Source organism: Manis javanica, chromosome 4 (assembly GCF_040802235.1).
Source record: "Manis javanica isolate MJ-LG chromosome 4, MJ_LKY, whole genome shotgun sequence".
In the NCBI taxonomy this organism is placed as follows: Eukaryota; Metazoa; Chordata; class Mammalia; order Pholidota; family Manidae; genus Manis; species Manis javanica.
Window position 1 is genome coordinate 107774123 of NC_133159.1, and position 274134 is coordinate 108048256.

Below are 274134 nucleotides of genomic sequence, written 5' to 3' on the forward strand. Positions count from 1 at the left end.
TCTATTGGTTCATTGTTAGTATATAGGAAAGCCACAGATTTCTGTGTGTTAATTTTGTCTCCTGCAACTTTGTTGTATTCCGATATCAGTTCTAGTAGTTTTGGAGTGGAGTCTTTGGGGTTTTTTATGTACAATATCATATCATCTGCAAATAGTGACAGTTTCACTTCTTCTTTACCAATCTGGATTCCTTGTATTTCTTTGTTTTGTCTGATTGCCGTGGCTAGGCCCTCCAGTACTATGTTAAATAACAGTGGGGAGAGTGGGCATCCCTGTCTTGTTCCCGATCTCAGAGGAAAAGCTTTCAGCTTCTCGCTGTTCAGTATGATGTTGGCTTTGGGTTTATCATATATGGCCTTTATTATGTTGAGGTACTTGCCCTCTATTCCCATTTTGCTGAGAGTTTTTATCATGAATGGATGTTGAATTTTGTCAAATGCTTTTTCAGCATCTATGGAGATGATCATGTGGTTTTTGCCCTTCTTTTTGTTGATGTGGTGGATGATGTTGATGGATTTTCAAATAGTGTACCATCCTTGCATCCCTGGGATGAATCTCACGTGGTCATGGTGTCTGACCCTTTTGATATACTGTTGAATTCTGTTTGCTAAAATTTTATTGAGTATTTTTGCATCTACATTCATCAGGGATATTGGTCTGTAATTTTCTTTTTTGGTGGGGTGTTTGCCTGGTTTTGGTATTAGGGTGATGTTGGCTTCATAGAATGAGTTTGGGAGTATTCCCTTCTCTTCTATGTTTTTGAAAACTTTAAGGAGAATGGGTATTTTGTCTTCTCTGTATTTCTGATAAACTTACGAGGTAAATGCGTCTGGCCTGAGGGTTTTATTCTAGGGTAGTTTTTTGATTACCATTTCAATGTCTTTGCTCGTAATTCGTTTGTTTAACTTTTGTGTTTCTTCCTTGGTCAGTCTTGGAAGGTAGTACTTTCCTAGGAAGTTGTCCATTTCTTCTAGGTTTTCCAACTTGTTGGCATATAGGTTTTCATAGTAGTCTTTAATAATTCTTTGTATTTCTGTGGAGTCTGTCGTGATTTTTCCAGTCTCATTTCTGATTCTGTTGATTTGTGTTGATTCTCTTTTTCTCTTAATAAGTCTGGCTAGAGGCTTATCTATTTTGTTTATTTTCTCAAAGAACCAGCTCTTGGTTTCGTCGATTTTTGCTATTGTTTTATTCTTCTCAATTTTATTTTTTTCTTCTCTTATCTTTATTATGTCCCTCCATCTGTTGACCTTAGGCCTCATTTGTTCTTCTTTTTCCAATTTAGATAATTGTGACATTGGACTATTCATTTAGGATTGTTCTTCCTTCTCTAAGTACGCCTGGATTGCTATATACTTTCCTCTTAAGACTGCTTTCGCTGCGTCCCACAGAAGTTGGGGCTTTGTGTTGTTGTTGTCATTTGTTTCCATATATTGCTTGATCTCTATTTTAATTTGTTCATTGATCCATTGATTATTTAGGAGCATGTTGTTAAGCCTCCATGCGTTTGTGAGCCTTTTTGTTTTCTTTGTAGAATTTATTTCTAGTTTTATACCTTTGTGGTCTGAAATGTTGGTTGGTAGATTTTCAATATTTTGGAATTTACTGAGGCTCTTTTTGTGACCTAGTATGTGGTCTATTGTGGAGAATGCTCCATGTGCAGTTGAGAAGAAGGTATATACTGTTGCTTTTGGATGTAGAGTTCTATAGATGTCTATTAGGTCCATCTGTTCTAGTGTGTTGTTCAGTGCCTCCGTGTCCTTACTTATTTTCTGTCCAGTGGATCTACCCTTTGGGGTGAGTGGTGTGTTGAAGTCTCCTAAAATGAATGTGTTGAATTCTATTTCCCCCTTTAGTTCTGTTAGTATTTGTTTCACATATGCTGGTGCTCCTGTGTTCGGTGCATATATATTTAGAATGGTTATATCCTCTTGTTGGACTGAGCCCTTTATCATTATGTAATGTCCTTCTTTATCTCTTGTTACTTTCTTTGTTTTGAAGTCTATTTTGTCTGATATTAGTACTGCAAACCCTGCTTTCTTCTCACTATTGTTTGCCTGAAATATGTTTTTCCATCCCTTGACTTTTAGTCTGTGCATGTCTTTGGGTTTGAGGTGAGTTTCTTGTAAGCAGCATGTAGATGGGTCTTGCTTTTTTATCCATTCTATTACTCTGTGTCTTTTGATTGGTGTATTCAGTCCATTTACATTTAGGGTGACTATTGAAAGGTTTGTACTTATTGCCATTTCAGGCTTTAGATTCTTGGTTACCAAAGGTTCAAGGTTATCTTCTTTAGTATCTTACTGCCTAACTTAGCTCACTTATTGAGCTGTTATATACACTGTCTGGAGATTCTTTTCTTCTCTCCCTTCTTATTCCTCCTCCTCCATTCTTTATATGTTGGTTGTTTTATTCTGTGCTCTTTTGTGTTTCCTTTAACTGCTTTTAATGGGTAGTTGATTTTATTTTTTGCCTCTAATTAGTATTTGGTTGGTCTGCTTTCTTTGCTGTGATTTTATTTTCTCTGGTGACATCTGTTTAGTCTTAGGAGTGCTCCCGTCTAGAATAGTCCCGCTGGAATACCTTGTAGAGTTGGTTTGTGGGAGGCAAATTCCTCAACTTTTGCTTATCTGGGTATTGTTTAATCCCTCCTTCATATTTAAATGATAATCGTGCTGGATACAGTATCCTTGGTTCAAGTCCCTTCTGTTTCATTGCATTAAATATATCATGCCATTCTCTTCTGGCCTGTAAGGTTTCTGTTGAGAAGTCTGATGATAGCCTGATGGGTTTTCCTTTATAGGTGACCTTTTTCTTTCTAGCTGCCTTTAAAACTCTGTCCTTGTCTTTTATTTTTGCCATTTTAATTATTATGTGTCTTGGTGTTGTCCTCCTTGGGTCCTTTCTGTTGGGAGTTGTGTGTATTTCCATGGTCTGTTCAATTATTTCCTCCCCGAGTTTGGGGAAGTTGTCAGCAATTATTTCTTCAAAGACACTCTCTATCCCTTTTTCTCTTATTCTTCTGGTACCCCTATAATGCCTGTAAGGTTTCCGTAATCTCCCTCCGGACTTCTATAATCTCCCTCCAGACTTCATCCCTTAGCTCTTGTATATTTCTCTGCATCTCCGTCAGCATGTTTATGATTTTTATTTTGAATTCTTCTTCAGGAAGACTCGTTAGGTCTGTCTCCTTCTTAGGTGTTGTCTCTGTAACTTTTGTCTGCCTCAAATTTTGCCTTTTCATGGCATTAGAGATAGTTTGCAGAGCTGGCATGAGTGATGGCTGGAAGAACTTCCCTTCTTGTTGGTTTGTGGCCTTCCTCTCCCTCTTTGCGAGGTGCTGGGTTCTCGCTGGTGTGGATGTGGTCTGGATGTTGCCCTATGTCTTCTGGTCTCTCTTTTAGGAAGAGTTGTCTTTGTTGTATTTTCAAAAATATACGTGGTTTTGGGAGGAGATTTCCACCGCTCTACTCATGCCACCATCTTGATTACCCCCATCCAACCTGTCTTCTTAGAGAGAGGCAAACGATAACCTAGACAGGTGAGGATACTAACTCCTGGACCAGGATGAAATCTGAAAAAAGCCTAGGTTGCCAGGACCCAGCAATGGTGATTTGGGGTGCTTGCTAGTAATCATCTCTGTGAGAACTGTGAGCTATTGAACAACTTGTTTTTGATACTTGGTTTAAGCAAATCCAGGGTAAAATTTCCTTGTCATAGAAATAAGTGCTTTTGCTTTTGTGGGGAAGTTGGGGTTCCTATGGCCAGGATCGTTACTGAACTTAAACCACCTGATGATGTAACTGGCCTGTTGCTAGGCTACCACTTCCACAACTTTTCTTGAGGCAATAAGCTATTATTGTGTTTTATGGAGCTCTCTATAAAACCCAGAGCTGGGTGGAGGCAGAGATACTAGTGCTTGACCTCCCACCAGGAGAACAAGCCGGGTAATAAACCCTTTCAACCAATGAACATTTGCTGTCATTTTCTTTGGTCAGATTGAATACACAGCAAACTTGCCCGGGGCTGAAACCCATTGGCAAGACAGCTTTTATTAAAGGAATTATCACAAACAATATGTAAGTTTTTGATATACAATTTCAAAAATGTATTGATTGCATAAAACCTAAAAGTATACTGTAATATTTGTTTATGAAAAGTACCCACAGTGGGAATCCTTGTCTTTAGCAAATCTTTCATCTCCCTGTGCCTTGGTGTTCTTGTTGCTTTTTATTTCTTGACCTCATACTGTATGAGCATTGTGTTCTTTAAGCATAGCCTCCTTTATCAGAACAACCTTACGAGAAAAGATTTTAGAGATGAAGAATCTAGGCTCAGAGTAATTTGCCCCAAGGTTGTGTCTAGTAAGAGGCAGAGCTTAATTTGAACTCAGCTTTTGTTTTAATAGAGCCCAAACTCTTAGCCCCTATATAATGCTGCTTCATTTGTGAAATAATGATAGGGACAGATGTATGTTTTAAGGTGAATGTTATTCTCAGAATAGTTCCTATCTTGGGGTGCTGTTATCACTTAAAATACTTTGAGCTTTAGTAATTTCTTTCATAATGTTTCAAATTACGTACATCTTTAGTTAATGGCAGTCATTTATCCTCATAAAGAATTTTAAAAGTCATTTGGAATTTACAATGGAGAATAAAGTGAGATAATCATTAGGTTTGTTTGTTTAAGAATGTGAATATAAAGTAATTGGACTGATTTTTTTCCTCCGTGTATGTGACTTATTGTCTTGCCAATGGGTTTTAGCCCCAGGCAAGTTCACCATGGATTCAATTTGACCAAAGAAATGACAGTAGAATGTTCTTGGGGTGAAAGGTATTGCCCAACTTTACTCCCATGGTGGCAGGTCAGTCACTGGAATCCCATCCACTCAGAGCGAGTCTGCATGCAGCAAGCCAGTCTCTGCCTCTGGGCTTCTCTGTCCCTGCAGCCATCTCAGTCTCTATCTTTGTCTCTGCTCTCCTGAAGCCTTGCAGCTGTGCCACCGTGCCACCATGCCACCCAGAGCACTGGGTGGAGCTCTTTATATAGAGTCAATAGCAACATACTGCCCACATGTGTGTAGTGAGCTAGCCAACCAGGGCCAGGTGAGAATCCTGGCCACAGGAACCTTCACTTTATCTACACTTATCTTGGCAAATTTCCAGAAGCATCTTGAACAATGGCAATATCATTCATTGTATTATAGATACCAAATAATTACCTTTGGATAAGACAAGTCAGTAATAACTAACACTATTTAGTATTTTACAGTTTTCAAAGTACATTTGCATGTTATTCAATGCAGCATTCCTGGAGGTAGGAAGATACAAATAATTTCATTATTTTGAACAAAATAGAAATTTCATCCAGTTGGAATGATCAAGGAACTTTGCATGAAAGACAATTTAAGATAGATCTTGAAAGATGGTGTGGGGAAAATTGAAGTTCCTATGGCCAGAGTCCCCACCTAAACTACTTGATGATATAATTGGCCTACTACTAGGCTACTGCTTCCACACCTGTAGGTAATAAGCTATTATTGAATGAGTCACTATATAAAGAGCTGTGCCCTGTGCACTGGGCGGAGGTAGAGACGCAGGGGGGATTACCGACCTGCTGACTATTGGATACAGACATGATTCTAGTGCTTGACCTTTCGCAGGGAGAATAAAAAGTTGGGTATAAACCCTTTTGCCCTAAGGAAGTGCCATTGTCATTCTTCAGTCTCACTGAATCTATAGTGAACATGCCCAGGTCTGAAATCCTCAGGTAAGAGAGATGGGTAGAATTTTGATAATAGAAGAGGACTTTTTAGAACACATGTAAATAGAAAACTACAAGATACACAGTTTGGAGCCCAAGGAACCATGTAGGGAAGGCATTTAAGATAATACTGGAAAGTAAGATTGTAACCATTGTAGAGGGTCCAAAAAGCTAGGGCTTTTACTTAAGTCGGTAAGCTAACAAGTTTGTTTATTTTTGAAAAGAGGAGAACTAGGAGGCTAATCCTATAATGGTGTATAAGCTGAAGCCAAAGAGAGAGACTAAGAAGTTAATCGTGATGCTGCTGATAAATAGTTTATTAGAATGATAATGATAACCTTAAGTAGGTAAAAGTCAAGGGGAATGAAAAGCGAATCCATGCAAGAGATTTCAGATCTGTGGGATCTGAAAACAGATGGAAGGAGTGGAATCAAATATAACTAGGATATCCAACTTGAATAAATCTGAATTCAGGTGACAAATTCAATCTTTGTGAAAATGTGGATAAAGTGAAGGTTCCTGTGGCCAGGATTTTCACCTGGCCCTGATTGGCTAGCTCACTACACACATGTGGGCAATATGTTGTTATTGACTCTATATAAAGAGCTCCACCTAGTGCTCTGCATGGTGACACTGTGGCATGGCTGCAGGAGAGCAGAGACTGGAGTGGTGGCAGTGCTAAGGAGAGCAACTGAAATGGCTGCAGGGACAGAGAGGCCCAGAGGCAGAGACTGGCTTGCTGCATGCAGACTTTCTCTGAGCGGATGGGATTCTAGTGATTGACCTACCACTGTGGGAATAAAGTTGAGTATAACCGTTTCACCCTGATAACGGTTTACTGCCGTTTCTTTGGTCACATTAAATCCATAATGAACTTTCCCAGGGCTGAAACCCATTGGCAAGACAGAAACGTTGAGGAGAAAGATGAGAGAAGGGCTAAAAATGGAGTTTTGGCAAACAAGGGGTGAGAAAACTAGCAATTTGCAGAGAAAGGAGCTGTTAATTTAGTAGGATCAAATTAAACATTTTATATTTAACAGAAGCAAAGGGAAATGAGTTCTAAGGAAGGTTTGAGTGTAATAAAACTGAAATTACCAAGTCTTAACTAAGTCAGGTGCTACTCTAGGTACTCTACATGAATTAACACTAATAATTACTAGCACCATAGAGAGGTTAAGAAATTTACCTAAAACTGTCTCTGGCAAGTGGCACAATCTGAATTTGAGCAGTCTAATTCTAGAGAACTTGCTGTCAGCCATCGCACTATCTAACGGAAAGCGTTAGGTTAAGACTGTATACAGCACTGGAGTTGGCAATTAACAGATTACTGGTGTCTTCTTTTTTCTTTTTTCTTTTGGTATTGTTAATGTACAATTACTTGAACAACATTATGGTTACTAGTCTCCCCCTATTATCAAGTCCCCCCCAACATACCCCAGTACAGTCACTGTTCATCAGTGTAGAAAGATGCTATAGAGATTACTGGTGTCTTTTTTTAAAACTTTTTATTAAGGTATTATTGATATACACTCTTATGAAGATTTCACATGAAAAAACAATGTGGTTACTACATTTACCCATATTATCAAGTCCCCACCCATACCCCAATGCAGTCACTGTCCATCAGTGTAGTAAGATGCCACAGATCCACTATATGTCTCCTCTGTGTAAGTGTTGTCCCAGTGATCCCCCACACTATGTGTACTAAACATAATACCCCTCGATCCCCTTCTCCCTCCCTCTCCACGTGCCCTCCCACACCCCTCCCCTTTGGCAACTACTACTTCCATCTTGGAGCCTCTGAGACTGCTGCTATTTTGCTCCTTCAGTTTTGCTTCATTGTTATACTCCACAAATGAGGGAAATCATTTGGCACTTGTCTTTCTTCACTTGGCTTATTTCACTGAGCATAATGTCCTCCAGCTCCATCCATGTTGTTGCAAATGGTAGGATTTGTTTCTTTCTTATGGCTGAATAGTATTCCACTGTGTATATGTACCACCCCTTCTTTATCCATTCATCTACTGATGGACATTTAGGTTGCTTTCATACCTTGGCTATTGTAAAAAGTGCTGTGATAAACATAGGGGTGGATATGTCTTTCTGAATATGAGAAGTTGTATTCCTTGGGTAAATTCCAAGGAGTGGGATTCCCAGGTCAAATGGTATTTCTATTTTTAGTTTTTTGAGGAACCTCCATATAGCTTTCCAAAAAGGTTAAACTAGCTTACATTCCCACCAGCAGTGTAGGAGGGTTCCCCTTTCTGTGCATCCTTGCCAACATTTGTTGTTCTTAGTCTTATTGATGCTGGACATCCTTACTGGTATGAGGTGACATCTCGTAGTGCTTTTAATTTGCATTTTTCTGATGATTAGTGATGTGGAGCATCTTTTCATGTGCCTGTTGGCCATCTGAATTTCTTCTTTGGAGAACTGTCTCTTCATATCCTCTGCCCATTTGTTAATTGGGTTATTTGCTTTTTGGGTGTTGAGGCATGTAAGTTCTTTATATATATTGAATGTTAACCCCTTGTCAGATATGTCATTTACAAATATGTTCTCCCATACTGTAGGATGCCTTCTTGTTCTGTTGATGGTGTCTTTTGCCACACAGAAACTTTTTAGTTTGATGTAGACTGATGAGTTCATTTTTCCTTCTGTTTCCCTTGCTCAAGGAGATGTATTCAGGAAGAAGCTGCTCATGCTTGTATTCAGGAGATTTTTGCCTATGTTGTCATCTAAAAATTTTATGGTTTCATGACTTACATTCAAGTCTTTCATACATTTCGAGTTTACTTTTGTGTATGAGGTTAAACAATAATCCAGTTGCATTCTCTTGCATGTAGCTGTCCAGTTTTGCAAACACCCCCCTGTTGAAGAGGCTGTCATTTCCCCATTGTATATCCGTGGCTCCTTTATCATATATTAATTGACCATATATGGTTGGGTTTATATCAGGGCTCTCCAGTCTGTTGTATTGGTCTATGGGTCTGTTCTTGTGCCAGTACCAATTGTCTTGATTACTGTGGCTTTGTAGTAGAGCTTGAAGTTGGGGAGTGTAACCCACCCACCCCCAGCTTTATTCTTTGGCTCAGAATTGCTTTGGCTATTCGAGGTCTTTTGTGGTTCCATATGAATTTTAGAGTGATTTTCTCTAGTTCGTTGAACAATCCTGTTAGTATTTTGATAGGAATTGCATTGAATCTGTAGATTGCTTTATGCAGGATGGCCATTTTGACAATATTGATTCTTCCTATCCATGAGCACAGGATGTCTTTCCATTTATTGGTATCTTCTTTAATTTCTCTCATGAGTTTCTTGTAGTTTTCAGAGTATAGGTCTTTCACTTCCTTAGTTAGGTTTATTCCTAGGTATTTTATTCTTTTTGATGCAATTGTGAACGGAATTGTTTTCCTGATTTCTCTCTCTGTTAGTTCATTGTTAGTGTATAGGAATGCCACAGATTTCTGTGTATTAATTTTGTATCTGACAACTTTGCTGAATTCAGATAGTAGATGTAGTAGTTTTGGAACAGATTCTTTAAGGTATTTATGTTCAACATCATGTCATCTGCAAACAGGGACAATTTAACTTCTTCCTTGCATATCTGGAGGCCTTTTATTTCTTTGTGTTGTCTGATTGCCATGGCTAGGACTTCTAGTAGTTTGTTGAATAGAAGTGGGGAAAGTGGGCATCCTTGTCTTGTTCCCGATCTTAAAGGAAAATCTTTCAGCTTCTCATTGTTAAGTATAATGTTGGCTGTGGGGCTTGTCATATATGACCTTTATTATGTTGAGCTACTTGCCCTCTATACCCATTTTGTTGAGAGTTTTTATCATGAATGGATGTTGAATTTGTCAAATGCTTTTTCAGCATCTATGGAGATGATCATGTGGTTTTTGTCCTGCTTTTTGTTGATGTGGAGGATGATGTTGATGGGTTTTCAAATATTGTACTATCCTTGCATCCCTGAAATAAATACTACTTGATCATGATGGATGATCTTTTTGATATATTTTTGAATTTGATTTGCTAATATTTTGTTGAGTATTTTTGCATCTACATTCATCAGGGATATTGGTCTGTAATTTTCTTTTTTTGTGGTGTCTTTGCCTGGTTTTGGTATTAGAGTGATGCTGCCCTCATAGAATGAGTTTGGAAGTATTCCCTCTTCTTTCACTCTTTGGAAAACTTTAAAACTTTAAGGAGGATCAGTATTAGGTCTTCACTAAATGTTTGAGAATATTCAGTGGTGAAGCCATCTGGTTCAGGAGTTTTGTTCTTAGGTAGGTTTTTGATTACTAGTTCAATTTTGTTGCTGGTAATTGATCTGTTCAGATTTTCTGTTTCTTCCTGGGTCAGCCTTGGAAGGATGTATTTTTCTAGAAAGTTGTCCATTTCTTCTAGGTTATTAGTTTTTACCATATAATTTTTCATAGTATTCTCTAATAATTCTTTGTATTTCTGTGTGTCAGTAGTGATTTTTCCCTTCTCATTTCTGATTCTGTTTATGTGACTAGACTCTCTTTTTTCCTTGATAAGTCTGGCTTGGGGCTTACCTATTTTGCTTATTTTCTCAAAGAACCAGCTCTTGCTTTCATTGACTCTTTCTATTGTTTTATTCTTCTCGATTTTATTTATTTCAGCTCTAATCTGTATTATGTCCCTCCTTCCACTGACTTTGGGCCTCATTTGTTCTTCTTTCTCTAGTTTCATTAATTGTGAGTTTAGACTGCTTACATGGGACTTTTCTTCTTTCCTGAGGTAGGCCTGTATTGCAATATACTTTCCTCTTAGCACAGCCTTCACTGTGTCCCACAGATTTTGCAGTGTTGAATTATTGTTGCCATTTGTCTCCATATATTGCTTGATCTCTGTTTTTATTTGGTCATTAGTCCCTTGGTTATTTAGGAACTTGTTGTGAAGCCTCCATGTGTTTGTGGAATTTTTCATTTTCTTTGCATAATTTATTTTTAGTTTCATATGTTTGTGGTCTGAGAAGCTGGTTGGTACAATTTCAATCTTTTTGAATTTACAAAGGCTCTTTTTTGTGGGCTAGTATATGATCTATTCTTGAAAATGTTCCATGTGCACTTGAGAAGAATGTGTATTCTGCTGCTTTTGGGTGTAGAGTTCTGTAGATGTCTGTTAGGTCCATCTGTTCTAATGTGTTGTTCAGTGCCTCTGTCTCTTTACTTATTTTCTATCTGGTTAATCTATCCTTCAGAGTGAGTGGAGTGTTGAAGTCTCCTAGAATGAATGCTTTGCATTCTATTTCCCCTTTTAATTCAGTTAGTATTTGTTTCACATATGTAGTTTCTCCTGTGTTGGGAGCATAGTTATTTATAACGGTTATATCCTCTTGTTGGATTGACCCCTTTATCATTATGTAATGTCCTTCTTTGTCTCTTGTGACTCTGTTTTGAAGTCTATTTTGTCTGATACAAGTACTGCAACTCCTGCTTTTTTCTATTAGTTGCATGAAATTTCATTTTCCATCCCTTCACTTTTAGTTTGTGTATGTCTTTGGGTTTAAAGTGAGTCTCTTGTAGGCAGCATATATATGGGTCTTGTTTTTTTATATACTCAGTGACTCTATGTCTTTGACTGGTGCACTCAGACCATTTACATTTAGGGTGATTATCGATAGGTATGTACTTATCACCACTGCAGACTTTAGATTCGTGGTTACCAAAGGTTCTAGGTTAAATTCCTTACTATCTAAGAGTGTAACTTAACTCACTTAATATGCTATTACAAACACAATGTAAAGGTTCTTTTCTTTTTTCCCCCATTTTTCTTCCTCCATTCTTTAGGTATGATATTCTGTACTCTTTGTCTATCCCGTGATTGACTTTGGGGATAGTTAATTTAATTTTACATTTGCTTAGTAATTAGCTGTTCTACTTTCTTTAGTATGGTTTTATTACCTCTGGTGACAGCTATTAAACCTTAGGAACACTTCCATCTAAAGCAGTCCCTCCAAAATAGACTGTAGAGATGGTTTGTGGGAGGTAAATTCTCTCAATTTTTGCTTATCTGGAAATTATTTAATCCCTCCTTCAAATTTAAATGATGATGTTGTCAGATAAAGTAATCTTGTTTGGAGGCCGTTCTGCTTCATTGCATTAAATACATCATGCCACTCCCTTCTGGCCTGAAAGGTTTCTGCTGAGAATTCTGATGATAGCCCGATAGGCTTTCCTTTGCATGTGATCTTATTTCTCTCTCCAGCTGCTTTTAGTAGTCTGTCCTTATCCTTGATCATTGCCATTTTAATTACTGTATGTCTTGGTGTTGTCTTCCTTGGGTCCCTTGTGTTGGAAGATCTGTGGATCTCCATGGCCTGAGAGACTATCTCCTTCCCCAGATTGGGAAAGTTTTCAGCAATTACCTCCTCAAAGACACTTTCTGTTTCTCTGTCTCTTCTTCTCCTGGTATCCCTATCATGCAAATATTGTTCTGTTTTGATTGGTCACACAGTTCTCTCAATATTCTTTCATTCTTAGAGATCCTTGTTTCTCTCTGTGCCTCAGCTTCTTTGTATTCCTCTTCTCTAGTTACTATTTCATTTGTCATCTCCTCCACCTAATATGCTTTTAATACCCTCCATTGTGCTCTTCAATGATTGGATCTCAGACCGGAATTCATTCCTGAGTTTTTGAATATCTTTCTGTACCTCCATGAGCTTGTTAATGACTTTCATTTTGAACTCCCTTTCAGGAAGAGTCATGACATCCATGTCATCTTTCTCTGGACTTATATTAATTTTACTCCAAACCAGGTTCCTTTGGCATTTCATATTTGTATATGGTGCCCTCTGTTGTCCAGAAGCTCTACTCTGTGGAGATCCTCAGCCCCTGAAGCAATGTTGGGGGTTGCAGGGGAGTGGTGTTGGTGCCTGGGGGGAGGAAACAGCTGTTTCCTGCTTCCCAGCCGCTATGCCTGTCTCCACTGCCTTAACCAGTTGGCCGAGCACACAGGTATAAGTCTCTATGCTTTGCGTTTGTAGTTGCTGTAGACAGATCTTCCCTCTGGCTGGCCTAACACCAGGGTAGGGTTTGCTGGTTTGCGAGCCAGGTGGGGCTGGCCGGTAGAAAGGTGCTGTAGGCTGTGTATCCCAGAGGGGGTCCCTGGTGCTGTGTAGGCAGCCAGGGAGTTGGCACACCTGGAAATCGTGAAAGCTCCCAACCTGCTGGGCAGACTGCACCCATACAATTTTGTCTACCAGTCCTTTCTCCTAAGCAGTAAACTCTGTGCAATCCTTGCCCCTTTAGCAGCCGTCTTGCTAAGGCCTTCCTTGTTAGGAAGTCTCTCAGACTGCCTACCTTTCTTTTGTCCCCAAGCAGCCGGATATGGATCCTGCTTTCCACAAGTGGCTGGAATCTCAGTTTCTCCAGGAATTCTGGCTGTCTTAGCTTTCCAATCCCCTAATCACAAGATTATCATGAAAGCACCATGAAATGTAGGTTTGTGCTCCCAGCGCCGATCACCGGAGTTAGTTATTCAGCAGTCTTGGCCTCCCCTCCCTTCCCACTCCATTTCTCTTCCTCCCACCCAGTGAGCTGGGGGTGGTGGAAGGGCTTGGATCCTGTCTGGCCATTGGTACATTACTATGTTCCCTGAGGTCTGCTCTTTTCTCCAGGTGCATGCAGTCTGGTGCAGTCCTCTTCCCTGTTGCTCTTTCAGGATTAGTTGTATTAATTACATTTTCATATTATATGTGGTTTTAGGAGGAAGCCTCTATCTTACCTCTCACACCACCATCTTTAATCCCCCTATTGGTGTCTTTTAAGTGGGTGTTTCCTCAGCACTTCCTACTATACCCACGTGTTTCACTGAGAAAAGAGAAACAACTGAAGATAATTTCTCCATATTCTCATCAACAAATCCACCAATATTTCTGCATCTCTAGATTTTCTACATCCTGGTTACAGGAAAGGAATTCTGTGTTATTACCACTTAATCCTATTGTCTTGCCAATAGGTTTCAGCCTTGGATAAGTTCACTATGGATTCAATGAGACCAAAGAAAGGACAGTGGAACATTCTTGGGGTGAAAGGGTTATACCCACCTTTATTCCCACGGTGGCAGGTCAGTCACTAGAATCCCATCCACTCAGAACGAGTCTGCATGCAGCAAGCTGGTCTCTGCCTCTGGGCCTCTTTACCCTTGCAGCTGTCTCAGTTTCTGTCCTTGGTGCTGCCACCACTCCAGTCTTGTCTCTGCTCTCCTGAACCCTTGCAGCTGTGCCATTATGTTGCCAGAGCACTGGGCAGAGAGTCAATAACAGCATATTGCCCACACGTGTGTAGTAAGGCAGCCAACTAGGGCCAGGTGAGAATCCTGGCCACAGGAACCTTCACTTTATCCACACCTATCCTCTGCTACCTACTCAGGGACATCAGTCCAGCAATTGTCCCATCTCCCATGTATTTCCTGTCAACTTACTACCTCTATCAGCTATGATTATTTCCCATCTTGGTGAAAGAAATGATCTCTTGAGCCCACATCTCTCCTAAGCTCCATTTCTCTACTCCCATTTCTTCAAAAGAATAGATACATGGTATCTCCACTTCTCCCATTCTCTACAAAATCCCCTCCAATCACTTCACTTTTTGGAAGCAGTTCCTGTCAAAACCACCAATAATCTCTATGTTACCAAATCCAGTGATTATTTCAGTCCTCGTCTTCAGCAACCTTGAGAGCAACTCCTGACACAACTAACTCCCTCCTTCTTGATAAACTTTTGTTACTTGGCTTTTGACACTACTCATAACATTACTCTTGGGTTCTCTTTTCATTGGTCATTCTTTTTCAAATTGCTCCTTATTTCTTTTTCCTTGGATCTCTTTTCTAAATCTACACTCACTCACTTCTTGGGCAACCTTATTCACCTCATGGCTTTAAAGATAATCGATATACTGATAATTCTGAAGTTGATGTTTCCTACCTAGACTTCTCTCCTCAACATGACATGTTTATGTGTCTGATATGTCAAAATCAAGATGGCCATAATTAAACTCTGACTCCTACTCATTTCTCACAGGACTGTTCCCTCTTCCCCCTTTCCTTCCTCTGGTCCATCTGAGAAAATGGCAACTTCATTCTTCTATTTCAAACATTCTTGGTGGGAAAAATGTCACTTCCACAGAGGGAAAAAATGGCTCTTAGAGATGAAAAAGTCTTAGGTTTTAGCCAATGGTTTGTAAAAGCTCAATCTCCAAAGCTCAAATCTACTTAACAAAATCTATTTCCTTTTTAAATGTTTTCTCTCATTTTCTTGGGTATGACACAAGCAGCAGTAGCATTGAGTTTATGGAAAATACACAAAATGTACTCAAGGTCAGTGCTATAGAATTATGAGGAATAGATGGCTGTGACTAGTGAACTTTCTCCTCCTCATTGCCTTATTTTGAAATTGTAACACAGGACATGGCCTACATATTATTTGTTGTCATGTACTGCCTAGTGAATGCTATGTTTGATTCTTAGTGCTTTTGCATATGAGTTTGGCTTTGAGAAGCAAATAAAAATAGTTTTATTACTGAATTCTGCAAAAGTTTTCAATTCATTAGCTCATCAGCATTGTGTCAAATGCTGAGAAGAAAATATTCAACAAAATCTGAATGAATATCCAACAGTAATTTTCTCATGTCAAAGATAGTTCACTAAAATTTTTTAAGAACTTAGTCATTTCAATTGTTTTACCTTTGCTGGAAATAGAAATTTGGAATGATTATGAAAATTTATTACATTACTATTATGTTTTTACATAAATTGCCAATTTGCATTGTAATGCAATAAACTACAATTTATTTAAGTAGTTTACTCAGCAAATAGTTAAATATTACTAGCTCTAAATTTTATAAATTTTAATTTAAAGACTTTAGTCTTAACTGCATTGAAAAAAGAAAAGTTCATTCTTATTCTTGTATAAAGCACACATAGACATATATATAGATATATATAGACATAGATAATATATATACATATGTGGCATTAAAATTTCATGGGGGTTGGGAGGATTAGGAAAAAATACCTAAAAAGTATTGTAACTCCGGGGGGAAAATCCCAGGGCAAAAATACCTTTGAAACCAAAATCAAAGGTGGAAGTAAAGTTTAAGAAACGCATTTATGGTGGAGCCAAGATGGTGGCATGAGTAGAGCAGCAGAAATCTCCTCCCCAAACCACATACATCTATGAAAATATAACAAAGACAATTCTTCCTAAAATAGAGACCAAAGGACACAGGACAACATCCAGACCACACCCACACCTGTGAGAACCCAGCGCCTCGCGAAGGGGGTAAGATACAAGCCCCGGCCTGGTGGGAACCGAGCGCCCCCTCCCCCCAGCTCCTGGCGGATGGAGAGGAGTCAGCAGGGAGGGAGAGGGAGCCCAGGATTGCTGAACATCCAGCCCCAGCACTCAGGACCAGAGCGCAGACACAGTGCATGCACGGGGCACTGGATACTAGGGAAACAGGGTGGCAGGAACAGTGAGCGGGTGCCTGAGGCCGACACCAGAGAACAAAGAAATGGGAGAAGCTTTTTTTTTTTTTTTTGGCGAGTGCTTTTTGGAAGCCTTAAAGGGACATGGACCCCAATACTAGGGAAACAGGGCAGCAAGACTGGTGAGTGGGTGCCTGAGACTGGCACCTGAGGACAAAGAAAATCACGCGTTTTTCCTTTTTTTTTTTTGAGAGGGCATCTCTCATATTTATTGATCAAATGGTTGTTAACAACAATAAAATTCAGTATAGGGGGGTCAATGCTCAATGTACAATCATTAATCCATCTCAAGCCTAATTCTCGTCAGTCTCCAATCTTCTGAAGCATAACGAACAAGTTCTTACATGGTGAACGAATTCTTACAGAGTGAATAAATTCTTACATGGTGAACAGTACAAGGGCATTCATCACAGAAACTTTCGGTTTTGATCATGCAATATGACCTATAAACCATCAGGTCAAATATGAATATTCATTTGATTTTTGTACTTGATTTATATGTTGATCCCACATTTCTCCTATTATTATTATTATTTTTATTTTTAATAAAATGCTGAAGTGGTAGGTAGATGCAAGATAAAGGTAGAAAACAGTTTAGTGCTGTAAGAAGGCAAATGTAGATGATCAGATGATCAGGTGTGTGCCTATGGACTAAGTATTAATCCAGGCTAGACAAGGGCAGCAAGACATCCACGGATGCAGAAGATTTCTCTCAAAGCAGGGGGGGTGAGGTTCTGAGCCTCACCTCTGTTGATCCCCAAATTCTCACCTGATGGCCCCCCTGCGACTGTGCCTGTCTTAGGTTGTTCCTCCCTTGAGGAATCTTACCCGTCTCTGGCTAACCAGTCATCTTCCAGGGCCATACAGGGAAATGTAAAGTTGGTAAGTGAGAGAGAAGCCATATTGTTTGCAAAGGTTAGCTTTTTACTTCTTTGCAGATTTATGCCCTGTGGCTTCTATGCCCAGCACTTGTCTCGAGGTATCTTTACCACCTGGAGGAATTATGATACTCGGTAAATTCGATATGAGGCACGAATTCTATTTAAGGTTTGTAATTAGGAAGGAAGAAGAAAAGCTATAGATGTAGCATATGAAGGAAACTTGGGAGGATTGATTATTTCTTTGACATATCTTCTTGTATAGTACCTTAAGTACGTATAGGTTTTAAACTACTAACTAATTTGCACACACATATTAACATAATAGGAATACGGTGACATAAACAAAGCAAATCTATAATTACCAGCCATCTCCAGTGAAGCCAAGAAAACCATTTAGGCACCCTAGGCATTTGTGAAAATTTATCTATGATATGATGGATATTTTCCAACTGTACTTGAACCATCAGACAAATTAAAGCAGCCCATTTCTGGGATCTGTTCACATCCCATATGTTCTTTTAACCATAGATAGTCTATAGTCATGAGATTTTGGGGTGCTACAACTTGCACCCCTCCCAACTCCTGGTTGAGTTCCAACAGTACAGATCCAGTCAAATTCGTTGTCTCACTGTATGCACATGCCAGCCTAGACATCTCCCTCCTCCTTCTTATAGCAAGTCCAGGAGACGGTGGGCTGGATGCAGCCACAACCGCAGCATCGTCCGGATCCCTGTGGAGGCTTTTTGATGATCATCCCCCGGCACGAGTCCTCCAGAGAGTGCTGATGCCGGAAGCTCCTCCTCATATCGTATCTTAGTTCATTTTCTGGGTATCCAAGCTAGGCCTTGATCTTCTGCGTAGAAACAAACAGACCCTTTGCCCACACTTTGACATGCCCTCTATACCACTGTGCAGAACTCATTGGAGGTCAGCACACAGTAACTGCTTTTTTTTTTTTTTTTAATTAAGAGAAAGGAATATTATCAGAAAAGAGTACCTCCATAGCTGATCATCTGACACCCTTTAAGTGATCAACATTAAGGATATTTAAAGCATGCGTTGATCTTTGATTTACCAATAGTTTTATCCTGTTAAGGAGTAATCCCCCTTTTCTTTCTTTCTTTTTTTTTTTTTTAAATTTTTAATCTACACTTACCTGAAGAATACTATGTTTACTATGCTCTCCCCTATATCAGGTCCCCCCTAACAACCACATTACGGTTACTGTCCATCAGCTTAGCAAAATGTGGTAGAGTCACTACTTGTCCTCTCTGTGTTGTGCAGCCCACCCTCCCCTTTCTCCCTCCCCCCCATGCATGCTAATCTTAATACCCCCCTTCTTATTCCCCCCCCTTATCCCTCCCTGCCCACCCATCCTCCCCAGTTCCTTTCCCTTTGGTACCTGTTAGTCCATTTTTGGGTTCTGTAATTCTGCTGCTGTTTTGTTCCTTCAGTTTTTCCTTTATTCCTATACTCCTCAGATGAGTGAAATCATTTGGTATTTCTCTTTCTCCGCTTGGCTTATTTAACTGAGCATAATACTCTCCAGCTCCATCCATGTTGCTGCAAATGGTTGGATTTTTCCACTTCTTATGGCTGAGTAGTATTCCATTGTGTATATGTACCACATCTTCTTTATCCATTCATCTACAGATGGACATTTAGGTTGCTTCCAATTCTTGGCTATTGTAAGTAGTGCTGCGATAAACATAGGAGTGCATCTGTCTTTCTCAAACTTGATTGCTGCGTTCTTAGGGTAAATTCCTAGGAGTGGAATTCCTGGGTCAAATGGTAGGTCTGTTTTGAGCATTTTGATGCACCTCCATACTGCTTTCCACAATGGTTGAACTAATTTACATTCCCACCAGCAGTGTAGGAGGGTTCCCCTTTCTCCACAGCCTCGCCAACATTTGTTGTTGTTTGTCTTTTGGATGGCAGCTATCCTTACTGGTGTGAGGTGATACCTCATTGTAGTTTTAATTTGCATTTCTCTGATAATTAGCGATGTGGAGCATCTTTTCATGTGTCTCTTGGCCATCTGTATTTCTTTTTTGGAGAACTGTCTGTTCAGTTCCTCTGCCCATTTTTTAATTGGGTTATTTGTTTTTTGTTTGTTGAGGCGTGTGAGCTCTTTATATATTCTGGACGTCAAGCCTTTATCAGATCTGTCATTTTCAAATATATTCTCCCATACGGTAGGGTTCCTTTTTGTTCTATTGATGGTGTCTTTCGCTGTACAGAAGCTTTTCAGCTTAATGTAGTCCCACTTCCTCATTTTTGCTGTTGTTTTCCTTGCCCGGGGAGATATGTTCAAGAAGAGATCACTCATGTTTATGTCTAAGAGGTTTTTGCCTATGTTTTTTTCCAAGAGTTTAATGGTTTCGTGACTTACATTCAGGTCTTTGATCCATTTTGAGTTTACCTTTGTATATGGGGTTAGACAATGGTCCAGTTTCATTCTCCTACATGTAGCTGTCCAGTTTTGCCAGCACCATCTGTTGAAGAGACTGTAATTTTGCCATTGTATGTCCATGGCTCCTTTATCAAATATTAATTGACCATATATGTTTGGGTTAATTTCTGGGGTCTCTAATCTGTTCCACTGGTCTGTGGCTCTGTTCTTGTGCCAGTACCAAATTGTCTTGATTACTATGGCTTTGGAGTAGAGCTTGAAGTTGGGGATTGGGGAGTGAGATACCCCCCACTTTATTCTTCTTTTTCAGGATTGCTTTGGCTATTCGGGGTCTTTGGTGTTTCCATATGAATTTTTGAATTATTTGTTCCAATTCATTGAAGAATGTTGCTGGTAATTTGAGAGGGATTGCATCAAATCTGTATATTGCTTTGGGCAGGATGGCCATTTTGACGATATTAATTCTTCCTAGCCATGAGCATGGGATGAGTTTCCATTTATTAGTGTCCCCTTTAATTTCTCTTAAGAGTGACTTGTAGTTTTCAGAGTATAAGTCTTTCACTTCCTTGGTTAGGTTTATTCCTAGGTATTTTATTCTTTTTGATGCAATGGTGAATGGAATTGTTTTCCTGATTTCTCTTTCTATTGATTCGTTGTTAGTGTATAGGAAAGCTACAGATTTCTGTGTGTTGATTTTGTATCCTGCAACTTTGCTGTATTCCGATATCAGTTCTAGTAGTTTTGGAGTGGAGTCTTTAGGGTTTTTTATGTACAGTATCATATCATCTGCAAATAGTGACAGTTTAACTTCTTCTTTACCAATCTGGATTCCTTGTATTTCTTTGTTTTGTCTGATTGCCGTGGCTAGGACCTCCAGTACTATGTTAAATAACAGTGGGGAGAGTGGGCATCCCTGTCTGGTTCCCGATCTCAGTGGAAATGCTTTCAGCTTCTCGCTGTTCAGTATAATGCTGGCTGTGGGTTTATCATATATGGCCTTTATTATGTTGAGGTACTTGCCCTCTATTCCCATTTTGCTGAGAGTTTTTATCATGAATGGATGTTGAATTTTGTCAAATGCTTTTTCAGCATCGATGGAGATGATCATGTGGTTTTTGTCTTTCTTTTTGTTGATGTGGTGGATGATGTTGATGGATTTTCGAATGTTGTACCATCCTTGCATCCCTGGGATGAACCCCACTTGGTCATGGTGTATGATCCTTTTGATATACTGTTGAATTCTGTTTGCTAATATTTTATTGAGTATTTTTGCATCTACATTCATCAGGGATATTGGTCTGTAATTTTCTTTTTTGGTGGGATCTTTTCCTGGTTTTGGTATAAGGGTGATGTTGGCTTCATAGAATGAGTTTGGGAGTATTCCCTCTTCTTCTATTTTGTGGAACACTTTAAGGAGAATGGGTATTATGTCTTCTCTGTGTGTCTGATAAAATTCCGAGGTAAATCCGTCCGGCCCCGGGGTTTTGTTCTTGGGTAGTTTTTTGATTACTGTTTCAATTTCTTTGCTTGTAATTGGTTTGTTTAACTTTTGTGTTTCTTCCTTGGTCAGTCTTGGGAGGTTGTATTTTTCTAGGAAGTTGTCCATTTCTTCTAGGTTTTCCAGCTTGTTGGCATATAGGTTTTCATAGTAGTCTTTAATAATTCTTTGTATTTCTGTGGAGTCTGTCGTGATTTTTCCATTCTCATTTCTGATTATGTTAATTTGTGTTGACTCTCTTTTTCTCTTAATAAGTTGGGCCAGAGGCTTATCTATTTTGTTTATTTTCTCAAAGAACCAGCTCTTGGTTTCGTTGATTTTTGCTATTGTTTTATTCTTCTCAATTTTGTTTATTTCTTCTCTGATCTTTATTATGTCCCTCCTTCTGCTGACTTTAGGCCTCATTTGTTCTTCTTTTTCCAGTTTTAATAATTGTGATGTTAGACTATTCATTTGGGATTGTTCTTCCTTCTTCAAGTGTGCCTGGATTGCTATATACTTTCCTCTTAAGACTGCTTTCGCTGCATCCCACAGAAGTTGGGGCTTAGTGTTGTTGTTGTCATTTGTTTCTATATATTCCTTGATCTCTATTTTGATTTGTTCATTGATCCATTGATTATTTAGTAGCATGTTGTTAAGCCTCCATGTGTTTGTGAGCCTTTTTGTTTTCTTTGTAGAATTTATTTCTACTTTCATACCTTTGTGGTCTGAAAAATTGGTTGGTAGAATTTCAATATTGTGGAATTTACTGAGGCTCTTTTTGTGAGCTAGTATGTGTTCTATTCTGGAGAATGTTCCATGTGCACTTGAGAAGAATGTATATCCTGTTGCTTTTGGATGTAGAGTTCTATAGATGTCTATTAGGGCCATCTGTTCTACTGTGTTGTTCAGTGCCTGTGTGTCTTTACTTATTTTCTGCCCGGTGGATCTATCCTTTGGGGTGAGTGGTGTGTTGAAGTCTCCTACAATGAATGCATTGCAGTCTATTTCCCTCTTTAGTTCTGTTAGTAATTGCTTCACATATGCTGGTGCTCCTGTATTGGGTGCATATATATTTAGAATGGTTATATCCTCTTGTTGGACTGAGCCCTTTATCATTATGTAGTGGCCTTCTTTATCTCTTGTTACTTTCTTTGTTTTGAAGTCTATTTTGTCTGATATTAGTACTGCAACCCCTGCTTTCTTCTCACTGTTGTTTGCCTGAAATATGTTTTTCCATCCCTTGACTTTTAGTCTATGCTTATCTTTGGGTTTAAGGTGAGTTTCTTGTAAGCAGCATATAGATGGGTCTTGCTTTTTTATCCATTCTATTACTCTATGTCTTTTGATTGGTGCATTAAGTCCATTTACATTTAGGGTGACTATTGAAAGATATGTACTTATTGCCATTGCAGGCTTTAGATTCGTGGTTACCAAAGGTTCAAGGTTAGCTTCTTTAGTATCTTACTGCCTAACTTAGCTCGCTTATTGAGCTGTTATATACACTGTCTGGAGATTCTTTTCTTCTCTCCCCTCTTATTCTTCCTCCTCCATTCTTCATGTGTTGTGTGTTTTGTTCTGTGCTCTTTTTAGGGGTGCTCCCATCTAGAGCAGTCCCTGTAGGATGCCCTGTAGAGGTGGTTTGTGGGAAGCAAATTCCCTCAGCTTTTGCTTGTCTGGGAATTGTTTGATCCCACCATCATATTTAAATGATAGTCGTGCTGGATACAGTATCCTTGGTTCAAGGCCCTTCTGTTTCATTGCATTAAGTATATCATGCCATTCTCTTCTGGCCTGTAGGGTTTCTGTTGAGAAGTCTGATGTTAGCCTGATTGGTTTTCCTTTATAGGTGACCTTTTTCTCTCTAGCTGCCTTTAAAACTCTTTCCTTGTCCTTGATCCTTGCCATTTTAATTATTATGTGTCTTGGTGTTGTCCTCCTTGGATCCTTTCTGTTGGGGGTTCTGTATAATTCCATGGTCTGTTCGATTATTTCCTCCCCCAGTTTGGGGAAGTTTTCAGCAATTATTTCTTCAAAGACACTTTCTATCCCTTTTCCTCTTTCTTCCTCTTCTGGTATCCCTATAATACGAATGTTTTTCCTTTTGTATTGGTCACATATTTCTCTTAGTGTTGTTTCATTCCTGGACATCCTTTTATCTCTCTCTATGTCAGCTTCTATACGTTCCTGTTCTCTGGCTTCTATTCCTTCAATGGCCTCTTGCATCTTATCCATTCTGCTTATAAATCCTTCCAGGGATTGTTTCACTTCCGTGATCTCTTTCCTGACATCTGTGATCTCCTTCCGGACTTCATCCCACTGCTCTTGCATTTTTCTCTGCATCTCATCCCATTGCTCTTGCATTTTTTTCTGCATCTCTGTCAGCATGTTCATGATTTTTATTTTGAATTCTTTTTCAGGAGGACTAGTTAGGTCTGTCTCCTTCTCAGGTGTTGTCTCTGTGATCTTTGTCTGCCTGTAGTTTTGCCTTTTCATGGTGATAGAGATAGTTTGCAGAGCTGGTACAAGTGACCGCTGGAAGAGCTTCCCTTCTTGTTGGTTTGTAGCCTTTTCCTGGGAGAATAGCGACCTCTAGTGGCTTGTGCTGGGCAGCTGTGCGCAGACAGGGCTTCTGCTTCCTGCCCAGTTGCTTTGGGGTTTATCTCCGCTGTTGCTGTGGGCTTGGCCTGGCTGGGGCTGTTCCTCCAAAATGGTGGAGCCCCGTTGGAGGGGGAGCAGCCAGGAGACTATTTATCTCCGTAAGGGGCCTCTGTGCTCCCTGCTGCCCAGGGGGTTAGAGTGCCCAGAGATCCCCAGATTCCCTGCTTCTGGTCTAAGTGACCTGTCCTGCCCCTTTAAGATTTCCAAAAAGCACTCTCCAAACCAAAACAACAGCAGCAACAATGAGAGAGGGAACAGAAAGAAAGAGAAAAAAAAAAGGAAAAAAAAAGGAAAAAACAAGCGATTTTTTTTTTTTTTTTTTTTGTCCTCAGGTGCCGGTCCCAGGCACCCGCTCACTGGTCCTGCTGCCCTGTCTCCCTAGCACCAGGGTCCCTGTCCTTTCAAGGCTTCCAAAAAGCACCCACCCACCGGTCCCGCAGGGAAGGAACGCTCAATATTCTTTGTCCTCAGGCACTGGTCCCACGCACCCGCTCACCAGTCCCGCCGCCCTGCCTCCCTAGCACCGGGGTCCCTGTCCCTTCAAGGCTTCCAAAAAGCACTCGGCAAAAAGAGAGAAAAAAAAGGGGAAAAACGCGCGATTTCTTCCGTCCTCAGGTGCTGGTCTCAGGCACCCACCCACCGGTCCCACAGGGAAAAATGCGGGATATTCTTTGTCCTCAGGTGCCGGTCCCAGGCACCCGCTCACCAGTCCCGCCGCCCTGCCTCCCTAGCACCGGGGTCCCTGTCCCTTTTAGGCTTCCAAAAAGCACTCGCAGAAAAGAGAAAAAAAAAGGGGAAAAACGCGCGATTTCCTCTGTCCTCAAGTGCCGGTCTCAGGCACCCGCCCACCGGTCACGCAGGGAAAAACGGGGGATATTCTTTGTCCTCAGGCGCCGGTCCCAGCCACCCACTCACCAGTCCCGCCACCGTGCCTCCCTAGCACTGGGGTCCCCGTCCCTTCAAGGCTTCCAAAAAGCGCTCGCCAAAAAGAGAAAAAAAAAAAAAAGGAGAAAAACGCGCGACCTCCTCCGTCCTCAGGCACCAGTCTCAGGCACCCGCCCCCAGGTCTCGCAGGGAGAAACGCGGGATATTCTTTGTCCTCCGGCGCTGTTCCCAGGCACCTCCTCACCGGTCCCGCCACCCTGCCTCCCCAGCAACGGGGGCCCGTCCCTCTAAGGCTTCCAAAAAGCGCTCGCCAAAAAAAAAAAAAAAAAAAAAAAACCGCTCCGGTTTCTCTCCACCCGCCGGGAGCCGGGGGGAGGGGCGCTCGGGTCCCCCCGGGCCGGGGCTTGTATCTTACCCCCTTCACAAGGCGCTGGGTTCTTGCAGGTGTGGATGTGGTCTCTATTTTAGGAAGATTTTTCTTTGTTATATTTTCATAGCTCTATGTGTTTTTGGGAGGAGATTTCCACTGCTCTACTCACGCCGCCATCTTGGCTCCCGTTTTTCCTTTTTTTAAAAAAAAAAAATTATTTAATTTTTCTTTTTTTTCCTTTTGTTGTTGCTGTTGTTCTTTTGGCTTGGAGAGTGCTTTTTGGAAGTCTTAAAGAGGCAGGGCAGGACACTTAGCCCAGAGGCAGGGTATCTGGGGATTTCTGGGCAGTCTAACCCCCTGAGCAGCAGGGAGCACAGAGGACCCTTATGGAGATAAATAGCCTCCCAGCTGCTCCCCCTCCAACAGGGCTTCACCATTTTGGAGCAGCAGCCTGAGCCAGGTCATGCCCACAGCAACAGCAGAGATAAACTCCATTATAACCAGGCAGGAAGCAGAAGCCCTGTCTGTGCACAGCTGCCAAGCACTAGAGGTCGCTATTCTCCCAGGAGAGGAAGGCCACAAACCAACAAGAAGGAAAGCTCTTCCAGCTGTCACTCGTACCAGTTCTGCAAACTATCTCTATCACCATGAAAAGGCAAAACTACAGGTAGACAAAGATCACAGAGACAACACCTGAGAAGGAGACAGACCTGCCCAGTCTTCCTGAAAAAGAATTCAAAATAAAAATCATGAACATGCTGATGGAGATGCAGAGAAAAATGCAAGAGCAATGGGATGAGATGCAGAGAAAAATGCAAGAGCAATGGGATGAAGTCCTGAGGGACATCATAGATGTCAGGAAGCAGACCACAGAATTGAAACAAACCCTGGAAGGATTTATAAGCAGAATGGATAAGATGCAAGAGGCCACTGAAGGAATAGAAACCAGAGAACAGGAACGTATAGAAGCTGACATAGAGAGAGAGATAAAAGGATCTCCAGGAATGAAACAATACTAAGAGAACTACGTGACCATCCAAAAGGAACAATATCCATATTGTAGGGGTACCAGAAGAAGAGAGAGGAAAAGGGATAGAAAGTCTCCTTAAAGAAATAATTGCTGAAAACTTCCCCAAACTGGGGGAGGAAATAATCGAACAGACCACAGAAATACTCAGAACCCCCAACAGAAAGGATCCAAGGAGGACAACACCAAGACACATAATAATTAAAATGGCAAGGATCAAAGACAAGGAAAGAGTTTTAAAGGCAGCTAGAGAAAAAGAACACATAAAGGAAAACCCATCAGGCTAACATCAGACTTCTCGACAGAAACCCAACAGGCCAGAAGAAAATGGCATGATATACTTAATGCAATGAAACAGAAGGGCCTTGAACCAAGGATACTGTACACAGCACAACTATTATTTAAATATGATGGTGGGATTAAACAATTCCCAGACAAGCAAAAGTTGAGGGAATTTGCTTCCCACAAACCACCTCTACAGGGCATCTTACAGGGACTGCTCCAGATGGGAGCACTCCTCAAAAGAGCACAGAACAAAACACACAACATATGAAGAATGGAGGAGGAGGAATAAGAAGGAAGAGAAGAAAAGAATCTCCAGACAGTGTACAAAGCAGCTCAATAAGTGAGCTAAGTTAAGCAGTAAGATACTAAAGAGGCTAACCTTGAACCTTTGGTAACCACGAATCTAAAGCCTGCAATGGCAATAAGTACATATCTTCCAATAGTCACCCTAAATGTAAATGGACTAAATGCACAATCAAAAGACACAGAGTAATAGAATGGATAAAAAAGCAAGACCCATCTATATGCTGCTTACAAGAAACTCACCTCAAACCCAAAGACATGCACAGACTAAAAGTCAAGGGATGGAAAAACATATTTCAGGCAAACAACAGTGAGAAGAAAGCAGGGGTTGCAGTGTCGCGTGCCCTGTCCTCGCCGGCAAGAACAGCATGCAACAACAGCAGGATTCTTCTGCAGAAAGCTTTATTCTTCAGCTCTTTTTGAAACAAATGAGTTGGGCAGGACCCAGAGGGGAAGGAGAGGCTTGCTTATATAGTTCTCATGCTCTGACCTGGTTGGTGCGGCTCCATATGCCTTATTAGCATAACCATTTGGTGGGTCTCATTGGTCCTTATGCCAAGGCGCAATTAGCATGTAGTTTAGTGGTGTGGGATGATTTGTCATTAGGAAGTTCGGGGCCTTCCGGCTGCCCTGCATTGGGCGCTATTTTCTGAGCGCGGCTGCCAACATCTCCCCCTTTTTTGTCTAACAGAAGCTCAAGGCGGAACTTGCCAGCAGAGGCGGAGACAGAGGCCTGACCTCCATCGCACTTCCTGATGCCCCCTTTTTGGAGAGGGGTTCTGGGCATCTACCCCTATGCAGTCAGGCATGCCTCTCAGAGGGGTCCAAGACCTCTTGCAGTGCTTTGCCTCGCATCCTCTGGCTGGCGTTGGGACCGCTTGGTAAAAAGGGTTTGGACCCTTTTTCTCAACCCTCTTGCACCATGAACTTCTTAAAGAAAGCTGTGATTAAGCATTGAGGTACTCGGGCCTGGTGCAGTGCCACATGGGCTCAGGGTGCAAGAGCTACCTCAAGCTAAAGCTGAGCTTCCTTCTTAAGCATGTTGAGCCACACTTGGGGAGAGGCGCCAACGTCTATCGCCATTAGGGCTTGAGCAAGGATCACCTTGTCCTGCTTATGTTGGTTGTGGAGTCTGCATAACAACCAGAGTAAGAGCATGAGACCTCCAAGCAGGAACACGCCCATCCCAGCCATGCCCGCCCACTCCTTGACGTGGGAGAGAGCTCTGAGGAACCAGGAAGAGAGTCCTTCCGCTACGGAGATATCTAGACGGGTGGAGTTGATGTGGATAATTTCTCGCCGCAGCTCTTCTAGTGTCCCATCGAAGTCTTGGGACCAGTTTCCTGAAAGATACTGGGACAGGTCTCGTGACAGATTAGCTGCCCGTGTAAAATTTTTATATTGAATGCTAGTGATGCAGAGGGCACGATATTTCCGCTCACATCCCAATTGGGCCATTTGCCAGAGCACCTCTATTTGTTCCTCCACGAGATCTATGCGTTGATTGAGGATCATTATTCCTCCTTTCAGTTTGCCATCAAGTGTGGACTGTTGGTCCAGGGCAGAAGCTACTGAGGCTGCAAGGTTATTGAGCTCTGTAGCCGATTTGATGGAGGTGTCTAAAGCTATACCAGCGGCGGTGGCTGCGACCGCGGTCGCGGAGATCAGGAGCACTATGGCGGCTGTAACGCCGAAATCGCGCCTTTCTCGAAACAGAGTCATGGTGTTAGGGGCGTCTACGGGAACAGGGACCCAACGGGGGATGCGGACTACCAAAGCATTGGTAAAGTTACGCGCATCCCAACACTGAGACAGAAAGCAGGTTTCATTGGAGCAGGAGTCAAAGCTACTATTGGATAAGATAAACAGAAATGGGGGGTATACGCATACTGGAGAAGGTGGAAAAAGGGAATTAGGTGACTCTGGACCTGATTTTGCTGAACACGTGTAGTTCTCGTTGTTATGGGTCATGATCATGTTCCAGTGTGCGCGCATGTGGTTATTCTCGCACCAAAAGGTGATATTTTTTACACCGATTCCCCCACCCTGGAGGGCGGAAAAGGGGGAGAGGTCGGTACACGAGCCATTGACTCCACACAGCATCCATTTATGGAAGGGGTTCATGCTCAGCTGCTGACGAAACTCGCCTTCGAGCACCTTTACTGGCCACCAAGCCTCATTGGCTGGCCATCCCTCCATATCTGGGGAGATGGTAAACTCCTGCCTCTCAGTTGCCCACGTTACTACAGTTGACTGACAGTCAGTCCAGGGCCACAGCTCTCCCTCATAGTCGCCCACACAATGGGAGGCATATTTGGGTTGATGAGGCCTGTCGGTGGAATTGTTCCTGGGAGAGTGTACAAATGTGCCATTGATCCAGAGAACCATCTGGTGGATAGTCATGTTCTTATAGGACGGGCTCCCTTCCTTATTAGGCCCTTCAAATTTAGCTGACATAACGGGGAGGCTACTGGCCTCTAGAATTATGTCACTGAACCATCTGTATTTCCTCCGTTTCAGGGAGATACAGCCAGCTAGATTCTGAGTGGTGAAGCATAATGACCCATTAGTTACGAAGGATCGGTTTTCTCCCAGGGGAGCTACTAGGGTGTCTTTAACTAGGTAGGGCAAGTTCATACTAGAGTTGGTGGTGAAAAAGCGGGGAAAAACGGCTGCATTGAAATGGACAGGCATAGGCTTAGGAAAGGCAGACAGGATTCCCCATCTCAATACTCCCTGAGCCGGGGTCTCCAGTGTCAGGAGCAGGGTCAGGAGGTACAGCGAAGTCATCTCCTTTGTTTAGGACTTTCCTCGTTAGGCGCTCCGGGATCCAGAAGGGATTTTCTTCACCCTGGGGGAAAACACACACAGCTCCCCTGGATCTGATTATGATTGGATCCGGGCCCTTCCATTGGTTAGATAACACGTCCTTCCATTTTACTAGTTCTTGTGGGTCTTTTGGCCACTGATTATGGCGATCCGCTGCTGTATGGCCTTGAGCATCCAGATTCAAAAAATTTATAGTGAAAAGTGCTAGGGCTATGGCAGTTTTTGGTGTGGGGGGTATATCTTCAATTCCCCCTTTTTGTTTAAGTAAATAGGATTTGAGCGTGCGGTTCGCGTGTTCCACAATCCCTTGACCCTGTGGGTTGTAGGGAAGGCCAGTGATATGTTTTATCCCCATGTGATGACAAAATTGAGCAAATTTTGTAGAGGTATAGGCTGGGCCATTGTCTGTTTTCAGAATCTGTGGTAACCCCCATGCGCTCCAAGCCTCAAGGCAGTGCTGGATGACATGGGAAGCTTTCTCTCCTGACAATGGGGAGGCAAAGATGACTCCTGAACAAGTATCCACGGATACATGTACATATTTCAGTTTCCCAAAAGACGAAATATGCGTCACATCCATTTGCCAAACTTGTAAAGGCCTAATACCTCTGGGGTTGATCCCCACATGAGGTGCGGGAAGGAAGCTGCAGCAGTGTTGGCAGCTAAGGACAATGTTCCTAGCTTCGGCCCTGGTTATGCTAAACCGCCTGCGCAGCGTTTCGGCAGTGACATGAAACTGTGTGTGGAATTTTGAAGCTGTGGTGACAGGGTCTAGCAGGGGAAAGGCTATGCTTCTGGTTGCAAGGTCTGCCAGGTGGTTGCCTTGGGTCATAGGCCCGGGAAGGCCTGAATGTGCTCTGATATGAGTTATATACAAAGGAGATTGCCTATGAAGTAGTGCTGATTGTATCTGTTTGAACAAAGTGGCTACTGGGCTGGACGCTTTAATTAGCCCGGCCACTTCTAGAGATTTGACTGCATTAACTACATAACAGGAGTCAGACACAATATTTAAAGGTTCAGGAAAGATTTGTAGGACCTCTAAGACTATGCGACATTCTACTATTTGTGGAGTGTCAGGCGTGTAGCCTTTTGTCACAACTTTGCCATCATGGACATAGGCACCTGTGCCTGTCTTAGACCCGTCCGTGTAAACTGTTTTTCCATGAGGCAGCGGGGTTAGGCTAGTGACCCGAGGGAATACTAGGAGATGATTTTTGGCGAAGTTGATGAGGGGATGTTTAGGGAAATGATTATCAAAGGTTCCTGAGAAACTGTAAGCAAGTATGGCCCAATCATCGTTCATAGCACATAATACTTGTATCTGTTCTACGCTGTAAGGGGTTATAATTTTAGCTGGAGCCTCTCCGAAATGTGTCATGGAGGTTTTTACTCCTCTCAAAGCAAGTTTGGCCACGGCTGCTGGATAGTACTCTATTGTCCTAGCCTGAGAGGCTTGGGGATGGATCCAGATCAGTGGGCCGTGCTGCCATAAGACTGCTGTTGGCAGCTCCGGGGTGGGAAGCACACACAACTCAAAGGGTTCATTCGATTGCACTCTATTTAATTGTGCTGTCATCAAAGCCTGTTCTACTTTGCGAATGGCTTGTAATGCCTCAGGTGTGAGGGAGCGCGGTGACGTTAGTTGTGGGTCTCCTTCTAGGGTTTTAAATAGTGGAGTCAATTCAGTGGTGGGTATCTTTAAGTATGGGCGCAACCAATTAATATCCCCTAGGAGTTTTTGGAAGTCATTCAAATTTCGCAATTGATTATGTCTTATCTCAAGCTTTTGGGGGCAAATTACATCTGTGTAAATGGTTGCTCCTAGGAATTTGCTAACACTAGATTTTTGGACCTTCTCGCTTGCTATATTCAGTCTCCAATTTTCTAGGGATCTAGTGAGATCTATATATGCTTCTATTTCTGCTGGTTGTGGGGAGCAAAGAAGGATGTCATCCATGTAATGGATGATCTTTAGCGTGGGATAGGTCTTACGAATTGGGTCTAGCGCTCGCTGAACGTACAGTTGACATATGGTGGGGCTATTTGCCATTCCTTGAGGGAGGACCTTCCACTGAAATCTGGCATCGGGTTGTTCATGGTTAATAGCTGGCAAAGTAAAAGCAAATCTTTCCCTGTCCTTGGAGCTTAGAGGTATAGAAAAGAAACAATCTTTAATATCTATTATGAGCACTTTCCATTCTTTGGGTAAGGCAGAGAGGAGTGGCAGTCCCCGTTGTACGGGTCCAAGCATTCTCATTTGAGCATTTACTGCTCTCAGATCATGAAGCAACCTCCATGATCCTGACTTTTTCCTGATTACAAATATGGGTGTGTTCCATGGGGACACAGAGGGTTCTAGGTGTCCCACTTGGAGCTGCTCTTGCACTAAGCAATGAGCTGCTTCTAATTTTTCAGAGGATAGGGGCCACTGAGGAACCCATACGGCCTCCTCTGTGAGCCAAGGTATGGGCATGGCATCTTCAATGGCCCCTATGAAAAACCCAGGCCGTGACGGTCATTCTTTACTTTGGGCAGGATGGGCTCTATGTGTCCCTGTTGGTGTTTCCCCAGCCCCTTGCCAGGGATGTATCCCATGTCCATCATCATGCCTTGGGCGGGGGTGGAGTATTCATTAATGAGTTTGAGGCCTAAGTCTCTCATGACATCCCTCCCCCATAAATTGACCGGTAGAGGGAGTACATAAGGGGTGACTGTACCCTCTTGTCCTTCAGGGGCTCGCCATTTCAATGGTTTGGCACTAATTGAAGGGCTTGACTCATATCCTAAACCTTGTAATGAATGTGAGGATTGGGTCACAGGCCACTTGGAGGGCCACCAGGTTGCAGAGATAATACTTTTATCTGCTCCAGTGTCTAGGATTCCCTCAAAGCTCTTTCCCTCTATTTGAAGAGTTAATTTTGGTCTGTCTGCTAAATCTAATACTATGAAGGCTGAATCCCAGTCAGAGGAGCCGAAGCCCCTTTCTCCCCTCTCCGTGTTGGTAGCAGGATAATTGGCGTGGAGACTAGGTAAAACTAAGAGCTGGGCTATGCGGTCTCCCGGAGATATAGGGTAGATTCCTCTGGGAGCCGAACACATGATTTTTACCTGTCCTTCATAATCTTGATCTATAACTCCGGGATGAACTACCAGGCCTTTCAATGCAGCAGAAGAGCGCCCTAGGAGTAACCCAATGGTATTTGGTGGTAGGGGGCCTTTAAAGTCTGAAGGGATAGGCTGAACTCCCATCTGTGGAGTCAACACTATTCTGGTGGTGGCACGGATGTCCAATCCCGCGGAACCTGAAGTGGCTCTCCTTGGGGGGCCTGGTTGTTCCCGAATGACACTTGAGTGCTGGTTGCCCCATATATTTGCGGGCCCTGGTGACGGGGGCCCCTCTGGGCGTTTTTTGGCAGTTCTAAGGGTTTCCCTTCTTATCTTTAATAGACCGGCACTCATTGGCCCAATGCCTGCCTTTCTTACACTTAGGGCACAACCCAGGGGTCTTTTGGGTTGTTTGTTCTGAAGCTGGGCTCCTACACTCTCTCTTTATATGTCCTAATTTCCCGCATTGAAAGCATTTGATACTTCTGTTAGTGATCCTGGCTTGTTTGTGGCTCTGTAATATGGCCGCGGCTAGGCCCGCATTGGTGAGTGGCCCTCCTATTTCTCTACAGGCTTTCAACCAGGCATGTATCCCTTTTTGTTTCCAGGGTGTTATCGCCTGTCTGCATTCTTTGGTACATTGTTCAAATACTAATTGCTCCACTAGGGGCATTGCTTGTTCCTGATCTCCAAATATTCTGCCTGCGGCCTCCATCATACAAGCGACAAAGTCAGAAAATGGCTCGCTCAGCCCCTGAATAATTTTTGTCAAATTGCCTGATACTTCTCCTTTGTTGGTGAGGGCTTTCCATGCCTTGGCGGCGCACGTGTTTATTTGTGCGTATACCTGTAAGGGGAAGGCGGTCTGGTCAGCTACCCACTGTCCTTGGCCTGTCAGCATATCATATGACCACGCAGGCTGTCCTTCGGCTGCGTTTGCGCGTGCCTGGGTCATGCTGATATCATGCCACAATGCCTTCCATTCTATGTATTGCCCCATACTAGAAAGGCATGCCTTAGTTACATATTGCCAGTCTGCGGGTGTCATGGCTGTCTCTGTTAATCTCTCAACTTGTGCTATGGTATAGTTAGCACTGACTCCATAAGCCCGAACGGATTCTGCTAACTCCTTAACTTGTTTATGGCTCAGGGGCTGGTGAGAGCGTACGCCATTATCCTCAAATACAGGAAACATTTGTCTAATTGCCTGAAGAGTATCTGGGTGACAAAAGGAGAGTGCGCCACTCACGTAAGGTGGCGGGGCAACGGGCGTCGGGGGACACCCTGCTTTCATTTTTTCCTTGGTCCGCTTTTCAACTTTGCTGGTTCCCTTACTTCTACACTCTGCGGTTTTATTTTCTTCCCCTTCCTCTGCGGACGTTAATTCCTCCTCAGATTCCCTATTGGAGAGTTGGAGGTCCCTCAACTCTTTCCAGGGGTATTTACTATTTTCTCCAAGGCGATCGTCACTCGCTTCTCGGGGCTCTTTCGCTTTTGCCCTAGGCGGGCTTTCTCCCTCACTCTGAGGTTTCTTTACCTTTGTTTTTGTGGCCTTTTTTCGGCCGCGCGCGCTCTCTGTTTCCCGTTCCGTTTCTGACATGCTCTCTTGGATATCTGTCAATGCTCTCTGACCTTCTTTTATTACCTTTTCACATCTCTCATCTTGCAGACAAGCTCTAATCAGTTTCCAGAGGGGCCTGGTGCCTCCCCTCAGGCTACCCTCCTCCTCCTCTCTATCAAGATCTTTCCCCAGTTTGTCCCAGCTCGGGATTGAGAGGGACCCTGAACAAATGAACCAGGGGGCCACACGGTCTATCTCCTTCACAAAAGATCCTAAGACTTTGCTGGAGACCTTCAAGTTTCGCTCTTTGAGAGCTGTCTGCAGCGCCGTGACTAATGACGGTGCATTCCCCATAGTGCCTCCTTATTTACAGAGAACCATCAACCATTATCCTAAAAAGCAGGGGCCTCTCAGAACTTACCCCTCCAGGCTTTCTTCTGACCTGCAGTTCTGAATCCTCTCCAGATGTCTGAAGGGTCCTCCCTGTGCCGGTGATGTTCTGGTTCCCGGGATTCGGCACCACTTGTCGCGTGCCCTGTCCTCGCCGGCAAGAACAGCATGCAACAACAGCAGGATTCTTCTGCAGAAAGCTTTATTCTTCAGCTCTTTGTGAAACAAATGAGTTGGGCAGGACCCAGAGGGGAAGGAGAGGCTTGCTTATATAGTTCTCATGCTCTGACCTGGTTGGTGCGGCTCCATATGCCTTATTAGCATAACCATTTGGTGGGTCTCATTGGTCCTTATGCCAAGGCGCAATTAGCATGTAGTTTAGTGGTGTGGGATGATTTGTCATTAGGAAGTTCGGGGCCTTCCGGCTGCCCTGCATTGGGCGCTATTTTCTGAGCGCGGCTGCCAACAGTTGCAGTACTAATATCAGACAAAATAGACTTCAAAACAAAGAAAATAACGAGATAAAGAAGGATACTACATAATGATAAAGGGCTCAGTCCAACAAGAGGATATAACCATTCTAAATATATATGCACCCAATACAGGAGCACCAGCATATGTGAAGCAAATACTAACAGAACTAAAGAGGGAAATAGACGGCAATGCATTCATTGTAGAAGACTTCAATTCACCACTCACCCCAAAGGATAGATCCACCGGGCAGAACATAAGTAAGGAAACACAGGCACTGAACAACACACTAGAACAGATGGACCTAATAGACATCTATAGAACTCTACATCCAAAAGCAACAGGATATACATTCTTCTCAAGTGCACATGGAACATTCTCCAGAATAGACCACATACTAGCTCACAAAAAGAGCCTCAGTAAATTCCAAAATATTGAAATTCTACCAACCAATTATTCAGACCACAAAGGTAGAAAACTAGAAATAAATTCTACAAAGAAAGCAAATGGCTCACAAACACATGGAGGCTTAACAACATGCTTCTAAATAATCAATGGATCAATGAACAAATCAAAATAGAGATCAAGGAATATATAGAAACAAATAACAACAACAACACTAAGCCCCAATTTCTGTGGGACACAGCGAAAGCAGTCTTAAGAGGAAAGTATATAGCGATCCAGGCACACTTGAAGAGGGAAGAACAATCCCAAATGAATAGTCTAACATCACAATTATTGAAACTGGAAAAAGAAGAACAAATGAGGCCTAAAGTCAGCAGAAGGAGGGAGGGATATAATAAAGATCAGAAAAGAAATAAACAAAATTGAGAAGAATAAAAAAATAGCAAAAATCAATGAAACCAAGAGCTGGTTCTTTGAAAAAATAAACAAAATAGATAAGCCTCTAGCCAAACTTATTAAGAGAAAAAGAGAATCAACACACATCAACAGAATCAGAAATGAGAAAGGAAACATCACGACGGACCCAACAAAAATACAAAGAATTATTATAGACTACTATGAAAACCTATATGCTAAGAAGGTGGAAAACCTAGAGGAAATGGACAACTTCCTAGAGAAATACAACCTTCCAAAACTGACCAAGGAAGAAACACAAAAGTTAAACAAACCAATTACCAGTAAAGAAATTGAAGAGGTAACCAAAAAACTACCCAAGAAAAAAACACCCGGGCCAGATGGATTTACCTCGGAATTTTATCAGACATACAGAGAAGATATAATACCCATTCTCCTTAAAGTTTTCCAAAAAATAGAAGAGGAGGGAATACTCCCAAACTCATTGTATGAAGCCAAAATCACCCTAATACCAAAACCAGGCAAAGACCCCACCAAAAAAGAAAATTACAGACCAACATCCTTGATGAACGTAGATGCAAAAATACTCAATAAAATATTAGCAAACGAAATTCAAAAATATATCAAAAGGATGATACACCACGACCAAGTAGGATTCATCCCAGGGATGCAAGGATGGTACACCATTCGAAAATCCATCAACATTATCCACCACATCAACAAAAAGAAGGGCAAAAACCACATGATCATCTCCATAGATGCTGAAAAAGCATTTGACAAAATTCAACATCCATTCATGATAAAAACTCTCAAAAAAATGGGAATAGAGGGCAAGTACCTCAACATATATGATAAACCCAAAGTCAACATTATACTGAACAGCGAGAAGCTGAAAGCATTTCCTCTGAGATCGGGAACCCAACAGGGATGCACACTCTCCCCACTGCTATTCAACATAATACTGGAGGGCATAGCCACGCAATCAGACAAAACAAAGAAATACAAGGAATCCAGATTGGTAAAGAAGAAGTTAAACTGTCACTATTTGCAGATGATATGATATTGTACATAAAAAACCCTAAAGACTCCACTCCAAAACTACTAGAACTGATATCAGAAAAGAGCAAAGTTGCAGGAGACAAAATTAACACACAGAAATCTGTGGCTTTCCTATATACTAACAATGAACCAATAGAAAGAGAAATCAGAAAACAATTTCATTCACCATTGCATCAAAAAGAATAAAATACCTAGGAATAAACCTAACCAAAGAAGTGAAAGACCTATACCCTGAAAACTACAAGTCACTCTTAAGAGAAATTAAAGGGGACACTAACAAATGGAAACTCATCCCATGCTCATGGCTAGGAATAATTAATGTCGTCAAAATGGCCATCCTGCCCAAAGCAATATACAGATTTGATGCAATCCCTCTCAAATTACCAGCAACATTCTTCGATGAACTGGAGCAAATAATTCAAAATTTCATATAGAAACACCAAAGACCTCGAATAGCCAAAGCAATCCTGAAAAAGAAGAATAAAGTAGGGGGGATCTCACTCCCAAACTTCAAGCTCTACTACAAAGCCATAGTAATCAAGACAATTTGGTACTGGCACAAGAACAGAGCCATAGACCAGTGGAACAGATTAGAGACTCCAGAAATTAACCCAAACATATATGGTCAATTAATATTTGATAAAGGAGCCATGGACATACAATGGTGAAATGACAGTCTCTTTAACAGATGGTGCTGGCAAAACTGGACAGCTACATGTAGGAGAATGAAACTGGACCATTGTCTAACCCCATACACAAAAGTAAATTCAAAATGGATCAAAGAACTGAATGTAAGTCATGAAACCATAAATCTCTTAGAAAAAAACATAGACAAAAATGTCTTAGACATAAACATGAGTGACCTCTTCTTGAACATATCTCCCCGGGCAAGGAAAACAACAGCAAAAATGAACAAGTGGGACTATATTAAGCCGAAAAGCTTCTGTACAGCAAAAGACACCATCAATAGAACAAAAAGGAACCCTACAGTATGGGAGAATATATTTGTAAATGACAGATCTGATAAAGGCTTGACGTTCAAAATATATAAATAGCTCACACACCTCAACAAACAAAAAACAAATAACTCAATTAAAAAATGGGCAGAGGATCTGAACAGTTCTCTAAAAAAGAAATACAGATGGCCAACAGACACATGAAAAGATGCTCCACATCGCTATTAACAGAGAAATGCAAATTAAAACTACTATAAGATATCACCTCACACGAGTAAGGATGGCTGCCATCCAAAAGACAAACAACAACAAATGTTGGCGAGGCTGTGGAGAAAGGGGAACCCTCCTACACTGGTGGTGGGAATGTAAAGTAGTTCAACCATTGTGGAAAGCAGTATGGAGGTTTATCAAAATGCTCAAAACAGACCTACCATTTGATCCAGGAATTCCACTCCTAGGAATTTACCCTAAGAACGCAGCAATCAAGTTTGAGAAAGACAGATGCACCCCTATGTTTATCGCAGCGCTATTTACAATAGCCAAGAATTGGAAGCAACCTAAATGTCCATTGGTAGATGAATGGATAAAGAAGATGTGGTCCATATACACAATGGAATACTACTCAGCCATAAGAAGACGGAAAATCCTACCATTTGCAGCAACATGGATGGAGCTGGAGGGTATTATGCTCAGTGAAATAAGCCAAGCGGAGAAAGAGAAATACCAAACGATTTCACTCATCTGAGGAGTATAAGAACAAAGGAAAAACTGAAGGAACAAAACAGCAGTGGAATTACAGAACCCAAAAATGGACTAACAGGTACCAAAGGGAAAGGGACTGGGGAGGATGGGTGGGCAGGGAGGGATAGGCGGGGAAGAAGAAAGGGGGTATTAATATTAGCATGCATAGAGGGGGGAGGGAGAAAGGGGAGGGCTGTACAACACAGAGAGGACAATAGTGATTCTACAACATTTTGCTATGCTGATGGACAGTGACTGTAATGTGGTTTATAGGGGGTACCTGGTATAGGGGAGAGCCTAGTAAACATAGTATTCTTCATCTAAGTGTAGATTATAGATTTAAAAAAAAAAGAAAGAAAGAAAGAAAAGGGGGATTACTCCTTGATAGGATAAAACTAATGGTAAATTAAAGATTAATGCATGCTTTAAATATCCTTAATTTTGATCACTTAAAGTGTGTCAGATGATTGGCTATGGAGGTACACTTTTCTGATAATATTCCTTTCTCTTAATAAAATAAAAAACAGTTCCTGTGTGGTGACCTCTAATGAGTTCTACACCATGGTATAAAGGGCATTTCAAAGTGTGGGCAAAGGGTCTGTTTGTTGTTATACAGATCAAAGCCTAATTTGGCTACCCAGAAAATGAACTAAGATACGATATGAAGAAGAACTTCCAACATCAGCACTCTCTGGAAGACTCCTACCAGAAGATGATCATCAAAAAACCTCCACAAAGATCCAGGCGATGCTGCAGTTGTAGCTGCATCCATCCCACCGTTTCCTGGACTTGCCATTGGAATGAAGAAGGAGCTATCTAAGCTGGCCTGTGCATACAGTAAAACAACAAATTTGACTGGATCTATACTGTTGGAACTCAACCAAGAATTAGGAGAAGTGCAAGTTGTAGCGCTCCAAAATCTTACAACTACAGACTATCTACGGTTAAAAGAACATATGGGATGTGAACAGTTCCCAGAAATGGGTTGCTTTAATTTGTCTGATTTCTCTCAGACTGTTCAAGTACAGTTGGACAATATCCATCATATCACAGATAAATTTTCACAAATGCCTAGGGTGCCTAACTGGTTTTATTGGCTTCACTGGAGATGGCTGGTAATTATAGATCTGCTTTGTTTATGTAACTGTATTCATATTATGTTAATGTGTGTGCGCAATTTAGTTAGTAGTTTAAAACCTATACATAAGGTACTCTACAAGAAGATATGTCAAAGAAATAATCAATCCTCCCATGTTTTCTTCCATCTGCTACCTCTATAGCTTTTCTTCTTCCTTCCTAATTACAACCCTTAAATAGAATTCATGCCTCATATCGAAGTTACCGAGTATCATAATTCCTCCAGGTGGTAAAGATACCTCAAGACAAATGCTGGGCATAGAAGCCACAGGGCATAAATCTGCAAAGAAGTAAAAAGCTAACCTTTTCAAACAATATGGCTTCTCTCTCACTTACCAACTTTACATCTCCCTGTATGGTCCCGGAAGATGACTGGTTAGCCAGAGACGGGTAAGATTCCTCAAGGGAGGAACAACCTAAGACAGGCACAGTTGCAGGGGGGCCATCAGGTGAGAAATTGGGGATCAACAGTGGTGAAGCTTAGAACCTCCCCCCCCTCCCCCCCCCCCCGTGTTGAGAGAAAGCTTCTGCATCCGTGGATGTTTTATTGCCCTTGTCTAGCTCGGATTAGCACATACTGTACAGGCACACACCTGATCATCTACAATTGCTCTCTTACAACACTAAACTATGTTTTCTACCTTTATCTTGCATCTACCTACCACTTCAGCATTTTATTAAAAATAAAAATAATAATAATAATAAAGGGAGAAATGTGGGATCCACTTATAAATCAAGTATAAAAATCAAAGAAATATTCATATTTGACCTGATTGTTTATAGTTCATAATGCATGATCAAAACCTAAAGTTTCTGTGATGACTGCCCTTGTACTGTTCACCATGTAACTTATTCACTATGTAAGAATTTGTTCTCCATGTAAAAACTTGTTCGTTATGCTTCAGAAGATTGGAGACTGATGAGAATTAGGCTTGAGATGGATTAATGATTGTGCATTGAGCATTGACTCCCCTATACAGAATTTTATTGTTAACAACCATTTGATCAATCAACATGAGAGATGCCCCCTCAAAAAAAAAGGAAAAAGCCATGCAGGGGATACATGTGTTAGTAAAAAAAAAAAAAAAAAAAAAAAAAGAAACGCATTTATTTCTTACAAGCAGTCTTGCGCAGTCTTGCTGTGTTTCTCTTGACCAGGACGCAATACCAGAGAGCTCCACCTAACCTCTCTGGTCCAGATAAACCCTACCTAGCACACCCGTGTAGTTACCTATTGATATGCAGATAGACTAATGCCCTCCACCCCTTGGAAACTAGACCTATTGATATGCAGATGCACTAAAGTCTGGGAGAGATTCTGGAAAATTTACAATTTTACCCACAAGGGTCCTTAGTTGCAATAATAATGAAAAAATGCTGACAGTGTTCTAGTTGCTCAGATAAAAAACCGTGGTGTCATACCTGACTTGTTTTTCTCATACTCCCCTTAATTCCAGGAGCAATTCTTCTGGCTCTACCTTCGAAATATATGTAGGATCTGACCCAACTTAATCTGTTTTGCTACCATTTTGGTACAAGCCACCATCATTTCTCCTTATATGTATTATTCCAAACTCCTTAACTGGTGACCCTTAAATCTATTTTCAACACAGCCTTTCCTTACAAGATCCCACAAAATACACTCTCTTTTTTACCCTGTTCCATACTTCCTCATAGAACTTATTACTGTCTAAATATATTTATTTATGACCTCCTGCCACTAAGTCCCAGAGGGAAAGGATTTTTGTCCGTTTTGCTGTTACTCCCCAATACCTAGAACTTTTTGGGCAGAAGACGTTTAACAGCAATTTTTTGTTGAATTAATGAATACAGATATGAGGTTGACAAAACAGGTTCTCTGCCTCAAAACATGTTAAGTATACTGGGGAGATATAAAAAACACATTAATTACATGTTTTTGCAGAGCCTCCATATCTGCCCAGAGGATTTACATGGGCAGATGCGATGGAATGGTTAATCTAGATTGTGCTAATCAATATATCTGAGGCGGTTTCTTATAAATTATATTACGCAATGGTGAGATTGTGTGATAACGGTTTGAGATCATAGCTTGCCTTTTAGTCTTTCCTTGTCTCGAAAAGCTTACGGAGAAATTTTTCGTTTTACTTCATTTGCTTCCTCTCTCTCTAATCCAAAGAGGCAAGCGGCTGTGAATGGTATCGTCCAAAAGTAGTAAAAAATATTGTTTGGTCTGGGAGTCTGCGTAGTGAATAGCTCCCTGGAGCGGGCGCATGCGCATTTTAAGGCAAGGCAAGATGGCGGCCACTGTCGCGAGTCGGTGTCCCGAGGAGTTAGCGGCGGCGGTGGCTGCAGCCTCCCGCGGGTAACAGTAGTCTCTGAGCGGTGGGAATTTTGCGGCAGTGTTTTGTGAGCTGGACTGCGCCAGGAGAGTCCCCGCTTGGGAGTTAAAGGAAGGGCGGAGAGGTGAAGCCCCTCCCCCAACCTCTTCATAGTTTGACTAACTGCCCCATCCTTCCCTCCCGTTTTTTCCTCCCAGCCCGCTACACGCTGGTCTATTGCGCAGGCGCGCAAATAATCGGAGCGCCGCCTTAGCGCTGGAGTTTGAGAGCTCCTGCGCGCGTTTACCGTTCTTCTTCCTTGATTGGTTAGATTGCCCCGCCATCACGCTTCCCTCTGCTTTCTAGGTTGAGAAGGAAAGCGGTGGGGCGGGGCCAACCGGCGCGTGCGCAATACTGTTGCTGCTCGTTTGCTGCTGTTGCGTTCCACAAAAAAATCCCGACTGGATAGCCTTGGGCCTTTTCTGTGCTAGAGGATCTGGAGAGAGAGAGAGATTGATTTCTGCAGCTGAAGGGGCAGTCGGGTATTATTAAATTTAAGATATTAACGCCCACTCCTTCAGGAGTGGGACGCTAGGAGTGGGGAGGGGCCTTAGCTTTGAGAGCTGAAGAATATAAAACCATTAATTTCGGGGCCAGGCGTTTAGAAAGGCTTTGCAGGATCTGCATAATTTCGTCTGTGATTACTGACTGGTTTAAACACAACCCCTTGAACAATTCTGATAAACCTTTGAAACCCGCAGCCCCTCCTTGCAGCGTGTAGGAGTCGCCAGCGTGCCCAGTAGCTGGTCCTCCTGTCCTACCTCCAGAAGAGCCAAGCGCGTGCACCATCCCCAACCCCTGGCCTCCCTCCCCAACTACGGCTTTCACGCACTCGCAGTGATTATTTTTGCCCGCTCCCGCCGCGGCCGCCGCGGCCGCCAGAGGAGCAGCAGCGCTTGTGCAAACCGGGAAGATGGCGGCCGGCGGCGGCGGAGGCAGCAGTAAGGCCTCCTCCTCGTCGGCCTCTTCGGCTGGGGCTCTGGAGTCCTCGTTGGATCGAAAATTCCAGTCGGTAACCAACACCATGGAATCTATTCAAGGCCTGTCGTCTTGGTGTATAGAGAACAAGAAACACCACACTACTATCGTCTACCATTGGATGAAGTGGCTCCGGAGATGTGAGTGTTGGGGATGACTAGGGAAGGGAAGACTGGGGAAATGGAAGGAAATAAAACGCTTGGGGTTTTCGCCCGGAGCCGCAGCATTCGGTTGCGGTTGTTCACACGAAAGCTTTGATCCGAGTGTCTCCAAACCCAGACTTCTTTCCTAGCTAGGGTTGTCCTGAACTGCAGGCTGGAGGTTAATTATTTCTTGGATTTTTTTAGCCACTGACTTGGTGTGACCTTGGGCCATTGGGCCCAATCTATAGTGATTTGCGTATTATTTCATTTCAAAGCCTTGAAAGGTGCTGTTTTTACTGAACCTCACGGAAATTGTCGTGTCCGTTTATTTTTTATAGGCCTTGACGTGTTAATGGTTTCTGGTTTTCCTGATGATAGACAAGCAATAGTAAATAAATACACCTACTTCTCTGGAATATGTTGGACCTCTCCATTTTCCACTGACCTAAAACTTGTGATGTGTAATAAGAAGGGCCTTGCCTACGTGAATGTTAGTAAGAAGTAACATGAACTCCACAGAGCTGAGGCGACCACCTGGCAGGTTTCCTTGTACCTTTGTTTGCTGGATTAAAATACAGGCTTCTTGTTACTGACCGGAAACAACTGTAGTCAGTATCATCACTAATACCTTAAAATGTAAAACATTTGACTACTTTTACTCGAAACGCCTTTTTAAAGAATTGAGTTTGGTTACGTAGGTCATCAAAACGGGAAATCAAGAAATAGTACTTTTTTCCTCCCAGTTTATTGTTTTTTTGTTTCCTTGGGGAGTTTTTCCGCTTTTCTGCAGTACTACAGAAAAGAGGTCTATTAAACTGTCAGGAAGTGGATGGTTTGCAAAAGATCTCAGATCTTTTAGGAGGAAGTGTGAAGAAGTCACTGTAGCTTCCTTCTGAGAATAGAGGGTTAACCCTAAATCCATATATATCTATTTGAATTTTAGGTCTTTTGTTGCTTCCTGTCTATGGCATGTTATCAGTGAGACTTATCATCCGGTTCTTCTTACTCCAATTGTGCTATTGTCCTGTAGTGTTTTGATTTGTGTTTACTTTTTAGGGAACAGATGAATAAAACTTGAAAAAATCATAGGCTCCAGGCTTCAAACCATTTATGTATAAAATTGTTGGGAGAGAGATTTTGTGGCCCTTTGAATAGTATGGGTTGAGAACCAAGATGGGGATTACCTATATTCACCATTAGCAGATCAAAGTGACTTACTTTACCAGAAGTGAAATTAGAATGTACAATATCAAATATGATAACTTGTCATCAAAGATTCTCACATATTAAGTATCTGCTAAGTGGCCAGCCCTTTATTGTCATTTACAATGTATCTATCCTGTTATACCTCAAATTAGCCCTATGAAGTAGTTTTTTATCACTGATTTGGAGATGGGGAAACTAAGGCTCAGAAATGTTAAGCTGCTTATGGTCACACAGTACAATAAAGGAGTTAGGATTTGATTTCGCCTTATCAGATGACAGTGGTCACATTTGACTAATAATGTTTTCAAGATTATTTAACATACTTGGGACACCATTGGTAACAGGTGGTGCTCATGTGAACCTGAGGACGTGTTCCCTTTAGACCTATTCTTTCTGTTTTAAAACATTTTCACTAAATTATGCAAAGATTTAACATTTCTTACCTTTGGGAATTTGGGAACCATAATTGTATGGTTACATCATTTACAAGAAGAAGTTGGTTCCATCTCTTCCATGTGGGATTACAAATGGCAATTACAGTATATTTTTCTAGGCAAATAATAATGAGATATATTGGAGATAGAATTTTTGTGTCTCTATTGTTGATATTGCGCCTGAGCTTATTTCCCTTGTTAATATTGAGGGTGGAAAAATTATTGCTTTAGGAAGACAATACTTCTAGTATATTATATATAGCTTATATAGTTAATTGCTTTTAGCTTTCTAAAAACCTGATTTTTTTCCCTAGTGGACTTAACTTTCTAAAATGGTTAAGGTTCATTTGTAGTCATTTTGTATTTACATTGAATGAATATCATGTCTCTTACGGTAAATAAAATATGTTGAGAAAGAGATTCAGGAGAGTCATGAAGGGCACAGTGAAAATAGTTTATGCATTGGGTCTCGTTCCCATTTAATTTCATATCCTTTACAGTTAGAATTATTTGAGATTGGTTTCTAAGTCAGCTTTAGGCGATTGTGAAGTAGGCAGGTTTGGCATTCTCAGCCTTTCTGTCCATTTTCCTGATACCACTTTTATTTCTCTTTTTTCTTCTGACATCTGTTATTTAGTAATTTATATTTAGACCTCAGTGTGAATTTAAGTAACTGTGTTAGCTCTTCCAGAGATACTTTCATTTTATCCTTTCTTTAAGTGTGAAATAGACTTTTGTTCACTCTCAAGGAAATAATTCAGAGAAGTTTGTAGGCCTCCATGGATGGGTTCCACCTTAGTCCATGGATGAGTCCTACTGACTATTCAGGCTTCTTTTAATTTATTTGAAGCATTCATTACCATCATTTTTTAAAAGTGATCTTTCTGTACTGTGAAGAGATGTCATTCCTTTGCTTTAAAAACCCTCTAGTGGTATCCCATTGGAACAGGGTTAGGAACTAAACTTTTTTTGCTATCGATTACAAGTTCCTACACCATTTGCCCTGCCTACTGCCTCTCAGGCTGCTTCCAATCCAGTCCTCTCATCATCTAGATCCAAGTTCAAATATTGCCTTCTGAGAAAGGCCTTCCCTAAATGATCTTATTTCAAGTAATCCCTTCAATTGGGTTCTATCACATCACTTTATTTTCAGTATATGAAATTACCTTGTTTGAATGTTTATTATCCCTATCTACTCCCATCAGATGACAGGGCTGTGTCTTTGTTTCTGTATCCCTAAGCAACTAGAACAGTGTTGGGCACACAGTAAGCAATCAGTAAATCTTTGCCAAAATAATTTCTTGAAAAAGTTAATCAAGAACTTCAAGTTTCAGTGAAAAAAACGATAGGTATGGTTTTTTTGGCAGGCTCAAGATACACCTCTTATATGGACTCGATGTGCAGTTTGACCAAATTATCATTTCTGTATTTCATTTGTCCCTGCCATTTTTTATGGGGGTTACTATGGAACAGCAGAAAAAATGCAGACTTTAGAATTAGACCTAGGTTCAGAACTTCCATTTTTTAATACCGGGGTAACTCTATGCAAAATACTTAAATTATGGGCCTCCGTTTCTCATCTATAAGTAGAGATAATTATCTCAGCATTGTCTAGATTTAAGAAGATAATACATGTATTTTAACATAGATCCTAGCATAAAGAAAACATTGGAATTATATATTATGATCACAGTGATGATGCAGATAAAGGTATTCTTAAGATCCTGAGTATTCAAAATACAACAGAATTTTGTTTTGGATACAGTGCCGGAAATTACATTTCCAGTCAGGTAGATGAATTGGACCAGCCTCTCTCTAGTGCATTACATAGTAGGACATAGAAGAGCTAGTAGGACAAAGTGGAAAATATGTGTTCATTATATCTCCATGTTGTCTTATTTCTACCATTGAATGGGTTGGTCTGTTTTCAAAGGTGTTATTGAGAACTTAGGTGAATTTTTTAAGAAAACTGGGATAAGGGAAAGTAGAATCATTTGTAGAGCAGAAAATCTGTTAAGATTTCCCTTCAGCAAAACAAATCCTACCATTGCAACAACATGGATGGAGCTAGAGGGTATGATGCTCAGTGAAATAAGCCAGGTGAAGAAAGACAAGTACCAAATGATTACACTCATATGTGGAGCATAAGAACAAAGAAAAAACTGAAGGAGCAAAACAGCAGCAGACTCACAGACCCCAAGAATGGACTAACAGTTACCAAAGAGAAAGGGACTGGGAGGTATGGGTGGGGAGGGAGGGATACCGGGGGGGGGGGTGGTGGAGAAAGGGGGCATTATGATTAGCATGTATAATGGGGGAGGGCATGAGGAGGGCTGTACAACACAGAGAAGGCAAGTAGAGACTCTAGCATCTTACACTGATGGACAGAGACTATAATGGGGTATGTGGGGGGGACTTGGTGATGGGGGGAGTCGAGTAAGCATAATGTTCCTCATGTAATTGTAGATTAATGATACCAAAAAAAAGATTTCCCTTCAGCTATTTTTCGTACTACCTTTAAATATATATTAGATTAGGAAAGTAATGACACCTCTCCTCCTTTCAACTGATCACCCTACCAAAGTAGTTATCAACTTAATGGCCAGTTTTTTTTCTTGTAGCCCCTTTACTTTCCCCTGCTTCACCTCCTTGGAAGCAAATCTCAGCATGATCTGGTATTTTTTCCACAAGAGAGACTAGCAAAGATTCTCTTCATACAGAATTAAGTTGTTGCAGAAAGTCTGCAAAGTGCAGTTGCCATTTTTGGCCTATGGAATGGTTTCTCAGTTTGGGTCTCGGAATCCTTAGATAGACCATGAAGATGGCAGTAATTTTATAGCTAACTTTTATCAAGTGCCTGCTATGTGCCAGACACTCTTCCAGACATTTTATACGTATTAATTAATTCAGTCCTTACAAATCTTAGCAGTAGGTATTATGATCCCCACTTAACAAATGAGAAAACAAGCACTAAGAGGTTGAGTAACTTGTCAGTGGTTACAGAGCTAATAGGTGGTGGAGCCAGGATTCAACCCAGGCATTCTTGACCTAAAAGGCTCTTTACTGTATGCTATAACCACTGTAGTACACAGCTGTTCCTATTCATAAAATATTTTCTACCATGTAGAGAACCTTTGATAACTTGCTTATTAATTCATAATTAATCCAGGTAGATTAACTAGAATGTTGAGATTTTAAATCTGTGGGATTGTTTTTTGTTCTGGTTTTTGCTTTCTGTGGCAAAACATTATCTTGTGTGGATTTGAAGTTCTAGTAGGCCTTTATGTTCTTGGTTAGTAAAAAATGGGAAAATAAGTTGAACATGTTATTTAAGCTAGATAAAAATCTCTAAATGTGATGTGCGTTTAGTTTAAGTAATGAAAAGGCTTTTTTGGTGGCAAAATGTTTGAGGTACAACACTGGTCAGAGGGGAATGGGGTCTGCTATCTTACATTTGATAGTCCACGTGTCTGAGGGCTCTGAGACTATTTTCTGCAGCTCTGGGCTCTGAAATGTAGCCATTAACTGTTCCCTGTTCCTTTCTTTGTAATAGATCCTTTGTAGTAAATATGTAGGCTTGACTGTACAGTATGTAACAATTCTGCAATAGGCATAGAGCTTTTTAATCACATACATGTATATAAACAAGTAATACAGATAGACTAGATACACCACACATTATGATTTTATGTTCCAAGATGCATTTGCTTATAAATCCCTAGTTTACATTCAATTCTTTAACTTACTGAATACCTACTGTGCCAGGCACTGGAGATACAGCCAGTAAACAAAATGGAGAAAAATTTTGCCCTCTTAGAGTTTATACTTTAGTAAGGGGAGATAAACACAAATAATTAAGTAAAATATAAAATATATTAGAAGGTAAAAAATTAGAAGTGCTGATTAAAACAGGGAAAAGAAGAGTGTTATGGGTGTTTACAGTTTTAAATTAGGAGGTAAGGGAAGGCCTCACTTAGGTTACATTTGAGCAGGAAGGTGAGGTACCAAGTGATAAAGATACTGACAGAGAGTGTGAAGAGAGCATGTATCAAGACAAAGAGAACAGAAAAATGCAAAGGTCCTGAGGTTGGAGTGTGTGTGGTGAGTTTACAAAAACAGCAAGAAAGCTTTGTGGCTAGAAAGGAGTAGTTAAAATGAGGATAAGCAGTTGAATTTAGAGATTATGGTAGGTGATGGGGCGGGGGGTGTCAGGTCACAAAGAGTTTATTATAGGTATTGGAAAGACCTTGGCTTTTATTCTGAATGAGATGGGGAACCATTTGAGCAGAGTGATGTGAACTGATTTATGTTCTTAAAAGGTCGTTCTGGTGTTGGAGAAACAGGGATACCAGTTAGGTGGCTATTGTAGTATCCTAGCATAAGGTGTTCGTGATTTGGACCAGGTTGTGGCTAATGGAAGTGATAAGAAACAATTTAATTGTGGATCTGTTTTGAAGGTAGATCCAATTAGATTTCTGAGTATATTAAATGTGCACTAAGAAAGGAGAGTAATCAAGAATGACTGGCTTTTTGCCTGAGTGACTAGTAAGAGTTGACATTTATTGATAAGGGGAAGGCTGTAAATAGAGTGGATTTTGGAAGAAAGAAATTTAGTTTAGTTTTTTTTTTCCTTGGGGGTAGGGGCATTATTCTCCCTATCCCAATATCCATCTTGCTTTTCCAATTCTTCCCAGTGGTATTGATAACAGAAATACCAGGCTGCGTTTCAGTATACTCTTGGATATCAGTTACTTCTGATCTTTGAAAAGTCTACCTACAAAGGCACACAATGACACATCCATGGATATGTGCCGATCATCTTCAGATACAGACTCAATTTTTGTCCTGTGAGTACAACAGTTACCTCATTACTAATTATTGTACATTTGGCCCTTGAACAATATGGGGGCTAGGGGTGCCAAACCCCATACACTAAAAAATTTGAGAATAACTTGGACTCCCCAAAAACTTTACTAATAGCTTACTGCTGACTGGAAGCCTTACTACTAACATAAATAGTTAACATTTTGTGTGTTACATATGTTATATACTGTATTCTTTTAATAAAGTAAGATATAGAAAATAAAATAAATTCATAAAAGAAATACATTTACAGTACTGTGCTGTATTTATCAATATTGTAAGTGTACACCATCCATTTATAAGATAAATTATCTTGAGACTTGAGCTCACTACATTAGCAACAGGAGGTAGCTATGAAATTATTTTAGTACAATATATACTACAGGTAATTTTATGTAGTTATAATACTGTGTCTTTATATTTGTTTACACAGAAATTTAGTTTTTAATGTTAAGTTTGAGCTGTTTGTATTTTAAAATATCCTTACTGAGGTACAATTCAAAAATATAAAATTCACCTATTTAAGCTTTACAATTCAGTTGTTTTAGTGTATTGTGCAATAGTCACCACTGAGTATCTGTTTACTGTGTGGATTGCTTTTAGAGCCAGGAGGCTGGAAGAGATCTACTAGGGATTATGTGTAGATAGAGAAGTAGGTGTAGTAATATAGAGTAATAAATGTAGGTAGAGAAGAGGTTCAGAGAGAAGGCTCTGGGGCATTCGGTATTTTAGATTCCTCTTTCTACTTGTTTGGTCCAGTGTATTCTTGACTCGTGTTCATTTTGAGGTCATGGTAAACTTTATCTCATCTCTCCAAAGAAGTAATAAATCTATTTTGATCTCTTGCCAGTTTCTACTCTTGGTTTAGTTTAGGCTTAATGGCACTTCTGGATTAAGTTAGGTAGTATTATAATCCCTCTCTCTATATTCTCATTTCCAATTGTAAAATTATTGCGTAGTTGGTCCTCTCTCTCTTCTTGAATGCCTGCCTCACCCTTCTTAATTCCATTGTCCCAAGTTCATAGAGACGTTGATAATATTTTCCCTATCTCCTGACAGTGTTTCAAAACATGGAACTACCTGAATTATAACATAGACTTGTTGTAATGGTGTATATACTAAACATTTTTTTCCTGTATTAGACTTTACAGGCAGTCTTAATGTTCTTCATTTAGATGTTTGTGTCTCAAATGCAGAAGCGTGGTGGTACGGCTGCAGGTGGGTTTGAAGCAATAGGTAAAACATAATTTTGCCATACATCCCATGTAGTAAGCTAAATGTTAAATTATTCAGCAAATAAACATTCTTGTAAATCAGTCTGAAACAGTATTGACAGACTTCTCACATGGTTTTGTGGTATGGAAATACCTTGAAAGGAAAATTTCATTGATAGTAGAAAAATACTAGTATTAAAATTTGTTTAAACAGGCCACCCCAAAATTACAGTTTTGTTTGTATAGAAGGTGTGAGTGTATGTATTTGTGTGTTATTTCTTGGAGAGTGGAGGCTTAGTGAATTTATTCTTAATGATTTGGCTTCCTGCCTTTCATAAACTAATGAATAATAGATGCATCAAACTCCTTTTCCTCCTAAGCTTTTGTCGATCAGTTATGGTAATTTTTTCACTTTTCCCAAGTGTTCGTTGTTTTATAGCAGTCCTTTAAAAAAGTCCGAAGGGGATATGTGGGTTAGTTGTAAAATTTCAATTGTCTGAAAACCAAGGATATGTGAGGTTGTTAACGTGTAGAAGGAGCTCAGAGACCCTTGTAAAAATTACTCAAAAACTTAACACTGTTGTACAAACCATCTTGACTGAGTTTCTCATTTGTTTGTCAAGGAAACAAAAAGCAGTTGCTGTTTTATAGTGATCTCTGTTTCTACTTCCTCCCACAGCTTTTGATTATAGAACACTGGAGAAACGCACATCTTGTGGAGAAAGTAGAACCTAGGTACTTTTTTTGGAAAAAGGCAACAATTCTCTGTGCTTTGGAACATTAATGTTTTTCTGGCTAAGATAAAGACCGTTTAAAAAAGTACTTCTTTGTTTTTATTCTTCTCTTGGAGGAGAACATTAAAATAGGGCTCAGTTTGAAAGAAATGAAATGTTTATATGCTGTGTTTATATTTTGGTTGTGGCCTTCTTCCCTCATCTCTCTTCCTCCCTCCACTTCACTCTCGAGTGATTATTTTCACTTACTTTCACTCTGTGGTTCTTTGGTACCTGCTAACAGAGGGAGATGATGTTTCTTTATTACCCTTCAGTAAAAGTTGCCCTGTTAGAAGGGAATAAACTTCGAGTGGTAGGAATTACAATTTACCATTTTCAATTTTTTAAGAAACTAGAGTGGAACCTTTGCTGTTTTTGTGTTCCCTTTACTATCATGATAGTTTTAACACTGTAGCATAAGGAGTTACTTTGAAATGATGATCTCTGTATCCAGGAGTCATCAATATTATTTGAATTACTAAAATTTCTTTTACAGTGTGTTCCTGTGTTCAAAGATACAGAAATCAGGAAATGAATTTAGAAATATTGAGTGCTTGCTTTATGTAAAACTTTTATTGGGTGCTGAAAGGTGAATTATAATGAATTTAACATTTAGTATCTAAGGTAAGAATTGAACAAAAATAACTGGTTCTGGGAAGTATGATTGTGTGAGTATATGCTGTAACAGTTTAGAAGAGGTATCACTTTTAGATTGGACTGAAGGTATTCACTGAGCATACTTACTAGATGTCAGGATTATGTGTAATATATCTGTGACACCATCTTGGTGAGATACAAGTTATCCCCACATTAAAATTTTACAAATTGAGGAAAGCTAATTATTTTGAAGAAGTTGTCAGAACATTTAGCATAGGTAGAGGAAACCATACCTGGTTTCAGGGTGGCTAAGCATAAACTTAATTTTGTTTTTATTTATTTATTGTTTGTTTGTTTGTTTTATCTAGGCAGAAGGTGAGAGTGAGTGGGAAAAATAAAAGAAAGACTGGAGTCAAAGTCTGAGTTGCTTACAAGTACTTTGTTATAACAATGTTCTTTATTAACTTTCCAGTCATTAATATAGTTCAATATAGTTAATTTTGTGAACAGAGCCCTAATTTAGTAATAAATAGCTAACATTACTGAGTTCTTTTGTGTTCTCATTAAATATTACAATTCATGAGGTAAATGTTATGTAATTTTACTGCTAAAAAATTGCTAAGTCTATTAGTGATGTATATGTAAAATACATACACTGGTGACAGGCAAAATAATAAAACGTTATAAATGATAGTAAGTGATGGTCTTAAAGGCTCAGTGGGGTAAAATAAACTGTTCAAGGTACACAGCTAGTAAACAGTAGGCCCAGTATTCAAATCTAAGCAGTCTTAAGTCCAGAATCTACACTCTACTATTGTACTAGGCTGCTTCCCACTTCTTTCAAAGTTTGTTGGTATTTTGTATTGTTCCATAGGCATCATGATGTATATAATGTAATGGTTTCCAAATAGCCATGTGCCTATTTTTTTTCCAGCTTTATTGAGATATAATTGACATAAAACGTGTAAGTTTAAGGTATACAACATGATTTGATACATGTATGTATTGCAAAATGATAACTGCATTAAGGTTAGTTAATACCTCCAACACCTCATAAAAATTACCTTTTTTTTGTCGTACATTTAAGATTTACTCTCAGCATTTTTCAAGTATATAATACCATATTGTTAACTATAGTTACCATGATGTACATGAGATCCCCAGAACTTACTCATCTTTTTTTTTTTTTTTTTGAGAGGGCATCTCTCATATTTTTGATCAAATGGTTAACAACAATAAAATTCTGTATAGGGGAGTCAATGCTCAATGCACAATCATTAATCCACCCCCAGCCTAATTCTCTTCAGTCTCCAGTCTTCTGAAGCATAACGAACAAGTTCTTACGTGGTGAACAAATTCTTACATAGTGAATAAGTTCTTACATGGTGAACAGTACAAGGGCAGTCATCACAAAAACTTTCGGTTTTGATCACTCATTATGAACTATAAACAATCAGGTCAAATATGAATATTCATTTGATTTTTATACTTGATTTATATGTGAATCCCACATTTCTCCCTTTATTATTATTATTATTATTATTTTTAATAAAATGCTGCAGTGGCAGGTAGATGCAAGATAAAGGTAGAAAACATAGTTTAGTGTTGAGAAATTACTCATCTTATAGTTGGAAGTTGAATGCTTTCAGTGGCATCTTTCCATTTCCCCCACTCCTCAGCCCCTGGCAACCACCATTCTACTGTCCTGCTACAAGGTCATTTGCATGCCTACTTTGATGATTTCACTGAATTGCAGAGTTGGAAATCATTCATTCAATCGTATATAGCAATAAATTGAATATAGATCCAGATATGAGAACCTAGCTGTCTTCTATTAAGCCAGACATTACATATATTTTCAAAAATATAAAATGGTGCTACTTTCCTAGCTAAATTTTTCTGTTTTACAAAATACAATAATTTTTAATAAACATGCATATAACTTACTAACTAGTGGTTTATTGTTTCTAATGAATTAATAGATTTTTTAAATTATTAATTTTAATTTCTAAAACAGTAAATAGCATAGATATAACCCACATACGCAAAAGTTCCTTGGGGTCTCTAGTAATTTTTAAGAGTGTAAAGGGATCCTAAAACCAAAATGTTTGAGAACCACAGCTTTGTAATATAGAATGACGTTTATCAAGTTTCTATAAGGTACACATCCATTGTCTCTCATCTTAATACTGCATATTGCCAAGTAGTTTCCAGACTTATTTTGTCAACTGTTTAATTACTTTTTAACTTGTGATATCATAAGTTTGCCAATTTTTATTTTGCCAAGTAAGGACATAAAATGTCCTACCATTTATATTATCACTACCGTTTTATAAACTGTTACTTTATATAAAAAATTTACTTTGCTTGATGTACTTGTCTTTCAGCTCAGATGTTGTCTCCTTATAGGTTGACTCATTGTTCTAGCCAAGAGCCCCATGCCCTTTTCCCCCTGCTCATCATTCTGTTAACTATATCACCTTATTTTCTTCATAGCTCTTCTCATGACAGGCATACCTCAGAGATATCAGCGGTTCAGTTCTAGGCCACCACAATAGAGTCACATGAATTTTTTGGTTTCCCAGTGCATGTAAAATTTATGTTTATACTATACTGTAGTCTGTGAGTGTGCAATAGCATTATGTCTAAAAAAATATGTGTACCTTAATTAAAAATTGCTACATTGCTAAAAAATGCTAACCATCATCCGAGCTGCAATAAGTTATGATCACTGATGGCAGATTACCATAATAAACATAATAATGATGAAAAAGTTTGAAATACTGCAAGAATTACCAAAATGTGACACAAATATGAAGTGAGCAAGTGCTGTTGGAAAAATGGCACCATGAGACTTGCTTGACAAAAGTTGCCACAAATCTTCCAATTTGTAAAAAATGTAACATCTGCAAAGTACAATAAAGCACCACAAAACAAAGCCTATATAAGATACTACCTTTTTTCTTTGCTTATTTACTGAGATGAATGCCCCCCACTTGTCCCCAACTAGAATGTCAGCCTGTGACAGCAAGAAATTTGTTCTGCCCACTGTTACATCTCAGCACCTGAAGAGGATACAGAACATAGAAAGTGCCTAATTAATGAATCTTTCTTAAATCTGACCCCAGACCAGAATAAGAACTGCTGCTATAGAGGTTATATACACTTTTGTTAGATCTACACATGTAGGAGGATATACAGTATCATATAGTGATTAATTGGCTAAGAACATGAACTTTGAACTTCGTAGGCATTATGGTTGCTCCTTCTTAAAGCCTTTAAATGGGATAATAATAGTATAGTCAATCTTATATGGTTATTGGTGGTATTAAAAAAGATGATTTATATATGAAGTTTTTGCAAACTACCTGACATTTAGAAAGCTAAGCAAATGGTAGCTATTGCGATTCTTAAAATTAAGGTATCATTCATACACACTCTTATGAAGGTTTCACATGAAAAACATTGTGGTTACTACTTCATTCACCCCCCCTTACCCCATTGAAGTCACTGTCCATTGGTGTAGTAAGATGCCACAGAGTTACTACTTTTCCTCTCTCTGCTACACTGTCTTCCGCATGACCCTGCCATACACTATGTGTACTAATCATAATACCCCTCAATCCCCTTCTCCCTTCCTCCCCCCCTCCCTGCCCTCCCCCATTCCTCCCTTTGGTAACTATTAATCCCTTCTTGGAGTCTCAGTCTGCTTCTGTTTTGTTCCTTCAGTTTCGCTTTGTTACACTCCACAAATGAGGGAAATCATTTGGTACTTGTCTTTCTCCCCCTGGCTTATTTCACTGAGCATAATACCCTCTAGCTCCATCCATGTTGTTGCAATATGGCTGAATAAAACTCCATTGTGTATATGTTCCACATCTTTAATCCATTCATCTACTGTTGGACACTTAGGTTGCTTCCGTATCTTGGCTATTGTAAATAGTGCTGCGATAAACATAGGGGTGCATATGTCTTTTTGAATCTGAAAATTTGTTTTCTTTAGGTAAATTCCAAGGAGTGGAATTCCTGGGTCAAATAGTTTTTCAATTTTTATTTTTTTGAGGAACCTCCATATTGCTTTCCACAATGGTTGAACTAATTTACATTCCCACCAGCAGTGTAGAAAGGTTCCCCTTTCTCCGCATTCTTGCCAGCATTTGTTGTTCCTAGTCTTTTCAATGTTGGCCATCCTAACTGGTGTGAGATGATAGATCATTGTGGTTTTAATTTGTATTTTGCTGATAATTAGTGATGTGGAGCATCTTTTCATGTGCCTGTTGGCCATCTGAATTTCTTCTTTGGAGAAGTGTCTGTTCAGGTCCGCTGCCCATTTTTTAATCAGGTTATTTGGTTTTTGGGTGTTGAGACATGTGAGTTCTTTATATATTTGGATGTTAACCCCTTGTTGGATATGTCATTTACAAATATATTCTCACATACTGTAGGATGCCTTTTTGTTTTACTAATGGTGTCCTTTGCTATACAGAAGCTTTTTAGCTTGATGTAGTTCCATTTGTTCATTTTTGCTTTTGTTTCCCTTGCCCAAGGAGCTGTGTTCAGGAAAAAGCTGCTCATGTTTATGTTCAAGAGAGTTTTGCCAATGTTTTCTTCTAAGAATTTTATGGTTTCATGACTTACATTCAGGTCTTTGATCCATTTCAAGTTTACTTTTGTGTATGGAGCTGGACAGTAATCCAGTTTCATTCTCTTCAATGTAGGTGCCCAGTTTTACCAACACCAGTTGTTGAAGAGGCTGTCATTTCCCCATTGTATGTCCATGGCTCCTTTATCTTATTGACCATATATGCTTGGGTTTATATCTGGGCTCTTTAGTCTGTTCCACTGGTCTGTGGGTCTGTTCTTATGCCAGTACCAAATTGTCTTGATTACTGTGACTTTGTAGTAGAGCTTGAAGTTGGGGAGTGTAACCCCCCCAGTTTTATTCTTCCTTCTCAGGATTGCTATGGCTATTTGGGGTCTTTTGTGGTTCCATATGAATTTTAGAACTATTTGCTCTAGTTCGTTGAAGAATGCCTTTGGTATTTGATAGGTATTGCATTGAATCAGTAGACTGTTGTCATTTTTTTTTTTGAGAGGGCATCTCTCATATTTATTGATCATATTTGTTAACAACAATAAAATTCTGTATAGGGGACTCAATGCACAATCATTAATCAACCCCAAGCTTAATTCTCAACAGTCTCCAATCTTCTGAAGCATAACGAACAAGTTCTTACATGGTGAACAAGTTCTTACATAGTGAATAAGTTCTTACATGGTGAACAGTGCAAGGGCAATCATCACAGAAACTTTTGGTTTTGATCACGCATAATGAACTATAAACAATCAGGTCAAATATGATTATTCGTTTGATTGTTATACTTGATTTATATGTGAATCCCACATTTCTCCCTTATTATTATTATTATTATTATTATTTATTTTTTTAAATAAAATGCTGATGTGGTCGGTAGATGCAAGATAAAGGTAGAACACATAGTTTAGTGCTGTAAGAGGGTAAATGTAGATGATCAGGTCTGTGCCTATAGACTAAGTATTAATCCAAGCTAGACAAGGGCAACAAAACATCCACAGATGCCGATTTCTCTCAGAACAGGGGGGGTGAAGTTTTAACCCTCATGTCTGTTGATCCCCAATTTCTCACCTGATGGCCCCCCTGCAACTGTGCCTGTCTTAGGTTGTTCCTTCCTTGAGGAATCTTACCCGTCTCTGGCTAACCAGTCATCTTCCAGGGCCATACAGGGAAATGTAAAGTTGGTAAGTGAGAGAGAAGCAATATTGTTTGAAAAGGTTAGCTTTTTACTTCTTTGCAGATTTATGCCCTGTGGCTTTTATGCCCAGCATTTGTCTTGAGGTATCTTTACCACTTGGAAGAATGATGATACTCGGTAATTTCAATATGAGGCACGAATTCTACTAAAGGGTTGTAATTAGGAAGGAAGAAGAAAAGCTATAGAAGTAGCAGATGGTAGAAAACATGGGAAGATTGATTATTTCTTTGACATATCTTCTTGTAGAGTAACATAAGCATGTATAGGTTTTAACAAACTACTAATTAAATTGCATGCACACATTAACATAATAGGAATACAGCTACATAACCAAAGCAGACCTACAATTACCAGCCACATCCAGTGACACCAAGAAAACCAGTTAGGCACCCTAGGCATTTGTAAAAACTTATAAATGATATGATGGATATTGTCTAACTAAATTTGAATAGTTTGAGAAAAATCAGACAAATTAAAACAGCACATTCCTGGGAACTGTTCACATCCCATATGTTCTTTTAACAGTAGATAGTCTGTAGTCGCAAGATTTTGGAGCGCTGCACCTTACACTTCTCCTAATTCTTGGTTGAGTTCTGACAGTATAGATCAGTCAAATTTGTTGTTTTACTGTATGCACAGGCCAGCTTAGATATCTCCTCCATTCCAAAGGCAGGTCCAGGAACCGGTGGGATGAATGCAGCTACAACTGCAACAGCGTCAGGATCTTTGTTGAAGTTTTTTGATGATCATCTTCTGGAATGACTTCCAGAGAATGTTGATGTTGGAAGCTCTTCTTCATATTGTATCTTAATTCGTTTTCTGGGTAGCCAAATTAGGCTTTGTTCCTCTGTATAAACACAAACAAACCCTTTGCCTACCCTTTGATATGCCCTTTATACCATTGTGAAGAACTTACTGGAGATCACCACACAGAAACTGCTTCTTTTTTTTATTAAGAGAAAGGAATATTATCAGAAAAATGTACTTCCATAGCTGATAATCTGACACCATTTAAATGATGAAAATTAAGGATATTTAAAGCATGCATTAATCGGTGATTTGCAGTTGGTTTTATCCTATCAGGGAGTAATCCACTTTTCCTTTCTTTTTTTTTGTTGTTTGTTTGTTATCATTAATCTACAATTATGTGAAGAATATTATGTTTACTAGGCTCTCCCCTCTACCAGGTCCCCCCCACAAACCCCTTTACAGTCACTGTCCATCAGCATAGCAAAATGTTGTAGAATCACTACTTGTCTTCTGTGTTGTACAGCCCTCCCCTTTCTCCCCCCCATTATGCATGCTAATCATAATATCCCCTTTCTTCTTCCTGCCCTTATCCCTCCCTACCCACCCATCCTCCCCAGTCCCTTTCCCTTTGGTACCTGTTAGTCCATTCTTGGGTTCTGTGATTCTGCTCCTGTTTTGTTCCTTCAGTTTTTCCTTTGCTCTTATACTCCACAGATGAGTGAAATCATTTGTTATTTCTCTTTCTCCGCATAGCTTATTTCACTGAGCATAATACCCTCTAGCTCCATCCATGTTGCTGCAAATGGTAGGATTTGTTTTCTTCTTATGGCTGAGTAATATTCCATTGTGTATATGTACCACATCTTCTTTATCCATTCATCTACTGATGGACACTTAGGTTGCTTCCAGTTCTTGGCAATTGTAAATAGTGCTGTGATAAACATAGGGGTGCATCTGTCTTTTTCAAACTTGAGTGCTGCGTTCCTAGGGTAAATTCCTAGGAGTGGAATTCCTGGGTCAAATGGAAAGTCTATTTTGAGCATTTTGAGGAACCTCCATACCACTTTCCACAATGGTTGAACTAATTTACATTCCCACCAGCAGTGTAGGAGGGTTCCCCTTTCTCCACAGCCTCACCAACATTTGTTGTTGTTGTCTTTTGGATGGTAGCCGTCCTTACTGGTGTGAGGTGATACCTCATTGTGGTTTTAATTTGCATTTCTCTGATAAGTAGCAATGTGGAGCACCTTTTCATGTGTCTGTAGGCCATCTGTATTTCTTTTTTGGAGAACTGTGTGTTCAGTTCCTCTGCCCATTTTTTAATTGGATTATTTGTTTTTTGTTTGTTGAGGTGGGTGAGCTCTTTATATATTTTGGACGTCAAGCCTTTATCAGATCTGTCATTTACAAATATATTCTCCCATACTGTAGGGTACCTTTTTGTTGTATTGATGGTGTCTGTACAGAAGCTTTTCGGCTTAATATAGTCCCACTTGTTCATTTTTGCTGTTGTTTCCCTTGCCCGGGGAGATATGTTCAAGAAGAGGTCATTCATGTTTGTGTGTAAGAGGTTTTTGCCTATGTTTTTTTATTCTCCCATACTGTAGGGTACCTTTTTGTTGTATTGATGGTGTCTGTACAGAAGCTTTTCGGCTTAATATAGTCCCACTTGTTCATTTTTGCTGTTGTTTCCCTTGCCCGGGGAGATATGTTCAAGAAGAGGTCATTCATGTTTGTGTCTAAGAGGTTTTTGCCTATGTTTTTTTCTAAGAGTTTTATGGTTTTATGACTTAAATTCAGGTCTTTGATCCATTTTGAATTAACTTTTGTGTATGGGGTTAGACAGTGGTCCAGTTTCATTCTCCTACATGTAGCTGTCCAGTTTTGCCAGCACCATCTGTTGAAGAGACTGTCATTTCACCATTGTATGTCCATGGCTCATTTATCAAATATTAATTGACCATATATGTTTGGGTTAATTTCTGGAGTCTCTAATCTGTTCCACTGGTCTGTGGCTCTGTTCTTGTGCCAGTACCAAATTGTCTTGATTACTATGGCTTTGTAGTAGAGCTTGAAGTCGGGGAATGAGATCCCCCCTACTTTATTCTTCTTTCTCAGGATAGCTTTGGCTATTCAGGGTCTTTGGTGTTTCCATATGAATTTTTGAAGTATTTGTTCCACTTCGTTGAAGAATGTTGTTGGTAATTTGATAGGGATTGCATCAAATCTATATATTACTTTGGGCAGGATGGCCATTTTGACAATATTACTTCTTCCTAGCCACGAGCATGGGATGAGTTTCCATTTGTTAGTGTCCCCTTTAATTTCTCTTAAGAGTGGCTTGTAGTTTTCAGGGTATAGGTCTTTCACTTCTTTGGTTAGGTTTATTCCTAGGTATTTTATTCTTTTTGATGCAATGGTGAATGGAGTTGTTTTCCTGATTTCTCTTTCTATTGGTTCATTGTTAGTATATAGGAAAGCCACAGATTTCTGTGTGTGAATTTTGTCTCCTGTAACTTTGCTGTATTCCAATATCAGTTCTAGTAGTTTTGGAGTGGAGTCTTTGGGGTTTTTTATGTACAATATCATGTCATCTGCAAATAGTGACAATTTAACTTCTTCTTTACCAATCTGGATTCCTTGTATTTCTTTGTTTTGTCTGATTGCCGTGGCTAGGCCCTCCAGTACTATGTTGAATAGCAGTGGGGAGAGTGGGCATCCCTGTCTTGTTCCTGATCTCAGAGGAAAAGCTTTCAGCATCTTGCTGTTCAGTATGATGTTAGCTGTGGGTTTATCATATATGGCCTTTATTATGTCGAGGTACTTGCCCTCTATACCCATTTTGCTGAGAGTTTTTATCATGAATGGATGTTGAATTTTGTCAAATGCTTTTTCATCATCTATAGAGATGATCATGTGGTTTTTGCCCTTCTTTTTGTTGATGTGGTGGATGATGTTGATGGATTTTCAAATAGTGTACCATCCTTGCATCCCTGGGATGAATCCCACGTGGTCATGGTGTCTGACCCTTTTGATATACTGTTGAATTCTGTTTGCTAAAATTTTATTGAGTATTTTTGCATCTACATTCATCAGGGATATTGGTCTGTAATTTTCTTTTTTGGTGGGGTGTTTGCCTGGTTTTGGTATTAGGGTGATGTTGGCTTCATAGAATGAGTTTGGGAGTATTCCCTCCTCTTCTATTTTTTGGAAAACTTTAAGGAGAATGGGTATTATATCTTCTCTGTATGTATGATAATATTCCAAGGAAATCCATCTGGCCCGGGGTTTTTTTTTCTTCGGCAGTTTTTTTTATTACCTCTTCAATTTCTTTACTGGTAATTGGTTTGCTTAGATTTTGTGTTTCTTCCTTGGTCAGTCTTGGAAAGTTGTATTTTTCTAGGAAGTTGTCCATTTCTTCTTGGTGTTCCAGCTTGTTGGCATATAGGTTTTCATAGTAGTCTTTAATAATTCTTTGTATTTCTGTGGAGTCTGTCGTGATTTTTCCAGTCTCATTCTGATTCTGTTGATTTGTGTTGATTCTCTTTTTCTCTTAATAAGTCTGGCTAGAGGCTTATCTGTTTTGTTTATTTTCTCAAAGAACCAGCTCTTGGTTTCATTGAATTTTTCTGTTGTTTTATTCTTCTCAATTTTATTTGTTTCTTCTATGATCTTTATTATGTCCCTCCATCTGCTGACCTTAGGCCTCATTTATTCTTCTTTTTCCAGTTTCGATAATTGTGATATTAGACTGTTCATTTGGGATTGTTCTTCTCTAAGTACGCCTGGATTGCTATATACTTTCCTCTTAAGACTGCTTTTGCTGCATCCCACAGAAGTTGGGGCTTTGTGTTGTTGTTGTCATTTGTTTCTATATATTCCTTGATCTCTATTTTGATTTGTTCATTGATCCATTGATTATTTAGAAGCATGTTGTTGAGCCTCCATGTGTTTGTGTGCCTTTTTGTTTTCTTTGTAGAATTTATTTCTAGTTTTATACCTTTGTGTTCTGAAAAGTTGGTTGGTAGAATTTCAGTGTTTTGGAATTCACTTAGGCTCTTTTTGTGGGCTAGTATGTGGTCTGTTCTGGAGAATGTTCCATGTGCACTTGAGAAGAATGTATATCCTGTTGCTTTTGGATGTAGAGTTCTATAGATGTCTATTAGGTCCATCTGTTCTACTGTGTTGTTCAGTGCCTCCACGTCCTTACTTATTTTCTGCCTGCTGGATCTATCCTTTGGGGTAAGTGGCGTGTTGAAGTCTCCTAAAATGAATGCATTGCAGTCTATTTCCCTCTTTAGTTCTGTTAGTATTTGTTTCACATATGGTGGTGCTCCTGTGTTGGGTGCATATATATTTAGAATGGTTATATCCTCTTGTTGGACTGAGTCCTTTATCATTATGTAGTGTCCTTTATCTCTTTTTACTTTCTTTGTTTTGAAGTCTATTTTGTCTGATATTAGTAGTGCAACCCATGCTTTCTTCTCACTGTTGTTTGCCTGAAATATGTTTTTCCATCCCTTTACTTTTAGTCTGTGCATGTCTTTGGGTTTGAGGTGAGTTTCTTGTTAGCAGCATATAGATGGGTCTTGCTTTTTTATCCATTGTATTACTCTGTGTCTTTTGATTGGTGCATTTAGTCCATTTACATTTAGGGTGAGTATTGGGAGATATGTACTTATTGCCATTGCAGGCTTTAGATTCGTGGTTACCAAAGGTTCAAGGTTAGCCTGTTTAGTATCTTACTGCTTAACTTAGCTCACTTATTGAGCCGTTATGTACACTGTCTGCAGATTCTTTTCTTCTCTCTCTTCTTATTCGTCGTCCTCCATTCTTCATATGTTGGGTGTTTTGTTCTGTGTTCTTTTTCGGAGTGCTCCCGTCTAGAGCAGTCCCTGTAAGATGCCCTGTAGAGGTGGTTTGTGGGAGGCAAATTCCCTCACCTTTTGCTTGTCTGGGAATTGTTTAATCCCTCCATTATATTTAAATGATAGTCATTCTGGATACAGTATCCTAGGTTCAAGGGCCTTCTGTTTCATTGCATTAAATATTTCATGCCATTCTCTACTGGCCTGTAAGGTTTCTGTCAAGAAGTCTGATGATAGCCTGATGGGTTTTCCTTTATAGGTGACCTTTTTCTGTGTAACTGCCTTTAAAACTCTTTCCCTGTCCCTGATCTTTGCCATTTCAATTATTATGTGTCTTGGTGTTGTCCTTCTTCGGTCCTTTCTGTTGGGAGTTCTGTGTATTTCCGTGGTCTGTTCGATTATTTCCTCCCCCAGTTTGGGGATGTTTTCAGCAATTATTTCTTCAGACACTTTCTATCCCTTTTTCTCTCTCTTCTTCTTCTGGTACCCCTATAATGTGGATATTGTTCCTTTTGGATTGGTCACACAGTTCTGTTAATATTGTTTCATTCCTGGAGATACTTTTATCTCTCTTTGTGTCAGCTTCTATGCGTTCCTGTTCTCTGGTTTCTATTCCATCAATGGCCTCTTGCATCTTATCCATTCTGCTCATAAATCCTTTCAGAGTTTGTTTCACTTCTGTAATCTCCTTCCTGGCATCTGTGATCTCCCTCCGAACTTCATCCCTTAGCTCTTGCATATTTCTCTGTATCTCTGTCAGCATGTTTATGATTTTTATTTTGTATTTTTTTCAGGAAGACTGGTTAGGTCTGTCTCCTTCTCTGGTATTGTGTCTGTGATCTTGGTTTGCCTATAATTTTGCCTTTTCATGGTGATAGAAATAGTTTGCAGAGCTGGGACGAGTGATGGCTGGAAGAACTTCCCTTCTTGTTAGTTTGTGGCCTTCCTCTCCTGGGAGAACAGCAACCTCTAGTGGCTTGTCCTGGGCAGCTGCATGCAAACCGGGCTTCTGATTCCTGCCCAGGTGCTATGGAGTTTATCTCCGCTGTTGCTATGGTTGTGGCCTGGCTTGGGGTGCTACTCCAAAATGGTGGAGCAGCTTTGGAGGCGGAGCTCCTGGGAGGCTATTTATCTCCGTGAGGGGCCTCCGTGCTCCCTGCAGCCCAGGGGGTTAGAGTGCCCAGAGATCCCCAGATTCCCTGCCTATGGATTAAGTGACCCAGGATGCTTCTGTCCAGTTTTGGGGTCTCGGTCCCTTCAAGACTTCCAAAAAGCACCTGCCAAAAAAAAAAAAAATTAAATAATTTTTTTTTAAAAAAAAGCCGCTTGTTTTTCTTTGTCCTCGGGCACCGGCCTCAGGGACCCGCTCACAGGTCTTGCTTCCCTGTTTCCCTAGTGTCCAGCACCTCACGCATGCACTGTGTCTGCGCTCCAGTGTGGATGGCTAGGACTGGGTGTTTAGGAGTCCTGGGCTGCCTCTCCCTCCCCGCTCTGACTCCTCTCCTCCCGCCGGGAGCTGTTGGGGAGGGGCGTTCGGGTTCCGCCCGGCTCGGGCTTGTATCTTACCCCCTTCGCGAGGCACTGGGTTCTTGCAGGTTTGCATGTTGTCTGGATGTCGTTCTGTGTCCTCTGGTCTCTATTCTAAGAAGAGTTGTCTTTGTTATATTTTCATAAATATATGTGGTTTTGGGGGGAGATTTCCGCTGCTTTACTCATGCCGCTATCTTGACTCCACCCTCCTCGACTGTTGTCATTTTAGTTAGGCTATGTGTGCATTTATTTCACTGTGTTTCATGCAGGCCTGTCTGCTTAAGTCTTAAATTCTTCCACTTAATTCTGTATATACTTAGGTGAAATTTTAAGGTTAATAACCACAAGAAATGAACATGAATTTTTTAGTCCTTTCTTATTAGTACTACTAAATTCCTGGGAACACATAATGTGGGCACTGTATACCTATTGGAGTATTTCATGCACTTGTTTGTATAGCGACATCTTATCCAGAAAGTCTTAGAATTTAAGACCCTTTCATATGTTTTTGTAGCTATTGTGCTAATATGAAAATGCATCTCAAAGAAAGTATTTCAGAGGGTTAGGAGAATCTTTAGTGTTGCTGGATTTTTATAAATAAATAACCTATCAAAAATAAGGAGCTTCTACAAATTGAAGTTGTGGTAATAAAAGACCAAATATTAGTCAGTCATATTTGCATTTACATTTTTTTAATTAAGTTAAAGATTTAAAAAAAATGTTTCATATCAAAACAGTTTGAAAGATTGATCTCACTTTGTTTTAAAAGGCTGGTAATAAAAAATATGATAATGGAACAGCAAACAACTTCTGAAATCCATTTATAGGGGCATTTTTACACATATATACTGTTTAGTATAAACTAGGTTAATAATTCATTAATGTCTTCTGAAGTTTGTCAGATTGCCATGTGCAGTACATTCATTTAAACTGACAAATGTGGATAAGATATAGAAAAAATGAAACAGCAGTGAACAAAAATAGGATGAATTTTTACTTTGCACAACAGCATTTTCTAAAAAGTGGTGATGTTTAGTGTAGGATATCACTGATAAATTTTAGGAACTACCAGATTAAAGTTAAACATTGTTTCCTGCTGCTGGACTGTAGTACCTTTGATAAAATGGTTCATTAATTTCCAAGAGGGGTAAAGGATAGGATATTCAGTATTTGACCACTTGACCTTGGAATCCCATTCTTTTCTAGTCATTTTCATGTGATTACTGTTCAGTGGAAGATGCTTTGGAAAACTTGTTAGAAAGTTTTTCTAGGAAACACGCGATTAATTAAAGAACAGAGAGAACCACCTTACACTGCTGTGTAGTTAAGAAAGGCTTCATGGAGGAAGCAGTTGTTCAAAAAAGTTGTGAAGCATGCAGAAGGCATCTCAGATGCAAAGGGGTGAAGGAATCATAAGCTGGGAGTGACAACCAACAGAGGATGAATTTTATTAAAAGGCATAACTTTTAAGACATAAAAGGGGAGAAAGTATGTTAAAATGAGTGTAATTGTATAGGGAAAAAAGCTGCAATAGATAGTGATTGTAACACTAGACCAAAATGATTTTTTATAATGCTGGTATTAGTATAATTTTGGGTTTCATTCAAAACTTTTGGAATTAAAAATAATTGAAATCAAATCAGTGAGGGCCGTTATGTAATATACTTGATGTTTAAAAAATGCTATTCTAAAACAATCACGTAAATATGAATCTGTGAAAAAATGAATACTAAATGTAGGTTACTATTCTAACATAAATTATTAGGTGAACTGCCTCTGGCCTTGCTGCTTCCTTGAACTTTGGTCATATTGCCTGAGGCACCCTCATAATGCCATGTGTAACATAGCTGGTTGGATTGGACTTCACTATCTTCTTGCCATGTTTAACTCCCCTGACTAGTGCTTTCAGAATCATCTTTTTCAGTAGTTCAAAATTACTGAAGTTAATTATTTATTTCTTGTACAAATCGGGAAAGATTGCTGTGATGGGGGTTTGTCAAAATCCTATCTATGCCCAAGGAGAGATGCTTTTTTTGTTTTTGTTTTTGCTTTGTTTTGTTATCATTAATCTACAATTACATGAAGAGCATTATATATACTAGGCTCCCCCCTTGACCAAGTCCCACCCACACATCCCATTACAGTCACTGTCCATCAGTGTAGAAATATGCTGTTGAATCACTACTTGTCTTCACTGTGTTGCACAGCCCACCCCATGCCCCACCCTACATTATACATGCTAATTGTAATGCCTCCTTTCTTCTTCCCACCCATCCTCCCTGGTCCCTTTCCCTTTGGTAACTGTTAGTCCATTCTTGGGTTCTGTGATTCTGCTGCTGTTATGTTCCTTCAGTTTTTCTTTGTTCTTATACTCCACATATGAGTGAAATCATTTGATACTTGTCTTTCCCCCCCTGGTTTATTTCACTGAGCATAATACCCTCTAGCTCCATCCATGTTGTTGGAAATAGTAAGATTTGTTTTCTTCTTATGGCTGAATAATATTCCATTGTGTATATGTACCACATCTGTATCCATTCATCTACTGATGGACACTTAGGTTGCTTCCATTTCTTGGCTATTGTAAATAGTGCTGTGGTAAACATAGGGGTGCATCTGTCTTTTTCAAACTGGGCTGCTGCATTCTTAGGGTAAATTCCTAGAAGTGGAATTCCTGGGTCAAATGGTAGGTCTATTTTGAGCTTTTTGAGGAACCTCCATACTGCTTTCCACAATGGTTGAACTAATTTACATTCCCACCAGCAGTGTCGGAGAGTTCCCGTTTCCCCACAACCTTGCCAGCATTTGTTGTTGTTTGTCTTTTGTATGGTGGTGATCCTTACTGGTGTGAGGTGATACGTCATTGTGGTTTTAATTTGCATTTCTCTGATGACTAGCGATGTGGAGCATCTTTTCATGTGTCTGTTGGCCATCTGAATTTCTTCTTTGGAGAACTGTCTGTTCAGTTCCTCTGACCATGTTTAAATTGGATTATTTGCTTTTTGTTTGTTGAGGTGCATGAGCTCTTTATATATTTTGGATGTCAACCCTTTATCAGTTCTGTCATTTATGAATATATTCTCCCATACTGTAGGGTACCTTTTTGTTCTATTGATGGTGTCCTTTGCTGTACAGAAGCTTTTCAGCTTGATATAGTCCCACTTGTTCATTTTTGCTTTTGTTTCCCTTGCCCAGAGAGATATGTTCATGAAGAAGTCACTCATGTTTATGTCCAAGAGATTTTTGCCTATGTTTTTTTCTAGGAGGTTTATGATTTCATGACTTGCATTCAGGTGTTTGATCCATTTTGAATTTACTTTTGTGTATGGGGTTAGACAGTGATCCAGTTTCATTCTCTTACATGTAGCTGTTCAGTTTTGCCAGCACCATCTGTTGAAGAGGCTGTCATTTCCCCATTGTATGTCCATGGCTCATTTATCATATATTAATTGACCATATATGTTTGGGTTAATGTCTGGAGTCTCTATTCTGTTCCATTGGTCTGTGGCTCTGTTTTTGTGCCAGTACCAAATTGTCTTGATTACTGTGGCTTTGTAGTAGAGCTTAAAGTTGGGGAGTGAGATCCCCCCCCACTTTATTCTTCCTTCTCAGAATTGCTTTGGCTATTCAGGGTCTTTGGTGTTTCCATATGAATTTTTGAACTATTTGTTCCAGTTCGTTGAAGAATGTTGCTGGTAATTTGATAGGGACTACATCAAATCTCTATATTGCTTTGGGCAGGATGGCCATTTAGCTTCCTAGCTAAGAGCATGGGATGAGTTTCCATTTGCTAGTGTCCTCTTTAATTTCTCATAAGAGTATCTTATAGTTTTTAGAGTATTGGTCTTTCACTTCCTTGGTTAGGTTTATTCGTAGATATTTTATTCTTTTAGATGCAATTGTGAATAGAATTGTCTTCCTGATTTCTCTTTCTATTGGTTCATTGTTACTGTATAGGAAAGCCACAGATTTCTGTGTGTTAATTTTGTCTCCTGCAACTTTGCTGTATTCCGATAACAGTTCTAGTAGTTTTGGAGTGGAGTCTTTGGGGTTTTTTATGTCCAATATCATGTCATCTGCAAATAGTGACAGTTTCACTTCTTCTTTACCAATATGGATTCCTTGTATTTCTTTATGTTGTCTGATTGCCGTGATTAGGACCTCCAGTACTATGTTGAATAGCAGTGGGAAGAGTGGGCATCCCTGTCTTATTCCTGATCTCAGAGGAAAAGCTTTCAGCTTCTTGCTGTTCAGTATGATGTTGGCTATGTTGAGGTACTTGCCCAGTATACCCATTTTGCTGAGAGTTTTTATCATGAATGAATGTTGAATTTTGTCAAATGCTTTTTCAGCATCTATGGAAATGATCATGTGGTTTTTGTCCTTTTTGTTGATGTGGTGCATAATGTTGATGGATTTTCGAATGTTGTACCATCCTTGCATCCCTGGGATGAATCCCACTTGGTCATGGTGTATGATCCTTTTGGTGTATTTTTGAATTCGGTTTAACATTTTGTTGAGTATTTTTGCATCTACATTCATCAGGGATATTGGTCTGTAATTTTCTTTTTTGGTGGGGTCTTTGCCTGGTTTTGGTATTCTGGTGATGTTGGCTTCATAGAATGAGTTTGGGAGTATTCCCTTCTCTTCTATGTTTTGGAAAACTTTAAGGAGAATGGGTATTATGTCTTGTCTGTATGTCTGATAAAATTCCAAAGTAAATCCATCTGGCCAGGGGTTTTGTTCTTGGGTAGTTTTTTGATTACCACTTCAATTTCTTTGCTGGTAATTGGTTTGTTTAGATTTTGTGTTTCTTCCTTGGTCAGTCTTGGAAGGTTGTATTTTTCTAAGAAGTTGTCCATTTCTTCTAGGTTTTCCAGCGTCTTAGCATATAGGTTTTCATAGTATTCTCTAGTAATTCTTTGTATTTCTATGGGGTTCGTCGTGATTTTTCCTTTCTCGATTCTGATTCTGTTGATTTGTGTTGATTCTCTTTTTCTCTTAATAAGTCTGGCTAGAGGCTTATCTATTTTGTTTATTTTCTCAAAGAACCAGCTCATGGTTTCACTGATTTTTTTTCTTTTGTTTTATTCTCAATTTTATTTATTTCTTCTCTGATCTTTATTATGTCCCTCCATCTGCTGACCTTAGGCCTCATTTGTTCTTCTTTTTTGAATTTCGATAATTGTGACAGACTATTCATTTGGGATTGTTCTTCCTTTAAATATGCCTGAATTGTTATATACTTTCCTCTTAGAACTGCCTTTGCTGTGTCCCACAGAAGTTGGGGCTTTGTGCTGTTGTTGTCATTTGTCGCCATATATTGCTTGATCTCTATTTTCATTTGGTCATTGATCCATTGATTATTTAGGAGCATGTTGTTAAGCCTCCATGTGTTTGTGGGCCTTTTTGCTTTCTTGTACAATTTAGTTCTAGTTTTATTCCTTTGTGTTCTGAAAAATTGGTTGGTAGGATTTCAATCTTTTGGAATTTACTGAGGCTCTTTTTGTGACCCAGTATGTGGTCTATTGTGGAGAATGTTCCATGTGCATTTGAGAAGAATGTATATACTGTTGCTTTTGGATGTAGAGTTCTATAGATGTCTATTAGGTCCATCTGTTCTAGTGTGTTGTTCAGTGCCTATGTGTCCTTACTTATTTTCTGTCCAGTGGATCTATCCTTTGGGGTGAGTGGTGTGTTGAAGTCTCCTAAAATGAATGTGTTGCATTCTATTTCCTCTTTTAGTTCTGTTAGTATTTGTTTCACATATGTTGGTCCTCCTGTGTTGGTTGCATATATATTTATAGTGGGTATATCATTTTGTTGATCTGACTCCTATATCATTATGCAGTGTCCTTCTTTATCTGTTGTTACTTTGTTTTTAAGTCTATTTTGTCTGAAAGTAGTACTGCCACGCCTGTTTTTTTCTCCCTATTGTTTGCATGAAATATCTTTTTCCATCTCTTAGCTTTTAGTGTGTGCAGGTCTTTGGGTTTGAGGTGGGTCTCTTATAAGCAGCATATAGCTGGGTCTTGCTTTTTTATCCATTCTATTACTTTGTGTCTTTTGATTGGTACATTCAGTCCATTTACATTTAGGGTGATTATTGAAAGATATGTACTTATTACCATTGCTGGCTTTAGATTTGTGAATACCAAAGGTTCAATGTTAGCTTCTTTAGTATCTTACTGCCTAACTTAACTTGCTTATTGAGCTATTATAAACACTGTCTGGTGATTCTTTATTTGTCTCCATTCTTATTCCTCGTCCTCCATTCTTTATATGTTGGGTGTTTTATTCTGTGCTCTTTTGTGTTTCCTTTGACTGCTTTTGTGGGTAGTTGATTTTATTTTTTGCCTTTAGTTAGTATTTGGTTGGTCTGCTTTCTTTGCTGTGATTTTATTTTCTCTGGTGACATCTGTTTAGCCTTAGGAGTGCTCCCATCTAGAGTAGACCCTCTAAAATACTCTGTCGAGGTGGTTTGTGGGAGGCAATTTCTCTCAACTTTTGCTTGTCTGGGAATTGTTTAATCCCTCCTTCATATTTAACTGATAATCATGCTGGCTAACGTATTCGTGGTTCAAGGCCCTTCTGTTTCATTACATGAAATATATCATGCCATTCTCTTGTGGCCTGTAATGTTTCTGTTGAGAAGTCTAATGATAGCCTGATGGGTTTTCCTTTGTAGGTGACCTTTTTTCTCTCTCTAGCTGCCTTTAAAACTCTTTCCTTTTCCTTGATCTTTGGCATTTTAATTATTATGTATCTTGGTGTTGTCCTCCTTGGGTCCCTTCTGTTGGGACTTCTGTGTGCTTCCGCGGTCTGAGCGACTATTTTCTCCCCCAGTTTGGGGAAGTTTTCAGCAATTATATCTTCAAATACACTTTCTTTCCCTTTTTCTTTCTTCTTCTTCTGGTACCTGTTTAATGCGGATATTGTTCCTTTTGGATTGGTCACACAGTTTTCTTAATATTGTTTCATTTCTGGAGATCCTTTCATCTCTCTCTGCATCAGCTTCTCATCGTTCCTGTTCTGTGGTTTCTATTCTATTAATGGTCTCTTGCATCTCATCCATTCTGCTTTTATGTCCTTCCAGAGATTGTTTTTTTTTGTGTTGTCTTCCTCCCTGCTTTGCCCGTTAGCTCTTGCATTTTTCTCTGCAGCTCCATCAGCATGGTTATGACCTTTAGTTTGAATTCTTTTTCAGGATGATTGGTTAGGTCTATCTCCCCAAGCCCCTTCTCTGTTAGTGTGGTCTGGATCAAATTCTTCTGCCTTTTCATGGCGATAGAGGTAGTTGTGGGGAGCTGGTGCGTGTGTCGGCTGGGAGAACATCCCTTCTTGTTGGTTTGTTTCCTTCCTCTCCTGGGAGAATGGTGACCCCTAGCAGCTTTTGCTGGGCAGCTGTGCACAGACGGGGATGCCAATTCTTGCCTGGCTCCCGTGAAAGAAGCTCTGCCCTGCTGCTGTGGGCGTGGCCAGCCTCAGGATCTTTTTCCACTATGGCGGAGCCGCGTTGGAGGGGAATCAGGCGGGAGGCTGTTTATTCCCGTGAAGGACTGCCCACAGGGTTAGGGAGCCCAGAGTTCCCCAGGATTCCCAGCTGCTTGTGTAAGTGTCCCTGGACACTTCCGTCTGGTGGTGGGGTCCCTGTCCCTTTAAGACTTTCAAAAAGCACTCACTTTTCTTTGTCCCAGCGGCGCCAGCTGTAGGGACCCGCTCACAGGTCTTCTGTTCCATTTCCCTAGTATCCAGCACCCCACGCACTGTGTGTCTGTGCTCCGGTGCGGATGGCTAGGGCTCAGCATTTAGCAGTCCTGGGCTCCCCCTCCCTCCCTGCTCCAACTCCTCTCCTTCCACCAGGAGCTGGGGTGAGGGGCGCTTGGGTACCGCCGGGCAGCAGCTTGTATCTTACCCCCTTCGTGAGGTGCTGCATTCTCGCAGGTGTGGATGTAGTCTGGCTGTTGTCTTGTGTCTTCTGGTCTCTCTTTTAGGGATAGTTGTATTTGTTGTATTTTCAAAAATATATATGGTTTTGGGAGGAGATTTCTGCTGCTCTACTCACGCCGCCATCTTGGCTCCTCCTTGAGAGATGCTTTTTTATGGAGTTCTTTCCCTCAGGCACAGACTCACCCTTTTAGTGGGAGGTGACTGTTAGGGTAGAGAGGACTGAGTTAAGAGTTTCTTGAGCTGGGAAGTAAATAGGAGTAAGGATGTGGAGTTTATGGTGAAAGTGAGGGTTGAGGGGGATGGGTGAGTAGAGTAGGTAGGGAAGAGATAAAAATAACCAGGAAAGATGAATGAAGCTGGTTTTGTATTATGCCAACACAAATACTTGTATTTTTGGTATTTAAAATAGCACAGTAATTGTAATTCCTAAAACTGATACTACAAATTACTAAAAAGTAAATAACATCTTTGGGGGAAATGTTAGTAGGATATTATAATAATCTAAGAAATGACAAAATTTGAATTTGTATAGAGGTAGTGGAGAGGGCAGGAAAGATTTAAGAGGTATTTAGAAAGTAGAATTTGACAGAACTTCCTGACCAGTTGAATACTGAGCAAGTTAGAGGAAAGTGGGAGCTGGATTCTGTGGATTCTGTCTTGGGTGAACAGAGTATTTGGGAGGAAGAGATAGATGATGAAAGCAGGTTTGGATATATGGAATTGGAGTGTCTGGAGGGCATGTAGAAGATTTTTTCGGTAGGTAAAGTAGCCATGTAGATAGTGCTTATAATACTAATACTAATACTTATTGACAGGCATGTACTTGGTGTTACCTCGGAGTTTTACATGTATTATGTCATGTAATCTTGACAACAACCGGTCAGTAGGTAGGTACTCTTACTATCTCATTGTATTGATGAGGAAAGCAATGTTTTGAAAGGGTCATGCAGTTGGGAAAAGCATGGCTAGGCTTTGAAACTAGGTCTGACTGACTTAAAAAATATGTTCATAACCACTGTATTGTATATGGAAGGGAGCCTTGGACAAGAGTTGTAGACGGGAACTGTAAGCATTTTGGTAGTAGTTAATGAATGAGTACTTCATGGGACAGTGTTTTAAGGAATAAGAGAACAGGACCAATGAAAGAACTTTCAGGAGTTGGCAGAAGAAAAGGTATACTAGGTAGGGGGAAAGGATCAGAGCAAAGTGATTTCTCAGAAACTAAGGGAAGAGAAAGTTTGCCAGGGGAGTTTCAATGGCACATAGGTGTGGGAAGCAGCATGATTTCTTGGGCAGAAGGGTGAATGGGATAACTTCTGTTTCTGATGACATAACAGAGTAGATACTTTGCAGGATCCTTTCACTAAAAATACAACAGCTAAACCCTGCAGAAATTACAATAAACAATAAAAAAAATTTTATTTTAGAATAGCTTATATTTACATAAAAATTGCAGAGATAGTACAGAGTTCTTGTATACTCTGCACCCACTTACCCCTGTTGTTGACATCTTAGGTTAGTATGGTGCATTTGTTGTAGCTGGTGAACCAATTTTGACACATAATGATTAACTAGAGCCAATACCTTATTTATGGTTTTCCTTAGTTTTTGCCTAATATCTTTTTCTGTCTGTCCCAGGATCCCATCCAAAATTCACATTAACATTTAGTCATCATGTCTCTTCAGGCTCCTTTAGACTTTTAACAGTTTTGAGAAGTAATCAGCTATTTTATAGACCATCCCTGAATATGGTTCTGTCTGTATTTTTTCTCATGATTAAACTGGTGATAGGTTCTTAGAAGAAGAATACAGAGGTAAAGTGCTGTTCTCAGCACATGATATCAAGGGTATCCTATCAACATCTCTTACGACTGATGATGCTAACCTTGATCTCCTGCCTGAGACAGTGTCTAATTTCTTCACTGTAAAGTTACTCTTTTTCCCTCTTTATCAAACTGTACACTTTGAGAAGAAGTAAGTATGCACCTAAGGAGTGGGGAGTTATGCCCCACCTCCTTGAAGGGGTGGTATATATGTGTATTATTTTGATTTCTTCTGTATGGAAGGTACAGAAATAAGTTTTAATGTTACTGGGTATGCTAAAAAGTAAGAGAGTTCTCTACATGGTCTAGCTGCACTCAAAAAAGTAGCGAGTTAGCTGAAACAGGAGCAATGAACTGTGAACAAACAAACAAGCAAGGTTACCCTAAGGCCAAATGCCCATATTAGCACTAATGAGTTCACAGCAAAGTGGAAGAACCCTCTGAGAAGGAGGCAAATTGGAAGATCCTTTTACCACCCTTGACTTTGCCAGAGCAAATGCAAATATGTTCTGAGAGAGCTTTTTCTGATTAGGCTTTCTGAATTTCCACTGATAAAAGTCAACAAAACTTAAGCTCACAGTAAGAGAGAATTACCAAACACAAGGAAATAAGACACTGTGAGAGATTTGGTAGACACAAACCTCAAAAGACTTGATAAGATACAGAATATAAAGTAATATGTAGGTTGCTTAAATTAATAAAATATTCTGACATATAGCAAGAAATTAAAGACTCATACAAGGTTATGTAGAGGTTGTGTAGTAATAGAACCAAGGTGAAATGTTAGAAATGAAAAATAAAATTGTTGAAATCCAAAGCTCAGTAGATGGACTAATGAAGTGAAAGATAGATCTAAAGTCATTTCCAGCATGTAATGCCAAGAGGTAAGTTGATGGGAATGATATAATGATGAATCTAACATACTTGTGATTGAAGTCCCAGGAGAGAATGGAGAACAGGTGATATTTGAAGGAGTAATTGTTGAGAAATTTGAAGAATTAAGGAAGGACTTCAATATACAGGAAGCAGAATGTATATGAAGGAAGTTAAATTGAAAGAAATCTATACCTACACACTTTATAGTTTTAAACCAAAGAGTACCAGACACAAAGAGAAGCCCTAAAAATAGCCAGAGAGAGCAGATAGGTAGCATGTGAAGGATTGACAAACTGACAGCAACAGTGGAAGCCAGAAGACAGTAAAATAAAATATTCAAAATATAGAGAGAAAACAACTATTGATCTAGAATTGTATACCTAACAAAGCTATTTTTTATGAACAGGGTAAAAATGAAGACATTTCCAGAAAGACAAAAGCTGGAAATTGAACAGATCTTCACTTTATGACCTTCTAAAGGAAAATGTTCATTTGAATAGAAGTATTTGAAGATCCTTGTATTTTGTCAGGAGAAAGATGTTTAACATATTATTTAACTTGAGAGTTTTATATATATATATATATTTTATACCCACATGCACATACATATATACATGTACATAGTAAAACTTAAAGAGTATCTACTCGATTGCTGACAATAGAATATGTAACTTCCAGCAACTACAAGGGGGAACACAGAATTAGTAAATACAAATTTTCCAAAGAAGCATGAAAGGAAGACAGAGAAGCTTGACACATAGAACAAGCAGCAAATAAAAAGTCCAAATGTATCAGTCACATTTAAATGTAAGTGTAAAATCCTACCAGTTAAAAGACAGATATGACCAGTTTGGATTAAAAAAGAGGTCTAGCTATATAGAGAGACATAATGAAAATGGAAAAGTTAAAGGTAAAAAGCAGTTATTAAGCAAAAATAATCAAAAACACTACTGTGGTAGGTGACTGAATAACAGATAAATGAGACTTCAGGGGAAAAAAAGAGATAAGGAGGGTGCCTAAAATGACAAGAATTTCAATGCAGTTTTAAATTTGTATTCATCTAATAACATAGGTGTATCAATATATAATAATATATTTAATCAATATGTAAAGCAAACATTTGTATACTAAAAGAATTTATCAGCACCATTAGTGTAGTGGGAGAGTTAAAACAGCTCTTAAAAGGGGTGTGTGTGGTGGGAGTCACCTCATAGCTGAGCACTCCTGCAAAGAGTCTGGACAGTGCCATCCAGTTGTATGGCCCAGGACAACTCACCCTGCTGATTCTGGGGCCTGCATCCCTGGAGTAAACCTGGCAAAAACAAAAACAAAAAACATAGCTCTGAATTATTGGTAGTTTAAACGGATACAAAATTTGTAAAAATATTCAGAAAGTTTTGACTACACTTCATCTAAATTAGGGGACTCATGTAGAAAGAACCCTATGCTCTAAAATTAGAAAATATGCATCCTTTTTAATAAGCATGGAATATTTAGACCAAATAATGATGTGTACTGACCTCTAATGCAAGATTAATATAATTTCAAATGCTCTGTATCATACAGATTTATGTTCTTTAACCACAGTACTATTAACTTAGGAGTTAATAACAAAAACAAAAAAATCCCACTTTGGAAATTAAAACATGTATTATGGAATAGCTCATGAATGACTACAGAAGAAATAGTGGAAATATAAAAATACATAAAACTGAGCAGTAACAAGAATGCTGCATGTCAAAACCGATGTGCCTATTTTATTGAGTTCTTACTGTGTGTGTGTATCTGGAATTGATTTAGTGAATGCATCATTATTTATGACCTTATGGAGTTATTATTTGTTAGAGAAAGGGACAGACAATAAATGTAATGAAAAAGTAAATTATCTGTCTCCAGAACTTTTTATCATCTTTCCAAACTGAAACTCCATAAACATGTGTTTGTGGCTAAGTATTCATTTGAAGCAATTTACCACCTTCAACATTTTAAACAAGTTGTTTTTCATATCCAAGTGAATATCTTTGCCAAGCTTTATTAGATCTCATCAAATTAAAAAATAAAACTCTTCTCACGTAAACTCAACAGATCCACACTATTGAGCATTCAGTCTTTTTTACATTTTTTTGGTATCATTAATCTACAATTACATGAGCAACATTATGTTTACTAGACACCCCCCATTACCAAGTATCCCCCACATACCCCATTACAGTCCTGGTCCATCAGTGTAGTAAAATGCTATAGAGTCACTTCTTATCTTCTCTGTGTTGTACAGCTCTCCTCGTGCCGCTGCCTCATTATACATGCTAATCATAATGTCCCCTTTCTCCCCTTCCCCCACCATCCCTCCCTTCCCACCCATCCTCCCCAGTCCCTTTCTCTTTAGAAACTGTTAGTCCATTCTTGGGTTCTGTGACTATGCTGCTGTTTTGCTCCTTCAGTTTTTTCTTTGATCTTATACTCAACAGAGGAGTGAAATCATTTGATACTTGTCTTTCTCCACCTGGCTTATTTCACTGAACTAGACTGTATTATCCTTTAGCTCCATCCATGTTGTGCAAATGGTAGGATTAATTTTCTTCTTGGCTGAATAATATTCCATTGTGTATATGTACCACTTCTTCTTTATCCATTCATCTACTGATGGATACTTAGGTTGCTTCCAATTCTTGGCTGCTGTAAATAGTGCAGCGATAAACATAGGGGTACATCTGTCTTTTTCAAACTGGGCTGCTGCATTCTTAAGGTAAATTCCTAGAAGTGGAATTCCTGGGTCAAATGGTATTTGTATTTTGAGCTTTTATTTATTTTTTTTATTTGAGAGGGCATCTATCATATTTATTGATCAAATGGTTAACAACAATAAAATTCTGTATAGGGGGGTCAATGCTCAATACACAGTCATTAATCCATCTCAAGCCTAATTCTCATCAGTTTCCAATCTTCTGAAGCATAACGAACAAGTTCCTGGTGAACGAATTCTTACATAGTGAATAAGTTCTTACATGGAGAACAGTACAAGGGCAGTCATCAAAAACTTTCGGGTTTGATCACGCATTATGAACTATAAACAATCAGGTCAAATATGAATATTCGTTTGATTTTTATACTTGATTTATATGTGAATCCCACATTCCTCCCTTTATTATTATTATTTTTATTTTTAACAAAATGCCTTAAGTGGTAGGTAGATGCAAGATAAAGGTAGAAAACATAGTTTAGTGTTGTAAGAGAGCAATTGTAGATGATCAAGTGTGTGCCTGTACACTATGTGCTAATCCGAGCTAGACAAGGGCAATAAAACATCCACGGATGCAGAAGCTTTCTCTCAACACAGGGGGGGTGAGGTTCCAGGCTTCACCACTGTCGTTCCCCAATTTCTCACCTGATGGCCCCCCTGCGACTGTGCCTGCCTTAGGTCGTTCCTCCCTTGAGGAATCTTACCTGTCTCTGGCTAACCAGTCATCTTCCAGGGCCATACAGGGAGATGTAAAGTTGGTAAGTGAGAGAGAAGCCATATTGTTTGAAAAGGTTAGCTTTTTACTTCTTTGCAGATTTATGCCCTGTGGCTTCTATGCCCAGCACTTGTCTCGAGGTATCTTTACTACCTGGAGAAATTATGATACTCGGTAAATTCGATATGAGGCACGAATTCTATTTAAGGGTTGTAATTAGGAAGGAAGAAGAAAAGCTATAGAGGTAGCATATGGAAGAAAACATGGGAGGATTGATTATTTCTTTGACATATCTTCTTGTAGAGTACCTTAAGTATGTATAGGTTTTAAACTACTAACTAACTTGCACACACATATTAACATAATAGGAATACAGTGACATAAACAAAGCAAATCTATAATTACCAGCCATCTCCAGTGAAGCCAAGAAAACCATTTAGGCACCCTAGGCATTTGTGAAAGTTAGTCTATGACATGATGGATATTGTCCAACTGTACTTGAACAGTCTGAGAGAAATCAGACAAATTAAAACAACCCATTTCTGGGATCTGTTCACATCCCATATGTTCTTTTAACCGTAGATAGTCTATAGTCGTAAGATTTTGGAGCGCTACAACTTGCACCCCTCCCAACTCCTGATTGAGTTCCAAAGGTACAGATCCGGTCAAATTCGTTGTCTCACTGTATGCACATGCCAGCCTAGACATCTCCCTCCTCATTCCAATGGCAAGTCCAGGAAACGGTGGGGTGGACGCAGCCACAACCGCAGCATCACCCGGATCCCTGTGGAGGCTTTTTGATGATCATCCCCCGGCACGAGTCCTCCAGAGAGTGCTGATGCCGGAAGCTCCTCCTCATATCGTATCTTAGTTCATTTTCTGGGTAGCCAAGCTAGGCCTTGATCTTCTGCAAAACAAACAGACCCTTTGCCCACACTTTGACATGCCCTCTATACCACTGTGTAGAACTCATTGGAGGTCAGCACACAGGAACTGCTTTTTTTTTTCATTTTTATTTTTATTAAGCAAAAGGAATATTATCAGAAAAGAGTACCTCCATAGCTGCTCATCTGACGCCCTTTAAGTGATCAACATTAAGGATATTTAAAGCATGCGTTAATCTTTGATTTACCAAGAGTTTTATCCTATCAAGGAGTAATCCCCCTTTTCCTTCTTTTTTTTTTAATCTTTAATCTTCACTTACATGAAGAATAGTATGTTTACTATGCTCTCCCCTATATCAGGTGCCCCCTAAAAACCACATTACAGTCACTGTCCATCAGCATAGCAAAATGTTGTAGAATCACTACTTGTCCTCTCTGTGTTGTACAGCCCTCCCTCCCCTTTCTCCCCCACCATGCATGCTAAACTTAATACCCCCTTTCTTCTTACTCCCCCTTATCCCTCCCTTTCCACCCATCCTCCCCAGTTCCTTTCCCTTTGGTACCTATTAGTCCATTTTTGGGTTCTGTAATTCCACTGATGTTTTGTTCCTTCAGTTTTTCCTTTGTTCTTATACTCCTCAGATGAGTGAAATCGTTTGGTATTTCTCTTTCTCCGCTTGGCTCATTTAACTGAGCATAATACTCTCCAGCTCCGTCCATGTTCCTGCAAATGGTAGGATTTTCCCTCTTCTTATGGCTGAGTAGTATTCCATTGTGTATATGTACCACATCTTCTTTATCCATTCATCTACGGATGGACATTTAGGTTGCTTCCAATTCTTGGCTATTGTAAATAGTGCTGCAATAAACAGGGGTGCATCTGTCTTTCTCAAACTTGATTGCTGCATTCTTAGGGTAAATTCCTAGGAGTGGAATTCCTGGGTCACATGGTAAGTCTGTTTTGAGCATTTTGATGAACCTCCATACTGCTTTCCACAATGGTTGAACTAATTTACATTCCCACCAGCAGTGTAGGAGGGTTCCCCTTTCTCCACAGCCTCGCCAACATTTGTTGTTCTTTGTCCTTTGGATGGCAGCTATCCTTACTGGTGTGAGGTGATACCTCACTGTACTTTTAATTTGCATTTCTCTGATAATTAGCAATGTGGAGCATCTTTTCATGTGTCTGTTGGCCATCTGTATTTCATTTTTGGAGAACTGTCTGTTCAGTTCCTCTGCCCATTTTTTAATTGGGTTATTTGTTTTTTGTTTGTTGAGGCGTGTGAGCTCTTTATATATTCTGGACGTCAAGCCTTTATCGAATCTGTCATTTTCAAATATATTCTCCCATACTGTAGGGTTCCTTTTTGTTCTATTGATGGTGTCTTTCACTGTACAGAAGCTTTTCAGCTTAATGTAGTGCCAGTTGCTCATTTTTGCTGTTGTTTTCCTTGCCCAAGGATATATGTTCAAGAAGAGGTCACTCATGTTTATGTCTAAGAGGTTTTTGCCTATGTTTTTTTCCAAGAGTTTAATGGTTTCATGACTTACATTCAGGTCTTTGATCCACTTTGAATTTACTTTTGTGTATGGGGTTAGACAATGGTCCAGTTTCATTCTCCTACATGTAGCTGTCCAGTTTTGCCAGCACCATCTGTTGAAGAGGCTGTCATTTTGCCATTGTATGTCCATGGCTCCTTTATTAAATATTAACTGACCATATATGTTTGCGTTAATTTCTGAAGTCTCTAATCTGTTCCAGTGGTCTGTGGCTCTGTTCTTGTGCCAGTATGAAATTGTCTTGAACACTATGGCTTTGTAGTAGAGCTTAAAGTTGGGGAGTGAGATCCCCCGTACTTTATTCTTCTTTCTCAGGATTGCTTTGTCTATTTGGGGTCTTTGGTGTTTCCATATGAATTTTTGAATTATTTGCTCCAGTTCATCGAAGAATGTTGCTGGTAATTTGATAGGGATTGCATCAAATCTGTATGTTGCTTTAGGCTGGATGGCCATTTTGACGATATTAATTCATCCTAGCCATGAGCAGGGGATGAGTTTCCATTTGTTAGTGTCCCCTTTAATTTCTTTTAAGAGTGACTTGTAGTTTTCAGAGTATAAGTCTTTTACTTCTTTGGTTAGGTTTATTCCTAGGTATTTTATTCTTTTTGATGCAGTTGTGAATGGAATTGTTTTCCTGATTTCTCTTTCTATTGGTTCATTGTTAGTGTATAGGAAAGCTACAGATTTCTGTGTGTTAATTTTGTATCCTGCAACTTTGCTGTATTCCAATATCAGTTCTAGTAGTTTTGGAGTGGAGTCTTTAGGGTTTTTTATGTACAGTTTCATATCATCTGCAAATAGTGACAGTTTAACTTCTTCTTTACCAATATGGATTCCTTGTATTTCTTTGTTTTGTCTGATTGCCGTGGCTAGGACCTCCAGTACTATGTTAAATAACAGTGGGGAGAGTGGGCATCCCTGTCTGGTTCCCCATCTCAGAGGAAATGCTTTCAGCTTCCCGTTGTTCAGTATAATGCTGGCTGTGGGTTTATCAAAGATGGCCTTTATTATGTTGAGGTACTTGCCCAGTATACCCATTTTGCTGAGAGTTTTTATCATGAATGGATGTTGAATTTTGTCAAATGCTTTTTCAGCATCGATGGAGATGATCATGTGGTTTTTGTCTTTCTTTTTGTTGATGTGGTGGATGATGTTGATGGATTTTCGAATGTTGTACCATCCTTGCATCCCTGGGATGAATCCCACTTGGTAATGGTGTCTGATCCTTTTGATATAATTTTTAATTCGGTTTGCTAATATTTTATTGAGTCGTTTTGCATCTACATTCATCAGGTATATTGGTTTGTAATTTTCTTTTTTGGTGGGGTCTTTGCCTGGTTTTGGTATTAGGGTGATGTTGGCTTCATAGAATGAGTTTGGGAGTATTCCCTCTTCTTCTATTTTGTGGAACACTTTAAGGAGAATGGGTATTATGTCTTCTGTGTGTGTCTGATAAAATTCCGAGGTAAATCCGTCCGGCCCCGGGGTTTTGTTCTTGGGTAGTTTTTTGATTACCGTTTCAATTTCTTCGCTCGTAATTGGTTTGTTTAACTTTTGTGTTTCTTCCTTGGTCAGTCTTGGGAGGTTGTATTTTTCTAGGAAGTTGTCCATTTCTTCTAGGTTTTCCAGCTTGTTGGCATATAGGTTTTCATAGTAGTCTTTAATAATTCTTTGTATTTCTGTGGAGTCTGTCGTGATTTTTCCATTCTCATTTCTGATTATGTTGATTTGTGTTGATTCTCTTTTTGTCTTAATAAGTTTGGCTAGAGGCTTATCTATTTTGTTTATTTTCTCAAAGAAGCTCTTGGTTTCATTGATTTTTGCTATTGTTTTATTCTTCTCAATTTTGTTTATTTCTTCTCTGATCTTTATTATGTCCCTCCTGCTGACTTTAGGCCTCAATTGTTCTTCTTTTTACAGTTTCGATAGTTGTGATGTTAGACTATTTATTTGGGATTGTTCTTCCTTCTTCAAGTGTGCCTGTATCGCTATATACTTTCCTCTTAAGACTGCTTTCGCTGCATCCCACAGAAGTTGGGGCTTTGTGTTGTTGTTGTCATTTGTTTCTATATATTCCTTGATCTCTATTTTGATTTGTTCATTGATCCATTGATTATTTAGAAGCATGTTGTTGAGCCTCCATGTGTTTGTGTGCCTTTTTGTTTTCTTTGTAGAATTTATTTCTAGTTTTATACCTTTGTGGTCTGAAAAATTGGTTGGTAGAATTTCAATATTGGAATTTACTGAGGCTCTTTTTGTGAGCTAGTATGTGGTCTATTCTGGAGAATGTTCCATGTGCACTTGAGAAGAATGTATATCCTGTTGCTTTTGGATGTAGAGTTCTATAGATGTCTATTAGGTCCATCTCTTCTACTGTGTTGTTCAGTGCCTCCACATCCTTACTTATTTTCTGCCTGCTGGATCTATCCTTTGGGGTAAGTAGCGTGTTGAAGTCTCCTAAAATGAATGCATTGCAGTCTATTTCCCTCTTTAGTTCTGTTAGTATTTGTTTCACATATGGTGGTGCTCCTGTGTTGGGTGCATATATATTTAGAATGGTTATATCCTCTTGTTGGACTGAGCCCTTTATCATTATGTAGTGTCATTCTTTATCTTTTGTTACTTTCTTTGTTTTGAAGTCTATTTTGTCTGATATTAGTACTGCAATCCATGCTTTCTTCTCACTGTTGTTTGCCTGAAATATGTTTTTCCATCCCTTTACTTTTAGTCTGTGCATGTCTTTGGGTTTGAGGTGAGTTTCTTGTAAGCAGCATGTAAATGGGTCTTGCTTTTTTATCCATTCTATTACTCTGTGTCTTTTGATTGGTGCATTTAGTCCATTTGCATTTAAGGTTACTATTGAGAGATATGTACTTATTGCCATTGCAGGCTTTAGATTCGTGGTTACCAAAGGTCCAAGGTTAGCTTCTTTAGTATCTTACTGCCTAACTTAACTCACTTATTGAACTGTTATATACACTGTCTGGAGATTCTTTTCTTCTCTCCCTTCTAATTCCTCCTCCTCCATTCTTCATATGTTGTATGTTTTGTTCTGTGCTCTTTTTAGGAGTGCTCCCATCTAGAGCTGTCCCTGTGAGATGCCCTGTAGCGGTGGTTTGTGGGAAGCAAATTCCCTCAGCTTTGCATGTCTGGGAATTGTTTAATCCCGCCATCATATTTAAATGATAGTCGTGCTTGATACAGTATCCTTGGTTCAAGGCCCTTCTGTTTCATTGCATTAAATATATCATGCCATTCTCTTCTGGCCTGTAGGGTTTCTGTTGAGAAGTCTGATGTTAGCCTGATGGGTTTTCCTTTATAGGTGACCTTTTTCTCTCTAGCTGCCTTTAAAACTTTCCTTGTCCTTGATCCTTGCCATTTTAATTATTATGTGTCTTGGTGTTGTCCTCATTGGATCCTTTCTGTTGGGGGTTCTGTGTATTTTTGTGGTCTGTTCGATTATTTCCTCCCCCAGTTTGGGGAAGTTTTCAGCAATTATTTCTTTAAGGAGACTTTCTATCCCTTTTCCTCTTTCTTCTTCTTCTGATACCCCTATAATACGAATATTATTCCTTTTGGATTGGTCACATAGTTCTCTTAGTGTTTCGTTCCTGGAGATCCTTTTATCTCTCTCTATGTGAGTTTCTATACGTTCCTGTTCTCTGGTTTCTATTCCTTCAGTGGCCTCTTGTGTCTTATCCATTCTGCTTATAAATCCTTCCAGGGATTGTTTCACTTCTGTGATCTCCTTCCTGACATCTGTGATCTCCCTCTGGACTTCATCCCATTGCTCTTGCATTTTTCTCTGCATCTCATCCCATTGCTCTTGCATTTTTCTCTGCATCTCTGTCAGCATGTTCATGATTTTTATTTTGAATTCTTTTTCAGGAGGACTGGTTAGGTCTGTCTCCTTCTCAGGTGTTGTCTCTGTGATCTTTGTCCACCTGTAGTTTTGCCTTTTCATGGTGATAGAGATAGTTTGCAGAGCTGGTATAAGTGACAGCTGGAAGAGCTTTCCTTCTTGTTGGTTTGTGGCCTTCCTCTGCCACTTCGCGTGGCGCTGGGTTCTCGCAGGTGTGGATGTGGTCTGGATGTTGTCCTGTGTCCTCTGGTCTCTATTTTAGGAAGAGTTGTCTTTGTTATATTTTCATAATTCTATGTGGTGTTGGGAGGAGAGTTCCGCTGCTCTACTGACGCCGCCATCCTTGCTCCACCCCCAAAATTTCTTAATTCTGATGAAGTCCACTTAATCGCAAAAATGTTTAATGGATTATGTTGTTGTGTGTCATACCTAAGAAATCTTTGCCTACCCCATGATGACAAAGGGTTTTTCATATGTAACAGTGAGGCTGAAAGCTGTCACTGTTAAGGATAGGGAAACTATGTATTTGCTCTTTCCCTTCCTCTACAAGAAGAAGTTCTAGCCAGTGCAGTAAGACAACAGGAAAAAATAAAAAGCATATAGCTTGGAAACAAAGAAAACATATTTTCTTTTTGCAGAGATCATTTGTGTATATAAAAAACTGCAATGATCTACAAAATTAGGTGCTAGAACTAGTGAGTTTAGCAGAGTTGCAAGTTACGTTAAAGCTGGAAAGTAATTTTAAAAAAAGTAGCACTTACAAAAGCATGAAAGACTGATGTATTTTGTGGCCAAATACATGCAAGGTCTGTGTGCAGAAAAAAATACAAAACATTGATGAAATCAAAGATGACCTAAATAAGTTAAGAGATATACTGTATTTATTATGAATTGGATGACTCATTATGTATTGTCAATTCTGACAATGTAGATTCAACACAGTCCTAATCAAAAAGCCAGCATGATTCTCTGTAGAAACCAGTAAGCTGATTCTAAAATTTATATGGAAAGACCTAGAATAGCAAAAACAGTACTACTTGATTTCAAGATGAACCACAGTAATCAAAACTGTGGTATTAGTGAAAGGACAAACACACAAGTCAATGGGACAAAACAGAGTCTAGAAATAGATTCATGTTTAATTGATTATCAACGAAAGTACAAAGGCAATTCAATGAAGAAATGAAGAAATGATATGTTTTCAACAATGGTGTTGTAACAGTTGGACATTCACTAAGAAAAACATGACACATACCCCATACAATTTGCAAAAATTAACTCAAAATACTTTCCCTGCCTAAATGGAAAACCTAACTATATAACTTCTGGGAGTTTAATGACTGCAGGATCTGTACTGTCACTTTTTCATTCTTGTTATTAGTAACTTACATCTTTTTTTTTCCCCTTTGTCTGGCTAAAGATTTACCAATTTTACTGATCATTTCAAAGTACTTCTGATGGAGTTTTAAATGAGAGACAAATTAACAGTACTTGTAAAATTGCACAGCTGCATTGTATCCAGCAATTACACTTTCACATGTGCCCAGAATATCAGCATAAAAGTATCCATAGCAGCAACATTCATCATAAAAAAAAAGTAATAAAGACAGAGGACAGAAGGGAAGATGGCAGCATGAGTAGGGGAGCAGAAATCTCCCTAAACCATATATATATATATATATATATATATATATATATAAATACAACAAATAAAACTAAGCCTAACAGAGAGACCAGAGGATACAGTACAATAGCCAGGCTACATCTACACCTGCGAGAACTCAGCACCTCACGTAGGGGGTAAGATACAAGCCGTGGCCTGGCGGGACCCGAGCATGCCCCTGACCCCAACTCCCCGGCAGGAGGAGAGGAGTCAGAGCGTGGGAAATGGAAAAGTAAAATCTGTGAACAGGTCCCCGCAGCCAGCTCCCCTGGGACAAAAGAAAAGCGAGTGCTTTTTGAAAGTCTTAAAGGGACAGGGGCTTCACAGCTGGACAGAATTGTCCCGGCGCACTCAGCCTAGCAGCTGGAAATCCCGGGGAACTTCAGGCGGCCTAACCCCCTGGGTGGCAAAGCAGCTCTTAAGCCCCTCATGGCGATAAACAGCCTGCCATTCATTCCCACTCCCACGCAGCCCTCGCAGAGCAGCCTGGGAGCAGCCGCAGCCACAGCAGCTGCCCAGAGCCTCCTCCTGGTGCTCAGCTGCCAGGGCCAGACCTGAGGCTGCCACCGACGCACAGGTGCCCAGCATAGTCAGAGGCACGAAGGGGCACCATACTCGCAGGAGAGCAAAGCCGGGGCTCAATTTTCCGCTGCTCAGGAAATTAACCCGGAGCCTGCTCCCAGTATGCAGGTCACCAGCACAAACAGCAGAGAAGGGCAAGGCGACCATGAAACAATAAGGGACTTTGTTCTCCCAGCTGACACACGTGCTACATGCCTATGACTACCCCTATCGCCATGAAAAGGCAGAAGTATCTGATGCAGTCCAGAATAACCCACACAACCCCTGATAGAGAACCGAGGGAGATAGATTTAACCAATCTTCCTGAAAAAGAATTCAAAATAAAGGACATAATCATGCTGATGGACCTGTAGAGAAATATGCAAGAGCTAAAGGATCAAGTTGTGAGGGAGAATACAGAAATAAAACAATCTCTGGAAGGATTTAAGAGCAGACTGGATGAGGTGCAAGAGGCCATTAATGGAACAGAAATCAGAGTACAGGAATACAGAGAAGCTGAGGCAGAGAGAGATAAAAGTATCTCCAGGAATGAAAGACTATTAAGAGAATTCTGTGACCAATGCAAATGCAACAATATTCCCATTATAGGGGTACCAGAAGAGGAAGAGAGAGAAAAAGGGATAGAAAGTGTCTTTCAAGAAATAATTGCTGAAAACTTCCCCAAGCTGGGGGAGGAAATAGTTTCTCAAACCATGGAAGCCCACAGATCTCCCAACAGAAGGGAGTCAAAGAAGGACAACAGCAAGACATAAAATAATCAAAATGACAAAGATAAAGGAAAAGGACAGAGTTTTAAAGGCAGCTAGAGAGAGGAAAAAGGCCACCTACAAAGGAAAACCCATCAGGCTATCATTAGACTTCTCAACAGAAACATTACAGGCCACAAAAAAATGGCATGATATATTTAATGCAATGAAACAGAAGGGCCTCGAACCAAGAATACTGTAGCCAGCACGATTATCAGTTAAATATGAAGGAGGGATTAAACAATTCCCAGACAAGCAAAAGTTGAGAGAATTTGCCTCCCACAAACCACCTTGACAGGGTATTTTAGATGGACTAGGACTGCTCTAGATGGAAGCACTCCTAAGGCTAAACAGATGTCACCAGAGAAAATAAAATCACAGCAAAGAAAGCAGACCAACCAAATACTAACTAAAGGCAAAAAATAAAATCAACTACCCACAAAAGCAGTCAAAGGAAACACAAAAGAGCACAGAATAAAACACCTAACATATAAAGAATGGAGGAGGAGGAAAAAGAAGGGAGAGAAATAAAGAATCATCAGACTGTGTTTATAACAGCTACATAAGCAAGTTAAGTTAGATGATTAGACAGTAAAGAAGCTACCCTTGAACCTTTGGTAACCATGAATCTAAAGCCTGCAATGGCAATAAGTGCATATCTTTCAATAATCACTATAAATGTAAATGGACTGAATGCACCAATCAAAAGACACAGAGTAATAGAATGGATAAAAAAGCAAGACCCATCTATATGCTACTTACAAGAAACTCACCACAAACCCAAAGACACACAGACTAAAGGTTAAGGGATGGAAAAAGATATTTCATGCAAACAATAGGGAGAAAAAAGCAGGTGTTGCACTACTTGTATCAGACAAAATAGACGTCAAAACAAAGTAACGAGATAAACAAGGCCATTACATAATGATATAGGGGTCAGTTCAACAAAATGATATACCCATTATAAATATATATGCCCCCGATACAGGAGCACCAACATATGTGAAACAAATACTAACAGAACTAAAGGAGGAAATAGAATGCAATGCATTCATTCGTTTTAGGAGACTTCAACACACCACTCACATCAAAAGACAGATCCACCAGACAGAAAGTAAGTAAGGACACAGAGGAACTGAACAACACACTAGAACAGACGGACCTGATAGACATCTACAGAACTCTGCACCTAAAAGCAACAGGATATACATTCTTCTCAAGTGTACATGGAACATTCTCCAGAATAGACCACATACTAGGCCACAAAAAAGAGCCTAAGTAAATTCAAAAAGATTGAAATTGTACCAATTAACATCTCAGACAACAAAGGTATAAAACTAGAAATAAATTGTACAAAGAAAACAAAATGGATCACAACACACAGAGGTTTAACATGCTCCTAAATAATCAATGGATCAATGACCAAATGAAAATAGAGATCAAGCAATATATGGAGACAAATGACAACAACAACACAAAGCCCCAACTTCTGTGGGACACAGCAAAGGCAGTTCTAAGAGGAAAGTATATAACAATCCAAGCATATTTAAAGAAGGAAGAACAATCCCAAATGAATAGTCTAAGGTCACAATTATTGAGATTGGAAAAAGAAGAACAAATGAGGCGCGAAGTCAGCAGAAGGAGGGACATAATAAAAATCAGAGAAGAAATAAATAAAATTGAGAAGAATAAAACAATAGAAAAAATCAATGAAACCAAGGGCTGGTTCTTTGAGAAAATTAAAGAAAATAGATAAGCCCCTAGCCAGACTTATTAAGAAAAAAGAGAATCTACACACATAAACAGCATCAGAAATTAGGAAGGAAAAATCACGATTGACACCACAGAAATACAAACAATTATTGGAGAATAATATGAATTTATATGCTAACAAACTGGAAAACCTAGAAGAAATGGACAACTTCCTAGAAAAATAAAACCTTCCAAGACTAACCAAAGAAGAAACAGAAAATCTAAACAAACCAATTACCAGCAAAGAAATTGAAGCGGTAATCAATAAACTACCCAAGAACAAAACCTCCAGGCCAAATGGATTTACTGCTGAATTCTATCAGACATATATAGAAGACATAATACACAGTCTCCCTGAGTTTTCCAAAAAATAGAAGAGGAGCGAATACTCCCAAACTCATTCTATGAAGCCAACATCACACGAATACCAAAATCAGGCAAAGACCCCACCAAATAAGAAAATTACAGACCAATATCCCTGATGAACAAAGATGCAAAAATAACAAAATATTAGCAAACCGAATTCAAAAATACATCAAAAGGATCATACAACATGTTCAAGTGGGATTCATCCCAGGGATGCAAGGATGGTACAACATTGGAAAATCCATCAACATCATAACAAAACAATAAACAAAAAGATAAACCACCACCATATAAACAAAAGGACAAAAAAAACATGATCATCTCCATAGATGCTGAAAAAGCATTCGACAAAATTCAACATCCATTTATGATAAAAAATCACAACAAAATGGGTATAGCGGGCAAGTACCTCAACAGGATAAAGGACATATATGATCAACCCACAGCCAACATCATCCTGAACAGCGAGAAGCTGAAAGCTTTTCCTCTGAGATTGAGAACGAGACAGGGATGCCCACTCTCCCCACTGCTATTCAACATTTCTGGAGGTTCTAGCCACAGCAATTAGACAAAACAAAGAAATACAAGGAATTCATATTGGTAAAGAAAAAGTTAAACTGTCACTATTTGCAGATGACATGATATTGTACATAAAAAACCCTAAAGATTCCACTCCAAACTACTAGAACTAGTATTGGAATTCAGCAAAGTTGCAGGATACAAAATTAACAATCAGAAATCTGTGGCATTCCTATAGACTAACAATGAACTAGCAGAGAGATAAATCAGGAAAACAATTCCGTTCACTATTGCATCAAAAAGAATAAAATACCAAGGAATAAACCTAAACAAGGAAGTGAAAGACCTATACCCTGAAAACTACAGGACACTCTTAAGAGAAATTAAAGAAGACACTAACAAATGGAAACTCATCCCATGCTCTTGGCTGGGCACAATTAATATTGGCAAAATGGCCATATTGCCCAAAGCAACATACAGATTCAATGCAATCCCTATAAAATTACCAACACCATTCTTCAATGAACTGGAACAAGTAGATCAAAAATTCATATGGAAACACCAAAGACCCTGAATAGCCAAAGCAATCTTGAGAAGGAAGAATAAAGTGGGGGGGGATCTTGCTACCCAACTTCAAGCTCTACTACAAAGCCACAGTAATCGAGACAGTTTGGTACTGGCACAAGAATAGACCCACAGAGCAGTGGAAGAGAGTAGAGACACCAGACATTAACCCAAACATATATGGTCAATTAATATACGATAAAGGAGCCATGGACATACAATGGGGAAATGACAGCCTCTTCAACACTTGGTGCTGGCAAAACTGAACAGCTACATGTAAGAGAATGAAACTCAGTCACTGTCTAACCCCATACACAAAAGTAAATTCAAAATGGATCAAAGACCTGAATGTGAGTCATAAAACCATAAAACTCTTAGAAAAAAGCATAGGCAAAAATCTCCTGGACATAATATGAGTGAGGTCTTCATGAACATATCTCTCTGGGCAAGGGAAACAAAAGCAAAAATGAACAAATGGGACTATATCAAGCTGAAAAGCTTCTGTACAGCAAAGGGCACCATCAATAGAACAAAAAGGCATCCTACAGTATGGGATAATATATTCATAAGTGACAGATCCAATAAAGGGTTGACATCGAAAATATATAAAGAGCTCATGCACCTCCACAAACAAAAAGCAGATAATCCAATAAAAAAATGGTCAGAGGAGCTGAACAGTTCTTCAAAGAAGAAATTCAGATGGCCAGCACACACATTAAAAGATGCTTCACATCGCTTTACATTAGAGAGATGCAAATTAAAACCACAGCGAGATATCACCTCACACCAGTAAGGATGGCCACCATCCAAAAGACAAACAATAACAAATGTTGGCTAGGTTGTGGAGAAAGGGGAACCCTCCTACACTGCTGGTGGGAATGTAAATTAGTCCAACCATTGTGGAAAGCAGTATGGAGGTTCATCAAAATCCTCAAAACAGACTTACCATTTGACCCAGGAATTCCACTCCTAGGAATTTACCCTAAGAATGCAGCAATCAAGTTTGAGAAAGACAGATGCACCCCTATGTTTATCGCAGCACTATTTACAATAGCCAAGAATTGGAAGCAACCTAAATGTCCATCCGTAGATGAATGGATAAAGAAGATGTGGTACATATACACAATGGAATACTACTCAGCCATAAGAAGAGGGAAAATCCTACCATTTGCAGGAACATGGACGGAGCTGGAGAGTATTATGCTCAGTTAAATAAGCCAAGCAGAGAAAGAGAAATACCAAACGATTTCACTCATCTGAGGAGTATAAGAACAAAGGAAAAACTGAAGGAACAAAACATCAGTGGAATTACAGAACCCAAAAATGGACTAACAGGTACCAAAGGGAAAGGAACTGGGGAGGATGGGTGGAAAGGGAGGGATAAGGGGGAGTAAGAAGAAAGGGGGTATTAAGTTTAGCATGCATGGTGGGGGAGAAAGGGGAGGGAGGGCTGTACAACACAGAGAGGACAAGTAGTGATTCTACAACATTTTGCTATGCTGATGGACAGTGACTGTAATGTGGTTTTTAGGGGGCACCTGATATAGGGGAGAGCATAGTAAACATACTATTCTTCATGTAAGTGTAGATTAAAGATTAAAAAAAAAAGAAGGAAAAGGGGGATTACTCCTTGATAGGATAAAACTCTTGGTAAATCAAAGATTAACGCATGCTTTAAATATCCTTAATGTTGATCACTTAAAGGGCGTCAGATGAGCAGCTATGGAGGTACTCTTTTCTGATAATATTCCTTTTGCTTAATAAAAATAAAAATGAAAAAAAAAAGCAGTTCCTGTGTGCTGACCTCCAATGAGTTCTACACAGTGGTATAGAGGGCATGTCAAAGTGTGGGCAAAGGGTCTGTTTGTTTTGCAGAAGATCAAGGCCTAGCTTGGCTACCCAGAAAATGAACTAAGATACGATATGAGGAGGAGCTTCCGGCATCAGCACTCTCTGGAGGACTCGTGCCGGGGGATGATCATCAAAAAGCCTCCACAGGGATCCGGGCGATGCTGCGGTTGTGGCTGCGTCCACCCCACCGTTTCCTGGACTTGCCATTGGAATGAGGAGGGAGATGTCTAGGCTGGCATGTGCATACAGTGAGACAACGAATTTGACCGGATCTGTACCTTTGGAACTCAATCAGGAGTTGGGAGGGGTGCAAGTTGTAGCGCTCCAAAATCTTACGACTATAGACTATCTACGGTTAAAAGAACATATGGGATGTGAACAGATCCCAGAAATGGGTTGTTTTAATTTGTCTGATTTCTCTCAGACTGTTCAAGTACAGTTGGACAATATCCATCATGTCATAGACTAACTTTCACAAATGCCTAGGGTGCCTAAATGATTTTCTTGGCTTCACTGGAGATGGCTGGTAATTATAGATTTGCTTTGTTTATGTCACCGTATTCCTATTATGTTAATATGTGTGTGCAAGTTAGTTAGTAGTTTAAAACCTATACATACTTAAGGTACTCTACAAGAAGATATGTCAAAGAAATAATCAATCCTCCCATGTTTTCTTCCATATGCTACCTCTATAGCTTTTCTTCTTCCTTCCTAATTACAACCCTTAAATAGAATTCGTGCCTCATATCGAATTTACCGAGTATCATAATTTCTCCAGGTGGTAAAGATACCTCGAGACAAGTGCTGGACATAGAAGCTACAGGGCATAAATCTGCAAAGTAGTAAAAAGCTAACCTTTTCATACAATATGGCTTCTCTCTCACTTACCAACTTTACATCTCCCTGTATGGCCCTGGAAGATGACTGGTTAGCCAGAGACGGGTAAGATTCCTCAAGGGAGGAACGACCTAAGGCAGGCACAGTCGCAGGGGGGCCATCAGGTGAGAAATTGGGGAACGACAGTGGTGAAGCCTGGAACCTCACCCCCCCTGTGTTGAGAGAAAGCTTCTGCATCCTTGGATGTTTTATTGCCCTTGTCTAGCTCGGATTAGCACATAGTGTACAGGCACACACCTGATCATCTACAATTGCTCTCTTACAACACTAAACTATGTTTTCTACCTTTATCTTGCATCTACCTACCACTTCAGCATTTTATTAAAAATAAAAATAATAATAATAATAAAGGGAGAAATGTGGGATCCACATATAAATCAAGTATAAAAATCAAACAAATATTCATATTTGACATGATTGTTTATAGTTCATAATGCGTGATCAGAACCGAAAGTTTCTGTGATGACTGCCCTTGTACTGTTCACCATGTAAGAACTTATTCACTATGTAAGAATTCGTTCACTATGTAAGAACTTGTTCGTTATGCTTCAGAAGATTGGAGACTGACGAGAACTAGGCTTGAGATGGATTAATGATTGTGCATTGAGCATAGACCCCCATATATAGAATTTTATTGTTGTTGACAACCATTTGATCAATAAATATGAGAGATGCCCTCTCAAAAAAACAAAAAAGAAAGAAATTTTGTTCTTTTTGAGGTACTTCAAAGGAATGTGTATAGTGGCCTTATTCATAATTACCCAAAAAACCCACATAAAGAGAACGAATGTCCTTCAACAAACTGTGACACAAACTGTAGGACGTTCCTAAAATGGAATACTATTTGACAATAAAAAGAAATGAAATGTAAAGAAATGGACTTTTTTTTTTTTTTTTTTTTTTTTTTTGAGAGGGCATCTCTCATATTTATTGATCAAATGGTTGTTAACAACAATAAAATTCAGTATAGGGGGGTCAATGCTCAATGTACAATCATTAATCCATCTCAAGCCTAATTCTCGTCAGTCTCCAATCTTCTGAAGCATAACGAACAAGTTCTTACATGGTGAACGAATTCTTACAGAGTGAATAAATTCTTACATGGTGACCAGTACAAGGGCAGTCATCACAGAAACTTTCGGTTTTGATCATGCAATATGACCTATAAACCATCAGGTCAAATATGAATATTCATTTGATTTTTGTACTTGATTTATATGTTGATCCCACATTTCTCCTATTATTATTATTATTTTTATTTTTAATAAAATGCTGAAGTGGTAGGTAGATGCAAGATAAAGGTAGAAAACATAGTTTAGTGCTGTAAGAAGGCAAATGTAGATGATCAGATGATCAGGTGTGTGCCTATGGACTAAGTATTAATCCAGGCTAGACAAGGGCAGCAAGACATCCACGGATGCAGAAGATTTCTCTCAAAGCAGGGGGGGTGAGGTTCTGAGCCTCACCTCTGTTGATCCCCAAATTCTCACCTGATGGCCCCCCTGCGACTGTGCCTGTCTTAGGTTGTTCCTCCCTTGAGGAATCTTACCCGTCTCTGGCTAACCAGTCATCTTCCGGGGCCATACAGGGAAATGTAAAGTTGGTAAGTGAGAGAGAAGCCATATTGTTTGCAAAGGTTAGCTTTTTACTTCTTTGCAGATTTATGCCCTGTGGCTTCTATGCCCAGCACTTGTCTCGAGGTATCTTTACCACCTGGAGGAATTGTGATACTCGGTAAATTCGATATGAGGCACGAATTCTATTTAAAGTTTGTAATTAGGAAGGAAGAAGAAAAGCTATAGATGTAGCATATGAAGGAAACTTGGGAGGATTGATTATTTCTTTGACATATCTTCTTGTATAGTACCTTAAGTATGTATAGGTTTTAAACTACTAACTAATTTGCACACACATATTGACATAATAGGAATACGGTGACATAAACAAAGCAAATCTATAATTACCAGCCATCTCCAGTGAAGCCAAGAAAACCATTTAGGCACCCTAGGCATTTGTGAAAATTTATCTATGATATGATGGATATTTTCCAACTGTACTTGAACCATCAGACAAATTAAAGCAGCCCATTTCTGGGATCTGTTCACATCCCATATGTTCTTTTAACCATAGATAGTCTATAGTCATGAGATTTTGGGGTGCTACAACTTGCACCCCTCCCAACTCCTGGTTGAGTTCCAACAGTACAGATCCAGTCAAATTCGTTGTCTCACTGTATGCACATGCCAGCCTAGACATCTCCCTCCTCCTTCTTATGGCAAGTCCAGGAGATGGTGGGCTGGATGCAGCCACAACCGCAGCATCGTCCGGATCCCTGTGGAGGCTTTTTGATGATCATCCCCCGGCACGAGTCCTCCAGAGAGTGCTGATGCCGGAAGCTCCTCCTCATATCGTATCTTAGTTCATTTTCTGGGTATCCAAGCTAGGCCTTGATCTTCTGCGTAGAAACAAACAGACCCTTTGCCCACACTTTGACATGCCCTCTATACCACTGTGCAGAACTCATTGGAGGTCAGCACACAGTAACTGCTTTTTTTTTTTTTTTTTTTTTAATTAAGAGAAAGGAATATTATCAGAAAAGAGTACCTCCATAGCTGATCATCTGACACCCTTTAAGTGATCAACATTAAGGATATTTAAAGCATGCGTTGATCTTTGATTTACCAATAGTTTTATCCTGTTAAGGAGTAATCCCCCTTTTCTTTCTTTCTTTCTTTTTTTTTTTTTAAATTTTTAATCTACACTTACCTGAAGAATACTATGTTTACTATGCTCTCCCCTATATCAGGTCCCCCCTAACAACCACATTACGGTTACTGTCCATCAGCTTAGCAAAATGTTGTAGAGTCACTACTTGTCCTCTCTGTGTTGTGCAGCCCACCCTCCCCTTTCTCCCTCCCCCCCATGCATGCTAATCTTAATACCCCCCTTCTTCTTCCCCCCCCTTATCCCTCCCTGCCCACCCATCCTCCCCAGTTCCTTTCCCTTTGGTACCTGTTAGTCCATTTTTGGGTTCTGTAATTCTGCTGCTGTTTTGTTCCTTCAGTTTTTCCTTTGTTCCTATACTCCTCAGATGAGTGAAATCATTTGGTATTTCTCTTTCTCCGCTTGGCTTATTTCACTGAGCATAATACTCTCCAGCTCCATCCATGTTGCTGCAAATGGTTGGATTTTTCCACTTCTTATGGCTGAGTAGTATTCCATTGTGTATATGTACCACATCTTCTTTATCCATTCATCTACAGATGGACATTTAGGTTGCTTCCAATTCTTGGCTATTGTAAGTAGTGCTGCGATAAACATAGGAGTGCATCTGTCTTTCTCAAACTTGATTGCTGCGTTCTTAGGGTAAATTCCTAGGAGTGGAATTCCTGGGTCAAATGGTAGGTCTGTTTTGAGCATTTTGATGCACCTCCATACTGCTTTCCACAATGGTTGAACTAATTTACATTCCCACCAGCAGTGTAGGAGGGTTCCCCTTTCTCCACAGCCTCGCCAACATTTGTTGTTCTTTGTCTTTTGGATGGCAGCTATCCTTACTGGTGTGAGGTGATACCTCATTGTAGTTTTAATTTGCATTTCTCTGATAATTAGCGATGTGGAGCATCTTTTCATGTGTCTCTTGGCCATCTGTATTTCTTTTTTGGAGAACTGTCTGTTCAGTTCCTCTGCCCATTTTTTAATTGGGTTATTTGTTTTTTGTTTGTTGAGGCGTGTGAGCTCTTTATATATTCTGGACGTCAAGCCTTTATCAGATCTGTCATTTTCAAATATATTCTCCCATACTGTAGGGTTCCTTTTTGTTCTATTGATGGTGTCTTTCGCTGTACAGAAGCTTTTCAGCTTAATGTAGTCCCACTTGCTCATTTTTGCTGTTGTTTTCCTTGCCCGGGGAGATATGTTCAAGAAGAGATCACTCATGTTTATGTCTAAGAGGTTTTTGCCTATGTTTTTTTCCAAGAGTTTAATGGTTTCGTGACTTACATTCAGGTCTTTGATCCATTTTGAGTTTACCTTTGTATATGGGGTTAGACAATGGTCCAGTTTCATTCTCCTACATGTAGCTGTCCAGTTTTGCCAGCACCATCTGTTGAAGAGACTGTCATTTTGCCATTGTATGTCCATGGCTCCTTTATCAAATATTAATTGACCATATATGTTTGGGTTAATTTCTGGGGTCTCTAATCTGTTCCACTGGTCTGTGGCTCTGTTCTTGTGCCAGTACCAAATTGTCTTGATTACTATGGCTTTGGAGTAGAGCTTGAAGTTGGGGATTGGGGAGTGAGATACCCCCCACTTTATTCTTCTTTTTCAGGATTGCTTTGGCTATTCGGGGTCTTTGGTGTTTCCATATGAATTTTTGAATTATTTGTTCCAATTCATTGAAGAATGTTGCTGGTAATTTGAGAGGGATTGCATCAAATTTGTATATTGCTTTCGGCAGGATGGCCATTTTGACGATATTAATTCTTCCTAGCCATGAGCATGGGATGAGTTTCCATTTATTAGTGTCCCCTTTAATTTCTCTTAAGAGTGACTTGTAGTTTTCAGAGTATAAGTCTTTCACTTCCTTGGTTAGGTTTATTCCTAGGTATTTTATTCTTTTTGATGCAATGGTGAATGGAATTGTTTTCCTGATTTCTCTTTCTATTGATTCGTTGTTAGTGTATAGGAAAGCTACAGATTTCTGTGTGTTGATTTTGTATCCTGCAACTTTGCTGTATTCCGATATCAGTTCTAGTAGTTTTGGAGTGGAGTCTTTAGGGTTTTTTATGTACAGTATCATATCATCTGCAAATAGTGACAGTTTAACTTCTTCTTTACCAATCTGGATTCCTTGTATTTCTTTGTTTTGTCTGATTGCCGTGGCTAGGACCTCCAGTACTATGTTAAATAACAGTGGGGAGAGTGGGCATCCCTGTCTGGTTCCCGATCTCAGTGGAAATGCTTTCAGTTTCTCGCTGTTCAGTATAATGCTGGCTGTGGGTTTATCATATATGGCCTTTATTATGTTGAGGTACTTGCCCTCTATTCCCATTTTGCTGAGAGTTTTTATCATGAATGGATGTTGAATTTTGTCAAATGCTTTTTCAGCATCTATGGAGATGATCATGTGGTTTTTGTCTTTCTTTTTGTTGATGTGGTGGATGATGTTGATGGATTTTCGAATGTTGTACCATCCTTGCATCCCTGGGATGAACCCCACTTGGTCATGGTGTATGATCCTTTTGATATACTGTTGAATTCTGTTTGCTAATATTTTATTGAGTATTTTTGCATCTACGTTCATCAGGGATATTGGTCTGTAATTTTCTTTTTTGGTGGGGTCTTTGCCTGGTTTTGGTATTAGGGTGATGTTGGCTTCATAGAATGAGTTTGGGAGTATTCCCTCTTCTTCTATTTTGTGGAACACTTTAAGGAGAATGGGTATTATGTCTTCTCTGTGTGTCTGATAAAATTCCGAGGTAAATCCGTCCGGCCCCGGGGTTTTGTTCTTGGGTAGTTTTTTGATTACTGTTTCAATTTCTTTGCTTGTAATTGGTTTGTTTAACTTTTGTGTTTCTTCCTTGGTCAGTCTTGGGAGGTTGTATTTTTCTAGGAAGTTGTCCATTTCTTCTAGGTTTTCCAGCTTGTTGGCATATAGGTTTTCATAGTAGTCTTTAATAATTCTTTGTATTTCTGTGGAGTCTGTCGTGATTTTTCCATTCTCATTTCTGATTATGTTGATTTGTGTTGACTCTCTTTTTCTCTTAATAAGTTGGGCTAGAGGCTTATCTATTTTGTTTATTTTCTCAAAGAACCAGCTCTTGGTTTCGTTGATTTTTGCTATTGTTTTATTCTTCTCAATTTTGTTTATTTCTTCTCTGATCTTTATTATGTCCCTCCTTCTGCTGACTTTAGGCCTCATTTGTTCTTCTTTTTCCAGTTTTAATAATTGTGATGTTAGACTATTCATTTGGGATTGTTCTTCCTTCTTCAAGTGTGCCTGGATTGCTATATACTTTCCTCTTAAGACTGCTTTCGCTGCATCCCACAGAAGTTGGGGCTTAGTGTTGTTGTTGTCATTTGTTTCTATATATTCCTTGATCTCTATTTTGATTTGTTCATTGATCCATTGATTATTTAGTAGCATGTTGTTAAGCCTCCATGTGTTTGTGAGCCTTTTTGTTTTCTTTGTAGAATTTATTTCTACTTTCATACCTTTGTGGTCTGAAAAATTGGTTGGTAGAATTTCAATATTGTGGAATTTACTGAGGCTCTTTTTGTGAGCTAGTATGTGGTCTATTCTGGAGAATGTTCCATGTGCACTTGAGAAGAATGTATATCCTGTTGCTTTTGGATGTAAAGTTCTATAGATGTCTATTAGGTCCATCTGTTCTAGTGTGTTGTTCAGTGCCTGTGTGTCTTTACTTATTTTCTGCCCGGTGGATCTATCCTTTGGGGTGAGTGGTGTGTTGAAGTCTCCTACAATGAATGCATTGCAGTCTATTTCCCTCTTTAGTTCTGTTAGTATTTGCTTCACATATGCTGGTGCTCCTGTATTGGGTGCATATATATTTAGAATGGTTATATCCTCTTGTTGGACTAAGCCCTTTATCATTATGTAGTGGCCTTCTTTATCTCTTGTTACTTTCTTTGTTTTGAAGTCTATTTTGTCTGATATTAGTACTGCAACCCCTGCTTTCTTCTCACTGTTGTTTGCCTGAAATATGTTTTTCCATCCCTTGACTTTTAGTCTATGCTTATCTTTGGGTTTAAGGTGAGTTTCTTGTAAGCAGCATATAGATGGGTCTTGCTTTTTTATCCATTCTATTACTCTATGTCTTTTGATTGGTGCATTAAGTCCATTTACATTTAGGGTGACTATTGAAAGATATGTACTTATTGCCATTGCAGGCTTTAGATTCGTGGTTACCAAAGGTTCAAGGTTAGCTTCTTTAGTATCTTACTGCCTAACTTAGCTCGCTTATTGAGCTGTTATATACACTGTCTGGAGAGTCTTTTCTTCTCTCCCTTCTTATTCCTCCTCCTCCCTTCTTCATATGTTGTGTGTTTTGTTCTGTGCTCTTTTTAGGGGTGCTCCCATCTAGAGCAGTCCCTGTAGGATGCCCTGTAGAGGTGGTTTGTGGGAAGCAAATTCCCTCAGCTTTTGCTTGTCTGGGAATTGTTTGATCCCACCATCATATTTAAATGATAGTCGTGCTGGATACAGTATCCTTGGTTCAAGGCCCTTCTGTTTCATTGCATTAAGTATATCATGCCATTCTCTTCTGGCCTGTAGGGTTTCTGTTGAGAAGTCTGATGTTAGCCTGATTGGTTTTCCTTTATAGGTGACCTTTTTCTCTCTAGCTGCCTTTAAAACTCTTTCCTTGTCCTTGATCCTTGCCATTTTAATTATTATGTGTCTTGGTGTTGTCCTCCTTGGATCCTTTCTGTTGGGGGTTCTGTATAATTCCATGGTCTGTTCGATTATTTCCTCCCCCAGTTTGGGGAAGTTTTCAGCAATTATTTCTTCAAAGACACTTTCTATCCCTTTTCCTCTTTCTTCCTCTTCTGGTATCCCTATAATACGAATGTTTTTCCTTTTGTATTGGTCACATATTTCTCTTAGTGTTGTTTCATTCCTGGAGATCCTTTTATCTCTCTCTATGTCAGCTTCTATACGTTCCTGTTCTCTGGCTTCTATTCCTTCAATGGCCTCTTGCATCTTATCCATTCTGCTTATAAATCCTTCCAGGGATTGTTTCACTTCTGTGATCTCTTTCCTGACATCTGTGATCTCCTTCCGGACTTCATCCCACTGCTCTTGCATTTTTCTCTGCATCTCATCCCACTGCTCTTGCATTTTTCTCTGCATCTCATCCCATTGCTCTTGCATTTTTTTCTGCATCTCTGTCAGCATGTTCATGATTTTTATTTTGAATTCTTTTTCAGGAAGACTAGTTAGGTCTGTCTCCTTCTCAGGTGTTGTCTCTGTGATCTTTGTCTGCCTGTAGTTTTGCCTTTTCATGGTGATAGAGATAGTCTGCAGAGCTGGTACAAGTGACCGCTGGAAGAGCTTCCCTTCTTTTTGGTTTGTAGCCTTTTCCTGGGAGAATAGCGACCTCTAGTGGCTTGTGCTGGGCAGCTGTGCGCAGACAGGGCTTCTGCTTCCTGCCCAGTTGCTTTGGGGTTTATCTCCACTGTTGCTGTGGGCTTGGCCTGGCTGGGGCTGTTCCTCCAAAATGGTGGAGCCCCGTTAGAGGGGGAGCAGCCAGGAGACTATTTATCTCCGTAAGGGGCCTCTGTGCTCCCTGCTGCCCAGGGAGTTAGAGTGCCCAGAGATCCCCAGATTCCCTGCTTCTGGTCTAAGTGACCTGTCCTGCCCCTTTAAGATTTCCAAAAAGCACTCTCCAAACCAAAACAACAACAGCAACAATGAGAGAGGGAACAGAAAGGAAAAAAAAAAAGAAAAAACACGCGATTTTTTTTTTTTTCCTCAGGTGCCGGTCCCAGGCACCCGCGCACTGGTCCTGCTGCCCTGTCTCCCTAGCACCAGGGTCCCTGTCCTTTCAAGGCTTCCAAAAAGCACCCACCCACCGGTCCCGCAGGGAAGGAACGCTCAATATTCTTGGTCCTCAGGCACTGGTCCCACGCACCCGCTCACCAGTCCCGCCGCCCTGCCTCCCTAGCACCGGGGTCCCTGTCCCTTCAAGGCTTCCAAAAAGCACTTGGCAAAAAGAGAGAAAAAAAAGGGGAAAAACGCGCGATTTCTTCCGTCCTCAGGTGCTGGTCTCAGGCACCCACCCACCGGTCCCACAGGGAAAAATGCGGGATATTCTTTGTCCTCAGGTGCCGGTCCCAGGCACCCGCTCACCAGTCCCGCCGCCCTGCCTCCCTAGCTCCGGGGTCCCTGTCCCTTTTAGGCTTCCAAAAAGCACTCGCAGAAAAGAGAAAAAAAAAAGGGGAAAAACGCGCGATTTCCTCTGTCCTCAAGTGCCGGTCTCAGGCACCCGCCCACCGGTCCCGCAGGGAAAAACGGGGGATATTCTTTGTCCTCAGGCGCCGGTCCCAGCCACCCGCTCACCAGTCCTGCCACCGTGCCTCCCTAGCACTGGGGTCCCCGTCCCTTCCAGGCTTCCAAAAAGCGCTTGCCAAAAAGAGAAAAAAAAAAAAAAGGGGAAAAACGCGCGACCTCCTCCGTCCTCAGGCACCGGTCTCAGGCACCCGCCCCCAGGTCTCGCAGGGAGAAACGCGTGATATTCTTTGTCCTCCGGCGCCGTTCCCAGGCACCTCCTCACCGGTCCCGCCACCCTGCCTCCCCAGCAACGGGGGCCCGTCCCTCTAAGGCTTCCAAAAAGCGCTCGCCAAAAAAAAAAACTGCTCCGGTTTCTCTCCACCCGCCGGGAGCCGGGGGGAGGGGCGCTCGGGTCCCGCCGGGCTGGGGCTTGTATCTTACCCCCTTCACAAGGCGCTGGGTTCTTGCAGGTGTGGATGTGGTCTGGATGTTGTCCTGTGTCCTGTGGTCTCTATTTTAGGAAGATTTTTCTTTGTTATATTTTCATAGCTCTATGTGTTTTTGGGAGGAGATTTCCACTGCTCTACTCACGCCGCCATCTTGGCTCCCGCCCCCGGTTTCACTGCTGACTTTTATCTAACATTTAGTGAAGACCTAATACCCATCCTCCTTAAAGTTTTCCAAAAAGTAGAAGAGGAGAGAATACTCCCAAACTCTTCCTACGAGGCCAACTTCACTTTAATACCAAAACCAGACAATGACAGCAGAAAAAAAGAAATTTACAGACCAATAACCCTGATGAGCACAGATTCAAAAATACTCAACAAAATATTAGCAAACCGAATTCAAAAATACATCATAAAGATCATCCATCATGATCATTTGGGATTCATCCCAGGGATGCAAGGATGGTACAACATTTGAAAATCCATCAACATCATCCACTACATCAACAGAAAAAATGACAAAAAGCACATGATTGTCTCCATAGACTCTGGGAAAGCATTGGACAAAAGTCAACATCCATTCATGATAAAAACTCAACAAAATGGGTATAGAGGGCAAGTACCTCAACATTATAAAGGGTATATATGACAAACTCACAGCCAACATTATACTTAACAGCGAGAAACTGAAAGCTTTTCCTTTAAGATTGGGAACAAGACAAGGATGCCCAGTCTCCCCACTTTTATTCAGCATAGTTCTGGAGGTCCTAGCCATGGCAATCAGACAACACAAAGAAATAAAAGGCATCCACATTGGCAAGGAAGAAGTCAAACTGTCCATGTATGCAGATGACATGATTTTGTACATAAAACACCCTGCAGAATCCACTCCAAAACTACCAGATCTAATATCTGAATTCAGCAAAGTTGTAGGATACAAAATTAATACACAGAAATTTGTGGCATTCCTATACACTAATGATGAACTAGCAGAAAGAGAAATCAGGAAAACAATTCCATTCACAATTGCATCAAAATGAATAAAATATCTTGGAATAAACCTAACCAAGGAAGTGAAAGACTTATATTCTAAAAACTATAAGACACTCATGAGAGAAATTAAGGAAGAAAACCAATAAGTGGAAACACATCCCATGCTCATGGATAGGAAGAATTAATATTTTCAAAATGGGCGTCCTGCCTAAAGCAATCTACAGATTCAGTGCAATCCCTATCAAAATACCAACAGGATTCTTCAATGAACTAGAGCAAATAGTTCTAAAGTTTGTACGGAACCACAAAGGACCCCACATAGCCAAAGCAATTCTGAGAAGAAAGAATAAGACAGGAGGAATTACACTCCCTGACTTCAAGCTCTACTACAAAGCCACAGTAATCAAGAGAATTTGATACTTGCACAAGAACAGACCCATAGACTAATGGAACAGACTAGAGAGCCCAGATATAAACTCAAGCATATATGGTCAATTAATATACAATAAAGGAGCCATGGATATACAGTGGGGAAATGACAGCCCCTTCAACAGCTGGTGTTCGCAAAACTGGACAACTACATGCAAGAGAATGAAACTGGATTATTGTTTAACCCCATACATAAAAGTAAACTCAAAATGAATCAAAGACCTGAATGTAAGTCATGAACCATAAAACTCTTAGAAAAAAACAGGCAAAAATCTCTTGGACATCAACATTCAGTAACAGGACAAAAATTTTTTAACAAGCCTACCATTTAACTTAAATGTGTTCATCTTGGCATTCACATGTATAAAATTTTATTCCTCAAACTGCAGCAATAAACCCTCTGATCCTAAGAAGCCTTAAGAGGGTATTCTATATATTCTGCATTGTTTTATTTTCTGTAAATTATGTAGGTAAATACATGCATAAAAATAAGTACTTTGTATATGATTTTTAAAAATCTCTTGGACATAAACATTAGCAACTTCCTCATGAACGTATCTCCCCAGGCAAGGGAAGCAAAAGCAATAATGAACAAGTGGGACTATATCAAACTAAAAAGTTTCTGTACAGCAAAGGACACCATCAGTAGAACAAAAAGACATCCTACGGTATGGGAGAATATATTCATAAATGACATATCCAATAAGGGGTTGACATCCAAATTATATAAAGAACTCACACACCTCCACAAACAAAAAGCAAATAATCTGATTAAAATAAATCCAGTTCAGAGGAGCTAAACAAACAGTTCTCCAAAGAAGAAATTCAGATGGCCAACAGGCACATGAAAAGATGCTCCACATCGCTAATCATCAGCGAAATGCAAAGTAAAACCACAATGAAATATCACCTCACACCAGTTAGCATGGCCACCACCCAAAAGACAAACAACAAATGTGTTGGTGAGGATGTGGAGAAAGGGGAACCCTCCTACACTGCTGGTGGGAATGTAAATTAGTTCAACCATTGTGGAAAGCAGTATGGAGGTTCCTCAAAAAACTAAAAATAAGAATACCAGTTGACCCAGGAATTCCACTCCTAGGAATTTACCCTAAGAATGCAGGATCCCAGTTTGAAAAAGACATATGCACCCCTGTATTTATCGCATTATTTACAATAGCCAAGAAATGGAAGCAACCTAAGTGTCTGTCAGTAGATGAAATAAAGAAGATGTGGTACATACACACTATGGAATATTATTCAGCCATAAGAAGAAAACAAATCCTACCATTTGCAACAACATGGGTGGAGTTAGAGGGTATTTTGCTCAGTGAAATAAGCCAGGTTGAAAAAGACAAGTATGAAATGATTTCACTCATCTGTGAAGTATACGAACAAAACAAAAACTGAAGGAACAAAACAGCAGCAGACTCACAGAATCCAAGAATGGACTAACAGTTACCAAAGGGAAAGGGACTGGGGAGGATGGGTGGGAAGGGGCAGGGATAAGGAGGAAAAAGGGGCATTATGATTAGCACACATAATGTAAGGGGGCAGGCACGGGGAAGGCTGTTCAACACAGAGTAGAAAAGCAGTGACTCTATAGCATCTTACTCTGCTGATGGACAGTGACTGTAATGGGGTATGTGATGGGGTCTTGATAATGGGGGAAGTCTAGTAACCATAATGTTGCTCATGTAATTGTAGATTGATACCAAAATTAAAAAGTGTACAGTTAAAACATTCATCTGTCAAGACAGTTCCTGTGTTTCTTGATCCCTTTGTTTCCTTCCATAGATTCATTACTGTTAGCAGTTTTTCATATATCTTTCTAGAGTTATTCTCTGTGAATATAAAGTATATGCTTGTTTGTATTTTTGGTACACATGCAGTAGCATATTAGACTCATTGTATTTTGTATTTTTCACTTTGTATCTTGGAGGTAGTTCTGAATAAACTGTAGAATGTTCCTATGTTTTCTAATAGTTAGTGCTATTCAATTGGATGCAGTTAACATAATTTATTTAGCCAAGCCCCTAATAATGGACTTGTATCTATTAATATATGTCAGGATATATCCAGACTTTTGCTGCAAATAGTGCTGCAAAGAATATCCTTATACATAGGTGTTTGTACATAGGGCAAGGTATCTGTAGGATAAATTCCCAGCGGTCTGAAGAAGGCATTGAAAGGTGGTGAAACTAGAGGCAGAGATCAGTTATTAGGTTTGTTGTAATAATGGTGAGAAAATTTTCTTGGTATATAAAATGGTGCATCTTAAAACTAATGGTATCTTAAATTCCATAAAATGCAGTAATAATTGGATTGAATTACAGAAATAAAAAGGATTGAAAGGATTTAGATATAGGAAATAAAAGCAAGCGTGAAGGTTGACATACCTTTTCTGTTTTCTTCAGTATGTAAACCACTTTTCTATTGTCTGTATGACCTTTATATTTGATTAACGGTTCCATTAATTTTATGAATTTAATAAACCAATCCAGTATTGGTAGATATTTAGATTATAATTTTCTTTTAGCTCTTTACAGGTCATCAATAACACTGCAGTTTTCTGTTGAGAATTAGGGAGTGTTTGAATTTAGTAGATTTGTAAATAGTTGTATATAACATGATCTTAACAAATAATTGGCAAGCTTTTTTTTTTCCAAATGTTTTTTGAAAAGCATAAACAAGTATTGAGTAAAAAGTTTATCTCCCTCCTCTGGCTCCATTTTCCCTTTCCTACCCTACCCCTGCCTTTGAAACCACTCTTAATTGCTCAAGGATTTCTTCATGCAAATGCAAGTGTGTGCAAAGACATTTTTCTTATTTTTTTCCTACACTTACACAAAGGGTACGTGCTCCATGTCCTATTCAGTGCCTTACTGTTTTCACTTAACAGAGAACCTTAGAGAAACTTGAATGTCAGTTCAATCCTCATTCTTTTATAAAGCTGTACTGTATTGCATTGTATGGGTGTACAGACATTTATTTTAACAGTCCCTTGCTGATGGTTATTTAGGTGGGTTCCAGTCTTTTGCTTTTAAAAAACAATGCTTTCATGAATAATCTTGGCAGATGTCATTTCATGTATACAGGTATATTTGTACAATAAATTCCTGAAAGTAGGATTGCTGGGCCAAAGGAAATATACAGGGGCTATTTGGTAACTGTTGCCAAATTACCTTCATAAGAGTGATTCTGGTTACCTTCCCAAGCACCCCCTGCAGAGGGCTTGTCCTCCTCAGAGGTGGCCTGTCTTCTTAATGTGCTGTTAAATCACTGCTTCTGCTGGACTTTCCTACATGCCTGGAGTGCCCATGAGCCATTGTTCAAATCTCCCTGTGTGAGTGGGTCACCTGCGGCTGGGCATGGTTACCATTGAAGGTGCTGGTCCTTGCAGTGTGCTTCTGGGGCAGCATTTGCATCAGCTGTGACTTGCTAGAGATGCTCATCCTCAGTGTCTGTGCCAGATCCACTGAACCAGAGACTCCGGAAGCCAGTGCCAGAACTCTGTGCAAAGTACACTCATGTTCTGTGTGCTCTTTTAATTGAAGTATAGTTGATATACAATATTATATTAGTTTCAGGTGTACAACGTAGTGATTCAGCAGTTACAGACATTGTGAAATGCTTACCACAAAAAGTGTAGTTACTATCTGTTGTCATACAAAGTTATTACATTACTGAATATAACTATTTCTTATGGTTATATTTCCTTTTTCATCTCCATGACCTATTTATTTTATAATTGGAAGTTTGTAACTCTTAATCTCTTTCACATATTTTGCTGAGTGGCAAATTAAAGAACTTCTGGGTTAATACCTCATGAATGTTAAAGGGACTACTTTGAAATTTTTAGTTTAGATGTGGCTCTTTCGGTAAACGTTGAAGCCATTCTGTTCAGGACTCAGGGTTTAAAATTAATACCTAAGACGAGATTAGCCTTAAAATTGTTCACTAATTTACAATATTCAAGATTTTTTTGGTAAACAACCTTGCACAAAAATATGTTACTGTTATTGGTTGTATACACTTCCATTAGAGTGAGTCATTCAGAAATTAAATCAGTTGAATGTTTTGATGCTTGTAACACCAGCACATTTAGGAAGGTTTAAGCTTGCTAGTTCTTCTTTTTCTTCACTTTTGTGAAGATAATCTGGTTATTTCTTACAGTTCTTCATTAGATAGTATTTCTCTATGGCCTCCAATTTCTTTGTGAAATTTAATTGCCTTTTCCCCTGAACATTTGTTTTAACTTAGTTAATTGTTTTTTCTCCTAAATTCTAGGTAAGTATTTACAAATGAATTCTTAAAAGTGAAGTACAAATATGATGTGACCACCAGTAACCAATATTTCTTGAGAGCTCTAATTTCTACATTAGAATATTATTTGTACCTCGTTCTATGAAGCATGTGTTACTAGTGTAACTTCTGTTATAGTGCCAGGGGTTCTCATTTCCATGGTATCACTGATTTAGTACATTGTTTTCCAATCCCAGAAAGAACATTTCCTTGAGGCAGTTTAAGGTACCTATTACATTTGTTGATGAACCTGTTGATAAACTTAATGATTATTCTGAACCCCCAAACAAAATATTAAGGTATTCTTTTAAACAAAAAAAAAGCATAGTAAAATAAGCATCTCTGATTTCTATATAGTACAGCACTGTTCAGTATTTTCATAAGAGAAAGAAAATTGTATTTTAGTTCTAAAAGGGGCCAGAGAAGCTCTTTAAATGTATTCATTTTACAAAAGCTTGTGCTAGTTGGGCTGGTACTACAGATAGGTGTCCACATGCCCTGATGTGATTGATGTCCCTTTCACTCTCATACATTTAGATGGTAAGTGATCATCCTCCCGTAGTGGTAGGCAGTGTGGCACTCTGATTTTCTCTGTAGTTCAGTGTTCTTTCTACTACCTTGATGCTTTTTCAGATAATATTTTCTTGTTAACCCTAACCAGAGCAACTGTGTGATTTTAAGGAAGATGGAAGATTTACCTTTTTAAAGAGAAGATACAGATTCTTTGGGAAAAGGTGTAATTTTCTTCTCTTTAAATATTTACATGGCACTGCCATTATTTGTACTATATATCCTCACAAATAAATATTCATTTAGTTATAGGATAGTAAAGCCAGAGGGTACAGTATAATCTAGTACAAATAAGCTATTTTATATGCTCTCATTTTTTAATATAAAGATCACATAACTATATTACAGAAAATTTAGAAAATAATTTAGCTTTGTGTATGGTATATATACACTTTCTTCCCTGTGTTTTTTACTAGCTCTAATACAAGCATCTTCATGTTATTTAGAGATGCTTGTCAACCACATAATATGAATGTACCTTTACTTAACTATTTTTCTATTGTTATTTTTTAGGTCACTTATAATTTTTCTACAATTACAAATAACATTGTTGTCCATGTGGCCTTTTCAACTTTTTGTTTTTCCTATCAACATCCTCATTTTACAGATGAAGTCACACTAAAGCTAATGAAACCTTGTCCTTGCTAAGGGTGACAACTCAGGCCTTCTGATTATGCTTGTTGCCCATTCCATTATACCATAATGCTGTTCTCTGTAATTTGAAAGACCACTCAGGTTGCAAGTTTTATATTAGATCATTTGTATCAGCTGTCTTAACCTGTTTTTGGAACAAGGCAGGGCAGACATAAAATATTAATATTAAGTTAAAAATTAACCCTTCTGCCACCATATTAACAGTTTTATTTTGAAGGTACTTAAATCAGTAGCCCTCCTTTTCATATTGTGTCTTTCCCCTTCTTCATAATGATATGGTTTTGTTGGCAGGCTCACAATATGCCTCTTATATGGACTTGATGTCCAATTTGACCAGATTATCATTTCTGTACTTCATTTGTCCCTGCCATTTTTAACTGGGGTTACTATAGAACAGCAGAAAAATGCAGACTAGAATTAGACCTAGGTTCAAAACTTCCATCACTTAATACCTGGGTAACTCTATGTAAAGTACTTAAATTATGAGCCTCTATTTCTCATCTATAAGTAGAGATCATAATTATCTCAGCATTGTTATCTACATTTAAGAAGATAATACATGTATTTTGGTATAGATCCTAGCATAAAGAAGACATTGGAATTACATATTATCGTCACAGTGATGATGCAGATAAGGTGTTCTTAAGATCCTGAGTATTCAAAATAATTACAGCAGATTTTGTTTTGCATACAGTGCTGGAAATTACATTTCCAGTCAGGCAGTTAGACTGGACCAGCCTCTCTCTAGTGCATTACATAGTAGGACATAGAAGAGCTAGTAGGACAAAGTGGAAAATATGTGTTCATGGTATCTCCATGTTGACAAGAGGCAAGAGGCTTGAGTGCTTAGCGTCTAGATTGTTGAGGAATTGCTGTTGTGAACATTGACATTATATCTAGGTTAACTTCTGCAACAGCCTCTAGAATACCTAATTGTACCTCACACTAAGTCTAGTCCCTATCTATCCTGTATAGTTATACAGAATCCAGCTACCTTATGGGGTTACTAACCAAACTGAATAGAAGACTGCACATTTTTCATTCCTTTTTTTTCCCTTGTATTTTTTCCTAATTTATTTATGCAAGAAATAGTTATTGAAAACCTACTGTATGTTAGGTTTGGCCCTAGATGCTGAGAATTCAGTACTACACAAAACTGACAAAAAAGTTTGTCCTCATGAGGCTTATATTCTCATGGGGGGAGACAGGCAAAAAATAAGTTGTGTAGTATATTGGGAAATTATGTGTTATATTGGAAAATAAAGCAAGGAGGGATGATAGGAGTGTGGCTTGATATTGCAGTCTTCCTGGTCAGGGAAGTACAGGAAGTCACTGAGAAAGTGACCTTGGGGCAAAGATTGCAAGGCAATGAGTGAGTAACCCTTGAGAACCCATGAGTATGTTGTAGGTTTTGGAGCAGCAACATGGCCAACATGGCTGGAATGGAATGAATGGTGACCAGAACAGAGAATCAGAGAGAAAAGGTACTGGGGCAAATTGTTTAGGACTTATAGGCCAATGTAGGGATTTTGATCTTTACTCTAAGTAGGGAAGGGGAGCCATTATTGGAGGGATTTAAGCAATGGATATGATCAGATTTATATTTTAAAAAGATCACTCTTCTGAAGCAATATTAGACTGAAGTGGGGCAAAGGTAGAAGAAGCAGGGAGATCCGTTAAGAGGCTACTCCAGTAATTCAAGCAAAAGATGAGTATGACTTAGACCAGGAGGCAATGGTAAGTAGTAGTAGGAGTCTATAAATTTTTTAAATGTTATTTTTAAATAATTTAAAATTTAAAATTACAGTTTATTACAGAGACTTCTTGTGTACCTTTCACCCAGATTCCTCAGTAATGTTTTACCACATTTACTTTATCTTTTATTGCTCTCTCTATACTACACGTACACATACACACACACACATTTTCTGAAGTATTTGAAAGTATGATACAGACATGATGCTGTATTTAGTACTCAGTGTCCATTTTCTAAAAACAAAGATATTCTCCTTATATAGTTAACAAGTTTGTTCTGCCATAACAAAATACCACAAATTGTGTGGCTTCAACAACAGAAATCAATTATCTTACATTTTTGGAGGTTGGAAAGCTCTAGATCAAGATCCAGTCCCAAGATCAAGGTTCAGTTTCTGGTGAAAGTTCTCTTCCTGTCTTATAGATGGCCTCCTTCCTTCTGTGTCCTCAGGTGGTGGAAGGGAGGGTTTGAAAGGGTGGAGAGAGAGATATCTCTGGTGTCTTTTCTTATAAGGACACTCTATTTTCTTATAAGGCTCCCCATCCCTATAACCTCATTGAACCTTAATTAGGTCCTTATAGGCCCTGTCTCCAAATATAGTCACATGGGGTTAGGCCTTCAACATAGAAATTTAGGGGAGACAAATTCAGTACATTGCCAAGCTCGTTGTGGAACATCTGTACAGCCACCAAAATCAGGAAATGAATATTGGTATAATACTACCATCAAATCCACAGACCCTAGCTAAATTTACTAGTAATCCAGTAATGGTTTTCAAGAGGTCCAGGGTCACACGTTGCAATTAGTTGTCATGTCTCCTTAGTGTTCTTCAGTCTGAAATACACATGTAAATATGCACACAGTCTATCCTTATCTTTCATGATCTTGACATTTTTTAAGAATATGGACCAGTAATTTGCAAAATAACCATAAATGTGTGTGTGTCTGATGTTTCCTTATTATTAAATTCAGGTTATGCAGCTTTGAGCAAAAATACCGTGGAAGTGCTACTGTGTTCTTAATGTATTGTATTTGGAGGAATGTAATGTGAATTTGCCCCATTACCAGTGATATTAACTTTTACCACCTGGGTAAGGATGGCTTTTTACCAGGTTTCTGCACTGTAAAGTGAGTGAGTATTTCGTGGGGAAGGAATGTGAGATTATAAGTAACCTGCTTGGAACTATACTTTTCTCTTACTGGCTTTAGCATCCATTGATGGTTGCTGCTTGAGTCAGTTCTTACTCTGGTGGTTGCCAAGTGTTTTTTAATTCCATTGTTCCTTACCCATTTATCGGCATTTGATTATAAGGCAGGTTTTCCCCTTCCCATCCTTATTTATTTAATTATATCAGTATGTATTCATGGATTACTATTTTATTCAGCAGATTATAATCCTTCACTGTTAACTTAACTTGACACTTGTCTGTTCCGTAGATTTGGCCAGTTGGAACTCTTTGAAGGTAGTGCCTGTGTCCTTTTGACATTATTCTTTGAGCAGTTTTTTATTTTCTGATACAACGTGCTCCAAGCTCTTGTACTTTATTTCCTGACCTGGAGTCAGCCATTTCTCCAAGAAGTTGTGGTTCCTTTTAGAGACTAATATCTAGATATTAAATACTGAAATATTATTGCTTCTAAAAAGCCTTTTCAATGGAGAGATTTAGAAAGTAGTACATACACATACATGCATGCACATTCATTCACTGTATGTTTTCTATATATGAGTTCATACCAAGATCATTCTGTAATTACTGTTCTTTTTCAGTTTATAATTTATTTCCATTTCAGTATATTTATATTTTATCTAATCCTAGACCACATTCGGTTTTCTTCAATGTCATTTATAACTGGTTAGTCCAAATCTGTACCCAATTCAGGAACCCAGGTTAGTTACATCAGATTGCTTTGTCCCTTGAGTCTCTTAATCTCTCCACTGCAATTTATGCCAGTGATTCATTGATGAGGTTAGGCCATTCATCCTGCAGAATATCTCACCTTCTAGATTTTGTTTGGTTGCTTTTTTGTAGTATTCTTAGCTCTTTTTATTATTTCTCACAATAAAATTATTTGCTGTGGATGAGTAGAAACCAAGACTATCCAAGATGGGCTGTCCTAGAAAAGGAAGATTCTGAGAGAGCAAGTTGTCTGGGAATTGCAGTTTTTTAAAGATGGAATTTTGAATTTGAATAAGAGATGAGATTGGGAGAGAAGGTAGCATCTAGATCATTAGTGGAGACTGTGTTTGGGCATTTTCCAGTAAGCAGTTGTAAATACGAGAAAGAATTGGATAATGTTTGTATGTTAAAAGATTAATTAAGCAATTTAGATAGTGAATTTGAGGAGACCAAGTCCAGAGGCCAGATAACTTACTTAGCAGGTGATTGCAGTAGTAGTCCAGGTTAAAGGTGATGGAACCCAGCAAAGAGCAGTAGTAGGAAGAGAAGGAGAAGGGATACATTTGACAAATACTATTGGAGACAAAATTGGCTAGATTTGGAGATGTATCAAATGGAGAGTGAGGGCCAGATAGGGAGTAGCTGGTATTCAAAAAAGATTGCTAAAATTCTGGCTAAATACAAAAGCAGTAACAGATAGAAGAGCAGAAAGATTATTAATAAAATATTGAAAAATCAAGCTCAGGTTGCCTTTGAGACTTAGAAATGGATGTGTGCAGTGACTGGTAAAAGGAAATCAGGCTTGATACCTATGGATACGGGAGACATTGATACATAGGTGGCAGTAGTAAAATATACAGAAGGGGATGATTATGCCAATAGCATTCCGTTTTTGTGTGCTAAGCACTGTCCTAAATGCTTCACGTTTGTTGTTTCATTTAATTCTTATAACAACCCTGTGAAGTTATCATTTTACAAAGAAAAAGAGTGACATATAGAAGAGTTAAGTAATGTGTAAGACCCCAAAGCTAATAAGAGACAGAACCAGGAATGGAAAAGGCTATCTGACTTAAAACCTGAAATCTTAAAATACTGTGATATGGGTGAATAGAGAAGAGTGCTCAGGAGAGAACCCTGGGGATCATCAGCATTTAAAGGATGAGGATCAATGTCATATCTGCCTGCCTATACATGTGTATGTGTGTATGGGTGTAGGAGGAACCAGAGGGGTAGGAGAATGCTTATGACAGAATCCAAAGGAGTTACTCTAACAGATTATTCTTTATGCCAAAGCCACAAAGAAAAAACATTTTAGGAAATCTCCATTGGTTTTAATAAGTTGGAATTTATTGATACCCTTGGTAATTGCTGTTTGAGTGATGGCAACATAAATGAGATGATTTATATAAAGCCCTTAGAACAGTAGATTGCATATTTTAAAGACAGAGGAAAAAGTAGCTCCCCTGATTATGGAGTTAAAAGTTAAAGTGGAGAACAGTGAGTATATAAAACTGTCAGATTTCTGAATCCGAAAGATAATAACTGACTCCAGTAAATGGATTTGGATGGACTTAAATATGAATACTTTTTTTTTTGAGAGAACACAGTTCCCATGTAATGATTTCTGCTTTCTCTGTGAAATAGCATATAAACTTATCTCCTGAGAGTGAGAAGGAATAAGGTAAGATAGGGGGCTTGATAGGGGTAGTAAAAATTTAGAATAGCTCTTAGAGCAAATGAGAGGGAATGCTGATTTAGGACTTGTGAAAGGACTGCAACACTGTAACACTGAAGCCCCAGAAACTGAAAGAGGAGACTGAATTTATTTGGATTTTCAGTCCTCCTGGTGCTGTGATTTTTCTTCAGTAGCACTGAGGAACAGAAATAAAGGTACAGTTAAGGCATTCACTTAGACTGATCTGTTGAATGTACATGATAGAAGGGCTAAATTAGTAGGGAGGAGGAAAATAAAATGGTTTTGATAAAGGAGTGGTTTAATGGATCAAAGACTCTACAATGGAGTGCTGGAATGGACTACAGAATTAGTAAAAATAAAGGATTGGGATCTTAATGGAATTGAACAACAAATAAATGGTAGTGGGAAGTTGTGAGAAAGGGGGACTTTAAAATTTATAAAGGAGTGGTTCTTGGAGGTCACAATTTAAGATTAAGAAATCAAGAGACTAGAAAACATGATGGATCATCCATATGGACATTAGAATTGTCCAGGATAATAATGAAACTTAAGGTGGTGTTCAAGGTTTGAGATAGTAAATTGATTGGGCCTTACCATGGGAATTTGAAAAAGTTGACCTAGATGTATTTATATGATCAAATTGCCTATTTCCCAGGACATTCACCTAGTGCTGAGAGTAGCAGCAGAGCCTCTCTTCCAGGAGATGGGAGAATTTAGGTCTGCCTGGGTGGTATCTGGACTGGTTAATGAAAAGAGTTTATCTGTAACAATCATAATGTAGGGGAGGTTAAGCAATTGGCCTAAGGTCACATTCTAATGAAATTCTAAAGCTCATGCTCTTTTCACCAACACTAGTGTGTTTGCAACAAGTTGAGCTGCTTTCAGCTCAGTTTTTTATCTTCCCAAATATTTAGGAGAACAGTTTTATTTTAGCTTCTCCAGGGTTAATAATATTTTAGTGGCAAACATCTACAAAGTGTAGTAAAAATCTGCTTGGTGAATACCTTGAACATAAACTTAACTTAAAGCTTGTCAAGGTTTTTAAGCAGTAGGTTCAGACATTTGATCGATTAGTTAATTTGTCTGTCTATCCATCCATTCATCCGTGTAAGAGCAGTTACACAGTTTGAGAACACTGTTTAGAGTAAGTTGAATAAGTATAAATTGACTTAATTTCTATTTTATTGTCTTTTGTCATCTCTAGCTGCCTATCCCCACCGTTTGAATCTCTTTTACCTTGCCAATGATGTCATCCAGAACTGTAAAAGGAAAAACGCAATCATATTCCGTGAATCATTTGCTGATGTACTTCCTGAAGCAGCTGCTCTAGTGAAGTAAGTAAATTCTTACTGCTCTTCAGGATATAAAGCTTAGAAAATGTAGAGTTTTCATTTCCCTTCTTAGCTTTTAGTAAGGACTGTTGCATATGCTTGAAGATCCAAGCATATTTTGTCTAAATTGTTCATTGTAACATTCCTGCTAATACAGTTTTCTTTTAAAAGCTCTTTCTTTATTTATTTACTCTGCCTCTTCTCTCTATACTTGGCCATATAAATCTCCTAGTCATACTCTTTGGATATGCTTCTTTCCAACTACGTCTTCTATTTTTGTGTTTTTTACACATTTCCTTTCTTCTTTCAGTCTTCCTGAAATCTTGCCCCCCTCCATGAAATATGTGTAATTAAATAGAAATGGGAATGCTTACTCCCAATTCCATATTGACTTACTTCATTCTTAGCAAAATTATATACAGCATTTCACAAAGTGCTTCCCAAACACTTGTTTTTGATACCTTATTTTTTCCCTGTACTAAAAGTGTTTTCTTTGTGTTTCATCCATATTTGTGAGTCGTTTGTTTGGAGCAAAAGACACACACAAACACACACACAGAGAATAAACAATCATATGGAACAATCAAAATAGCTATTTCCTCAAATTACATATTTACTAGCATAATATTATATACTTATAAAAACATGAATGTTATGTATCATTGATCCGTTTGTTAAGAATTAACACATAACTGAATGATCCTATTCCTTTCTTTGCATTGTTAACTTGAGATATCTACTTCGGTATAACAAAAGATTAAAATATGGTCCTACTTGAATATACTAAGTAATAAAGATTTATACACATGTCATAAATACATAAAATAATAGTAGCACCTAACATTTTTTTTAAATTAAGGTATCATTGATATACAATCTTATGCTCAGGTTTCAAATGAGCAACATTGTGGTTACTATATTCCCCCTATTATCAAGTCCCCACCACATACCCCATTACAGTCACTGTCCATCAGCACATCAGCATAGTAAGATGCTATAGAGTCACTACTTGTCTTCTCTCTGCTATACTTCCTTCCCCGTGCCCCCCCTATATTATGTGTGCTAATAATCATAATGCCCCTTGATCCCCTTATCCCTCCCTCCCCACCCATCCTCCCCAGTCCCTTTCCCTTTGATAACTGTTAGTCCATTCTTGGGATCTGTGAGTTTGCTGCAGTTTTGTTCCTTCTGTTTTTCCTTTGTTGTTATACTGCACAGATGAGCGAAATCATTTGGTACTTGTCTTTCTCTGCCTGGCTTATTTCACTGAGCATAATACCCTCCAGCTCCATCCATGTTGTTGCAAATGGTAGGATTTGTTTTCTTCTTATGGCTGAATAATATTCCATTGTGTATATGTACCGCCTCTTCTTTATCCATTCATCTACTGATGGACACTTAAGTTGCTTCCATGTCTTGGCTGCTGTAAATAGTAAGAGCACCTAACATTTATTGAACACTCATACTTAACCAGATACTATACAAAGTGCTTTGTGTGCTTTAAGTCATTTAATCCTGAGAACAACTTTATAAAGTGGCTGCTGCTATTATCCCTATTTTGAGAATGGGGAAACTGTGACTTATAGACATGAAGTAGCTGGCCTAAGCTCTCACAGCTGTGGGGAAAGTGGTTGTGTGGATGTGCAGGATTCCTACCCAAGCCTGTCTAGACCCCAAAGCCCATGTTCTTTGCCTTTTAACCATTAATCTGTGTTTCACCTTTACATATATAAACTCCAGTATAATTTTGAGTAAGAAAAACAGTATGCTGGATAATGTCCACTACTGTAATATCACTATATAGTTTTTTTAAAACTTAACCTAGTGTTTCCTAAACTTAGATTTTGTGAACTAGTTTGTGAATTAGTATGAGGTTGTCAGCTTTTATTTTACTATATAAAGATATATTTTTTTTTTTGAGAGGGCATCTCTCATATTTATTGATCAAATGGTTGTTAACAACAATAAAATTCAGTATAGGGGGGTCAACGCTCAATGTACAATCATTAATCCATCTCAAGCCTAATTCTCGTCAGTCTCCAATCTTCTGAAGCATAACGAATAAGTTCTTACATGGTGAACGAATTCTTACATAGTGAATAAATTCTTACATGGTGAACAGTACAAGGGCATTCATCACAGAAACTTTCGGTTTTGATCATGCAATATGACCTATAAACAATCAGGTCAAATATGAATATTCGTTTGATTTTTGTACTTGATTTATATGTTGATCCCACATTTCTCCTATTATTATTATTATTTTTATTTTTAATAAAATGCTGAAGTGGTAGGTAGATGCAAGATAAAGATAGAAAACATAGTTTAGTGCTGTAAGAAGGCAAATGTAGATGATCAGATGATCAGGTGTGTGCCTATGGACTAAGTATTAATCCAGGCTAGACAAGGGCAGCAAGACATCCATGGATGCAGAAGATTTCTCTCAAAGCAGGGGGGGTGAGGTTCTGAGCCTCACCTCTGTTGATCCCCAAATTCTCACCTGATGGCCCCCCTGCGACTGTGCCTGTCTTAGGTTGTTCCTCCCTTGAGGAATCTTACCCGTCTCTGGCTAACCAGTCATCTTCCGGGGCCATACAGGGAAATGTAAAGTTGGTAAGTGAGAGAGAAGCCATATTGTTTGCAAAGGTTAGCTTTTTACTTCTTTGCAGATTTATGCCTTGTGGCTTCTATGCCCAGCACTTGTCTCGAGGTATAAAGATATTTTTTAAACAACTACTTTGTATTACTATTACTATTTGACAGAAAAAGGTGTGAAGGACCTAATCTGAGAATAAAGTATTGTCTTTTAGATTAAAATTTTAAGCCCTGAAAATGTTCTTAACTCTATGAACAGTATCTTCAGAGAAGCTATAGTAAATATCAGACTTTATGGTGAAAGAATGAAAGCCTTCCAAGACAGGGATGCCATCTACCATCATTACTATTCATCATTATGCTGGAGATCCATTAATTTCTACAAAAGTAAATAAATAAATAAACAAGAATGCATTTAGAAGAGACTGCATTGTTGTTATTTGCAGATAGGATTACCTACTTCCGGGTAAACAACCTTTTCCTATAAAGTGCCACATGTTAAGTATTTTTGGGCCATAGGATCTCTGTAGCCACTACTCAACTCTGCCATTATAGCATAACACAGCCATAGACAATGCATAAACAAATGGGTGTGGCTGTGTTCCAATAAAACTTTATTTACAAAAACAGGCAGCAGGTCAGATCTATCCTGAGCTCCTAGTCTGGCTTATGTAGAATCAACTAATTAGAAAGTTCAGGTTAAATAATCAGATTCAAGTTCAACATAGAAAAACAGTAGTTTTCCCATGTATGCTAGGAGTAATCAATTTGAAAATGTAATTAGGAAAAAAAGATTCCTTTTGTAACAAATGTACTGCCCCCCAAAATAAAAGAAAACCCACCCAAGAATAAATGTAATAAGAAGCAGATAAGGCTTTTTATAAACAAGATTTTAAAACATCACTAAGGGATATTAAAGAAGACCTGGAATGATGAAGATATATAGATATAGATAATACACGCAACACATATATATGTACATCCATACACAAATACCATTTGAAAAGAAAGATTTGGTATTGTTAAAAAAAAAAAAAAGATTCTTTCCCAATATGTAATCTGAAAATTCAGTGTAAGCCCAGTCAAAATCTCAGTAGGGTTTAAAGTAGAAGGATAAATATGCAAAGTAATTTTTTGAAAGAACAGTAAGGCTAGAGTTCCCCTATCAGTTATATATATAGAAGCAGAAAGAGAAGACTCAAATCAGTGAAACAATATATTCTTGCTTACAAAGAAATTAATTACAAAGTGTATGGTAAATGAGAGGATTTAAGATAAGAGCTTCCATATTTCTTAAAACAGCCCCATCCTAGCCACCACTATCCCTTTTTAAATTTCTATTTACAGTTATATTTTAAATACATTTCTAACCTTTTGTGAATTCTTTTCTCTTAGTTTAAAGCAATAAAGGGACAAATGTGTAGAAGTTTCAGAAGGGTAACATGGATGAGGAGGTGGGTTGAATGTGAGGAAAAACCTTTCTAAAAGGAGCAGCAGCTACTTAGCCCTAGTGTATGGCCATAAGGAAATATGAGGCCAGTGTTAACACATGCTGCCAGACCTTCCAAAGAGTTTTCTCTTTTAACCTAAGTCAGAATCTGGATTTTTTTTTTGATATCGTTAATGTACAATTACTTGAACAACATTATGGTTACTAGACTCCCCCTATTATCAAGTCCCCCCTACACCCCATTACAGTCACTGTCCATCAGCGTAGAAGATGCTAAAAATCACAGAATCTAGATTTTTATAAGAAGTCTCCCAGTTTTTTTAAATGCGTGAAGCTGAATCACATTTAAAAAAAAACATTGCTATCAGTGAGACTTTAATTTAAAAATATAGTAATTTAATTACTATAGACTTTAATTAAAAAATATAGCCAAACAAAATACATCTGATGACTAAATTTGAGCCAAAGACGACCTAGAGACCTCTGCATTAAGGCATTGATTTTATTCCTTTAATCCCTCTAAGGAGTTATTTAATTTCACTTGATTAAGAGTCGCTATGGAATACACTTAATGCCATATGTTAAGAGAGATGACAGAAGAGAGAAATCAGTACTTTCAGATGGGTTGGGAAACTTTTTCTTTCCAAACAATTATCCAACAGCTCCTTTCAATTATTAAATTTCAGTTTATTCTTTTCCTCCTTGGCTTGAAATTCCATAGGCTGAGAACTTGGAGACTAGTTTTTATTGTAATGAGAATATGTGTGTGAGAGGAGGTGCATAAATGAAAGTAAACCAATCTTATTTATTTGCCGTTTGTATCCTAGAGATCAGTTCATCTGAATGTGTATATCATTGTGAGAACAGAATAGTTGAAATTTCAGTTTGAAGCACAGGTAAAGTGTCTTCATGAATGTCAGAGTTACTGCTTGGAAAACTCTGAATTAACTCTGCTACCAGCAATGGCTTCAATTAAGTTTTTATATATAAACACACACATTGACTGCAGTGGAGTATGAAGGAGGACTCGATAATATGGGTGAATGTAGTAACCACATTGTTTTTCTTGTGAAACCTTCATAAGAGTGTATATCAGTGATACAATAAACAAACAAACAAACACATTATATATAGATTACAGAAGAATCCCTATAAGAACTGAAGGTTTGCTTGTATTATGTCAGGACTGTTGGAGAGTAGGTATATCTTTGATGTGGGTGGAACTTTCCTAAGGCCTGTTGTTATCCCAGGATTTTCATAAAAGGCAGTCATTTTTGTTTTTAAATTCTCATCTTTAATTGAAAAGTGAATTTATCCTAATTATTATCAGAGCTTAATGTAATTTTTTTATTCTAAGAGTATAGAGAGAGTTGTATGTCTGACCTTTGTTGGGAAAATATGTCATGACAGATTTTGGGAAATTGATTAGCTTAGTGTTCTGAAATAAACCCAGCATAAGAAGGGTTTCTGATGACCTCCACAGCTCCTTGTTAGTGAAGAAAGTCTTGAAACCATTTGGGAGTTTGGGTTTTAGCAGCTTTCTCTTTCTGACTAAACTGTCACCTCTTCCTTTCTTGTGTCTTTTCACATGTTCTCAGAGATTTATCTACTCATATATTTAAATGTTATTCATGTGCTTATAAGGGCTATATCTGTATCTGGATTTTTTTCCATGTCTTCACCTATTTTCTGGGAATTGCTCCTTCATTGTTACATTATGATACTCAGCTCTGAATTTCTAAAACATTAATGTACTTGATATTTGTATAAAGCCTACTCCTACAATGTTTATGAAAATGTTTTATAAATTGAAGATTATTATACAGACGTTACTTGAAACTCACAGTGATCTACTTTTCAGGTAAACAGATTGGCTTTTCTTATTCGTCTTTACAAAATGAGAAAACTGAAGCCCAGAGCAGTTAAGAAATTGCCCATTGTAAAATGACAATCTAGTAAAAGGGCTGAGACTAGAACTAAGCTTTTTCTGACTCTAGTCCTGTATTATTTGACTTCTACCACAGAGTCCTCATAAACTTGAAGTTTTTAATCTTATAACAGCTCCTTAGTAATTTTAAGTTCTTGTCCATTCATTTCTTAGTTACTTACCAGGGGTTGATTCTTTTGCTGTGTCTTCCTCTTTTTCTCTCTGCCTTTTAATTTCCCATTATTATCTTTGTTTGATTTATTTATATTATTACAACAACTTAACTAGTTTCTGATATCCTTTCATTCACTTCAGGTTGCATATTCATTGATGTCCAGAAACATGCTGGTTTGAATGCTGGTTCTGCCCTACTCTAGCTGTATCACTTTAAACAACTTAAATTAGCCTCAATTTTCTTATCTGTATAGTGGAGTCAATAATAGTACCTATTCTAGAGTATGGGAGCTAAGTGAGTTAATAATACATACAAAGAGCTTAGAACAGTGTGTTAGCTGCTGCTATGATGATGAAGATGGTGATTACTCCTACTATTATTACTAATGTTTTCCAGTCATTCTTTAAAATACATTTTTATCTTATTATTTAGCAAATTCCTTTCATTTTTATTACTTTCTTTGATTCTCAAACCAACTGTATAATCTGGTTGGGAGCAAAGATTATTGTCTTCACATTACAAATGAGTATACTGATAATAAACGATACCAAACTAAGACAAGAAATTGAACATTTAAAAAATTAAGAAAGAATGACATTATGTCACTCAGTAGCCTTCATTGAGTTTTTTTTTTTGCCTTGCCGTACTATTATCCAAGCTCCTTGAGAAGGCACTTAAAGCTCTCTACAATCAAATCTCAAGCTTCCTTCATATCCTGTCATCAGTTCTCCCATGTCCCAATAATGAGCCATTGCTCTAGCCAAATACTCATACTACGTATGTCTTAATATAAGTGCCTGTGGATTTTTCTTCCTAGAATATCTCTTCTTTCTTGGGAAGCAGTGAAGCTTAGAAGTTAAGAATACAAGCTCTGGAATCAGGTTGCCTAGGCTCAAATCTCAGATCCTCAATCTACCACTTGTTAGACTAGTTATATAGTTTTTCTCTGCTTTAGTTTCTCACTGGTAAAATGAGAATAATAGTACAGCTTTTATCAGCATTGTTTTGAGGATCAACCAAGCTAATATAGGTAAAGGACTTATAAAGCTCTCAGGAACATAAAAAGTGCTCCAAAATTAATGAACTCTATCCCAAGGAGTTTTACAAAGTATAGCAAAATAAGCCAATGGACAGAAGACTATAATAAAATAAGGGCAGAAACTAATGAAATTTTAAAAATCAAACATGATGAGGTACCTAAAATAGTTAAATTCATAGAGAAAATAGAATGATGGTTGCCAGGAGGTGGAGGGAGTGGAGAATAGGGAGTTACTGTTTAAAGGATATAGACTTTCAGTTTTGCAAGATAAAAAGAGTTCTGGAGATAGATGGTGGTGATGGTAGCACAATAGTATGAATGTACAATACCCTGAGCTGTTCACTTAAAAATGACTAAGATGGTAAATTTTATGTAATGTGTGTTTTACCACAATAAAAAGAAAATTGAGGGGAAAACATACAAGATGAAACAAGCAAGCATTCAATAGAAGAATTCCAAAAAAACATGGGTTCTTTGAGAAAATAATAAAATTGACAAACTTTAAATGAGACTGATCAAGAAAAAAGGGAGAAGGCATAAAAAAAAACAGTATTAGAAAAGTAAAAGATGGACATGTTTACAGATATTGTAGACCATAGGAAGGATAATATGGACAGCTTTATGCCAAAAAATTTGAAAATACAGGCAAATGGTCAAGTTACCCCGAAAATACAAGTAACTGAAATGGCTCAAAGAAAAAAAATAAGGACCATATGATCCTATAAACATTGAAAAAGTTCAATTAGTAATCAGAAATCTTCCCATAAGAACATTCCCCTTTTTTGCAGTGATTTGTCACCAGAACACAAATATCATTAAAAACCACCACTAATGCTAAAATCAGAATGGTAAAGGAAAAGACTTACACCAACATTGTTGTCATTGGACACAGATCTAACACTACTGGTCATTTGATCTACAAATGTGATGGAATTGACAAAAGAACCATCAAAAACTTTAAGAAGGAGGCCACTGAATTGAAAAAGAGGGTTGGGTAATGCTACAGACAGAAAGGAAATTGTTTTGTGGACCATTTGTGGCTTTTGTGTGTGAGGGTTCAAGTTAACAGTGTTCAAAATCAGTACTTGATCAAAAGTATATCACAGAATTTTGAGACCCATTAGAACAAAATTTAATGAAAAGAAAAGAAAAAAAAACCCACCCCTAATAGATCCTTCACCAAGTTCACCAAATACTAAAGGACAAAACAATTCCAATCTATGCACACTTGTCCCAAGAAAAGAGAGAATGCCTCTCAGTTTATCTGAATAAGACTAGCACAACCTTAACAGCAAAACTTGACTAGGAGAGTATGAGAAAAGAAAATTATAGACCAACCTTATTCATGAGCAGAGATGCAAAAAAACAGCCTGAGTCTAGCAGAATATAAAGAATATAAATACCTCATAACTATGTGGAGATTCCCAGGAATGGAAGCATGGCTTAATATTGGAGAATAAATTCATATAATTCACTGTGCATAAAAATTCAGAGGAAAACCTTATGATGATCTCAAAACTTGCAGCAAAAGTGGATTTAGAAAACCCATTCATTATAAAACAAACCAGGATTAGAATGAAATCTCTTCAGTAAAATAAGACATATCTTCCAAAAATAAAAACCTATAGCAAACATGCTACCTAAGAGGAACAAAACAAGAATGATACCCAGTATCAGCATTTCTGTTCAACTTTGTAATAGAGTTCCTAACCACTACAATAAGGCAGAAAAAGAAAGAAAATATATAAATGAAAGAGAATAAATATATATAAATATGTATATTAATATAAAATTAAATGTATTAATGAAAAAGGAAAAAAGCTCTCAAAAATTGTCAGTAATTACAGATGACATGAATGTATATATATAAAACCAAGAAAACCCACAAATAAATTATTGGCATTATTTAAGAGAGTGTAGCAAGATTGCTGGACTCAAACCAATATAGTAAAATTAATTGTTTTAATTATATACCAGAAACAAAGTAATAAAAAGAAAAACATTTTAATTCCTTATACTGAAAAAAAAAATACAGTTGATTCTTGTTATTCACAGTAATTATGTTTAAAGTTGCCACGAACACTGAATTAGTGAATGCCAAGTCATTGCTCTTGTAGGAAATACAGGGTTACGTTCCTTTAAGCCCTTAGTCACAATATTTTTGTCAACTGATCAGTACATACCCTTGTTTTATATGTGTTTCTATATAAAAATACCTTATTTAATATGTTTGATACCGATTATTATATTAATATAATGATTAATCATTAATGTTGAACTCACAGGTAATAGCACAATAACTAAGGCATGAACACTAATTAAGGCATTAATAAATTAAGGCATAAATTAGATTAAGTTTATCTAATACCTATATGTTCTCAGGAAGGCACATCATAATCGCGTTCTGCTAAGGAACTCTATACAGAAGTTTAGCAACATGCTTGGGGCCATTTTACAACAGTGTAATCAACAAAAATGCAAAGAAATGTGGCACTGATCAAATGACAAAAAGGATACTTGTTTCTAGTATGATAGCTGAAATAAGATGTCAGAGTACCACCTTGTTTTAACTTATCTGAGAACATGCACTTTTCAAACTCTGTACATGCCCAAGAATGACCACAAAATCACAAGTACTACTTTTGAGGTTATAAATAAATTTTAGCAAGTGGCTGAATTTGCAAGTACAGAATCCATGATTAATGACGATTGACTGTACCTTAGCAAAAGATGTGTAAGATCTCTAGAGAAAATTATGAAATGAAATTGAGAAATATGGTAGAAAAGCTAAATAAATGTTTACAGATAGGAAAGACTCAATATTAACAATGTCACATCTTCCCAAATTGATTTACAAATCCAGTGCAATTTAATTAAGATCCCAGTGGTTTCCGCACCTCTGTTTTACAAATTGAATTTTATATGGAAGGGTGCAAACAGCTCCCTCCTCTCCCTCCCCCAAAAAGAGAAAGCTGAGAAACTCTTGAAGAAGAACAAGGTGGGAGAACTGGCTATATCAGATTTCAAAACTACTTACAAAGCTGTGATAAATAAAGCAGTATGGTGTTGGCCCAGAGACAACCAAAGAAACCAGTGGAACATAATACAAAGTCTAGAAACAGGCCAATGTATATATATAATTGACTTGTATATGAAACTACAGGCAGTAGAAAAAGAACTTTTTCATATATATTACTGTGACAGTCATTTATGTATATAAAAAATTAGATCCCATTCACACCATACACAAAAATTAATTGCATATTAAATACATGAACTTGAAAGAATCTATCAATCTTTTTGAAGACAATATAAAGAGAATATCTCATGACCTCACCTCATAAGATTAAATTTAGCTACATTAAAATGAAGACCTTCCATTTATTGAAAGACACAGTACAGAGTGAGAAGACAAGCCACAGAGTGGGAGAAATGTTTGCAGTGGGGTCAACAGTGTTCATAAAGAACTACAAAATAACAAGAAAAAGACAAAAAGAATAAGATTTTGCCTGCCATTTGTCATATTAGTAATTAAAACATTCAAATATTTATTAATCACTTTTAAAACAATAAATGTAAGAACAAATTATTTTAGTAAGTAGAGTAGTTTTTGTATTCTGGCAGATCTCTTGAAAATCTGCTTAATAGCAGAGAGCTAAATTCTCATACCTGCTTCTGCATTCAGTCTGTTGTGATATCACATGTCATACAGCTCTAGACTGCTGAGCTATATCATTATATACCATATAGGTCAGTTCCAATAAAGAGGGGGAAACTATACACCAGTAATTTAAACAGGAAACATTAGTAGAATTGGTAAGTAGGTAAAAGGTAGCTAACTACTAAAAGAATAAAAGAACTCTTAAGGTGAAGGGATGTAAAAAGATATCTCAAGCAAATAATAGGGAGAAAAAAGCAGGAGTTCCAGTATTTGTATCAGATAAAAGACACATACCTATTTTGATGTGTAACAAGAAAAGTAACAAGAGACAAAGAATGATATTACATAATGATAAAAGGGGTCAGTCCAAACAGAAAAAAATAACCATTATAAATATCTATGCACCCAACATATGAGCACCTACATATGTGAAACCAGTACTAACAGAATTAAAGGGGGAAATAGAATGCAGTGCATCCATTTAAGGAGATTTCAACACATGACTCACTCCAAAGGACAGATTAAACAGAAAATAAGTAAGGAGACAGAGGCACTGAACAACAAATTAGAACAGATGGATCTAACAGACATCTACACTCAAAAGCAGCAGGATACACATTCTTCTCAAGTGCACATGGAACATTTTCCAGAATCACATACTAGGTCACAAAAAGAGCCTCAGTAAATTCAGAAAGATTGAAATTATACTAACCAGCTTCTCAGACCACAAAGGTATGAAACTAGAAATAAATTATGCAAAGAAAACAAAAAAGCCCACAAACACATGGACGCTTAACAACATGCTCCTAAATAATCAGTGAATTGATAACCAAATAAAAACAGAGATCAAACAATATATGAGACAAATGAAAACAACTCAACACCCCAACTTTAGTGGAATGCAACAAAGGCCATGCTAAGTGGAAAGTATATAGCATTACAGGCTTTCTTCAAGAGAGAAGAACAATCCCAAATGAGCAGTCTAAACTCACAATTAATGAAACTAGAGAAAGAAGAAAAATGATGCCCAAAGTCAGTAGAAGGAGGGACATAATAAAGATTAGAGCAGAAATAAATAAAATCGAGAAGACTAAAATGATACAGTCAATGGAGCTGGTTCTTCAAGAAAATAAATAAAATAGGTAAACCTCTAGCCAGACTTATCAAGAAAAAGAGTCTACACACACAAACAGAATCAGAAATAAGAAAGGAAAAATCACTATCAACAAACAACACAGAAATACAAAGAATTCTTAGAGAATACTATGAAAAATTATATGACAGCAAATTGGATAACCTAGAAGAAATGGACAACTTTCTAGGAAAAGACAACTTTCCAAGATTGACCCATGAAGAAACAGAAAATCTGAACAGACCAATTAACAGCACTTAAATTGAATAGGTAATCAAAAAACTACCTAAGAATAAAACTCCTGGACCAGACGGTTTCACTGCTGAATTTCATCAAACATTTAAAGAATACCTAATACCCAACCTCAACGTTTTCCAAAAAGGAGAGGAGGGAATACTTCCAAACTCATTCTATGAGACCGGTATCACTCTAATACCAAAACCAGGCAAAGACACCACAAAAAAAGAAAATTACAGACCAATATCCCTGATGAACATAGACACAAAAATACTCAACAAAATAATTAGCAAACCAAATTCAAAAATAAATAAAAAGATCATCCATCATGATCAAGTAGGATTTATTCCAGGGATACAAGGATGGTGCAGTATTTGAAAATCCATCAACATCATACACCAAATCAACAAAAAGAAGGACAAAAATCACGTGATCATATCCATAGATGCTGAAAAGGCATGACAAAATTCAACATGCATTCATGATAAAAACTCTCAACAAAATGAGTGTAGAGGGCAAGTACCTCAACATAAAAAAGACCATATAGGACAAAATCCACAGCCAACATCATACTTAACAGCAAGAAGCTGAAAGCTTTTTCCCTAATATCGGGAACAAGACAGGGATGCCCACTCTCACTGCTTTTATTCAACATAGCATACTGGAGGTCCTAGCCACAGCAATCAGACAAAACAAAGAAGTACAAGGCATCCAGATTGGTAAAGAAGAAGCCAAACTGTCACTGTTTGCAGATGACATGATAGTATATAAAAATCCCTAAAGAATCCACTCCAAAACTACTAGATCTAATATCTGAATTCAGCAAAGTTACAGGATACAAAATTAATACACAGAAATCTGTTGCATTCCTATACACTAACAATGGACTAGTAAAAAGAGAAATCAGGAAAACAATTCCATCAAAAAGAATAAAATACCTAGGAATAAACCTAACCAAGGAAGTGAAAGACCTATACTCTGAAAATTACAAGACACTCTTAAGAGAAATTAAAGAGGACACCAACAAATGGAAATTCATCCCATGCTCTCGGCTAGGAAGAATTAATATCGTCAAAAAGGCCATCCTGCCTAAAGCAATCTACAGATTCAATGCAATCCCTGTCAAAATACCAACAGTGAACTGTAACAAATAGTTCTAAAATTCATATGGAACTACGAAAGACCCCAAATAGCCAAAGCAATCATGAGAAGGAAGAATAAAGCAGGGGGGATCTCACTTCCCAACTTCATGCTCTACTAGAAAGCCACAGTAATCAAGACAGTTTGGTACTGGCGCAAGAACAGACCCATAGACCAGTGCAACAGAATAGAGAGTCCAGATATTAACCCAAACATATATGGTCAATTAATATACGATAAAGGAGCCATGGATATAAAATGGGGAAAGGACAGCCTCTTCAACAGCTAGTGTTGGCAAAGCTGGACAGCTACATGTGAGAGAATGACAATGGATCATTGTCTGACCCCATACACAAAAGTAAATTCAAAATGGATCAAAGACCTGAATGTAAGTCATGAAACCATAAAACTCTTAGAAAAAAACATAGGCAAAAATCTCTTAGACATAAACATGAGCAACTTCTTTATGAATATATCTCCCTGGGCAAGAGAAACAAAAGCAAAAGTGAACAATTGGGGCCATTTCAAGCCGAAAAGCTTCTGTACAGCAAAGGACACCACCAATATAACAAAAAGGCATCCTACAGTATGGGAGAATGTATTCATAAATGACATCTGATAAGGGGTTGACATCCAAAATATATAAAGAGCTCAAGCACCTCAACAAACAAAAAGCAAATAAGCCAATTAAAAAATGGGCAGAGGATCTGAACAGACAGTTCTCCGAAGAAGAAATTCATATGGCCAACAGGCACATGAAAAGATGCTCCACATCACTAATCATCAGAGAAATGCAAATTAAAACCACAATGAGATATCACTTCACACCAGTTAGGATGGCCACCATCCAAAAGACAAAGAACAACAAATGTTGGTGAGGTTGTAGAGAAAGGGGAACCCTCCTACACTGCTGGTGGGAATGTAAATTAGTTCAGCCATTGTGGAAAGCAGTATAGAGGTTCCTCAAAAAGTTCAAAATAGAAATACCATTTGACCCAGGAATTCCACTTCTAGGAATTTCCCAGTTTGAAAAAGACAGATTCACCCCAATGTTTACGGCAGCACTATTTACAATCGCCAAGAAATGGAAGCAACCTAAGTGTCCATCAGTAAATGAATGGATAAAGAAGATGTGGTACATACACACAATGGAATATTATTCAGCCATAAGAAGAAAATAAATCCTACCATATGCAACAACATGGATGGAGCTAGAGGGTTTTATGCTCAGTGAAATAAGCCAGGCGTAGAAAGACAAGTATCTAATAATTTCACTCATCTATGGAGTATAAGAACAAAGAAAAAACTGAAGTAACAAAACAGTAGCAGGCTCACAGAACCCATGAATGGACTAACAGTTATCAAAGGGAAAGGAACTAGCGAGGATGGGTGGGAAGGGAGTGTAAGGGGGAAAAGGGTGGCATTTTGATTAGCACACATAATGGGGGCGTGTGCCCTGGGAAGGCAGTACAACACAGAGAAGACAAGTAGTGATTCTATAGCATCTTAGTACACTGAAGGACAGTGACTGTAATGGGGTGTGTGGAGGGGACTTGGTAGTGGGGGGAGTCTAGTAACCTTAATGTTGCTCGTGTAATTGTACATTAGTGATACCAAAATTTAAAAAAAAATTGTTAGGTAGTATAGTAGCACTATAGTTCCATAGCAAAATGTTAAAAAAGAGTTAAGATAAGGAACATACCTGATTCGCTTTAAAATACTTCAAAGCAGAAAGATTTAGAAAATGTGGCAAAATCGTAAGTTCTTGCATCTGTATCATTTCACTTTTAAATATGTTTGAAACTTTTTATAGTAGAGATTTTAAAACAGGGAAATGGTTAAACTGAGATTACAAATACAAATTGAAGTGAAAACAACCATTGGTACAGAAGTATACTCATACTCATGGTTGGGGTATAGATTGGTACAACCCTCTCAGAAAGCATTTCTTTATTAAGAGTCTTTGACCAAAAGATATTCATAACAGCATTAATTATTGTAACAAATCTAGAAGAAGCAGTAATATCCAGCAGTAGGCATGTAGTAAAGTTTTGAAACAGTCATCAAGTGTAATGTTTACAAAGAGTTGATTGAAACATTGGAAAATGCTTGTTTGGTTAATTGAAAAAAAAATACAATTATGTTTGCACACACCAATGTAAACCTTGTTTGAGAAAAATATTAGCATCTTAGGAAAAAAAAGGACTAGAGGATAGTAATGCTGAAAATGGTGCACTATAAATCTATGTTGCTGAAAATGAGGGCAGTTTTTTTAATACTTATAATTTTTTCAGTGTTATAGAAACAATTTTGTACTATAGTATTTATAGCATATATATTTATATATAACATACTTAAGTATAGTGTTAATGACATATGACGTAAATACAATATATACTATACTATAAATATAATAAATACTGTTTATGGTTTTGTACTTCTGTATGTAACTATATACATATTCTTATAATGAGAAGAATGCTATCAACATAAAAGTAGGAAAAGAAAGAAGAAAAGGCTGTCCACTGTGGCTCCGTAAGTCTCTAGAAAATACAGTTTTCCAGAAGATTAATACAATTTTCTCTGTTGTCTGTACGTGCTGTTATTAGGCAAAAGAAAAAAAAAGTCCCTTGTGAACACATGATGTTATGGAGTCATAGATTCTGAAAGGTGCCAAAAAGTTGACATAGCTCAGTTTTTTATCTCCAGTTTCCATATGGGTTTGGATTCACTTGGGGAGAGGTTAAGTTCCTGAGTTTTTTTCTTTTTCTTTCCCTTTTTGTCTTTTGACACATCTGTTAATGTTAGAAATGTCACCAGTTCTTTGGTGGGTCTGTTAGAATGAAATTTATTTCCCTTTGACTTCACGCCCATGTCCTTGTTTTGCCTCCTGGGATCACACAGAACCATGGTTTGGTTCCTCCTCTTTATAGCAGTTATGCATTCCTGAAATTGTTTTTCTATTTCTTTTACAGTTCCACATAAGACATGATTTTAATTTTTGCTCCCTCATAATTACTTGTCAAGCACTTCTACTTTAACACTTTTCTTCCTAAGTAAGATGGCCAACCTGACACAGAAGCCCATTGGGAGGCAAACAGTAAAGTGATACTCCTCACCTCCCTCATCTAGATATGTATTCTTGCAGTATTAGTTGATAGCTTTTTGGAAAACATGTTACAGCGTGTGATTGATTCATTATTACAGCAAACCTTTAAGAAAAAGCAAACGTTATAGCATTGCTAAACATTGTCTTCTAATTCTGAACCAGTACAATTTGTTTTTTGGACCAGGTTCTTCCTTGCTAGATTTCATCTTACTAAATACAACCTACCTTTTGGGATGCCAGTTAATGAGCACATTGATTAGCTCTCTCAACTTCATGTACATCAGAAAGTTCATTATGTCATCCAAAGCTTCGTGTATGTCATTAATAAGAAATATTGAATAAGAGTGTTGGATTTTAGTCCTAGACACTAGAAAAAAAATGTTGTTAAAATAAACATCAGAAGATATTTGGAAAATAATTTTGTTGACAACTTTATTTTCAGATTTCTAGATTTAGATATAAGTTAACATTTTTGTATGTCTGTCTTTTTCTTTCTCTTCAGGGATCCATCTGTCTCTAAGTCTGTAGAACGAATCTTTAAAATCTGGGAAGACAGAAATGTATACCCAGAAGAAATGATTATGGCATTGAGAGAAGCTTTGAGTAAGTGTCTTTTCTCTCCTAAAAGAAAGATTTGACTCATTGTTCTAAAGTTATGTAAATTTTATAGATGTGGTCCTATTGCTTAATAACGAAAGATAAAGTTTTGGATCTGGCCCCGTTTAAATACTTAGAAAAATCTGCTTGAATTAACATTTAAGTAGAATTGGTTTGGGGAGGGTTGGATTTTGTTTATCAATTACAGAAGGTCAAGCATATTTAAAGTGATTATGGCCATCTGATTACTTTCCTGCCTTTACTTTAATTGAATGTTTTAAATTGTTCATTTTTTGTGTCTAATAAATATTGCCCTGTCTTCTTACTGTTGGAGACTTTTTGGACAGGGTTTCAGTTTTCACTAAGCTATTTTGATAGTAAGTATATATTGGCATTCTTCAGTCTCTATTCTGGTATAGATTTGCAGTAAGTTGTACACCTGTTTTTTAAAAGTTATCTCGTTCCATGTAATAGATGCATGTAATTAAGCCATTGAGTAGAAATGGTGATATCTGATACCATGATTTGACTAGAAATTTGCTTTAAGAATAACATCTTCTAAGAAGCTGTTAAATTCTTCATTTGAATATGTTGACTGGTATTTTTTAAGCTTCCTGTCCTATTCTCAAAATCAGTAGCTTCATTAATTATAGAAATCATCTTTATTTGACAGCTTCTTAGATCTGGTGGGTGTTTTTATTTTTTTTAATAAAAATGAAAGAAAAGGAAAGAAAGAAACAACACACAGTCTTGGATTGCCTTTTTTCATGCTGCAACTTTTGACACTGAAGTGGACATACGGAACATCTTCCCATAATACCAGATTGCAAAAACTGAAATGTTTTCCAGGTACTACTTTCAAAACTCAGAAGCAGCTGAAAGAAAATCTGAACAAACAACCGAATAAGCAGTGGAAGAAATCACAAAGTAAGGAACAAAATCTCACCTAATATGAAATAACCTCCTCTTTTTGGAGCAGAAGAAAATGTAGACCGTTTAACTTTGTACCTGGCATAAACCATAGGCAGACCTGTGTTTTCCAGGCCTGGGAGGCTCCCAGTGACTTATACTAAATAAGCCAAATAAGCCATCATGGAGTTAACTTCTTTAAAAAAAAAAAAAAAAGAACTACTTTTAAACAAAGGAAATGCAGAAAAAGGGTTTAAGTGAGTAAAGATTTAAGAATAGTTGGGGGATTGAAAGAAGAAAAAAACAAACAGCCTAGTGCCCAGGCTTGCTCTCAGGTTCAAAGATACATGAGGTTAGAGCAGCTGGCAGTAAACATATGCAGAGCTGAAGAGGAGACTGGGCATTGAGAAGCATTTCTGTGGGAGCCATGAAATCCTTCAGATGTGGGGTTGTACTCTGCCAGATTAGACATGGGCCTCAAATCATGGCCAGAAACTCAGTCTGTAACAGGAACTCGTGCTGTGTTTATCGTGTTTACCCAGCATGAGATCAGCGTGTTTACATGAGTGGAATACTGCATGTAATAGGTCACTGTGGGCCAAACTGAGGAATATTGAGAGACTTGGTGGTGTGGAGGGAGCAAGGTAAAAGACAGAATTGGGAGGTGAAACAAGACACTTGGGATGGTTTTACTCCAGCAAGCATATGATGTTTGTCATGATTAAGGGAGTCCTCTGACATCTTTTCGGTTGTAAGTTGCATGCATGCCTATGAACAACAAGAGTCATCATTTCAGCCAAAGTTCAGCCACAGTTGTCATGTACTTAGAACTTTCCCTGTCTATTTTTGCTGTGAATTGAGTTAGCAGAAAAAGAAATCTAAAGCTAAATTCATAGGAATAGAGTTGATGTTTCTAATTTTCTTCAGCTATTGCTCAGGATTAATTGGATATCCTGCTCTTGAACACTCTTAATTTGAAGTATTGAGATCTTATACTCAGTCAGACTAGGAAAAAAGATACTGTATGTATCTCACTTCTCCAAATCAGTACTCTAGGACTTTATGATTTAAAGGGTCTGTTGGAGGTAAGTAGGTTAGACCTATCTAGACAGTATATATTGACAGTGCCTGGGACTGTTTTGAATTTGTATTCCACTATTTAGGAATTACGATTTAAATGTGCATGTTTGATGTATGTTCAAAGAGTATACCCTTAACTGTAGAGCTGAAAACTTTTCTGAATATTTGTCAGCTTTTTCTGTCTGTATTCTCAGTGACCTTTTGTTTAATTCCAACAGCATCCATGAATCCAAAAGCTGCTCTCAAGTCTAAAATAGTTGCTGAATTTCGAGTAAGTTACAGAATATGTTTAATATGTTAAAGCATTTTTCACCCCATTTGTGTTACAGTTCCCAGTATAGTCCAGTAGGATTTTTTTATTCAGTTGTACATAAATTATATTTTAAACATATTTGAACTGTTCTAAAGGAATCTAGATTGTGATCAGATTACTTGGAGTTTTATCTGTTCCCCTAATGGAAAAATAACCTTCCAGAGTATCTGTTACCAGCTGAGTTTTGTACTAAACTCCCAACAAGGGGTTCATCTTTCTATGAAGCTCTACTAAATTAGAATTTGCTAACAGTTAAATATAAGAAGACTGTGTTTATCTAGTGAAAATTTAAAGAAGATACAAATGGACCTTTTCAGTCTTACCCCATATCCATAAATTAGCTTTGAATAATTCAGGAAAGGATCTTTTAAAGTATATAACTGAAAATAATGGTTTTGACATGAGAAATTTTATCGATATCCTTAATTTCATGAGGAAATATGTAGGGTGTTTTTCCTCTCACAGTTTTTTTAGGTTTTAGTCATGTTTAATTTTAACAAAGAAAGCTAGAATAAATAATGATCTCATAAATGAAATATGACACTGGTCTGTGTTCAGTCTCAGGCTCTCATTGAAGAGCTGTTGCTATACAAGCGCTCAGAAGATCAGATAGAATTGAAGGAAAAACAACTGTCAACTATGAGGGTGGATGTATGCAGCACAGAAACTCTCAAATGCTTAAAAGGTAATGTTTATATCTTTTTAAATAGGATAACTTGAGATTTTCTTTCCAGAGCTGTCATTTTCAAGTACAGACTGGTTTCTCATAAAGAGAACCTTAGGTTATAGAGATGAATTGTGGCACCTCTGCTTTCCCAGACAGTGATTTCATTCATAAAAATTTCATAAGTAAATTCCAGTCCTTCACATTGTACACCTTAAACTTGCATAATGCTTATGTTGATTATATCTCAATAAAGCTGGAGAAAAAAATAAATATAAAAAAATAATAACAAGTAAATTCTGTCCTTTTCCTTCTCGTGCTTTCGTGGTGTGTATTGGGTTATATATGGGCAGGTATATTTTACATGTGTGATTAACTGATTTGGGTATGTTCTTTAATAAGGTCATTGTAATGCTTCATAAATCTAGTTAGTTGCCCTCTTTTCCTTACCTTGTAAATTATAAATAATAGTCATATTAATAATTGATTAGAATGTAAATCTCAGGAAGATTATTTGTTCATTGCTATATCCCAGTGCCTAGAGCAGTGCCTGGTACTTAGTAGGCATTTGCTAAATATTTCTGAAATAATTGAGAAAATGATCAGCTATTCATTTTGGCACCTATTTCGTTCTTGCACCATGCTTTGAATTTTATATGTTATCTGATATAATCCTCCCACCAACCCAGAGCATATTAAAAACCTCAGTTTTTTACTTCAGAAATCTGAGACTTCATAAGGAAACAAGTAACTTGCCCAATTTACACAGCTGGTAAATGGCAAAGTCAAATTTGTAACTGTACTTAGAGGCGTATTCCAGCAGTCACTGGAAAGGCCCGAAGTATACTTCGGAGAGTAAGAAGTGGTTTGTAATGTCACTACTACTACTACTGTTGAAAAATTCATGACTTGCCCTCTTCTGATATGAAATTATCAAGGATCTTCAGATAGGGAAGAAGAATTTTTAGTGTGATACACCCAGAGGTAATTTTATCTTTACTTTTTCTGAACCTCCATTTTATCGAAGAAATGCATTTTATTACATTCTGTAGTGTAAAAGTTAATAATACAAGTGAACAGAATTGAACTCATCCTGTCACTCCTAATTAGCAATGTGACATCAGATTTCTGAAGAAAGGATCAACAAACTTTTAGTTGAACTTTTTCTTTACCTTAATTACAGATGTCTTTGTGATGTACTTTTGTTTCACTCTAGCAGGTTCAGTGATTATTTTAGTAAACTGTTTTGTAATATTTATGATTTGGAGAATTTTCTTTCAGGTGAAACTGTGAGACTAAGAATGTTACAAAGGCAGCAAGAACAGGTTTACAGATTATGTTTAGAAAGGGTTTTCTTCAAAACATTACAATTTTTACTTTTTTGTTTTTGTCGTGAAATGAATATTTCCTTCATTATTTTAGATAAGACAGGTGGGAAGAAGTTCTCCAAAGAATTTGAAGAGGCAAGTTCCAAGCTAGAAGAATTTGTGAATGGATTAGATAAGCAAGTGAAAAATGGGCCCTCACTAACAGAAGCACTGGAAAATGCTGGAATTTTCTATGAAGCACAATACAAAGAAGTAAAGGTGGTGGCCAATGTAAGTAATAATCAAAGCTATCTTGCAACAATTGCTTACTACATTATATATTAGTGACTGTTGATGTGTGTTATCTAACTATATGAGGATAAGCATTATGATCTGCAATTCACAGATGAAGTTACTTTTGAAGGGGGTTAGTAACCTTGTACGTGGTAATACAGCTATCAAGTGAAGGAGTCTAAATTAAGACTTGGTCCTTTCTGATGCTAAAGCTTAAGGATACCCTGATGATTAAACTGTAAACTAAAGACTTATGTCAGCATTTCAAAGGGAGTATGCCAAGTTACTCTTACATACAGGATATAAAATTGGGTAGAAGTATGTATATATATTTTTTTAACCAGGAAATTATATGGAAACATTCTGTTACTAAATTTCAATAACTGAATTAAGGACTCTTTGTCTCTACCTCCACTGGAAGAGGGGTTGATAATTGGACATTTGTCTAATGGCCTCTAAAAGAAACTGTCCTTTTTTTTTTTTTGCTGTTATTTTATAGAAGATGTTATTGATTATAAATCCAGTGTAATGGTATTGTGAAGATTTCAAATAAAACTGTCCATTTTATACTAAATTTTTTTATAGTTTTAATCACTGTATATGGTCATAAAAGCATATGGTAGTATAGACCCACCATTCCCACTTCCTAGAAGCAATCTCTTAACTCATTTAGCTTTTTTTTTCCTGGCATTTGCCTTCATATTTCTGAATATGTATTATTATTTTCTGATATGTGCTATTTAAGAAATATCTACTAACTTCTTGGTATAACGAATGAGGATTTAGTGTATGCTCACCTGCCTTCCTCCCCCTTCTTCCAATATCAAATAACAGGTTTACCTTTGTAAATTGAAATACTATATTTACTATTTTTTGACCACTAACTGTAGACTCCCCACGTTGTAAATGAGTACATTAATTTCCCTATCCTTTCCCATTAGTTTTCATCTGTCCCTTCAGTTTCTTAACTATACTTTTACATTTTCAAGGTTTAATATTTACATTCTAGTCTATAATCATAATTAAATCTTACTTCCTGCTCTAAAGGCTGAAAATTAATAAACAAAGCTTATAATTGTGTAAGCATTGTTCACTGCAAGGTCTTATGGTAACTATAGTTATGTTAGAGATTTTTTTGTGTGTGTTGTTTGCCTTCTTATAGCCTCTTTTTTTTTTCTTCTAAATTCTCTCACATTAGATACACTGAATCTACCTTTTCCTCCAGTGACCTCCGTACCTGACTGAATTCATTTGTCCTGTTTTAGGTATCTAGATCATATCCAAGGACTGCTCTTCACTAACATTCTGAGTTGAGCCCTCTATTTTTAAGATTCTTCTTTTCTTGGTTGTCTCCTGTTTTGCTGGAGTACATCCTCAGTTTACAAAAAAAAGTTTGCACAGAGATAAATTTTCTCAGTCCTTATATCTAAAAATGTCTTTATCCTGTTTTCACATTTGCTTTAATGACTTGGTGGTTGAAATCATTTTCCTTCACAGCTTAGGAGGAATTACTCCATTATCTTTAGTATTGATGCGAAGTCTTTACAAGAGCCTTTGTAGGTGATTTTTTTCCTACCTAGAAGCTTTTCAGGACTTCATCCATGATAGTCTGAAATTTTTATAATGATATGTCTACATGTGAGGCTTTGTTTTTCATTCATATCAGTTACTTAGAGGATTCTTTCAGTCCAAAGACTGTTTATTCTTCAATTCTGGGGTAATTTTTTTCTGTCCTATGTTCTCATGTTTTCTCACCTTGATCTTTTTGTTCAGCTTTTTAGAAGATACAGTCTTTTTTCCCCTGTAGTTACCTCTTTTTTTTCTTGACTAAAAATAATGCTTTTTAAAAATAACGAATTGTCTAGTGAACATAATGTTCCTCATGTAATTGTAGATTAATGGTACCAAAATTTTAAAAAAATAAAAAATAAATTAATTAATATTTATAATAGAATACCAGTTTGATCTAATGTATTACCAAAAGCATAATATAGTCAAGTAAAGAAGGTCTTTCTCTTTCATGAGTCTGGCTTTCCTCAAAAATCAGATAATATCTCTTTGTACATTAATATTTAATAATGGGGTATGAAAAACTCGGAGTCTCTGTAGTTAGGGATCTACTCTTGGGTTTAACCAGTAAAGTCTGTGTAGGTGAGGAGACAGCTGTTAATGTGGGAGGAACTCTAAATGTCAGAAAACTAAAGTATTTTTTGCCAGGACATTTTAACTCTTTAGAGAAGACCTCGTCTTGTGTGATTGGGGCACAGTGCCTCCTTGGCTACCATGTATGAAGACTGCAGAGGGGCTGGTATTGGGTGTTTGGTAGTCACACTTTAATTATCCTGATTTCACCCCTATTACTCACTACACCCTTTTATACTCATCATTTCCTGGATAAAAGCTTCTCAGGGATTCTGAAGGATAGACCAGCTCCTTTCCCTGTTGTAGGTCCCTTTTCTTCATACTCCTAACCTTGTTCTCCCCACCCATCCCTCGTTGCTTCTTACTCTTCCACCCACTTTGTCTTCTGAATATTCATAGAAATCTTTTTCTCAGGTATGCTTTTTGTTGTTGGATAATACTTTTATATTCCTTTACTGTTCATTTTACAGGAGTCCTGGAAGGGAGAGACAGTAAATGGGAATAGTCAATTCACCGTTTTAACCCAAAAGACCATTTTATAATTTTTAAGTAGTGATCTATGATCACTTACTTAGGAAATCATATAAAATCATTTAATATACTTTGGAGGATCCTCAGCAAATGGCTGGGAGAAGTTTATTCAGCAAGTATTGAGCACTCATAATTGCAATTCTGTGTGATAAATGCTGTAGTAGAAGGAACTACATGGTGCTATGAGATCAGATAGATTCTGTGCTTTTAGCTAATTTGGGAGTGAGGATGGAAGATACGGGAAAAAATTTCCCAAAGGAGCTGAACTCTGGAATTGCAGTAATTAGCTAAGTGAAGGCCCATATTATCTGAAGGGCATTTTCAAAAGCATGGGAACATAAGAGCATGGCAAAATTGGTGAACTTCAGAGTAATTTCTTATAACTGGCTTATATGATGAAATAATGTGATGAAATAAAACTGAAGAGGTAGTTAAGAACAGGGTTCTGAGAGGTCTGTATTTATTCTAAGGTCTTTGAATTTTACCCTGAAAACAGTGGGAAGCCATTGTAGGATTTTAATTTTGCAGGTGGTGTGATCAAGTTTGCATTTTAGAGTCAAGATAACAGAATAGAAAATACGAGAATAGTAGAAGTAGGGAGGCAAGTTAGGTTATTGAAGTAATCCAGGTGGACTTGTTTTGAAAACCTTAAACCTCTAAGCAATATTTTCAAAAAGATTTTGACCATAATCTATAAGAAAGAGATTTTATATGAAAACTGAGAACCACATACACATGCATGTGCATATACATGTAGCAATAGTTTAATGAAATTTACTCATACACAATACTCTGGGAGATACTCTTTCTTCTGCATTATTTTATTTCCTGTACTTCATCTAATTTCTTAAGATAAATATGCAGGTAATTGATTTTTAGCTTTTTTAGTGTCTGAAAGGAAGGAGCGACACACAGCAGCAATTCACCGGAGAATTCCGCTTTATTAGGGAAAGGTGCTGGGTTATATAGGAAGGGGCATGAGGTGATTGAGGTGTTACTTTTACGGGGCTGGTAGCTATTGGCTAGGTGCTGGGATTGGGAGGGGGGCAAGAGGTGATTGGGCTTCAGGTGGCGCTGGCGGGAACTGAGGACCCGAAAGAGAAGCCGGAAGTTCGCCATCTTACCGGTGGGGGCCCTTCATTCCCTCCTTTCTCCTCTATGGGGTTGTGGACGTTGCTTTCTATCTGACTGCTTCCTGCTGAACAGGGGCGGAGAAGGGAGTGAGGGCTTGAGGATTGGGAGGAAAGGGTTGATAGGACTCCCCACAGTAAGGGCAAGTAGATGTGGACTTCTTCAGGTCGAAAATCAATGAAGGTTCCCTGTAACCATAGGTCGAGGACTTGTTGATTCCAATGGTGCCAAGAGGATACAGGTGCCAGAAGCCAGGTGTCTGCGGCCAGTGTTTCCAGGAACTGTTTCCAGCGGGGAGAGGGGTCCATCTCAGCGTGTGATGAGGAGGTCACGTGAGGGTGAGGGATCTTCTGTGGCCAGAAGCTGGTAGTTCCTGAGTAAAAGCTGGTTGAAAGTTTGATTAGAGATTTTACCGACTTGGGATTTGATAAACTTTACTATACAAGGCAAGAAGAGACAGGCGAGAAGAATGATTATTATAGGGCCTGCAATGGGCCACAGCCAGGTGAGGAAGGGGTTTGTTAGTATTGAAGAGAATGGGTTGGAATTGGAAGGAGAGGGGAGGCTGGAGGCAAGGTCGGTGAGTTTGGTAATGTCAGTTTCTACAATGCCAAATTCGTTGATGTAATAGCAGCACTTTTCCCGAAGGAAGACACAGGTGCTGCCCTTTTCGGCTGTAAGCAGATCTAAGGCCCGCCGGTTTTGAAGGGTGACCTTAGCTAGCGAGGTGACCTGTCTTTGGAGAGAGGCCAGGGAATCGGCAGTGGATGTCAGGGCCCCCTCAAGTTTGGCATTGAGATCCTAATTGCCCATAGAGAGTGACCCAAGGCTCCCCCTGAAAATCCTGCCCCAATGGCTGAGGTGGCTAGGGAAATACCAACCATAATGGGAAGGAAAGCAGCCCTTCTTGTGCGCAAGGGCAAAGGAAGTTGAAACTCAAGGAATTCTGCCATGCTGTAAAGTGTAAGCTGTGGGATTAGGGTGACGAGAATGCAGGGTGTGCTGGAGTTGGGAGGCAGTGAGTTAAAAAGACTGCCATTACACCAAAAGAAGTGTCCCGGCTGCATAAAAGTCTTAGAGCCGGAGGTAGGGGTGTGGATAGAGAGACAGTGAAGTGAGCTGGACGGGGGAGGGGTTAGGCCTACACAGTGGTGGATGGTGAGATTGTTTGCGTATTCCGGTTCCCATAGGGGTATGTCTGCCAGGGGGCAGAAGGGTTGTCCTTCTGCGTGAAATGAGTAATTGGAAATGGTAAGGGGCACGGCGGCTAGCAGTTGGCACTGTAGTGATGCTCACAAGAAACAATTGGCGGTGTTAAGGGTGTGGTTGAGAAAGATGGTGGTGTCCTGAATGAGCTGTAACCAAGAGTAGGAGGAATTGGAAGAGGGGTGGGGGTGAGAAGATGAAGAGGCGCCGTCAAGAGTTTGGATAATGACTTTTTCAGAATGTCTGATATTGGATGCAACTTGAGAGATCTGGGAATGAGAGGGAATATACTCTCGAGAGATATGAAGGGTACCGTGGGGGGTCAAGGACCCCCCGTAGTAAACTGAGGCTGTGACTCCGGCGGCCCATCGAGAGTCCCAGGGATCTGGGATTGATAAGGAGAATGAGCCATTGGGATATTTCATGAAATGGTTGGAGGAGTAATACTGTGGGTACCGGGAGTGAATGGCGCAAGACCAGTAGGGACATACCCCGTAGGTGTCTTGCCATCACCTGCAATAGGCTTGTCTTTGGTCATAGAGGAAGCAGAGGTAGGGAGAATAAAGGTAGCTGCTAGTGAACACTTCAGTGGAGGGAGGAAAGTGGAGATATAAAGACTCGGAGCAGCCTTTTAGAGGGCAGTCTAATGTAGCAATGAGGGCAGTAACTTTTGTTTGATGCTGTGTGTAAGTCTGTCTGACTTAGAATCGCCATACAAAGGAGGCTGGGGTGGCGGGGAAGACAATAGGAATGAGGGAAAAAAGCGAGAGAGCAGTAAAGGAGGAAAAAATCATGATTCGGGTATGGATGGCAAAGGGGGTGAACGGGAGATGTGGAGCTTCAAGGGATCAGAGGGATGAGGCACGGTAGAGTAGACAGCATCTTGGGCTGTATCCAAAGGACTCTGGATTGTGACTGGTGGGTCTTGGGTGTCCAGAGAAGGTGGGTCCTGGGTGTTTGGTTTCAACGTGGAGATATGAATCCAAGGGGTGACAGAGTTGTCAGGCAGTGAGAGCTTGGTGGCCAAGGGGGTGCAGAGAATAACTGGGTGTGGACCATTCCATTTTGGGGTGAGAGAGGGCCGATCCTCTGGCGGCTTATAAAACACTAGTTGGCCAGGCTGTAAGACAGGAGGATTTTGGGAGGTGGATGGATCAGGGAGGGGCCAATCTTGATATTTCCACAATTCAGTGCAGAGGAGAGAGAGTAGCAGAAGGGCCATATTGGGAGGAATTGGTCCTTTGTGGGAAGGGAGCCCTGGGGGTAGAATTGGGTGGCTGTACATGATCTCAAAGGGCGACAAGAAGGAAGGTTTCTTTGGGAGGGCCCGAATGCGGAGTAGAGCTAAGGGAAGTAAGCAAACCCAGTCAAGGTGTAGTTCTAGAGATAGTTTGGTCAGGATGTCCTTTAGAGTCCTATTGGTTCTTCCTCTTTTCCCGAAGCCTGTGGTCGATAAGGACAATGTAAATGCCAGGGGAGCGAGAGCGACTTGGAGAGGTTCTGGATAATTTGGGCAGTGAACTCAGGGCTGTTATCTGATTAGAGTGAAGTGGGCATCCCGAACCTAGGAAAGATCTGGGTGAGGAGGATAGAGGCAACCGCGGACGCTCGTTTGTTAGTGGTGGGGAAAGCTTCGACCCATCCTGAAAATGTATCTACTAACACGAGTAGGTATCTGGTACGCCGTACAGGGGGCATGTTAGTGAAGTCTATTTGCCAGTCTGCGGCGGGGACATTACCCCTTCCTTGATGAGCTGGGAAGGGTCGGGCCTTGAGGGGGGTATTAGGGTTAGTGCGTTGGCAGATGGTGCACCTGCAGGTGATTTGGTTAAGTAGGGTTTTGTCTTCAGGAGAGAGAGAAAAAAAGGATTGTAAAAAATGGATCAAGGATTAGGGGCTAGGATGGAACAGATCATGTAAGAAGCGGAAGAGGGACTCTTTGTCCTGGGAACAGAGGGTGTCTTGTGATAAGGCTAAAACCACAAGGGCAGACGGATTGTTGTCTGGTGTGTCTTCTGATAGGACAACTGACCGGGCTACTCTGTCAGCTTTGTTGTTACCTCTTGCAATGGGGGAGTCATCCTTTTGATGTGACTTGCAGTGGACTATGCCCAATCGGTGTGGGAGTTGTGAAGCCTCTAGGAGTTTAGTTATTAAGGCTGAATTAGTGATGGAATTTCCTTTTGTGGTGAGGAGGCCTCGTTCTTTCCATACTACCGCATGAGACAAGAGAATGTGGAATACGTATTTGGAGTCAGTGTACAGTGTGAGAGACGTGTCGCAGGCCAGAGTGCAAGCTCTGCTGGCTGCAATGAGTTTGGCCTGTTGATTGGTTGTACCGGGGAGTAGGGCTCGTGCCTCGATGATGTCTTCGAGGGAGACTACTGCGTATCCTGCGTAGTGGGTGCCCTCATGTTTAAAGGAGGACCTATCAGTAAACCAGATGAGGTTGGAGTGTGAGAGGGCTCCTTTGGAGATCGTGGAGTGGCACGGAAGGAAGTTGTGAAGGGCTTCCAGGCAATCATGCGAGGGAGTATGAGGAGAGTAGGGTAGAGGAAGAAAAGTAGCCGGATTCAGGGGGGGTGCAGGGGAGGAAAGAAATGTCTAGATTTTGGAGGAAAGAGGATAGTAAGGTCAGGAGTCTGGAGGGAGGGAGATTCTGTAAATTTTTGTAGGTTAAGAGGTCCTTTAGGTGATGTGGGGACAGAATGGTAAGCGGCTCCCCGAATATTAGTTTATGAGCTTCTTTCTGCAAGAGCTGCCTAGTGGCTAATGCCTGTAGGCAGGGGGCCCATCCCCGAACTGTGGGGTCTAATTGCTTGGAGAGATAAGCTGCTGGGGCAAAGGATGGGCCATAATATTGGCCTAGGACTCCTAGTGCTTGACTTGACCTTTCATGGATGTATAATGAGAAGGGCTTCGACAAATCAGGGAGATGGAGACTTGGAGCTTCCACAAGGGCTTGACAGAGCTTAATGAAGGAGTGTCGGGGTGAGGATGATAATGGTTCTTCAGGGGGGCCCTTGCTGAGGTCGTATAGGGGTCTTGCCAACAGGGACAAGTTAGGGATCTATGCTCTAAAATACCCAGCTAGGCCTAGAAAGGAAAGGATTTCTGTCTTGGTTTTGGGAACGGGCAGGTCAGAGAGGAGTCATTTTCTGTCTAAGGTAATGGACTTTCCTTGTTGAGACAGAAGGAGTCCGAGGTAAGTGACAGAAGGGGAAGAGATTTGAGCTTTGACGGGGGATACCCGGTAACCTCTGGAAACTAGAAGGTTAAGTAGGGAGGCAGTGTCAAGTTGAGACTGTTCCCACGAGGGACTGCAGAGTAGAAGATCGTCCACATATTGTAATAAGGTGGACTGGGACTGATCATGATGAAACTGTTTGAGGTCCTGAGGTAGGACCTGTCCAAAAATATGGGGACTATCTCAGAAGGCTTGTGGCAAAACTGTCCAAGTGAGTAGTTGTTCAGAATGTCTTGTGTATGGGTCTGTCCAGGTGAAGGTGAAAAAATCTTGGGAGGATGGGTCCAGAGGGATGGAAAAAAATGCGTTCTTGAGATCTAGGACTGAGAAGTGGGAGGCCGAGGGAGGGATTCGCGATAAAAGGGTGTACGGATTTGGAACCAAGGGATGGATAGGGACGACGGCCATGTTGATGAGGCGAAGGTGTTGGACAAGGCGGAAAGATCCGTTGGTTTTTTTAACAGCTAATATGGGGGTGTTAAACGGGGAGTGAATGGATCTGAGGTAATTTTTGTTTCAAAGATCCTGAATGATGGGTTGAAGGCCTATGAGGGCTGAAGTGGTTAGGGGGTATTGGGCCTGGCAGATATACTGAGAGGGGTCATGTAATTTGATAGAGGCAGGAGGACATAGAGCCATGGAGGGGCTGGTAATGTCCCAAACTTTGGGATTTACAGGGTGTATGAGGGCGGAACTGGAGCTTTCATTGGGTAGAGGGGGGTCATCAGCTATGAGGGCCATCAGAAAGGGAGTACTGGGGGCTGTGGGAGTGGATATAGTTATGGAAACGTGGAGGAGAGAAAGGATGTCCCGTCCTAGTAAAGGGATGGGACACTGGGGCATAACCAGGAAGGAGTGGGAGAAAGGTATGGGATTGTCTTGGATTGTGCATAAAGTGGGGGGGAAGTTAATGGGAAAATCTGTTAACCTCCTACCCCGACTATAGGAGTAATGGTTGGCGTGGTAGGGCCCCGGAATTCTCACAAGACTGAGAAGGTGGCTTTTGCATTTAGGAGGAAGGAGATGGGGCAACCGTCTACTATTAAAGTAACCCTGGGCTCCTGTTTGGTGATGGAAATGGTTGGGCGAGAAGCCCCCGGGCCCCGTCAATCTTCTTCTTCCAGTCCCACTACAGCGGGCTTAGGATGGGGGTTGTTGGTCCGGTCTTCCCTTCGGATGGTTGGGCAATCAGACCCCCAGTGGCCCATTTTGTGGCATCTGGGGCATGGGGTGGTAGGAGATCTGGGGGAGGCGCATACCCTTGACCAATGTCCTTCTTTTCCGCACTTGAAACAAGCTCGGGGCGGGGGGGACTTGTTTGCAGAGGGGCGCCCAGGTTGTGGTTTTATCAGCTGGGCCGACATTTGGAAGTTGGCCTGATCAGCCTTTTGTTTACGGCACTTTTCCTCCTCCCGGTTATGGAAGACTTTAAAGGCCACTGTTCGGATCTCTGTCTGTGGGGTAGCGGGGCCCTGTTCTAACTTTTTGAGTTTAGCTTTAATGTCGGGGTAGCTTTGAGCTAGGAAGTATGTCATAAGGACATGTCTTCCGTCAGGCGTTTCTGGGTCCAGGCTGGTATACTGTAATAGGGCTTGAGTGAGTCTGTCTAAGAATTTGGAGGGAGTTTCCTCCCTCCTTTGAATTATGTCTTGGAGCTTTTGAAAATTGACTACTTTACAAGCTGCCTTTTTCAGACCTGCTATTAAGCAGGAGGCGAAAATACCTCGAGAGCGAGACCCACGGCGGTGTTATAATCCCAGTGTGGGTATTGTTCGGGGACAGCGGTGGGGCCAGGGGGATAGGTGGGGTCAGTCCTGTGGGTTTCGGTAGCGTGCATTTGGGCGAAGTCCCAAACTCATCTACGCTCTTCAGGGAGGAGGGTATTGGCCAGGAGCATGAAAATGTCATGATGTGTGAGGCTGTAAGACTGGAGGGTCTATTGAAACTCCCTGATGTATGTCATGGGATCAGTGGAAAAGGAACCTAGGCGTTTCTCAAGTTGGGCTAAATCTCCTAGGGAGAAAGGGACGTGAATGCGCACGATGCCTTCGGGTTCTGCCACCTCCCGGAGGGGGGCGATAATTTTGGGAGGCCTGCGGGACGGAGTCTGAGGGGGACTGAAGGTTTCTGGCTCAGTCTGTGGGGGAGAGACAGGTGATAGGGGCAAGGACGGAGGAGGCTCCTGGGACTTAGTTAGAGGGAGGCTGAAAGACTCAGGCTCAATCTGCGGGGGTGGGGGGGAAGGCGAGGGGGACAAAGGTGGAGGGGGTGAGGTGGGGGAGGAGATGGTGGTGGAGGAAGGGGGAGGGGCTGTTGTAGGAGAGGAGGGGGAAGGGAGAGGATGGGAGGCTTCTGCGGGGGGTGAGGGGGTGGAGGTGGCGGCAACCACAGAAGAGGGAGTTGGGGTTGTAGGAGGGGGAGGGGCCGAAGGGGGAAGCCTGTATGGTGGAGGCTCAGCTGGGTCAAAGGTAATTGAAGAGAGACTGGGAGTGTGTGGAGGGGAGGAAGACGGCTTGCAGGCTAGGAGAACTTGGGGCAGGGAACAGGTGGTGCAGAGGCTGGGATTTTGAGCTAGGAGGTGAAAAGCTTCGATATAGGGAATCTCCTTCCATTTTTTCAGGCACTGGCAGTAGTTAAAAAGATCGCGAGTTGATGTTAGGATCAAGAGTTCCCCCTGCGGGCCATTGGTTGTTATTGTCTAGGGGGTATGTCGGCCAATCTTGGGAGCTGTATTCACGGAGAAGTTTTGGTTTTATATCAGGCGTCAGGGAGAGGGTAGCCAGATGCTTAAGCAGGCATTCAAGAGGTGAACTTTCAGGGAGGGATGAGGAGGCTCCCATGGCTAAAGGACAGAGAAGGAGACAAACAGGGGAAGACGAATGGAGATTCTCGGACTGGGAGCAGACCGCAAGGAGACAAAGGGCGTCTCCGATGATCCTTGGTGGTCTGCGGAAACTCATATACGAGTCGGAATTTCTTTGGAAGTGTGGGTCATCGCCCAGACTTCTCTAAGAAGGCAGAGTGCCGGAGTCACGAGGTACCTAGTACTAGGAATTTTCGGCAGAAGAATGGAAGGAGGAGGGGGGAAAAGGGAGCGTTCTCATCCGCAAAGGAGTCACCTCGTTTATGGCTGTTGGAGGATGGGCCTGAGGGTCCGCCGCAGCCATGAAGGCCTGAGGCGGGGAGAGTTCCCTCCTCGTCCCCGAGCATCAGGGCCTTGCCGGATGATCACAGTCAATGGCGCTGTGATAGCTCGGGGAAGAGTGGCCTGCTCTGGGGGAAAACTTACCCAAAGGCCAGAGAGGAGTGGTGAGTGTTATGAGCCAGCACCGGAAAAAGAGGATGAGGGCAAGGTGCTGCTGGTGTCAGGGGAAAGACAGGGCCCAGTTGGGGTGTCCCGTCTCCCGGGTTTCAGCCCCAATGAAAGGAAGGAGCGACACAGCAGCAATTCACCGGAGAATTCCGCTTTATTAGGGAAAGGCGCTGGGTTATATAGGAAGGGGCATGGGGTGATTGTGGTGTTACTTCTACGGGGCTGGTGGCTATTGGCTAGGTGCTGGGATTGGGAGCGGGGCGAGAGGTGATTGGGCTTCAGGTGGCGCCAGCGAGAACCAAGGACCCGGAAGAGAAGCAGGAAGTTTGCCATATTACAGGTGGGGGCTCTTCAGTGTCCATATATATTTAATACAGTGCATTTCCCTCTAAGCTGCATCTCCTAAGTTACTGTATTTAAGGGTATCTTACAAACAGCATACAGTTGGATCTTGTTTTTGTTTTAGTGTTTTTTAGTCTAGTGTAAGTCTTTGTCTTTTAATAGGAGTGTGTCTCCCATTTATTGATGTGCTTAAGTTTGTCTACTATCTTGATACTTGTTTTCTAATTGTCCTATTTGTCCTTTTTTACTTCTCTGCCCCCTTTTTTTTTTCAATTAATCAAGTAATTTTTAGATTCCATTTTATCTCTTCTTTTTGCTCTCTCCCTCCTCCCATCCCTTTCTTCTTTCCTCCCTGTCTCTCATTCTCTCTTAGTGGTTGGCTCTGGGATTATAATATATATCCCTAATTTACCACCTTAAGTTACCTTAATTTTTAATATTTGTATCTTGGTATTATTTGTATTATAATACCTTAAATTAATACTCTGTCACATATATACAATGTAAGAACTTCATGATAGTTGAGTTACCTTCCCCTGGGTCTTCATACTATTAACCGTTTTACTTATATTTTATATAGTTTATAATTTTTGTCATTTTTCTTAAATAGTCAAAAGACTTTTAAAGAAATTAAGGGGAAAATATTTAATATTTACTCACATATTTACTATTTCTGGTGTTCTTCATTTCTTTTTGCAGATTAACTTTTCCATCTAGAATCATTTCCCTTCAGCCTGAAGCCCTTACTTAGGATTTCTTAGAGTGTAGAAATGCTGGTCATGAAGTTTTCAGATTTCATTTATCCAAAAATGTATTTTGCCTTCATTTTTGAGAAGTGTTTTCTCTGGATACAGAATTCTAAGTTGACAATATTTATCTTTAATACCTAAAAATGTTACTCCCATCTAGTATCCCTTATTGTAATGAGATGCAATTGTGCCTAGATGTATTCTTTATAGTTACCTGCTTGGGATTCACTGGTCTTTTTGGATATGTGGCTTGATACCTTCCCTCGGTTTTGGAAATCATTTGACCATTATCTTTTCAAGTATTTCTTCTCTTCCATTCTCTCCTACTGGCACTCCAGTTACATTACCCATGTGGTCTTAGATTTCTGCTTTGTTTTATTCATTTTTCCCCACCTCTCAACTAATTTTTGGCTAATTTATATTTACCTGTTTTTGAGTTCAAATAGTTTGCTGAGCACAGTCGCTAAGAATACCCATCTACTGGAGTTTATTTAAGATAATGTATTTTTCAGTATTTTTCAGTTCTAGAATTTTCATTTGGGTCTTTCTTAGAGCTCCTTTTCCTCTTACCATCTATTTATCCATTCTTCACCTTTTCGTAAATTATTTATAATCACTGTGTTAAAGACCTTGTATGTTAGTTCTAATGTCTGTGTCATCTCTAGGTTTACTATTAACTGTTTCTTCCATGATTATTTTTGGTGTATTTTAATCATAACTATATTTTGTCTCTTGTCTAAGAATTTATTTTATTATGGACCTTTTGGGTGGTAATTGTGGAGACTCTGAATTATGTCATTTTCCTTTAAAAGGAACTAAGTTTTTTCTAGCAGTCATGTAACTTACCAGTGGATTGCTGTTGGCCTTCATGGGGTGGAGGTGTTGTTGCCTCTCCAGTTTGGCAGCATATAAATCCTACACTCCGTCTTCACAGGCTATGGGCAGCTGTTGAAATCTCTGCTCAGACCTTTAGCTTTCTAGCTGCTATTTCTTTTGGGTTCCTTGGAGGTACCATCAAAAGAACTATATCTACCATTCTACTTTACGTGTTTTTATTGTTGTATATTTTAACTATACATATGTGTACACACAAACACATATATTCTACAGTTGTTTTATGATAGTGTTTATTAGACTTACCTTTTTTATTGCACTGCATCTTTGATCCTCCATCTGGGATAATTTTACCTCTGTTGAAGCATATTCTTTAGACTGTCCTTTACTGTATATATTATGGTGACAAAACTCTTTAAATTTGCTGATTTGAAAATGTCTTTTTTCACTGGGTAAAGAATTCTAGGTTGGTAGTTACTTTCTTTGAACACTAAAGATATTTTTTGTCTTGAGGGTGTCTATCATTTCAGTGAAAATCAGCTGTCAGTCCTAATTTTCCTTCCTTGAATATCTTTTTTCTCTCGCTGCTGTTACTATTTTCTCTTTGTCTCTGGTTTTTTAGTAGTTATACAGTCATGTACCTAGGTGTAGATGTCTTCATATTCGTCTGGTTTGGGATTTGCAGAACTTTTTGAATCCATGGTGTATTAGTTTATTCGGGGTGCTATAACAAAGTATCTTAGACTGAGTGACTTAAACAACATTAATTTATTGTCTCATACTTACGGAAGCTAGAGGTCCAAAATTGAGGTATTAGCAGGGCTGATTCTGAGGGCTGTGGGGGAAGGGTTTGTTCCTGTCTGTTCTCTCTGACTTCTAGATGACCATTTGCACCATATATGTCTTCACATTGTCTTCCCTCTGTTGTGTGTTTGTGTGTCCAGATTTCCCCTTTTTTTAAAGGGTACCAAGTCATATTGAATTAGGGCCTATCGTAATGACCTCATTTTAACTTGATTACCCCCGTAAAAACTTTCCAAATAAGGTCACATTCTGAGGTACAGGGTTAGAACTTCAACATACAATTTTGGGGGGACCCAATTCAATTCATAACAAATGACATGATGTCTTTCATAAATTTGGGGTAATTCTCAGCTGTTAACCACTTCAAGTAGTGTATTTATTACATTCTTTCTTCTCTCCTCCCAGAACTCTACTAGTATGTGTATTAGATCTCATTACTGTGTTCCAAATGTCTTTTCCTTTTCCTTTCTGTATGTTCCTTCCCTTTTCTCTCAGTGCTTCTTCCTTCTAGATATTTTTCTATTAGCCAGTCTTCTGTTTCATTAATTCCCTCTTCTCCTCAAATGTTATCTATTGTTAAATCCATCAATTAATTTTGTTTGGCTAATTTTTCTGTTTTGGAATTGCTGCTTGATTTTTTTTTAGAAAGAACTCGCTTTTCTGGTAAAATTCTGTTGATCTATTTTCCTCTTCTCTTTCCTTTTTTTTTTTTTCAGTCTTCTTTTTTTATCTTAAAATATTCTCAGACTTAAATATCTTAAGTACAAATGAAGACCTTTTTTTCTTGAATCATTTAAAAGTAAGTTGGTGACACCCTATCACCCCCAAATATTTTCATGTGTATTTTCCTACCAGATGATTATATTCATAACTATGAGGTATAGCTGTTTAATCAGGAAATTGATATTTTGACACACTATTATCATCTAATACTGAGACCCTATTCAAGTTGATCAGTTTTTATAGCTAAAGATCCCATCCAGAATCACAGGTTGCATTTATTGCATTTCTTTTTATTTTCCTTTGATCTGGAACAGTTCCCCAGTCTTTTTCTTGACTTTCACAACCTAAATATATTTAAAGATTATAATTCAAATATTTTGTACAGTGACCCCCAATTTGGAATTATGTGATATTTCTTTGTCATCAGATTAAGGTTATACATCTTTAGTAGGAGTATCATGGAAGTGATTGTGTTCTCATTTCATCCTTTTGTTTAGTACGTAAGTTTGATTTGTTTCACTACCTATAATATTGTCTTTGATATCTTATTAATGTGACATTTTCCAGGCTTGTCCATTGAAAACTTTTTCCCTTGTAACTGCTATGGGTTCAGTTGGTACCCTAAAAAGGTACATTGAAGCCCTAACCACCTAGTATAGGTGAATGTGACTTTACTTGGAAATAGGGTCTTTGCAGATGTAATCAGGATAAGGCCGTTAAGGTGGGCCTTAATTCAATATAACTCTTGTCCTTCTAAGAGGATGGAAATTTGGAGATAGAATCACACAGGGAGAAAATCATGTGTCAACACAAATACTTTAGTGATGTAGCTGCAAGCCAAGGAATGCCAAGGGCTGGTGGCCACCACCAGAAGTTGGGAAAAGGGAAGCATTCTGCCCATCTCAGAGAAATCATAGCCTTGCTGACACCTTGATTTTGGACTTCTAGTCTCTAGAATTATGAGATAATAAATTTCTGTTGTTTTAAGCCACCCTGTTTGTGGTACCTTAGTACCACAACCCTAGGAAACTAATATAGTAATTAATGAGTGTTCTGTGGGGAGGTATTTTGAAACTATCTAAATATCTTGTTCCTCATCAGACTTTCATTTAATCATTTATGTGTATCAGTATGGATTTACAGAGTCCTATCCAATGTTTTAATTCATCTGTACTGATAATTATTCTGATGCTCAAGTTGTCCCAGATTTGGCCAGTGGGAGCTCCTTTCAAGGCTGCTTTATGTGTTCTTTTGACATGTCTCCATCATTTTTTTAGTATTTCCTTACTTTTGGAATAAGGTATTCCAGTCTCATCTTGCATTTCACTGCCCAGCCCTGGAATCAGTCATTTCTCCAAGGAACCCTGGTTCTTTTTAGTAAAAAAAAAGTATTAGAAACCAAGATCTGAGTACAAGGTGTACCTGTTGCTGTTGGAATCACTGCTGCCAGACGGTGTAGTGTAGACAGAGCTAGGAAATACATGTATGCGTATACATAGTTAACCATATACACATACATTTACATCTGTATTTCTGTATCTCTCTATATATATTGAAAACCACGAGTTTTCACTGTTACCTCCAGTCCCAAATCAACACCATAAGGTTCATTCTAGTTTCCTTCCTTTCCACATTAGTAATTGCTTTCTCTAACAGTGCAAAACCTTGGTCCCCTTATCTTCAGCGTAACCTCTTATGTGTTAAATCCCCTTGTGTGTAGTCAGTGTCCCAGCACTTATGTCCCTCTCTGGCCACTTCTGTATCTTGCTTAGGCTTCAACATCCCATGCAATGCCTTCCTCCCATGCAGACATTTTCCTCACCCCATTTTGGCTCCATTATTTTAACTCTAGACACCAAGCCTTCCTGTTAAGCTCCAACTAATGGATTTTGGACTGAATTGTTGAAGAAAGGATTTTTCTTTATTTACTTGAACATATAAAACACAACTATTTGGTTTTTATCAGGTAATTCTGGTATTGGTTTCACCTGTTATGAGTATTTCTATTGTCTGTTTTTTCTTTTAGGTCATTTGGTCCTATCTCTTAGCATGCCTCCTAACTTTTTATTATTCAGTAATAAACTGAACATTGTATATGAAAGTATTTACAGAGTCTCTGGGTGACATATTTTCCTCTGAGAGGATTCACCCTTTGCAAGGCAGATACTATGAGAGCTGACCATGTTAAGCAGATGCTGAACTGACTTAAAGCTGAACTGCAGTTTGGCCAAGTCTTTATCTTCCAGTTCATCCCAGCTTCTAGGACACAGGTTTTTCCCACTGAGAGCCTGGCCTGTTCACTGGGGCCCCTTCTCCACTGTATGATTTGAACTGTAATCCTTGTCTCCTCAGCACCATAAGACTGTGTTAAACTCTACTCTGCTTTTCAGAAGTTTTCTGCTTGGCTTATTGATTTCCTTTTTTGCAGCTTCAAATTCAGCAGATATCTTGAAGGAAAAAAATAGCATGTTGTTGAGCCAGTTCTGTTCTTCCTTTTTCATCAGAATCTTGACCTTTCAAGTCTCTAGTTTTTATCTAAACAGAACAGGGAGACTGTTAAAAGCTTTGCTTTTTTCTTTATATTTAGTAGTGGCCCTCTCCCTTATCCTTCTGCCTGAATTCTCAAATTCTTGCCTAGCTCCCCAAAGTCAGCACAACCCTGAAAAAAAAAGGCAGCTGCAGAATGTCATCTTAGCTCTCCTCATGGTTTCCTCCTGCTGAAGGATTTGCACTTAGGTCTTGGTTTGCCTCAGCATTCTCCAGTACATTCAAACAAAGCTGTGTGTGTGTGCAAGCATGTATAAATATGTACGTGTATACATCCAGCTTTTCTAGTTTGTGGTGGGAGCATTGCTCTACTACATGCTATTTAATTATAGCCAGAAGCAAAAGCTCAATTCTAGTATATTCTTTTCTGTTCCATTCCATTTTTTAAATAATGCTTCTTGTTTGACTAACCCAAATGATTTTGTAATTTGATGGTTCAAGACTTAAGAAGAGTTAATGAGAAAGAGAAAGATACACAGCTTTATGGTATTGGCAATTAAGATAATCAAATCAGAAGGAAATAAGCCAGGTGATCAAGGTTAACATAAAAAATGGAACATCAATCATATTGATTGTATATATCCTTTATATGATTTGATGATTTTACCTCTGTGGCCTGAAAATACCAAGGAGATCTCAAGTGAGGGACAGTCTACAAAATACCTTACCAATACTCTTCAAAAATTGTCAAGACCATCAAAAAAAACAAAGAAAGTTGTAACAAATTGTCACAAACAAGAGGAGCTTAAGGAGACATGACTGCTGAATGTACTGTGGGATTGTGGATAAAATGAAGGTTCCTGTGGCCAGGATTCTCACCTGGCCGTGGTTGACTAGCTCACTACACATGTGTGGGCAATACATCGTTATTGACTCTATGTAAAGAGCTCCGCCCAGTGCTCTGCACGACACAGTGGCACAGCTGCAAGGCTGTAGGAGAGCAGAGCAGAGGCTGGAGTGGTGGCAGCACCAAGGACAGAGGCCCAGAGCTGTGTGGGCAGAGAGGCCCAGAGGCAGAGACCAGCTTGCTGTGTGCAGACTCACTCTGAGTGGAGGAGATTTTAGTGATTGACCTGCCACTGTGGAAATAAAGTTGGGTGTGATCCTTTCACCCCAAGAACATTCTACTGTCATTTCTTTGGTCACATTGAATCCATAGTGAACTGGCTTGGGGCTAAAACCCATTGACAAGACAGGTATTCTGCTTGGGATCCTGGAATTAAAAAAGGACATCAGCTTATAACTGAGGAAACCTGAATAAAGCATGGAATTTAGTTAATTAAAATTGGTTCATTCATTGTGACAAATGTATCATATTAATATTAGATGTTAATAAAAGGGGAAGTTAGGTGTGGGGAACTTTCTGTATTATCTTCACAGTAATTTTGTATACCTAAAACTGTTCTAAAATAAAAAGCTTATTTTTTAAAAAAACAATATTATTTGATCTTCCAGGCTGTACTTTATTTATGCATTCATTGTCCACCTAGAAGAGTGGTCAACACATTTGGCTCTTGATACATATTGGTTGGTTGGGTGGATAGGAGATCAAGGGAGAATGAAGTAGATAACCTCTGAGTTTCTAACTTGGGCAACTGCATGGATGGTAATACTCACTTAAGGAATACAAAAAGCAAAGATTGGAAACTACTCCATGCTTGATAGATGATGGTATTTTCTTATTTTGTACCAGTGATATAGTTAACAATAGTGAGGAAATCTGGCCAAAGATTAAATGGTAGTTTCTTGGTCCTTTTCTCAGAAGAGTAAATTCTTCTTTTTCTCTTTTAGGCATACAAAACCTTTGCTAATAGAGTGAACAATTTAAAGAAAAAGCTGGATCAATTGAAGTCAACCCTTCCTGATCCTGAAGAATCACCAGTTCCTTCTCCAAGCATGGATGCTCCTTCCCCAACTGGTTCTGAGTCTCCTTTTCAGGGAATGGGAGGTGAGGAATCCCAGTCACCAACCATGGAGAGCGAGAAGTCTGCCACACCTGAGCCTGTGACTGATAACCGTGATGTTGAAGATATGGAACTCTCAGATGTGGAAGATGATGCATCAAAAATCATTGGTATGTTCTTAAGTGATTAATAGACAACTTGTTCATTATCTGTTTTGCTTTCCCACCAGTAAATCTATCACAGGCAACTATTAAAAGATAGGTCAACCCTTGTTAAGTTTAGAACACCAGGGTAGCATTACTGTTGGTGGAGCACAGTGGTTCAGGATGTGGTATGCTACAGGGGTTAGGAATCATGACTTAAGATCTATGCTCTTCATTATGGTAGCCACTTAGCTACATGTGACTATTGAGCAGTTGAGATGTGGCTTGTACAGCTTGAGATATGCTGTAATCATAAAATACACACTGGATTCTAGAAACTTAACTACACAAAAAAGTAAAAATATCCCATTAATTATGTTTATAACTTAGCAAAATGAAAATATCTGGGATATATTGAGATAAATAAAATATATTGTTAAAATTAATTGTATCTGTTTCTTCTTCTTTCTTAATGTGGTTACTAAAAAACTGAAACTTATGTGCCTGAATTATATTTCTGTGGAACAGCTTTTCTCTAGAGGGAGGGGTACTTATACTGGAATTCTTTATTCTCTGTCACTTGACATAAGATTCCAGAGCTACAGTTTGTTAACCACACTTTCAAAATAAACCTGGATTGGTACATTGTTTCTCTGACATCCCTGCCTTACAATTACTAATATTCTTAATAATAATAATATTCTTATTAATTATAAATGTTTGACTTCTGTTGAATTTAATGTACTGTCCATACAGTGCATAACCTTTACAGTATTAAAAGGAGTATATTGCAAAGGCATCAAGAGTTAAAATACTGCAGTTTCAAATTAGTGCTTAACTGCACCCCATAGGCCAATTTCAGAAAGCCAAAGAAAAGTAAGATGGTGTACAGAGTTTCTGTCTCTGAGAATGCTCCCAGTTAATGGAACAGAAAAGACAGGACAAGTTATGACAAAGATATCATTATCAAGAGAATATGAATGGCTACCAAATAACATGCTTCCAGAAATGTATAAATTTAATACACAGAAGCTTAGATACAAAGAAAACATTAAAGTAAACTGAAAGATGAATTTGGGAATTTTATTTTAAGCAGGTATTAAAGACAGGAAGGATCATAAAGAGTATGACTATTTAGAAAATCAGGAAGTTACTGGTTTTTCTTTGAAATATAATACTTTTACCCCCAAATCAGGAAATACTAAGGCATACTCTCTCATATTGGAAGCAGAGTCTGGAAAGTAGTAGGATGTAATATCTCTTTTCTTTATTTGAACAGTAGAGGACAGGAAGGAAAAACCTGTGGAGAAGTCAGCTGTGTCCACTTCTGTATCTACAAAGCCAACAGAAAGCATCTCAAAGGCCTCTTCATGTACCCCAGTGCCGACCATGACAGCAACCCCACCTCTTCCAAAACCTGTGAATACTTCTCTTCTGTCCCCTTCTCCAGCATTGGCTTTGCCAAACCTGGCTAATGTGGACCTGGCAAAGATCAGTTCCATCCTTAGTAGCTTGACATCAGTCATGAAAAATACTGGTAAGTAAAACCAGTAAAGAAGGTAAAAAGCTATTGCCATATTTCCAATGGAACCATCAGTCTGGTTCTTCTGTTGACTTTTTAAAATTAAAAGTAATTTTTAAAATTAAAACTAATACATGGTCAAATGTAGTAACCACAGTATTTTTCATGTGAAACCTTCATAAGAGTGCAGATACCTTAATAAAAAAACAAACAAAAACTAATACATGGTCATTACAGAAACTTAGAAAATTAATAAAGAGATTAAAATAAATATCCATAATCTTACTACCCCAAAGGAAACCAGGTTATATATCTCATCTTACAAATATATGTGTATATGAATGGGGAGATTAAATATTCATAATAATTTTTCTTTCAGTAATTGAAACATACTGCATATACTGTTTTGAAACCAGTTGTTTAATATTTAACCACACATAAATGTTTTTGAAAGTCATTAAATATTCATCTATATCATTTTAATAGCTATATAGCATTCAGTAATTTATTTAAGCCTTTATTGTTAAACATGATATGTTTCCAATTTTTCACTGTTATAAAGAATATAAAGAATAGTTAATTATAAAGGTCTTGTCAATTACAGGTTCATTTCACTGCAATGAACAACCTTGATGCTAAAATTTTATGCACAACTCTTCCTAAAATGGTTGATGAGTATATATAGGGCTTTTTTTCTTAATGGAAATTTCAACGAAAATTTATAAAAGTAGAGCACCTCTACATACTCATCACTCATCTTCAACAGTAGAAAAACATGGCCAGTCTTATTTCTGCTATGTCCTGCCCAATCCTGATTATTTGAAGAAAGTCAAAATTATTTCATTTCTTCATAAATACTTAAATATATATTTCTAGAAGATAAAAGCCTCAAAAACAATCAGCATGTAGGTTTTTAAGTCTTTTCTTATTATAAAATGATCTCCAAAAATGTACTATTTTATGTACCAAGTATATGAAAGTTGCCATTGTTCTTCAACATGTCCATCACTATTGTATTGTAATCTTTTTGTCAAATTCAGTCTTAAAAAAATCATGTTTTAATTTTCATTTCAAAAGTCAAATTGATTTTATCTTATTTTTATATACCTTTTTTCCTATATTAAAATCAACTCCGTGTTTTAAAAAGTAACAATGTAAAGGAGATTGCTTATATAATCTTATTTTAAAAGCCTTTTCAAAAGCAATAATTTATTAAGCACATAGAATCATGCAGTGGCTGAGTATACAATTGCAATGATTGATCAAAATTAGCCAACGATATTTATTGACCACTATAGAACAATACTTGTTCATTTTATGGGTGTTCCAAGGAGGTGGGAGCAAATCTTAACCTAATTTTCAGGATTTTTCTTTGTTAAAGCCATAATAGGAACCATTTGCGGATCTCACATAGAAGAATTCCTGTTCAACATACCTAACTTTTGAGTGCAGAGTATCATGAATTTAAAGGTCATTTTGAATTGTATTTTCTTCAGTTAATCTTTCTGCCACCAGGGGTCAGTCCTGCATCAAGGCCTTCTCCGGGAACTCCAAGTCCCAGCAGCCTCACCAGTAGCCTGAAAACACCTGCACCTGCTACAACAACATCTCACAACCCTCTGGCAAATATCCTCTCCAAGGTGGAGATCACCCCAGAGAGCATTCTGTCTGCTCTCTCCAAAACCCAGACACAGTCAGCCCCTGCACTGCAAGGTAAACTGACGTGTGCCACAGGGACTTGAATTGTCTCTGGCTTAATCCTAGATTCCATTTCTGAGTAATCCAAAGCCATGAAATGTATAATACAGTTAGTCCGTTATTCTCTTTATATGGTGCGTCTATGAGCTTGCATTTATAGAATTATAAAATGTCAAAGCTGAGAGACACATAAATATCTAGTCTATTCCGCTCCTTTTCAGGTGAGGAAGTTAAGGCTCAATGAGATGATGTAAGCTGCTCAAGGTCACACATCTGTCTATTCAGTGACAAGCCGAGACTAAAAGCCAGATTTCTTGACTGGAGTCTAGTATTCTTTCACTATTCCATGACAATCCTAAGGGCTGCATTTATCCCAGCTCTTAGTACAGGTTAATGTATGTTGAGATTTATATATTTTAATGTTAACCCAAACTAAAGACAGTAAGAAAGGACATTCTGTTATCAAAAATCTTATGAGACATGAATATCTCTTTTATGTCCTAATGTTTTATAGAGGCCTCCATATATAGATACAGTATATATTTTTTGGTTTTGCCTACCTATAATCTCTACCTCTACTATTCAGTTTTGCTCATTATTCCTTTTTGCCTAGAACTGTCTGCTTCTAACTTTTTTCATAAAGCTTACCTGCTCTCAGTTCTCAGATCCTCCAGATAGCAACACAGCCTTTGTTATTAAGTACCTCAGTATAATTACACAACGAATCACCAATACCAGAGTAGTATCTTCAATATAGCGATTTACTTTATAATTTGATAGCTCTCAACCAGGAGCCTCCAAGGGACATTGGGCAATGTCTGAAGATATTTTTGTCACACTGGGGTGGAGAGAGGGTGCTATTGTGGCTCATGGGCTGGTGCCCGGGATGCTACAGGACAGCACACAGTGAAGACTCATTGAGCCCAGAATGTCAGTAGTGCTGAGGTTGAAAAGCCCTGGTTAGTATGTATAGGGAGCTGTTCAGATACATGAGTTTTTCTTACTTTCTGAACTGTTCTGTAAGTGTGAATTAGCCAAGCACTGTGTTATAGTGAACTTTGTCTTAAAATATAGGAGAATGTTGTGACATAGCACCAAATACTGTTAAATAATTATCCACATCTCCCGTATACTGGCACTAGCCATAGAGAATAATACTTCACTGGATATCCTCTACTGATTTCAGGGATAATGAGTTTGAGAGATTGGTATGTTTATGACTTCTCTCTTTTAGTCCTTCTATTATCATCCTATAGTTACAGTAGAAACCTTGAATTCTTCACTTATATTTTATTGTATTGTGTGTGATTGTGTCACCCACAGCCCTTAATGACAGATTTTCAACACACAGTGACTTCAGTGGACCAAGGGCCATAGAGTATGGCTTGTTAAGATTGAAGAAAAGTAATATTTAGTAGTAAGAAACTATTCATCTATTATCAGAAATCTAAGTAGTATCTATCTTAACAAAATGATTTTTGAAGAATTTACCCCACAATTTCTGAAAGATATGCTGAAATATCTTTTAAATATCATATGACATTATATATTTTAGTGTTGAGGACTTCTGCTTTGGAAGATAGCCAAGAAACTTTTTGGAAGTGAAATACAGATTTTTTTTTTTTTTTTGGTCAGGAGGATAATAATTGAAGTAAACTATTTCGGTTATTTGGATATTACTGAATATTGGACAGCAGTAAAGACCACATACCATTTTTTAGAATTAGATGGCAGGTAAAAATGCCACAAACATGGAGCAGCCTTAAAATTCTTCAGACCTTAAATCTCTTAGCAAATATGGATTAAAGTTAAAATTTTGAAGTATCACATGAAATACTATTTTCTTTCACTATATCATTATGAAGGAAAACAGTTGATGTCTGATTAAAAGCTTTAAATCTGGGTAAAGTATATAAAAACTTTCTACTTACAACCAAAAATTGGGTAAATTTTCCAAAATATAGTCAGATTTATAGGACCTTCTGTTACCTTTCTGTCAAGTTTTTTCCTATAAAATTTCCTGTAGGAGTAATTTGCTTTGGTGGACATCAGCCTTTGCCCTGAAGAATTTCTTCTCAGTGCTTCTGAGGTTTTGTCTATTGTGCGTAGGGTTGAATCTCATCAGGGTTAACCTAGGTAGGTCAGTAATCCTTGGATTTTTCCAAGCTGTAAGGCAGGCATTGTGTGTTTTCTCCTGGAAGGATCAGTGCCCCTGATGGTCCAGCTTTGTAAGTCTTTATGATGTATGTTTGTGTTTTTATTACTGCTACATTTTACAACCAAAAATGATACCCAAGTGCACTGTTTCCCCAAAGGTAACACTAGTCTAGCAAGAGGTATTTCTTGAAACAAGTGCCCCTGTCCCAGTCAGTTTCTGCAATCTGCATATGCTATCTTCCTCCTGGGAATAACATTATATTAGTTTACTAGAGACAGTTGTGGAGATAGGGAAGGAAGGAAGGGTAGAGCAGAATATCTCTTTGCAATTCGAGAAACAGTTCCACAGAACAAACATTTGAAAATACTGGCTTTAAAAGTGTTTTTATAATAATAATTTTGCCTCCTTTCTTTTCCTGCTTTGTCTTGTTAAACTGTGAATTATTCTGACACTAAAATCTCCCCCATTCTCTTGCCTTTTATTGTGCTATGTTGGACTTGTTTCATGATCATACTAGAAACATTTCAGTGATTTGCTTTCTTCATAAAATTGATAAATATGTCCAGTATTTTCTATGGCATTTAGCCAATGCTTGTTTAGTCTGGAATCCATTTGGCCTCATTTGAATGTCTGTCTGGTTCCCACTGGAGTGAATGACAGTGTCTGATCAGCCTACATTGTTCTTACTGAGAGGTGGGAAGTCGTTCTTTTCAACTCCTCTGATCTTTGTTTCTACAGGCCTGTCGTCTTTACTTCAGAGTGTTGCTGGGAACTCAGTTCCAGCCAGTGAAGCTGTACCCCAGAGCACTTCAGCTTCCCCTGCCAACAGCACAGTCTCCAGCATAAAAGGAAGAAACTTGCCTCCCAATACCCAATCCTTTATTCCCAAAAGCTTCAATTATTCTCCTAATTCATCAACTTCTGAAGTCTCTTCAACTTCAGCCAGTAAGACCTCAATTGGGCAAAGCCCAGGGCTCCCAAGCACTACTTTCAAGCTACCGTCCAATTCTATGGGGTTTACAGGTACCCACAGTACTAGCCCTGCTGCCCCACCTCCTGAAGTTGCCATGTGCCAATCTTCAGAGATCTCCAAGCCAAAGCTGGAGTCTGATTCCACCTCCCCAAGCCTGGAAATGAAGATCCACAACTTCTTAAAAGGTAATCCTGGTTTCAGTGGCTTAAACTTAAACATCCCAATCTTGAGCAGTTTGGGATCCAGTGCCCCAGCAGAAAGCCGTCCCTCAGACTTCCAGCGTGGCCCTACTAGCACGTCAATCGACAACACTGACGGAACCCCTGTGCGGGATGAACGGAGTGGGACACCCACCCAAGATGAGATGATGGACAAGCCCACATCCAGCAGTGTAGACACCATGTCCCTGCTTTCTAAGATCATTAGCCCTGGTTCCTCGACACCCAGCAGTACAAGATCACCACCCCCTGGGAGAGAGGAAAGCTACCCCCGGGATCTCTCCACTTCTGTATCTACATATCGACCCTTTGGCCTGGGCAGTGAATCACCCTATAAGCAGCCTTCTGATGGAATAGAGAGACCATCTTCCCTGATGGACTCTTCACAGGAAAAGTTCTATCCAGATACTTCTTTCCAGGAAGATGAAGATTACAGAGATTTTGAGTATTCAGGGCCTCCACCCTCTGCTATGATGAACCTAGAGAAGAAACCAGCCAAGTCTATCTTGAAATCAAGCAAGCTTTCTGATACCACTGAGTACCACCCAATCCTGTCCAGTTATAGCCACAGAGCCCAAGACTTTGGGGTAAAGTCTGCTTTCCCTCCATCTGTAAGGGCCCTCCTGGACTCTAGTGAGAACTGTGACCGTCTCTCATCTTCCCCTGGGCTGTTTGGTGCCTTCAGCATAAGAGGAAATGAACCGGGGTCTGACCAGTCACCATCACCGAGTAAGAATGATTCCTTTTTCACCCCTGACTCCAACCACAATAGCTTGTCTCAGTCTACCAGTGGGCATCTAAGTTTGCCACAGAAATACCCAGACTCTCCTCACCCTGTCCCACATCGTTCCCTTTTCTCTCCGCAGAATACACTTGCCGCTCCCACGGGCCACCCACCCACAACAGGCGTGGAGAAAGTCCTGGCCTCCACCATTTCCACCACATCGACGATTGAGTTTAAGAATATGCTTAAAAATGCCTCACGAAAGCCCTCAGATGATAAGCATTTTGGCCAGGCCCCCAGCAAGGGCACTTCAGGTGATGGTGTCAGTCTCTCAAACCTCGCCCAGCCCAGTTTGACGGCCGCTGATCAGCAGCAGCAAGAAGAGCACTACCGCATAGAAACCCGAGTCTCCTCCTCCTGCCTAGACTTGCCTGACAGCACTGAAGAGAAGGGGGCCCCTATAGAGACCTTGGGGTATCACAATGCATCCAATAGGAGGATGTCAGGGGAGCCAATACAGACCGTAGAGTCCATCCGAGTTCCTGGGAAGGGAACTAGAGGACACGGGCGTGAGGCTTCAAGGGTGGGTTGGTTTGATCTGAGCACCTCAGGCAGCTCTTTTGACAATGGCCCCTCAGGCGCCTCTGAGTTGGCATCCCTTGGGGGTGGGGTCAGCGGAGGCCTCACTGGCTTTAAAACAGCACCATACAAGGAACGGGCACCCCAATTTCAGGAAAGTATCGGCAGCTTTTGTTCCAATAGTTTCAACTCAACATTTGAGCATCATCTCCCCTCGTCCCCTTTGGAACATGGGACACCCTTCCAGAGAGAGCCAGTGGGGCCATCATCTGCCCCATCTGCCCCTCCTAAGGATCATGGTGTTATCTTCTCTCGAGATGCGCCCACTCATCTACCCTCTGTGGAGCTTTCGAACCCCTTCACAAAGGAGGCGGCCCTGGCCCATGCTGCCCCACCCACTCCTGGGGAGCACAGTGGAGTTCCTTTCCCCACCCCTCCCCCTCCACCCCCAGGGGAGCATAGCAGCAGTGGTGGGAGTGGTGTCCCTTTTTCTACTCCACCTCCTCCTCCGCCTGCTGTTGACCACTCTGGGGTTGTGCCCTTCCCAGCCCCACCACTGGCAGAGCACGGAGTGGCTGGGGCTGTGGCAGTATTTCCCAAGGACCGTAGTTCCCTCCTTCAAGGGACCCTGGCTGAGCATTTTGGAGTGCTCCCAGGACCCAGGGACCACGGGGGCCCCACCCAGCGGGACCTCAATGGCCCTGGCCTTAGCCGTGTTCGCGAGAGCCTGAGCCTGCCCTCCCATTCCCTGGAGCACTTGGGCGCAGTCCATGGAGGAGGAGGTGGGGGAGGCGGCAACAGCTCCAGTGGCCCCGCCTTGGGTCCCTCACACAGAGACGCCATCAGCCGGAGTGGTATGATTCTGCGGAATCCCCGGCCTGACTTTCGGCCTAGGGAACCTTTTCTCAGCAGAGACCCGTTCCACAGTTTAAAGAGACCCAGGCCACCTTTTGCTAGGGGCCCTCCATTCTTTGCACCAAAACGCCCATTCTTTCCTCCCAGGTACTGATGGAAGCCAAGGGCAAAGCATTTTGAACAATCTAGAGAGCATTGGAAGTAGGAGTTTGGTTTATTACTGTTTTTATTTGTTTTTCCTCCTTTGATTTATTCCTATTTTTTTATTATGACAAAGGGCCTCCCTTCCAGTTTAAAAAGTCATATATGCTTACATGTCACTATTCCATCCAGTCCTCCCATTGCACTTACCTACCTTCCTCAAGTTGTATTTTATGAGGGGCAGGGGGCGGCCAAGAAACACAACCAAAGCCACTTCACTTGACTGGGGCGTTTGAGGAGTGGGGAGGAAAACAGTAATTCTTATTTTACCCCATCTATTGAAGAGTATTACTACATTTGAAATAAAACCCATCAGTACAGATATTAACATATGCAATGTTGGGATGTTATTTTGGGCTTGGCTTATCAAGTAATCAATAGAAGGATTCCTGCTCCCTCTCTCCCCCACTAAGTAACTGCTACAACCACCTTGGCCCCCTACTCTGGGCACCCTATGCCTTGCTGGCAGCCAGTAGATATCAAGGGAGGAGATGTGGGAGACCTTGGGCCTGTCAGTTTTGTTTTAAAGGCATGTTGAAGTTGAGTTCTTTACCTTTCTCCTAAAATCTTAATTAAAAAAATGAATCAGCCTTCTCTTGTAAAGTATTATCAGGCAGTAACTTTGAGAAGATGCAGGCCTAATTCCACCCAAGTAAAACATTTTTCCTCTTTATCCTTGGGATGAAGGAGAAGGAGCTGGATATAATTTCAAGGTTAAAATAAGGAATCGCTGTAATATATAGAGAAAGAAGGTAATCATTAATGTGATGTGGTCTGCCCATCCTTCATAAACGAGAGAAGAGGAATGTTTTTGAGGTAGTTGCAGATATTTTGTAGCAAGCTCTTGCTCTCTGCTCTTCTTTCTTTACAGTAGACTTTTTTCTTCCTCAGTTTTCACTTCTGCTTTGGCCAGAAAGGCAGTACAGTTGTCAGTTGATACAAAGATGCAACTGAAATATCACTGTATTTTTAATATAAGAGGTAGATATTTTTACCATGGCGACTCCCTAATGTAGATGATACTTGGTGGTGGTTTTCAGTGAAGGTTTAACTACTAGGGAAAGGGAAATATTTGTCTTTATCTTTTCCCTTTGCTCCAGTCCTGTGTTCACTCGTGTTTTTGCTTTTGCAAAGGAGAAGGTTCAGTAACATCTTCCTTTATACCTCTTCCGATGTGTGTTAGTGACAAGTGGGTATAACTATACATATCTTTATAGAGAAACGGGAGGACCTGATAGGTCCAAATTTACCCCCACTCTACAGATAACAGCCTGTCACATTCAAGGCTCAGGCCTTATTCTCACCTCCCATTCCCAAGAGGAGACATAAAGAAGGTTTCTGCCCGTAGTCTTTGTACATGAGAAAGAAATGCTTTTCTTCTCTCTGAACTTGTATTTCTACAACTAACACTGAGAAAAAGACAATCACTGCAGTCTGAGTGTTTATATCTTTGTATCTAGGAACACTGAAAAGCAAGCATTGCTTTACTTCTATTTTTATTTAGTGTCTTACCCCCAAAGTACCATTGGCTGTTTCCAGCTAGGTGAGTCAATGTGTTGTGTTTTTTAGGGAATCCTAGCAAGTTTCATATTTCTTCCTAGTGAATATAGAAGTAACTGTAGGAAGTATAGGTATTGTTTTGGATTCCTCCAGTGAAATATTAAAGATGGGAGACAGTGGGAAATGTAGTGACAGATGATTTTCTCAGAATAAATTTGCTTTTCAGATAAAGAGCAGCTTAAACCAGGTGTGCATCATAGTTTGGGAGTTTTGGTGTAATTTATTCTGTTATTTATTTCAGCTTGCCATGTATTCTGTGGTTGGGATGCTGCAAGTCATTCATCTTCCTGGTCTTAGGCCAGCTGTCCTTTGTTTCCTTGACCTCAAACTTCTCTACCCTGTAGCTCTCCCAACAAAAAACACATGACACCACGCCTTGTGTGTGGGATGGTGTATGTAGTGCAGCAAAGCAGAGACACAATATGGCCATATTGAGTCCTACTAAGACATTGCTTAAGGAAAGGTACAAGAGAGAGTAAGAGTAGGGGTTGGGGGAGAGGGAGGGAAAGTTCTGATTGACTCATAACTGAAATAGATGGGGTTTTTTTCCCTCCAGAAATTAAGTGGGACATTTTTCATTCTAGAATAAAAGAATCTGAATTCTTTCTGCTGCTCTTGTTTAAGATAAAAGTAGTTTACTTGAAAAGGCTCTCTGACCATTTGATTTTATCAGTAAATGTGGGGATGTCAGGAAAATGGCTTCCTGAATGTTGGGGCAGGGTAATTACCCTCAAAAGCATGATGGCTAGTACATGAAAGGAAGATCTTGTACAATGTAAAGATGGACTTTTTAAGGGATGATTTTTTTGTGTGGGTGTGTTGTTTTTTAAGCCACAAAATCCTCTGTGTTTCAGGATAGGAGTGAGGATTTGTACGTGACTGTCAGCTGTTAACTTTAAGGAAATCTGTCTACAGCAGTAAATGAAGACAACGATGTATATATGTGATATAGTGAAACAAATCCTGGGATTTGTAACATGAAACAAAGGGGTTTTATTCTTTCTGTGTCTGTGATTTAAAACTCCGTGCCCATGCTCTGACTTTTGTATTACAACCTGAGTTTAAAGAGGCAATAAAAAAGATTTTTTTAAAGAAAGTATAACATAGTGCGTCTTCACAAGGACATGATTCATATGAAAGCAGAATATGTGAAGTTGTTACTGAGGTCCTTGGTGCTCACTGTAAAATCACAGACAGAGAATTGGTGGGGGTCATGAACACTGGTACCACTTAGAATTCAGAAATAGAGTCCTTAAGTATTTTCTAAGATTCAGTGAGTTAAGATGAGAGCTCTCTCCCAGCTCCCATCTGCCCTCCAAAAAGTTGAAAGTAAGTAGAATTTGGTTTGATTCCAGGGAGGGTGAAATGATCAGAGAGTAGGGCTTCTATCCTTTCTGATCCTAGGAATACAATGTTTGTGATATATGGTACAGCAAACACATCTAGTTAATGTGAGTATGCTATACTTCCTAATTGCAGAATATTCACTGTCAATCCTGAAGTTACCAGTTCATGCAGAATTAAGCTTCAGCTGTTACTGTTTTGAAGCCGCTGTAACTTACTGCTTTTTCCCTTTTTTCGTACCCCCCCCCTTTTGAATGGGTGGGGGTGCCTGTTCAAACTAAAATTAGATATGTTGGATTGACATTCTCATGTGTTCAGTGTGGAAAAAAAAGGAAGTTCATGCTTTAGAGACAACAACAATGAAATCCTTTTGAAATGTGTGTTAATATCATTTAATAAAATACCTAGTTCTAAAGGTTTGACATTTTTCTTTGAGATTTGGGGCTTTGACCAAGGGCCCCTGTCTTATCTGGTGAGTGCAAATAGAAGGGAACTTCTACAGGAGCCGAAACTGCTGCCTTGTGGAGCAGATCTGTGCTTGGAAAACTGAATTTCCTCCGGCAAAGACGCTACATGACTGTCCAGGGCTGAAGGTGAAACCAGCTACAGGATACAGAAAAAAAAAAGCCTGAAGATAAGCTTTTATTGGCTTTTGGTCTCAGAGTGGGGGAAGTCTGTGTCTGCACATTTCTGAGGCACGCAGATAACCACAGACCGCCCTCTCATCCCTGCCTTGTGGTCACTCGCACTTGCCTCTCTTCCAGCCATTCCTTTTTCTTTTTTTTTAATCTTTGTCTCCAGTATTGTTTTTGTTTTCCAGTTTAATAAAATATGGTTTCCTTTGTTGTGTGTTTGACTTTTCCCCTCACATTGATCTTGTCCAGTTGTGCCCTTTGACTTATGCACTCTGTCACTGAAGGCAGTCTGAGCCCTTGAGATCTTCATGCCCTGTTTTCTGTTTCATCATTTGTGTAATTCAGTTTTAGAAAGGGATGATGGGTGGGGTAAGATCAAGATGTTCAGGAGTGGTTGGTAATGAACTGGGATATACTGTGAATAATTGTATTTGTCTTCAATAGTACAATTTTGAGTTAAGCATTTTTAAAGCAAGCATAGAAGAGGGGTAGGGGTCCTTCTCGCCAATTCTTTGCCTACGTCTACCCTTCTTGCTGCATACTGGTAGTCTGTCATGCAGAAGCTACACTTAACCCTCCTCTCTTGCCCCATCCCTTTTTCATCACCCAGTGAGGCTTAATAAATGGAATGTCAGCTTTAAGAGGGTAAAGAGAGTGTCACCACATCTATACTAGCCCTAGGTCTCTGGCAGGGTAGAAGTCTCTAATAGCAGCCTTGATTACATGAAGCTACACGTGTCATGAGATACTTCAGAAATAGCAGTGGCCTAGGAACGCACCCAGCAGGTAGGGTGTCCATTGAACTGGGTCCTTCTGGAATCTGGCACACACCTATTCTTTCTTGTCTCTTGGGACCCTGACTTGCCCTCCTAATCCTTTTTCCACCCTCAAGGGAGCAACAGATTTTAGATTTGCTTGTTGGACTCTGGGCATGTTAAAAATGCTCACCTTCCTTTCCCTAAATTGCTTTATTTAAGCCAGTCTTGTATGGGAGGAATGAGTTACCCTCTCCTGTATGTAGACAGTAACACACCATCGAAATGGGTTTTGGGGTATTGGGGCGTTTCTCATACTTGTTTATGAGTGTATAGGCAAGTCTAGTCAGCTGTTGTTCATAATTGCTGAGTAATAACTCATTGAAGCTGCATAGACAAAGCTAGAGAGGGACACCCTTATTAGGTGAGATATCGGCTCTCAAGTAAACATCCTGTTCTACCCCCATGTAGAAGTAAAGAGAAGCACATATGCTTTAAAGGAAAAGAACAAGTGAAATTCACAACTCACATTTTGTGGCTAACTGTTGGGGTAGGGGAGGAGAAACACTGTATGCTTGGTCGCAAGTTTGAGGGAAAGGGGAGGAGAAGGCTGAGGTCAATTTAGAAATTGGTATTGCGGTTCCTTTACGGTTCCATTTTACGTCTCCTTTTCCTGTGTTCTAACTGGGAAGAGTTGAAATTGAGAACCCAGATGTGGGTGGAAGGGCTAGTGAGCAGCACCAACAGAACAAAAATACAGGCTGCAGCTTGTGTGTTTGGCTCGAAAGGGCGTTGGCTAAACCAGTCCACCCTGGATCTTTTGGGGTTCATAGCAAATTAGATGTTTCAGCAACTTCACTTCCTTCATCCTCATTGTTTTCCCTTGTTTTTGAGAATTGCTCAAGTCCTTCACTGCATAATTTGTGGGAAAGAGGAGATAAAAAGACTAGAAACTTGCTACATTTTTTGGGGGGGTATTTCAGTTGGATTGGGTAAAAAAGGAGTTGGGCAGCAGCCAGTTCCCTCTATTACCCCTTGCCTGGCTAGGAATTCTTTGCACTTACGTGAGAACCACTTAAGGTCCCATATCTTCTAGGTAGCCAGTCACTGGTGAGAGCACTGGAGTTTAGTAAAGGATTTGAAATCCTAATCGGTAGTGGGCTTAGTATGATGCCATCTGTAAATGTATCTTGGACCTTTCAGAGTGCTTAGCTCTTTGTTTTGTACTTAAGAATTGATCCTAATATGACACATCCCTGCACTGACTCCTGTGTCTGGGAGACTTCCTGTATTTTTCCCTTGGCCTTGACCTGACAAATCAGGGTTTAAAAGGCAGGGGTAGAAGTGACTTTCTGTCTTTCTCTAATACAGTATCAAGAGGTCTTGGCTGAGTGAAATCTTAGTAGGGATTTATAGTGAGCCCAATGCTTTGTTTTCAAAGCAAAGTTCTACTTAACTATGCCCTGATAGGAAGCATCCACTTCTTTATTTACTCAGCAAATTTGACTAGACTTCATCTCCCCTTGTGGCATCTTAAAGCAAAGTTCAGGTAAAAGCTTGGCCCCATCCTAGATCTTCATTACTAAGGAAATTTGAAAAAAAACCTAACCTCCCACACCACCTACTGTACCCTTTAGCCACTTGGCTAGTTCTCTGGGCCTCAAAAACATTTGGTGATAATGACATAACTTAGATAGTTTACCTTAAATTTCTTTTTTACCTCCAATATCTTTTCTACCTCTTTGATGCAGGGAAGTTTTCCTTCTAAGAGCTAAGATAGATTTAGAGGTTTGTGTTGATCCTGATGACAATGGAAAATGTACTTTCAATGGAGAACATTCTTACATATAGTTTAGGATTATTAAAAAAAAAAAACTCCTTGACCAACATGTTGGCTGACTAAGGATGTCTGTTCTAAAGGTGGAGTGAAGCTGAGAATTTCCCCAAATTTAGGATTTTGGGGAAATCCTGCTGAGGATTCCCTTTTCCCTAGACTTCTGTGAAATCTGGTATTCATAACCACTTGTTTTTCCTTAACTTCACTCTGGTGGAGAAAATCTGTTAAGACATTTCTTGGCTTTTTATTGGACCCCTCTCTCCACACTTTTATTAAAGGCCTCTTTGGCCCCAAAGGCTCCATGTAGTGGACCCTGGAGAGAAGAAGAGCTGGGCTACTAAACATGCACTGTGACTTCCGGTCCCTGAGAGGCAGTATGGCACGGCATAACACTGGCTGGGGATTCAGACTGACAGAGGCTTGACTTCTCTGAGGGTCATTTTCCATTTTAGAGGGAACATAGGAGGAGCTAGTATTAGGGTTGTTCTCAGAATGGGGCAGCGAAGGCATAGCGCTTGGCATGTAGTTAAGTGTTCAGTGATATTCTGGGTGGCAGGTAAGAGCAGTTTTAAGAGGTTAACGGGTTAAAATTCCCTGAGGCTGACATACTAGTCCTAAATGAGAAGTTGTAAAAGAACCAGTGATTAATGAATTGGCCTTAGGTAGCTTGCTGTTCCTTGCTGGATGCTTGCCTGACAGAGGGGAAGGAATGGAATAACTTGACATTCTTCCTTCCTCCACTGTAACAGTTACTTAGGTGATAATGTAGTAGGTGATATGCACCCCCTGAGTACTCGGTTCGGGGTACTGAGTACTCAGTACAGAGTAAGCATTTAGTAAACGTTTTGAGGGATGAGTGCAGGAAGCTGCCCTAACAGGGTAGCCTACTTATTCCACCATCCCTCTACTATCCTAACAAAAGAGGACAAGGTAGAATGATTAAAGAATGTGTGTGCCAGTATACGTATTCCTTGTAGTTTTAAGTCAGTACAGTGATTGGTACATTCTTAATTCAATACTTATTTATTAAGCAACTGCCATTTTGTTACCTGCAATATAATGCTCACCCTCTATTTTGTTGCAGAGACATGGGGAAAATTCTTGTCACACTTTCTGAATGCCATTTAAAAATTCTCACTACCTTCTCTTCAACCCCACCACGAGTTATCTTCCTCTACCACAGTCTTGTCTATTTCTGTTTGTATTGCAGGGTGTCTTAACATACCAAGACATGGAGCCAGGACTCAGAGTGGTGCCTGTGACTCAGGTCAACTGCTGCCTTTCCCAGAAAGAACCGCTGGCCTCTGGAAATCTAATAGATTAAACAGCTTTCTCTGACAGCTCTTCCTCCACAGTTCTTGATTCCATCACCATTGGAAACTTGAGAACCAACTCTAACCATCCCCAACCCCAGGTGAGGGGACTAAGGGGAATTACTGAAAAATGTCGCACCTACCCCCAAGTCCATTTCCCCTCATATTTTACTGTAAATCTGATAGTGTTTCAGTTTTTACTGTGTAAAATAAATATACCTAGTCATGTGTCCTAGGTATTTGCAGGGAGAGAGAAGAGAAGGGATAAGAGAAATTGAGAACTAGGATGGGAATGAGGCAAAAGTTTTGTGTAGGAAGCAGAGAGCTAAGGTTGTAGGGTCAGGCGCCTCTTTCTGAAGTGACGGGAGCATATATTGGGAGGAAACTCGATTACCAGAGAAAGCATGGTGTAGTAGAAGAGTACAAGACCTGGATTCAGGATCAAGCATCAGCACTTATTGTTTGATCTTAAGTCACTTAACCTTCTCTGGCCTTAAATTCCTCATCTGTAAGATGAAGAGGTCTCTAAGGCCCCTCTTAAGCACCATTAGAAATAAGGGACTTCAAGAAGTGCTCTCTGCAGAGTCTTTGCTCCAGCCCCAAAGCTGTTCTATTCATCTATTCTAAGAGCTTGTCGATTTTGTTGCTCATTACCCTATACCACGCAATAAATTAGATTATTTACATAAAACTAACCTCAAGTGATACTGTTGTTATTCTCATTTTATAGATGAGAAAATTAAATCTTAGAACAAAATTAATCTACCCAAAATTACATAGTGAATGGCAAATCAGGATTTACACTAAGTCAGTCTGGCTTCAGTCTGTGCTTTTACTGTTTTCTACAAACACCAAAGACTAGGTAATAGAAAACCTAAGGTTAAAAGGAAATGACTAAGTGCCTTTTCCGATCTGTTTTTCTCCACTCCCATTCTCACGCTCCGGAGTTTTCCTATCCCTGTCCTTAAGCAGGACATCTTGCTGCTGCTTTTGGGCTGCACCTGCAGGTCGAGAGAATGCCGGGGTGTGTAACAGTTTAGGTCTTCCGGTCAACCGGAACCGCCCACACCGCTGCTTGTGCTGTGTGGAGTGTACCTCTTCCGAGTTCCTGGAAGTGGTCCCAGATTAGAGTGGCAGCTCTAGTAACCAATAGACATGGGTATTGTCGGGCCAGAAACCAATTGAGGAATCTGGTGAAGCAGACGCAACGATAATTTGAGGATGTAGGCATGAGTCTGAAGGAACATGGGACTGTATCAGCGGTGGCGGCGGCTCCGGTTCCCAGGGTTACAAACCTGCAGGCTACGCACGGACCGTAAGGTACCCCAAAGTTACGAATGGCATCGGGCTCAACCCAGCATAACACTCCTGCCCCCGCCCTGAGTACCCGGACTCGACTACCCTAGCCCTTAATTGCATCATCTTTTTCCTGGGGTCAACAGCCTGGGGATCGTCGGGCTCCCCGCCTAGGGCCCTGTATTACCCAATCCTCTTAAAGAGTGGGGATTGGGACCAAGGCCACTTAAATGACCTCATCTCCCACCATCTCCAGTCCCAGGAAGGAATGCTGGGACCTATGTCACCTAACATCTTTCCTGCCAGGCTGTGCGTACGCCTCCACACTGGTTAGCAGAGCGGCTTAGCCTTTTTGAGGAGCTATGGGCTGCTCAAGTAAAGAGATTAGCAAGCATGGCACAGAAGGAACACCGGACTATTAAGATAACACTTGCCGGAGGCCAGAAAATGGATGCTGTAGCATGGAACACAACTCCTTACCAACTAGCCCAGCAGATCAGGTACGAGACCCATTTCATAGCTACCAGGATGATTATTCTACCATTGCACTTATTTGGACTTCAGCAGAGAAAGAAAATTATGCTTGTTTCTATTCCATCCCCATTAATATAGTCTTTTCCTGAGGGTCCACTTTTATCTGCATTAGTTTCACAGTCTTTGCCCTTCCTCTGTTATCTTTTGGGAAAAGAATGGTAGGTTGTATTGCTGTGGTAACACCTTTCCCCTTTGCAAGTTTGGAGTTGCTAAGAGATTAGTCCTCTTCCCCTGTGGATTGTAAATGGTCTTTTTCTTTATCTCCCATTGTCCACTGCTGAAGTTCACCTCTGGCAGGTACTGCAGTTGCTGCTCAAGTGAATGGAGAACCTTATGATCTGGAGCGGCCCTTGGAGACCGATTCTGACATCAGATTTCTGACATTCGATTCCACAGAGGGGAAAGCAGTAAGTTCCTTTTCAGGAATACAGTGTCTACTAAACTAAGAGGTATTGAAGTAGGGCATTTATAGTATTTATTTCTTTTGCCTCACTTTCTCCAGTTGTAATAGGGAGGAAGACCTACCACAGATGGCTTGTCTTGACTACTTGTGGCTAAGCTGGAAATTTAAGATGAAGGTTTTTACTTAGTTTAGATCTATTAAGCAGACATCATTTGTGCTAGTGAAAGGGAGAGATGGTAAGTTGAAAACAGGATAATGTTAATATGCCGACTCGGTCCCCCAACTTGAGACCTTCATTATAAGTCAACTGTAATGTATTTCATTCTAATCTGGCTTCCACAGCTGAGCACACAACCTGGCCTCCTCCCCATGTCACCTTGTCCTCTTCTTGTCAGTTTGGGTAATGCAGACGTCATCTGTTAGTATCCAGAAAAAATTAAGTTCTCATTTCACCTGTGTGTAAGTGGTGACCAAATCCTACAGGAGTAGTTGCATCACACTAATTCCTAGGATAGAAAAAAAAATAGGACTAAAAGAACAGAGCCCTTAGGAACCACTGTCTTCAGAAATTAGTTTACTCTGAAGCCCTAAAAGGGGACATGAGGAGCAGCAAAAGACAACTGGCTGGCTTCCTGCTTTTAGGCTGCAGGACCAGGAAGCACTGAGAAGTGGGGCTATAAGCTGCTGTCTTCAGTACACTACTCCTACTGGCCTGTTGCTTTCTTTTCTGTTCTTTTGGTCACCGTCAAGGTCAGGTTCCCCATTTTGTGAAAGTTATTCCTAAAAGAGTCATATTGGTTTCATACCAGCTTCTCTGAGGCAAGGATCAGCAAACGGGGGGTTAAAGAAGAATGTTATGAACTCATGAACTCCTTTCCTGTGAACCTAGGTATTCTGGCACTCTAGCAGCCATGTCTTGGGGGCAGCAGCTGAACAACTCCTAGGTGCTATACTCTGCCAAGGTCCGAGTACAGAATGTGGCTTCTATCATGATTTCTTCCTGGGAAAGGAACGGTGAGTAGCACAAGGAAGGAAGAGAATGATTCTGGGATGGTTTCATTTTTAGATATTTCACGATATTTTATTTTACTTTTAAATTTTTTGAAGTACAATTGACAAAATTGTAATGATACTTAAAGTGTATGATGTGAAAATTTGATACATGTTTTCATTGTGAAAGGATTCCCACAATTGAGTTAATTAACACTTTCATCGTCTCATTTTTTTCTTTTTTGAGAGTGCATAAGATTTACTCTCTGATCAGATTTCAATTTTACAATACAGGATTATCAATTATAGTCACCATGTTGTACATTAGCTCCTCAGATCTAATTCATCTTGTAATTTAGAATATGTACCATTTTACTAGGTGATTTCAGGGCCCCTTTCTGGGGCCTTGGGCATGTTTCATTTGAAAGAGAAGCTGGAGTTGAGGGTCTCTCCAGGCCTCATCTAGGACATTGGTACCACCTCCAACACTAGTCCATGTCTTTCCTTTTCTGTCTAATTCTGCTTGAAACTTACCTTCTCTACCTTTATGAATCCTCCAACTTTTACTTCACCCCTCATTACTCTTGCTCTAATTTTGTCCATCCAGACTGCCTGCACTCAACTTCTAATTTCATGCATAGAGCTTTTTTGTTCCAATTATAAAATTTGTGTCTGATTTCTGATTTATATTTTCTCTCAGTTTGTCTGTTTTTGCCAATAATTCTAGATGTTTCTGGAGGGCAGGATTTCACCCCCTAGCCAATAGGTTTGTCACGCAGGTGATGCTTCCTAGAGGATACAAGCCAACCAACTCTCATATTTCCAGAACAGTCCGGGGCTTAGAGCTGCCAGTTTTGGAGAGGATTTGCCAGGAATTTGCAGCTGCTGCTCAACCTTTCCGGAGGCTAGAGGCTTCCCAGGATGAGCTTCGCCAGCTTTTCAAGGTGGGGAGGAGATGCCAAGTTTAAGAGGAAAAGTTGAGAGGCATGAGGGAAAGGATGATTCTTTCCCAGGACATCTTTAAGGAAATAAAAACTTATCTTCACTCTTCCCTTCTTTCAGGATAACCCCTTTAAGCTTCGCCTGATCGAGAAGAAAGTGACAGGTCCAACAGCAACAGTGTATGGGTAAGAGTTGTCAAAGCTGAAAGAAACAGAGAGAGGTGGAGATGTGGCAAAGGAGGCCATAAATGAGATAAGGGAAAGAAGAGAAGGTAATCTGTTGCTCCAGAGAAAAATTGTTTTTTATCTTCCAGTGCTCTCTGTAGAACAGTTCTTGATACCTTTCAGTTAGCTAAAGGCCATGAGAGAAAGAAAACTAGAAGCTCAAGAATTTGGAAGCCACTAACTGGCCCTTCCCTTCTTCCAGGTGCGGCACATTGGTTGATCTTTGCCGGGGCCCCCACCTTCGGCATACTGGACAGATAGGAGGACTGAAACTGCTGACGGTCAGTAGTGAGGGCAGGGTTAGGCTGAGACTCCTGTTTCACTAGAGTAAGCAGGGAAGTGGAAAGAGAATCCTCTCTCTCAGCCCTTTCTCCATTCTAACAGCTAAAGGGGGAATCCAGAAGGAGAAAGATACTTAGTCCCTGCCACCTAGAAACTCCCAAACTGAAGGCAGATACAGGGCACCCTGCCAAGGCCAAAACAAATTCAAATCCCATAGTCAGACATCTGTGCTCAGGGAGACAGGGAGTTGGAGAAGGAGGGCATGAGCAGACCAGTCATGGTCACACAGTGGAGAGAGGACATCCGGAACATCACTTGACAGGCATCGGGGAAGTACTCCAAGTCAAAGGCATGCCTTTCATGAAAATACTAATTCTGGGCAAAGTGAGTTGTAGATGGAATGGGAGCGGGGAGAGAGGGGAGCAGCAGGAACATAGAAAAGAGCCCTGAACTGAACACCTAGCCATCTGCACCTAGTCCTCACTGTGCCACTGATGGAGCATGTGGCCTTGGGTAAATCTCCTCACCCATTTTCCTCATCTGCAAAATGAAGCTGTTAATTCCTGTATCATTAAGACAAAGCCAAGTAATGCAGGATAAAGTGAGGAAAGCTAAAAGTGGTATAAAATACAGGCTGTTGTTCATAGTATTGTTCAAGGAAAGAGGAAGCAAGAGCATATGAATTTCATGTGGTTAGGAATATGGGGGATTGAGTTTTCTAGCAGCTGTATTGGAGATTGATAAGGGGATGGATAGATTCACAATTGACCAAAGTTTAGGGTTCTCCCTCGAGTGCCCCTTGCCTGGAAGAGGAAGGAACTAAGACCAAGGGTGCTAGCCAGGCAGTGGCAGTGAGAATGAGGTGAGAGAGAGGTGGCAGGGCAAGGTTAGGCTTGAGCAGGACATACATAGGAATCAAGAGTCAAGCACCTCCAAGGTTGTAACCATGGCAAAGGGGTTGTGGTTCTCTTCATGGTGGTGATGGTGGAAAGGGTGGTGGAGAGGTGAGAGTGACACACCTGTGATGCTCACACCAAAAGTATCAGATGAGGACTGAAGGAGAGTTGGGTGTCTAGTCCTCCCCACCTTCACTTTGACCCCCCATGTCCTCCCATAGAACTCGTCATCCATGTGGAGGTTGTCAGGCACCCCAGAGACACTGCAGAGAGTGTCAGGGATTTCCTTTCCCACTGTGGAGGAGCTGAGGGCCTGGGAAGAGTGGAGGGAGGAAGCTGAGTTACGGGACCACCGACGCATTGGGAAGGTACAGCGATCTGGGCAGTGGGGGGATGAAGGAACCTGACTGTGAGGCCGGGAGCAGAGTCCAGCAGCTTGAGCATTATTTCTTCTGGGTTTCAAAGCCCCTGCCTTCCCCTTGAAGTAACCATTGCCATTCCTGGCCCCAGGAACAGGAGCTCTTCTTCTTCCACAAATTGAGCCCTGGGAGCTGCTTCTTCCTGCCTCGAGGGACAAGGGTCTATAATGCACTGGTGGCTTTTATCAGGGTAAGGGGGACTCAAGACCAGGGGAAAGGAGACTGGGGAGGGACTGACGGCCTAGAAGAAACCAAGTGATAAAAAAAGAGTGTTAGAAGCATAAACATGAATACTGTAAAGGGCTGTTGACTTTTATCAAGGTACTAGAAAGGTGTGGCCTACAGTGGATGCGCAGAGAGAGGGAGCATGGTATTCAATAGGCTATGGCTGTGATGAACATGACCTGAGGGCCCAGAAGAGTCACACAGCTGCTACTCTGCCCCCTCTCTGCCCAGTCACTCCGGCCTACCATGTCTGTACCCTCCTTTCCAGGCCGAGTATACCCGCCGTGGTTTCTTAGAAGTGAAAACCCCCACACTGTTTTCTACGAAACTGTGGGAGCAGTCAGGACACTGGGAGCATTATTGGGAAGACATGTTTGCCCTGCAGTCCCCAGGCTCTGGCAGGCCTGTCAGCAACCCGGGTGACCACTCTACCAGCCCTCCCACAGACACGCTCGCCCTGAAGCCCATGAACTGCCCTGCACACTGGTGAGCTGGGACCCCAAAAGCCTGGGTCCTCCCAGGGCTGGCACTAGGCAACCAGATGGCTAAATATTAAGTGCCAGAAAACACCTTGGAAGAGTGTTGGGACACCTGATTTGAGTCTAATCCACCCTCTAACCTGGTGAATTTAGGGAAATGATTATACTTTCCTAAGCTTCATTTTCCTTATGGGTAACATCAAGGGTTTAGAGTTGCTCTCGGAGGTTCCTCTTTCAACTCAGTGCCCCTCACAGAACAGGGGAATAGTAAATGATGTCTGTTATCTTTGTTGTTGAGAAATTCACTTTTGAAATAGTCAGGGCTCAGATTGCATGGGTTGGCAGGACTGTGTGAGAGAGTCTACTGAGGCTGGATGAGGTGTTACCTGATGGTGCAGAGAAGGGAAACAGGCAGGTTGGGCAGAGGAGCAATCTTAGAGGGGCTACTTTTCCCCGTGGCCCTGACCCTCCCCCTCTCTAACTTCAGCCTGATGTTTGCCCACCGGCCCAGATCCTGGCGAGAGCTGCCCCTGCGACTGGCAGACTTTGGGGCCCTGCACAGGGCAGAGGCCTCTGGTAGTCTGGGAGGACTGACCCGGCTGCGGTGCTTCCAGCAGGATGACGCTCACATCTTCTGTGCACTGGATCAGGTGGCCCTTCCCCAGCTCCACCAAAGGATTTTCTAAACCACCTTTCATTCTCCTTATGAACCACCAACATCCTGACCCTCCCAAAGCTCTAGCTAGCACACAGCTGACCCCTCTTTACTTCCTGTCCCAGCTGGAAGCAGAGATCCGAGGATGTCTTGATTTCCTCCGCTCTGTCTACATTGTCCTTGGCTTCTCCTTCCACCTGGCACTGTCCACCCGGCCATCCGGTTTCCTGGGAGAGCCTTGCCACTGGGACCAGGCTGAGCAGGTGAGTAGGTGGTAGTGAAGCAGAGGCAGGTAAGCCACTCTCTGGTGCAAGGGCATGAGGGTTCTCAGTAGAGGCATATGCTAATAGGGTTATTTGTTGGGGGCTGGATGGTCATGTTGCTCTTGAAGTCTGAGATGATATCGTCCTCTTGTGCCTCATCCTTTAAAGGCCCTTCAACAGGCTCTGGAAGAATTTGGAGAACCCTGGGACCTCAACCCTGGAGATGGTGCCTTCTATGGGCCTAAGGTAAGCTGGAGACCCTGGTTAGAGTTTCATTTATTCCTTTTTTGTGAGGTTTTATTAAACATTCAATAGATAAGGAGGAATATTTGTAAACCAGTATAGGATGTAAAGAAGAGCAATCCAGCTCCTGCCCATGGAATTCCTGGTCTCATGAGGGCTGTGGGAAGCAGACAGGGCGCCGTGGCGTCACAGCACCAGGGCCATATGGGCACTGAGGAGCTTGTTCCTCAGGAGGCCATAAAGGGCTTCATGCAGGAATCCCTCTGAACCAAAAGGTAATTATTAGCCAAGTAAAGAGGTGTTTCAGGAGGAAACTGTGGATAAAGGCTGGGGGGAAGGGTGAAACTAACACAGCAAGTTGGAATAAGTGAAAAAAAGAGGAGAAAAAGACTGAAAAGTGCTGGATTTAGTAAAAAGTCTGTTAGGTTTTGAAGAACCATTTTTGATAAAGTGGGGACCAGGGGTGGAGTCAGAGGTAAATGAATGAACCTAACTCTTTTAAGAATTTTGGCTTTTAAAAAGGCAAAGAGAGTAGCCGAAGGGGCCTAAATAGTGAAAAGAGATTTTGTTGTAGGGGGAGACTTGAGAACATATTTAAAGGTTATGATAAGGAGAGCTGTTATGTTATGTTTCGATCAGGGAGGAGTGAAGTTGTAGCCGGGGTTTCTGTAGAGGGAGGTTCCTGGGGAGACTTGAAGGGCAGGACTGAGGGCCCGCAACAGAAAGGACCCCCACTGCCATTGTTCCATCCTGGGGACAGGAGGAAAGCCTGGGGGTAGAAGAAAGGAAGTTTACAGGTGTGGCGAGAGGAAGCTGAGGTATTTTCCCATCTGATAGTGCCAATTACCTGATTTCACCATGAGATGAGAAGTAGGCTAGTTTGCTGAGACAGGAGCAGGGGAGAGGAGAATGGTCAGTGAGGAGGTTGAAGGCACGAAGAGAAAGAGGAAGCAGCTTGGAAACCCCAGAGGAGAAAGGACACAGGCTGATTAGGGCCACTGAACGATCACTGGCTGCAGCAAGGGTCTGGGTGAGGTTTGAAACAGTGACTTCTTACATGGCGGTGTCGCCCCTCTGCGTCTGTGTGGTGTTGGTCATGGTGGGCAGCACTGAGTGGTTCTGTTAAAGGGCCCATCAGGGGTAGTCCTGCCATGTGGATGTGACAGAAGAACAGGGATACATGGGAACCAAGGAGAGTGGTTATAGCTACATGGGGAAAAAAAGAAAGGTGGGTGGTACCTGTGAGTGGGAAGAAAGAAGAGGAGTAAAGAACCTAGATGTTGAAGAGCCATTACTAGGAGTAACTGTCAGAGCTGGAGGGCCAAGAGACAGTGAGCAGAGCAGGGTGTCTGATGGACTGTTTCAGAGGTGCAACCGTTCCAGGCGATGACGGGATGTGGATGGTGACACCCGTAGCATGGCTGTAGATGGAGGTCTTTGAGATGAAGAGCTCAAGGAATTGAGAGGCCAGGGTGTGTCATTGTTAATGTCCCTGAATGTAATAATACCATTATTCAGTGTAAAGAGTCACTGCCAGAGTTCCCAGTGAGTGAAGCAGAGTATAAGACAGCTGGGTAGCATGTCTCTCAAAACAGTAGGTGGTGGGGAGGGGGTGGGAGGTAGTTCTAGTTTTTCCTCATGCCCTCACATCTGTTTCCCCCAGATTGATGTGCACCTCCAAGATGCTCTGGGTCGGCCCCATCAATGTGGGACAATCCAGCTTGACTTCCAACTGCCCCTGAGATTTAACCTCCAGTACAAGAGGTAAAACTTTGTTCCATCCCTTTTTCCCCTGGCTGTCCATTGAGTAGATGAAGAACCATTTTCCCTCTACCTTCCCTCTCTGCCCCTAAAAGCCAAACCAAATCCTGCACACCCTCCCCTGCCAGAGTTGAGTATTTCTTGAAAAGTGGAAGGTGATCTTGATGCAGTTTGTAACACTCCTTCCATTCCATTCTTTTTCCTTCTCAGGCAGGCAGGGACCCCAGAGCGTCCAGTCCTTATTCACCGAGCAGTGCTAGGTTCTGTGGAAAGGATGCTGGGAGTGCTGGCAGAAAGCTGTGGGGGAAAATGGTGAGACCTCAGACCCCAGATTTGTTCTGGCCATCAAACTAGATACTACATGCTCGAGATTCTGGCCCCCTGCAGACAGCAGCTTGTGTTTCCTTCTCCAGTCTGCTCCCTGCAGCCACACTTGGGATCAGAGCCAAAAGAAGTAATTTGCCCTCTCCTCTTCTCTCTCAACCAGGCCGCTGTGGCTGTCCCCGTTCCAGGTAGTGGTCATCCCTGTGGGGACTGAGCAAGAGGAATATGCCAGGGAGGTGAGGAGGAGTTGGGGGTATAGACAGGGGCTGAAGCAGGTCTAATAGGGAGTCTGGGACTAGCAGTGCATAGGAAGAGGCCACACTGGGTAGTGGAAGGGGAACAGCACTTGGAGCCACAAGACTGGGCTTGAATGGCTGCTGGCCTACATGGTAGAAATTCCACATCAGAGTAAAGAGACTAACCACGCCCTGTGGAGATGTGTAAAAAATTAACAAATGTTAAACATTGATAGCTGAGCACTTGGCACCAAAGGGGGCTTGGGTAAGTATTGGTTTCGTTTTTCCTTTTTAGAGAGAAGTAAGGACATGGACAATACCAGAGTTGAGCACCTGGTTGGGTAGAGCAGTGGCTCAAGGCTGGCAGAGTCCAGGGAGTTGGTGGTGGTCTCAGCTCCAGGAGGAGGGAGACAAGCAGCTCTGAGGGCTGGGAAGGGCCCTCCATGCAGGGATGGGTGAGGAGGGCTGGACGTGAGAGCTGGAGAGCCCTGAGGCCAAGGAAGGGAGACCATTGGGGGGTTGGGGGAAATTGGGATCAGACTGCTCTAGCTCTTCAGCCTTCCGGTAAAATAAATTCCTATCACCAAACCTCTGCTCCAGGCACAGCAGAGCCTGCAAGCTGCAGGACTGGCTTGCGACCTGGACACTGACTGTGGACTGACTCTCAGCCGGAGAGTCCGCCGAGCTCAGCTCACCCACTACAATTTTCAGTTTGGTAAGTGATCAGATCAGCACAGGCCCTCAGAACCCTGCACCCTTCCACCTGCCCTCTACACTGTTGTTTCATATCTAATAAGTTTGATCATCTGCATTTTGGGGTTAGTTGGGGCTCATTACCTGAGCTAGGCAGGAACCAGGATTCAGGACACCTGAGCCATTTGGGCCCTACATTTCTTCATGTCCTGACAACTACGACTGACCCTAAGTACAGTTTTTTCTGACCCTCCTCACCTTAGTTCTTTATGTCTGTTAGATTAATTAACCAAGGGGGCATCAGAGAGAAAGGGACAGGAAGGGTTCATAAGGCATTAATTAGCTTTGTTTATTCTAGTCTTCCATGGAGTTGGCCCTAAGGGGTGAGGAGAAAGTCCTTAAGGAGAGAAGTCAAGCCCTACTCTTTTTTTTCATCTTCCAAGGTTCAGAGCTCTTTATTAAAGGAGAAGAGCAGAAACTCCTCAATCAGATTTCTTGGTTCTCCAGTTTTATATACTCACTGACCCTGCCAGCACTTAGGCAAGCTGCCCATGGTCCTGTGGACTTGCATGTGTCTTCTACTCCTTTCTCTATTGTGTGTATACACAGAGACACACACACACACACACAAATTTTCTCTGTGGCTGCTGCTTGACCTGTTTGTCTTTCTCTGGCTGACCCTACTATCTGTGACCCCTGGGCTCCTGACTGCAAGTGATAAGGTTTGCAGGGGAATGTCTGGAACATTCCCTTATCTCCTCAGGATGAGCAGGGAACTAGAGAGTAAGAAGAGAGCTAAATATATCCTTTCCGTGAACCATATCTGAACTTTGCTCTCACCCTTCCTAAAGATTTAGGTCTCTTAAGCTTCTGCTTATTAAAGAAGATGTCCCATGTGGATGAATTTTCCCTGAGAGCCTCACCTCCCCTCTTCCTGCAGTGGTTGGCCAGAAAGAGCAGAGTGAGAGAACAGTGAACGTTCGGACTCGGGATAACCGCCGGCTGGGGGAACGGGACTTGACTGAGGCTATACAACGGTTGCTGGAGCTACAGAGCACCAGAGTCCCCAATGCTGAGGAGATGTTCTGAGCTTATGTATACAGACGTGACAGAGACCTGCAGGAGCCACCAGCCTCCCTTCACACTGGAGAGCCCAACCTGCCTGACAAGATCTGGAGGGCCTCAGGCTCTTGGGAGCTCATGTGGAAGCATGAATCTGCTCTCCTCGGAAGAGATTTGGTCTGGGGGAGCCATTTTGGATGTGAGGAGAGTGAAACTAAAAATAATAAACTTGAAACTCATCAAGATGTGTCTTCATCTCTGACTCTTGAGTGAGGTTAAAAGGGAGCTTGACTCTTTGCCTCTTTCTCTTGTCCCAGGGCACTGGGGAAATGGAGAGGGGGCAGCAGCCCAGGTCCCTCCCTGGTAGGGAAGCTTCCTGGGATGGCTGTCTTGTTCCCACTCTGAACCCCATAGTGCCCTGTTTCCCCCACTCCAATTCAGTAGGTTGTCAGATGATCCCTTCTTCACAACAGGCAATGCTGAAGTGGAGAAATTGAGGCACAAAATCAGATCTCAAATCTTTCTTGCTCCCTGATCCTCGGAATCATTTTCTCCGGGGGTTCGCAAGAATGCTCTCCTCTCCTCACCCCATTCTTCTCAATCCTCTCAGGAGGCTTCAGGATGAATCTGGAAGGAGTGGCTGCCAGAGGAGGAGCAGCTGGAACTGAGTCATGGCAGGAAGCTGAGGAGGGCGGGAGCTATCCCCAGATAGCCATATAAAAAGAAGGAACTGGCCCTGCCGTTCACAGCAGCAGTAACAGCCAGAGAAGTAGGCTCCCAGCAGCCCGGCCCTTCAGATCCAGACCTGCCAGAGAGGACTCACCTGGGTGGCCGCCGACCAGTCCTTGCCCCAGGATGGGGACTGTGTCCGCAGCGGTCTTGCTCTGGGCCTGCTTGGCTGTTGTTGCCATAGCCTCTGAAGGAGGTGAGTTGGGGCTGGAGTCAGTACTCCGAAGGGGTCCTGGCCAGCGTGGGCCTGGGCCCACGTCTAGCCTTCCTGGATGGCTCACCACCGGCAGGATGACTGTCCATTTGGCCTCCCCATTTCAGAGCAGGCCCTAAGGTAGTCTTGGGCCCTGGAGCCTTTAACCAGGGATGGGATTGGGCACAGTAGGAGAGGGATTCCTGGAGAGGCTGCCAAAAAACAGGAAATGGGAGTGAAATGGACAAGCCCTGAGGGGATAGGCAGAGTCACAGAGTAAGGGGCCTCTGCCTGAGAGAGAAAGCCTATCAAGCAGAGGAGAGGAAAAAGGGGCCCTAAGGCCTCCCAAAATGGGAGAGCCTTGACTAACTCCCTTTCAGTTAGGAGAGGAGTTGAGAGGATGTCCATCTGCAGGGGACCGGACAGCCACCCTCTAGTAGACACATATCATCTGTTTGGATGCTGCACAGAACATTACTGGGGGAAATGAGAGAGCACCATAGAGCTGTCTGTATTTCCGTAAAGCCCCATCTTGTCTCTCCCAGGCCTTACTCTTTTGTGGCTGCAGATCAGCTGCAAGTGATTCCTTTCCCTGTGGCTATGGGATAATTGCCCCAGGAATCCTGAATCATTCCAGTTCCCTGGATCGTAAATCGAGACATAAACATAAAAAGGAGGATTTGGGACCAGCTGGAGGAGAGGCATTTAAACTTGTGGCTAGGCTCTTTATCAGAAGGCCCATGGATGTTTCAAGGGCCTGGGATAGGAGGGAGGGTAGAAGAGGTGGGCAGGTGAGGCCCCACCCAGTTCAAGGTTTGAAAACTAGAGAAGCATCACAGCAAAAGGCTGTGGGGAGGACAGCCCAGAAGCTCTGAGAGACACTAACGGTATGAGAGCCTTCCTCCCCAGTCCCATGTGTCACATTTCCCTCAGCCTGGATCGGAGACACCCAAGGCTTAGCCCCCACAAGGCTACCAGCATATTATAAGGTTTCACAGAACCCAGTGGGTCTCATCTAGGCGTGTTTGAGGGGTGGATTTGGGGACATGCAGCAGGAGCAATACAGAGGGGCTTCTGGTGTCTCAGTCTTCTTTCCTACACCCTTGACCTCTACTGCCGCCCCAGCCCACGCTCAGGGCCAAGAAGGAGCTCCTCAAAACCACCCCTGACTGACCCTTCCTCTTCCAGGCTTCAGGGGTCTAGAACAGAGGGAGTTGGGGCCACAGCACCTCACATACCACCTTCAAGAAGGTAAGAGTTTGAGGGAGTGGTATAGGACTAGGCTTTCAGAAGGAACCGCAGGCTCTGACCATCTCCCCTCTTGCCTCCAGTTGGCTCTGCAGCACCACCTTCCCCACCGCAGGCCCGAGCCCTCCCCATGGATTACCCTGACACCTCTCAGCATGGACCTCACATTGAGGGACAGAGTGAAGGTAAGTCCACCACACGCCCTTCCCAGTTACCCCTCCAGACTTCTAGACTGGCGGACCTCCCATCTTCTGATGGGGAGGAAGAAGGCCCTTGCCTTCTCTCGGTGCCAGGCTGGGGGAAGGGGCTGGGCTCCTCACCCACTCCCTGCTCTGTAGTGCAGCCACCTCCCTCCCAGGAAGCCGCCCCTGCCAGTGAGGAGGAGCTGCCTCCTCCTCAGCTCCCCGCGGAAGAGGAAGGTGAGTGCTTGCCTTGGCCTCGCCTTCAGCCCGCCGTGGTCTTGCTGCCACCAGTCTGATCCTTGCTCCTTCATGCTCCTTGTCCTGCAGTGCAGCCTCCTCTCCCTAGGGAGGCCATCCCTTTCCAGGAAGAGATGCCCCCTCACCAGCCCCCTGTTGAACAGAAGGAAGGTAAGTGACTCTTCTCCTTACCCTTCCCGCACCTGAAGAGCATGGGCTTTGGGGGCTCTGCCATTTATTAGCTGCGTAACCTTGGGTAAGTTACCTCTCCAAATCTTAGTTTCCTCGTCTGTAAAAGTGGGGAAATAATACCTATTTTATAGTTATGAGATTAAATGGCATAAAAGTAGCATATATTTTCACTTGCTTCTCTACCGAGTTACTCTTCATGAATGGGAACTGGCCAGGTTCCCCTCTTCTAGAGATGCCTGTCCCAACATGATTTGTGCTTACACATCTGCTTCTACCCCAGTAGACCCATCTTTCCCACATCAGGAGGAGATGACCTTCCGACCTAAGCAGAGACAGGGTGAGTGATAGCTTTGGTCTGTCCATTCTCCTGTGTTGGAGCTCAGGACCCTGGGGAGGGGAGCAGGAAGCTGAGGCCTTGAGAAGCAGGCCCACACTGGGATGGGGATGCTGTCAGTGTGACACCTTCCATGCCTCAGTTCTCTTCCTTTCAGTCAGTTACTCTGAAGGTAAGAGCCACAGATTCATTTATTTCTCTTTTTCCCTGTATCCCCCTAACCCTTTCTCCTCAACCCAAGTTCTTTAAATCTTCCTATCTTATCTGGCCTTTCTCTGTTGCTCCACATGTTCCCTTTTCCCACTCTGTTTTCCCCATTCTAGAAAAGCCAGCTCTCTTTGTGGACCGTGGCCCCCCAGAGGCTGAGTCTTGGAATCCAGCCCAGCATTGCCAACAGGGCCACTCCCAAGGGGGCTGGGGCTACCGGCTGGATGGCTTCCCCCCAGGGCGGCCTTCTCCTGACAATCTGGACCAGATCTGCCTTCCTAATCGTCAGCATGTGGTGTATGGCCCTTGGAACTTGCCGCAGTCTGGATTCTCCCACCTTACTCGCCAGGGTGAGACCCTCAATTTGCTGGAGACTGGATATTCCCGCTGCTGCCGTTGTCAAAACTACATAAACCGCTTGGACTGTGCAAAACTTGTGGTAAGGGTTGGGCTCTTGATCCTGGGGGTGTGCTTTAACCCCCAGAGGGTATGTACGTTTCAAGCACTAGAAACCTAGGCCTGCGTGTCAGCAACCTCAGGTCCCTTTTGTTGGCCCTACCTTGGGCCTCCCCAGTATGCCGGGAGAGTAGAGGACAGCCTCTGTTTCTCTCTTATTTGCCTGCCCAGAGTCCTTTTCTGGAGCCTGGGAGGAAGACAGGAATATGGACAGTGGGCTACTGGGCTGACCCACCCCTCTTGCTCTAGTGGAAGGATGCAATGACCCGGTTCTGTGAGGCCGAGTTCTCGATCAAGACTCGAGCCCACTGGTGCTGCAAACGGCAGGGGGAGGCTCGAATGTCCTGCTTCCAGGAGGCAGCTCCCTGGCCGCATTACCAGCTCCGGGCCTGCCTCAGCCACCAGCCTGGTATTTCCTCTGGCCCCGAGTTGCCTTTTCCCCCTGGGGTACCCACACTGGACAATGTCAAGAACATCTGCCACCTAAGACGCTTCCGCTCAGTGCCACGCAACCTCCCAGCTACTGACCCCATCCAAAGGCAGCTGCAGGCACTGACCCAGCTGGAGGGGGAGTTTCAGCACTGCTGCCAGCAGGGGAACAACCACACCTGTATATGGAAGGCTGTAAGTGGGCCCTTCAAGAGCCTGTCTGCCTGCCTGCCCATCTCCAGCCTCTGATCACACCAGTCCATTCATCCATGTACCTCCCCACTGTGAGCACTCTGTCTGTCTGCTTGTGAGTGTCCATCCACCCATCGTGTTCATCATCTGAGTCTGTTCATCTTGAGCCCTCCTCCTACACTCTGGCCTCATCTACCCATGATCCCACACATGCACCTGCCATCCATCCATCCAGCTTTGGCCTCACCTGACCCTCTCCAGCTGCCGTTCCAGTTCATCTGTGACCAGCTCCGAACCTTACCTGTGCTTCCAACCTTCCACCTTCCCACCCCGTACACCCACAACTGCCTCTTTACCCTTCCCCTTTGGCACCTAGGGCTGGGGGTCCTTCATCTTATAGAGTGAGGCAGTAAGGGAAACAGAGGGTCAGGGGAGAAGGGGCCAAGTGTCCAGGCTTCTGACTTCCTCTCTCTGGCCCACAGTGGGAGGATACCCTTGATGGATACTGTGATCAGGAGCAGGCTATAAAGACCCACCACCACTTGTGTTGCCACTACCCTCCTAGCCCTGCACGTGATGAGTGCTTTGCCCATCGGGCCCCCTACCCAAATTATGACAGGGACATCTTGACCGTTGACCTCAGCCGAGTCACCCCCAACCTCATGGGCTATCTCTGTGGAAATGGAAGAGTTCTCACCAAGCAGTGAGTCTTGCCCAGTTCTTCCCTAACTCTCTACCCTTCCCCAAAACCTACCTTCCAGGAGACCCTCTGAGGTGCTACCGGGATGAGCAAAATTATGGTCTCCAAGCATCATTTTGGTGCTTAGTGATGCCCAAAGACCCTGACCCCTGCCCCTTTTCCACCAACATAGTAAACAGATTCCTGGGCTGATCCGGAATATGACTGCCCACTGCTGTGACCTACCATTTCCAGAGCAGGCCTGCTGTGCTGAGGAGGAGGTGAGTGGGAGGCACAGGGGGTCATAGTCCCCAAAGGAATGTGGGGGAGGGAAGACGGAGGGCTAGAACTGCTGGCTACCACTTCTCTCTTTTTTTTTAACTTCAAACTAGTCCACAGAATGAGCACCAGGGGGAAGACATTTTTCTTTGTTCTAGAAGTCTTCATTCCTGACCTGACCTACTCCTCTAAGTCCTTTTATGTCTTCTCTGGGCCTCAAGCTTCAAGCAAATGTGCATATCTGTGGGTCACAGAGTCTAGCCATGCAAGGCAGCCTTGTACTCTCTCTGGGCAGGAGATCTAGGAAGGGACCCAGGGAGAGAGCAGTAGAGGGAAGCTGCTGAGGGAAGGGGCACTTCGGGCACCCAAGAATCCATGCCTGACCTCTGACAGTCCCCTTCCCTACCACCTCTGCTTTACTCTTCTCCTTCATTAGAAATCAGCCTTCATCAATGACCTGTGTGGTCCTCGACGTAACTTCTGGCAAGATTCTGCCCTCTGCTGTAACCTGAGTCCTGGAGATGAACAGACCAACTGCTTCAACACTAATTATCTGAGGAATGTGGCTCTAGTGGCTGGAGACACTGGGGGTGCTAAGGGCCAGGGGGAGCAGAGCCCAACTCAGGGAACAAATATCAGCCCCACGCCCAAATCCAAGGAAGAGTGAGTCACCCCAGAGCCTTGGAGGATCAGATTGGGGGAACTCCACCCCACCCCACCCTCCTTGAACACTCATAGTAAACACCTCTTGGATTTGGCATCTTTGTTGTCTGTAACATCTCATGTACAAATACACCCTCCTCCTAAGGCTGCTTGGATTTTCTTCAGTGACTGGCCACTAGGCCCACTGCCCTGTCCCCACCGAGCAAAACTGGTCCACAGCTGTGATGGGATATAACTAAATGGCTTAACTTTACTCTTGTCACCTCAAATGTATTCACGTATTTTAAAAGGAGTGTCACCTTGTTAGCCAGCTATCGGGATTCAGAGGCAAAAAGATATGGTTCATGTTTTTGCAAAGCCCCATTTTTAATTCCTTGGAGTTCGATCCTTTTGATCCTTGAAGTCCCTGCATTGATTCATTCAGAAACCATTTATTGAACATTTATGTCCATTGTGCTTGACCAGGGGCTACATGTCCAGAAACTACACAATCCCTTCTGTCAAGTTGCTCACATTCCAGGAAACTAGCAGATACAAGTGCTGTGGTGTAGGGCTCCCAGTGTGCCAGTATGGTAAGAGCAGGAGATAACCCAGCAGGGAGGTTTGCAGTAAGGCTGGGGCCAGTACTGGGGAAGACCTCTGCTGGGGGTGAAGTCCCAGCTTCTCCAGGAGAGTAGAGGGTGCAAGGGGCAGCCATGGCTCAGGCAGAAGGGACAGCTCATGCAGAAGCGCAAAGGCTGAAAGGGCCTCTGGTGGTCTTCCACCCGATGCGGCCAGGAAATTAAGAAGCAGGTCGTCGCGAATGCCTCATCAAGGGTTTTAAGCAGATCTTGGCGATTCTGCGGCACGAGGGCACTGGCTGTTTCAAGAAGAGCATGTGCTCTGATTTGCCTTTTACAAAGTCTAGTCGGCAGACAGCCAGGAGAAACCTGAGAGGGCAGTTCGGAGAGTTTCGTGCCCATCCCTAAGGGGAGCGGGCTGTAGCTCCAGGTCTGAACTGGACCACAGAGTGGCGGGACTCAACAGCCCTTGGAAGCTGCCCCCAGTTAAAACGAGCTGAAAAAAATCGGAATGAAGACCCAGGTCCCGTCGGGACGACTTTTCTGTCACTCTGCGGCCACGACAACTTTCCAGACGGCGGGACTTCCCCAGCTCGTTGTGGCGGAGGAGGGTGAGCCAAGGACCGCCGTCCTGCCCCAGCCAGGGACTCCGTGGCTCTCAGCCAGACACCCGCCGCTGTCTCCTCCCCACCTCCACAGCCTTTTATTTATTTACTTATTTCTACTTTGCCCGGAAGGCTGTTTCTAACCAAGCCGCGACTTAGCTGCTCCTTCGTTTGTCCGCCAGCACCGGGGCCAATGAGCGGACGAGAGCCGCTCAGTGTCCCGCCCCCGCGCCTGCGCAGACGAGAGGCGCCTCTGACGCCGCTAGGACCCAGGGACTGGGAGGTGGAAACCCGGCCGTCGCTCCCGGCACCCCAGCTGCCAGTCTGCCTTCTGCCCGGCCCGAAAGAGCTCGCGGGGAGTCGAAGCCCTGGCCGGTGGAAGGCCCGGAGGGCGGGTCCGCCACCTGGAGGTGTTTCAGGAGCTTCCAGGAGATGTTTTAGGGCAGTATTTACCAAGAGCAGCGCCAAATGCTTGATAGGGAGTCAAACTGCCAGGACCACTGCCGCAATGCTTAAGAGTGTAGTCTATGTGGCTGCAGAATAGAACCGGAAAAGCAATAGTAAGCACCTACGGTGAAAGGTTGTCAAGTGCTAAATAAATATCAGCATCGTGAGCAGAGAATTAAAAGAAGTAATTCTTTCTAGAGACCAGGGAACTATTTAAGTGGAGGAGGTGGCTTTGGATACAGCCCGGGAGCATGGATTAGGATTGCAGTTAGTTTCCAAGAAAAAGTGAAAGCGTTAGTATTTGGCTGTATAGATAAACATTAAAATACAGCTTATTAAGTTTAGGGGCGGTGAATAAAGGAGTCAGAGCACCCACCTACTTGAAGGGGAGTAGGAAAGCTTCATGGAGGAATTCAAGCTTGAATAGGACTTTGCTGTAATGGAAGGGTTGGATGTACAAAACCCTAGATATATGCAAAATTAAGCTCAAGTCAACAGTGTCCGTATTGAGTTAGGCAGAGTGCTGATTTCTGGCTATAAAAAAGACTAAAACACCATCCTCAAGGATTTTTACCTCTGTGGAGTCTTGAATGTTTAATGATGTACATACCCGCAAGACTGTGGGAGCCACCTACCCTAGCTTTCAGGGAGATCTAGGAGAAGGCAATAAAGGAGAAGGTATGGCTGGTATATTTGAAGAGCCGCTGAGCAGTAAAAATGGTGTGAGGGAGAAGCTAGGTATGAGGTTGGAAATTTAGGCTTAGTCGTATCTTCTGGAAGATCTTGAAGGACTGTAGAAGTTATGCCAACCTGGACATAAGCACCTGTGAAGGACTGTAAAGAAAAGTGGTGTGAACTTTTTTTGTTTTTTAAGATAAATCAGATGCACAGACAGGCAGTGGATAGGAATAGCTGAGCTGGTGAGAGGGTAGACAGGGACGGTTCAGAGGGTGAGATTATAACTTCAATAAAATTGTGAGAAATTCTGAGACCCCAAAATCTGTTAATTGTACAGGGGATGAAGAGGGAGGGGACATTTAAAAAATATATTTAGGAGATAGAATTGACAGAACCTGTTTGCAGCAGATGTCTAGGATAACTCCCAAGTTTGAGGTTTGGGTAGCTATAAGGTAGGATGTACACTAGAGGAAACGGTTTTATAGGAGGATGATAATGACTTCGATTTGGACTCTCAGTCATCCTAAGTGAAATCACCTTCAGAAGGAAGATGTCAAAAGCCTAATTCTAGGGTACTGAGTGTGTATGGGAGGCCAAGAAGGGGAGGCAGCATATACAGCCTGATCTTTAAATGTACACCTGTGCTCTAAACCAGTGGCCTATTAGACACAACACTTGGAAGTATCTTAAAATACCACAAATTCAGCTTGTTCAAAAGTGAACTCTTCTGGGTGTAGGGAGTGAAAAAGAAAAAAATAACAATAAATGAGTTGTAGACCCTAGGTGGGGGGTATGTGAGTTTTCACCATACAAGGTGTCAAATTCTTATATTTTTGAAACTTTTCATAAAATATTAAGAAAAATGAGCTGTCATTTTTACTCTGCAACTGTTCCTTCCCCAGTGTGCCCCATCTCAATAAACACAGCCACCATCTCAGTTATTTAAGCAAGAGACTTAGGAATATCACTGTGAGGAAAATGGAACTTTCTGACCAGGATTCCTGCCTGAATTTAATATCACTCATTGTGCCTGTAAGAGCCTGTTTGCACATTTATGGGATGTTTACCAGCGACAGAGCCGCTGGTCACTCATGGGTGTACCTACCAGGGGCAGTGTAGAGGAAACACCCATTCACTTCTCTGCCTGAGTTCCTGGTACACAATTGGTCAGGAGTTTGCCAGTCACCAGGGACCTGCACACAGAGTTACTCCCAAATGGGAGCAGGGAACTGGGAGGCTGGGAGAGCAATGAGAGAGCCATAGAGCCACGGTGCTCCTGGAGAATTAAGCCTGGGCAGGAAACACCCTCCTCCTGGAGCTACAAGCATTCTTTAATTAATCTCTCCATTTTCCCCTTCCATTCCAATCAGTCTGTAAATCTAAATATCTCTTAAGTCCATCAACAATGGAGTTGCTCCTTACACCAAGGTTAGGTTCTAAAGTCAGTACATAAGGCAAATGTTACACAGTCAACATAACCTTTGGAAATCCCTTAAATCACTCATGAAATACAGTAGCCATGGTTTTGTGTTCACAACTCTGTACTCAAAATGTATGTACAAGTGTGTGTATATGTGCATATATAGTATGTACACAACAGGATATACAATATAACATTAAACTTATACACAATATGTACATTAAGTTACATTTTCAAAATGAGATAGTGCTGCATATAGTTGATCAGAGTTGTTAAATGCACACAGGGCGTAAGGACACTATTTCTCACCTCTCCCTTGCCTCCACCCTATTCCAAGCTTCCACCAACCCTCAGAATTATTGAAACAGCTTCATAACTAGTCTCCTGGCTCCTATTTCTTACTTTGTCCAATTCATTCCCCACACTCCAGGCAGAATGACTTGCTAACTGATTTGACCAGGTCACTTCACTGCTTTAAATCCCTTAATAATGCCCACTGTTCCCTTAGAACAATGTCTAAAACACCCCCATATGGATGCCCAGGCTTTCCATCTGGCCTCTGCCCAGTCCTTGATTTCATCGACTTCATCACAGACACCTCTTTCCTCTTATTCTCTAAGCCTTGTCAGACCTGGGTAGTCCACCTTTCAATTCCTCAGATCCACCACATTTTTTTCTGCTTTGGGGACTTTCACATGCTGCTTTCTTCCAGTAAAACTCTTCCCCACTCTGCTCAGATGGCTAAGCTCTTGTGTGCTCAGCAAGCCATCCTCCTCCAACCCCCCAATACTTTGTTCTTGTTGAATTTCAAATAAAAAAAATCATGTGAAATAACACACATTTAAAATGTGTGCTAAACATGAATGTATAGTTCAATGAATTATTATAAAATGAAACTCCCTACCACAACCACCCAGGTCAAGAAAAGTGATATTGCCAGCATTGCAGCTATAATGCTGCTTTCTGGTCACAGATTCCTCCTACCCCTATAAAATAATTACTATTGCTATCCTGATACTTAATAGTAATAATTTACTTGCTTTTTCTTTATAGTTTTAACACCTAAATATGAATCCTTAAAACACTCATTTAGGTTTTTTAAAGATAAGCTTTATTGAGGTATAGTTCACATACCATGTAATTCACCCACTTAAAGTGTACTATTCAATGGTTTTTGGTATATTACATAATTTTTAAAGATTGTGGTAAAATATATATAACAAAATTTGCCATTTTAACAATTTTTAAGTGTGTCATTTAGTGGCATTCATTACATTCACAATGTTGTGCAGCCATCACAATCATAATTTCCAAGTGTTTTCCTCACCCCAAACAGAAACTCTATTACCCTTAATCAGTAACTACCCATTCTCACCTCCCCCCAGCCCCTGGTAACCTCTAATCCACTTTCTGTCTCTATGAATTTGCCTATTCTAAGAACCTCATGTAAATACCTTCAGTATTTGTAGGGACGCCTGTGTTTTGCTTTTCTCACTTGGTATAATGTTTTTAGGGGTCATCCACATTGTGGCATGTATCAGAACTTCATTCCTTTTTATGGATGAGTGAGATTCCACTGTATGGATATGCTACATTTTGTTTATCCATGATGGACACTTGGGATGTCTCCATCTTTGGCTATTGTGAATAATGCACAATCATCTAATTTTTCCCATTTGAACTTTGTAAGAATGGAATCAGAGAGAATGTAGTTTTTGTGTGTCTGACTTAAAGTATTCATTTATGTTCATTTTCATATAGAGTTCCATTTTAGAAATATACTGCAATTTATATGCTGTTGATGGATACTTGAGTTGTTTCCAGTTTTAGGCTACTTCAAATACGCTAATATAAAAAGAACTCTATGCATTTCTATTGGGTATACACCTAGGAGTTGAATTGCTCGGTCATAGAGTCTCTTCACTCCAACAATTAATGCTAAAATGGTTGTACTAATTTTTACTCCACCTGCATGGTATGAAAGTTCCTTGTTCCACATTCTCACCAGCAACTAAGGTAGTCCATCTGTTTAGCTATTCTGGTGAATGTGTGTTGGGTTTAATTTGCATTGCCATGACTATGAATGAGGTGAGCATCTTTTTATTTGTTGATAGGCCATTTGGATATCCTCTGTGAGATGTCTGTTCAGGTCTTTTGCATATTTGTCTACTAGACTTACTGATTTGCAGTTCTTTATTTATTCTGGATATGAACTCTTTGACTGGTAATATATTGGAAATATCCACTCTGTGGCTTGCCTGGTCGCTCTCTTAATAGTGCCTGATGAAAAGATGTTCTTAAATTTAATGTAATTGTTATGTTTAGTGCTTTTCCTGTCTGTTTTATAATCTCATACCGTCAGATCACAAAGCTCCTCTTCTATCTTTTGAAAAGTATTACTGTTTTTCTTATCTCACTTAAGACTAGTATCCGCCTGGAGTTGATTTTTATTTATACTAGGAGGTAGGGATAATGATTCAGTTTTTATTCCACTTGGAGATTTAGTTACCCCAGCACCAGTTGTTGAAAAGACTCATTTCACCACTGCTTTGCAGAGCCACATTTGTCATAAATCACATGTCCATATTTGCATGGGCTTATTTCTGGACCCTTTGTTTTGGTCTGTGTCCATCCTTGTACACTACTACACAGTCTGTAGCTTTATAACAAATTGTGATATCTACGGGGAAAGTCCTCCCACTTTCTTCGTTTTCAACAGTGTCTTGGTTATTGTTTCCTGATGAGACACAAATGTCAGAAACAGTTTGTACAAATTATTTTATATAAATATGAAAAAGAGAAAACCCATGTTGTTATAATCTATTTCTGGATATTTACTTCAGTGACGTTCGAGTTCAGTATTTGGTTATGCTGTCCAATATAGTAACCACCAGTCACTTGACTGGGTATTGAGCACTCAGAATCTGTGTGTGGCTGGTCTACATTTTGGGGTGCTGTAAAAAACACTACATTTTAAGGCTTAACATGTAAAAAAAGCAAGATGCCTCATTAATAAATTTGTGTTGATTGTATTTAGGCAATATATTTGGGGAATATTGGAATAAATTAAATATATTACCTAAGTTAATTTCACTTGTTTCATTTGACTTTTTAAAAATGTGACTACTGGACAGAGATTATTGTTTAAATATGAAGGAGGGATTAAACAATTCCCAGACAAGCAAAAGTTGAGGGAATTTGCCTCCCACAAACCACATCTACAGGGTATTTTAGAGGGACTGCTCAGATGGAAGCACTCCTAAGGCTAAATAGATGTCACCAGAGAAAATAAAATTACAGCAAAGAAAGCAGACCAACCAAATACTAACTAAAGGCAAAAAATAAAATGAACTACCACAAAAGCAGTCAAAGGAAACAAAAAAGAGCACAGAGTACAACACCTAACATATAAAGAATGCAGGAGGAAAAGAAGGGAGAGAAATAAAGAATCATCAGACTGTGTTTATAACAGCTCAATAAATGAGTTAAGTTAGACAGTAAGATAGCAAAGAAGCTAACCTTGAACCTTTGATAACCACGAATCTAAAGCCTGCAATGGCAATAAGTACATAGCTTTCAATAATCACCCTAAATGTAAATGGATTGAATGCGCCAATCAAAAGACACAGAGTAAAAGAATGGATAAAAAAGCAAGACCCATCTATATGCTGCTTACAAGAGACTTACCCCAAACCCAAAGACATGCACAGACTAAAAGTCAAGGGATGGAAAAAGATATTTCATGCAAACAACAGGGAGAAAACAGCAGGTGTTGCACTACTAATATCAGACAAAATAGACTTCAAAACAAATAGAGTAACAAAAGATACAGAAGGACATTACATAATGATAAAGGGGTCAGTCCAACAACAGGATATAACCATTGTAAATATATATGCACCCAATACAGGAGCACCAACATATGTGAAACAAATACAGAATTAAAGGAGGAAATAGAATGCAATGCATTCATTCTAGGAGACATCAACACACCACTCACTCCAAAGGATAGATATACCAGACAGGAAATAAGTAAGGACACAGAGGCACTGAACAACACACTAGAACAGATGGACCTAACAGACATCTACAGAACTCTACACCCAAAAGCAGCAGGATACACATTCTTCTGAAGTGCACATGGAACATTCTCCAGAATAGACCACATACTAGGCCACAGAAAGAGCCTCAGTAAATTCAAAATCATTGAAATCCTACCATCCAACTTCTCAGACCACAAAGGTATAAAACTAGAAATAAATTGTACAAAAAAGCAAAAAAGGCTCACAAACACATGGAGGCTTAACAACGTGCTCTTAAATAATCAATGGATCAATGACCAAATTAAAATAGAGATCAAGCAGTATATGGAAACAAATGACAACAATAACACAAATCCCCAACCTCTGTGGAACACAACGAAAGCAGTCTTAAGAGGAAAGTATATAGCAATCCAGGCATATTTAAAGAAGGAAGAACAATCCCAAATGAATAATCTAAAGTCACAATTATCGAAATTCAAAAAAGAAGAACAAATGAGGCCTAAAGTCAGCAGAAGGAGGGACATAATAAAGATCAGGGAAGAAATAAATAAAATTGAGAAGAATAAAACAATAGAAAAAATCAATGAAACAAAGAGCTGGTTCTTTGAGAAAAGAAACCATATAGATAAGCCTCTAGCCAGACTTATTAAGAGAAAAAGAGAATCAATACACACCAACAGAATCAGAAACGAGAAAGGAAAATCATGACAGACCCCACAGAAATATAAAGAATTTTAGAGAATACTATGAAAACCTATATGCTAACAAGCTGGAAAACCTAGAAGAAATGGACAACTTCCTAGAAAAATACAACCTTCCAAGACCGACCAAGGAAGAAACAGAAAATCTAAGCAGACCAATTACCAGCAATGAAATTGAAGCAGTAATCAAAAGACTGCCCAAGAGCAAAACCACCAGGATAGACGGATTTACCTCGGAATTTTATCAGACATAAAGAGAAAACATACTACCCATACTCCTTAAAGTTTTCCAAAAAATAGAAGAGGAGGGAATACTCCCAAACTGATTCTATGAAGCTAAGCATCACCCTACTACCAAAATGAGGCAAACACCCCACCAAAAGAGAAAATTACAGACCAATATCCCTGATGAATGTAGATGCAAAAATATTCTACAAAACATTAGCAAACCGAATTCAAAAATACATCAAGAGGATCATACACCATGACCAAGTGGGATTCATCTCAGGGATGCAAGGATGGTACAACATTTGAAAATCCATTAACATCACTAACCACATAAACAAAAAGAAGGACAAAAACCACATGATCATCTCCATAGATGCTGAAAAAGCATTCGACGAAATTCAACATCCATTCATGATAAAAAACTCTCAACAAAATGTGTATAGAGGGCAAGTACTTCAACATAATGAAAGCCATATATGATAAACCCACAGCCAATATCATACTGAACAGAGAAGCTGAAAGCTTCTCACCTAAGATTGGAAACAAGACAAGGATGCCCACTCTCCCCACTGTTATTCAGCATAGTACTGGAGGTCCTCGCCATGGCAACTGGACAAAACAAAGAAATACAAAGCATCCAGATTGGTAAAGAAGAAGTGAAACTGTCACTATTTTCAGATGACATGATATTGTACATAAAAAACCCTAAAGACTTCACTCCAAAGCTACTAGAACTAATATCTGAATTCAGCAAAGTTGCAGGATACAAAATTAAACACAAAAATCTGTGGCTTTCCTATACACTAATGATGAACTAATAGAGAAATCAGGAAAGCAATTCCATTCACAATTGCATCAAAAAGAATAAACTATCTAGGAATAAACCTAACCAAGGAAGTGAAAGACCTATAACCTGAAAACTACAAGACACTCTTAAGAGAAATTAAAGAGGACACTAACAAATGGAAACTCACCCCATGCTCTTGGCTAGGAAGAATTAATATTGTCAAAATGGCCATCCTGCCCAAAGCAATCTACAGATTCAATGCAAACCCTTTCAAATTACCAACATCATTCTTCAACGAACTTGAACAAATAGTTCAAAAATTCATATGGAACCACCATATGGACCCTGAATAGCCAAAGCAATCCTGAGAAGGAAGAATAAAGTGGGGGTGATCTCGTTCCCCAACTTCAAGCTCTACTACAAAGCCACAGTAATTAAGACAATTTGGTACTGGCACAAGAACAGAATCACAGACCAGTGGAAGAGAATAGAGAGTCCAGACATTAACCCAAACATATATGGTCAATTAATATATGATAAAGGAGCCATGGACATACAATGGGGAAATGACAGCCTCTTCAACAGTTGGTGCTGGCAAAACTGGACAGCTACATGTAAGAGAATGAAACTGGATCATTGTCTAACCCCATACAGAAAAGTAAATTCAAAATGGATCAAAGACCTGAATGTAAGTCATGAAACCCTAAAACTCTTAGAAAAAAACATAGGCAAAAATCTCTTGGACATAAACATGAGCAATTTGTTTATGAACATATCTCCATGGGCAAGGGAAACAAAAGCAAAAATAAACAAGTGGGACTATATCAATCTGAAAAGCTTCTGCACAGCAAAGGACACCATCAGTAGAACAAAAAGGTATCCTACAGTATGGGAGAATATATTCATAAGTGACAGATCCAATAAAGGCTTGACATCCAAAATATACAAAGAGCTCATGCACCTCAACAAACAAAAAGCAAATAATTCAATTTAAAAATGAGCAAAGGAGCTGAACAGACAATTCTCCAAAGAAAAAATTCAGATGGCCAACAGACACGTGAAAAATGCTCCAGATCGCTCGTCATCAGAGAAATGCAAATTAAAACCACCATGAGATATCATCTCACATTAGTAAGGATTGCCATCATCCAAAAGACAAACAACAAATGTTGGTGAGGTTGTGGAGAAAGGGGAGCCCTCCTACACTGCTGGTGGGAATGTAAATTAGTTCAACTATTGTGGAAAGCAATATGGAGGTTCCTCAAAAAGATCAAAATAGAAATACCATTTGACCCAGGAATTCCACTTCTAGGAATTTACCCTAAGAATACAGCAGCTCAGTTTGAAAAAGACAGATGCACCCCTGTGTTTATCGCAGCACTATTTACAATAGCCAAGAAATGGTAGCAACCTAAGTGTTCATCAGTAGATGAATGAATAAAGAAGATGTGGTACATATACACAATGGAATCTTATTCAGCCATAAGAGGAAAACAAATCCTACCATTTGCAAAACATGGATGGAGCTAGAGGGTATTATGCTCAGTGAAATAAGACAGGCAGAGATAGACAAGTATCAAATGATTTCATTCATCTGTGGAGTATAAGAACAAAGAAAAAACCAGAGGAACAAAACAGGAGCAGACTCACAGAAAAAGTATACTACACCTACCAAAAGTGGCAAGACAGCAAATCGTTCTGAGAGGGAGACCCAAGACCAGAGTATAGTTGTGCTTGAGAGACAATTCTACTGAGAAGAAATGGGTGTATATCCAGAAATCTTACACCTTATTAATAAGAAAACAACCATAAAAAATGGGTAAAAGGCATGAGTAGACATTTCACTAAGAAGATATACACATTTTTAATAAGCATATGACAAAATGCTCAATATCATTAATTAGGGACTTGCAAACCAAAACCACAATGAGGTACCGTGTCACATCCACTAAAATGTGTATAATCAAAAAGACAGATGATAACAAATGTTGGTAAGCTTGTAGAGAAATAGGAAGCCTCAGACCTTGCTGGTGGGAATAAAAAATAGTCATTTTGGAAAACTGGAAGTTTCTTGAAAATTAAAACATATTTACCATATGACCCAGCAATTCTGCTCTTTGGTATCCATCAAGAGAAATGAGAACATATATCCACATAAGAACTTGGACACAAATGTTCTTAACGGACTTATTAATAATAACCAAAATGGAAATCAAATTGGAAACATCCTAAATGTCCATCAGCTGGAAAATAGACAAAGGGTGGTATGTCCTTACAGCAAGATACAGTTCAGCAATTAAAGAGGACAAAATACATCTATGGCATAGATGAACATCAAAAAACTTTATGCTCTGTGAAATAAGTTATACACAATGTTAGAAAACAGCATAAAACCTAAATGTGATTTATTGCCACCAGGAGGCTTAAAACTTTTTAACAGTAAGGTATTAACAAAGGGTCACGTGGTGGAAGCTGCTCAGGCTAAGAGTGGGGGTGGGAATTGATAAGGGCCTGGCTATACCTGTTTGAGCTTTTTAAACCTACAAATAAGATTAAGACAAATGAAAGGGAAAGATATAACTAACTTAGGCGGTGTCTGGGAAAGAATGTGAACCCTGTAGTACTCGGCCAATGAGCAACCAGGGGAGGGACTCACGCACTAGGAATTAAATTACTGGCGCCAAACTCCCCAGGTGTGCCTGCCCACCAGACACCCGATCCTGCAAGACTGTCATTAAAGCCTTGCTCAGCTGTTCTCTTTGTCTCTGTGTCCACTTATTGAATTTGGACCAGTGAGTGTGTTTATCACAATTTGGGGGCTTGTCTGGGATCCTCTTGCCTGTGCGAGGTGGGGGCACAAGCAGAGCAGGAAGACGAGACCTCTGGCTCTGGGTGGCCCGCTCTGTCTGGGCATCTAACCTTTGCACGGAAGCCAAGAGAAGACCTGAGACTGTTGTGCAGAGAGAGTGTGACCAAAGCAGGGGAGTAAATGTAGGCACCGCAGCAACCAGGCAACCTCATGCATGAGCCCGGTAGGAAAATTGGGCTGTAAGTACTGCCTCAGTGGTTGGACATTTTTCAGAGATAGTGTGTGTGCCTGAGATGTGTCCTAGATATGAAGTGAGTGTGGGGTTCCAATCCATGGTTCCATTCTCCCACGAGGGAAACAGCCAGAGACAGACGAAGCATATCTCGGGGTGTGTGCAAGAAACTTCCATTATGTGGTGTTGAGCACACAGGAACTGAGACACGGGTGTTAGGGTCCAGGACTCCGGGGTTTCCCCCAGAGAACAAGCCACAGGAACACGGAGATGTAAATCCAAGCAAAGTCTTTATTCAGCCAGCAAGCTGGGGCCAGCAGCACCTCCCCTGACACGCAGGCCGAGTCCAAGCTGCCGACCCTGAAGCAACTTTAGGTACTGATTATATAGGATTTTCACAGCCGTTACACGAAGCCCGCGCATTTCTACAACCAATAATTTTAAAGCACATTCTATATTGTAACCAATGGGAAATATTGTAACCTTTTAGGGAACACACCAGTTGCCTGACCGCTTCAATTGTTATCTCTTGCTTACCCAAGCATGTCTATGTGACTTATCACAGATCACGTCCCTAGGCTGTTGCCCACCTCTAGTTATCTAACTTAAAGCAGGCACATTTCTAAGCTTAGCCTCGGGTAGTTTATACAAAAACGGGGTGGCTCTTGCTCTAGGCAGTCAGGTTAAGTGTTATTCTTTTTCCTGACTCTCGATGCTCTCTGCCCTCCTTTACAGGGGGACCTCTTGAAGATGGGGAATACAAATTCTAGGCCTAGGGAAGCAGGGAAAAAGAAAGATGAGCGCCCTTGGAATTCCCCCAGATAGCCCGCTGGGGTGAAGGTTAAGTAGCGGGGGGACACCTCCTGTACTGGATTAAGGACAAACAGAAGATAATTAAATTTTGCTGTTTTGTCTAGATTAACGTTGGATCAGATGAAAACTGGCTTTGCCAGGTTTAAGTTATTTTTTTTATAGTAAAAACCTCCAGTTCACCTGAGGAATCTGTTGGTTACCAAGGGCGCTTCCCCTATTTCCCCTCAACACCAGAGAAGGGAAAGCTAGGGAGGAGGGACTACAAGAGACTGCCCAGGATAAGTCCGGGTGTTGGGGAAGTGTTGTGTTTTCTCCTTGGTCTGTGTCCCTGCTGCAGCGTGGAGTTCAAGGGCAGAGACATGGTGGTGAGGCAGAGTGAAAGATTTGTTTGGAGTTACTCCTGGAGAAAGTGAGGCTGCCTCAGCAGGGAGGGGCACCCTGGGAGGCTGGAGAGAGAAAGTTTGAAGTTAAAAGGTTGCACTCTTTGAGGGTGCCAGCGACCTTGGAGGAGTGCCCCAGGGGTTGGGGGTTATTTTTTAAGGACTGTTTAGGAGTGTGGCTGGGGGCTGGGGGTGTAGACTTGCCAGGTCATTTCAAGTATCTTTGATGAGACATTTAATTTCTTATCAGTCCTCTAGGTAATTCTTCAAAATTAGCTTAATACAAGAAATTTACTGCTTTAGTTCCCTCCCAGGATAGCAGCTTCCTGGTTTGGAAGCCTATCAGGACTGGCTGCCCTTCTTCCAAGCGGGCAGAGTTATTGTCTGTTAATGAGTAAGTTGAGTCTTGCTTCTTGACCTCCTGGGCATTAAAATGCAATCTTTGGGATGAAATCCTTCCTGCCTTCTGCTCTTTGTTTACGGCTGCGCCTGCCTGCTGAATTGATTGCCTGGGTTGCAGACTATTCGATTGGGGTTGGAGGGGAAAAAAAGAGAAAAAAGTAGCATATAGGTAAAGTTAAAAAAAAAAAAGCTGGGGCCTGTATGATTAACATAGTAAAGACAGGCTATGCTGAGGTTCCCTCCTTTGTCTAAGGAATATTCAAAGATTCCAGTCCAAGTTGCTTCTGTCTTTTTGAGCTTTAATTAACTAACTCTGGGTCTTTTTAGTGTACTTTCCTGGCCTTTTTCTCTTTCCATCCCACTCATATCTATTTTATATTGGGATCCACCTTGTCTCTCCCTGTAGGTAAAACTGTAACATTTCCAGAATATCTCACCTGGCTTTAGTACATCTGCATATCAACAGGCATTCAGAGGTGGAAAGAAGTATGGCTTTAGTGTATTTGCATCTTTCTTCAGGGGTGGAGAGAAGTTCATCTCCACATCAATGGGTAATTACCTGGGCAACTGAGGGCTTATCTGTACCTGAGAAGTTATGGGGAGGGCTGGTTTTTGGCTGATGCTTGAGCCTGAAATAGCCCCGGACCACAGCTTGTGAGCAATAAATGGATTTTAAACCTTATTTCTCCCTTTGACTGATTTCAGTTTTTAGAGGTATTTTGCCCCCAGGATTTCCTCTCCCTAGACTTAACAATGTAAGAAGGATTTAAGAGTTTCCCCTTGCCTTCTGGGGAGTCCACCAGGAATCCCAAGGTGTTTCCATTGAGAAAGGTCCCACTAGGACAAGGGGAAATTTGTTAATGCTCCCCTCATGGGTACTGAGGTGAGAAGTTTTAAGCATTGCTAGAAGATCCCCTTGGCCTAGTGTACCCACTAGGTCAATTCCTGGGACCTAATATACATACTTAGGTTGAACTGATGTCCATCATGAATATCCCATTCCCTGGTGGTGAGGGGGGGTGATCAGGAGAGCTGCTGTGTCCATTTGGGAACAAAAACACCCACCGGGCCAGGGGGCTCAGCCAGTGGAACAAAAGTTCCCAAATGTAGATCCTAGATGGGATAATAATAATCTAGGGGATAGAACTAAAATGCAGGATCTTCAAGGGCTAATTATAAAGGGATTTAGGGAATCAGCCCCAAGAACTAAAAATGTTATTAAGGCATTTGAAGTCCAACAGGATAAGGAAGAGACCCCAACTGCATTTTCACAGAGACTCAGGAGCCAGATGAGAAAGTATTCAGTGTTGTGTCCAAAGTCGCAAATCCCAGAAGACCACCAAGGAGCCAACACCAGTGCAAAAGCAAAGAGCCTTTATTCGAGCTAGCTTAAGCTCAATCACTCATCTACACTAATGCAGTGGCAACATGCCAGAGAAAGAGAGCGAGTTTCAATACCACAGGTTTTATGGGGTTCTAGGGCAGTTGGTGGGGTGATGGTCGTGGCTCTGGCTGATTGGCTGGATCTAGGGGTAGTTGTTGGGGTGATAGGTCATGGCTCTGGTCAATTGGCAGGGTCTAAGGGTGGTGGGTGAGCTCCTTGCTGAGTGGAGAGAGAGACCAAGCTCCGATTGGGTGAAATAGGATCCGGCTCCCGATTGGCTGAGGTAGGATCCGGGTCCCAATTGGCTGAAATGGAATCTGGGAGCTTGCTCTTTCATTCCCCTTTCTCTGGATCCTAAGAAGGGACCCTATCTATGGGTCTAATAAGGTTTTGCAGTTTAAGGAGATAAAGGCTGATACTGTTGTCCTAGCACCATTAGCTGGACTGTATTGATTCTATCTTTAATTAAAGTTATCAGTTTATTGAGAATACATGGTCTAAATGTAAGCAGGAGTAACAAGATTACTAGGGGCTTGTATTGAGCACGGAGGACTATTAATTGGACGGCCCCCACATGGTCTCTGACAATCTGGACCAGCCTGTTGATGATACAGGGCCCAAGAGTTAGTAAAAGGAGTAGGATGGCAAGGGGTACTTGAATATCAAAGATAATTTCCTGCCTTGATTTCTCTGGGACACTGGTGCCTTGGTTCAGGTGCACATCAAAAGACTGCGTGCCCAGCCTCTAAGGTGGGCTGAGATATTGTCTATTTGCTAAAGAATCCTGCCTTTTACTATGCCGTCTACAGCTGGGTCTGCATGCTAAGTCAATTGCTCAGCTTGCAAAATTACTTAGATCTGAAGGAGGAAAGACAGCACATAGGCCTAGGCCTTTTAGTATGCTAAATTGAATCTTATATACGATTACAAATGATTAGCATAATAAAACATGTGCTACTCTTCTTTATCTGGGGAACATTAACTGATCTCACTGAAGAATGATTTTAGAGCTTAATGTTCAACAGTTTTAGTAGAGGGGTGGTTCCAGCATGTAGTTATGTTGCTTTGATTGCAAATATCCTGCCTTGCTTTCTCCAGAGGCTCTCACCTTATTCTGTCTAAGCCCATGGTCCCTGTCTCATTCCCCCCTCTACAGGTAGAGACCCTAGCTGCTGCTAGGGAAAAGGGGCGATGACCGCTCTGGCTGCTTCATGCTGAGAGGGGGCACAGTAAAGGGTGCAGCTAGGTCTCTAACTGGTCAGTTGAGAGGGCCTCAGAAGGTTGGCACTTCTATTCTGGGTTTCATTTCTATTATTATTTGCAGTTTTGTGGCTTCTAGGCAAGACAAAACAAATTGTGTTATTAGGTTAAGTAGCAACATCTGGAGTTGGATTTTCTATTCTGGAAGGACAAACTTGATGAGATTAAGAATGCATGGCTGAGTATTAGAACTAGAAATATGATGACTCTAATTGAGAATCATAGTCAGGTATTATGGGGAAACTAGAATTCTGGATATTAGGATTTAGTATACATATGACAGCATTACTGAAACAACACTATTCTCTAAAATCACCCTTATTTTTATTAGAATTAGCCAGATTAAGAAAACAATTAACAGTTGGCTTGATTATTTGCATAAGTGCATCAAGAAGAGCAATTGATTACATAGGCTCTTTGATATGTGCCTTGCTTGAACTTTTTATAAGGAATTTCAGATTGAACTTTTAAAGGCCTCTTGAGGCCAGACAGCCAAGCCAGACTTGCCATCAGGTTTTGCCTGCAGTACCTGTAGATTTGGGTGAATTCCTCTCTTCTCGAGGTTCCCGAGACATCTACATCTTGAGGTTCCTGAACCTGCAGGAAGTGACCTTCCTTACTCACCTGGTAAGGCTGCTGGGAACCCTGTAAGCAAGGTACCAGGCCAGTTCTTCCAAGGGACTTTGTTGGCTTTATAAAGCCAACCTTAATTCCTTAAAGCTGTCCATATCTGAGTTTATGAACGTGTCTCTCAAGTATGACATTCCAGTCAAAGCCTTGGTAGTATAACCAGTGTTTTTAATTGGTCCTCTTACAAGGAATGCAGGTTCTTATTGAACTTATGCAAATAAACATACTGCCATGAAACATAAAAATACTGAAAGCTTTTAAATTCTTGAGGGGTCAGGTAGAAAGATAAATGTTTCAATTCTGCTTATTCTGCTTATAAAGGTATTGTCATTCATGAAACTGTTGTCGGCTTAAGAGAAAATGCTTAAAACACTTTATCAGCACCATCTGAAACAAAAAGTCACAAAACCATCTTCCTTAGTTCACTTAATCCTATGTATCCAATACCTGTTCTGCTGAAATCTAGTTCTTTACTAGTGTAGGAGTAATAAAACAGTGACTATAAATGGCAAAAGACTTACAAATGACAATGGTTAAAGATCTGATGAGAGCTTACTGCAAGACAGTAGACATAAGGAAATTCGGATATTTCTGTAACAAAAAAAAAAACATTCAGTAACAAAGTTTAGTTTAGCATCATTCCCTTTGACAGTGCTTTCCAGGTAATTAAGCAGGTAAGTATATATCAGATAAATTAGTCAAATACTTTCTCCAATGAGAAAAAAAAATTCCTCTGACATGTTCCAGGGGCCCTCTGGAAAATATCAGAGTTAACTAGAGATAAAAGTACCTTTTTGAATTTGATTTTGGGAAGTTGTCAGAAGAAAGTTTATTTGGCACTTGATTAAATAGTATTATAGTTTGCTATGAAGCAATACTTACCCATTTAACCAGAATGACAACAAAATACCTCAAAGGCAAATAAAGAAGTTTACACAGTTGTTAGCAAACTTTAGCTTTTAGTCTTTTTAATATTAAGATGTCATTTTCTTAAATACTCAGACAACTCATTGAGACTTTAAGCATGAGAAACTTCTTTGGTAAAACAATTAGAAAGCCTTTTGCAATCTTTCAACATTAAGAGCAGACTAACAGTTTAAGAAAACTTTATCTTTTTAACTGAAAACAAAATTCTAATTTTGCTGTGTACTTGATACTGAGACTCATTTGCTTTAATTTTATATAGCATGACCATATTAAATTCTTCCAAAACTTTCTACAACCTTCTTCTTATATTTAGAGTTCTCCCTCTAAATAAACAGCTGTACTTTAGAACAAAGTTACTTTCTATTATCAAAGGACACAATCTTTAGCATGCAGAAATGTTTTCATTATTACTTTAAGTAGTTTTAATTAGAACTTAAAACCATTAGGTACCTTAATTTCTAGTGAACACAGAAGCAGGCTATTGTAAACTGTTACACTAGCATTCTTTAGATTGACAAATTTATGAACATTTTATAATTTCTGTAACTATGAGCTTTACAGCACAATCTCTCACTAAACACAGAGTATATCAACTTAGCAAAACTTTAAGATTTTAGGTTACTACAGAGATTCTCAGGCTGCAGGTAGGTATACACACTATAACACACAATTAAAAAGGTGTTCACTTGCCACACTCATTTAGTTCACTCATTTGTAACAACTATGCTAGATTACTTACAAGACCTTTACTGAATATCAGACAAAGGCAAACCTTTAAGCATTTTATTCTTAAAAGATTTAGCAGATAACATCGACTTAAATGACCTTCGGTAAACTTAGGCAGCTGATAACTACAAGGACATGCGCGCCTCAGCCAAACCCAAATTAGTATAAATGCTTAAGATTTTTAATCAGATTTTCTAGAAATTTTGGAATGCCCAATTTTCACAAGCACTTGTCTTTAAATCAATTTCATTAATACCATCCAGAGGTAGAAAGATATTTTCATTTACACACTTAGACACACAAACATACAGACTGAGACATAATGATAACGTTTCCTCTGGCAGCCATCCGACATTGAAAACTGGCTACTCACTAGAACAAAAAGTCTGCCACGGAGCCTTCTGGACTTCCACACTGAGGTTGTTAGCTCTCCCCCTGATATCTTTAACCTGTAAAAGAGTGGTTGGATTAAATGTTCCCTCTGGCAGCCAGCCAATGTTAAAGGATGGCCACTCGACATGCAGAAAATACGAAATTTTCCCTTCCTGACGTCTGTGCTCAAATTGTGAGCTCTCTCCCTAATGTCTGAGAAAAATGGCCTGTCATGAGAGACAAGGGGTTCATCTGCGTCTGTCCCATTTCTTCTGTCAACAACAAGGCTAAGACAAACACAACAAACAACAAACAGGTGCCTACAGAGAAGAATCTGCCGTGGCCCTGGAGGCAAAACTGAAAGTAAGTTGAGGGCCTGTCAGACTGCAGTGGCAACTGACTTTCCTCACAGATGAGGATCTCGTCCTCCAGATGGGGGCAAGGTACGTCTCCCAAGACCCCTGGTTGGCGACCCACCAGCGCACCCACCTAAGTCAGTGCTGACCCAGATACAGATTGGAGCTCCTACAGGCTTATACAGGCTTGTTCGCAAACAAAAACTGTGAGACACAGATAAAGACAGAGTGAGACACAAGTAGACAAGGACAGACAGATAACTGAGTGCACTCACCAGCTGGCACAGGGCCCTCTGGGTCAGGAGTCCTGGGGGTCTCTGGAATCCCGGATGAGCCCCCAAATGTTGTGCCCAAAGTCGCGAATCCCAGAAGATCACCAAGGAACCAACACTGATGCAAAAGCAAAGAGCCTTTATTCGAGCTAGCTCGAGCTCAATCTCTCATCTACACTAACGCAGTGGCCACATGCCAGAGAAAGAGAGTTTCAATACCACAAAGGTTTTATGGGGTTCTAGGGCAGTTGGTGAGGTGATGGTCATGGCTCTGGCTGATTGGCTGGATCTAGGGGTAGTTGTTGGGGTGATAGGTCATGGCTCTGGTCAATTGGCAGGGTCTAAGGGTGGTGGGTGAGCTCCTTGCTGAGTGGAGAGGAGAGAGACCAAGCTCCGATTGGGTGAAATAGGATCCAGGTCCCGATTGGCTGAGGTAGGATCCGGGTCCCAATTGGCTGAAATGGAATCTGGGAGCTTGCCCTTTCATTCAGGACTTGACCCAGAAGCTCAAGTAGGACAGGGTCTTTTAAAAGTCAATTTTGTAACCAAAAGTTGGCCAGATACTGCTAAAAAATTACAGAATTTAGGTGGATGGAATGAGAAACCTATAGAGAAATTACTGAGAGAAGCTCAAAAAGTGTTTATTAGAAGAGAGGCTAGAAACTTGTATTTCAAATTGTTAGACGGAGAGCCAGATCCTCTCCAATGGATCCCAGGGGAACAGCAAATTCTAGGGGAATTGAAAGCAATCCTTAGTCACTGCCCCAGTCCTGGCACTCCCATCTTTAGAGAAGCCATTTCACTAGTTTGTTACTGTTGAACAAGGTTCCCTGTAGGGGTTTTGACCCAAGCCTGGGGAGGAAAGAAACAACCAGTGGCCTTTATGTCTGAACTGTTGGACCCTGTCTCTCGAGGATAGACTGAATGCATTCAGGCCATCACAGCCACGGCCTTACTGGTGGAAGAGAGCAGGAAATTAACTTGGCGGAACCCTCATGGTCAGTCCTCCTCACTAGCTTCAGGTCATACTTAATCAGTGGGCTGGGCACTGACTAATAGATTCTCAAATTTTAAAATCTGAAGCAAGTTTACTTGAAAAAGATGACCTCACCTTAACCACAGACACTTGTCTCAATCCGACCAGCTTCCTATGGGCAGGGGAGGCTGAAGGCCAATCAGAATTGAGCCATAGTTACATAGACCTCATAGAATATCAGACTCGGAGTAGTCCATACCTTTGGAAAAATTTGGACAGAAAGAGGTCTCATAAACAGTAAAGGAAAAGAATTAATTCATGGGGAATTAATCAAGGAGGTTCTGGAAAATCTGTTACGTCCAGCTGAAATATCTATAATGCATGTGAATGGTCACCAGAAAGGAAATTCTTATGAAGCAACAGGTAATAGAACTGCTGATGCAGCCACTAAAGAGGCTGCATCTGAAGATGAAATTAGACTTTGAAGTCTCACACCTAATATCCCTAAAATTTCCTTTATCTCAAAGTTTTCTTAAAAAAAAAAGAAAGAAATTAAGAAGCTACAGGAGGTGGGGGCATCTCAAGATGAGAAAGGGAGGTAGATTTTACAGCTGGGAGAGAAATGATCAGCCCACCTATTATGAGAGAGCTGATGAACACATCTTAAAGGGAGCCACTGGGGTCCTCAGGTGATGTGTAATGCTTTACTAAAGGTTTATGAGTGTGCTAGTGAGACAGGGACTGTGGGTATAGTCAGAGTAGGGTGAGGGCCTCTAGAAAAAGACCCCTACCAAAACTCCATATTAAACAATTAAACGAAGACAAAGTCACATTAATTCTCTAAAGTAAAATATCAAGCTAAGAATATAAGCATTCTTCAGTGAAGATTAGTTAAAACTAAAAAGCCAGGAATAACCTGGCCTGGAAGGTTTGAACATCCCCCAGATAAGAAAATACCGCAGCATAGCTCATGTATTGTTTGTGTCAATTAAATGAGACTATTGTAAAATTAACTTTAACCTGCTAAAAAGCCCAGTTTATCTTTAACTTTATCCAGATGCTGCTTTTCCTCCTACAGCCCTTAATCAAATAATATATAACCTGGGCAATTAATGTCACAGGCAGGTCCAGCCATAAACAATGTAGTGAAGGGCAGGAAGGATTCCATCTTAAGGATAAGAAATTAAGACTATTTAACAAACAGACAATAACTCAGCCCACCCTGAAAGAAAAACAAGCAGCCTTGATTAATATGCTCCCAAACCAAGAAACTGCTATTCTAAGAAAGAATCAAAACAGTAAATTTCTTATGTTAACTCCGCAAAATAGTCTGGAAAACTGATTAGAAACTTAGTGTTTCTTTAAAAATAAACAGAAACCATCTGGTGGAACTCTTGGTCTCTCAACCACCTATAAATCCCCTAGACAATGCACCACCGTGTTCTCTTGTCCCCTACTGGCATGAGCCGGGAGTTCTGTCCGTTCACTTTATCTCTAAATAAAAGCCTGTACTTTGCTCTCCTACCTTGATTGTTTGTGAAGCTCATTCTTCGGCTTCGTGAACAAGAACCCTGGCATCACTAGTATTACACCATTGCTAAAAAAGTTTGTAGGAGTTGTATAACATGCCAAATATTTAACAAGTATATGAAAAAGCAGGTACCTGGATGGAGACCCTCCAGGAATAAGACCACTCCAAAGTATCTAAATTGACTTTACTGAGATGCCAAAAGTGGGGAAGCTTAAATATTTATTAGTGATTGTTGACCATCTCACTGGATGGGTGGAGGCCCACCCATTAACAATTGCAATGGCAGGATCAGTGATAAAGGTACTTTTAGAGCAAGTAATTACTAGGTTTGGGTTAATAGAAAGCGTTGATTCAGATAACGGGAGTCATTTTACTTCAAAAGTACTACAGGGAGTAATGATGGCACTCCAGGTACAGTGGGATTTCCATACTCCTTGCCACCCACCGTCCTCTGGAAAGGTAGAAAGAATGAATCAGACTCTTAAGAAGCATTTAACCAAGCTAATATTAGAAACCAAGTTGCCTTGGACTAAATGTCTTCCTATAGCACTCCTAAGGATTAGAACTGCTCCCGAAAGGATTTAGGAATTTCTCCTTATGAATTATTATATGAGCTACTGATGCCAGGGTTCTTGTTCATGAAGCTGAAGAATGAGCTTCACAAACACTCAAGGTAGGAGAGCAAGGTACAGGCTTTTATTTAGAGATAAAGTGAAAGGACAGAGCTCCCGCCTCATGCCAGGAGGGGACAAGAGTCCGTGCTAGTGCATTGTCTGGGGATTTTATAGGCAGTTGAGGATATTTGAGAATGTGAAAATTAATGGGAACAAAAAAACTTAATGTTCCATGTAGAGTTTTAGTAGAGGGGGTTTCCTTGCATGTAGTTACATTGCTCTGACTGCAAATATCCCACCCTGCCCCCTCCAGAGGCCCTCACCCTACTCTTGAGTACATCAGTGGTCCCTGTCTCACTACCATATCTGGGAAGGGCCACAGACGGCCACTTTGGAAACAAAAGATCAGTTTTTAAGGGAATATGTGCCAGCCATGTCTTCTAACTTATCTTTTCTCAAGCTGAAAGGAATCCTCACCCAGATTCCCCCACTTGAGTTCTTTGCTCACTGCTTCCAGCCTAGAGACCTGGTTGTTAGTAAAATCCTGGAAAGATCGACTCCAGCCCAGGGAAGGCCCCTGACCACAGAGACTGCAGTGAGGACGGCTGAAAAGGGTTGAACTCATTACACCAGAGTAAAGAAACTGACTGAGGGATCTGGGAACAAAACAGAGAATTGGCTGGTGTCCCAGGTGGCTAACCAACCCTTAAGGCTGAAACTAAAAAGAACCTAAAATGTTAACTTTTATCCTTCTAACTCTGTATTTCACAGGCAAGTTGCAGGAGAACCTAGAATGGGAAGGAACTTCAGGTTATCCTGTCAAACTGGTGATCAATATTACTAAAACATCAAGCCTCCAAACCATTAGGTTTGATGCTTGTCAGGTTCTCTCTTGTGGTGACCTAAATGACCAAAGACAGCTTTTTGGAGATAGTAAGTATCTCTGTCCTGAATAGATGAATGTTAATAGAATAAAAAAGGCAAGTGGGCCCCCATGTCCAGGGTGGAGCAGTGTTTGGTACACTACCCAGTTTCAAGGGTGGATGGCCCCTCATGCAGCAGGAAAATCTTTAAAAAGAAAGCTCCACTTAGCTAAAGGAATTCCTCCTGATAATTGCCAGGACAGACAGTGTAACCCCCTCTTATTAATTATACATAAACCTCAAGACTTAGACTCAGACCCTGCAATTGCCCCTCATGTTTACGGACTTGGTGCAGATGTCATTGGAATAGATCCTGTGGTAAGGTTTAGTCTTAATTTAATCAAAGACAAGACTTCACCCATAGTGGCCATCCCCAATCCTGAGGGAAATAATGAGCCAGAGCTTCCCCATAATGACTCTAGACTAGTTACTGTAACAGAGATAAAATATCTAAAACAGACTCTTGAAAGAGATAGATAGGTTATAGAGACACCAATGCCTGGGTAGAGTGGGTTAGATTTTCAGTACTAGCTTAAAGTGATTGTTAGGCATGTGCTGCTGGATGGCCACAGGCGCAGGTGGTCCTCTTTCCTCTCAGCTGGGACACAAACCCCACTAGGATGAACTGCACATTAACCCTGTACCAGGACAAGGACGCTTGCGGAAATGAGACTTGCAAGGGCTTGTCTCTACCCTTTCCTGCACTAAAGAAGTCAGACCCGAGGGCAATCCCCTCTTTTTCCATAGAGAAGATGAATCACTCCTCATGCCTCTCTACGCAAGGGGAAGGTTTCACAACTCCTGTAGGGAACTTACTGACTTGTACCCACGTCCTCTGTCTCTAAAAAGGGCAACTTCTTGAAATTACGCCTCCCCCAAGCAGATGTTTGGTGGTACTGTGGAAAGGGGAACCTGCGCTACTTGTTGCCACCCACCTGGACTGGGACTTGTGCGTTAGTCCAATTGGCCATTCCATTTACCCTGGCATTTCTGTCCACACCCAAGAAAAAAATTTTTCATAGAAATGGCAGATCATTACAAAGATCCTTTGATTTGAATGTATAGATTGACTCAATAGGAGTCCCTAGGGGAGTCCCTAATAAATTTAAAGCTAGAAACCAAATAGCTGTAGGGTTTAAATCAGCACTATTTTGGTGTCCACCATCAACATAAAGGTAAATTTAGTCAGTTGTATTTACTATAATCAACAAAGGGTTATTATTAACTATGCTAGGCATGCTCTTCAAGGAGTAGCTAGCCAATTAGATGCTACCAGCAGGATGGCCTGGGAAAATAAGATAGCATTAGATGTGATGTTAGCAGAAAAAAAGAAGAATCTTATGTTGAGAGGAAAATGTATTTTTTATCCCAAATAATACTGGCCCTGATGGTACTATTACTAAAGGCCTATAAGGACTCACCACTTTAGCTAATGGGTTAGCTGCAAACTCTGGCATCAATGACCCTTTTATGAACTGGTTAGAAAGGTGGTTTGGAAAATGGAAAGGTAAGGTTGCCTCTGTTTTAACATCCCTTGTTATAGTTGCAGGAGTTGTAACTGCTGTAAAATGCTGTATAATCCCTTGTGTGAGAGGCCTGACTCAGCAGAGGCTTATAGAGGCTGCCATAAACAAATGCCTATGACATACACCCAAAATAATCTTCTGTTATTAGAAGATAAATTTGATTATGAACAAGAGAGTAAAAATCTACTAGAGAAATTTGAAAAAAGATCAAGAGTGAGTTGAAATACATTACTGGGAATTAAATCAGAAATTCTTAAATGAACAAAAGGCCATGTGGTGGAAGCTGTTCTGGCTGAGAGTAGGGGTGGGAATTGATAAGGCCCTAGCTATACCTGTTTGAGTTTTTTAAACCTACCAATAAGATTAAGGCAAATGTAAGGGAAAGATATAACTGGCCTATGCGATGTCCGGGAAAGAATGTGAACCCTGTAGTACTCAGCCAATGAAGAACCAGGGGAGGGACTCGTGCACTAGGGGATAGATTATTGGTGCCAATCTCCCCAGGTGTGCCTGCCCACCAGACACCAAATCTTGCAAGACCGTCATTAAATCCTCGCTCCACTGTTCTCTTTGTCTCCATGTCCACTTATTGAATTTGGACCAGTAAGTGTGTTTCTCACACACAAGACCTTCTATTGTATAATTCTATGTATATGAAACCACCAGGAAAGGCAAAGCTATAGAGACAGTAGATTAGTGATTGCCTGTGAGGGGAGAGGGAGAACAAGATTAAGAGGAAATGTGCATGAGGGATCTTATCAGGGTGATGAAAATGTTTCAAAACTGATTTATGGTGATGGCTACACAACTTGGTAAGTTTACTAAGAATATCGCTGAATTGTACATTTAAAAGGGTGAATTATATGATTCGTAAAACAAGCTTCAGTAAATTTATTTTTTAAAACATGAATATAGAAGATAGACCATTCAAAATGTTTAAGACATGTTATGTCCTTTTTTTTTTTAAATGGGGCTGTGGCCTGGTTCCAAACGCAGCTTTGGCTGCTTATCACTCAAAAGGCCAAAACTCAAGAGACAAGTGTTGGCGAAAAGGAAAGGTTGCTTTATGCAGGAAGCCAGCAGGAAGATGGTGGCCTAACATCCTAGACCATCTCCAAGATGAGACATCTTAGTGCCTGATTCCAAATTGCCATTAATTTATGCTTTGTATTTCACCAAATTTTTATCCATTTTAAAAACTACCCCATTTCTCTGCCCATAGAATGTTAAGTTTACACTCAAGAGAGTAAAAGCCTCCCTTAATTTTATAGGCCACTAATTATGACTTTATAAAAAAAAAATCAGCTACATAAAAAATGGATTTACATTTATCAAAATTTATTTAAAAAACAATGAAGTGGGATAGAATGTCCTTGATAATTTGTTTTTAGCTACCGAAAAAAACTAAAAATTGGATTCTAGGACTACTAAAAAACATGCATTTTACACAGTTTCCAAACTCTTTTGAAGGGAGGTACAAGGACCACTGGTAGGCCATGTGAAAGGCTTCCCCAGCTCCTGGGTGCCCAGGGATGACGCTTCCTTTTCTCAGTGTTTAAGTTCTCTAGTGGGTCTTTGCCCTCCCTTCTCCTTTTTCTTTGAGATATTCCTCACACGCTATTCTTGGTTTGGGAATTTTTTTTTCTTATTTAACAGTCTCTTTTGCTTTTGTTCCCTTTTTACAGTGTTTGTACATTTTTTCTTGGAAGACTTATCTGTTCCTACCTGTCTTCTTGATTTATCTCCAACTTCTTCAAGGCAATGTTACCAGTCTCCCTAGGGCCTCTGATTGCCCCGCTCTAGAGCGGATGGTCAGTGGGGGGGCTTATGAAGAACAGCAAGGCCAGCACTGGGTCTGGGGTGTCCGATGGGTGGGGAAGAGGAAGAGGACGCTTCGTAGCTGTGGAGTCTTTGGGATTTCCTATGCTCTGTGAATATCAATTGTTTTCTTCATTCTAATCCATGTCCCTTTTATTTCCTTTTTCTTTATTACTACTGTGGGTAAAATTGTAACATTTCTAGAATATCTTGCCTGGTTTTAGTACATCTGCATATCAATAGGCATTTAGAGGTGGAAAGAAGTATGGCTTTAGTGCATTTGCATCATTCCTCAGGGGTGGAGAGAAGTTCATCTCCACATCAATGGGTAATTACCTGGGCAACTGAGGGCTTATGTGTACCTGAGAGGTTATGGGGAGGGCCAGTTGTTGCCATCTGCTGGAGCAGGAAACAGAGAAAGGCCCAGATTGCAGTTTGTGAGCAATAAATGGATTTTAAACTTTATTTCTCCCTTTGGCTGATTTTGGTTTATAGAGGTATTTTGCACCAGGATTTCCTCTCCCCAGACTAACAACTACCCTGGCTAGACCTCCAAGAATGTTGATGGGAAGTGGAGATAGAGGCATCCTGAACTTGTATTGTTCCAGATTGTGGTAGCCAGACTCCAGAATGGTCCCCAGTGATCCTTGCCTACTGGCATTCATACCCTCATAGTCCCCTCTCCTATTTGTGTGACTAAACGTGTAAATCTGCGGAAAGGAAATCCCAGTGTAAAATACCTCCAGAAACCAAAATCAGTCAAAGGGAGAAATAAAGTTTAAAGTCTGTTTATTGCATACAAACTGCAGTGCCAGCTTCTCTCTCTTTCCTGCTCCAGTAGAAGCAACACTGGCCTTCACCTCACCTCACCTCTCAGGTACTGATAAGCCCTCCTTGCCCTGGTAATTACCCATTGATAGGGAGATGAACTTCTCTCCACCCCTGAGGAATGATGCAAATACACTAAAGCAATACTTCTTTCAAACTCTGAATGCCTATTGATATGCAGATGTACTAAAGCCAGTCGAGATATTCTGGAAATGTTACAATTTTACCCACAGGTCACCTCCTGAGAAATCTCACCTTAAAATTTACTCAGCACCCCCCCCCCCACCAAACTAATGACATATAATAGCAACAGCAATAAAGTCATTATAATCCTCAAGCCAGAGGATTCAGCCTATGCAGATCAAGTAAGATACTTTACAGCACAATCTAAGCACAAAATGTTTCTACACTTGTTTACTCGTTCCTAACAACCATGCTAGACTGCTCACAAAACTTTTACCAAACATTAGACAAAGGCAACCCTCTCTTTAAGCATTTTCTTCTTGACAACAGCAACACAATCATAATTCTCAAGCCAGAGGATGCAGCTAGGTTCAAAGTCCCTTGCAGATTAAGTCCAAAACTCGTCCATTCCAGCCATTACATGGCAGCTGCAGCCAGGTGGCGCATCCAGGACACAAGGACTGTAGAAGCAAATAATTGTGATGGGGGTGGGGGGAGCAATTTGCTGTTATTCCAGGAATGCACAGGCCTTTTCCCCAAAGTGTCAGAAGAGCCACCCATCCACAGTCCGTGTGTTGAAATTTCCAAGGCCACGTCGATTTTACTCCTAATTGCTGCACCCATCCTTGCAACACATGTCCAATAAAGTTGGTGCCTTGATCACTTTTAATCACCAGTGACCAGCCATAGGCTGCAAAGAGATGCTCTATGCCCCTCTTGGTGGTTTGCTGATCTGCACAACATGCAGGGCACTCCTTCTGGGCTTGGATGACTTCAAAGGTCAATGGCAAGTCCCACCAACAGGCTACAGCCCACATTGTCTTTTGCCCCATGTGCAACAAACGCTGATGTAGCCATTGGGCCACATCAGAGACAGGCTTTCCTTCTAGCCTGGGCACCTGGGCCGATGCGTCTGCTTCATCATTCCCTGGGGATGCCAAAGGCAAAGGGCCAGTCACATGATATACGGTTGGGGTCTGTGCCACGCCACTCCATGGACTTTGGGTCCACTCTCTCACCCACCCCACAATGGGATAGGTGGTTATTACCTTGGCTGGAGCTGTTCTGGCAATGGGCTCCATAGCCAGCAAGGCATGGTACACACCAGCCAGTTGCTTCTCTATCAAGGTGACCCGGACCTCTGCTCCTTTCCATAGTTGTGGCCAGGCTTTGGCTGGCAGCAGGAGGAGCAACAGCAGTGGCAGAAGCAGTAGCCTTAGACTCAGGCTGTGGGTTGGGGTCAGTGCAGCCAGCAGCGGTGGTGGCTCCTCCACAACCATATGAGTGTAGACACATGTCCCTCGGCATGAGCGCCACTTCTCCCCGTCGTTTCTAGGGGCAGCCCTTCCAAAGGTCGCAGCCCATTATAACAAATTTTGGGTTCAGAGGAATCCTGCCGACTGTGCCAGATATAAGTCCGGGGAGAGGAAATCCCAGGGTAAAATACCTCCAAAAACCAAAATCAGTCAAAGGGAGAAATAAAGTTTAAAATCTGTTTATTGCCTACAAACTGCAGTCCAGGATTCTCTTTCCAGCTCCAGCAGAAGCAAAACCGGCCCTCACCTCACCTCTCAGGTACAGATAGAGCCCTCCTTGCCCAGGTAATTACCCATTGATATGGAAATGAACTTCTCTCCATCCCTGAGGATCTGCAGATGCACTAAAGTCACACTTCTTTCCACCTCTCTGAATGCCTATTGATATGCAGATGTACTATAGCCCAGGGAGATATTCTGGAAATACTACAATTTACCCACAACATGGCAGAGTTGATGGTACATCACTTCAGAAGCTAAGGTACAAAAGACATAATGGCATCTGCCTCTTTCTTGGTAACTAGTTCTAGCAGGAGCCAGCTGCTGTCTTGTGAGGAGATGTCCATCTGGTGAGAAACCAAGGACTACAGCCAACAAGTAAAGAATTGAGGCTCTTATTAATAGCCACATGAGTGACTGATGGAAGGGATCCTCCAGCCCCAGTAAAGCCTTCAGATGACTACAGCCCCAGCTGACTTCTGGACTGCAACCTCATCAGAGACCCTGAGCCAGAGCCACCTAGTTAAACCACTTCCAAATTCCTAATGCACAGAATATGTGTGGTAATATATGTTTTTTGTTTTAATTCATAAAGTGTTCAGGTAATTTGCTACACTGCAATAAGTCAATGATGTCAAAGGAAAAGCTTTCAACACTTACCAGTAACATGTTTGCTGTTGGAGCTTTGTAGATAACCATTGTCATATTAAGAAAGTCTTCTTTTATTCCTAGTTAGGTAAGAGTTTATATTATAAATGTATGTCAAATTTTATTAAATATTTTTCCTGCAGTTATTGAGATGATCTACAATTTTTCTTGTTTGGTTTGTTAATGTGGTAAATTCATTAGTTGATTTTTTTTAAGTTAACTTGCATTGCTAAAATAATAAACATAACTTGGACATGATGTATCATTCTGTTTTATATTGCTGGCTTTAAATTGTTAATACTTGGTTAAAAAATTTTTTTGTTGTTCATGTATGAGATTTACCTGTAACCCTTCTTCTTCATACTGTCTTTATTAGGTTTTGGTATCAAGATTATGTGTTTTGCATTTTTTATGAGACGGTGAGTCATGGGCAGGCACAGGAAGACAGAAGAGAGGCTCAGGGGAAAAGGTTATTATACCCACAGGTCCGAGAAACAGGAGACACAGCATGCCACACAAGGGCCAGGTGGGAAGGACACCAGGATGGTGAGGAGTAGGAGACAGTGTAAGTGTTAGGCCACAAATTTTATTGGCGTTTCTGCAGCAAAGGCAAGGCACAGCAGGGTGAACAGTTTAGGACTGGCTAGCTGGAGTAATTTTGGCTGGCTTTGGGCTCTAGGGATGGTCCCGAATTGCCTGGCACCTGGCCCTGGGATGACTGGGGTGGCTGGCTCTGGATTATGCTTGCAGGTGGGCCCTTTGTAATCTTTAAGAATGGTCTTTCGCCAAGCCAGAAAGGTTTTTTGGGTGAATGACAAAACATCATAATATATAGAAAAAATTTTATATATTTACAATACATTATACTAGCTTCAAAATGACTTGGTGAATGTAATCACTTCTATTCTCTGGAAGAGTTTGTGTAAGATTAGCCTCACATCTTCTGTAAGTGTGTGATAGAAGTTGCTGATGAAGCCATGTGGACCTGGAACATGCTTTGTGGGAATATTTTAAACTAGTGTTTCAACTCTTATTTAGAATAAAATATTATTATATATCAGAATTATGTATATACTATATATATGTATATTCTATATAATAATAGAATATATTCTGAATTCTAAGTTCTAAAATATTTAGAACTCCTATTTTTTCTTGAGCAAATTTTTGTTACCTGTCCTTTTCCCCTTTGGGAATTTATAAATTTCATAAAAATTTTTAATTCTTTAACATAAAATTCATTATATCCTCTTGGTCTGTGTTTAAGGTCTGCAGGGACAATAGTAATGTTTATTTTTAATTCCACATAGAGCTCATTTGTATCTTCTTTCTCTTTTTTGATTTTTCACTCATCAAAGATTTATCAGTTTCATTAATCTCAAAACACCAACTCCTGTTTTGTTTTTATTCTATTGTCTTTAAATTATCTTTATTATTTCCTCCTTTCTAATTTCATCAAGCTTAATTTGCTATGCTTTTCCCACTTTTGTAATATATGTTTAGTATATAATTTCTAGTTTTCTTCTTTTCTAATGTAACTATGTGAGGCTATAAATTTTCCTCAGAAGAATAACTTATATCCCACAACTCTTGATAAGTAGCATATTTTAATTAATTAGTTCAGGTTTTTAAATTTCTTTATAATTTCTTTTTTGACCCATGGATTAATTAGAAGTATATAATTTTATTTCCAAACATAGCTAGTCTTCTGGCAAGCTTTTTGTTTTTTGACCTCTAGCATCATTGCATTGTGGCTAAAGAATAAACTCTGAAGGAATTAACAAATCCTTTTGTTAAAACTAGTGTTATGGCTAAATATATGGTTAATTATCATAAATACTATGTGTGTGTTTGAAGGACTGTGTGTTTTTTTGTTTTTTGGGTATAATGTTCTATATACTCATTTGGTAAAGATAGTTAATAGTGTTATTCAAACTTTACTGAGTTTATTGTCCCCTGAGACAGTATGTGAAAATCTTTACTACAATCAGATATTTATTTTAGTTTTTGCTTTAAATACTTTGAGGTCATGTTATTAGTTACAACAAAAGTAGAATTATTATGGATTCCTGGTGAATTGAACCTTTCTATAATTATGAAGGATCCATCTTTATCTCTAGTAAAGAGCATATGGTTGGAATTTTTAAAAAATCCTGTCAGAGTCACTATTTGCAGATGACATGATACTATATATAGAAAACCCTAAAGAGTCCACTAAAAACCTTTTAGAACTAATAAATGAATTCAGTAAAGTTGTAGGATGCAAAATGAATATACAGAAATCTGTTGCATTTCTATATACTAATAGTGAACTAGCAGAAAGGGAAATAAAGAAAACAATTCCATTTACAATTGTATCAAAAAGAATAAAATACCTAGGAATAAAACTAACCAAAGAGGTGAAAGACATGTACTCTGAAAATAAGACATTGATTAAAGAAATTGAAGAAGACCCAAATAAATGGAAAGCTACCCTATGCTCATGGATAAGAAAAATTAATATTGTCAAACTGGCCATCCTTCCCAAAGCAATTTACAGATTCAGTGTAATACCCAGCAAAATACCAATGGCATTCTTCAATGAACTAGCACAGAGAATCCTAAAATTTTTATAGAAACATAAAAGATTCCAAATATCCAAAGCAATCTCGAGAAAAGAACAAAGTGAGGGGGTATCTGGCTCCCTCATTTCAAGCTACACTATAAAGCTACAGTAATTAAAACCATTTGGTACTGGCACAAGAATAGATACACGGACCAATGGAACAGAATAGAGGCCCCAGAAATAAATTCATAGTTATATGGTCATTAACATATGAAAAAGGAGGCAAGAATATATAATGGGGAAGAGATAGTTTCTTCAATAAACGATTTGGGAAAACTGGACAGCTACATGGAAAAGAATGAAACCAGATCATTGCCTTACACCATACACAAAAGTAAACTCCAAAAGACTAAAGACATAAATGAAAGACATGAAACCATAAAATTCTTAGAAGAAAACATAGGCAAGAATCTTGTGAACATCAGTATGAGTAATGTTTTCCTGGATACGTCTCCCTGGGCAAGAGAAACAAAAGTAAAAATAAACAAGTGGGCTACATCAAACCAAAAAGCTTCTACAAAGGACAGTGTCAGCAAAATGAAAAGGCAGTCTACTGTATGGAAGACTGTATTTGCAAGTGATGTATCTGATATCATACTTTACACTAAAAAAATAAAATAACCCAATTAAAAAACAGGCACAGGTCTTGAATAGACATTTTTCAAAGAAGGCATACAGATGGCCAACTGGCACATGAAAAGATGCTCCTCATCCCTAATCATAAGGGAAATGCAAATCAAAACCACAATGAGGTATTATTTCACACCACTTAGAATGATTACTATCCAAAAGACAAGAAATAACAAATGTTGGTGAGGACATGGAGAAATGGTAACCCTCCTACCCTGTTGGTGGGAATAAAAATTGGTCCAGCCACTGTGGAAAACAATATGGAGGCTTCTCAAAAAACTAAAAATAGAAATACCATACAACCCAACAAGTTCACTTCTAAGAATTTACCCAAAGAAAACAAAATCACTATAATTACATATATTGAAAAGATATATGCCCACCTATATTTATTGCAGCATTATTTACAATAGCCAAAATATGGAAGCAACCCAAATACCCATTGGTAGATGAATGGATAAAGAAAATTTGGTACATATACACAACAGAATATTACTCAGCCATAAAAAGAGACTCCTGCCGAGGGGCGGAGCCAGGATGGCGGCGTGAGTAGAGCAGTGGAAATCTCCTCCCAAAAACACATAGAGCTATGAAAATATAACAAAGAAAAATCTTCCTAAAATAGAGACCACAGGACACAGGACAACATCCAGACCACATCCACACCTGCAAGAACCCAGCGCCTTGCGAAGGGGGTAAGATACAAGCTCTGGCCCGGCGGGACCCGAGCGCCCCTCCCCCCGGCTCCCGGCGGGTGGAAAGAAACCAGAGCGGTTTTTTTTTGGCGAGTGCTTTTTGGAAGCCTTAAAGGGACGGGCCCCCGTTGCTAGGGAGGCAGGGTGGCGGGACCGGTGAGCAGGTGCCTGGGACCGGCGCCTGAGGACAAAGAATATCCCACGTTTCTCCCTGCGGGACCGGCAGACGAGTGCCTGGGACCAGCGCCTGAGGACAAAGAATATCCCACGTTTTTCCCTACGGGACCGGTGGGCAGGTGCCTGAGACCGGCACTTGAGGACAGAGGAAATCGCGCATTTTTCCCCTTTTTTTTCCCTCTTTTTTGCGAGTGCTTTTTGGAAGCCTAAAAGGGACAGGGGACACCGGTGCTAGGGAGGCAGGGCGGCGGGACTGGTGAGCGGGTGCCTGGGACCAGAGCCTGAGGACAAAGAATATCGAGCGTTCTTTCCCTGCTGGACTGGTGGGTGGGTGCTTTTTGGAAGCCTTGAAAGGACAGGGACCCCGGTGCTAGGGAGACAGGGCAGCAGGACCAGTGAGCGGGTGCCTGGGACCGGCACCTGAGGACAAAAAAAAAAAATCGCGTGTTTTTTCCTTTTTTTTTCTTTCTGTTCCCTCTCTCATTGTTGCAGTTGTTGTTTTGGTTTGGAGACTGCTTTTTGGAAGTCTTAAAGGGGCAGGACAGGTCACTTAGACCAGAGGCAAGGAATCTGGGTATCTCTGGGCACTCTAACCCCCTGGGCAGCAGGGAGCACAGAGGCCCCTTACGGAGATAAATAGCCTCCCAGCTGCTCCCCCTCCAACGGGGCTCCACTATTTGGAGGAACAGCCCCAGCCAGGCCAAGCCCACAGCAACAGCGGAGATAAACCCCATAGCAACTGGGCAGGAAACAGAAGCCCTGTCTGCGCACAGCTGCCCAGCACAAGCCACTAGAGGTCGCTATTCTCCCAGGAGAAGGCCACAAAACAACAAGAAGGGAAGCTCTGCCAGCGGTCACTTGTACCAGCTCTGCAAACTATCTCTATCACCATGAAAAGGCAAAACTACAGGCAGACAAAGATCACAGAGACAACACCTGAGAGGGAGACAGAACTAACTAGTCCTCCTGAAAAAGAATTCAAAATAAAAATCATGAACATGCTGACAGAGATGCAGAGAAAAATGCAAGAGCAATGGGATGAGATGCAGAGAAAAATGCAAGAGCAGTGGGATGAGATGCAGAGAAAAATGCAAGAGCAGTGGGATGAAGTCTGGAAGGAGATCACAGATGTCAGGAAGGAGATCACAGAAGTGAAACAATCCCTGGAAGGATTTATAAGCAGAATGGACAAGATGCAAGAGGCCATTGAAGGAATAGAAGCCAGAGAACAGGAACGTATAGAAGCTGACATAGAGAGAGATAAAAGGATCTCCAGGAATGAAACAACACTAAGAGAAATATGTGACCAATCCAAAAGGAATAATATTCGTATTATAGGGATACCAGAAGAAGAAGAAAGAGGAAAAGGGATAGAAAGTCTCTTTGAAGAAATAATTGCTGAAAACTACCCCAAACTGGGGGAGGAAATAATCGAACAGACCATGGAAATACACAGAACTCCCAACAGAAAGGATCCAAGGAGGAAAACACCAAGACACATAGTAATTAAAATGGCAAGGATCAAGGACAAGGAAAGAGTTTTAAAGGCAGCTAGAGAGAAAAAGGTCACCTATAAAGGAAAACCCATCAGGCTAACATCAGACTTCTCAACAGAAACCCTACAGGCCAGAAGAGAATGGCATGATATACTTAATGCAATGAAACAGAAGGGCCTTGAACCAAGGATACTGTATCCAGCACGACTATCATTTAAATATGATGGTGGGATCAAACAATTCCCAGACAAGCAAAAGCTGAGGGAATTTGCTTCCCACAAACCACCTCTACAGGGCATCCTACAGGGACTGCTCTAGATGGGAGCACTCCTAAAAAGAGCACAGAACAAAACACACAATGTATGAAGAATGGAGGAGGAGGAATAAGAAGGGAGAGAAGAAAAGAATCTCCAGACAGTGTATATAACAGCTCAATAAGCAAGCTAAGTTAGGCAGTAAGATACTAAAGAAGCTAACCTTGAACCTTTGGTAACCACGAATCTAAAGCCTGCAATGGCAATAAGTACATATCTCTCAATAGTCACCCTAAATGTAAATGGACTTAATGCACCAATCAAAAGACATAGAGTAATAGAATGGATAAAAAAGCAAGACCCATCTATATGCTGCTTACAAGAAACTCACCTTAAACCCAAAGATAAGCATAGACTAAAAGACAAGGGATGGAAAAACATATTTCAGGCAAACAACAGTGAGAAGAAAGCAGGGGTTGCAGTACTAATATCAGACAAAATAGACTTCAAAACAAAGAAAGTAACAAGAGATAAAGAAGGATACTACATAATGATAAAGGGCTCAGTCCAACAAGAGGATATAACCATTCTAAATATATATGCACCCAATACAGGAGCACCAGCATATGTGAAGCAAATACTAACAGAACTAAAGAGGGAAATAGACTGCAATGCATTCATTCTAGGAGACTTCAACACACCACTCACCCCAAAGGATAGATCCACTGGGCAGAAAATAAGTAAGTACACACAGGCACTGAACAACACACTAGAACAGGTGGACCTAATAGACATCTATAGAACTCTACATCCAAAAGCAACAGGATATACATTCTTCTCAAGTGCACAAGGAACATTCTCCAGAATAGACCACATACTAGCTCACAAAAAGAGCCTCAGTAAATTCCAAAATATTGAAATTCTACCAACCAATTTTTCAGACCACAAAGGTATGAAAGTAGAAATAAATTCTACAAAGAAAACAAAAAGGCTCACAAACACATGGAGGCTTAACAACATGCTACTAAATAATCAATGGATCAATGAACAAATCAAAATAGAGATCAAGGAATATATAGAAACAAATGACAACAACAACACTAAGCCCCAACTTCTGTGGGATGCAGCGAAAGCAGTCTTAAGAGGAAAGTATATAGCAATCCAGGCACACTTGAAGAAGGAAGAACAATCCCAAATGAATAGTCTAACATCACAATTATTAAAACTGGAAAAAGAAGAACAAATGAGGCCTAAAGTCAGCAGAAGGAGGGACATAATAAAGATCAGAGAAGAAATAAACAAAATTGAGAAGAATAAAACAATAGCAAAAATCAACGAAACCAAGAGCTGGTTCTTTGAGAAAATAAACAAAATAGATAAGCCTCTAGCCCAACTTATTAAGAGAAAAAGAAAGTCAACACAAATCAACATAATCAGAAATGAGAATGGAAAAATCACGACAGACTCCACAGAAATGCAAAGAATTATTAAAGACTACTATGAAAACCTATATGCCAACAAGCTGGAAAACCTAGAAGAAATGGACAACTTCCTAGAAAAATACAACCTCGCAAGACTGACCAAGGAAGAAACACAAAAGTTAAACAAACCAATTAAAAGCAAAGAAATTGAAACAGTAATCAAAAAACTACCCAAGAACAAAACCCCGGGGCCGGACGGATTTACCTCGGAATTTTATCAGACACACAGAGAAGACATAATACCCATTCTCCTTAAAGTGTTCCACTAAATAGAAGAAGAGGCAATACTCCCAAACTCATTCTATGAGGCCAACATCACCCTAATACCAAAACCAGGCAAAGACCCCACCAAAAAAGAAAATTACAGACCAATATCCCTGATGAATGTAGATGCAAAAATACTCAATAAAATATTAGCAAACAGAATTCAACAGTATATCAAAAGGATCATACACCATGACCAAGTGGGGTTCATCCTAGGGATGCAAGGATGGTACAACATTCGAAAATCCATCAACATCATCCACCACATCAACAAAAAGAAAGACAAAAACCACATGATCATCTCCATAGATGCTGAAAAAGCATTTGACAAAATTCAACATCCATTCGTGATAAAAACTCTCAGCAAAATGGGAATAGAGGGCAAGTACCTCAACATAATAAAGGCCATATATGATAAACCCACAGCCAGCATTATACTGAACAGCGAGAAGCTGAAAGCATTTTCTCTGAGATCAGGAACCAGACAGGGATGCCCACTCTCCCCACTGCTATTTAACATAGTACTGGAGGTCCTAGCCACGGCAATCAGACAAAACAAAGAAATACAAGGAATCCAGATTGGTAAAGAAGAAGTTAAACTGTCACTATTTGCAGATGATATGATACTGTACATAAAAACCTTAAAGACTCCACTCCAAAACTACTAGAACTGATATCGGAATACAGCAAAGTTACAGGATACAAAATTAACACACAGAAATCTGTAGCTTTCCTATACACTAACAACGAATCAATAGAAAGAGAAATCAGGAAAACAATTCCATTCACCATTGCATCAAAAAGAATAAAATACCTAGGAATAAACCTAACCAAAGAAGTGAAAGACTTATACTCTTAAAACTACAAGTCACTCTTAAGAGAAATTAAAGGGGACACTAATAAATGGAAACTCATCCCATGCTCATGGCTAGGAAGAATTAATATCGTCAAAATGGCCATCCTGCCAAAAGCAATATACAGATTTGATGCAATCCCTCTCAAATTACCAGCAACATTCTTCAATGAATTGGAACAAATAATTCATAAATTCATATGGAAACACCAAAGACCCCGAATAGCCAAAGCAATCCTGAAAAAGAAGAATATAGTAGGGGGGATCTCACTCCCCAACTTCAAGCTCTACTACAAAGCCATAGTAATCAAGACAATTTGGTACTGGCACAAGAACAGAGCCACAGACCAGTGGAACAGATTAGAGACCCCAGAAATTAACCCAAACATATATGGTCAATTAATATTTGATAAAGGAGCCATGGACATACAATGGCAAAATGACAGTCTCTTCAACAGATGGTGCTGGCAAAACTGGACAGCTACATGTAGGAGAATGAAACTGGAGCATTGTCTAACCCCATATACAAAGGTAAACTCAAAATGGATCAAACACCTGAATGTAAGTCATGAAACCATTAAACTCTTGGAAAAAAACATAGGCAAAAACCTCTTAGACATAAACACATAACCATGAGTGACCTCCTCTTGAACATATCTCCCCGGGCAAGGAAAACAACAGCAAAAATGAGCAAGTGTGACTACATTAAGCTGAAAAGCTTCTGTACAGTGAAAGACACCATCAATAGAACAAAAAGGAACCCTACAGTATGGGAGAATATATTTGAAAATGACACATCCGATAAAGGCTTGACGTCCAGAATATATAAAGAGCTCACATGCCTCAACAAACAAAAAACAAATAACCCAATTAAAAAATGGGCAGAGGAACTGAACAGACAGTTCTCCAAAAAAGAAATACAGATGGCCAAGAGACACATGAAAAGATGCTCCACATCGCTAATTATCAGAGAAATGCAAATTAAAACTACAATGAGGTATCACCTCACGCCAGTAAGGATAGCTGCCATCCAAAAGACAAACAACAACAAATGTTTGTGAGGCTGTGGAGAAAGGGGAACCCTCCTACACTGCTGGTGGGAATGTAAATTAGTTCAACCATTGTGGAAAGCAGTATGGAGGTTCATCAAAATGCTCAAAACAGACCTACCATTTGACCCAGGAATTCCACTCCGAGGAATTTACCCTAAGAACGCAGCAATCAACTTTGAGAAAGACAGATGCACCCCTATGTTTATCGCAGCACTATTTACAATAGCCAAGAATTGGAAGCAACCTAAATGTCCATCGGTAGATGAATGGATAAAGATGTGGTACATATACACAATGGAATACTACTCAGCCATAAGAAGTGGAAAAATCCAACCATTTGCAGCAACATGGATGGAGCTGGAGAGTATTATGCTCAGTGAAATAAGCCAAGCGGAGAAAGAGAAATAACAAATGATTTCACTCATCTGAGGAGTATAGGAACAAAGGAAAAACTGAAGCAACAAAACAGCAGCGGAATTACAGAACCCAAAAATGGACTAACAGGTACCAAAGGGAAAGGAACTGGAGAGGATGGGTGGGCAGGGAGGGAGGGGGGGGAGAAGAAGGGGGGTATTAAGATTAGCATGCATGGGGGGAGGGAGAAAGGGGAGGGTGGGCTGCACAACACAGAGAGGACAAGTAGTGACTCTACAACATTTTGCTAAGCTGATGGACAGTAACCGTAATGTGGTTGTTAGGGGGGACCTGATATAGGGGAGAGCATAGTAAACATAGTATTCTTCATGTAAGTGTAGATTAAAAATTAAAAAAAAAAAAAGAAAGAAAGAAAGAAAGAAAAGGGGAATTACTCCTTGACAGGATAAAACTATTGGTAAATCAAAGATCAACGCATGCTTTAAATATCCTTAATGTTGATCACTTAAAGGGTGTCAGATGATCAGCTATGGAGGTACTCTTTTCTGATAATATTCCTTTCTCTTACTTAAAAAAAAAAAAAAAGCAGTTACTGTGTGCTGACCTCCAATGAGTTCTGCACAGTGGTATAGAGGGCATGTCAAAGTGTGGGCAAAGGGTCTGTTTGTTTCTATGCAGAAGATCAAGGCCTAGCTTGGATACCCAGAAAATGAACTAAGATACGATATGAGGAGGAGCTTCCGGCATCAGCACTCTCTGGAGGACTTGTGCCGGGGGATGATCATCAAAAAGCCTCCACAGGTATCCGGATGATGCTGTGGTTGTGGCTGCATCCAGCCCACCGTTTCCTGGACTTGCCATTGGAATGAGGAGGGAGATGTCTAGGCTGGCATGTGCATACAGTGAGACAACGAATTTGACCGGATCTGTACTGTTGGAACTCAACCAGGAGTTGGGAGGGGTGCAAGTTGTAGCACTCCAAAATCTCATGACTATAGACTATCTACGGTTAAAAGAACATATGGGATGTGAACAGATCCCAGAAATGGGCTGCTTTAATTTGTCTGATTTCTCTCAGACTGTTCAAGTACAGTTGGACAATATCCATCATATCATAGACAAATTTTCACAAATGCCTAGGGTGCCTAAATGGTTTTCTTGGCTTCACTGGAGATGGATGGTAATTATAGATTTGCTTTGTTTATGTCACTGTATTCCTATTATGTTAATATGTGTGTGCAAATTAGTTAGTAGTTTAAAACCTATACATACTTAAGGTACTATACAAGAAGATGTGTCAAATAAATAATCAATCCTCCCATGTTTTCTTCCATATGCTACCTCTATAGCTTTTCTTCTTCCTTCCTAACTACAACCCTTAAATAGAATTCGTGCCTCATATCGAATTTACCGAGTATCATAATTCCTCCAGGTGGTAAAGATACCTCGAGACAAGTGCTGGGCATAGAAGCTACAGGGCATAAATCTACAAAGAAGTAAAAAGCTAACCTTTTCAAACAATATGGCTTCTCTCTCACTTACCAACTTTACATTTCCCTGTATGGCCCCGGAAGATGACTGGTTAGCCAGAGACGGGTAAGATTCCTCAAGGGAGGAACAACCTAAGACAGGCACAGTCGCAGGGGGGCCATCAGGTGAGAATTTGGGGATCAACAGAGGTGAGGCTCAGAACCTCACCCCCCCTGCTTTGATAGACATCTTCTGCATCCGTGGATGTCTTGCTGCCCTTGTCTAGCCTGGATTAATACTTAGTCCATAGGCACACACCTGATCATCTGATCATCTACATTTGCCCTCTTACAGTACTAAACTATGTTTTCTATCTTTATCTTGCATCTACCTACCACTTCAGCATTTTATTAAAAATAAAAATAATAATAATAATAGGAGAAATGTGGGATCAACATATAAATCCAGTACAAAAATCAAATGAATATTCATATTTGACCTGATTGTTTATAGGTCATAATGCATGATCAAAACCGAAAGTTTCTGTGATGAATGCCCTTGTACTGTTCACCATGTAAGAATTTATTCACTATGTAAGAATTCGTTCACCATGTAAGAACTTGTTCGTTATGCTTCAGAAGATTGGAGACTGACGAGAATTAGGCTTGAGATGGATTAATGATTGTACATTGAGCGTTGACCCCCCTATACTGAATTTTATTGTTGTTAACAACCATTTGATCAATAAATATGAGAGAGGCCCTCTCAAAAAAATAAAAAAATTAAATAAAATAAAAATAAAATAATAAAAAATAAAAAATAAAAGTAATAATAATAATAATAATAATAATAAGGGAGAAATGTGGGATTCACATATAAATCAAGTATAAAAATCAAACGAATATTCATATTTGACCTGATTGTCTGTAGTTCATAATGCGTGATCAAAACCGAAAGTTTCTGTGATGACTGCCCTTGTACTGTTCACCATGTAAGAAATTATTCGCTATGTAAGAATTTGTTCAGCATGTAAGAACTTGTTTGTTATGTTTCAGAAGATTGGAGACTGTTGAGAATTAGGTTTGGAGTGGATTAATGATTGTGCATTGAGTCCCCTATACAGAATTTTATTGTTGTTAACAACCATTTGATCAATAAATATGAGAGATGCCCTCTCAAAAAAAAAAAAAAAATAGACTCCTGCCATTTGCAACATGGATGAATCTAGAGGGTAGCATGCTAAGTCAAATAAGTCAGATAAAGACAAGTACCATGATTTCACTTATATGTGGACTCTAAAAAACAAAATAAACAAACAAGAAATCGACTCATCAGTACTGACAACAGACTGGTGGTTACCAAAAGGTAGGGGTGTGCAGGGATGGGTGAAATAGGTGAAGGAGATTCAGAGGTACAAACTTCAAGTTATAAAACAAATTAATCATAGGAATGGAAGTGCAACATAGGGGATATAATCAATAATATTGTAATAGCTTGATATGGTAATGGGGTAACTACACTTACTATGGTGAGAATATAGTGTATATAATTATCAAGTCACTATGTTGCACATCTAAAGTCAACATAATATTGTATACCAACTATATTCCAATTAAAAATGTATAAATGGGTTATTTTTTTTTAAAAAAAGCACACTGTAAACTACCAAACACTGTTGAAAGAAATTTAAAAATAATGGACTGTGGAGGATGGGTGGGAAGGGAGGGATAAGGGGGAAAAATGGGCATTACGATTAGCACACATAGTGTAGCAGAGAAGGGGGCACAGGGAAGGCAGTACAACACAGAGAAGACAAGTAGTGATTCTATAGCGTCTTACTACACTGATGGGCAGTAACTGTAATGGGGTATGTGGTGGGGACTTGATAATGGGGAGAGTCTAGTAACCATAATGTTCAAGTAATTGTACATTAATGATATCAAAATAAAAAAATTTTTTTCTTAATGAAATAAATTGATAGATACCCACCCTCACCAAAAGAAAAAATCCAGTCCAATATCCAATGGAAAATTTGGACATTTAATGTAATTAGTGTTATTTTTGGATTTAAATCTGTTAGTTTCAGTTTGTCCTGTGAAAACTGAAGTTTCTATGTTCTGTTTTGTTTTTGTTTTCTGTAACAGCTTCATTGAGACATAATTCACTTATCATATAACTTACTCATTTTAAAGTATATAATTCAATGGGTTTTAAGTATATTCACAGAAGTTTTACAACCATCAAAATCAATTTTAGAACACTTTTAAGGGACCCTTTTCCCTTTATCAGACATCTTCATCCCCCCCCAACCATCCCTAGAAAACCACTAATCTACTTTGTCTCTATAGAATTTTGCCTATTGTGTAAATATCATATAAAGATATTATTCAATATGTGTCCTTTTGTGTCTGCCTTTTACTTCGCATGATGTTGTCAAGGTTCATCCATCTTGTAGCATGTATCAGAACTTCATTCCTTTTTATCACTCAATAATATTCCATTGTATGACTATAGTACATTTTATCCATTAATCAGCTGATGGGCATTTCATTGTTTCCATTTGCGACTATTCTTTTTTTTCTCTAAAATCACCCTCATTTTTATTAGAAGTAACCAGGTTAAGGAAATAATTAACACTTGGCTTAATTATTTGCATAAGTGCAGCAAGAAGAACAATTGATTACATAGGCTCTATTAAATGTGCTTTGCTGGAACTTTATTTTTTATTTTTTTATTTTTATTTTTTTATTTTTATTTATTTTTATTTTATTTATTTTATTTTTTTTTGAGAGGGCGTCTCTCATATTTATTGATCAAATGGTTGTTAACAACAATAAAATTCAGTATAGGGGGGTCAATGCTCAATATACAATCATTAATCCATCTCAAGCCTAATTCTCGTCAGTCTCCAATCTTCTGAAGCATAACAAACAAGTTCTTACATGGTGAACGAATTCTTACATAGTGAATAAATTCTTACATGGTGAACAGTACAAGGGCATTCATCACAGAAACTTTCGGTTTTGATCACGCATTATGACCTATAAACAATCAGGTCAAATATGAATATTCGTTTGATTTTTGTACTTGATTTATATGTTGATCCCACATTTCTCCCTTTATTATTATTATTATTTTTATTTTTAATAAAATGCTGAAGTGGTAGGTAGATGCAAGATAAAGGTAGAAAACATAGTTTATTGCTGTAAGAGGGCAAATGTAGATGATCAGATGATCAGGTGTGTGCTTATGGACTAAGTATTAATCCAAGCTAGACAAGGGCAGCAAAACGTCCACGGATGCAGAAGATTTCTCTCAAAGCAGGGAGGGTGAGGTTCTGAGCCTCACCTCTGTTGATCCCCAAATTCTCACCTGATGGCCCCCCTGCGACTGTGCCTGTCTTAGGTTGTTCCTCCCTTGAGGAATCTTACCCGTCTCTGGCTAACCAGTCATCTTCCGGGGCCATACAGGGAAATGTAAAGTTGGTAAGTGAGAGAGAAGCCATATTGTTTGAAAAGGTTAGCTTTTTACTTCTTTGTAGATTTATGCCCTGTAGCTTCTATGCCCAGCACTTGTCTCGAGGTATCTTTACCACCTGGAGGAATTATGATACTCGGTAAATTCGATATGAGGCACGAATTCTATTTAAGGGTTGTAGTTAGGAAGGAAGAAGAAAAGCTATAGAGGTAGCATATGGAAGAAAACATGGGAGGATTGATTATTTATTTGACACATCTTCTTGTATAGTACCTTAAGTATGTATAGGTTTTAAACTACTAACTAATTTGCACACACATATTAACATAATAGGAATACAGTGACATAAACAAAGCAAATCTATAATTACCATCCATCTCCAGTGAAGCCAAGAAAACCATTTAGGCACCCTAGGCATTTGTGAAAATTTGTCTATGATATGATGGATATTGTCCAACTGTACTTGAACAGTCTGAGAGAAATCAGACAAATTAAAGCAGCCCATTTCTGGGATCTGTTCACATCCCATATGTTCTTTTAACCGTAGATAGTCTATAGTCATAAGATTTTGGAGTGCTACAACTTGCACCCCTCCCAACTCCTGGTTGAGTTCCAACAGTACAGACCCGGTCAAATTCGTTGTCTCACTGTATGCACATGCCAGCCTAGACATCTCCCTCCTCATTCCAATGGCAAGTCCAGGAGACGGTGGGCTGGAGGCAGCCACAACCATTTGTGACTATTTTTAATAATTCTGCTATGAATATTCATATACAAATTTTTATGTGGACAACTGTTTTCATTTCTCTTGCGTATATACCTATAATTGTTGGGTCATATAGTAATCCTTTGTTTAATCGTTTGAGGAACTACCAGATTGTTTTTCAAAGTGGTTTCACTGTTTCATGTTCCCAGTAGCAATATACGATGGTTCCAAAATCTCCACATCTTCATCAACACTTGTTATTAACTGTCTTTTTTAGAATCCTTCTTGGTGTGAAGTAGTATTTCATTGTAGTTTTGACCTGCTGACCTGGGCTGGTTCACCCCTTTTTAGGCAACTTGGTCTCCTAAAGTTGTCTAAACTGCTCACCTGTTCCTGGGAGGTCGCCACATTGATCACTGATGCCAAACTTAGTGCAGTCACCAGATCAATTGGCAAAATGTACTAGAGTTCAGAACTCCTGGGCTCAAGCAAATGTCCCTGCCTCAACCTCCCAAGTCACTGGAACTACAGGCTCATGCCACCACACCCAGTTCATTGTGGGTTTTGATTTACTTTTCCCTACTGGCTAATGATGTTAAGCATCTTCCCATGTGCTTACTGGCTATTTGTATGTCTTCTTTGGAGAAATGCTCATTTAAATCCTTTGCCCATTATTTAATTGGACATTTGTCTTTTTACTACTGATGTGTAAGAATTCTTTATATATTCTAGATGAAAGTCCCTTACTGAATATATGATCTGCAAAAATTTCATTTTATTCTGTGGATTATCTTTTCACTTTCTTGATAGTATCCTTTGAAGCACAAAAGCTCTAAATTTTCATACAGTCTAGTTAATCTATTTTTTCTTTAGTTGCTTATGCTTTTGGTGTCATATCTAGAAAACCATTGCCTAATTCCAGGTCATGAAGATTTACTCCTATTTTTATTTTTTCTGAGAACTTTATAGTGTTAGCTCTTACACTGAGGTCTTGGACCCATTAGAGTTTATTTTTGTATGTGACATGAGATAGAGGTCCAATTTCATTCATTTGTATGTAGATATACAGTTATCCCAGAACCTAAAAGACTATTGTTCTTTCCACATTGAATTTTTGGCACCTGTGAGAAGAACTACTTGACTCTATATGTGAGGATTTATTCTAGACTCTGCATGTGTTGTTGGGCAGCTGCATGTTTGGAGGCCTCTCCCTGCACACTAGATGAAGCACTACGAGAAACCTCAACCTGGACAGGGAAGGGTTCTTGACTCTGAATGAGAAAGAATTCTCAAGCAAGTCAGATGAATGTAGGTAAGGAAGGAATTCATTAAAGTGAGAGCAGTAAATGAATGGCAACTGCCTTGCAGGCAGTAGAGAGCAAGGAAGAGCGGAGGAAGGAAAAGAAATCTCACTGAACTCCTTTCAGCACTGGGCAGCTCCCTTGCCAAGTCCTACAGCCAGGATCACCTGACATCTAGTGTTTGTTTAGATCTGTACAACATGGAGACTAAGTCCCTACCCCAGGACTTGGGGGAGCTGCAGAGCACCGGATGGAGTACTATTATGTTCCGAGAACTTCCCAAAGGCAAAAAAAGAAGATTTTTCAGGCAGGCTACTAAAGAGAATGATCATACAGCTGCAATCCTGTCTGGGTCACCCAGGCAATGGGAACTTACAAGCCCAAATCAGACATTTCATTAGCCCCTTCCTACTTATCTAGAGTATCACAGAGATAGATTGAAACCTTGTGCTTAAGTCTGGAAAACAGAATGAAGTAGCAAAGTGACAAAGACACAACTAGAAGAGCACAGAGATAAAATGCAATAAAGGCAAATTTTATTTAAAGAGCACACGATCAAAGAAAGGGGAGTGCAGGTCTCAAAGAAAGGGAAGTGCAGGCAACCTCAGAGAGGAGGCATGCTTAAGAGCTTAAGATTCTGTCTTTTAAGGCTGTCAAGAAGGGGGCAAAAGGCAGAGTAGGGGGAGGTAAGGCTTGACATGTGGTCTCATGATGTTTCTCTCTGGTGAGAAACATTATGTCACAATCCATACAGTCTGTCCATTAGATATTCTGTAAGATAAACTGAACACAAGGAATTTCTTGATCCTGTTCTCCAAGTTAGTGGTTACCTTCAAGCAGTGGGGACATATCATTTAGAACTACTTGCCCTGCCTAAAATAGGGTCGGCTGTTGACTAATTACCAAAGAATGTTAGGAATCTTACCTAATATGGAATCTAAGCCTTAAGATGGAGTCCCTCCTGTTCTTACTATACTGTTTATATTTTGGCACTTTTCATCATAGGCAGGAAAAATTAATTGTGATGCTTGTCCCAGGGCCCTGTCCTACTTCATATTGGCCCATATATCTACCCTTATACCTGTAACTTGGTGTGGGGGGGGGTAATCCTGGGGCAAAATAACTTTGAAACCAAAATCAGTCAAAGGGAGAAATAAGGTGGGAGAAATCCATTTATTTCTTAGAAACAGTCATCCTGCATCTCTCTCTCGACCCGGCTGCAGCAGGAGAGATACCACCCAACATCTCCGTTGCTTGCCCTTGTAATTACCTATTGATATGGAGATGGACTTCATCTCTCCACACCTTGGAAGCACCTACTGTATGGAGATACACCAAGGCCAGATGAAAGATTCTGGAAATACTGCAATTTTACTCACAATACCCATACCACACTGTCTTGACTACTAAAGCTTCATAGTAAGCTTTAAAATTGGGAGGTTTGAGTCCTATGAATACTGTGGCTTTTGAAAATAATTTCTCTTTTACTCTGACTGTTTTTACTATTTTTTTTTTGTCTTTGATTTTCTGCAGTTTTACCATAATGTGTAAGGCATTTTCTTTTTTTTTCTTTTCCTTTTTTTTTCTTTTGGTATCATTAGTCAACAATTACATAAAGAATATTATGTTTACTAGGCTCCCCCCTTCACCAAGTCCGCCCTACATACCCCTTAACAGTCACTGTCCATCAGCGTAGTAAGATGCTGTAAAATCACAACTTGTCTTCTCTGTGTTGCACAGCCCTCCCCATGCCCACCCCACACTATACATGCTAATTGTAATGCCCCCTTTCTTTTTCCCCCGCCCTAATCCCTCCCTTCCCACCCCTCCTCCCAGTCCCTTTCCCTTTGGTAACTGTTAGTCCATTCTTGGGTTCTGTGATTCTGCTGCTGTTTTGTTCCTTCAGTTTTCCTGCCTGGCTAATCGTAATGCCCTGTTTTCCCCCTTATCCTTCCCTTCCCACCCATCCTCCCCAGTCCCTTTCCCTTTGGTAACTGTTAGTCCATTCTTGGGTTCTGTAAGTCTGCTAATGTTTTGTTCCTTCAGTTTTTCCTTCGTTGTTATACTCCACAGATGAGTGAAATCATCTGATACTTGTCTTTCTCTGCCTGGCTTATTTCACTGAGCATAATACCCTCTAGCTCCATCCATGTTGTTGCGAATGGTAGGATTTGTTTTTTTCTTATGGCTGAGTAATATTCCAGTGTGTATATGTACCACATCTTCTTTATCCATTCATCTACTGATGGACATTTAGGTTACTTCCATATCCTGGCTATTGTAAATAGTGCAGCGATAAACATAGGGGTGCATTAGTCTTTTTCAAACAGGAGTGCTGCATTCTTAGGGTAAATTCCTAGAAGTGGAATTCCTGGGTCAAATGGTATTTCTATTTTGAGCATTTTGAGGAACCTCCATACTGCTTTCCATAATGGTTGAACTAATTTACAGTCCCACCAGCAGCGTAGGAGGGTTCCCCTTTCTCCACAACTTCTCCAACATTTGTTGTTGTTTGTCTTTTGGATGGTAGCCATCCTTACTGATGTGAGATGATATTTCATTGTGGTTTTAATTTGCATTTCTCTGATGACAAGCGATGCAGAGCATCTTTTCATATGTCTGTTGGTCATCTGAATTTCTTCTTTAGAGAACTATCTATTCAGCTCCTCTGCCCATTTTTTAATTGGATTATTTGCTTTTTGTTTGTTGAGATGTGTGAGCTCTTTATATATTTTGGATGTCAACCCTTTATCGGATCTGTCATTTTCGAATATATTGTCCCATACCATAGGATACCTTTTTGTTCTATTGATGGTGTCCTTTGCTGTACAGAAGCTTTTCAGCTTGATATATAATCCCACTTGTTAATTTTTGTTTTTGTTTCCCTTGCCTGGGGAGATATGTTCAAGAAGAGGTCACTCATGTTTATGTCTTTTTTGCCTATGTTTTTTTCTAAAAGTTTTATGGTTTCATGACTTACATTCAAGTCTTTGATCTATTTCAAATTTACTTTTGTGTATGGGGTTAGACAGTGATCCAGTTGCATTCTCTTACATGTAGCTGTCTAGTTTTGCCAGCACCATCTGTTGAAGACACTGTCATTTCCCCATTGTATGTCCATGGCCCCTTTATCGAATATTAGTTGACCATATATGTTTGGGTTAATGTTTGGAGTCTCTATTCTGGTCCATTGGTCTGTGGCTCTGTTCTTGTGCCAGTACCAAATTGTCTTCATTACTGTGGCTTTGTAGTAGAGCTTGAAGTTGGGGAGTGAGACCCGCCCCCCCACCAAAACTTTATTCTTCCTTCTCAGGGTTGCTTTAGCTATTTGGGATCTTTGGTGTTTCCATATGAATTTTTGAACTATTTGTTCCAGTTCATTGAAGAATGCTGTTGGTAATTTGATTGGGATTGCATCGAATCTGTATATTGCTTTGGGCAGGATGGCCATTGTGATGATATTAATTATTCCTAGCCAGGAGCATGGGATGAGTTTCCATTTGTTAATGACTTCTTTAATTTCTCTTAAGAGTGTCTTGTAGTTTTCAAGGTATAGGTTTGTCACTTCCTTGGTTAGGTTTATTCCTAGATATTTTACTCTTTTTGATGCTATTGTGAATGGAATCGTTTTCCTGATTTCTCTTTCGTTCATTGTTAGTGTATAGGAAAGCCACAGATTTCTGTGTGTTAATTTTGTATCCTGCAACTTTGCTGAATTCCGATATTAGTTCTAGTAGTTTTGGAGTGGAGTCTTTAGTGTTTTTTATGTACAATATCATGTCATTTGAAAATAGTGACAGTTTGACTTCTTTACCACCCTGGATTCCTTGTATTTCTTTGTTTTGTCTGATTGCTGTGGCTAGGACCTCCAGTACTATGTTGAATAACAATGGGGAGAGTGGGCATCCCTGTCTTGTTCCCAATCTCAGAGGAAAAGCTTTCAGCTTCTTGCTGTTCAGTATGATGTTAGCTGTGGGTTTATCATGTATGGCCTTTCTTATGTTGAGGTATTTGCTCTCTGTACCCATTTTGTTGAGAGTTTTTATCATGAATGGATGTTGAATTTTGTCAAATGCTTTTTCAGCATTTATGGAAATGATCATGTGGTTTTTGTCCTTCTTTTTGTTGATGCGGTGGATGATGTTGATGGATTTTCGAATGCTGTACCATCCTTGCATCCCTGGGATGAATCCCACTTGGTCATGGTGTATGATCCTTTTGATGTATTTTTGAATTTGGTTTGCTAATATTTTGTTGAGTATTTTTGCATCTACGTTCATCAGGGATATTGGTCTGTAGTTTTCGTTTTTGGTGGGGTCTTTGCCTGGTTTTGGTATTAGGGTGACAGTGGCTTCATAGAATGAGTTTGGGAGTATTCCCTCCTCTTCTGTTTTTTGGAAAACTTTAAGGAGAATGAGTATTATGTCTTCTCTGTATGTCTGATAAAATTCCAAGGTAAATCCACCTGGCCTGGGGGTTTTGTTCTTGGGTAGTTTTTTGATTGCCACTTCAATTTCATTGCTGGTAATTGGTCTGTTTAGATTTTTGGTTCTTTCTGGGTCAGTCTTGGAAGGTTGTATTTTTCTAGGAAATTGTCCATTTCTCCTAGGTTTTCCAGCTTGTTAGCATATAGATTTTCATAGTATTCTCTAATAATTCTTTGTATTTCTGTGGGATCCACTGTGATTTTTCCTTTCTCATTTCTAATCCTGTTGATGTGTGTTGACTCTCTTTTTCTCTTAATAAGTCTGCCTAGAGGCTTATCCATTTTGTTTATTTTCTCGATGAACCTGCTCTTGGTTTCATTGATTTTTTCTATTGTTTTATTCTTCTCAATTTTATTTATTTCTTCTCTGATCTTTATTATGTCCGTCCATCTGCTGACCTTAGGCCTCATTTGTTCTTCTTTTCCCAATTTCGATCATTGTGACATTAGACTGTTCATTGGGGATTGTTCTTCATTATTTAAATATGCCTGGATTGCTATATACTTTCCTCTTAAGACTGCTTTTGCTGCGTCCCACAGAAGTTGGGGCTTTATGTTGTTGTCATTTATTTCCATATATTGCTGGATCTCCATTTTGATTTGGTCATTGATCCATTGATTATTTAGGAGCATCTTGTTAAGCCTCCATGTGTTTGTAAGCCTTTTTGCTTTCTTTGTACAATTCATTTCTAGTTTCATACTTTTGTGGTCTGTAAAGTTGGTTGGTAGGATTTCAATATTTTGGAATTTACTGAGGCTCTTTTTGTGGCCTAGTATGTGGTCTATTATGAAGAATGTTCCATGTGCACTTGAAAAGAATGTGTATCCTGTTGCTTTTGGATGTAGAGTTCTATAGATGTCTATTAGGTCCATCTATTTAGTCTGTTTTTCAGTGCCTCTGTGTCCTTACTTATTTTCTGTCTGGTGGATCTGTCCTTTGGAGTGAGTGGTGTGTTAAGGTCTCCCAGAATGAATGCATTGCATTTTATTTCCTCCTTAATTCTATTAGTATTTGCTTCACATATATTGGGGCTCCTTTATTGGGTGCATATATGTTTATAATGGTTATATCCTCTTGTTGGACTGAGCCCTTTATCATTACGTAATGTCCTTCTTTATCTCTTGTTACTTTCTTTGTTTTGAACTCTATTTTGTCTGATACTAGTATTGCAACACCTTTTTTTTTCTCCCTGTTGTTTGCATGAAATATCTTTTTCCATACCTTGACTTTTAATCTGTGCATGTATTTGCTTTTTATGTGAGTCTCTTGTAAACAGCATATAGATGGGTCTTGCTTTTTTATCCATTCTATTACTCTGTGTCTTTTGATTGGTGCATCCAGTCCATTTATATTTAGGGTGATTATTGAAAGATATGTATTTATTGCCATTGCAGGCTTTAGATTTGTGGTTACCAAAGGTTCAAGGTTAGCTTCTTTTCTACTTTAGTGTCTAACTTAACTCACTTACTGAGCTTTATAAACACAGTCTGATGATTATTTCTCTCCCTTTTTATTCCTCCTCCTCCATTCTTCATATGTTGGGTGTTTTGGTCTGTGCTCTTTTTAGGAGTGCTCCCATCTAGAGCAGTCGCTGTAAAATACCCTGCAGAGGTAGTTTGTGGGAGGCAAATTCCCTCAACGTTTGCTTGTCAGGGAATTGTTTAATCCCTCCTTCATATTTTAACAATAATTGTGCTGGATACAGTATCCTTGGTTCAAGGCCCTTCTGTTTCATTCCGTTAAATATATCATGCCATTCTCTTCTGACCTGTAAGGTTTCTCTTGAGAAGTCTCATGATAGCCTGATGGGTTTTCCTTTGTAGGTGACCTTTTTCTCTCTCTGGCTGCCTTTAATACTCTGTCCTTGTCCTTGATCTTTGCCATTTTAATTATTATGTTTCTTGGTGTTGTCCTCTTTGGGTCCCTTCTGTTGGGACTTCTGTGTGCTTGCGTAGTCTGAGCAACTATTTCCTCCCCCAGTTTGGGGAAGTTCTCAGCCATTATTTCTTCAAAGACAGTTTCTATCTCTTTTTTTGTCTCTTCTTCTCCTGGTACCCCTATAGTGTGGATATTGTTCCTTTTGGATTGATCACACAGTTCTCGTAATATTGTTTCATTCTTGGAGATCCTTTTATGTCTCTCTGCATCCATCACTCTGCATTCCTGTTCTATGGTTTCTATTCCATCAATGGCCTCTTGCATCTTATCCATTCTGCTTATAAATCCTTCCAGAGATTGTTTCATTTCTGTAATCTCCCTCTGGACGTCATCCCTTAGCTCTTGTATATTTCTCTGCAGCTCTGTCAGCATGTTTATGATTTTTAGACTGGTTAGGTCTGTGTCTGCAGATCCTCTCTCAGGGATTGTCTGAACTATTTTGGACTGGACTAAATTTTTTTGCCTTTTCATGGTGATAGTGGTGGCTGTAGGCAGGTTGTGGGTGTGTCAGCTGGGAGAAGAAAGTCCTTTCCTGCTTGCTTCATGCCTTGCCCTTCTCCGCTGCCTGTGTCGGTTACCCACACTCCTGGAGCAGCCACTGGGTTAATCCCCTAAGCTGCTGTGGGCAGAGTCTCTGTCAGAGCAGCACAGGGCCCTGTGGGGAGTGGCAGGCACACCAGGTGCGCTCCTCCGCAATAGTGGTGCCCCTGCCAGGCAGCTGTATTCCAGCAGTGGCCTTTGGGTCTGGCCCGGGCGGCTGTGCATTGGGCTGGGATTCCAGTTGGCTGCAGGGAGCACGGGTGCTCCCTCTGGCCCCGCTGCAGATGTGTGCTAGCCTCTCCTGTGCCCCTTTGGTGCTGCTGCTGCTGGCATGTGTGGACTGCTCTCAGGCCACTCGGACACCACTGCTGCAGGCTTGCGCGGACCTCTCCTGGGTTCCTCTGCTGTCACTGCTGCCGGCGCGTGTGTGGGCCACTTCCAGGCTGCTCAGTTGCCACCACAGAGGGCTTGCACTAGTCAGTCCTGGTCCCCTCTGGTGCCGCCGCCACTGGCACACACTGCCACTCTCTCACTACTGGGCCGGTGTGTCGGGGTCTGCGCCAGTTGGAGGAACAACTAGCAGGCTGCTTAGTGCCATGAGGGACTTCATAGCTGCGCTGCTGCCCAGGGGTTAGGGTGCCTAATGTTTCCCGTGATTCCCAGCTGCTGGTTAAGTGTTCTGGGATGACTTCGTCCAGCTGTGGGGTCCCTGTCTCTGTAAGACTTGCAAAAAGCACTCGCTTTTCTTTTGTCTCAGGGGCGCTGATTGCGGGGACCTTCCTGCAGGTTTTACTTTTCTGTTTCTCTAATATCCAGCACCCCATGCACCTTGTGTCTGCGCTCCTGGTGCGGATTTCTAGAGCTGGTTGTTTAGCAGTCCTGGGCTTTCACTCCCTCCCCGTTCCAACTCCTTTCTTCCTGCAGGGTTCTGGGGTGGGAGGGTGTTGGGGTCCTGCCTGGTCCGAGGCTTGTATCTTACCCCCTTTGTGTAATATTGAGTTCTCGCAGATGTAGATGTATCCTAGCTGTTGTACTGTATCCACTGGTGTCTCTTTTAGGAATAGTTGTATTTATTGTATTTTCATAAATATATATGTTTTTGGGAGGAGATTTCCACTGAACTACTCATGCCACCATCTTTTCATGATCCTCCACATTTTCTTTTATATTTATTATGTTTAGGATTTATTGGGTTCTTAAATGTATGATTTGATGTGTTTCATCAGCTCTGGAAAAACTTGAGCCCTTTTTTCTTCAGGTATTGCCTATGATTTAGAACTTTTCATGGTGATATCTGTGTCTCTTACCTACTCCTCTACATATTCTATCTTTTTACTTCATTGTGTGTCATCTGGGACATTTTCTTCTGACCTATATTACAGTCCATTAATTTTCCCTTATGCTATAACTGTTTCATTTCTTATGTTTGGTTATTATCATTTTAAGTTCCAGAACTTGCAATTTTTTCCTATTTAAATCTGCTGTATCATTTTTTGAAGTTTCTAGTTCTCAGCCAGATTTTCCATTCTTGGCTTTTTTCCCTTGAACATAAAAAGAATAGTTGTTTTGTAATCTATGCTGATAATTTCAATATCCAGAGACTCTGTGAATCTATTTATATTATCTAATGTACCTATTGTTCTTATTCGTGCTGTCTTATATCCTTGGGTTATCCTTGTGTGCTAGACATTGTTTTTGAAAATTTATTTACAGAAATACCTTGTGGCTGAGGATACTATTGTCTTCTTCTAAAGAGATTTTATTACTTTGCTCACTCCTAAGAGTACTAGCAACCTGGAACCACCTGACTCTGAAATTTTCACCCTAGCCTTCTGAGGCTGCCAGAATTGCAACTCAGCATTTTCCAGGACAAAATGCCTTGGTGTTTTTTTTTCCCCTGAGGGAAGGCTTCTTTTCTCCACTTTCCCATCCTCTTCAGAATCTTAGCATTTCATTTCAGTAATTCCTCAAATCTTATATTTCTCTGATGCTTTTAAGATGGAAAGGTTTGGTTTGTTTTTATTGGCATGGGGGTTTATTTGAATCATCTAGGGCTTCATATCCAGAAATGGTGGTCCCACTGACTCTCACTTATGGATCTAGTAGGCAGCAGTATCTTTGGAGAAAGTAGGGTCCTCACTGTTATAGGATAAATCACAATTTGTCTAAGTCAATCACTGTAACCCCCTTCCTCTATGCTTGAGGTGGGTAAAGAAGACACAAGAGGAAAACTCCTGGGAACTTGTGGAGGCATTTTTGCCCTTTTGAAATACAGCTGTTTGGGAACCAGAGAGCTTTCTCTTCCTTGTGTTTTGGGATTATGTTATGTAAAGAAGTCACACTTGAATCTGTGCCAGCTCTCTTATTACTGAGGAAAAAGCCAAGAAAATTGCAGATATCAACTCATTGCTCTTAATATTGTTGAGTCACTTAAAAACCCTGGAACCCTCTGCTTCCAGGTTTCTTAAGGAAACAATAAACATTATTATTGTTTCACTGTTAATCATTTTCATGGTTATTATTTCTGTTGTATGCAGTCCAAGGCATTCCTAACTGATGTATCATCCTTCAAGACTCAGTTTTAAATGTCACTTCCTCAGGGAGGCCTTCCTGAAACCTCCTAGATCAACACATTCAATAGTATTTCCCTTTAGTACCCCTCATCATATTTATAATTATTTGTTGAATGGTAGTCTTTCTAAACTGTAAGCTCCATGAAAAGAGTCATCATAGTCAACTCCTACAGCCCAGACCAGTGCCAGGTATGGTAGCCTCTAAATAAATAACTATCCAAATAAATAAATAAGGGATCAAGAGCACAAGTGGAAGGAGAAACTGAATAAAAATCCTGGAGGATGTAAATTAAAATTTGTGAAGTTATTCTTCTTATAACATTAAAATTTTTTTAAGCTCAAAGGATCAATACAGAAAGGTTGGAATGGCTGTCGTGAAAACTGGGTGTGAGTGTTTATCTTGCAGAAACAAGAGTTGCCAAGTAATGTTAAATATCCAGCTGGGATTAGAAGCCATAAATGTGCATTGGCATAAATTGGCAGAATCATGAGGTTTCTCCTGGCAGTGCTCAGCTTTCTGGGTGTCAGGGAGGCATCGGGTAATTGGATCGATCCAAAGGAGGGCTCTCAGGACAAGCTGCTTTCTGAAGGTGGGTCTCTGGTGAAGTAAAGAAAAGGGGATGTTGGGGGACTGGATAATATGGGTGAATGTAGTGACCACAATGTTGCTTATGTGAAATATTCATAAAATTGTGTATCAGTGACCTTAATAAAAAAGGAAAAAGTGAATGTGGTATTTTATTTCCACTTTTTCAATGAATTAAGCCTTTTAGAACTCAACAGCTTCCCCTATTATCCAGACTGGAGAATATTCCCTAGCTGAAGCATTCACCCCCAAAGTCTTCCCCTATCACCCATGGAAATGTTTGACAGGGATTTGTAAATTTCCTAAAAAGTGTGTGTGTGTGTGTGTGTGTGTGTGTGTGTGTGTGTGTGTGCATGCCTGCATGTATATGTGCATTTTTCTGGGGAGAGTATCTATAGCTTCTACCAGACTGCAGAAAGGCAAGACCACTGACTTGGGGATGGCTCCTAGCTGTGTGCCACATTGTGGATCCACAGGGTGAATCAAGGCTTGACTGATGGGTAGTCATGGCCCTGATTACTGACAAATGGTAGCATGGCCCAGTGGAAATGTGTAGACTCCAGAGTCAGAGGTATGGGCTATGCCACTTAGTTCCTCAGTTTTCTCTTCTATAAAATGGGAATGATAATCCTTATCTCAGAGGTCTGTTGTAAAGATTAAATGAGTTAATACATATGAATGCTGAGGACCAGGCCCAGTACTCAGTAAGGCCTAGCTAATGGCTAGTGATGCACCAGGACACACATTCAAGAACAAAGACATTGAGTCATGAGGCAACAATCAGGGGCATTTGCTGATCTTACACAAAGCAGAGAATCTCTCCCCTCTTATACTTACTGTGTGATATGGGGCAAGTTCCTTAACTGCTCTGTGCCTCAGTTATTTCATCTGTAATATGCAGATAATAATAGTGCCTACCTCATAGGATTGTTGTAGGGATTCCATTCTGGCTCAGAGCAGTGACTCCAGCTCACTAAATGCTGGTTGTGGAGACCAAGACTGCTTGTTTATAACCTTTTGCCCCAGAATAGCCACATGTCCAGATGGTCCCCTCCTTGGGGCAGTATGCGAAGTGTATGTATGTTGATGGCTTAGAGCTGGCCAAACCCAGGTCAGTCTTATCAATGGAAACCTCTTAATGGGAGGCAGACCCCTCTGATGAAGGTTTGGTTCCTTGGGGCACTGATCACATAAGAATGATCCCTTCTAGCAAAACACATTGCTATAGTCATAAATCACACCTCTTCTTTAGCACACACAGTCTTTGTCTCTTCATCCCGTATAAGCGGTTCCCTCCCTGTCTATCAGAGTGGTGCACAACCCTGTCCAGCCTGCTCTTCCTGCACTCCCTGACCTATGTCCCAGTAAATCCTCATGTCTCCTACACTGTCTCTGGGTCTTTTCTTCAGTCTCTCAAGTGCTTTCCTATCGCAACTTGCCTACTTGGGTGTGCAATCAGCCTTGTGGTCACATACTGGTATTTTTATTATTACTGCCTAGGGACATTCAAGCTCCTGGCTTTGATCCAATTGATTCTACAGCTTTCCTCACACTGAAACCTCCACAGCTCATGAAGCACCTGCACACAGACCGTGTCTGTCTCACAGCAGCCTTACAAGGGGAGAATCAAGACCCAAAGAGAGTAAGTGATGAGCCCTGGGGCCCTCCACCCGGTGCCTTCCTCACAGCAGCCCCTTCCAAGAGTTTCCCCCTTTCCCTCCCAGGTTGCCATCTATAGCAGTCCAACTAATGAAATCCCACACATCCATAAAGCTTTCGTTCTGAATGCCCCTTCTCAGAATTCCCTGTCCTGAACCATTGGTATGACATGGTGCAGTTCTGCAGACTCCCAGGGACAAATAGGCAGGTCCAGTCCTGTACCAGTCCCTGTTCCTTGCACAGAGAATATCTTCTCTAGAGAGCTGCTGAATGAAGGAAATTAAAGACTTGATGATTCTACTCTTCCAAGGCGTTCACATGTGCAAGGGAAGGGAGGATGAGTCACTGGGGACCAAGAGACTGAGTGCACAGGCCGACATGGCCAGAGCACATGACAAAGTGGGGCTCTGTGGACACCTGCCCAAGAGACTGATTCCTTGTCTACAGTAAACCACCCAGGAAATCTGTAAATCAGGTTAATAAAAAGTCAGACTATCTGTAGCAACAAAAGGAAGCCAACAGTAACTTCTGGAACAAATGGCTCAAAATGGCCAGGACTTGATTAATATTGACAGCTTCCCTAATTTGTATCCCCACTGCAACTTAGAATCAACCAGAGAAAGCCAAATAGGCACCCCCAACCAGTCATACGGGATGCCCAGCTTTTAGTTAGCTCTCTTACAGCTTCCTCATGCCAACGGCCTCTAGTGAGGGTGCACTGGAAGCCTTCCCTGTTTTCCATAAAGCTTTCCCACTCTTCTGCCTGCCTTTGAGTCTCCACTAAAATGCAAGTGACAGTGGCCGACTTTCTCTCTATAGCCAGCTCTGAATAAACAGCCTTAGCTTTTCTCATTTGGTTGGTCTTCATTTCTACCAGACCCAGGAGTGAAAGCGCATGAAGCACCGGTCCAGACCGTCCAGTCAGTTCCCATGTCCCCCCTGGGGTGGAGCTCTGAGCCCTCAGACCACAGAGTCACTGGCTGCTGCACTGGAAACACTGATCAGACCTTTGGACACAGCTGAGTGAGGACTGGAGAAGCCCGATTTACTCGGATTAAATCCTGCAGGCATGGAATCACAAAAGAGTTTTTGTTAGATGCTACTCAGAAGGGAGGGGCTCCAGAGATCTGGGAAAGGGTAGGACAGTTGAGATAGGGAAACAAGGGAAGAGCAGGAACTTTGCATAGCATAAGAGCCAGGGATTGCCTGGAGCTGCCTTGGTAGAATGGAGAATTGAGTCAAGATTTTTACCTAACCTCCACCAAGCTTCTTTATTCACTCCACAGATGTTTACTGAGTGCACAGTATATACCAGGTACTGTTCTAGGTGCTGGAGATGTGACAGGTAAAACCATTGACTTTGTGGAGTTCACACCCTAGTGGAGGAAGACAGATCGTAAATGACCAAAAACATAAGATGACTTCAGAAGTGGTAAGTGCCCTGAGGGGAATAAAGTAGAATGCAGCCCTAGAAGAGGGACGCTGGGAGTGGGAATAGCATTAGGAAGGGTGGCTGAGGAGTGCCTCTGAAGGAATGACATTTGAGCTGACACCATAAAGAACCGGCAAAGCAGCTCTCAGGGGAAGCAGTTTTGCAGGCAGAGGGAACAGCTTAAGGCCTTTGCAGGCCCTGAGGTGGGACTAGGTTTGACTTGTTCAGTAAGGACTAAAGAAGGCCAGTGTGGCTAGGGCATTGTGAACAGAGGGCAATAGTGAAGGAGGAGACTAGAATGAAGGTTCAGGTCATGCCCTGCATGAAGGAACTTCCAGGCCATGCTAAGAGTTTAGATTTTATTTTATTCTAAATACAATGCAAAGCTATTGAAAGAAGGCACTGAATGGTCGGCCTGCCTCAGCCATTTTGTCAAGGCCTTAGAAGAGCTCCTTTGCTGAGATCTTGTCAAGATTCTGACAGTTAGGTGAGGTATTTATGTCAGGGGTGGAGGGGAGGAGGGGGCAGCATTGAGGAGAAAGAGCATGCTCTAAATCACAACCAGAATCCCTTACTCAGTAGGACAAAACAAGCCACAGAATGTGTGTAAACTCCCAAAATTGTACACTGACTTATTGTGTGTGTATCCTATTTTAGGGAAGAACCCAGAGGTTTTTCAGACTCTCAGAGGAGTCTCTGTGACCAAAAGCAGTTAGAAGAACATTGGCCTACATGCTTGCATATGCATGTCATCTTAGTGAGGACACACAGATGTCATGGCTGTGAAGGCACAGGAAAGAGATGCTTTTCACTGTGTACCATGTGCTTTACCTATTAAAAAAAATCCACTTCAGGGGGGGTTAACATCCAAAATATATAAAGAACTCACACACCTCAATACCCGAAAAACAAATAACCCAATTAAAAAATTAGCAGAGGACCTGAACAGACACTTCTCCAAAGAAGAAATTCGAATGGCCAATAGGCACATGAAAAGTTGCTCCACATGACTAATTATCAGGGAAATGCAAATTAAAACCACAATAAGATATCACCTCACACCAGTTAGGATGGCCAACATCCAACAGACAAGAAAGAACAAATGCTGGCAAGGATGTGGAGAAAGGGGAACCCTCCTACACTGCTGGTGGGAATGTAAACTAGTTCAACCATTGTGGAAAGCAATATGGAGGTTCCTCAAAAAACTAAAAACAGAAATACCATTTGACCCAGGAATTCCACTCCTAGGAATTTACCTGAAGAAAACAAGTTTCCAGATTCAAAAAGACATTCACTCCTGTTTATCACAGCACTATTTACAATAGCCAAGATATGGAAGCAACTTAACTGTTCATCAGTAGATGAATGGATAAAGAAGATGTGGTACATATACACAATGGAATACTATTCAGTCATAAGAAAGAAACAAATCCTACCACTCGCAACAACATGGATGGAGCTGGAGGACATTATGCGCAGTGAAATAAGCCAGGTGGAGAAAGACAAATACCAAATGATTTCCTTCATTTGTGGAGTATAACAATGAAGCAAAACTGAAGGAACAAAATAGCAGCAGACTCAGAGACTCCAAGAAGGAACTAGTGGTTACCAAAGGGGAGGAGTGTGGGAGGGCAGGTGGGGAGGGAGGGAGAAGGGGACTGATGGGTATTATGTTTAGTACACATGGTGTGGGGGAGCACCAGGAGAACAGTGTAGCACAGAGAAGGCACATAGTGGATCTCTGGCATCTTGCTGCACTGATGGACAGTGGCTGAATTGGGTTATGGGTGGGGACTTGATAATATGGGTAAATGTAGTAACCACATTTTTTCATGTGAAACCTTCATAAGAGTATATCAATCATACCTTTAAAAAAAAGAGGTGGTACATATGCACAATGAAATATTATTCAGCCATAAAAAGAAACCAAATTCTACTGATGCCGGGGTTCTTGTTTGCAGAGTTGAAGAATGAACTTAGCAAACAGTCAAGGTAGGAGAGCCAGGGCAGAGGCTTTTATTTAGAAATAAAGTGAGAGGAAAGAGCTCTTGGCTCTCGCCAGGAGGGGACAGGAGAGCCCAGGGTGGTACGTTGTCTAGGAGATTTATAGGCAGTTGAGGATTTTTGGGAATTGAGGGCTTAGGGTGTGGACTTGCACCACCTGCCCTGCCCTCAAGGTGGGCTGGGTTGTTGTATGTTTGCTAGGGCTGTTTACAGTGAAGTCATGGGTTATGCTGAGATACCCTTGCGGAACACTCCAGACCAAGTTGCTCCTGGCCTTTGACCTTTAACTGCTGTCATTGAAGATGTCTATATTCCTAGTCTGGTATCTTTACCCTAGAGATTTAGTGTGACCTTGACTTTGCATAATGCTGAACACAGAGTTTCCATAGGGACTTTACATTGTTACATTGCTTTGACTGTAAATATCCCACCTTGGTTTTTCCAGAGGCCCTCACCCTGCTCTGTCTAAGCCCATGGTCCCTGTCTCACTACCATTTGCAACAACATGGATGGAGCTAGACGGTGTTATGCTCAGTGAAATAAGCCAGGCAGAGAAAGACAAGTACCAAATGATTTCACTCATCTGTGGAGTGTAATAACAAAGCAAAACTGAAGGAACAAAACAGCAGCAGATTCAACAGACTCCAAGAAGGGACTAGTGGTTACCAAAGGGGAGGGGTGGGGAGGGAGGGAGAAGGGGATTAAGGGGCATTATGATTAGCACACATAATGTAGGGTGTTCATGGGCAAGGCAGTACAGCACGGAGAACACGAGTAGAGACTATAACATCTTACTATGCTGATGGACAGTGACTGCAATGGGGTTGGGGAATGAATTGATAATATGGGTGAATGTTGAAACCACAATGTTGAAACCTCATGTGAAACCTTCCTAAGGTTGTATATCAATGATACCTTAATTTTAGAAAAGTTCACTCCAGTGTAAAGGACTGAAGCTGGACAAGAATGGATGGAGTGGCGAGGAGGATGCAAAAGTGTTGGTGTTTCCAGGGCAGGGCTGTGACAAACACACTGGCCCTAACTGGACTCACCCCACCCCTAACCTGCACTCATGCCTCACTCTGACACACTTACCCCAGAGAGGTGGTCCAGGCAGGAGGCTGCACCTCACCCTGAGCCACAGAGGGCTCGGTGGCTCAACGAATGCCAACTGCATTGCTCTGCAGGAGTGGCAGTAACAGATCACCTGGAGATGCCCTTTGTTCAGGTCATTGAAACCACCGTCCTCTGGCTGCATCTCAGGCTCCTCTGAGTTCAGCACCTTCACAGACAGAAGCATGGGCCTCCGGAGCACGGCACCCTGCCCAACCCCACAGGAGCTCCAGGCTCAGGTCTGAGCACACCTGTCAGTGGCTTTTATGAAGGGTCCATTCCCAGTACCTTGTTTGGGCATTTTGCTTTGAGTAAAACTTTCCCCTGCTCTGCCTTGTATCTGTGCCAGCCCTAGGCGGGCAGCTGGAGGCAGAGACAGAGATACTTTCCCTAATTCTCTCCAGAATCTTGGCTTTGTTTTGCTTTGCCTCTCCACAAATAAGTCTGGCCTGGCCTTCAGGACCCACCTGTTCTCAGCAATCAGCCAGTGGGCAGGGACCAGCCTCCCTTGGGCGTTCAGATCACTAGTGATCTAGGGCCACAAGTTCGAGAGAGGAGTCAGCTGCTGATGAGAGGTCCCTGGCAGGATGAAGAGCAAGCAAGGACCTCCTGGTCCACACTTGGGGAAGGTACCAGAGTGGCTCTGTGCAGGTCAGTTAGACCACAGAGCTGCCCTCCTGCTGTGAAACAATTCAGACATTTCAATGGCTTCCTCCTAGGGCCTCCATACTGGACAGGGGTGCCAGAATAGTCAGTCATACTTGTGCTGCCAATTAGAATTTCCCACCCATTCTTCTTAATTGAAATTAATAATAATACCAGCCAGTATTTGTGGCCAGGCACTGTTTAGCTGAAGACTTTATGGATATCACCTCATTTAAACCCAACAGAACTCTGAGGTAGTGGCATGGTGATGTCCCCCCGTCACAGCTAGCAGCTCAGGGAGCTCGGGTGGGAGCCCAACAGCGTGGGAATACGACACCTACAGCTGCTCAGCAAGGAAAACGAAGTGGCTCTCAGAAGGGCCCCACAATCTTGCATCAAATGGGATCCAATCTCTTGCCGAATAAATAGAGAACAAAAGCATGGATCCTGACGGAGCACACAGTGCAGGGCACCTGCCAGCTTGCAGTCCCTGGCTCAGCACTCCTGGGCCTCTTGAGCTATCTCCTCTGTAAAGTAAGGGGACAGCCTGCACTTTGTGGTCCTCCCAGCTCCAAAGGTCTACACATTATTTTATATAAAAGCATAAGGTCCTCCTCCTGGGATACTGGCTCTCCTGTCAGCCTCTGTTCCTGCCCCATGCAGGAAAGGTGCTGGGCCAGGAGTCAGGAGACCTGGGTTCTGGCTTCAGCCATGCTTCTAAAGTCAGGTGTGCAGCATCCCCTCATTTTTCTCAACTGATAAGTGGAAGTAATATCCACCAGCCACCTCACTGTATAAGGTTTCAGAGAAGATCAAAGCAGATAATGAATCTAAAAAGCCCTTGGAAGTTGTGAGATTCTGTGCACAGTGAGGAATTTTGGGCAGTGATGTTTCTCTTCCTTCTCCCTACTAGTGTTTCTCAGACTCTGAGATGAGAAGACCTGAGGTGGGAGAAGGGCAGGCAGTACAGAGCATAACCACCCCTCCTCAAGCTTCCAAAACAGTCACCCACTCTGGCCAGGCTGCCCTTCCTGTGACAGATGGCCCTTCCCCATGGTGGAAGGAAAGCAAAACAGGATTGAACTGCCTCAGGTGGCTGAGGAGACACAGCCAAGGGAGTGGGGAGGGTGACAACTCAGAAACGGGTTTTCCTTCTGATGCTGGTCCCTGGGCTGACTCATCAAGATTTCACAGAAAAAGCTTCAGGTTGCTGACCCCAAACCTGACAAGTCATTGGTTAAGCAGAGTGATGGAGACCTACTATGTCCCAGAGTTTAGGAGTTCCTGTGGCACTGGCTGAGCCAGCAGAGGCCTGGGAACATGGACATGCAGAGAATCAAGTTGGAGCAGCAGACCAAAGCCAGGCTGGGGAAGCAGCGGAGCCAGGCTGGAACCTCAGACCACACGTGAGGCCACTGAGCAGGGCCCCACAGGTCTCTTGGCTCAGGCTCAGGAAGAGCAGTGGTCACCTTAGAGTCCCAGAGATCTCACCAGGTCCTGAGGCAGCAGCCATGCTCCAGGGGCATCTGTGCAGCTGTGTGGTCAGAGGGGCGAGCGGAGTCACCTCCTGGCTTAGCCTGAGCCTCCTCTGCAGAGGGCCTCTGCCCACCGCTTCTGACCCCAGGTCCTTAGTGTGGACAGACTCCCCTTGTTCTGTAATGAGATGCCTGCTGGACTAATGCACCAGTTCTTTCCCCTCAAGAATTCTTCAGCCACGTAAATTAAATTAAACAGTTCCTTCATGGTTTGTGTCCCTTGTTCATTTGAGCCAATAGCTCAGTGGACATTTCTAAGCATTCTACTAAAAAGTTTCCCCTCACACAAGCAGCGACCAAAATTTTATCACATAGTCCTCAATGCCAGGCCATGAAAGGAAAACCAAGAGGTATAAGGCAAAGTCCCTGTTCTTAGCAATTTATAATCTAGTTACGGAAAAGTTAATGACATAAAGATGCAGCCTGCCTATAATCTCACCTTGCTAAGAGTCTTGTGGATTGTGCAGCTGGAGGGGGGAGGTCATGCTATGCTGGCATATACTTCTTGGAAGAGGTGGCATTTGAACCAACCTTGATGGATGAGGAGGGTGTGTGGGATGGGAAGAAGGAAGAAGGCATTCCATGGATGCCATGAGCAATGTATTGATCACGGTCACTGTCATCCACATAGGAAGTAAGGAGAGCTTAATTAGGAGGTGGCCTCAGAATAGATGAGGACACATAACTATGTGAAGGGTAGGAAGTCTTTGGGCTAAGAGGACTGGACATGATATGGGATCTCATTCTGGGTTTGGGAGAAATTGCTACAATCTCTTTACCTGTAAAATGAAGGGAGTGGGCCAAACAACCTCCAAAGTTCCTTACCGTTCTAGAATAAGGAGAGAAAGGGGTAAAGATGATGCTAGGTTTTGAAGAACAGTCCCAACAACAGGAGATGAGAAGTCAGGAAAGGAAGTAGGTTTGAGGAGAAGACTTCAATTTTAAGTAAATGGAGTGGTCCCTTCATTACCCTTCGTCCCAGCTGTCCCACCACAGGCTGATCTGCCTGAGGCCTGTGAGGGTATCTGCTTTGTCCCTCCTCCAGGAGAGTGTGACCCCGACTCCATCAAGGCCAGAGAAAGGAAGAGGAACTGGCCTTTGCACCAGGAAATTTGTCAGTTTCTCTCTCAGTGAATAAACACTTCATCATCACCAACACAACCTGGCTATGAAGCACCAGTGTAGCCTAGCATGGCTGAGTGCCCAGAGGTGCGGGCAGAAATCTTCTAAATTGACAATCAGTTTCTATCACTCCAGGGAAAGGGGCACATCAAACAGGGATTAGGCAGTTACTGAAAAATAAATTGAAGTGTTTGGTTCCCACATACCTGTGTTTCAGGACCCAAATTAAGTTAGTACCTGGCATACAGGCAAACCTCCCAATGAGTGGTTCAGCCCAGGGTCCTCAAAGTTGGGTGTGCATAGGACCCCCATGGAGCCTAGACTGAGGACCTGGCACCTATATTTTAATAATCCCTTCAGACAATTGTGTGTGAGAGACTCCCTGGCTTGGAGAGAGCTGCCATGGCCAGGGAAAGAGGTGGACAGAGGTGGTTCTGGTAGGCGAGAGGCTCCCTGAGAGAGACTGAGGTGGGGCTTAGAGGGTGGGTGTTCCAAGTACAGAGGAGAGGGAGAAGGGAAGGGCATTCCAGGCAAAGAGGCACACAGGCCCTGGCTGGGTGCTCCGCCTGTTTGTGTTGGGTGAAGCTGGAGAGTCAGGCTGCAGCCACAGTTCAAGGTTCTGAATGTCAACCTCAGAGATCCTGAAGCTGCCAGGAGCAGGGCAGGCTGTGAGCACAGAAGGGAGACCCCTTCCAGCACCGGGAGCAGACATGGCCCTTGTTTGTCCACTTGGAGCCCGCAAGGTCTCTGAGCCGAGCCCCAGGCCTGGGGTCAGGAGGCAACGCTACAGTATCTCCTGCCTCTGTGAGCCTCCCCTTCACAGTTGGCCTGGACTCTTCTACTCCTGACTTCAGGTCCTTGGTATGTATGCAATTCCTGGCTCCTTTGGCTGCCCTGCCTGCCTCTCTGGCCACATTTTGGAGTTTTGTACCCTTATTCCTATCCTTTAATGTTTGCCTTCCTTAGGCCTTCAGCACCATCTGTCAAGATTAATTTGACATCAAACTGGCTTTCTCTAGAAGGGCAGGGAAACTTGAGGGCACAAGAAACAAGAATCATGTGAGGAAAATTGCCGTGGCCTTTTCCTTGAAGCAGTCCTGAGGTTAGAGCCCTTGTCTCCAGTGACAGTCCACTGGAGAAATAAATCATTTCTTGAGGCTCAGGTGGTAGAAATAACTTGCTCAGATTCTGGCCTATGGGGTCAGGCATGCTACCTGACCTTCCCTGCTTTGCTCTGTAACTCTGAAAGAGACATCTTCCTCAAACCATAAATAGGGCAGACACCATCTCCAGAGCCTGCTTCTCTGTATACCTCTGCTCTGCTTGGAAAAATTATTAGTTTTACTTATGGGATTAGGTAAGAGATTGGAAATTGAGTGCAGTGATCACATGAACCTTTATTTTCTTGGAGGAACCTCTTTCAGGAGGCAGGATAGGTTTCTGTCATCTTCCTTACAATAGGACAAATTCACTATTTCTTGTTCTTAATTCACATCTGCAATTGATATTGGAATTGGTCACAGTACTATGTGTGGTCCAGTACATTAAGTGTAGTTCCAGACTCAAGAATGAAACAATAGGCTACTTTGTTTTTCTCAAAATGTTAGCAGTCCTCAAGCCTCCCCTTCTTCCTGTGAGCAGGCCCGTTTTCAAGAGCATCTTTGCCCTCAACAGCTGCTGAACATATTCCAGCCCACAGCACCTCACATTCTGGTCCTGCAACCCCAAGGCACAAAGAGCCTGTCAAACTGGGAAGACATCACGGAACTGAGCCCTGGAGGCAATATGCTGCCAGATTTCTTAGTGAGGAAGACAAGTTCTGCTCAGACAGCAACATAACATTTCCCCCCATTCCTGGCATAGAGGCTGGGCCACTGCCATTAACCTGCCATGAGAATGCGTTAGTATGCACTCTCTGTCTGGCAAATTCTTGCTCAATCTCGAGAGGCTCTGAGAGAGCATCCTCAGCAAAGTACTCCAGGCATCCCGATGGGTGGCTTTAAGAGTTCACACAATGTAGTCTTCATCTGTGTGGCACATCAGCTACAACAAATCTGAACAGTGTTGTTAATCCTGACATTGGCATGCTTTTCTGTATGACTATAGGTTTCACCCACTTGCTATAATTTATTTTAGTTTTTATAACCTGTGAGTAGATAAGCTGAGTACTGTTGTTACTTCAGTTTTAGAGATGAGCAAGCTGACGTTTAGCATGCCCAAGGTCACTCAGCTCTCAAATGGCAAGGCTGGTACCAGAATCTGGATCATGCTGGTTCTCCCACACTTCATCTCTTCAGGACCCAGTGCTGAATCTCACTACCGTGCAGCAGCATGAATTGCCATGGGCTCCCTAGGCTCTGGTAGCCACAAGGGAGGGTGGCTACTTGGGAATATTCTCTAAACTCCTATGGACAGAGCTGGGTGGAGGCTTGTGTTAAATGGACAGGTCCTGGCTAATTGTTCTCCCTCCCTGGAGATAGACAGTGTTTTTTTTTTTTTTTTTTTTTTTTTTGAGAGGGCATCTCTCATATTTATTGATCAAATGGTTGTTAACAACAATAAAATTCAGTATAGGGGGGTCAATGCTCAATGTACAATCATTAATCCATCTCAAGCCTAATTCTCGTCAGTCTCCAATCTTCTGAAGCATAACGAACAAGTTCTTACATGGTGAACGAATTCTTACAGAGTGAATAAATTCTTACATGGTGAACAGTACAAGGGCAGTCATCACAGAAACTTTCGGTTTTGATCATGCAATATGACCTATAAACCATCAGGTCAAATATGAATATTCATTTGATTTTTGTACTTGATTTATATGTTGATCCCACATTTCTCCTATTATTATTATTATTTTTATTTTTAATAAAATGCTGAAGTGGTAGGTAGATGCAAGATAAAGGTAGAAAACATAGTTTAGTGCTGTAAGAAGGCAAATGTAGATGATCAGATGATCAGGTGTGTGCCTATGGACTAAGTATTAATCCAGGCTAGACAAGGGCAGCAAAACATCCACGGATGCAGAAGATTTCTCTCAAAACAGGGGGGGTGAGGTTCTGAGCCTCACCTCTGTTGATCCCCAAATTCTCACCTGATGGCCCCCCTGCGACTGTGCCTGTCTTAGGTTGTTCCTCCCTTGAGGAATCTTACCCGTCTCTGGCTAACCAGTCATCTTCCGGGGCCATACAGGGAAATGTAAAGTTGGTAAGTGAGAGAGAAGCCATATTGTTTGCAAAGGTTAGCTTTTTACTTCTTTGCAGATTTATGCCCTGTGGCTTCTATGCCCAGCACTTGTCTCGAGGTATCTTTACCACCTGGAGGAATTATGATACTCGGTAAATTCGATATGAGGCACGAATTCTATTTAAAGTTTGTAATTAGGAAGGAAGAAGAAAAGCTATAGATGTAGCATATGAAGGAAACTTGGGAGGATTGATTATTTCTTTGACATATCTTCTTGTATAGTACCTTAAGTATGTATAGGTTTTAAACTACTAACTAATTTGCACACACATATTGACATAATAGGAATACGGTGACATAAACAAAGCAAATCTATAATTACCAGCCATCTCCAGTGAAGTCAAGAAAACCATTTAGGCACCCTAGGCATTTGTGAAAATTTATCTATGATATGATGGATATTTTCCAACTGTACTTGAACCATCAGACAAATTAAAGCAGCCCATTTCTGGGATCTGTTCACATCCCATATGTTCTTTTAACCATAGATAGTCTATAGTCATGAGATTTTGGGGTGCTACAACTTGCACCCCTCCCAACTCCTGGTTGAGTTCCAACAGACAGATCCGGTCAAATTCGTTGTCTCACTGTATGCACATGCCAGCCTAGACATCTCCCTCCTCCTTCTCATGGCAAGTCCAGGAGATGGTGGGCTGGATGCAGCCACAACCGCAGCATCGTCCGGATCCCTGTGGAGGCTTTTTGATGATCATCCCCCGGCACGAGTCCTCCAGAGAGTGCTGATGCCGGAAGCTCCTCCTCATATCGTATCTTAGTTCATTTTCTGGGTATCCAAGCTAGGCCTTGATCTTCTGCGTAGAAACAAACAGACCCTTTGCCCACACTTTGACATGCCCTCTATACCACTGTGCAGAACTCATTGGAGGTCAGCACACAGTAACTGCTTTTTTTTTTTTTTTTTAATTAAGAGAAAGGAATATTATCAGAAAAGAGTACCTCCATAGCTGATCATCTGACACCCTTTAAGTGATCAACATTAAGGATATTTAAAGCATGCGTTGATCTTTGATTTACCAATAGTTTTATCCTGTTAAGGAGTAATCCCCCTTTTCTTTCTTTCTTTCTTTTTTTTTTTTTTTAAATTTTTAATCTACACTTACCTGAAGAATACTATGTTTACTATGCTCTCCCCTATATCAGGTCCCCCCTAACAACCACATTACGGTTACTGTCCATCAGCTTAGCAAAATGTTGTAGAGTCACTACTTGTCCTCTCTGTGTTGTGCAGCCCACCCTCCCCTTTCTCCCTCCCCCCCATGCATGCTAATCTTAATACCCCCCTTCTTCTTCCCCCCCCTTATCCCTCCCTGCCCACCCATCCTCCCCAGTTCCTTTCCCTTTGGTACCTGTTAGTCCATTTTTGGGTTCTGTAATTCTGCTGCTGTTTTGTTCCTTCAGTTTTTCCTTTGTTCCTATACTCCTCAGATGAGTGAAATCATTTGGTATTTCTCTTTCTCTGCTTGGCTTATTTCACTGAGCATAATACTCTCCAGCTCCATCCATGTTGCTGCAAATGGTTGGATTTTTCCACTTCTTATGGCTGAGTAGTATTCCATTGTGTATATGTACCACATCTTCTTTATCCATTCATCTACAGATGGACATTTAGGTTGCTTCCAATTCTTGGCTATTGTAAATAGTGCTGCGATAAACATAGGAGTGCATCTGTCTTTCTCAAACTTGATTGCTGCGTTCTTAGGGTAAATTCCTAGGAGTGGAATTCCTGGGTCAAATGGTAGGTCTGTTTTGAGCATTTTGATGCACCTCCATACTGCTTTCCACAATGGTTGAACTAATTTACATTCCCACCAGCAGTGTAGGAGGGTTCCCCTTTCTCCACAGCCTCGCCAACATTTGTTGTTGTTTGTCTTTTGGATGGCAGCTATCCTTACTGGTGTGAGGTGATACCTCATTGTAGTTTTAATTTGCATTTCTCTGATAATTAGCGATGTGGAGCATCTTTTCATGTGTCTCTTGGCCATCTGTATTTCTTTTTTGGAGAACTGTCTGTTCAGTTCCTCTGCCCATTTTTTAATTGGGTTATTTGTTTTTTGTTTGTTGAGGCGTGTGAGCTCTTTATATATTCTGGACGTCAAGCCTTTATCAGATCTGTCATTTTCAAATATATTCTCCCATACTGTAGGGTTCCTTTTTGTTCTATTGATGGTGTCTTTCGCTGTACAGAAGCTTTTCAGCTTAATGTAGTCCCACTTGCTCATTTTTGCTGTTGTTTTCCTTGCCCGGGGAGATATGTTCAAGAAGAGATCACTCATGTTTATGTCTAAGAGGTTTTTGCCTATGTTTTTTTCCAAGAGTTTAATGGTTTCGTGACTTACATTCAGGTCTTTGATCCATTTTGAGTTTACCTTTGTATATGGGGTTAGACAATGGTCCAGTTTCATTCTCCTACATGTAGCTGTCCAGTTTTGCCAGCACCATCTGTTGAAGAGACTGTCATTTTGCCATTGTATGTCCATGGCTCCTTTATCAAATATTAATTGACCATATATGTTTGGGTTAATTTCTGGGGTCTCTAATCTGTTCCACTGGTCTGTGGCTCTGTTCTTGTGCCAGTACCAAATTGTCTTGATTACTATGGCTTTGTAGTAGAGCTTGAAGTTGGGGAGTGAGATCCCCCCTACTTTATTCTTCTTTTTCAGGATTGCTTTGGCTATTCGGGGTCTTTGGTGTTTCCATATGAATTTTTGAATTATTTGTTCCAATTCATTGAAGAATGTTGCTGGTAATTTGAGAGGGATTGCATCAAATTTGTATATTGCTTTTGGCAGGATGGCCATTTTGACGATATTAATTCTTCCTAGCCATGAGCGTGGGATGAGTTTCCATTTATTAGTGTCCCCTTTAATTTCTCTTAAGAGTGACTTGTAGTTTTCAGAGTATAAGTCTTTCACTTCCTTGGTTAGGTTTATTCCTAGGTATTTTATTCTTTTTGATGCAATGGTGAATGGAATTGTTTTCCTGATTTCTCTTTCTATTGATTCGTTGTTAGTGTATAGGAAAGCTACAGATTTCTGTGTGTTGATTTTGTATCCTGCAACTTTGCTGTATTCCGATATCAGTTCTAGTAGTTTTGGAGTGGAGTCTTTAGGGTTTTTTATGTACAGTATCATATCATCTGCAAATAGTGACAGTTTAACTTCTTCTTTACCAATCTGGATTCCTTGTATTTCTTTGTTTTGTCTGATTGCCGTGGCTAGGACCTCCAGTACTATGTTAAATAACAGTGGGGAGAGTGGGCATCCCTGTCTGGTTCCCGATCTCAGTGGAAATGCTTTCAGCTTCTCGCTGTTCAGTATAATGCTGGCTGTGGGTTTATCATATATGGCCTTTATTATGTTGAGGTACTTGCCCTCTATTCCCATTTTGCTGAGAGTTTTTATCATTTATGGATGTTGAATTTTGTCAAATGCTTTTTCAGCATCTATGGAGATGATCATGTGGTTTTTGTCTTTCTTTTTGTTGATGTGGTGGATGATGTTGATGGATTTTCGAATGTTGTACCATCCTTGCATCCCTGGGATGAACCCCACTTGGTCATGGTGTATGATCCTTTTGATATACTGTTGAATTCTGTTTGCTAATATTTTATTGAGTATTTTTGCATCTACGTTCATCAGGGATATTGGTCTGTAATTTTCTTTTTTGGTGGGGTCTTTGCCTGGTTTTGGTATTAGGGTGATGTTGGCTTCATAGAATGAGTTTGGGAGTATTCCCTCTTCTTCTATTTTGTGGAACACTTTAAGGAGAATGGGTATTATGTCTTCTCTGTGTGTCTGATAAAATTCCGAGGTAAATCCGTCCGGCCCCGGGGTTTTGTTCTTGGGTAGTTTTTTGATTACTGTTTCAATTTCTTTGCTTGTAATTGGTTTGTTTAACTTTTGTGTTTCTTCCTTGGTCAGTCTTGGGAGGTTGTATTTTTCTAGGAAGTTGTCCATTTCTTCTAGGTTTTCCAGCTTGTTGGCATATAGGTTTTCATAGTAGTCTTTAATAATTCTTTGTATTTCTGTGGAGTCTGTCGTGATTTTTCCATTCTCATTTCTGATTATGTTGATTTGTGTTGACTCTCTTTTTCTCTTAATAAGTTGGGCTAGAGGCTTATCTATTTTGTTTATTTTCTCAAAGAACCAGCTCTTGGTTTCGTTGATTTTTGCTATTGTTTTATTCTTCTCAATTTTGTTTATTTCTTCTCTGATCTTTATTATGTCCCTCCTTCTGCTGACTTTAGGCCTCATTTGTTCTTCTTTTTCCAGTTTTAATAATTGTGATGTTAGACTATTCATTTGGGATTGTTCTTCCTTCTTCAAGTGTGCCTGGATTGCTATATACTTTCCTCTTAAGACTGCTTTCGCTGCATCCCACAGAAGTTGGGGCTTAGTGTTGTTGTTGTCGTTTGTTTCTATATATTCCTTGATCTCTATTTTGATTTGTTCATTGATCCATTGATTATTTAGTAGCATGTTGTTAAGCCTCCATGTGTTTGTGAGCCTTTTTGTTTTCTTTGTAGAATTTATTTCTACTTTCATACCTTTGTGGTCTGAAAAATTGGTTGGTAGAATTTCAATATTGTGGAATTTACTGAGGCTCTTTTTGTGAGCTAGTATGTGGTCTATTCTAGAGAATGTTCCATGTGCACTTGAGAAGAATGTATATCCTGTTGCTTTTGGATGTAAAGTTCTATAGATGTCTATTAGGTCCATCTGTTCTAGTGTGTTGTTCAGTGCCTGTGTGTCTTTACTTATTTTCTGCCCGGTGGATCTATCCTTTGGGGTGAGTGGTGTGTTGAAGTCTCCTACAATGAATGCATTGCAGTCTATTTCCCTCTTTAGTTCTGTTAGTATTTGCTTCACATATGCTGGTGCTCCTGTATTGGGTGCATATATATTTAGAATGGTTATATCCTCTTGTTGGACTAAGCCCTTTATCATTATGTAGTGGCCTTCTTTATCTCTTGTTACTTTCTTTGTTTTGAAGTCTATTTTGTCTGATATTAGTACTGCAACCCCTGCTTTCTTCTCACTGTTGTTTGCCTGAAATATGTTTTTCCATCCCTTGACTTTTAGTCTATGCTTATCTTTGGGTTTAAGGTGAGTTTCTTGTAAGCAGCATATAGATGGGTCTTGCTTTTTTATCCATTCTATTACTCTATGTCTTTTGATTGGTGCATTAAGTCCATTTACATTTAGGGTGACTATTGAAAGATATGTACTTATTGCCATTGCAGGCTTTAGATTCGTGGTTACCAAAGGTTCAAGGTTAGCTTCTTTAGTATCTTACTGCCTAACTTAGCTCGCTTATTGAGCTGTTATATACACTGTCTGGAGAGTCTTTTCTTCTCTCCCTTCTTATTCCTCCTCCTCCCTTCTTCATATGTTGTGTGTTTTGTTCTGTGCTCTTTTTAGGGGTGCTCCCATCTAGAGCAGTCCCTGTAGGATGCCCTGTAGAGGTGGTTTGTGGGAAGCAAATTCCCTCAGCTTTTGCTTGTCTGGGAATTGTTTGATCCCACCATCATATTTAAATGATAGTCGTGCTGGATACAGTATCCTTGGTTCAAGGCCCTTCTGTTTCATTGCATTAAGTATATCATGCCATTCTCTTCTGGCCTGTAGGGTTTCTGTTGAGAAGTCTGATGTTAGCCTGATTGGTTTTCCTTTATAGGTGACCTTTTTCTCTCTAGCTGCCTTTAAAACTCTTTCCTTGTCCTTGATCCTTGCCATTTTAATTATTATGTGTCTTGGTGTTGTCCTCCTTGGATCCTTTCTGTTGGGGGTTCTGTATAATTCCATGGTCTGTTCGATTATTTCCTCCCCCAGTTTGGGGAAGTTTTCAGCAATTATTTCTTCAAAGACCCTTTCTATCCCTTTTCCTCTTTCTTCCTCTTCTGGTATTCCTATAATACGAATGTTTTTCCTTTTGTATTGGTCACATATTTCTCTTAGTGTTGTTTCATTCCTGGAGATCCTTTTATCTCTCTCTATGTCAGCTTCTATACATTCCTGTTCTCTGGCTTCTATTCCTTCAATGGCCTCTTGCATCTTATCCATTCTGCTTATAAATCCTTCCAGGGATTGTTTCACTTCTGTGATCTCTTTCCTGACATCTGTGATCTCCTTCCGGACTTCATCCCACTGCTCTTGCATTTTTCTCTGCATCTCATCCCACTGCTCTTGCATTTTTCTCTGCATCTCATCCCATTGCTCTTGCATTTTTTTCTGCATCTCTGTCAGCATGTTCATGATTTTTATTTTGAATTCTTTTTCAGGAGGACTAGTTAGGTCTGTCTCCCTCTCAGGTGTTGTCTCTGTGATCTTTGTCTGCCTGTAGTTTTGCCTTTTCATGGTGATAGAGATAGTCTGCAGAGCTGGTACAAGTGACCGCTGGAAGAGCTTCCCTTCTTGTTGGTTTGTAGCCTTTTCCTGGGAGAATAGCGACCTCTAGTGGCTTGTGCTGGGCAGCTGTGCGCAGACAGGGCTTCTGCTTCCTGCCCAGTTGCTTTGGGGTTTATCTCCACTGTTGCTGTGGGCTTGGCCTGGCTGGGGCTGTTCCTCCAAAATGGTGGAGCCCCGTTAGAGGGGGAGCAGCCAGGAGACTATTTATCTCCGTAAGGGGCCTCTGTGCTCCCTGCTGCCCAGGGGGTTAGAGTGCCCAGAGATCCCCAGATTCCCTGCTTCTGGTCTAAGTGACCTGTCCTGCCCCTTTAAGATTTCCAAAAAGCACTCTCCAAACCAAAACAACAACAGCAACAATGAGAGAGGGAACAGAAAGGAAAAAAAAAAGAAAAAACACGTGATTTTTTTTTTTTTTCCTCAGGTGCCGGTCCCAGGCACCCGCGCACTGGTCCTGCTGCCCTGTCTCCCTAGCACCAGGGTCCCTGTCCTTTCAAGGCTTCCAAAAAGCACCCACCCACCGGTCCCGCAGGGAAGGAACGCTCAATATTCTTTGTCCTCAGGCACTGGTCCCACGCACCCGCTCACCAGTCCTGCCGCCCTGCCTCCCTAGCACCGGGGTCCCTGTCCCTTCAAGGCTTCCAAAAAGCACTTGGCAAAAAGAGAGAAAAAAAAGGGGAAAAACGCGCGATTTCTTCCGTCCTCAGGTGCTGGTCTCAGGCACCCACCCACCGGTCCCACAGGGAAAAATGCGGGATATTCTTTGTCCTCAGGTGCCGGTCCCAGGCACCCGCTCACCAGTCCCACCGCCCTGCCTCCCTAGCACCGGGGTCCCTGTCCCTTTTAGGCTTCCAAAAAGCACTCGCAGAAAAGAGAAAAAAAAAAGGGGAAAAACGCGCGATTTCCTCTGTCCTCAAGTGCCGGTCTCAGGCACCCGCCCACCGGTCCCGCAGGGAAAAACGGGGGATATTCTTTGTCCTCAGGCGCCGGTCCCAGCCACCCGCTCACCAGTCCCGCCACCGTGCCTCCCTAGCACTGGGGTCCCCGTCCCTTCAAGGCTTCCAAAAAGCGCTTGCCATAAAGAGAAAAAAAAAAAGGGGAAAAACGCGCGACCTCCTCCGTCCTCAGGCACCGGTCTCAGGCACCCGCCCCCAGGTCTCGCAGGGAGAAACGCGGGATATTCTTTGTCCTCCGGCGCTGTTCCCAGGCACCTCCTCACCGGTCCCGCCACCCTGCCTCCCCAGCAACGGGGGCCCGTCCCTCTAAGGCTTCCAAAAAGCGCTCGCCAAAAAAAAAAACTGCTCCGGTTTCTCTCCACCCGCTGGGAGCCGGGGGGAGGGGCGCTCGGGTCCCGCCGGGCTGGGGCTTGTATCTTACCCCCTTCACAAGGCGCTGGGTTCTTGCAGGTGTGGATGTGGTCTGGATGTTGTCCTGTGTCCTGTGGTCTCTATTTTAGGAAGATTTTTCTTTGTTATATTTTCATAGCTCTATGTGTTTTTGGGAGGAGATTTCCACTGCTCTACTCACGCCGCCATCTTGGCTCCCGCCTCTCGACAGTGTTTTGTTAAACCTGTTTTATTAAATCTCTAAATAAGTTATGTTGAGACTATCATAGGAAGAATATCATCTGAGAAATCTTCCCAATTTAGCAGACAGTGAATATCCTCAAACATTCTGGGGGCTTAATCCAGAAACTCTAATTTATGGCCATGTTTCCCAAACACATATGTAAAAAGATGTGCACACGAGTTCAAATCAGTGAAAACAGTTGTCAAAATACTGATGATTTTGTGAACCTGATGGCTGCCAAGGTTATATCGGATCAATTCATTCAATTCCATAAACATTTACTGAGCACTTCTGTTTTCAGAATGCCAATGGACAGACAGACACATGGCTCATGGCTGGATCAAGGCCAAGTCTGTCATCAAGGATTCCAGGACCTGCCATAGGGGCACCAATAGATTGAAATATGGAAATCAAAGCAAGAATAATTCTGGATTTCAGTTTCTGACCAAATTTAATGTCTCCAGAGCAGTGATTGGGTGACAGGGTGTCCTATCTGGTCCTCATTTTACCAAGCGGGTCACATCCTGTTTCTTCATCATTTCATCACTCTACAGCCGGCTCAGCCCTGATGGGGCAAGACAACAACCAGAAAGTGCTGGAATGTGACCAGAGCTGAGGCAGTGCTCACCAGTTCTTGCTCATGGGCTCATCCCACAAGCATTTATTAAATTCCTACTATGTGCAAGGCAAGGCGGTAGATACAAAGGTAAACACGGTCAAGTGGTCCCCACCCTTCAGGTTCCTTGTAGGGTACAGGTCACAATAGGCTGCTCTCATAACTGTTGTGGGGGTGAGCGAACTGGGCCAAGGTAAAAACAAATGGTCAGAAGAATGGCATTGGTGAAAGAGAATCGCAAGAAGCAGTGTGTCATGATTGGCAGTAGAGTGGGTTTTCTGGAACAAAGGAGTTGAGAAACCATGATTCTGAGAGGCAGAAAGGCAAACACTAGGTTTTCTAACAGTGGTTGCTATGACCAAAAACCAAAAGACAGAATTTCATGTTAGTTTCTGGGCCCTACCTGTACATATTGGTACTATCATCAGCATTATCTTGGAATAGGAACAATGTCTCACAGGAAACATTGGTTTAATGTGTGATTTAATTCAATACAAACAAGACTTCCTTAATCTATGACCAGAAAAAAAAATTTTAAGTGAACTCAGCTAAATGTCTCAAACATTTCACACGCACACAACTTAAACAGTTAATAGCTTCTAAGTGTGAAGTTTGGTACAAATTACTGAATTTCCTTAGGTCTTTGCTTCCAAATCTGTTATGGTGAGGACTGTACACAGAGGAAGTGCTACATTCATGTTAGCTATATTATAATTAAATTATCATGTTAAGCTCAAAGTCAGAATACTCAGCCTATCTCCTTTCTTTGTCCTTCATATGTTCTATCCCTAGATACTCTTGGGTGAACATCTACTTATTATATAATCTTTTAAGAAACTTCTTTTAATCCTTGAGACAGTGTTCACAAATTTAATCTGGTACTTCACAAGTTGCTGAGACGCTGGCAATTATTTCTTTAAACAGTATTTTCAGAGTACTAAATTATGGGAGGTGACAGCTATAGTAAATCTCCTGAGCTCTTTGATCCCCAGACAATTCTTCCTGGAAAGGACTACTTCTGACCTTCAGTTCACAGCAGTTACAAATGTCAAAGATGGACCTTCTCCCTCCTCCCAGGCTCCCTTCCCACCCTGCTGACCTCAGTTACACCTTCCTATCCCACAGCTTGCCTCCTTGTAGATAACTGAATGCTGATGAGGAAGGACTGGGGGGCACTAAAAGGTCCCTGACCTGAAATATCTTCCTCTGCCCCTGCGGGTAGGCATTTCCTCATATGCACTGTACTCTGAGTCTGAGCAAAGAGGCTTCCCCTCCAAATCCATGACTATAAATATGCCTCTGGGTTAGAACTGTGTGTCACCAACAGTCCCTAACCAGTCCTCCTGGGAGAAGGGCGATAACCCATTATCTGGCTAAGCTATTCAGGAGCACGGCTGGAAGGCTGAGGATGTTTTAAGGAGAGGTACGAACTTGAGGCCTGCAGACAAATCTGATGGACAGTCGACAGTCATGTTTTATGGAGTGTACTTGAAGCCTTAAAGTTATTGACTTTTTAGTGACTTGTTAATGTTTTAAAACCAAGTTGTTTTATAATCTCTTTAAAAAACACAAAAATAGAAGCTCTAGCCAACATTGTCCTGCATCCACACAAAATAACAGGGGTCTCAGGTGTCCCCAAGCCAGCTTACCCACCTGCCATGGGCCTCTGAGATTGTATGGAAAAGTCAGAGAGCGGGACTGGGCACATGGTACCCATTTATCTGTTCATTTCAAATGTTTCTTTTAGCCCTACAAATACAAAAAACACAACACAATATGAAAAAAATAGATGACACAAAGTAGCATAAATAGTTCTTGTCTTAAAAGAATTTAGGGCTACTGGGAAACCAAACTATACATGTTAAACTTAAAATAAAGACACAATGCTTACATTTTAAAAGCACTTTATACTTTCACTTCCCTGGTCTCTTAGACATTTGCTTCTGTTGTCTCCAGCACTTGTCTCCCCATAGCTGGCTGTCTCCAACTAGACCCAACTCCTTGAGGCCAGACACTGCCTTCTAACT

General features: G+C 40.7%; 3 protein-coding genes and 1 long non-coding RNA gene across 15 annotated transcripts; 3 read left to right on the plus strand and 1 right to left on the minus strand.

Annotated features, from left to right (window-relative positions):
- The first annotated feature begins 41899 nt into the window (after positions 1-41899).
- RPRD2 (regulation of nuclear pre-mRNA domain containing 2) lies at positions 41900-171523 on the plus strand. 4 transcript variants are annotated; one of them, XM_037003298.2, is made up of 12 exons: positions 41900-43129; positions 117477-117606; positions 134571-134671; positions 135515-135592; positions 136873-136925; positions 137526-137652; positions 139054-139229; positions 158593-158875; positions 160128-160385; positions 161886-162083; positions 164965-166146; positions 166284-166526. In XM_037003298.2, the coding sequence occupies exons 1-12, from the start codon at positions 42925-42927 to the stop codon at positions 166370-166372; spliced, it is 2880 nt and encodes a 959-aa protein (XP_036859193.1). In that variant the 5' UTR covers positions 41900-42924; the 3' UTR covers positions 166373-166526. The 4 variants fall into 4 exon arrangements, with proteins under 4 accessions (XP_036859193.1, XP_036859192.1, XP_073090680.1 ...); XM_073234578.1 differs by having other exon boundaries at positions 41930-41995; positions 42713-43129; positions 164965-171523; XM_037003297.2 differs by having other exon boundaries at positions 164965-171523.
- Positions 171524-176382: 4859 nt separating this feature from the next.
- On the plus strand, positions 176383-187390 carry TARS2 (threonyl-tRNA synthetase 2, mitochondrial). Of its 6 annotated transcripts, none has more exons than XR_012130351.1 (19): positions 176383-176540; positions 176823-177016; positions 177334-177457; positions 178343-178467; positions 179270-179387; positions 179506-179570; positions 179812-179890; positions 181009-181155; positions 181298-181396; positions 181700-181917; positions 182398-182560; positions 182691-182828; positions 182997-183074; positions 184735-184835; positions 185043-185144; positions 185320-185392; positions 185688-185716; positions 185993-186107; positions 187026-187390. XR_012130351.1 is itself a non-coding variant. In XM_017667634.3 (18 exons), the coding sequence occupies exons 1-18, from the start codon at positions 176466-176468 to the stop codon at positions 187059-187061; spliced, it is 2139 nt and encodes a 712-aa protein (XP_017523123.1). In that variant the 5' UTR covers positions 176383-176465; the 3' UTR covers positions 187062-187390. The 6 variants fall into 6 exon arrangements, 4 of the variants coding, with proteins under 4 accessions (XP_017523123.1, XP_017523121.1, XP_073090681.1 ...); XR_012130352.1 differs by having other exon boundaries at positions 186937-187126; XM_017667634.3 differs by lacking the exon at positions 185688-185716 and having other exon boundaries at positions 186937-187390.
- A 223-nt stretch (positions 187391-187613) lies between these two features.
- On the plus strand, positions 187614-193312 carry ECM1 (extracellular matrix protein 1). Of its 4 annotated transcripts, none has more exons than XM_073234582.1 (11): positions 187614-188072; positions 189258-189320; positions 189401-189502; positions 189656-189736; positions 189827-189907; positions 190209-190265; positions 190586-190908; positions 191175-191549; positions 192029-192249; positions 192419-192506; positions 192941-193312. In XM_073234582.1, exons 1-11 carry the CDS (start codon positions 188003-188005, stop codon positions 193169-193171), a joined length of 1692 nt encoding a protein of 563 aa, XP_073090683.1. In that variant the 5' UTR covers positions 187614-188002; the 3' UTR covers positions 193172-193312. The 4 variants fall into 4 exon arrangements, with proteins under 4 accessions (XP_073090683.1, XP_073090684.1, XP_073090682.1 ...); XM_073234583.1 differs by having other exon boundaries at positions 190212-190265; XM_073234581.1 differs by lacking the exon at positions 190209-190265 and adding an exon at positions 190312-190434.
- A 15319-nt stretch (positions 193313-208631) lies between these two features.
- On the minus strand, positions 208632-215268 carry LOC140848981 (uncharacterized). Its single transcript, XR_012130353.1, has 2 exons — positions 213203-215268; positions 208632-212648 (listed from the first exon to the last, which is right to left on the minus strand). It is a non-coding gene; the product is annotated as an uncharacterized lncRNA (long non-coding RNA).
- Positions 215269-274134: the final 58866 nt, after the last annotated feature.

Excerpts from the sequence above, each read along its gene's own strand:
- TARS2 (XM_017667632.3), top strand. The coding sequence starts at position 176,466 with ATGGGACTGTATCAGCGGTGGCGGCGGCTCCGGTTCCCAGGGTTACAA. Across the intron at positions 181,397-181,699 it reads CACTGGTGGCTTTTATCAGG|GCCGAGTATACCCGCCGTGG; the intron begins GTAAGGGGGACT and ends CCTCCTTTCCAG. Across the intron at positions 185,393-185,992 it reads AAGAGGAATATGCCAGGGAG|GCACAGCAGAGCCTGCAAGC; the intron begins GTGAGGAGGAGT and ends CCTCTGCTCCAG.
- RPRD2 (XM_037003297.2), top strand. The coding sequence starts at position 42,925 with ATGGCGGCCGGCGGCGGCGGAGGCAGCAGTAAGGCCTCCTCCTCGTCG. Across the intron at positions 158,876-160,127 it reads TGATGCATCAAAAATCATTG|TAGAGGACAGGAAGGAAAAA; the intron begins GTATGTTCTTAA and ends TTATTTGAACAG. Across the intron at positions 162,084-164,964 it reads GTCAGCCCCTGCACTGCAAG|GCCTGTCGTCTTTACTTCAG; the intron begins GTAAACTGACGT and ends TTGTTTCTACAG.
- ECM1 (XM_073234581.1), top strand. The coding sequence starts at position 188,003 with ATGGGGACTGTGTCCGCAGCGGTCTTGCTCTGGGCCTGCTTGGCTGTT. Across the intron at positions 188,073-189,257 it reads TGCCATAGCCTCTGAAGGAG|GCTTCAGGGGTCTAGAACAG; the intron begins GTGAGTTGGGGC and ends TTCCTCTTCCAG. Across the intron at positions 190,909-191,174 it reads TGGACTGTGCAAAACTTGTG|TGGAAGGATGCAATGACCCG; the intron begins GTAAGGGTTGGG and ends CTCTTGCTCTAG.